This window comes from Dipodomys merriami, unplaced genomic scaffold (assembly GCF_024711535.1).
Source record: "Dipodomys merriami isolate MVZ:Mamm:240054 unplaced genomic scaffold, mDipMer1.0.p SCAF_1, whole genome shotgun sequence".
Lineage (NCBI taxonomy): Eukaryota > Metazoa > Chordata > Mammalia > Rodentia > Heteromyidae > Dipodomys > Dipodomys merriami.
This window is the reverse complement of record NW_027202270.1, coordinates 17,615,541-17,903,898: the sequence shown is the minus strand read 5'-3', so window position 1 is coordinate 17,903,898 and position 288,358 is coordinate 17,615,541. Positions and strand designations below refer to the sequence as shown.

Sequence of the window (288,358 nt, the reverse complement as noted above, 5' to 3'; positions counted from 1 at the left end):
TTTCTGCAAATTCCTGGGGAAATAGGGTCACTTTGCTCAAATTCAGCTCCAGCTTTACAAGAGGTGGAAATTGGAGCATGTTTATAGAACATGAACTTCCTTTTTTTTTTTTATTCCTAAAAACAGATTCGTTCTCTGGCCAGGTCATCCCTCCCGTACAACTGTCCCTCCGGTCTGCCCTCCGATTATCACCTCTTCCCTCTCCTCCTTTTCGCCAGTCATCCTTCACCCTGCCACCAGAGTTCCAATTTGGATCGCTCCAATTCCTTCTCAAAAACTGAGTGGCAAGTCCTCCTTTGTACATCCTAACTTCAGTTGCTCAACTAAACAAGAGGGCCTTTGATTTACCAGGAAGCCAAGTATGGTCAGAAATCATCGGATTTATTTCTGGTAAAACATTTGCCAAACACTTTTCAGCACTGATTCTATACTAAATGCATTTTATACTTTTAATGTAGGCTTATTCTTTGTGTGAACTATGCATCTATGTTGACAAGCTAAGAGACTTTATTTTAAATGTAAAGCATATTCTATACAACAAAGAAACAAAGTGTTAAGTGACATGAGAATGGCCCAGGGCTCAAACTATGTCATGTGATTTCCAATGGCCCTTCTCAATTCTAATTTTCCATGAGTCTTTATTATGTGCTATGATACCCAAATGGTGGCAGAGAGCAAAATACACAAGGCAGGTACATCAGGACTGGACCAATCCATTTGGACTATGCTCATCATGATAAGAAAGACATCATTGAAAGAAAGATTTTCCATTTTCCTTTGAATGAATGAGAAAACTTGGTTAGAAATCAATATTAGGACTTTGTATACAACTTAAATAATAGCCTAAGCTACCTTTTGCCCCTTTATCACTTGTAAAAAATTCAAGATTTGACTCCAAGAGTCTTTCCATATTTTTTTTCTTTGAACAACATTTATTGAGGGCATTTTATGTTTGGGATAATACACTAGACATTAGAAATATGAAGACAAGTAAGATAGAGCCTCAAAGGAATTCAAGGCCAATAAGAGAAATAAGGAAACAAATGTAACTTAGGTTCAAGTCTTCTTCCCTAGTTTTGCAGCCACAGCCTCTGCCTCTCCCATTCAATTCAGGAATAGTACATAGATCCTTCTCCAACACTGTCACCTCCAGACTACCCCCCCCCAACACACACACACATACACACACACACACACACACACACACCAGTCATCTGGTGATCTTAATAACTTACACTAAGCCTTTCAGGAGTCAGAACCACACCCCTCTCCCTCCACCCCCAAGATCTTTTCTGTCTCCTGGATGACCCATCACTTTCTTTTTACATTTGGTTTTGTTGCTGTTGTTTTGCTGTTCTTCGCTTGTTTGTTTTCTTTTTCCCCACTCCCCTCTCTTAGAAACAACACAAATTCCTTTCCTTGTCACATGTAAGGTCGTTCTAAAGGCACCATTTGTTTCTGGATGCCCCTTCGCCCACAGTGACTCAAACTACTTCCAGATAAATACAGTGCCCTCCTCAGAAAGAAGCCTGGAGTGGGAAGTGAGGAAGACTCCATCTTCATTTGGTAAACAAGCTTTGCTAAGATCGGGGTGGGTCTTGTTAAGCACAAGATAGAAGAGGCAGCCTGGGTGGCAAAGAATAAAGGAACTTCTAGAGGATGAAATATACTTCTAATCCCCAGTGAGACCATTCCAGAAATGTAGGGAGTTGGCCCACGGGCTTTCCAGTGTTTGGGTTATATTTCAACCTTGATTGAGCACCAGAACTACATACAGTGCCAACTTCTTTGAGCTTTGAGGAGAGCTGGGTACATTCTGCTTCTCTCCTGTTTTTTTGGGTCTTTCCCCCATTTGTCTGGGATATTTCTTCCATTAAAACTGGAACATTTCCTCCCTTTGGACCTCCTCACAGAATTCAGCCAGCCCTGATACTTCTAGAAGATGCTAAATCCACTTTGAGATCCAAGTGTAGGAATAATTTATTCAAAATGCCAATAACTCATAGAGAATTTCCATGGGCAGTATCATTTCACTCCAGATTCTTTGATGACAAGGGGTTTTCATTCAATTGGGGTATAATATCAGATTGTTTCCTTAGATATCTCTGCTTGAAAGAGAAAACAGACCTTCTGCACAGGGCAGGTTCTTCCTGCAGTATGTTGGGAGACTTTCTGCCTATTCTCTTCGAGGAGACATCTCTTCCTCTTTTTTTCCTGTTTTCCTTACACACATAGTCTGCATTTCAATTCAGGACTCCAGTCATGGTGTCCCTAGCAGATGCAGAATTGTTACTAAGGTGGCCTAGATAGAAGATTCCAGAAAGACACAATCACAGTTCCCAAAATAGCTAACAGCCTGTCACATAGAAGTGGTCTTAGATTTGCCCAGCATGGTGCCAAAAGAGATTGAGAACAACAGATAGAAGCTACTAGAAAACAAAAACATCTTCATGTGGAAAATATGTCTTAGACTAAAACCAGAACTGAACTATTGACAACATCCAGAGTTAGGTATTATCCCAGCTTTTCTCCAGCTCTAAAATGATTTATAGCTCTGGTTTGTATGGGTGAGCATATCCTCAGAAAAAAAGCACTTCAACTATGTTTAAACTTGGGGTTCTTATGTAGAAGCAAGGAGGATAAATTCGGGCTTTGGGGGTAGAATATGCTAGCAGAAGTAGAATTTTAAGAACATCCATGAAAATAGAAAAATATGGAAAATTACACATGTGATAGAGGTTCTGGGAACAAGGTGGCAAGGTGGTAGCCCAGGCAACCTGGTGGCATTTACCTCACACGGAAACGAAAAGCTCCTGAGAAAGCATTAAAGCAACCATGATCTCTGATGAGTCAAGCAATTCCTCAGGAAGAGCCATAGAAGACTAAAACACCGAGGAAAGAGAACTACTGTTCTGCTAGAGGAAAAAAATCACTATCAAATAGTTCAGAACAGGAGGGAATACACGAGGTGCTAGGGTAGAAAGGCCCTGGCACAAGCTACAGACCAAGTACAAATTCAAAGACAGAGCTCATAACCCAACCACTGAAACATTCGCATGAGTAGCCCAGAGGAAAGTATTGTCAAAATCCCAGAACTGGTTACATGAATCAAGACACCTACAAGAGATACCCCTTACAGATTTCCACAGGTGGGAGAGTCTTCTCCTTACCACCTGCAGCCACTCGTAAGGTAGGAGTTATTGGGGTATATATATTTGTATACTTATCCTTTTGTATATTTGTATATTTATCCTTTTGGGTATATAGTTTTATAAAGTCTCACAAGTTCACATAATCTAATATCACTCCCACAATCAAGGTGTGGAGCACTTCCCTCATGCAAAAATATCCTTTTCTACCTCTTTGTAGTCTGTAAATGCCTCCTTTAGCCCCTGGAAAGCATAAACCGGGGGGGGGGGGGTTGAGGTAGGATGTGTGTGTGTGTGTGTGTGTGTGTGTGTGTGTGTGTGTGTGTGTGTGTGTGTGTTCTATTAGTCATCTCTTCCAAATGACATACAAACGGAAGCATGCCGGGTACAGCCTTGGACACTTCAATCTGGTCTCTTTCATGTAGATAAAGATTTGAGATTTGTCCATGATGTTGCCTGTAACAATCTTTCCCTTGTTTTCCTAGCAATATTCCATGGCACAGATATTTCAGTTTGTTTCCCATCTGGTGAACATTTGGGTTGTTTCTAGATTTTTATGACTATGAAGTATTTGCATACAGGTTTTAGCACAGATACGTATTGTTATCAGGTAACTATCTAAAAACAGGGTGGTGGCCAAACCATATAGTTACGTATATGTTTAACTATAAAGGAAATCACCAATCTCTTTTCTAGTATAGCTGGATCGTTTGACATCCCTACTGTACAAAACATAGTGGAATCATTTTTACTCATGGAGCTCAGTCTGAAAGTACTCAGGTTGTACTTCTATTGACCCAACATCCAGGAAGTTAGAAATGTCTACAGGGGGTGCTCACAGCCTGTACAAATAGTGAGCTTCCCATCCCTGTGGAAATCCAAGGCAGGGTGAGGCAACTGCAGGCCAGGGGTGTGATACAGAGCTAGACATCATGGCCTTCCTGATTCCCTCCAGTGCAGATTTCTGTGATGCTATAAGCATCACAATTCAGCATTCCTGACCCTACCCTCCCACATTTTTTAACCACTTGGCTCATTAGACAAATGTGTGTGTCCATGTTTGACATCTTTATCAGCCTGAGTGAGGTATTGCACTAAATCTATTTTTTTCATGCAATCAACTGGATCTCTTATCCTTAAAAAAAAAGTAAATGAATGGACCATCTACTTTCTGTGTCAGGTTCACCTACTAACCTTTTTAGGGCTGTAATGATTTCATTCCTTTGTTCTTTAGTTTCCCTTTATGGGAATAACAACACTTAGTCCTGAGAATCCTGCAGAGTACCCCCAAGAATACTGATAATTATAGAGAGAAACACAACTACAACTCTGCCTTCTTTGCCATGAGTTCTAGAGTCTAAGAGGACTGACTCTGGATTCTGACTCTGTCCTGGCTGTGTGACTCTGAGCAAGTCACTCAATCTCTTTAAATCCTGGTAAAATAGGTATTCTCTGCAAAGACTTAGTTTAGATAAAGCATCCTGCATAGCAACTAGCACGAAACACTGTCTTGGCTGTCCCTGAATCTAGTCTCATATGCACTATTTCCAGGGACATGGTGCTCTCAGACTCTACTGAGAAGTACGCTAGACATTGGACAGAAACCAAGAACTAAGTAGGGGAGGGGATGCCAGGGTTCTTAGACTTCTCCAGACATATTGAACCCTTGGAGATTTCCTCCCAATTTTTTGTAGATACCAGGACCATCAGTGTTGGGCAGAAGGACACCTGAGCAGTCCTGAGGTGAATTTCTCTTATAACCTATAGGTGATAAATGGATATGACTGGTCTTAACAAATAAGCAAATACCTATAAGATTTTAAAGAGATTTCCCTAATGACTATCGAGCCTTCATCATCTCTGAAAACTGAGGAAGACAAAGGGACACGCTCTCACCATGAGCAAGTCCACAAACAGGCCTTCTAAGTCAGCACAGCCCATTTCCCATCTCCCATCTCTGGCCCCAGTCTCTCCATCTCAGCCCTCCAGGTCTGGAAGACACATGAATCCATTTCCTCTACCAGAATGTAGCGGACTTGGGACAACAGGTTCCAACAAAAAAACTCTGCTGGAGCCAAGAGCTGAGTGTGCAGTGGAGAGTACAACCCTGCTGCTTGGTCCTGACCTGTCGGAGAGCTGGGGGTTCATGGAGAGTGAGAGTCTGTACAGAACAAGTATGACAGACATCACACTTGACTTGAATTCCAGGATAAGCAGCTTCTTGGCTTCATCCTTGGAGGGTAAACACGGAAGGATGTATAAGTGAGAACTGAAGTCATTCAAATGTGTCTTTTCAGCCGCTTAACTTTAGAAGCATCTTACCGAGGGGAGGAGTCAATGCAGGCGGTTCTATTTTGCACAATCATTGTTAACATTGGGCTATAGATATTATTTCTCCAGGTTCTCCAAACGTTTCCTGGCCCTCCCCTATCTACCCGTTAAACCATGGAGCACCAAGGTCAGTCTCCACAAGCAATACCTGTTTGTGGGACAAACACAAGAGGACCCTTTTCAAGGCTGTCCATCTGGAAGCCAATCCACTTGTGGAAAAAAAAAAAGTGGAAATGGTGGCTCAACAACTTGCAGCTAAGCATGAAGGCCTTGGCCTCCAGAAAGGCTCTCACATTACAAAGCTTGATGGAAACCACTTGTGTGGGGGCCTTAAAGAGACAAGGTCGCAGGGCACTTGGTTCCTGCTATGGGAATTTGACTGGGAGACAGGGTTGTCTCTAGATTGCAGCCTTAGATATCACCAGTCAGCAAGTCAGCACAGCAGCTCGGCCTGCTTCTCCCCAAGTAGCCACCTCCCTCTGCCCTGACGCCCCACTCCATTTCCATCTCCACTGGCCACATTAAAAACCAAACCGAGCCCTACAGAGAACTCACGTGGAACAGAATGCTTTGAGTAAGGGAAAGGAAAAAAAAAAAAAGAAGATGATGGGAAGAGCTCAGATGGGCTTCAGAGAATGTCATCTCTATGCTAGGACAGACAGATCTCTCTATCAGGATCCAGTTCACAATGACCCTCCTGAGATCCCCTGATAACCTCATGATGGAACAAAGTTACCAATCAATAGCAGAGTGGAGGGAGGCATTTGAAATCAGGCTCACATAGGAGTCACGTACATAAAAGTGTGTCACTGAGTGTGACCTTTTTGACCAAACCCCAAAACTGAAACAGAGTTGAAAGAAGCAAGTTAATGAAAGTCTTGATCCCTTCCAATCAGACATGCCCCAGGTACACACCACCTCATTATTCTTGGACACATGACTCATTTCTTTTGGTGCTTCAGCCACTTTGAACTGAGACCCTGTCCCCTGTAGCCACAAAAGCTCCAGCTAGCCCTTGAGCTATGTCTGGAAGATCCATGCCTCCATTGTTAATTTGGGCCTCGCTGATCCTCGCGCATCCTTTCACCTGTTCTCTATGTCACCATCTCTAGACCCCTTTCAACAAGCAACTCTACCAGGGGCAAGGGAAAAGCAGATGAAGTATATAGCTCAATAACAAAATACACCAAGAATTGTTTATTGTAATGGCAAAGAAGGGAGCCAAGGATACAAATGAGTGGGGAGTGTGCTGTAAACAGACTGGACTGAAGGAGAAGAAAGGATGTAGGAGCTACTGCCATGCCCTGTAGCATCAGAGAAGGATATGTTTCCCTACCCAGGGACAGGGCTGTTAAGTTCTGCCCTCTGAGAAAGTCTATTCATTTAACTTTTCCAAGTATAACTTTTCATAGACTTGAGCTTGGCAGAGATATTATGTTCAAGTTTTGGAGGACAAAAGACAGAGCTTAAGTATAAGACCCAGCCTTATAAATAAGCAGAACACAGATTTAGTTGCATTTGTCTACATAGATGAGACAACTGAAACTCAGCTTAATAGCAATGACTAGTCCATGTCTCCTCCCACCCTGATCTGAGAAGAGAGTAGACTAAACAGAGGTCTGAGAAGCTGAAAGAGCTGAACAAACATAACAAGTATTTTTCAAGAAAGGAGAAGCCGATCTATTTCTTGGTTGAATTACCTTTCTCAGTATAGCACATGGCCGACCTCTTGTGAGGAGCTAGTAAAGGTGAACCCCATTCCCGTTACAAGAAAAACCCACGGTGAAACGGTGTTTGTCACTCTCCTGTTGCGGACACCAAATATCTGAGAGCAACCATTTAAAGAGAATAAGGATTTCATTTGGCTCATAGTCTCAGAGGTTCAGTTCACGGTCACTAGCTCTGCCGCTTCCAGACTATCAGCGCATCATGGTGGGGAAGGGAGGGTGCAGTAATGTTGCTCACCTCACGGCAACTCATGACAATGAGGAAAATGATTGTGAGGAGCTGAGCATTGGTAACTCATGCCAATAATCCTAGCTACTCAGGAGGCTGAGATCTGAAGATCACAGTTCAAAACCAGCTCAGGCAGGAAAATCTATAAGACTCTTATCTCCAGTTAATCACACACACACACACACACACACACACACACACACACACACACACACACACACACACACACACACACACACACACACACACACACACACACACACACACACACACACACACACTCAAGCTGGAAGTGGAGTTATGGCTCAGGTAGTGGAGTGCTAGCCTTGACCAAACAAGCAAACAAAAAAGCTTAGAAACAGTGCCCAGGTCCTGAGTTCAGCCCTGGGACCAGCACAAAAATAAATAAACAAACAAATATAGATTGAAAGGAAGGAGCGAGCTGAAAGTGGGATAGGTCCCAGTCTTCCAGACTGCCAAAGAAGACTGAGTAAGGAGCCCAGGAAAAGGCTGGTAACAGTGGTGGTGGTAATGTTTCTAACTTTTAGTGTCTATTTATTGAAGAGATAGGAAGGTGCTAGACAGAAGACCCCCTCTTTCTGAGATTGCAAACAGTGTTCGATGGAATTTATCTCCTAGAGATACTCGTTGTTAAGCACTCTTTTGGGTATCCAGGAGGTGATCAGCAGGGCAGGGTTGCAAGCTGAGAGGTCAGGGTGGGAAATTGAAGAATTAGGGCCGGGGAGTGAGACTGCTTCTCACCTCCTGCATACAATCAAGCCCTAGGAAGAGAAGCCTTGAATTGTAGGGAGAGCCCTAAAAGCTATAACTGACCACACTCTCCCCAGCTCCCCCAGCCCTCAAGCACGGAAACTCCAGACCAGTGCATCTTCCTGTTTTTAACAAGATAGCTCTGCTTGCTGGCAAACATGCCTAACCAAGCCCAAAACCAAAATGCCCCATCTTTGGCTTTGTGCCTTTACCCACCAAAACAAGTCTTTCTGGGCTGGCTAGAAGATTCCAGATCTTGGAACGGAAATCTCTTACTGCTCCAGGCTCTATAAGCTGACTCATTTCTCATGGACATATTAAACCCCCCTTGAGGAGAAAGAGCTAAGCTACAGGTGCCCCGAATCCAGTTCCAAAAGCCCTCCAGGAACAGGGCTCAGAGGGAGCCAGAAGATGTGGGGAAGGGTGGCAGGGCAAAGCTGGGAAGGAGCCAGCGGACAGGAAATGAGCTTCTGCCCTTCGGTCCTGTTCCAGGAGTGATTCCTTCCAGCCAGATGGAATGGGATGCTCACAGCTGCCTCCTGGATGGAGTTTCAATGTTTGTTTCCTCTCCAGAGCTGCAGCTGGAAAGGACAGTCATACAAAAATGAAAACAGGACTAAGGAGCTCCTCCTCAGCTTCCCTTCACTCCAAATGAAGTCGAACTGCAATCCACAAAAACACTAGAAAATAACATCACTGGCAATATTAGTAATAGTCAGCCCAGAATTAATGCTTATGAAATAATCATTCATTTGGTTTTTATGTCTGTAGAATTCTGGAGAGCAAGTCTAAAGATGGAGCTATTGAGATTCCAATGAAAATGTCATCTTGGTTTTTATGGGGTTTTGCTGTTGTTGTTTGTTTATTTGTTGTGGGGTTTGTTCTTTGTTTTTGGCTTTGGTTTGGGGGGAGGTTGGTTTTGGAGGGTTTTTGGGCCAGTCCCAGAGCTTGAACTCTGGGCCTGGAAGCTGTTTCTGAGTTTTTGTGCTCAAAGTTAGTTCTCCACCCTTAAGCCGGCTTTTTGTGTTATATTGCAGATAAGAGTCTCATAGACTTTAGTGCCAGGGTTGGATTCAAATTGTGATCCTCAGATTTCAGCCTCCTGAGAGGCTGGATTACAGGCATGAGCCACTGGTGCCAGGTAATCATCTTAGTATTTTTTTAAGGCTAACTGAATGGTCTTTTTGTGTGGATGTGTGTCAACACTAAAGCTTAAACTCAGAGCCTGGAGCTCTTGTGTGACTTTTTCTGCTCAGGGATGATGCTGTATCATTTGAGCCACATCTCCACTTCTGGCTTTTTGCTGGTCATTTGGAGATAAGAGTCTCTCAAATTTATCTGCCTGAGGTAGCTTCAAACTGAGATCCTCACATCTCAGCTTCCTGAGTAACTAGGATTACAGGTGTGAGCTACCAGTGCAAAATTAATGGTCTTGATTCTATGTAGAATACTTATGGGTGATTTCCTTGTGAAAGAAGTCCTGATTTCAAGTCCTAGTGCTGACACAAAAGAAAAATAGCCAAAACAAATAAGCAGAACACTTCAAATTATTTTTTTTTACCTGAGTCCCAAAAGGTCTTTAGCATTTGGGGTTAGAAGTTTTGCTGTCTTATCAATGGGGAGGCTCGGGATCACAGGTTGTGTTAGCAAGACCCCAAAAAAGTTCTCTCCTGAGCATCCACAGCATTTTCCTCAGATGACCTTCTTCCAAGACCATGTAAATACATCTCTTCTCACCCATATCCCTTTCTCTGAGTTGGGGTACAAATGGCTCACATCCAACTTTAATATGCATTTTAGAGAGTGGTTTGGGGCCTTACGTCTTTCACTTTGTTTTTTTTTTTTTTTCAAGAGGCAATGACCTGCAGGTCTTTATTCTAGAATACGAAGGGCCATGTTGACGTCTTTCACTTTGAATGACACTGAAAATGCTCTTGGTTTAACAGCACAGGAAATTGTCTGGTCCTCCTTTTTGTCCCAAGGGGAATTTTGGTCTTTCCATGTTCCTTTTTTCTTTTTTGCTTATTTACACCAGTGGATTCTACCCTGTCTCTCTCCTCCTCTTTTTCTATGCACTCACAAGTCAGATCTCAAATACACCAAAAGAGATAGGCTCCTCCTGATGTTCTTTTTTTTTTTTTTTTTTTTTTGGGCCAGTCATGGGGCTTGAACTCTGGACCTGGGCGCTGTCCCTCAGCTCTTCAGCTCAAGGCGAGCGCTCTACTGCTTGAGCCACAGCACCACTTCCAGTTTTCTAGTAGTTTATTGGAGATAAGAGTTTCATGGTCTTTCCTGCCTGGGCTGGCTTTGAACTGCGACCCTCAGATCTCAGCCTCCTGAGAAGCTAGGATTACAGGTGTGAGCCACCAATGCCCGACCTGATATTCTTATCAAAGCAAATAAAACCAGTTATCAAGGATTTTGGGGACATAGGTATTCATGGCATGGTGAAAATATTAGTTGGTCTAACCTAGAGAAAGTAATTGATGATTGGTTCCCAGATTCCCCATGGATTCTAAAATCTATGGGGTTTCATATCCCTTCAGACAGTCACATAGTATTTGTGTATAATCTCTGTACTCCATACAGTTGAAATCATCTCTACGTTACTTATGGCAACTAGTACAATATACAAATAGTTTTAATGTTGTATTAGGATAGAATAACACCTGTTTTCTACTGACACAATCACTGGAGTCCTAACCAAAATTTTAACTTCTGTTGGGTTGGCTCCACAGATAGGAAACCAATGCATGAATGAGGAAGACTGAGTGCTTATAGAAAGTTAATCAGTATTATCTAGTAACTACAGATCTACAAATGTATGCTAAAGAAAGGACTAGACAAATTCACACCATTGTAGATGTAAGACAGTGATCTTATTACAGTGATTTTTAACATACCAAAGGTTGAAAACATGGTAAATATTTAATAATAGTGATTTCTGGAATAGATTATGTACTCTATAACCATTTAAAAGGATAATGTAGATTAATGAGATGTTGCTGATTAAATTGAGAGGAATGGAATTATAAAATAGGTATGATTCCATATTTATGAGAGCAATGCACAGAATAAATCTGAAATTTAGGAGAATCTTGTAGAAGAGGAAATTTTTGAAAGGCTTTTTCATTCAATTGAACTTTGATCTTTTCTTACCACAAGCAATGTCTTTTATGTCTCACATGCATAATCGCTCATCACACCAAACTTTTCAAATAGATTTTTATTCTTTTTCATATCCTATAGTTAAACGAGCTGAAGTACAGACCACTGAAACAAAACCAGGACTTGAGCTTGTACCCCCTAAAGCCCAACTCACAGCCTTTACACCACCTCTACCTGACGCAATTTGCAGAAATGCAAATCACTTCTGGTAGAGTTGGAGCAAAAGTTCAAATAAGACTCACAACATGGCCACCTTTCTTCCTGCTCTACCCATCAACAAAGGAAATCTAATGAGGTGACAGTAGTCTAAGGACCTTTGGAGTCTTGTGTCTAGGAGGCGTCCACATTCTTCCTGCCATAGGGGAGGGAATGGACTTCGGGGCTTGCAGAACTTCTGAGAAGTATTGAGTAGTCAAACCCTTTTAAGCAAATTAAACCTAAATGAACAACATCCAACCTCCTTGAGTCGTGGAGAGCGCCATCCCAGGCCTGGAGGACTGAGGAAGTCCTCAAGATCAGACAGGGACACAGGGTGCTAATGTAAGACACTAGTCTTTCTGCTCTCCTTTCCACAGCAGCTTCCCACCCAGTAGCCTTGACTGAGGTCAAAGAAGCTGGTGCTTGAATGCAGCCCATTGGCTCTAGGTCCTTTCCTCACTGGCCATGCACTTGCTGACAACCTCAGGGTGCTCGCCTCCGGGGCTTCAGGTGGCCCATCTGCCTGGACAGCAGGGCTGAAGGGAGGTGGGGTCAGCAGGGGAAGACATGGAGACACAGATCATCTGGTGCTAAGTGTTTGTGGAGGCTGAGCAGAGTCTGGTATGCTGGTTTGAGGGCTGCTGACTGAAACATCAAAGCTATGAAAACATATTACACAAATAAGCCATTTAGAGATGTTCTCTGAGGTGGGTGAGCCCTCATAAACAAAAGTTGATAGAATTCCTGCCATGCCGGAGTCTCGGTTCTCAGCAGTCAGAATCACTTCCGACCAAAGTAGAACCTTCTCCTGATGGTGTGTCAGCCACTCTAGATACTTGCGCCTTAAATTTCTCTTTCTGTGTCAGTACAAGGACTTGAACGCAGGGCTTTGTGTACTGTCCCTTAGCTTTTTCACTCAAGGCCAGCACTCTACCACTTGAGCCACGGCTCTTCTTCTGACTTTTTGCTGGTTAATTGAAGATGGGTCGGGTCTCACAGACTTTCCTGCCCAGGCTAGCTTTGAACCTCTATCCTGGGATCTCAGCCTTCTGAGCAGATAGCATTACAGGCATGAGCCACCCGTGCTCAGCTTGAATGTGTTTTAATAGGCCAGAAAATACCCCCTCTATTTCTACAAAGGTAAAACCCATCTAACTCTGCCCCAGTCTCCCAGGCCTTTCTCAGACCAGGCCACATGGCAGCTCAGCCCAGAGGCCTACTGTGATGGGATCACAGCAAATCCTCAGCTTTGGAGACCTTCTCAGACAGCACTTTTGTCCCCATTGTCACACCACCCCTGCCATCTCTGTATACCTCGGCCACATGGCAGGACACTCACCGGCGACAGCACAAGTATCCCAAAGCCACAGAACATACGGGAGCTCAATTACCCTGACTGAAGTCAAGCTCGAAACTCTCCCCTGCTCCAGTGGTGTCTCAGTGGTGTCTCTCTTTCTCACCAACCTGCCTCCTTCCAGAAGATTCTAAGACTCTATACTGGTCTATACTATACAGTTCTCATTAGACCTCTGTAATGCCTGGGAAGTTAGATCTCGCATCATCCCATTTTACAGAGAGGTAAACTGATGTCCAGAAAGCCTGCTTAATTTATCCACGTTCACACATCTGGAGCTAGGGGACGGAGATACAAACTCAGACCTTTTGACACCCTCTGCTCTAGGGAGTAAAGCTTGTGATACTGGGCACACTTCAGAGAAACAGAGTTGTTCAATAGTATGAGAAAAACAAGAACAAAACAAAACACACACACACACACACACACACACACACACACACACACACACACACACAGACCAAGCTTGAGGAGGAGAATAGCAGAGATGAGCTAAGAAGGTAGCCTGATTATCAAGGTAAACTGTGGAAGATTTACATTGCAGTCATTTAATTAGCTATGGCAGGTTTGAAGCAGAAAAGTAAAACTGTGGAAGAGGATGGAATAAGTTAAGTAGTGGGGGGGGGGGGGCAGGAATCAAATCTCTGAAACTAGTGTTTTAGATTTGTACGCCCCAGCCTCCTGAAAAGATTCCTGTAATTTATACCATTCAAACTGGGTGGAATGGCTTCCCAACATCTCAGCTACTCGATACCCATATAGTATGAAAACCCAGGTGGATGTCATTACGCCACTGGAGGCTCCATCTCTATGGCTCAGCCTCCAGCTGCCCCTTGGTAGGCAGCTGGCCTTTGCAGTGCAAAGCTTTGCATTCCAGATGGACGCTCTGCCTTGACCCGGTGCATGGCTGTGGTTTCCGTGGGAAAGCCCCGGCCCCCACGCCCAGGCTTAAGTGCAGATTCAATCCCACAACACCACCAAACCAGCTCTGCATTGGAACCAAAAGCCTTTGCTGTTCCTAGCAAAGAGCAGGGCGCAACCCTTGTGTACAGAGTTCCCAAGAGCTCAACGTACCCAAAGGCTGGGGCCTCTCTAGCAGGAGACCAGCAGCCTGGGGTGGCTCTCTTCCCAGGGGAGAGATTCTTAAAGATGTCCTACACATAGAAAACCAACAAGACCACAATAAAGGCCAAGAAACTGCACCCAGGTGGCTCTCTTCCTTGTCATGTTGAATCGGACCCTATAACCTGGAGTCAGGAGACACTGACCTGCTGTGGGTCTGAGTAACTCTCTGACCTCTGACAGGTCTCAGATGCCTCACATAGAAAGAAGGCCTAGCTAACTTCCTGCTTGGTGGAATGTGAGGGAGACAGGTGATAAATACAGGACAGACATCCTTCCCCACATTTCTCAAAAAGTCTGGATAGCAGGCGCTCTTCAGCTTCTTCATGATAACATTCTGTCTTTTGGGCTTTGAGTTAGTACTGAAGATTGAACTCAGGGCCTGGTCGTTGTCCCTACGCTTTTTTGCTCAAGACTGGTGCTCTTGAGCCACGGCTCCACTTCTGGATTTTTTTTTCTGGTTAATAAGCTTTTAGAACTCCAAATAGACCAGACCAGAATAGGATATCCCACCGTCACATTATAATCCACACAGGATCAATTCAGACCAAGGAAAAGATTCTTAAAGCTGTCAAGGAGAAAAGATTAATCACCTATAAAGGGAAACCAATTACAATCACCTCAGATTTCTCAGCAGAGACAATCAAAGCAAGAAGAGCCTGGAATGATGTATGCCATGCCCTAAAAGCAAACAATTATCAACCAAGAATACTGTACCCAGCTAAACTCTCCTTCATAACTGAAGGCCAAATAAAAACTTTCCATAGCAAAGAAAAATTGAAACAATACATCTCCACCAAACCAGCCCTACAAAAGATTCTTAAAGATGTCCTACACATAGAAAACCAACAAGACCACAATAAAGGCCAAGAAACTGCACCCAAACTGAGAATCCAAGAACCAAAGGAAGAACCCAGTTTTCGCAGCCCCCAAGAAGGTGGATAACATGGCAGGAACTCCCAAATACCTCTCAGTCCTATCTCTCAACATTAACGGACTTAATTCTCCAATTAAGCCACATAGACTGTCTAGTTGGATTAAAAAACAAGACCCTTCTATCTGCTGCCTTCAGGAGTCACATCTTGCCCATAAAAACAAACACATTTTCAATGTTAAAGGCTGGAACAAAATCTACCAAGCAAACAGCCCCCATAAACAGGCAGGAATTGCAATCCTAATATCAGATAAAATAGACTTCAAATTAAAATTCGTGAGAAGAGATAAAGAAGGTTGCTACATACTAATTAAGGGATCTCTCCTTCAGGAGGATATTACAATTCTAAATATCTATTCGCCAAACAATGGAGCACCCAAATTTATCCAAGAAACACTACTTTCCCTCAAATCCCACATAGATCCAAAGACATTAATTGTTGGGGATTTTAACACACCACTCTCCCCACTAGATAGATCAACTCAGCAAAAACTCAACAGAGAAACAGCAGATCTAAACAACTACATAGATCAACTAGATTTAACAGACATCTACCGAATATTTCACCCAGCAGCATCAGAATACACGTTTTTCTCAGCAGCACATGGAACATTTTCTAAAATAGACCACATTTTAGGACACAAAGCAAACTTGTCCAAATTCAGAAACATTGAAGTTATACCTTGCATTCTCTCTGGTTAATGGGAAAAGAGAATCTCATGATCTTTCTTGCCCCAGTTCGCTTCAAACCATAATTCTCAGTTCTCAGCCTCCTGAGTAACTATGATTACAGGCTTGAGCTGCCAGCACCCAGCTGGCACCCAGCTGCTTTCCAAGATGGCCTGGAAAAATTCTGGACAGAGGATAAAGAAGATAATCCAAATCCAGGAAAACAGACACAGCTCAGAGCGGTGATGTGTGATCTCAGACTAGTTCTATGTGTTCTCAGACTATGTGTGATCTCAGACTAGTTAATCAACCCCTCTGGACTCAATTTCTTCATCTGTAAATTGAGAACGGCAATAGTTTCACTTGGTAGAAAGCACATAGTGTCTGACACAGGCATAGTCCTCAGTGAATAATGGCTAGAGATGTTCACAGGGAATCACGACTCTGAGACTCTCTCTGCCTTGCTCTGTCCTTCCCTCTCCTTCATCTTAAAAACCCCAAGGATATTTTCTAGATGTATGTTGAGAAGCTGCCTCCTCCTTTCTCCTGTGTCATATCTTAGAAAAGAAGGGGCTAGGCACTGCTTAAGCCTGTAATCCTAGCTACTCAAGAGGCTGAGATCTGAGGGTCGTGGTTCAAAGCCAGCCAGGGCAGGAAATTCCATGAGACACCAATTAACCACCAAAAATAAAAAATCTGGAAGTGGAGCTGTGGCTCACATGGTAGAGCACAGACCTTGAGGGGAAAAAGCTAAGGGACAATACCCAGGCCGTGAGTTCAAGCCCCAGTTATCAGCACAAAAGGGAAGAGAAAGGAAGACACATCTCTGGCGAGGGATGTAACTCAGTGATAGAGCCATCACCTAGCATGTGCAAGACTGTCCCTCACCATCACTAACCCTGCCCTCTTTGTCTCTTGTAGCAGGAGGGTACGGTACCCTCCTAATCTGAGCTGTTGCCCTAACTCCGGATAGAGTTGGCACCCACCATGTGGAAACAAGTAGTTGCAATGATTAGAGTTGATCGACTCAGAATTCCCAGACTCACATCCCGTCACCATACCATGCTCTTCGGGTTCCCTCAGCTCATTTGTGACTGGGGACAGAACCCAAACCTTGGAACCACGAAAGTTCACACCTCCTCTGCTCTGAGCTACAGAAGACAATGGCACACCAAAGGCGACCAGTGAGCCACACGGGAATCTGGCCGCATGGAGGCGCCACACTGCCTCCCTGGGGAGGGAACGGAACCCCAGGGTGATGGCTCTTTGTGGGGAATGGAAAGTAGTGTTGGTAGACTGAGCCCTGGATTGTCTCTGTCCTAATTCAACTTCTTCTTCTTCTTTTTTTTTTTAATCTCAGTCTTTATAAAATGGCATGTTCCTTCCATTCCCAGAACGGATTTGGAAAGCAGATGAGAATGTGCCTTGAAAACCATAATGCTGGACATATGTATAAACCCCAGGCTTCAGATCAGCTGTAGGGTCCATGGAGCGGAGAGGAGAGTTAGGAAGCTCTCTGAGCAGCTCCAAGACTCGGGGAGGGGGGGAGGGAGGGAGGGAGGGAGGGAGGGAGGGAGGAGGAGGAGGAGGAGGAGGAGGAGGAGGAGGAGGAGGAGGAGGAGGAGGAGGAGGAGGAGGAGGAGGAGGAGGAGGAGGTGTCGAAAGTTGATGAGACAGCAGTCCCACCACAGTACCACACTGCCCTCTGCAGGATACTCAGGAGAAGACACCCAGGCTGGATAAATCAGCCACAGGAAACAGAACCATGGTTCCAGCCTTCTTTCTGGTGGATCCCAGGGATTGGAACACAGAACTGACCCCACTCTCCCCATTCTCTCCTGTCTTCAAGCAGTGCGGGCCTCCTTCAATGCCTGTTCCTGATCTCCCTCCTGCCACAAGTTCTAGCACTTTCTAATCTCCTCCCACTCCTTCATAAGGAGTCAGCCTGGCACCTCTTACTTCTCTGAAGCCAGGTCTTCAAACAAGAACTCTGTTCTAGAATGAAGAGTAGCCCAGGGTCCTGTGCCCTAACTATTCCAGAATCACATCACTGCTCCAAATTCAGAGACGCATGCTAGGCCTTGGAGAAAAACCCTGATCTTGGCGTGGGGGGTGGAGGGGGGTGGTAAACATGCCTTGCCAGAGTTGAGGGATGAAGCAGGGCCTACCAGGTCTCAGAGATGAATCAAAAACCCCATGACCCCCCAGGAGAATCAGACACCAGCTCCATACTGATCCAGGCCCAGGAGGGAGGAAGTCCTTCCCAGCCCTGGTGAGGACTGTGCCAGGGTATTTCTTATCCTCCAACGCTCCATCCTTTCCAGTTCAGAGCAGGCTGACCAGCCCCCTGCCACAGGCTGGACTCAGACCACGCTGGCCCTGTGTCCTTGAGCTCCTGCCATGTGACACAAGTGATTCACACAGCCGCTCCAACCCGCTTCCCCCTTTCTTCCTCTCCCAGGCCATCACAAAAGGCACGGCCTCAGCACAGAGCCACATTGTTCCCAGGGTCAGAAGGCTGGAAGCTGAAGGAATTAGGAAGACAGGGAGCCTGAAAGGGTGGTTGGTTTTCCAGGCAGCCGCATGTATCTCACACAGGCCAAGCCCACTTCCTGTACCTCACACAGGCCAAGCCCACTTCCTGCCTGGCTGCAGCTCGGGTGCTTCGAGTTTGTATCTCCCTCCCTGAAAGCCCACTTTGGTTTGAGTTCTTAGTTTATTTTCCATTCTCTGATTCTTTGCTCATGTGCATCACTTTGGAAGAAAAAAAAAAAAGAAGAAAGAAACGTGCTGTTTCTTTCCTCTCCTGCCACACATTTCATTCTCTAGTGAGCATAGAATAGGGAAGTCAAGAGTCTAGCAAACCTGTTCTTTTGGGGGAGTGGTTTGCTTTTCTTTTCTGACATAGACACAGAGCCAGGCAGGTAAGTGGGAGGGGGATACACATGACCAAGGTCAGGACACAAAGGTAAAAGGGAACGGGCAGAGCACACGCTGGGAGGTAGGGAGTGTGAATGAGAGGACTTAACCAAGGCCCAGGCAACCAAGAATGAGAGGGGAAAAAACCACTCCAGTTCTTCCAATTCTTCTGTAACAAAAATCTGCCTCTCTGGGTTGTTGAGAATAAGTTCTTAGCAAATAAACACTTGGAAGTAGGAGGGCTTTTAGAAGGTCCTAACACCTTCCTCCAGCCAGGCCTGAGCCAAGCAAGTCAGTCCATCTCACTGCTGAGCGGTCCAACTCATTCAAACCTTCTTCAAATACCAGCTCAAAATCCCCACCCCACCCCCATGCCAGCTGATAAAAATGGCTTCCTTGATCCACCTTGCAGACCACACCATTTGCATGTGGCCTAGCAAGAGTGATCTAAGACCCATCTGAATTTGCTCAGAGAGCAAATGTGATGTCATGCCATTACTGAGCTTAGGCCTCAAGGGACCATTCATGTTTCTCTCTCTCTCTCTCTCTCTCTCTCTCTCTCTCTCTCTCTCTCTCTCTCTCTCTCTCTCTCTCTCTCTCTCATCTGTCTCCCTCTCTTCCTCTCTCCCCTCCCCCCCATCTCACCTGCCAGCTGACAGCAGATGTTTAAAGAAGCCCTGTCTGGTCCAGGAGCTATAGAACCAACCACCCAGCTGAGCCCTACCCAAATTTCTGGCTCTCCAAATTACAAGACCAAATCATGATGGATGTTTTAAATCTCTCCTATGGGTATTTTTCTTGTGCAGAGAAACCTAACTGATACACCCCCAAAATATCCTGCTATAGCCAAACTGAGGGATCCTGATTCCTTCCCAATCAGGATAACCTTGAAAACACTGAAGTATTTCTCATGGCTGCTAAACATCAGAATGACTCCAGGGGAGATCAGGCAAACTGGCCCCTGCGTAAGGAAAACCACACAGACAGACAGCCTTTGCCACTTTGTGTGGTGAGCCCAGGGGCAGGAGCAGACGCCTTGAGCCGTGATGTGCATTCTCCAGTGATATCTTGTCTACTGACTGATGGCATAGTCCAATCTTCTAACATACTTTATTGAAAATTAAGAGAAATTTAAACATTGAGGTGAAGAGGTGCTAAAGTAGCATGAAAATCTGGCAATCAATTAGGCTCCTTGAAGCTACTTTTTGGTCCGGTCATGGAGTCTGAACTCTAGGCCTGGGCGCTGTCCCTCAGCTCTTCAGCTCAAGGCTAGCCCTCTACCACTTGAGCCACAGCTCCACTTCTGGCTTTTTTTCTTTTTGCTTTATGTGGTACTGAGGAATCGAACCCAGGGCCTCATGCATGCAAGGTAAGCGCTCAACCACTGAGCCACCTTCCCAGCCCTTGAAGCTACTTCTGACCCAACTCTAAACTACCCGCCCCCAAAAGAATCTTCCATACAAATGTGGTTGGCAGGCTTCAAATGGAGCACTGGTCTCCTGGGCTTTAGCAGGGGTTGGGCTAGAGAATGGGGGGCGGGGGGAGATCAGAGGCTGCTGGCTTCCAGCATTTGCCACTTGGAAGGAAAAACAAATGCACTGAATTTGGTCTTGGGGTCTTGATGGGGCAGGTCACCATTCCCACAGCTGGAGATGGATCAAACCAATGGCAGCCTCCATTGGGAACCAGGCCTGGGGAAGGGGGCAGGGAATGGTGTTGTGGGTAATGGCTGCTAGCTGAGGAATCTCTGGCTAAAGGCTTTGCTGCAGTTTGCCAGTTTCAAACAAGCCCTTGCAGCTCGGCTTCCTGTTTTCTCCCTTGCACTCCCCGTGTGTCACGGCACAATTATTCTAGGAGACATTCTCAAAAATGGACACAGTCTCCAATTTTCTTTCCCTAATAACAGTGCGGGAAAGAGGGGTGAGGGAGGCAGAGAAGCAGGAAAAACTCCAAACCTCAGGAAAGGATGAAAACACTTCCAAACTCAATTTTGAAAACGAGCAAATCTCAATCACCAAGACCCAGTATATAACCCCCAGTTCCCCAACTGCTGGCCGAGTTAGCCAAGAGCAAAAGCTTCATGGAAATAAGCGGAATGAGTTCTGCCTTTACTAGACCAATAGGATTTTGAAATTTCCCTCCTTGAGAAGCTGGAAGTCATCTGCACAGACTAGTGACAGGGTCAGTGGCCAGTGCCACTGTGCACTGGAACGAATGTCACTGGCCTCTAGCCATTATTTCTCAAGTGTGTAAATGGCCTTGGCCCTCGCTCAATGCAGAATTGAAAGGAAAGAATACTGTTCTTTCCCACTCTCTTCCATCTCTACTAAAGTTCATCAGGCCTTGTCCCCAAACTCATCTTTATTCAAAGTCGTGAAAGAAGTCTGAAAGCAGGGCACACTGGTGGCTCACACCTGTGGTCCCAGCTACTAGGTAGTCTGAGATCTAAAGATTGAGATTCAAAGTCAGCCTGGGCACAAATAACCATAAGACTTTTATCTCCAATTAACTACCAAAAAGCTGGAAGTGGAGATGTGATTCCAGTGGTAGATTGCCAGCCTTGAGTGAAAAAGCCAAGAGAAAGCTCAAGGTCCTGAGTTTAAGCCCCAGTACTGGCACAAAGAAGAGAATAAAAGCCAGGTGCCAGCGGTTCATGCCTGTAATCCTAGCTACTCAAAAGGCTGAGATCTGAAAACTAGGTTTTGAAGCCAGTCCAGGCAGTAAACTTTTTTTTTTTTTTTGGTCAGTCGTGGGGCTTGAATTCTGGGCTTGGGTACTGTCCTTGAGCTCTTCAGCTCAAGGCGAGCTCTCTACCACTTGAGCCACAGCGCCACTTCTGGTTTTCCAGTGGTTTATTGGAGATAAGAGTCTCACAGACTTTCCTGCCCAGGCTGGCTTTGAACTGCGATCCTCAGATTTCAGCCTCCTGAGTAGCTAGGATTACAGGCGTGAGCCACCAGCACCCAGCAAGTTCATGAAACTTTTGTCTCTAATTAACCACCAAAAAAAGCTGGAAGTAGAACTGTGTCTCAAGTGGTAGAGTGCTAGCCTTCAGGGGGAAAAACAAAAAACAAAATCCTTAAGGACAGTATCCAGGACCTGAGTTCAAGTCCAGGACTGGCCCTAAAAAAATAAAGAGAAAAGCAAAAAAAAAAAAATTGAAGTCTACATCATACATGTGTGAAGGGTCTTGGGAGCTATCTTGCTTTAGGATTTTGGACTGAAAGATGGGATATGACTGGGTGTGAGCTTGGTTTGTTGTTGATGATGTTGATGTTGTTTTGTCAGTCCTGGGGCTTGAACTCAGGTACTGTCCATGAGCTCTTTTGCTCTAGGCTAGCACTGTACCTTGAGCCACAGTGCCATTTCCAGTTTTCTGGTGGTTAACTGGAGATAAGAGTCTTACAGACTTCCCTGCTTGGGCTGGCTTTGAACGGCGATCCTCAGATCTCAGCCTCCTAAGTAGCTAGGATTACAGATGTGGGCCACATCTGGCTTGAGATTGTGTTCAGGCTTTTTCTCCATGTGCAAGTGTGTCCAGATGTTTGCATTTGTGAGAGTACCTGCCAGAACAAGCCTGGGTAAATCCATTGTATCTGTAGCATATAAAGTCAAGACAGATGCCTGTGTGAGCCAGGAAACACAGAGCAGCACATGCAGGAAGCTGGGCGTGCAAGTGTGTGAGTGCACACTGCCTGTGACCAGGTATGCCTGGGTGTGCATATGTCCCTCTCTGCAGGCAGAGCCCCCATCTTGTCCCTACTTCCTCCCTCCTTTCCATGAGCCCAAAGCAGCCTTTGTCTGCCTCCCTTTGAGATCTGCCAGCCCCTCCCAGGAAACAACACTCCTTCCCCTCCTCCCCCCCCCCCCCCCCCCCCCCCCCCCCCCCCCCCCCCGCCACCTCATTTGTGTCTCCTCCACAGGCTGGGCTGCCTGACCTGGAGGGGCTCCAGGCTCCAACCGTAAATGGCAGCCCAGGATGGCAATGGACGACTTTCTTAATTGCCCGTGATGCTTGCGGACACTGTGCAAACACAACGGTAGCTATTAGGCTGCTAGGCCAGAGCAGGGCTGCATTGTGCGCCTGTGTGAATTTAGTGTCTCTGGGAGTTGCGAGGCCAGAGTGGGTTAGAGCCGCTGTGAGGCTGTTATTATGGCCTGGCAGGCGCCTGCCCTTCACCTCTGAAAACTCTGAGGCGATTTCACCACACTCTAGAATTGCAGAGGCCCGAGAATTTCCAAACCAGGGTACCCCTAGACGGAAAGCCTCCTTCTCCCCAAACACACAAACGTGCACGTGCACACACATACTTCCTGTTCTTTCTTTCTCTTGCCTGGCATTTTCCTTTTCTCATTTCTTTCTCTGTGACTCTTTATCCCTAATTTATAGCTTCTCAAGTCTCTCCCTCTTTCCCTGTCTCTCTCTCCCACACTCTTCCTCCTTCCCTCCTTCTCTCTGCCTCCCTTTCTCCCTTCCTCTCTCCTTTTTTTATCTGTTTTTAAAAAATAGCTATTGTAGAGTTGATATACAGTCCTCCCTTTCCTTTCCTACCTTCCTCTCCTCTCTCTTCCTCTCCTCCAACTCCAGAACTCCCAGAAGCAAACCTAAAGCTCATGTTCTGATCATCAGCGCACCACCCACCCCACCCCACAGCCAGCTGCCTCCCTCTTTCCCAAGCTCTACCCCAACCCCTAATCTCCCTTAGGTCTCCATCCAGCCCATTGTTTCAGAGTCCCCATGGGGAGAACTGTTGTTCACCCTGCTCTCTAAGGCCTTGAGGAGGCTGGGGTACTCCAGTGAAGGGATCTGGGACTTTCTATTTCCCGGCCTTGCCCAACACCCACCTCTACACCCAGGTCTCAGGAATACTAGAGCTCTTTCCCCTATTTCCTGCCTCAGTGACTTCAACTTTCATCAATGAAACTGACGAGCTGAGCTAGAAGGAAAACTCAAGAGGCCCAGGGAGTCAGAGGGAAGGCCGTGAGAGACTCCTTCAGGACTCTCCAGTGAGAGACCCCTTCCGGGCTGCGCTCCTCCCCTGGGAAGCACCGCACCATCAGGATGTGGATTTCTATCTTCCAGCAATGGCACTGGAAGAACTTCGGAGCAATCACAGCAGGTGGTCAGATTTCCTTCTGAGTCTGGAGAAGACACTGCCTTGTAAATGCCTCCTGGTAGCCTCATTCAAGTAATTCACCACAGCACTTTGCTGGACTCCATAAACGTTCATGAGTGAGCAAATGAATGAATGAGTAAACGAATGACTAGCGAGCAATTAGTTCCCCTCCCTAGGGATTCTTAGGTATGGAAACAGTACTGAATTTAAGTAGTTTCTCCTCAAAAGGAGGTGTGTGTGACAGAGGCAACCCCTGTTAGATTCACCAACAGGAAACAGCAGCACCATCTCTTTACTGCACCATGGAAGTGAAGGGGTTGAAGGGCTTCAGACTGGGACAGCTTGCACCTGTAGGCACAAGGCCCTCTCTGATCCTTCATCCCAGCCAGGGTTCCAAGGCTTTCCCGGCTTCCAACACATTTGGAGACAGCTGGGAACATAGAACTAGCAATACCAGTGTGCCACATCATTTGTCCTTCCCCTTCCTATTTTTCTGCCTTCTGATATGAGGGTGCTGTTTGACTGAAAGAGGGAAGAGGAGGGGAGGGGAGAGGAGAAGGGAGGGGAAAGAGGAGGGGAGAAGAGAGGGGAGGGGCGAGGGGAGGGGCAAGGAGAGGAGAGGGGAGGGGAGAGGAGAGGAGAGGTGGGGCGAGAAGAGGAGGGGAGAGGAGAGGAAGGGAGGGGAGGGGAGGGGAGGGGAGAAAGAGGAGAGGAGAGGAGAGGAGAGGAGATCCTTTAGGCAACAGGAAAATAAAGCCAGATGGAAATATAAATCTGTACAAGGAATGGCAAACACCAGAAGCAGTAGTTCATGTCATATACAACACTAAGTGAAAATGAATCACAGACACAAATGTAACATAGAAAATATAAAAGAAAAACTGTGTTTCTTTGTTTTATTTTTTCATTGAGACAGGGTCTTCTCATGTAGCCCTAGCTGGACTCAAACTTTAGATCTCCTACCTCAGCCTCCTGAGCTCTAGGATTGTGGAAGTACACCATCACAACCAGCTTTGTGATTTCTTACAATTACTTAAACACAATACCAGAAGTACATGTGATAGGAGAACAAATCAATTAAACAGAATTCATTAAAGTTTAAAAATATCTGCTGCTGGAGGGGATGTGGACAGAAGGGAACCTTACTGCATTGTTGGTGGGAGTGTAAACTTGTTCAACCACTTTGGAAAGTAGTATGGTGGTTCCTCAAAAGACTCCACATAGAGCTCCCCTATGACCCAGCAATCCCACTTTGGGGCATTTACACAAATGTTCACAAACAAGACCACACTAAAGCTACCAGCACAACTATGTTTATTGCAGCATTATTTACCATAGCTAAGATCATTCACTATTTAGTTTGCTCTCCGTTTACATTTACCCTGATATACCAATAAATCAACTTCATTAAAAAAGATATGGAACCAATCCAGATGTCCCTCAGTAGATGAATGGACCAAGAAAATGTAGTCGATAGATAGATAGATAGATAGATAGATAGATAGATAGATAGATAGATAGATAGATAGATAGATAGATAGACAGACAGACACAATGGAATTCTATGCCTTCATCAGTAAGAATAACATTGCCCCATTTTTTAGGAAGTGGAAAGACTTGGGAAAAAAAGTATATTAAGTGAAGTAAGCCAGGCCCAAAGAAACATAGGTCCCATGGTTTCCCTTATTTGCAATAACTAATGTATGTCTGGGACAAGCAGAAAAGATCAAAAGCTGTGTACATATGACCAGATAAGATGATGTTAAGATGATGAACCCAAGACAAGGACACAAATGGTTTTTTCTTCCTTGCTATTGTTTCTAGCATATTTATAATGTGCCATGTGATTTTTTTTGTTGCTTTGTATGTTCCTCCCCCATAGTATAACCCCTGTTTTCACTGTATTTGATGTCAGTATCCTACATCTTGTATATACACTTCTCTAATTTAGGGAGGGGAAGGGAAAAAACAAAGTGCTTAAATAGGGATACATGATGCATTGTAACAATGAGATGTACAAGACACTATGTTGAAAAATGAACTTTACAATTTAGACCTGGGGTGGGGGTGGGGGAGTATAGTTGTGGAGGTGGGAGGGAGGGGATGGTAGGGGAGGGAAACAAAGGAGGAGGTAACAATGCTTGACAGGAAATGTACTCATTACCTTGCTCATGTAACTGCAACCCCTCTATACAGTATTTTTACAATAAAAATGTATAAAAATAATGATATCTGCTCCTTAACATTGGGATAAAAAAGGACACAAACTAGGGAAAATATTTGCAAATAGAAAACTTGTATTCAGATTGATAGGAAGAATTCTCAAAACTCAATAATAAGAAAACACACCAATGGGGAAAACAGACAAGAGATTTGATTAGACATATTTCCATAGAAGATACATAGATGTCAAATAAGCAGATGAGAAGACATTCAACAGCATTCATCACTAAGGAGGTACAACCAAAACCACAAGACAAGCCTGGCACCAGTGGCTCATACCTGTAATCCTAGCCACTCAGGAGCCTGAGATCTGGAGACTCACAGTTCAAAGCCACCTTAGGCAGAAAAGTATGTGAGATAATATCTCTAATTAACCATATATCAAAGTTTACCACATTGTACACCTTAAATGTACCATTACTTATCTGCCAATGATTCCTATCATAGTACTTTTTTGAGAGAACTATTGAATCCATTTATCTGTCTAACAGTAAATGAGCATTCGAGAAATGGTTGGAACTGGATGGCAGTGTCTCATGCCTGTAATCCCAGCTACTCAGAAGGCTGAGATCTAAGGTTCACAGTTCAAAGCCAGCCTGGGCAAGAAAGTCTGTGAGACTTTTTATTTTTGTGCCAGTCCTGACACTTGAATTCAGAACCTGAGCTTCTTTTTGTTCAAGGCTAGTGCACTGTGTCACAGTGCCATTTCTAGCCTTTCCTGGGTAGTTTATTGGACCTAAGAGTCTCACAGACTTTCCACCCTCAGCTGGCTTCAAACCACAATTCTCAGATCTCGGCCACCTGAGTAGCTGGCATTACAGACATGAGCCACCTGCACCTGGCTCATGTAAGACCCTTATCTCCGTAAACTATATCCCTCCTCCCCCAAAAAAAGCCAGAAGTGGAGATGAGGCTCAAATGATAGAACACTAGCCTTGAGAAAAAGGAAAGGAAAGGAAGGAAGGAAGGAAGGAAGGAAGGAAGGAAGGAAGGAAGGAAGGAAGGAAGGAAGGAAGGAAGGAAGGAAGGAAGGAAGGAAGACTGAGAATGCCAAAGCCTGAGTTCCAGGATTGGAACCAAATAAATAAATAAATACTAGTTGGATATTTTTAAGACAATGATTTTTGAAACACGATGTATTCTTAACCTGTATATCCTGAGGATGGCAGGGGCTACGAAACCCACAAGCCAAACCCCATCCTGATCTTGGGACTCCTCCATTCTCTCTCCACAAGAATCTACAGACCTCCATTCATTAACTGATTACATTGGCAGAAAAATCACCGGTGCTTTCGGGACATTTACTTAAAATCCAGGAGGAAATGAGAATGTGTGTGAATTTCCAGCACGGACTACTTCCACTCTTCATTTTACATAACCCAAATAAAAGTATGCCTTTTGTTGAACATCACACGTAACTGAGGCGAAAAGAAAGTCTTATCCTTTCGGATAGGCGTATAAAATATTACTGCAGATCAAATATGATACACAAGTGGGCTGACGACTCAACGCTGCTCTGGATTTGCTGTAAACCCCATGAGAAGTTTCTAATATACTTGTATGATATGCTCTCAGCCCCAGGAAGAAGCCCTCACAGGACCACTTCCTGGTTTAAGCTGCAGCTCTGTATCTAGGACTACCTCACTGATGCTCATTCATATTTTCAGCACATTCCACTCATCAACATGTGTTTCTTATCTCACAAGGATTTCCACAGCAGCCCAGTGGGAGTGAGTATTGGAGACACATTATCTTCTCCTTATGGATGAGAAAACCCAGGCACAGTGAAGTGGAGAGACCTGCCCAGTACTACAGAGCTGGTTCCCCAGACAAGAACACAGATTCTTAGTCATCTGATACAGCCATAGGCTGCTGGCCTCGCTGGCCACCTGGCTAAGCACCTGGCTGCCCAGCAAAGCCAGTGGAAGCAAGCACTGTCTGCCCATGGTGACTGACAGGGGCCCAGTACCTTTTTCAGCTCTCCAGGATCAGAAAGAGCTATTGTGTGACAGCATCCCCAACCTTCTCAGCCACAAGGATGCTGGCCCCCGCCTTTATTTACCATTCTGGAAAAAGCCTGACTCTAATGGCTAATGAGAACTAGAGGATTCCATAAATCTAGAAGCCAACATGGACACCCTTTTTCCTTCTCAGCTCTGTTCCCTAAAGCTAATTAATAGGTCCCAAGGTGGGAGCAGCAGGAGGGAGGTTGGGGAGGGGAGAAAGATTTACAGCCTTCTCCATTCTACTACTTTAAGGAACTCTGTCTAGGAATAGGGCTCAGAGATATCAGAGGTGAAGAGGGACAGAGTTGCAGAGCTGATCCTGGAGAAAAGAGGGAGCCAGTGGGCTGACAGCCTCAGAACCTCACACCCAGTTTGTGTTCCTCTAGCGCATGTCCTACAGTAAGGCTGCAAGCCCATGAGGTCAGTTAAAATGCCAAAAGCCACAATTGGGAGCACAACTCAAGACCAGCCTAGACAAGAGTTCACGAGACATCTTCTCAACCAATGGATGCGCACAGTGGTTTGGGCCTGTTATTGCAGGTATCTTGAGAAGACTAACATAGGAGTACCACTGTTTAGGCCATATCCTAAGCCAAGAGCCAGTGGCTCACACCTATAATCCTAGCTACTCAGGAGGCTGAGATCTGAGGATTGAGGTTCAAAGCCAGCCTTGACAAGAAAGTCTGTGAGGCTCTTATATCCTATTAACTACTACAAAAATAAAGCTGGAAATGGAGCTGTGGTTCAAACACTAGAGCATTAGTCTTGGACAAAAAAAAAAAAGCTCAGGGACAGCACCCAGGCCCTGAGTTCAAGACCCAGGACTAGCACCAAAAAATAAAAGCCAATTCAAAAAGAGTGGTACAGCAACTACCTAGCAAGTGTGAGACCCTGAGTTCAAACCCCAGTACCACCAGAAAAAAAAAAAAGCAAACAATCAACAGCCAGTCCCTGTCTCCAAACAGCCTTAAAATGAACCAGCTAGGAACCAACAGAGAGCCCCAGAACTCAAGACAAGGAGATTCTTCAGAAACCTGGTGGAATATCCATGGCTTAAATCATAAAGCAGACAAAGCTGCCGTGAGACGCGTATGCCCCTTCCCAGGTAGCCCCTCCCCTGTCTGTCAGGCAAGTTACTTGACCCTTCTGAGCTTCCATTTTCTCATTTTGAGAATGCAGATGATAACATGTCTGCCTCATCAAATTGCCATGAGGGTTAGATGGACGCATGCACATCAATAACTTAATAAAGTGTAAGGCACACAAATGCCCACTAAACATAAATGGTCATTGTAATTCTGACCTGGTGGAGGATCTGTGTATGGAGGGGGTGGGGATATGAATGAGGACCCAGGTGACCCACGCCAGGAAAGAGTGGGCGGATGCTAAAAGCAAAGAAAGGAGCCAACCAAACCCTCTACATCCCTCTTTCTTCTGATTTTAACTCTCATTTGACAGGAAAATAAATGGAAACTGGGATGAGCAGAAAAACTCAAAAGCTATATACCTATGACCATATAAGATGATGCTAAGTGAAATGAACCCGAAGATATGGACACAAGAGGTTTTTCTTCTCTCTCTCTCTCTCTCTCTCTCTCTCTCTCTCTCTCTCTCTCTCTCTCTCTCTCTCTCTCTCTCTCTCTCTCTCTCTCTCTCTTGGTTGGTCGTGGGGCTTGAACTCTTGGCCTAAGCACTGTCCCTCACCTCTTCAGCTCAAGGCTAGTGCTCTACCACTTGAGCTACAGCACCACTTCCAGTTTTCTGGTTGTTTATTGGAGATAAGAGCTTCATGGACTTTCCTGCCCAGGCTGGCTTTGAACCTCGATGCTCAGATCTCAGCCTCCTGAGTAGCTAGGATTACAGGCGTGAGCCACTGGCACCGGGCTTCACAAGAGGTTTTTCTTTGTTGTTGTTGTCTTTAATGTACTATACAACTTTTTTTTTGTTTCTTTTGTATGTTCTTCCCCCTATGGTCTATCCCTGTTTTCACTGTATTTGATTTTGGCACCCTGCATCTTGCATATACATTTATCTAATTTGGGGAGGGGAAGCGAATAACAAAATGCTGAAACAAGGACACAGGATGACCCATTGCAACAAGGATACTCAAAAGACACTAGGTTGGAAATGAACTTTACAACTTCAGGGGGGCGGGGCAAGAAGTTGGGGGAGGTATAGAGGGAAGGGATGGTAGGAGAAAAACAAAGGAGGGACTAACAATGCTTGACAAGAAATGTCCTCCTTGCCTTACTCAAGTAACTATAACCCCTCTGTACAGCATCTTTACAATAAAATAAACTTATTTTTTAAAAATGGAAACTGGGGTGTTGGCAGAGCAGGACCCCATAGCAGATGGAGTTTCAGCATGGGTGGGGCTTCTTAGCCTCTCTCCTCCACCCTTTGTCAGGACCGGGTCCCTTCCCAGCTGGAGGTGTGCTGGGGACACAACGTACCTTCCAACCACATTTGCCTGCAGATCTCAGCAAACAGCTGACCTGCTGGAGCTCACTCCTGGCTTGCACTCCATGCCACATGTGACCACTTCCCACACCCTGATGCATGAAAGAGAAGGAAGAGCGCCCCCCCTCCCCAATCCAGCAGCCCGCCCCACCACCTGACCCCCTGAGAGAGAAGTCAAGGACACTTGATTGTCTACCACCACATGTTCCCATACCTACCCAGACAGCAGCCCTGGAGGAACATGCACGTGGGGAGATAAATCACCCATGTCCCACGTGGCAGGAAGAAACATGCCACCCAAATCACAAGGTTGGCTGTGACTTGAGTCCTAGAGGTGGAGGCACAGATGAAAGGCTCTGGGAGTCCTCAGAAGGAAGTTGAGCCTTCCAATTGGCCCAAAGGGTGCAGACATTTGACCCAGGTGGCATTTCTGTGCCCCCAGACAAGCCAGATCTGTGAAGATTTAGCAACTGGCTTTCCCTGGGGAGGCACAGGGACATGGGGTGACAGAGGCGGCTGGGAGCACTTGCCACGAAGACCTTGAAGGAAGCCAGGGTTGAAGAGCAGGCCACACCCCTCGAGTCTGCTGTGCCCATGGGCCCTGAGGCTCCGGACTGCAGGCTCACCAATACCTAACATCCACCAGGCACAGCCTGGCTGGGTTTCCAAGCAGAGTCTCATCAAGAGCTGGCTCCAAAGCAATGAGCAGCCTGGAAGACATCTCTGCCCCCCTGAGTCCTTGGGCTGGGGAAGTAGGGGAGGTGCCTCAGCCATTCAGTAAAAAGGAATGAAGCCCCCTGGTCCCTAGACCTGGCAGCAAAGCCACACAGAGAACAGACTGGAAGCTCAAGGCACTTCCGGAAACCTCTACCTGAAAAATCCTAGGACTCTGAGATCCACTTTTTTTTCTGTAATTTGTTTGTTGTTCTTTTACTTAATGAATGCTTAGTGAGCCCTAACATTCTGCTACGTTTGTGGTTTCCCCGCCGCGCCCCCCCCCCCTGTTTTCAATACTGACTTTGGAGAGGAGCGCTTCACACTGTAGGGCCTTGGCCCTCTGCCACAGAAGATGGGGTGCAATTGAAGGATGACCCAGGGCTCCCCTCACTTCTACTCCACACAGAATCGGAGTCCCACCTAGAGGTCTAAGGGTTTATTTAGCCAGTGGTAAACCTCAGCTGGTTTGCTATTTCTGTGCAGGTGTAGTCTCAACCTGCCCACCTGAACTTGATGTTCAACAGGGAGATACTGAGATCTAGAAGATAGAGGTTCAAGGCCAGTCTAGGTAGAAAAGTCCTGGAGACTCCCATCTCTAAAATAACCTGTAAAAAGCAGGACTGGAGGCATGGTTCGAGTGGTAGAATAACAACTGAGCAAGCAAGCCAAGGAAGCACAAGGCCCTGAGATCAAACCCTAGAATAACCAAACTAAGTAAGTTGTAGAGCAGAGGCAATGAATCAGATGGAACCCAGGTATTAATACCCAAGCTCAGCTTCCTGGCCAAATCACCCATGCAGTCACTCAAGGCTTCGTGCTCTTATGTATTGAGTTTGAGGTTCTTCCATCACCGTCTTCATATTCTATTCTTTTTTCTTTTAGGAGGCGGTAGAACTAGGGTTTGATCTCAGGGTCCAATGCTGGCCAGACAGGCACTTGATCACTTGTGCTACAACCCCAGTCTTTTTTTTTTTGCTCCTAATTATTTTTTAAATTAGGGCTTGAGCTTTTTGCCCTACAGCCTCAGACTTTGATCCTCTTACTTATACGTCCCACATATTTGAGAGTTAGGGTTGTTGAGATGGGATCTCACCAACTTTTTTGCCCAGGCTAGCCTTCATCAACCCTTCTGATCTTTGTCCTCTAGTGGCTAGGATTAGAGACATGAGCCACTGTATCTGGTCCATCTTAAATTTTTTTTATCCTATCTTTTTGTTGTTATTGTCTGCATGGGGCTTGAACTCAGGGCCTTGAGCTCTTGCTCAAGGCTAGTGCTCTACCACTTTGAACCATAGCTCCACTTTCCTGCTCAGGCTGGCTTTGAACCACAATTCCTCAGATTGTGATTCAAAGGTTCTACCAAACCTTGCTACTCAGCCTTCTGAGTAGCTAGGATTACAGGTATGGGCCACCAGCACCTGGTTTGTTGTTTTCTTTGTTTTTTTTTTTTTAAATAAGAAATCCAGCAGGATATGGGCATGCTTATGAGCACAAGAGAAGTGGGAGGATGCCTGGCCAGAATTCTTTTGGCATATGGACTTGGTGATTTCTCATGACTACAGAATCATGGCGGATTACTGATACATGGCAGTGTAAGACCCAAAGCGAGTACAGAGTGTATTACATCGATACCCGAGAAACATGTGAGCTGGCAAACCAGAAGACTTGGCTTTCCATTCCAACCAGAGCTGGCTTTGAACACAAGAGCAGCAGGGAATGGCTTCTAGGAAACATAAACAACCAAGAAACCTGGTTAATTGTATTCTTTCTTTTCTCTGCTGACTCCCAATGTGAGCTAATCATTTATTTATGCTGCAAATGATGACACAGAAGGAAAGGAAGGGCTGGAGGCAAGGCTCAGGAGTACTTGCCTAGCAAGCATAAAGTCTGGAGTTTACACACCAGTACTAGAAGAACAAAAGCGCAGAAAGAATGGAAGGGAATGATATAGTAAGACAATTGTTAGTTATTTTCCTTTCATTCCTTCTTCATTCATCAATATCTGGGGGGGGGGAGAGAGAGAGAGAGAGAGAGAGAGAGAGTGGTGTTAAGATGTGAAGAACAAGTTAGATGCTGATGGCTCCCATCCATAATCCTAGCTAATCAGGAGGCTCTGGAAGCTATGAATGCAGGCTAGCAATGAGAATCTGGTGTGTTCATTTTTCCCTAGCCAGAAAAGTTAGCAAGACCCCATCTCCAAAACAGCCAGGAAAAAAAAAGCCAGATTGGAGGAATGGCTCAAAGAAAAGGAAGTGTATATATAAAGAGTAAAGAGTTGGATTCATTTTATGAGAGTTTCCATTATGTCATGTCTGGAACTGAATTTTGTAATTTTGGGTTAAAGAGTAAAGGAAATTTGATTGTGTAATTTTGGTGATTCTATAGTTAAATGCTCTTCTGTTTATATCTAACACTTATTGAACTATAAAGAAGAGTAAGCCTGGCATGGTAGTGCATGCCTCAAATCCCAGTACATGGGAAGTGGAATCAGGAGTTCCAGAGTTGCCTGGAATTCATAGTAAGATCCTATCTCAGCAATATCAAAGGGCAGAAGAGCCAGGGAAGGTGAATCTGACTACAAGGTAGGTGGAGTGATGGAAGGGCTGAGTCCTAGAGTTGGTGCCAACAAACCCCAGGCTAATATTGACAACAGGGCTAAAAATTGGCCAGCTGAAAGTTAAATGTACAAGGATGAAAGAAAAACAAGTACAGCTGGAAAGAAGAACTGAACAAGAAGTTGAGTAAGGTCACTGAAGATAGAAGAAACCACAAGAAGATATGACAAGGAACTCAAGAGAGAAGAACAGGTACAGTCAGGTGCTGGTGGCTCACGCCTGTAATCCTAGCTACTCAGGAGGCTGAGATCTGAGGATCGCAGTTCAAACCAGACCGGGCAGGAAAATCTATGAGACTCTTATCTCCAATAAACTATCAAAAAAATAAAAGAAGTGGAACTGTGGATCAAGCGATAGATCACTAACATTGAGCCAAAAAAAAAGTTCACTCTCACTACCCAGGCCCTGAGTTCAAGCCCCAGAACATAAAAACTAATTAATTAATTAAAAAAAAACTTCAGTCTGGTATGTTACTGCATACCTGTAATCCCAGGTTATTGGGAGTGGGAAATAGGGGGATCTTTGTTCTAAGTATGGCTCAAATGAAAGCTCAAGAACCTATCTGAAAAATAACTAAAGCTGAAAGGACTGGGTATGTGGCTCTAGTGGTAAAATGCCTGCCTGCCTGTGTGCCTAACAAAGAAAGCAATTTCAGAGCAAAAGCTAAAATGGACCAGATAAATGTATCAGAGGAAAATTTCTCTAGCCACTTAGACTCCAGAAGAAAAATGCCGCTTTTGTCAGAAAACCAAAAGCTATTCAGAACAACAGAGAGATCCCTTGTCCCATGAGTTTAATGATCTAAATTGAAGCAATGCATTGCAGAAACTTGGACTGTGGAGGTCAGGCAGAAAGCCTTGATAGGAACTGTGCAATGTGCCTATGCTCGTGTTTCAAGGCAAGAACCTCTGAGAACATCTGACCTTACCAAGCTGGGAACTGATTGACATTCCATGGCAGAAATGACCATTTTCACTGACCAGGAAGGTCTTTCCTTATTCTGTGAATAGCTAAACACCCTCATTAATGTGTGGTTTTGTGGTGATTTGTTTCTGTCATGTTGTGGCCATGACATTGCCACATCTGTATTGAGGAGAAAGACAGGAGTTTTTTTCTTACTGAGATAATCAACCCAGAGTATCAACAGCCTTTCCAGAATGTTTAAAGAGCATTTTTTTAAACAAGGTAATGAGCAGTGAATACAGAGAACTCTGGATTACCGAGACACAAAAACAGGCCATCTTTCTCAAAACTGAGAAACTATTTCAGAGTTCATACTTAGCAATGATCAAAGTCCATATGCCACTGAAAAAATTTACAAAAATGGGCTTCTTGCAAGAGATTCCTCAACATTCTAGGGAGATTTCCAGGTGTAACTGTCTAGGTACTCATGCTTCGATGTAAAGCTGCAATCTATTTTGTTTTTGCTTCCTTAAAAAGAAATCTCACAGGTTGACAATGATTTTTGCCTTGTGAATATGTTTTCTTCCTGGGGTTTTAAAAGTTCTTTAACACTGAGGAAGAAATATCTCTTTCTGTCACTTAAAAAAAAATCAAGAGTAAAGTTGGAGCTGGGCCCTGATGACTCATGTCTATAATCTCAGGAGGCTGAGATCCAGAGGCTTTTGGTTCAAAGCCAACCAGGACAAAATAGTCAATAAGACTCTGTCTCCAAAATAATCAGCAACAAAGCTGGGATGGAGGTATAATTCAAGTGGTAGAGAACTAGCTGAGCAAACAAGCCAAGCCAGTTCAAGGCCCTCAATTCAATCACCAGTACTGGCACAATAAAGTTGGTGGTAGCAACTTAATTTTTAAATTTTTAATGTCCATTTCTTGGAAATTTATTCAGTGGCAATGTAAAAACACAACAAGAAGCCATGGAAGAGAGAACTCTTTATAAGCCAGTGGTGGGAATCCTGCATAGGCACAGGAGTCTATTTGTGTGATGTAGATGGTTAGTTGTATCAGCAATCTGGTGGATGAACTTGAATAAGACCCAGTGGAGAAAGGCTGAAGGGACCTGCAGGTATCAAGATGACCAGGGCTAATGTGCTCAGATGGCTCCTGTGGCACACATTGGTTCCCAGCTGGCAAATGTGGCCCTCACTTCCCAAATTCATATTCAGTGACATCACATCATTGCTTAAAATCAGTCATAGTGGAAGTTATTTCTACCACAGGAATCAACAGACACTACAAATCAGGGACTTTTCCCCTAAGAGCTGACTGGTAGTCAACTTCCACCAGCACACAACTGTTCACACGCCATCCAGTTCGACTACCTTATGGTGCCACAATCACCAGGGACAGGACTGCCCACAGCCCCATCATCATTCCTATGGAAGATTCCACCATATTTGGTCTCTGAGGTCCTGGCATCCAGCAGAGTCCATTGGGAGCCTCAAGGAGTCTACTGGGGACCAAAGCCCAGATTGACTGGCATGCAGAATCCTGGCATTGCCAGTCTAGCCCACTGCTCCCAGGATGAGGCAGGCCCATTGGGATGGGATTGGGGAAAACTGGGGGTGATTATGTGTTTCCCCCGCTCCCCCGCCCTGGGGTTGTCCTGTCACCAGGCAGGAAGGGTAACCTTTGCTTATAAATGCTGGGTCTCATTCCAGAACACGCTTCCCGACCCATAATTACTTTCAGACCCTGCTGTTTCCACTTAGGGAAACCTGAGCTTCCTTCCAAATGGCACCGGACATGACCTGAATTATATGTTTGCCTTCTGTAATGGGCACACAAGTCAGGCTTGCTGCCTTCAAGTCACAGTGGGCTGGGGTGGTGGCGGGGACTAGCCCCCAGGAGTTAACTGAACTGGGAGAAGCCATACTGTCCGGTGACCCAACTAGAAGCTGGCTTCGCTCAAGTCTCACTGCAAGGCAGAGGCCTATATAGTACACTCTCCACCCAGGCCTGGACTCACTCCCAATACAGTTCTGTAACCTGGACCACTAGGAATTGATCAGGGCCAGTTTCTGTTTAAATTTTTTTTTTTGCGGGGGGGGGGGGGGGTCCAGTCGTGGGGCCTGGGCACTGTCCCTCAGCTCTTCAGCTCAAGGCTAGCAATCTACCACTTGAGCCACAGCGCCACTTCTGGCTTTTTTCTTTTTGTTTATGTGGTGCTGAGGAATCGAACCCAGGGCCTCATGCATGCAAGGCAAGCACTCTACCACTGAGCCACCTTCCCAGCCCTCTCTTTTAAATATTTTTGCTCCTTAAAGAAAAATACATTTGTTAACACCACCCCCACTGCATGATGGGGCAAGCATTATAGACAGAACCCTGAATGAAATGTGTATCCTGTCCGTAAGAGAGCGCACAGTCTGAATGCAAGTGCTTATAATTGAAAGGAAACCATGGTGTCATCCTCGAGAGGAAGAGGAAATACAATGTTATTGGGTCTGTCTCAGCAGGGAAGAGTGGGAGCCAAGGTCACATGACAGGCAAAGATAGTCAACCTGGACCGGTAAGCTGGACACTTTATGGTCTCAAAGCTCTTGCATGAATAGCCATGAATTTGATCCACATAATCAAAATAACAAAGATATTATTAGCTGCTACTTTCTAGAGGTAAGACATACTGTTCATCAGGTGCTGGGGCCTCATGCCTATAATCCTAGCCACTCAGGAGGCTAAGATCTGGAGAATCGAAGTTCAAAGCCAGTCTGGGGGGAGGGGGAGGGACACAAACCCAAGAGACTCTTATTTTCCATTAACCATCAAAAATCAAGAAATGGAGCTGTGGCTCAAGTGATAGAGTACCAACCCTGAGAGAAAAAGTCAAGGGAGAAAGCATAACACTGAGTTCAAGACACAGTACTGGCAAGCAAATACATGTACACGCATGTATGCACAGGCGTGCGCACGCGCACATGCGCACACATACACACACACACACACACACACACACACACACACACACACACACAACCAAAAACATGAGGTTCAAGTTGATTTGCAAATGATCATATAATTGAGAAACAAAAAGGAAGAGTCCCAGGGCATTTAATTCCATTTTTACTATTTTATTTAAGCAATACCTATCGGCACAGGGGTTATTCACAATAGCATTTTATATATTAATGGACAGCTTGTTCCCAAAGCCCTTGGAAATCATTTCACCAGTCAGGTCTGTCTTTAAATGGAACCACACACTCTGTAAGGCCCATTTCCCAATATTCCTGGAGAAGAAATGACAGTGACATCCCTCTCCCATTGGTCCTCTTGCCTCCCCTCACCCCCTTGATGGGGTAGAAGTTTCCAGTGATCCACCTCCATCCTGCCTCTCAAGCTTCCAGTCCCTGTAACCAATTGGCGGACAACACCAAGAATATTCTCCTTCTGTGCTTACAGAGTTGAAGGCACACAAGTGCTAATCTGTCTTTTAGGTGAAGATAATGAAGAGCTGTGAGCTGAGTTTGTTCAGATGTTATAGGAACAAATGTGGCAAAAAGGGGGGAGAAGGGAAAGGAAAAAAGGGGGAGCACATGAATTCTCCTGATACTTCTACAGTGAGGGAAAAAAGAAAAAGACAGGAGGTAAGCGTGTTCATTCTCTTCATAATTCTGTATCAAAGAACCACAGACAGGAAAGCTCAGAACAACAGATTGTCTCACAAAGTCTTAAAACTAGAAGTCTTAAAAACCAAGGTGTTGACAAGGTTGGCTTCCAGAAGTATCTTTTTCAGACCTCTTTCCTTGGCTTACAGAGACCATTCCCATAGCCATCTTTCTCCCCTGGGTCTCTGTCCACATTTCCCCTTTCTATAAGGAGACCATTCATATTAGATTAGGGCCCCATCCTTTATGACTTTATTTGACCTTAATGACTTCTGTAAAGACCTTTATGTTGAGGTACTGGAATATACAATGGGGGGTGGAGAATTAGAAAAATAACTCCAAGGGACTTAGCTCACAGCACCTAACATCCCTAGTCCTCCTCTTGTCTCAGGGAGAGACAAACAGAGGCCAGGGTACAGCAGGCTTTCTGTCTCCTGGAACTTCAGAGAATCACTGGCAAGAGCCAGCAGCTGACCTAGCAAACCCGGACTCCAGTCTGGAGGGGTCACCACAGACTCCCGCAGAGCCAGAAAGCATAGGCTTTGGGACAAGATCCGACTCCATCCAGTACTATGTGGTTTGCTCCGAGAACATTTTATTTATTTTAAAATATAGATGTATAGAGATCCATGCACCCCCGACATATGTCAAAGAGCCTCAGGACAGATGATCAGCAAAACCCCAAATTGTCCCCATTAAGTTCCCAAGAACTTCTTTACCGAGTTCCACTGGACCTCAAACCCCACTGCCTGGACAGCGTCCAGCAAGGCATCCTGGTCACTCTGGAAATCCCTCTCATGACCCCTGCCCCTCCCACCTCTGCCACATCATCCCGATTCACTAACTCCCTACTCTGTTCCAATTCCAAACTAAATCTTTCCTCTACATTTTTTTTGCATTGTCTTTCAGATAACCAAGGACAATCTTGTCCTAGGCCTCCCCAGGGATTGAACACCCTCCAGTCCCCTGGGAGCAGTTCCCAGGACACTCACCTTGCCTTAACAACTCTATGGTAACTGCTCACACAGCTCTGATCAGTCTCTAAGTCAATGGACTTTTTCTAGCCATTCTAGAAGGAAAGTATTGGCTGGGGAAATGCTATAGCCTGTACCTGGTGCTCTCTGAGGTTCAGTTGAATCCCTGGATGATAAGCTTAATTTCCCATAGATTTCCCCATGGTGGGTATAAAAGCATGAAACCACATACAGGGAATTTCCAGGGACAGTAAACGTAGTAATTGCTTGCCATTGCTCCTAATCCTTTGTGAAGAACTTTCAAGAAAGAGCAGAGGACTGGCACTGAAGATAAGTCCTGGTCAGAGCTTCAGGCTGATGATGGTCTGGATGGTTTATGTTCAGAAAGAGACACAATGGCATAAGACTACTAGTGTGTCCGTCATTTGCCTGTCTGCAGAAGGCTACTTTTCCCAGGCTCCCTTGCACACTGACTTTGTGATAGCTTTGTCCAATGAGCAGCAAGATGGAAGACTGCAGCCAGAGGGAGCACATACTATTTCTGCCCCTTCTCTGGGGCTTGGAGCAGCCTCTCGGGCAGCAGCAAGCACTACTTCGTGGCTGTAGTTCCCATCACCCAGGCTAGCCATTGGTTTCAGACATTGCCAAATGGCACTGTCTTGGTGGCCGCAATACTACCTCCCCCGTTGTCTCTGCAGCCCTAGGCAAACTCTGTGTCATCTATTACTGTTTGGCTTCGCAGAGCTCCCAGCGCCATGTAACCAGTTCCCCAAGCTGGACTCTGTGTAACATGCCCAGAGTCATTTCTGTTTTCTATCTGGACCCTGACTAATCCAGCAAATGACAGAAATCAAATTCTAATGAGCCAAGAAAGTGGAGGGATTTGTTGCAGAGGAAAATATGAGAAGGGCAGGGGTGCAGCTGGGAGCTCGGGAGCAATTGAATCCAGAACTCTCTGTCTTGCCCATCTCTCCCTCCTCTGTGGGTCAGCTTCCTTCTGCCAGATGAGTTTCCTTCACATTGCCTGGGAAGCAACCCCCAACAGCTCTCAGACTCCTGGTTCAATGCCAGGAGAGAACAATTGCTTTTCCTTCCATTCTTCTCTAAGACACCAGGAGAAGGTTGGGCCTGGCCAACCTCCAAAACCAAAGGAGCAGGAGACTGGTTGAATGTCTGAGAGATGACACTGGTGGCTCACGCCTGTAAGCCTAACTACTCAGGAGGAGGCTGAGATATGAGGATTGCAGTTTGAAGTTAGCTTGAGTAGACAAGTGCATAAGACTGATTATCACCAATTAATCAACAAAAAGCAGGAAGTAGAGGTGTGGGTCAAGTGGTAGAGCACCATACTTGAGTGAAAAAGACAAATGAGAGCGCAAGGCCCTGAGTTCAAAGCTCAGTACTGGCCTGAAAGCAAAAATAGGGAAGGAAGGAAGGAAGGAAGGAAGGAAGGAAGGAAGGGAGGGAGGGAGGGAGGGAGGGAGGGAGGGAGGGAGGGAGGGAGGGAGGGAGGGAGGGAGGGAGGGAGGGAGGGAGGGAGGGAGGGAGGGAGGGAGGGAGGGGGAAGAAAGGCAGGCAGGCAAGCACTTCTTAGTGACAAGACTCATTGGGAGGTACAATCTCAAGCTGACAGCCAGAGAAAGGGAAAGGAAAGCACCAAATACAAGCAAAACCGAAGAAGCTGTCTACAACTTCACAAAGAGGCGGGGCCTGCAGCTCTCACATATCCAGTGTCTTCACTCGGCCTAGGCATAATCACTGCACCTGAGAGCATTCCATGAGATAGAGGAGGGAGGAACACTGTCTTTCTCCTGCCTCTCAGGTCCTAACTATCCACATGAGGTCTCATCTCCCCCACATCGCTGGGTATCCCATTACCTGGCAGCTTGGCACAGCTCCTGGAAAAGGTAGGAAAGAAGAGAGGTATGCTCTGGGAAGAGATGTGCAAGGTGTCTCTTTGTGTTCACTAGTGAGCGGACTGAGGGGAAATGGAAGCTTGGGATGGGGGCCAGGCTGGGTCCACCACTGCATGAGTAATGGTGACCATGGCTGGAGTCCAGAAGTCATAGGAATGAGGAGAAAGGCCTGTAGACATTAAGGAAATGCAGAAGGGAGGCAGGCTCCAAGAAAAAAGGAATCAGAGAGGGCAGAGCCACAGGCCAGGCTGAGTAACAATGCTGGGGGTGCAAGATGACTTTGTTAGGCAGGGGTGCGTCCCTGCCACACTCCACTCTCAATCCCCGCTCCTACCCTTGCCTTGTGCTGAGCCCCTGCTCCATGCGAGGGGTTACTTCAGGGAACTGTCACCTGTCTGTGCCACACCCACACCACCTCTCGCCTCCCCCAAGCCTTCTGCATCTCTCACAACCCACTCTGCTCTCTCATGATCTTCCCTCTCTGTCTTTGCTCCTTTTCAGTCTCTTCTAGGCAGGGGCCAGGAGATCTTTTGAAAAACCTAAATGGGAAGTCTGGTGGGCACCAGTAGCTCACACCTGTACTCCTAGCTATTCAGAAAGCCAGGATCAGAGGGTCACATCTCAAAGCCTGGGCAGGAAAGTCCATGGAGACTCTTATCTCCAATGAAAACCAGCAAAAAGCTGGAAATGAAGCTGTGGTTCAAGTAGTAGAACACCAGCCTTGAGCAACAAAGCTCAAGGACAGCACCTAGGCCCTGAGTTCAAGCTCCATACATACAAAATCAGATTATACTTGCCCTCTTCTCCAATACCGCTCACATTTCAAGCAAAATCTTTGCTTGCTGAGGCCTGCCTGCCCTAACCTCTGCTTTTCCTGCCTTCGCCCACCCTCTTTCTCTTTCACTCACCCGCTTCCAGAAGCACTGCCATTTTGTTGTTCCTACCTCAGGGCCTTTGCTCTAGCTGTCCTGTCTCTGTGATCCTCTCTTTTTCCACATGTCCTTGTGACTCATACCCTGGCTTCTTTCAGGTCTGTGCTTGAAGTCACCTCCTCACAAGGCCTCCCTGGTCTCCCATGCTTAAGCTTCTATTTCTGCTTCATGTAAATGCACATATGTGTGCATTTACACTTTCATGCTTGTGTGTGCATGTGAATAAGTGTGTGTTCATGTGTGCACACATGTGTATTTATTTCTCCCTCTGTGTTCACACATAAGTGCCAGACCATAAGGAACTGTGTTATCCTTCTCTCCGCAATCTAGGAGAATTCCGGACACTAGCAGGCTCTCAGCATATATGTGTGCAATGAAGGCATTCATTTGGTGGAAAACAGATTGGTCCCAGGCACATGACAAGTGTTGAAACACAGGTAAGATATACAAATCTTGAACTCGGCTCCTCAGCCAGAGGGGTCTGAAAAGCCCCAATAACCATGAGCAACTAGGACTTCTCTCTCATGAGGGGTGAGGCTGGGGACAGGTCCATGATAGCTCCCTGTGCAGGCCAGCAAAGCATTCTTGGAGAAACATGACTTATTCCAGGGAACATGGTGAGTTGGTGGCCAACTCTGCTCCTATCAGTAGAGTCTCTCAAGAATCTGGATTGCCCTTTTAATCAGCCACTCTGAGAAACTTCCATAGCAAGACTGCTAAAGAGAAACCGGGTTACTAGAAGAAGTTTCATTGCCTTTAAACTTAACACAATAAAGTGACTTTCACTAGACCAAGGATTCTCCAACTGTGTGTCTGCATGTGTGTATATGTGCATGTCTGTGTGCGTGTTCACACACATGTGCACACCAGTATTGGAACTTGAACGTAAGGCCTCTTGCTCTCACTTGGCTTTTTTTGCTCAAGGCTGGTGCTTTACTGCTTGAGCTATACCTCTACCTCCAGCTTTTTGCTGCTTACTTGGAGATAGGAGTTTCACAGAGATCTGTTTGCCTGATGTGGCTTTGAACCACAATCCTTAGATCTCAGCCTCTTGAGTAGCTAGGATTACTGGCTGGGGGGAAAAGCACTGAGCATGAAATCAAGAATGTGTTGAGGGTTGATTCAAGAAGGCTTGAATTTTAACCTGACCGTGGGAATGTCAGAATGACAGACTGAGTTTCCTAACTTGAGTCATTCTGTTTTGGACTAAAAACTAACAACTCTTACCACTCAGCACTCGTGGTGTTTTTCTCGATTTACACAGCAAGAAGAGTTAGTGTGAAACTCATTGAGTTACTCATATCCTTAAAGGATTTGCCTTAAGTGGATGTGTCACAAGAAATGCCCCAGTAGAGCTTTGGGGATGAAACTAGTGACATTTATCTAACGTATCATCAATATCTGAGAGAAAGTGGCCTTATTGAATTCAGGAGTTTGCCTGTTCTCAAACTTGTTTTTTATAACTTCAGTTTACTTCTAAGTGGTTTGTTTTTTGGGGGGGTTGTTTTGTACCAGCCCTGGAGCTTGAACTCAGGGCCTGGGCACTCTCCTTGAGCTTTTATGCTCAAGGCTGGCACTCTACCACTTGAGCCACAGCTCTACTTCCATCTACTTTGGTGGTTAGTTTGAGATACGAGTCTCATGGACTCTTACCTGCCTGGGCCAGATTTAAACTGTGATCCTTAGATCTCAGCCTCCTGAGAAGCTAGGATTATAGGCATGAGCACCTGAGAGGTTTCATATCATGTGTTCTGTTCCTTTTCTGGCTTGTGAGAGTCAATCACATGTGACCCAGGGTCATGACTCCACATTCTGCAATAGCTCACTTTAAGATATAAACAAACCCCTTCTAAGCTGAGCCACCAAGTCTAAATCATAGCCAGAGAGGGTCCCGGTGGAGGCTGAGGACAGTGTTGCCTTCGAAGCCAGGCAAAAGAGGTTCTTCCCGAGTCATTCTCCAAACAGCCATTCCCACCCTGAACTTCCTCTGTTCTATAACGAGAATTTCCTGGGACCGGGAGAAGATGCCAGCCTAGAGCTCCTGTTACCTTCTGGAAGGAAGTTACTTGAAACATGCCACTCCAGGAGCTTGCACAGCCCAGGACTTCAATGCTGGCCAGCAGGGCCACCCGGTATGCACACCTAGAACCTCTGGGTTTGGGTAGATGTGGAGTTGGAGGAGTAAAGGGTACAGGGAAGCTTCTCCTGCTCTAGTGTGGCCCCAGCCCAGAAGGCCCACTGTAGCTATTCCTCCATATGGTTCCAACTCTTAACTGCTCAGCCATGTACTACAGACCTCCAATTCTAGTCCCACATGAAGCTCCATCAATGCCAGGGCTGAGTTGGTAGGGAAGGCAAACCCCATCAAAGCCCTGGGGCTTGAACTCAGGGCCTTGGGCACTGTCCCTCAGCTTCTTTTGCTAAAGGCTAGCACTCTACCACTTGAGTCACAGCATTACTTCTGGCTTTTTCTGTTTATGTGGTATGTTTACGAGGAATCGAACCCAGGGGTTCATGCGTCCTAGGCAAGCACTCTACCACTGAGCCACATTCCCAGCCCTAGAGTACTGATTTCCTGCAAGCCTTTAAGGGTTTTGAGAGAAGGGGAAAAGGGTGAAGGAAGGGCAGGGGTCACCTGGTTTTCTGAACTGTGGAGCTGGGGGAGGAAGCTGAAGCAGGGGTGTTGGGTCTAGGGTGCTCTCGGGGTGAGGCTGAGAACCGCCGTTAGGATAGCAGGCAGGGCCAGCTGCACCATTAGACACAGAACCGAGTCTAGGCCTCCACTACTTTTAGAGAGCTTCCAAAATCTTTTTATTTCTGTGGCTCTCCGGATCCAAAGAAAACATCAATATCATAAAACACAAATAGATAATCATGAATCAAGGCTGATTTGTATTTGTCTTTATTCCAAGGTAGTCAAAAGGTATCACTGGTTATGTTTCTACAGAGGAGGGACTCACTAAGGCAAAGTGGCCCAGGCCTGCAGAAATAGGCCTGTAGCCCTGCAGGAAGAGGCCTTCTGGGAACTGCAGTCTGTGGGGGCCACGTGGCCCAGCTCTGGGGACCTCCTCGGCACCAGACACCTCCAACAGGTAGCTTGGCTGGCAGATGTGGATCATACCATCCGAAGAGGGTGACATGTCCCATAATAGCTACTCAGTAGTGACGCACAGTGATATTTTCAGAAGTAGCCCAAAGTTACCCAGAGGGTAAATGTGGAGCACCTTCCAGCTGAAGCAGCTCCCTCTCCCAGCCTGTCTTTCACACCCACAAAGTGGCCATCTGAACTACTGTTGGTTAACATGGAGCTAGGACTCCTGAGGGCAAAGTTAGGCAGCAAACCTAGCAGGAAGTAGAAGAAAGCAGAAACTAAGCAGAGCCTCGCACAGCCCATCAGCTCAGCAGCCAGGAATCAAAAAGAACTCTGGGCCAGAGGCTCTCAAATAATCACCACGGCCAACTCAGATCCAGGTTTACAGAGGAAAGAGACAGAAGCAAAGAGTTGGGTCACCACCCTGGGACAGGTGGGTGGGCCCACCTTCCAGTGGGCATTGACACCCCTCCAGAGTGAACTTCTCTCTCCCTCCACATGCAGGCAGGATGCAAAGACACCCCAGGGATACCAAGGGACCATCTTGCTTTTCAGATCTCAAGGGAGGACCTCCCCCGTCCCCCACATATTTCAGACCATTTCCAAATATACCTCTGAAATTATCAAAAACAAACAAACACTTGCTCTCTGTCCCCATCCCCCACCCCTCATCTAGCTATCCATAGAGTTCTCATTGACGGAAGACACTCTTAGAAGGAATTAATTCACAGCCCAGCTTGCAAACCAATTTTTTAATTACTTCAACTTTGTGTGTGTGTGTGTGTGTGTGTGTGTGTGTGTGTGTGTGTGTGTGTGTGTTGTGTGTTTAATCAGCTGAATCCAGGCCAATAACCTGAGTTTCTATTTTTAAAAAGATTTCTTAATTGGATTGAAATCAAAATCAACAAAGTGTTTTGTCTTCAATTTCCCCAACCAAAAAACATGTACGGATCTAGACTCTGAGTGTCATACCCTCATCCCTGACGCAGAGCACACACAAAACCAAACAAACAGGAGAGGAAGGGTGGACTGAGCAAAGCTCGTTCCTTCCGGGCCAGCTGCTTGATTTCTATCAGGCCAGGAAGGCCTGAGAATTCTATGGTCCAACCACGTGGCTGATTATGATTTAGGGGCTGGCAGAGTCAAACAGGCATCCACAGAAGCTAGAACCTTCTGATGGCTGCCCACACAGGGAGGAAAAGAGCACTCAATTCAAATAATCATGGAATCCTGAAATGAAGCCATCAGTGCAGCAAGCCACGGGGCTGTGTGTAAGGAACTGGAGAGATGATTTATTCGAAAGATCCAGTTTTAGAAATTAGCAAACAGGTTCCAGAGAGATAAAGCAACTTGACCCCTGGACCTATCCCAGTCTGGACTAGAATCCAGAGGTCCCAGCCTCCAGCCCTCAGATGTGGCCATGATGTCACCTGCCTCCCTCTCTCCCCAATCACCTCCTCCCCCATCAGCCTTTTCCCCCTCCACAATAACTAAGTGAACTCAGCTGAAAATTTCCAAAGAATTTCACTTTGGGAACAAGCCCAGAGATGGAAACTTTTAGCCTGGGAAGGGAATTTAACAGGATGCAGAGCAAGTGAGAACAGAAGGGAGGAATTAGCAAAGAGAAGAACGTCACAGCCTCCATGAACTGCCCCACAGAGGCCCAGCACTGGCCCAAGGCAACCTGCAGTTCCCCCCATGTGGGACCCCAGAAGCACTGGGGGCTCAGTGAAGGGCACAGGGATCCTACAGGGCCTCTTGTGGACCCCTGAGGACTCATACCAAGCAAGAAGCCATTCTCTTCATGGGAAAAGCTGGGGAGGTTGGAGAGAAATCTCTCATTCTTGATATAACCTCCACTAGCATCTCCAGAAGGACTCATTCTCCATTTCCCATGGAGAAAATGCTTCGGTAAGAGAGGCAGAGCCTAAGAGACCCCCAGGCTGCTGTCCCAGTTAAATGTAAGTAACAGTGTAGAGGTCGGGCCTGGCACTCAGCATTGACCATCGTTGGGGCCTAGCCCTCTATGGCATTCAGTGGTGCCTAATTAATATTTGATGGATGGAGAGATCATGTATCAAGACGTGCTAGGGGACCTGGAAGGCTGCATCCAGCAACTCACTTGGGAGCAGCTAAGTAAGTGAGCAGACATCTATATTACCACACCTCCAATGTGTTTCTCTCAGTTCAAACCTTTCACAGAAACTGAGCATGTCCAGAGGCATTCCCAACCACCATCTTTATGATGTAAGCTGAGGTGCCCAAAAGCTTGGGCATACTTAGTCCCTGTCCACACCTATTTAACCTGTTCAACAGGAGTTCCAGTACTTGAGCTCAGCATAACCAAAAGTATGCCCACCATCTTTCCTTCATGCGCTACTTAACACAGCATGCTCAGGAATAAGGTGCTTTGTTTTATCAATATGTCCAGGCTCCTTCGTTGATCTAGGGGAACATGGCTTTGCAAATAACTTCATGCTCTCCTTATGTGCTGTGGGGCATCATTCTTTCTCCAATGTTTCATTTGATTTCATTTTTTTTGGTCAGTTGTGGGGCCTAAACTGTGGGCCTGGGCACTGTCCCTCAGTTCTTCAGCTCAAGGCTAGCACTCTACCACTTAAGCCACAGCGCCACTTCCAGCTTTTTCTGCTTAAGTGGTGCTGAGGAATGGAACCCTGGGTCTCATGCATGCAAGGCAAGCGCTCTACCACTGAGCCACCTTCCCAGCCCTCTTGATTTCATTCTTTGTGTGGGGAGGAGTGGGGATAGATGGGTCTCATTATGTAACCCAGCCTAGTCTTGAACACTCTGTAGACCCTGCTGACCTGTAACTCAAGATCTTGGGTCCTCCATCTCCTCCATGCTGATACTACAGACATGAACAGTTCCACTGTTTTATTTCTTGGCAGTATTGGGGGGGGGACCCACACTTTGACCTATACTGAGCTTCCCATGCCAGCCTGCACTTTGGGGAGCTCAATGGTACCCCATAGCTCAAGTTCTCCCAGCCCCTCAGTGGCTGGGAAACAGTTGTGTAAGCATCAAGTATAACACTGTGGGCAGAGGTTTCCACACTACGACCAGCAGATGTATGTGAAGAAACATGCTTGCCCTGGGAGGAAACTGAGGCATAAAAGTTCTGCCACCCAGCCACACTTACACAGGACTAAGTAGCAGAGCTGGGCAGCTGTTCTGGCTCCAGAGTGTAGACCTCTCATTAAGAGGAGGAGGAGGGCTGGGAAGGTGGCTCAGTGGTAGAGTGCTTGCCTTGCATGCATGAGGCCCTGGGTTTAATACCTCAGCACCACATAAACAGAAAAGGCCAGAAGTGGCACTGTGGCTCTAACCTTGAGCTGAAGAGCTCAGGGACAACACCCAGGCCAGAGTTCAAGCGCCAGGACCAACCAAAAAAAAAAGAGGAGGAGGACTGGGCTTGATGGGAATTGGACAGATGACTCAGCTACCTGTCATTGGCTTAGGCCAGGAAGGCGTCCTGGAAGAGGCGGGCTCTGTGGGGTTCTGAGAAAGTAGAGCCAGATAGCACCAAAGTGACCAAGGAAGGAACAGATTTCTAGGGACAGGACTCTCAGAGACAAACAATAACCAGCCAGGGATCAGAGAGCCCATGGCCACCTTAACAGTAAGCCATAATGAAAGCCTGAATATCCTTACACATTGCCCTATAAGCCCATCCCGGACCTAGAATTGTCCCATTGAAATGAAACACAATCTTCTAGGCTCATCGTAGCAGTGTCTGCTGGTCCAAGGAGGAGAGGTTGACACTTAAAGCCACCAACCTGGCCATAAACCTGTAGAGGTGGCATGGCCTTTAGCATGAACCCAGAGGCCTCACAAATCATCCCATCTGCCTGGCCAGGCTCACGGCAGTCCAGACACCTGGGTAGGCCGGTGTCTCTCAATTCTACTTAACCTTCACTTGCTCTGCTACACCAGCTTCAACAGCACACTCTTACTTAACCTTGAAAGCCCAAGTCAAATGTCACCATCTGCTTCAGACAAACTTCCATCTGTTTCAAAAGCAAAGAGATATTTCTATATTATTATTTCAGTATTATTATTGATGACTTCTGTCTTCAAAATACATATTTTATTCTTTGTGCTAGTACATGGGCTTGAATTCAGAGCTTGCTCATGCTTAGCTTCTTCCTCTCTGGTGTCTCTACCACTCAAGCCACACCCCCACTTCTGATCTCTGAGTAGTGAACTGGAGATAACAATCTCCCAGATTTGTCTTCTCTGACTGGTTTTAAACCTCAGTCCTCAGATCTCAGCCTCTTGAGTGGCTAGGGTTACACACGTGAGCCACTGGTGCTGGACTACTTCTGCTACTTCTTTTGATGTTGATGAAAAATACATATAATGTGAAATTTCTATCACATTAAAGTGACACTTCATTGGCATCAGGTACATCCACACTGCTGCGCAAGCATCACCACTACTATTTGGTTCCATCCTACCCATAAACACCCACCCTCCTTCCCCCACCCCCACCCTTTCAGCTCCTGGTAATCATGTCCCAGCTCTGGATTTGACTATGATATACTATACTACATGCTTCTTCATACATACAGAGTCACACCTTTGTCCTGCTGAGCCTGTTCACTTCAAGGTTCACCCATGTTACATCCTGTCCAGCCTTTGAAAGGCTGAGTAATATTCCATTGTGGGGAAAATTGCATCTTGCTTATTAGTAGAGACTTAGGTGGCTCCCATCTTTTTGTTCTTGTAAACATGGCTTTGCGAATAAAAAGGCAATTTGTGCTGGGGTGGGGCAGAGGAGGGGGAGAGCGGGGTACTAAGGTTTGCTAGGCAGATGCTCTACCACTTGAATTATGCCTCCAGCCCTTTTTGCTCAAGCTATTATTGAAATAGGTAGGGTCTTTCTTTGCCTAGGCCAGCATAGATTATGATTTTCCTATTTATGCCTCCCACTGTAGCCTAAATAACAAGTGCATACCACCATGCCCACTTTTGTTTTGTTGAGATGGATTTCAAAAACTTTTTGCCTGGGCCAACCTCAAACCATCACCCTCTCCATGTTCCCTCCTGACTAGCTAGGATTACTGCTATGAGCTATCAGTGCCCAGCTAGAAATGCAGTGTGATGGGGAGGAGAGGAACTCTCGGCCAGAGGGCCAAGCTAAGGACAGAACATCTCAGGTGGTTGACCTTGGTGGACAGTGATGGGATGGTTGTCCCAGCGCCCCCCCCCTCCTCTATTTTCCTTTGCTGGCCATGACAAATGGGCTACAATGAGCATGTGCATGTGGACAAGACATTCTGCGATGCTGCATTCTTCCTCTTTTTCTCTTCTTTTGTGTGCTGGGGTTTGAACTGATTCTTATATCTTGACAGATAATAACGCTACCATCTTGCAACTCCTTAGCTGTCAGATCAGACAGCCTTCTGCACACACTCTACTAACATGCCCTCTTTATGGGAGAAGTAAATGAGGTCCAGGCCCTCCAGTCATCTGCTCACACCACAAGCTGGCAGGAAGCAGAGCCAAGCTTAGAACTTGGGGACTTTCAGCCTTTCTGGAGAGCCCTTCAGAGCCCTCCACTGGTGGAGAGAATGATCTGTATGTACCCTGATCTATCTCCACAAACTCCTCACCAGAGAGCACAGGATCTGGAGGTGAGGAGCTGGGACAAGGACACCAGATGCATACCTGGCCCACCAGAGCTGACGTTGGAGGTGGGGGGAAGAGTTTGAGCTGAGGAGGGAGGAGAAGCCCCAAAGGAAGCCACAGCAGCAGCTGCTCCCAGGGGACACAGGGTGCCATTCCAAAGCCAGAGGGACTCCTGGACAGAGTACCTTCTTGACAGCCTAGGTTTCTGTGGGCCAGTCGCCTCGGGAACCACAAAGCCTAAATGTAAAGGAATCTTATTTTCTAAGGAAAACACATACTTATACATTCTGAGTAATTTCCGTGGAACAAGAAAAAAAAAATAAACACAACATCCCAAATGGTTTTTTCACTTACAAATGGGTTCAGGGGGAAACTGTCAATTGGCTCCAAACCTCAGAAACAGCCAGAGGGCTGAAGGGGCCAGGAGGTCTGTGGATGGAAGGGAGGAAGGAAGAAAGGGAGTCACGTGTGATGAGTGGGGAGGGACTCGGAGCTAGGGACTTGCTGGTCCTTCCCAGAGCTCCTTGCCCACACTCTAAGGGCTGAGGAGTTGGATCCTCACACAGAGGAACAGGGTGAGAAATGGTAGAAACCACAGGCCACAGCCAAGTGCATTTTGGGAATTAGTCAAGGGATCCCAGAGGGGCAGGATAAGGTAGACACTACAGTCCTGTGATTGTGAGCTGGAAGAATAAGAATAAGGTTCAGGAGGGACCGGCGGCGGGGGGGGGGGGGGGGGGGGGGCAAGAAGAACATCTGGGAAGCTGTAGATCGTGGTTACATTCCAGGACATGCAAGGAAAAGAAAAGAGATGGATCAAAGCACTAGAGCCCTAAACAAACCACTTCTCCTTCTTGGGCTCCCTGAGTCTCACCTGAATACAATAGGAACTCTCTAGGATTTCCGAGATCCCTTCCCTACAAACCCAAACTAGACAGGGAGATCATGTAGGGAAGACAGATTGATAGAACAGGGACAGAACTGGGGACAAGGATAAGGCCTTGAGAGCCAAGAGAATTTGGAACCACTAAGAATCAATTTGCCCTGAAAATCAGGCCCAGGCTATTGCAAAGTCTGGCAGTGCCCATGTTCAGAACAGCTGGCTTGGATTTGGGTTAGCAAAAGATTGCTATCACACCAGCCTTTCAGGATCTCCAGGGCTTTGAGGGCCCCACTCTGCCTGGAGCAGCCTAAAGCGTTTGAGAGTTCTCTCCCCCACCCACCACCAGCAGACTTACTCTTCTTGCAAGGCCTGTAAGAACTGGGCACTGCACACATCCCCATCATTCTACTCCTGAGATAGTCCTTAAAGCATGCCACACACCCATGTGCCACAGCCCCTTTGCCCATGCCATTCCCTCAGTGGGGAAAACAATGTCCCCCCCTCATGCCACATTCTCTCACCTGCACAAACTCTAATGATCCTTCCACCCTCAACACAGTGCTATTTCCCAGGGAAACCCTCCCTGGCCTCTGAATGTCCTTGGGACCCACATCCCAGTCTGTGATTATTCAATGAATCCCTCCTACCTCCCACAAGCCACGAAGATCCACAGAAACCACACCTGCCATGGTGCATCAGCAAATGTGCACAGCTCCTGACTCCAGTGCCTGGGACAGAGCCAGTTTCCAGCAAGTGTTTGTGCAGTGAATGGGAAATGTTCTTGCCACAGCGAGGGCTCCAAGATGAGCCAAAGAAAACCATCCGCTCTCCAGCCAGCCCCTCCTCCCTCACCTGCCCCTGCAGGAGCTGGTTCATCATGTCCCTCCCTCTCTGTGCTATTCCTTGCTGGCTCCAGCTTATACAGAATGGAGGGAATAGTATGGAGGGACACTAGACCCCTTCTAGGAGCACTAGGGGCAGGGGCTGGGTCATGGCTGGAGTGCTCTACATCTTCGAGAAAGTGATGGATAACTCTGTCCTGGCTCTTTAGACAACTGGTCAAGACACACACTTGCCTGGCTTCCTTAGTGACTTCCTTTATCTGCACATCCTCTATGCTGGTGGTTCTCTGTCACACAGAAAGGACAGTTCCTTCCCTAGAAAGACTGTACCCTGTGTCCAAATGGAAGCCAAAAATCCAAGTCTGACCCACAGAGAGAAGAGAGCTCGCTTCACATGATCACATAATGACCTCCATTTTGCCCTCTTTAGCCTTTCTCATCCGCACAGCCAAAGTCTTTATGCTCGATCTGTCTAACCCATGCCTGATGCTGTCTGTTTCCTGGTAACACAGACACTCTTGTTGCTGCCACCAATGGCCCCCTCTGGAGCTCACTTTTCCCCCAATCCAAGCAGGAAACCTAACAAGAAGTCCAAGAGAAAGACCACAGTTGACATGGCCCTTGTAGCCCTGAGGCCCTGAAGCCCTGTCCAACCAGGGGGCTGCCGTCTCCTGTCTGGGCCTATGCTGACCCCAATCTTGGTAATTTCTGACATCTACTCTTAACAGCTCGGAGTTCTTGCTTTGTTCTTGGCCCTGCTCTTGCTCTGACGAAGAATATATCCTGAATCCCCCAAGTTTCTGAAGAACACCTTCTCCAGAGCCCCAGGAAGTAGGAAGGATCCATCTGGTGTGACACTTGACTCTCAGCCTTGGTCTTCTAGCCACTCACCTGGACTAACACCTCCTGTCACTTCACTTCTGGCCTAGATCACCCCACCATAGTCTACCTCCTGTTCACCCTGCTCTCCAAGGTAGACACACACACACACACACACACACACACACACACGCACGCACGCACGCACGCACGCACGCACACAGAGTTTGCTTCCTGTAGAGATAACCCAAAATATTCCCCCAAAGTCTCCTCTGACTAGCTTTTTTGGGACCCTGGGTAAATGCAAAGGGCTTATAGCTCTTCTGTTTCCTGTGCTCATGGAACTGAATTTTTTATTTCATTCTTTATCCTGGGTTCTATCTCTTGTGCTGGAATTGAAGTAATGAAGCAGACAGACAGGAACCACTGCCCTGGTGAGTTTTGTTCTGGTGAGAGATGCCAGAGGGGGTGCTAGAGTATACACCAAGAATGTCCTCAGCAGTTGTGAGGCTTCTCCACTTCCCAAGATGGCAGCCTTCCTATGCTACCATCTCAAGCCCCAGACCATGAAGCTCCATTCTTGTCCTTTCAAGTTCAGCTCTTATTCCAATATCACCACTGCTTTTCCTCCCCATTCCCACAGCCTCCTCCTCCTCCCTCCTGGGTCAGATTCACTACTCAGCACATTTACTACGGGGTACAGCCTTCCCTCCCCGCTCTGGTAACCTCCTCTCTTTGTTGAGTCTCCTCAGCACCACCAGCTTGTGCTGCTCTCCTGGAGATTTTCTTTTGCCCAGAGCCTGCTGCTGGAGTCCACAATAATGGAGAGCTGAATTTCCCAGTCGGTCGCCAGCCCTCAGTAGAGCTTGGCCTGGGGCCCAAGCAAGCATCTCACAAGCAAATCAACTTTCCTGGCCCTGGCTCCTGGCTTTCCAGTGAGAGCCACAGCCTCCACAAGGTGCTGGCATGCACTCTGGAAAGGACATAGGGGATGGTAAACAGCCCAGCTCCACAGGGCAAAGGCCTGGGCATTACAACAGAAAGGGCCCGACACGTGCACGGTTCTTCTGGGCCCCATGTGAACCTGGTGCTCAACCAATCTGGGGTGCCTGAAAGAGCAGCCAGAGAACTCCTGAGAGCACTGAGGTTGGAACAGGCACTAGGATATGTAATGCCACATAGCACAAATGCCAAGTTCCAGTGGCTCTACCCTGTCTTTCAGGGGCTCTCTGGCAAAGCCTCACATCTCTGGGCCATAGAGCCCTGGCAGGATGATAAAAGTTAGCACACCACCCTCTTACCCCCTTCATATGCACTTAAAGAGGTACTATCCAACCTCGGCACCAGTGGCTCACATCTGTAATCTTGCTACTCAGGAGGCTGAGATCTGAGGATCACAGTTCAAGGCCAACCTGGACAGGACTATGAAACTTTTATTGCCACGAAACTACCAAAAGCACCAGAAGTAGAACTATGGCCTTATATGATAAGAGTGCTACCCTTGACCAAAAGGAAGGTCAGAGACAGCACCCAGACCCTGAGTTCAAGCTCCAGGACAGACACACACACACACACACACATACACAGAGAGAGAGAGAGAGAGAGAGAGAGAGAGAGAGAGAGAGAGAGAGAGAGAGAGAGAGAGAGAGAGAGAGAGAGAAAAGTACTCTTCAACACAGGGCGGCAAGTAGCCAGATACCTGCTCTCAGCTGCAGAGACAAAGCAGTCAAACACCCCGCCCATGGCCTAACCTAGGCCCCTTCACTAGCCTGGAGCTACTCAACTCTAGGTTTGGACCAGCCTCAGCACCCAACCTCCTCCTGAAGGGATGTGGCTAGAGAGGGCCAGACAGGCCAAGATGGTGTGGCTCTCCCAGATTGTCACAGAGAACACACCAGAAGTGAGCAAGTTAGGTCAGGGTGAGGAAGGGCTGCCGCAGAAACCGAGTGACCTCTTGTGGGACTTGCACTTGTAGAAGATGGGCTGTAGGATGATTGATACTTTCCCACAGTTCCTTCCTTCCCTAGATAGGAACAGTTTTGAACTAGATAGAGGTTAATCCCAGCACAAACCGGACCAGAGTTTTAGCCCCAAATAACCTACAAATAGAAAGTAAGGAGAAAAAGGTGGGTTTAAAAGGCCAACTCTCCTGGGAGGAGAAAAGAGGCAAGAACAATGGAGATGCAAGGTACCCGTGGCTCGCTATTAGCTACTCAGGAAGATCAGTGGCTCACATCTGTCATCCTAGCTAGTAGCTAGGATCTCAAGACATTGAGGATAGAGGTTTAAAACAGGCCTGGAGGGCTGGGAAGGTGGCTCAGTGGTAGAGTGCTTGCCTCGCATGCATGAGGTCCTGGGTTTGATTTCTCAGCACCACATAAACAGAAAAGGCTGGAAGTGGTGCTGTGGCTCAAGTGGTAGAGTGCTAGCCTTGAGCTGAAGAGCTGAGGGACAGCGCCCAGGCCCAGAGTTCCAGCCCCATGACGGACAAAAGAAAAAAAAAAAAAAAAACAGCCTGGACAGACAAATCTACAAGATTCTTATCTCTAATTAACCAGCCAAAAAAAGACAGAACTGAAGCATAGCTTAAGTGGTCACACGTCAGCCATGAGCAGAAACAGCTGAGAATGTAAGGTCCTGAGTCCAAGTTCCAGTATTAGCAGCCATAGAGATGACCTCATTGACCTTGGTAACCTAACAAGACTCCCACCGTGTCAAAGCTGCCGGGAGAGGGGTCAGTGGTATTCAGAAGTGCAATTGAAATGATGGCGCCCTCATACCGGAGACACTTTCCAAAGATGGCAGAAAACAGTCATCCAAAAGAGGGGTAAAGCAATCGCCGTCTTCTCTAGAAGTCAATGGAGAGCCACTTCCAGATGCCACCTGGGGTGTCCCGCCTGTCCTACCCTCCAACAGCAAAGTTTCTATTGTAGAAATGCTGGCGTGCGTGGGGATCAGCTCAGGACAGAGAGTGCAGCCAGCCTACCTGTCTCGGCCTCTCCAGCAGCCCTCCAGGCTAGGAGCCATTATGTCCCATTTGAGCAGGTACAAAGGAACTGAGAATGCGCTCCTGCACCCTGAGTGACCTCCCCTATGTCACCGTGAGGTGTGGAGCTGGCTCCACATCTTCAGCCTGACCACACATTTTCCAACCATTGTACAGCTCACATAAATCTCCAAGCCCCATGATGCCTCAAGGATCCTTCCAAGCCCTGACAGGTGACATCTGAACCATCATGTCCCTTCCCTTATTTTCCTAGCTCTAGAAGCAAGCGTTGGCATGCTATGCTCCTTCAGGATTATCTTCCTCTGTCCCCAAACCCACCTGATTCTCCCTCTCAGGACACATCAGCTGGCTGACGGCACCCATCTTCCATGGTTGTGTGAGTTGTGTTACAGGGGAGTTGACTTCACACATTTCCTGGGAGAATTGATGGACACTGAGGCTCCCATAAGCCCAAGCGGCCCTGGGCCAGTCTTGGTGCGTCCTGTTGCTGGACCACATGCTTCCTGACTATGCTCCCCGTTGGATTAGCATAATTATCAGAAGTCTAATCCCATTAGATACCTCAGGGAAAAGGGAGCCCCGAGTGCTCCCAGGAGCACTGCAACTAGCCCCATCCTCTGAAGTGCTCTACCACTGAGCTTCATCCACAACCCTGCCTGCCACGTTTACATCAGTGTTCATGGGTCAATCCTATCCTTAGTGCTTTGTCTCAAAGCCTTTTCAGGGGGGCGAAGTTGGGGGGGAGGGTGGGTAACCATCATTCACCTCACTCCATAAGGTAGGAAATTGAGGCACAAATCTTTCAGATACTAAGTGACAGCGCTCAGATTTCCATCCAGACTGTGTGACTCCAGAGCGAGGCTGGCTGGTGGGCGAAGCCAGAGGCAGGGCCGTGTGGCCTGTGCAATGGCCCCTGGGTGGGCCCATTCGGGCTCAGCTGGGGAGACCAGGGAGGGGCTGTCACTGGAAGGTGGGGTTCCGATGGCTCTTCAACCCCTAACACTCCCAGATTTTCTCCAAGTGGTCAGGTTTTGTGACAGGCTGCGTGGGAGGGAAGTTTGGGGAACAGGTGGCCCATTTCGGCACCTCCTAAATTAGGTCCAAGCAGGGAACACTTGCTTCCTCTTGTTCACCATGTGGCTCTCACTAGGACTGCAGAGACATGGACAAAAGACAAAACAAAACAAAAAAAAAAATCCCTGTTCCTTTGAAGGGAGATAAACCCTGGGCAGGGTGGGAATCCACAGCCAGCTAGAAAAATTCCACTGCAGGGCTTCGGGTGCATGGTTTTCCCAAGGGGTATCCCAGCCTCCCAGCATGCCTTGGGCAAGAGGGAAGCTGCGGGGCATTTAGAGGAAGGGGAGTGGGGTTGACCCGTTTCTTCTATGAGAATTTCTTCCACGGGGTCAGGGCACACCAGGCTCAGCTTGTAATGGAAGATGACTGAAAACACTCATGGAAGCTGGCCCACTCCAGCATGGACCCTTGCTCTAGGACCCTTGCTCTCCCCAGCTCTCATCCCCCTCATCGCCTCCCACAGCATGAAGGAGCTAATGGCAAAACTTGCCCCTGCTGGCTCAAAGAAACAGTGGCTACCCAGTACTTTCTAGGCTCAAACTTCACCTTCCCTGTACCTGGAAAAAAATGAACAGGACAATCATAATACCTATCTTGCAGGCTTCTGGTATTAAACAAGATAGAAGGCAGGTGCTGTTGGCTCACGCCTGCAATCCTAGCTACTCAGGTGGCTGACATCTGAAGATCATGGTTCAAAGCCAGCCCAGCCAGGAAGGAAACCCATGTCTCCAATCAACAACCATAAAGCTGGAGGTGGAGCTGTGGCTCATGTAGTAGATGGAGCACCAGCTTTGAGTGAGAAAAGCTAAGGGACAGTACCAGGCCCTGAATTCAAGCCCAGTACCAGCACCAAAAAAAAAAAAAAAGCTATAAGAGAAATAGCACATAGATAGCTGCATACATCTCAGTATTAGTGATGAGCATGCTTTAGATTTGGGACAAGGAGAGGCCTCTAGGGTCCCAAGAAAAAAAAATGACCGTAGCCCTTAGTATCCCCGAGTATTATGATCTGGCCCCAAGAGATGAATGCTAAAGTATGTAGACAGGCAAGAATAGAATCTGGCCCCAGCAACAGGCCAAGGAGAGAGTCTGGGACAGACGGCCGCCATCTCGTTTTGCAGGCAAGAAAACTTAAGGGCCTAGAGGCTCGGGCCCTGACCTCCATGTACTTCTGCCAGCGTCTCAGAATTCAGCAAACATCACCAGGGGTGCTAGCCTGGCAATGAGAGGTTGGGTGGGGGAGGGGATGCAGACCTCCACAGGGCCCCAAGGAGGTCTCTCCTGGTGCCAGAGAATGCCTTGGCTTTGAGTTTTTCCAAATTCTGCCTCTGTTCTGAGAAGCCACCACAGGCTTCTTTTGTCCCCAGTCACCTCTGGTTATAATAACACTCATTGGTTCTCCAGAGCTTTCAGGGCATGGAAAATATGACCACGCTCCTCAAAGATGCTCTGCTTCTGCAAATGGCATTGGGGAAAGGAAAACGAAAAAGGGAGTCGGCTAGCAGTCCTTGAAGGAAAAAGGCAACAGGACTCCCACCCACCTCGTGGCTCAGAATAAGGGCCCCAGAGCCCTCAAAGGGCCCAACAGAGACAGAAAGGGACCTTCACCCCCTCCCCCTGCCCCACTAGACACATCCCTGGGTGGGGACCAAGAGAAAGAAAATCCACCCAGCAGTCAGTCATTTGCTCTATGTGCCTACAATACAGACGCTAAGGAACTTCTCCAGGCCTCAGTTTCCTTGCCTGCAACATGGATACAACCTAGTACTAATTCCCGGAGCCTTTGTGAGGGAGAAGGCTGAGACCGGGACGACCCAGGTGTTAGCCCTGGGGACACAGAAGCAGTTCCTTCTGCCCTTCATCCCAATCATGAAGCAGTCCAAAGCTGGTCTGTTGGAGGCACTGACCTCGAGATGTGCCCTCCGTGTCAAGTCGGGCCCTGGAGTCTCCTTTGTTAGGACCCAGCTGCTCGGCCTTGAACAACAGGAACGGTGAACAAACAGGCCAAGTAGTCAGAAGTGCTCCTTGCACATGCGCAACCTGCAGCGACCTGCGCCAGTGCTGGGGGTAATTGAGAGGCAGGGACCAGAACAACCCCACCTGTGTGAAAAGTATCCTCCTGAACATTTCTTTAAAAAACTCGGGGCGCTGGGGGCTCACACCTGTAATCTCAGGACGCTGCGATCTGAAGATTTCAATTCAAAGCCAACCTGGGTTGGAACAAGAGCCCATGAAACTCTTACCTCCAGTTAACCAGCAAAGAGCAAGATGCGGAAGTGCGGCTCACCAGCTAGAGGAAAAGAGCTAAGGAACAGGGGCCAGGCCCCAAGTTCCAATCCCAGTACTGGCACAACACACATGCAAACACACACAAAACGTATTTCAAGTTGGGCACCAGTGGCTTATGCCTGTAATCCTAGTTACTCAGGAGGCTGAGATCTGAAGATCACAGTTTGAAGCTAGCCCAGGCAGGAAAATCATCAAGACTCTTACCTCCAATGAACTGCCAAAAAGTCAGAGGTGGAGCTGTGGCTCCAGTGGTAGAGCACCAGCCTTGAGCACAAAAACTCAGGGACAGCACCTAGACCCTGAGATCAAGACCCAAGACTGGCACCAAAAAAAAAAAAAAAAGATGAAGAAACATACATACACACTACACACACACACACACACACACACACACACACACCATATTTCATTAAATCTGTCTCTAGGTCTCATCCCACACGAATGCATGCCCTCCACCTCTCTCACACCCGTGTCCCGGCAGAGACATGCTTGGTCAGGAGCCACTCGCTCCTTCCCCATGGTTACTGCTGAGACACCCGCTCCAGGCCGCATGGTCCCCCACAGCTCAGGGGCCTTACAGCTTCCATGCCAACGAAGTGCCAGAGCACGCCAGCCCCAGACACACCACACAACCCATCCCCTCCCCAGCCCTGCCTCCCTGGGCACTGCCAGCGAGGAGGGCACCCGGCTTGGGGCTCCTCTCAAACAACACCATTTCAGCCTGGACCGGCCTGCGGACACGACTCCCAAAGAAGAGGCTGCCTGTGTGGCAGTCCGGGGAAGTGGAGGCAAAAGTATAGGGAGGAGAAGAAATGAACACAGAGATGGGTGGTACACGCTCACCTGCAAGGAGGTGGCTTCTGGGGTGCCAGGGAAGAGAGCGAAACATCTTCAGCCCTTCTGGAATGCCGTGGTGCTATCTCAGGAGTAACTGAAGCCCTCCAGAACGTGGCTCAATCTCCAGCATCTTCCTGAACACCTTCCCTCTCTCTATGGCAGCTGTTCTGGCCAAGTCTGGGCAGCCTGGGCGGCCCGGGCAGCGCCGCCACCTCACTCAGGCCAGTGCAGCAGAGAACCCTGTGTGTCCATGAAGAAGCAGCCCTGATTCAAAATGGAGTTTAGTTAGCACCTGCCAGGTCGCAGGAGCAGGGGATTGGGCCTCAGTGACTCAGGGAGCAGGTGTTGTTGGTATGCCCTAATTATTATGCTAACTAACGAGGAAAGCAACAGCTCAAAGGAGAAGCACCCAGGTCACTGTGTGTTATGAGCACCCAACAAAGAGTTGATCATAATCATCATAACACAGTAACTCACTTTACTATGACTTCCCATTTTACAAAGGAGACTCTGAGACACTGTGCTGAAATGACAGTGGAGGGTCCCAACGTGGTGGTGCATGCCTGTAATCCCAACTACAAGGGAGTGATACACAGGAGGATCTCTATCCGTGGAGACCCTGTCTGAAAAATAGCTAAAAGCCAAAGGGACTGGGGGGGGTGGGGGGGACGGGGAAGAGGGTTCAAATGATGCCCTGAGTTTAAACCACACAGTACCAACACACACACACACACACACACACACACACACACACACACACACAAGAAAGAAAGAGAAGAAAGAAGGAGGAAAAGAAGAGGGGGAAGAGGAGGAGGAGGAGGAGAGGAGTAATAGGTAGCTCACCACCATCCTGACTCCCAAGAATTCAGTGTATGTCCTACAAAATTAACAAGAGTAAGGAAGGGCTGAGTGGGGGAGGGCTGGGGAAATTGATGCCGGAGCATTGTATTCATAAACTGCTCCGTGAAATGGCAACTCCTTCACACAATTAAAGATAATTGAAAAATGATTAACTTTTTTAAAAAGGTAAAGAGAATGCTGACCCCTGAGCTCTTTTGGCCAACCCTCACCACCACCCCCCTTTTTTTTGAGGGACAAATTCATATATAAAGTCCTGCACAGATTCCTGCCCAGGGGTACTAGTTAAAGGCGGTTTTGAAGTAAAACTTGCCCCAGAAATGCAAATGTTTACAGTCAAAGCCTTGCTCTGGGAGCAGAAAGTGAATGCACCTGCAGACCTCCCCTCCCCAGCCTCCTCCCCCCTCAGAACAAAGGCCTGGCCTCTGAGCTCTCTTCAGCCAGCAGCCACGTCTCTGAAGAGAAAACTCAGCTTGCTGAGCCAGGACAAAGGATCACGGGACGGTAAGAGATTTGAATAAACACATAAAATGAGTTGCAGACAGAGCAGCGCTGGCCCAGGTCAAGCACCTGAGTGCAGGCGTGGGCCTGCACGTGCTCTGGTGCACGTACTCTGCAGCAGCTCCCCCATCCCCGCCCGGGAGGGAGCCGCTGATCCGTGAGTGGACACTGCCCCCTGGTGGTCATCGGCGCCCTCTCTAGGCCCTGCAGCCCGAGAGCCCCTATTCCCTTCCTGGGAGATCTTCCTCCCAAAGGAAACCAGGAATTCTATGCTTCCATCAGAAAGAATGACCGCCCCATTTATTAGGAAATGGAAAGACTTGGAAAAAAATCATATTACGTGAAGTAAGCCAGGCCCCAAGAAATATAGGTCCCATGGTTTCCCTTATTTGCAATAACTCGTATATGTCTGGGGTTAATCTTACTAGATGAGCAGAAAAGATCAAAAGCTATGTACATATGACCATATATGATGATGCTAAGCAAAATGAACCCCAAAACAGGGGACACGGGAGGTTTTTCTTTGATGTTGTCTTTAATGTACTATGCGAGTTTGTTTTTTGTTTGTTTCTTTTGTATATTCTTTCCCCTATGGTATGTCCTCGGTGGTCACTGTATTTGATTTTGGCACCCTGCCTTTTATATATACATTTATCTAACTTAGGGAGGGGAAGGAGAGTAACAAAATGCTGAAACAAGGACACAGGATGACCCATTGCAACAAGGATTCTCACAAGACACTAGGCTGGAAATGAACTTTACAACTTCAGAGGCGGGGAGGAGTGCAGAAGGCCGGGAAGGAAGGGATGGCAGGAGAAAAACAAAGGAGGGGAAAACAACACTGGACAAGAAATGTGCTCATTCCCTTACTTATGTGACTAACCCCTCTGTACAGCATCCTTACGATAAAATAAAATGTGAAAAAGAAAAAAAACCCAGCGAAGGAGGGAGGCTGTTCTGCTGAAGTTCCTGGCCCCTGAGGTCTTAAGACTTAGGGGAAAAAAAACACAGCTGAGGCCTGGTGTTGCCAGTGGTTACCTGGGAAGCAGCCTGGGATGTGGCTGAGCAAAGGCAAATCGATTGCAGTGTTTTGTAGGGATCCATACCTGTTAAAAAAAAAAAAAAAAAAAAAAAAGGGCAATGCTGGGGGCTGAGCATGGTCACCTGAGCCTCAGCTGAGCAGCGAAGCTAGCGAGGGTGGCCTTCCAGGGCTGCCTGACCTAGCAAATGCAAATACAGAAGTCCGGGTTAGATGTGGATTTAGGAAACGGTGAACACTTTTAAGCTTGGTGAGGAGGCTGATGTGCAGAGTGTGGGAGCTGGGGGTTGCCATGGCTTCCCAGGGAGAGGTGGGACCAACCCATAATGAACTAGGGATGGGGGACACCCATTGGAGGTGGGGAAAGGAGGCACGGCAGGAGAGAAAACAAAACCAACCCTGTGACATTGGAGATACTGGTGCGAACTCAGTTTTCAAATATGGAGATACAGAAATAAATATCAACACGCCTGTAATCCCAGCTACTCAGGAGGCTGAGATCCGAGGACCATGGTTGGAAGCCAGCCCAGAGAAGGAAAGTTCATGTGACTCTTATCTACAAGTAACCACCCCCAAACTGAAAGTAGAGCTCTGGTTCAAAGTGGTAGAGCCTTAGCCTTGATCACAAAAGCTCAGGGACAATGCCCAGTCCCTGAGTTCAAGCCCCACCACCAACAAAAAAAAGAAAGAAAGAAAGAAAAGCAAAAGTAAATAAATAAATATAAGTATGCATCTGCTTGTGTCACTCCAAGTACGTATATTGAAAACCCATCCAGTGAGACAGTACTGAGGGAGTGGCCTATGGAAGGTGATTAGGTTTAGATGAGGTAAGGAAGGTGGGCTACCATGACACAAGTGTCCTTATAGAACAGGAAGAGACTAGAGTTAGCTCTCTATCACCTGAGGCTAGAGCAGACAGATGCCCATCTGAACACCAGGGAAAGACATAAAATGTGTCCCCTCCTCAACTTGGACTTCTGCTTCAGTACGGAAAGAAATAAATTTCTGTTATTTCAGCCACCACACCTATGGTATCTTGCAATAGTCGTCCAAACTGACTAAACAATGTCTACGTACACTCACCCATTTAGAGTGGAGTGTTTGCTTGCTTGTTTGTTTTTGGTATGTGTGTGCACCAGTCTTGAGACTTGAACTCAGGGACTGGCTACTGTCCCTGAGTTTTCTGCTCAAGGCTAGCACTCTTTCACCTAAGCCACAGCTCCATTTTTGGCTTTCTGCTGGTTAATTGGAGGTAAGAGTCTCATGAACTTGTCTACATGGGCTGGCTTTGAACTGCAAAGCCATCCTTAGGATCTCAGCCTCCTGAGCAGCAAGAATGACAGGGGCAAGCCCCTAGCATCCAGTGTAGTTTGTTTGATATATACAATATATGTACGTGTGTATATATGTATATATATATTATCCCTTCAACAACAATAAGGCTTAGGAAGAGCAACATTCCAATAAACTCCAATAACTGAGCACATGCCTTGATTTCTAAATGCAGGTTGAATAGTCCCTGTGCTTGAGATGAAATTTGGGGGTTTCTTAGAGATTTTTGGAATATTTCCATAGATACAGTGAGATAATAATCTTGGGGATGGATCACAAGTCTACATGCAAAATTCATACACATTTAATATAAACCTCAAATACTCAAGCTTTCGTAATTGTCTGCATTTTTATGTTATGCCTGCCTTTTGTTTTCAGGGTGAGTCGTGGGATTTTTCACTGTGACATCATATCACAAATGGGAAAAGTTTTAGATTTTGGAGCATTTTGGATTTCAGATTTTTTTTTTTTTTTACCAGTCCTAGGGCTTGAACTCAGGGCCTGGACACTGTCCCTGAGCTTCTTTTGCTCAAGGCTAGCACTCTACCATTTGAGCCACAGCACCAGTTCTGGCTTTTTCTGTTTATGTAGTGCTGGGGAATCGAACCCAGGGCTTCACGCATGCTAGGCAAACACTCTACCATTAAGCCACCTTCTCAGCCCTGAATTTCTAATTTTTTTTTTAATTTGAGATGTTCGACCTAAAGGAAGTTAGAAGTCACGGCAGAAATAGCCACGCCTAAGACCAGAAGAGAGAAAGGTACTGTGATTTATTGAATGGCAGGTATCCAAACATCCATTTATGAATAGCTACTTCTCCCCTTAGTGCTGTGACTTGTGCTCCATGTATTTTGAAGTGCTATGATTAGACTTACATGCATTTAGAATTGGTATCTTATGAATCAGCCCATACTCATGAATCTGTATTTAGCAACTTGGGCTGCTAAAACAAAACTTTACAAATGAGTGGCTTAAATAATAGCAATGTAGTTTTCATGACTCTGGAGGCACTAAATGCCTACATTAGTAAAGAAAATGCATCTCAAATCATTGACCTGATCCTCTGCATTAAGAAACTAGCAGAGTAAATTCAACCAAACAGGAAAAAATAAATAAATAACAGAGCACAGTACAATGGCATAGAAGTCAGAAAAGCTATGGACAATGTGATGAGCCCAAATCTGGCTCCTTGATTTAAAAGAAACTCAGTAGAATTTATAACCCACTGGCTCTATGGGTGATGAAGGGAAAACCGAGCTAACAAAGCCGTGTGGCTGAGGTTCCCCCACATCCTAGAAGGAAAATGAGATAGGATGGTGGACAGTTTTAGGCCAATAAAGTGATCCACATATGCATGATGGACATGGTCTTTAAAAGACAAGATCATAAATAAATAAAAGGAAGAGGGAAATGTCCGAAATTTTCTTAGATTTGGTAAGCCTGGAACATGCCGATTTAAGCTTCATTTCCGAAGGTTAGAAGCCAGCAGTGGGGTTCAGGGCGCTGAAATCAGGGTATTGTAGGGGCTCCATCCCTTCCCAGAACCCGGGAGAGTTCATATTCTTGCCTCTTTCCACTTCTACAGACTGCATTCCTTGGCTTGTGGCCCCCCCTCCCATCCTCACAGCAGCACCATTCACACCTGCACTTCTCTGACCTCTGCTTCAAGCATCCCCTTCCCTTCTGACTCCATCTCTCCCACCTTCTTCATGCAAGGATGTTTATGACTAGGTGGGGCCCGCCTGGGAAATCCAGAATAACTTCCCTATCTGAGGATCCTTAACCACATCTGCAAAGCCCCTTTTACTGTGTGATGTACCACATTCACAGGGCCCAAAGATTATGACACAGGAATGTCTTTGCCTATTACACTTTTCAGATGCAGATGAAACAGAAAACCAAGTAGACAAGACAACCTACTCCATAGGTCCCCATTGGCCCCTCCTCAAATACAATGTTTGTTGAATGGGCTCATGAGCACGGTGGTCAGGATGGCAGGGACGAGGTTAGGTAGCACTTGGATTTCCTCATCCTAGCTGAGTACTCCATAACAGAAACAATGCCAAGCACTCAGTGCAATGGTCTAAGGCCATCAGACACTTCCCATTGTTGGAAGAGCAAGCAATCTGCCCATGTTGGAGTAGACATTGCCTTAGATACAGTTCTGTCTCCACTGCATATGGTATAGCTCTGCCAACACAGCAGCTGTGGGCTTTCTGACACTCAATTTACCCCCAAGACTATCCCTGTTGACATGATTTCTATCTAGGTAAGTCATCTGGATAACAGATCCATGGACCAAAGGCTCATTTTCATAGGATAGACTGGTCTCATCATGGACCTCCTCACCCCAAAGCAGGTAGATTCATTTAACAGTGAACTAAATGGCTCAGGATTTCACTACAGCCCCAATGTGGAGTCATGGCCTTATTTATGGCATCATGAGCAGGGTGCAATGTGTTCAGAGCTCAGTGGTAGAGCGTTTGCCTTGCATGCATGAGGCCCTGGGTTCGATTCCTCAGCATCACATAAGCAGAAAAAGCCAGAATTGGCGCTGTGGCTCAATTGGTAGAGCGCTAGCCTTGAGCTGAAGAGCTGAGGGACGGCTTCCAGGCACAGAGTTTAGGCCCGACGACTGATAAAAAAACAAGCAAACAAAAAAAGAATTAGACACTAATATAAAATGGCCAGAAAAGAGTGAACCCAGTAGCAAATGGGGTAGAAATAGAAGAGATGCCCCTATTAAATCCAAAGGTCCCTTACAAACATTTCCCCTTATTTCTTGGGTTCAGCTGACTTAGAGACCTACAGATTCAGGAAAGAAATTCTCCTAAACAACCAAAAACCGTTCCACTAAACAAAGTTCTAGTTCCTAGCCATGTAGATTCTTTTTATATTATTAAATCAGCAGACAAAGAAAAAGGAGGGTAGGTTGCTCTGTGTGGAGTGGCTAACATGAGAGATTCTTAAAGGTGTCTGCAAATATTGCCATGTCTGGTAGTAAAAGTGCATGGGATGCTATCGTGGCCCTAACAGGGACAAGTCTCAACTCTGATGTAAAGTTTGGGGTTATTTCACCAAGTACTACAGCTCCATGACCACTTGCAGGAAAAGAGGATTGTCAACTGTATTCTCTTTCTTGTTTGTTCGTTTTTTTAAAAAATTTAAATAAAAATTCCTCTTTGTCTCTTTTCCCTTTCTCCTTGATTTTCACAGGGTGTGTGTTGGACTACAAAGGTATGAAATGGAATTGTTCCATCCTTATGACCTAACCATCTCCCAATGTTCCACCTCCTCACCCCATTTGCTTGAGAACTGGACATCAATTATGACTTTGACATAACATGATAATTCAGACCATAGCATCATCTTACTCAGACCAACCAGAACGAGTTAAGCTCTACACAGCATCCTGACTACACAGCGGTATTCGTGTAAGCCCTGGATATTGACTTCCAGCTTTTAGAATTGACTTACCAATAAAGTATTAAAGACAATTTATTATAAAGACTACAGGTTTGACAATGTAAGAATGATAGAGTTCCGGGTGATGACAATGCCTGTAATCCTAGCTACTTCAGAGGCTGAGATCTGAGGATCAGAGCTTGAAGTCAGTCCAGGGAAGAAAAGTCCATAAGACTCTATCTCCAATTAAATAGCAAAATGCTAGACTAGAGGCATAGTTCAAGTTGTAGAGCACCCAACTGTGAGGGAAAAAGTGAACAAGACATCCTGAGTTCAAGCCCTCTGTACCAGAGTAACAGAGTCTGCTATTCATCTATAAAAGTTTTCTGCAGGGGGCGCTGGGAAGGTGGCTCAGTGGTAGAGTGCTTGCCTTGCATGCATGAGGCCCTGGGTTAGATTCCTCAGCACCACATAAGCAAAAAGAAAAAAGCCAGAAGTGGTGCTGTGGCTCAAGTGGTAGAGCGCTAGCCTTGAGCTGAAGCACTGAGGGACAGCGGTCAGGCCCAGAGTTCAGGCCCCAGGACCAGACCCCCCCCCCAAAAAAAAAAAAAGTTTTCTGCAGGGAACTCAAGAGCTGAGCTCAATGTGAGACCTGGAGAGTGTTAAGAGATTGGAAAGCCATCTCAACAGCGATCAGAAGACTGAGAGCTGAGGCTGGGAAGGTGACTTAATGGTAGAGTACTTGCCTCACATGCATGAGGCCCTAGGTTCTATTCCTCATCACCACATAAGCAGAAAAAGCCAGAAGTGACACTGTGGCTCAAGTGCTAGAGTGCTAACCTTGAACTGAAGAGCTGAGGAACAGTGCCCAAACCCAGAGCTCAGGCCCCAGAAAGATCAAACAGTCTAGGCAAAACAGAGGTTCAAGTTTCTACCCTATGTGTGAGCTGCTTGGGCAACAAAAGTTTAAGATCTTGGAGATAAGATGAACATTTACATTAATCTATGAAAATCTGTCTGGGAATGTTTATTGCTTCCCCATGCTTCCTAAGGGAGTCAATTATCACTTGTTTGCAAACTATGCCTCAAGTTAATGGTTGTAACTTCAATGATATTGATATTCTTGTCTCTCCACATACCTGTAGTCACTTCCCCTGTGCTGAACTAACTAAAAAAGCTTGTTAATGGGGAACTCGGGGTTCAGAAGCCATGAGCTCTGGGCCCCTCTGATGTCCCCTTTCCTATCCTCTCTCTCCTTTCTCAGTTCTTTAGCCCGGTATCTCATCATCCTGCTGTCTCTGGTTGCGGTTTGTGATGGTTTTCCTTTTCTTCTTAGATAATCTGAGGACATTTCCTACCCAGATTTCCTTACAATAAAGTGTGTCCACATGACTAAGTTCTAGCCAAAGGACTATAAAAGAAATGACAGCACCACTTCCAGCCCTGCACAGAGACCACTGCTCTGGATGCCTGTCTGTACTCTTGGCTCTCTCGAGCTTGCTAAAAGCCAAACGGGAGCCATGGAGACCTCATTGATCCACGGTTGAATTCAAAATGCTTCCAGCCGACTAAATCAATGGCCAGCCTGCCAGCCTGTCCACTCTCGAACCCAGTGCTGTTTTATGATCAATCAATAACCTTGTGTTGTGTTTCTAATACACTTGTTTCAACTTCTCGTATTATCCTAACAAATACAGTAAATAAAAGCACACACAAACTATAAGAATGTGAAAGGAGAGAAAAGAAGTGAAGAAATTGGCTGGAATCCTTTGTAATGGAGACTCAAATGTACTTCTATAATTTTTATAAGTTGTATGACAGAAAATAGGAATATATTTTATAGCCAGGGCCAATGGCTCACGCCTATAATCCTAGCTACTCAAAAGGGTGAGGTTTAAGGATCACAGTATGAAGTCAGCCCAGGCAGAAAAGTCTGAGACTCTTATCTCCAATGAACCAGCAAATAGCTGCAAGTAGAGCTGTGGCTCAAGTAGTAGAGTGCTAACCTTGAGCAAAAAAGTTCAAGGACAGCACCCAACCCCTGAATTCAAGCCTAGGACAGGCAGAACCTCAAAAAAAAAGAAAAAAATGTATTTTATATAAAGTGAACAAAATAAATATATATAATATATAAACTATACATAATTTTTTAAAGAAGGACTAGATGTAACTAGTAGGATGCAGAAAATGAAAGAAAGGGGCTAGTCCGAAGGTAGTGAGTTATCACAATTGATTGTTCACAGTCAGTTACAGATTGAACTCCTTGTTCTACACTCTTCGGGCTGGGAAGGTGGCTCAGTGGTAGAGTGCTTGCCTTGCATGCATGAGGCCCTGGGTTCAATTCCCCAGCACCACATAAGCAAAAAGAAAAAAAGCCAGAAGTGGCGCTGTGGCTCAAGTGGTAGAGCGCTAGCCTTGAGCTGAAGAGCTGAGGGACAGCGCCCAGGCCCAGAGTTCAGGCCCCACGACCGGACCCAAAAAAAAAAAGAAAATGAAAGGAAGGGTATAAGGGAATTAGTTCTCATCTGTCAAGGCAAGAAACGATTGAACAGCTTCTAGCACCGATCATCAAAAATTGACAATATTCCATGAAAGAGGGAATCACAAACCTGAAAACAGAAAACGAGTTTCCTCTGGGTCATGGACTGAGGTAGGCAGGGCTTCAGAATGAGCTCCAAGGATGAGGGAACTGACCAGATGCACAAGGAGGGCCCTGATCTCAAAGGATCACTGGCTTGGTTTACTGTTCAATGTGAAGGTCATGAAATTCACCAGTTTATCTTCTTTTTTGGGGGGGTGGGGGGGGGGAGGCCAGGCCTGGGACCTGGGCACTGTCCTGAGCTTTCGTGCTCAAGGCTAGCACTCTACCACTTAAGCCACAGCTCTACTTCTCGCTTTTTTGGTGATTAATAAGAGATAAGAGTCTCATGGACTTTACTACCCAGGCTGGCTTTGAACTGCAATCCTCAGATCTCAGCCTCCTGAGTAGCTGTGATTACATGCATGAGCCACTGGCACCCAGCATGAGTTTGTCTTTGAACTTTGCTTTTCCAATTCAAGTCCAATGAGACCGTGGTGCATGCCCATAAGTAGAGAAGAGATGCCCAATATGCTTGTCTGTGATTCCTTCTACCCATCAGCATGAAGTTGTTGGCGATGCCCCATGAGGCAAGAATCTAGAGAATGCCTTCTCCACGGATGTCAAGTGAGCATCCTGTAAGCACACTGTTCTGTGACAGCTCTTGGAGGACACACTTTCTCTTGGAACCAGAACCTGCTTTGAACAGAAAGAACAATAGTGTTCCAAGAACACAAGTGACCAAAGAAGCCTGTCAGACCCTGTCTTGTTAGTGTTCCCTCCTAACCCTCTGTGCTGCGGATGATGACACAGGGAGAGAGTTGCACGCTGCCCTGTCCGTTCACTCCCCGTCACTCTATCAGTCAGCCTAAGGCAGAGAACACCGGAGAATATTCGTTGAGATGTGAGATAGAAGCAGTTGAAATAGTTTGGGGGACAAATTTCCACTGACTATATGACTACAGGGTATAAGGGGAGTCATTTTCATGATTCTGCATGAATTCCAATGGATGCAGACGAAGTTTTTTTGTTGTTATTTTGGTTGCTTTTTTTTTTTTTTTTTTTTGTCGGTCGTGGGGTTTGAACTCTGGGTCTGGGCACTGTCCCTGCTCTCTTCAGCTCAAGGTTAGCACTCTTGAGCCACAGTGCCATTTCTGGTTTTCTAGTGGTTTACTGGAGATCAGAGTCTCACAGACTTTTCTGACTGGGATGGCTTTGAATCATGATTCTCAGATCTCAGCCTCCTGAGTAGCTAGGATTACAGGCAGGAGCCACCAGTGCCCAGCTCAGAAGAAGTATTTTATTGTTTTAAATGGTAATATGAAAATAGAAAAGACTACCAACTTCACTTGGACTAGTAAAATGTTGACACTAGGAGAAGATGATAAGTTATGCACCTATGATGTAAGAGTAATCTTTTTTAAGTAAATCTATACAAGCTGATCACTGGTGGCTCATGCCTGTAATCCTAGCTACTCAAGAGGTTGAGAGCCAAGGATCACAGTTCAAAGCCAACCCAGACAGAAAAGTCCCATGAGAACCTACAATTAACCACTCAAACACTGGAAGGAAGCTGTGGCTCAAAGTGGTAGATCATTAGCCTTGAGCAAAAGAGCTCAGGGACAGCACCCAGGCCCTGAGTTCAAGCACCACAACCACCAAAAATAAAAATTATCTATTCAAGTAGATGCATGCAAATCATTAGGCAAATAAAATATAATTCTCAAAATGTTCATGTAATGCACAGTAAGCTAGGAAAGGAAAACAGAGACACATATACACAAAATGAAAATCACAGCCTCATACCCCAATACATACACAAAATGTGGATGGTTTACTCTAATTAAGAGGGCTTGGAAAAGAGAAATAAAATTCATAAGCCAACTATCTGCTGCAAGAAACTATTAGTGATATCATCAGGTTGGAAGTAAATGGATAGAAAGTACACATCACACAAGCATTAATAAGAAAAAAAGGATCAAGTAGGTGTAAGGATACCAAATAAAGTGGACTCCAGAGAAAAAAAGGAAAATATCAGAGACTGAGAGAACTATAATAAAATAACAAAATATCAATACTCCAAGAAGATACAACAATAAGAAATGCTTAGGCAACAAGTAAGAGATTTGTAAAATAGGCAAAGTAAAAACTTAAGATGATTAGGACTATAGAAAAATCAACCATTACATTTGAAAATTGTAATGCTTCTTCCTCAACAATTGATTTTAAAAGAACTACACAAAAATAAGAACACAGAACGCAACAAGCTACTGAGCAATGGAGTGCAATCAACATTTAAAGAACAGTACACACAAAAGGCAGGGATGCATATGGCTCAAGTATACAGTAACTGCCTAGCGAGAACAAGGCTGTGAGGTCAAGCTTAGTGCCAAATAAATGGGCAAACAGCAGACTACTCATAGTTTTCAAGTGACCACAGAGTATATAGCAAGATAGGCCACTGTGAGCTATTAAAAACCTTACCAGGGCTGGGAAGGTGGCTCAGTGGTAGAGCGCTTGCCTTGCATGTATGAGGCCCTGGGTTCTATTCCTTAGCACCACATAAGCAAAAAGAAAAAAGCCAGATGTGGCGCTGTGGCTCAAGTGGTAGAGCGCTAGCCTTGAGCTGAAGAGCTGAGGGACAGTGCCCAGGCCCAGAGTTTAGGCTTCACGACCAGAACCCCCCAAAAAAAGAAACAAAAACCTTACCAAAGCTAAAAGATTTAAAATTATACAGTGTATTTTCTAGCACAATGAAAGCAAACTCAAAGTCAATTATGTAGAGACAACAGGAATCTATCCTGGTACTTAAAAACTAAATAATATTTATGAATCCAGGTTATCCAAAAAAAAAAAAGTATCAATGGGCAATTTAAAATACATTGAACTAATTAGCACCAGTAGTAATCCCAACAACTCAGGAGACTAAGATCTGAAGACTTCGGTTGGAAGCCAGCCAGGGCAGGAAAGTCTGAGATGCTTATCTCCAAAGAACTACCAACAAGCTGGAAGTGGAGCTGTGGCTGAAGTGGTAGAGCACTAGCCTCAAGGGGAAAAAAAATTCAAGGACAGTGCCCAAGCCCCACAACCAGCATTAAATATGTATGTGTATATGTATGTGTGTATGTATAAATTAAATATAGATGGAACCAAACCAAATGCCTAAATTAAAATAAAAATGTAACATGTCAAAATTTGTGGCAGTGCAGAGGGAAATTTATACTACTAAAACTGCGTATATTAGAGAAGAGGAGAAGTCATAAAAAACAATCTAAGGTGGTCTTGAACACCTCAAGAATCCAGGAAAAGGAGAAGGAAATAAAGCCAATGCAACTAAAGGAAGGAAATCAAAGATAAGAGCAGGGATCAATGAAACTAAAAACAGAATAAAAACCTAGAAAGTCACCCAGTGTTAGTGCTCACACCTGCAATCCTACCTACTCAGGAGGCTGAGATCTGAGGATCACGGTTCAAAGCCAGCAAGTACAGATAAATCCATGAGACCCTTAACTCCAATTAACCACCAGAAAGCTGGATATGGCACTGTGGAGATGGCTCAAAGTGGTTAAGCACTAGCCTTGAGCACAAAAGCTCAGAGACAGTGCCGAGGCCTTGAGTTCTGTGCACACCCAAACATACACACACACACACACACACACACACACACACACACACATACACACACACACACACACACACACACACACACACAGAAAATCAATAAAACAAAGATTTCATTCCTTGAAAAGGTCAATAGCATTGGTAAAACCTTAACATAACTGACAAAAAGAGATAAGACACAAATTATCAATATCAGAAATGAAACAAGGACATCACCCCAAATCCTGCAGACATCCAAGGACACAGTAAGAAAGTACTATGAATAACACTAACAAACAAATTTGATAGCTTAGATAAAATGGGTTAATTCCTTGAAAAACACAAAACAACCACAATTCAGCAAATATAACAACCCTAAAATTCTAACAGAAGTTAAATGTATAGTTGTAACTCCTTCAAACAAAATCTCTGCATAGATTCTTTAACTGGTGATATCTGCCAAATGTTTAAAGGAGAATTAAGACCAAGTCAACATAAACTTTGAAAGAGATTATATAGAGAAAAAAAGAATATTTCCCGGCTGACTCTATGAAGCTTGTGTTACTCTGGTACCTAAACCATATAGAAAATACTGCATGCTAATGGCCCACTTAAAAATAAAATTCATGAAAATCCTTTTTAAGACATTAGCAAATAGAAGCTAGCAGTTTATTAAGATTGTTCTATAGCATACCAAATGGGGTTTTTCTAGGAATGCAAAGCTGGACCATTTTTCATAAATCAATCAATATAGCCTACTAGCCTAACAGGCTAGGGGTTGGGGATTTTGCTTAGTGGAAGAACACTTGCCTGGCAAGTACAAGGCCCTGAGTTCAGTCCTCAGCTCTGGGGGAGGGGGAGGGGAAGCTATAAAAGACCCCCCCCAAAAAAAAAGGCAACTAAAGGGGCTGGGAAGTTGGCTCAGTGGTAGAGCGCTTGCCTCGCATGCATGAGGCCCTGGGTTAGATTCCTCAGCACCACATAAGCAAAAAGAAAAAAGCCAGAAGTGGCGCTGTGGCTCAAGTGATAGAGCGCTAGCCTTGAGCTGAAGAGCTGAGGGACAGTGCCCAGGCCCAGAGTTCAGACCCCACGACCAGACCCAAAATAAAAAAAAAAAAAAAAGGCAACTAAATTAAAAGACTAAAAAAGAAAAACAAAAAGTAAATCAATCAATGAACAAAAAACTATCTGACAAAATTCAGTGGTGATTAGTGACAAACAGAAAAACCTTCAGAAAAGTGGAAATAGAAAGGAACTTCTTCAGCCTGAGAAAAGACATCTGTAACATGACGGTGTCCACGCTAGCAGTATCATCACACTTCATGGAGAAAGATACAGCGCTTCCTCTCCAAGGTCAGGATCCACACTGGGATGCTCACTACATTTACTAAATGAACTGGTGCAAATTTTGCCAGAGCAAAATGCAAGAAGAGGAAATAACAGGCATACTATACCATTCGTAAAGAAATGGAAAGACTTGGGAGAAATTAGGTTAAATGAAGACAAATGATCCATGTTTTCCCTCTTCGATTTAGCTTACAAATGCACAAGTAAATGTGTTGGGTGGTATGCAAGTGTATACAAATGAATTGACTGAAAGACAGATTCCAGGGAGACTCAAATAGTGTCATTCCTTAGAAAGCCACAATCCAAGTTCAGCAAAATAAAAACACCAGGAAGCAGGTACTCAAAAAAAGTGGGGTGGGGTCAAAGAGAAAAGGGGAGACAATTAAAGAGAAGAGGTGGAGATCGGAGACAAGAAAAACCTAATGTAGATCCTACAAGATTAAGAAGAGGGAGGGAAGAGGTAGGTAGGCTAGGAGGGATGGGCGAGAGCATTGAAAGGAGTGCCGCTGATCAAGACCTATCGTATCATAACTGCTTTGTCTCATGACACTTCCTCTTAGCACGACTTAAAGATAATAATAAAACTTTAAAAAGGATGCAACAAAACTATCTTGATTGACCACAGATGGCATGATTGGCTGTAGAAAATCCCATGGAGTCTACAAAACAAAAACGTGTAGAGAAGAGAAGGGAATGGAATAATAAATGAATTCCACAAAAGTTTTGGGTTACAAGATAAGCACACGTTGGGCTGGGAAGGTGGCTCAGTGGTAGAGTGCTCGCCTTGCAAGCATGAGGCCCTGGGTTCGATTCCTCAGGACCACATAAGCAGAAAAAGCCAGAAGTGGCACTGTGGCTCAAGTGGTAGAGCGCTAGCCTTGAGCTGAAGAGCTGAGGGACAGTGCTCAGGCCCAGAGTTCAGGTCCCAGAACCGGCAAAAAAAAAAAAGCATACACAAATCAATTGTGGTTCTTTGTGCTAGCAACAAACATGTGTCCACTGAAATTAAAAATACAAATAAGGGGGCTGGGATGTATCTTAGTGGTGGAGTGCCTATAATATGCACAAGGCCCTGGGCCCAAAGCACCAGAACCATAGAGAATATACAGAATGGAGGGAGGAAGGAAGGGAGGAAGGAAGGAAGGAAGGAAGGAAGGAAGGAAGGAAGGAAGGAAGGAAGGAAGGAAGGAAGGAAGGAAAGAAAGAAGGAAGGAAGGAAAGAGGGAAGGAGGGAGGGAAGAGAGGGAGGGGGAGGAAGGAGAACAGGGAGGGAGGGAGGGAGATGTGGATCCCAATCCAAGTGCTTGAGTACCTGGGCAGGACACAAGACCCCAATCAGGACAAAAAAGGGCTAGAGGGACGGCACTAGTGGTTCACCCTTATAATCATAGTTACCAAGGAAACTGAGATCTGAGGATCATAGTTTGAAGCCAGCTCTGAAAATTATACTCTTGACAACTTATTCCAGAGAAATAGAAATGTATATTTACACACAACCCTGTAGGCACGTATGAAAATGGAAGTAAAAATTTACATTGCAGCTGGGTACCAATGGCTCATGCCTGTAATCCTAGCTACTCAGGAGGCTGAGAGCTGAGGATCATGGTTCCAAGCCAGCCTGGGCAGAAAAGTCCAGGTGACCATCTCCAATGAACTACTCAGAAAGAGCAGAAGTGGTGCTTGTGGTTCAAGTGGTAGAGTGCTAGCCTTGAGCACAAAGAAGCTCAGGGACAGCACCCATGCCCTGAATTCAAGCCCCAGGACTGGCAAAAAAAAATTCTTTTTACACTGAGATTCCATCTCACACATCTCACCCCAGTCACAATGACTATCACCAAGAAAACCAATAACAAATGGCAAGGATGTGGGGTATAGGGGAGAAACCCCCACACACACTGCTGGTGGGAATGTGAATTGCTGCATCCACTATGGAAGCCAGTAGAGGGAGTATGAGAAGGGAGGGGAAGGGGAAACAAAGAGGAGGCAACAATGCTTGATAAGAAATGTACTCATTGGCCATCCTTCTTTCTTCTTCAGAGAAGTTTCTCTTTAAGACTTTAGCCCACTTATTTATTGGGCAGTTTTTTCTTTGAGGATTTGTTGTTGGGGGATTTAATTTTTTGAGTTCCAAGTATATTTTAGATATGAGACCCTTGTCCGTTGTATGGCTAGTAAAGATCTTCTCCCAATCCGTAGGCTTTCTATTAATCTTGCTAGTTATGTCCTTTGCCATGCAGAAGCTCTGCAGTTTCATGCAATCCCATTTGTCCAACCTTTCTTTGATTTGTTGTGTTTCCGGGTCTCTATTAAGAAAATTTCGGCCTGCGCCAAGGAGACCTAGGGTTTCTCCTATTCCATCCTGTAATGTTTTCAGAGTGTCTGCTTTGACTCCGAGGTCTTTGATCCATTTGGAGTTGATTCTGGTGCAGGGTGATATGGCTCAACCTCCCTACCCATAAAAGAAATGCAAATCAAAACAACATTAAGATACCACCTCACCCCAGTTAGAATGGCAAAAATCAAGAACTCTAACAACAACAGATGCTGGAGGGGATGTGGACAGAAGGGAACCTTACTTCATTGTTGGTGGGAGTGTAAACTTTTCAACCACTTTGGAAAGTAGTATGGAGATTCCTCAAAAGACTTCACATAGAGCTCCCCTATGACCCAGCAATCCCACTTTTGGGCATTTACCCAAATGTTTACAAACAAGACCACACTAAAGCTACCAGCACAACAATGTTTATTGCAGCATTATTTACTATAGCTAAGATATGGAACCAACCCAGATGCCCCTCAGTAGATGAATGGATCAAGAAAATGTGGTATATATACACAATGGAATTCTATGCCTCCATCAGAAAGAATGACATTGCCCATTTGTTAGGAAATGGAAAGACTTGGAAAAAATTATATTAAGTGAAGTAAGCCAAGCCCAAAGAAACATAGGTCCCATGGTTTCCCTTATTTGCAATACCTAGTATATGTATGAGTCAAGCAGAAAAGGTCAGATAACGTGATGTTAGGAAAATGAACCCTAAGATATGTATTTAAATGTTTTTTTCTTTCGTGCATTTATTTCTAACACATTTATAAGATTATTTCTTTGTTGCTTTGTATGTCCCTCCCCCCACAGTATAACCCCTGCTTTCACTGTATTTGATGTTGGTATAATTTGTGGAGGGGAAGGGGAAAAAACAAGTCGTTTAAATAAGGATACAGGTGGACCCGTTGCAACAATGAAAAGTACAAGTTGTCATGTCGAAAATGAACTTTACAACTTTGGTGTGAGGGGGGAGGATTGGGTGGGGGGTGGGGGGAGGCTGGGAAGGGATGGGAAGGGGAAACAAAGGAGGAGGCTACAATGCTTGATAAGAAATGTACTCATTATCTTGCCCATGTAATTTTAACCCCTCTTTACAGTATTTTCACAATAAAAAATAAATTAAAAAAAAGAAATGTACTCATTATCTTGCCCATGTAATTGTAACTCTTCTGTATGGTATTCTCACAATTAAAAAAAGAAAAGAAATAAAACCCACACCACCTATGGAAAAAAAAAAAAAAAAGAAAAGAAAAAACATCACTAGGACTGAGCACTAGTGGTTCATACCTGTAATCCTAGCTACTCAGGAGAGTGAGCGCCGCAGACTGCAGCTCAAAGCCAGCCCAGGCAGGAAAGTCCATGAGACTCCTTTTTTTGGTAGGTTCTGGGGCCTGAACTCTGGGCCTGGGCGCTGTCCCTCAGCTCTTCAGCTCAAGGCTGCACTCTACCACTTGAGCCACAGTGCCACTTCCAGCTTTTTCTGCTTATGTGATGCTGAGGAATCAAACCCAAGGCCTCATGCATGCAAGGCAAACACTCTACCTCTGAGTCACCTTCCCAGCCTCCCGTGAGACTCTTATCTCCATTTATCCACCAGAAAACCAAAAGTGGCACTGGGGCTCAAGGTGGTAGAGCACTCACCTTGATCAACAAAGAGCTCAGGGACAGCACCCAGGCCCAAGTTCAAGCCACATAACCAACCAGAATAAAAGGGGGCATGCCTATCATATGATCCAGCTACACTACTCCTGGGCATATGGGCAAAAGAGCCAAAGCAAGCATGCAAGAGAGACACCTGGGCATCTCTTTTTATTGCAGCACTATTCACAATAGCCAAGTGAGGTAACCAACTAGGTGCCCATCAATGGTTGAATGAATATGAATAAAGAAAATATGCTTCAGCCATTAAGAAGATGTTGTTTATTGGAAATAGGTAGAACTGGAGGTCATCAAACTAAGCAAAATAAGCCAGACTCAGAAAGACAAATTCTCTATCTGCAGAAACTGCATTTAAAAAGGAAAGATACGATTGCTGAGAGGTGGGTGGCTCCCATTGCTAGTCCCACCTACTCAGATCTGAGGATTATGGTTCAAAGTCAGCCTGGGAAGTAACATCTGTGAGAGCCCTATCTCCAATCAACCATTAAAAAAAAAAAGAGCCAGAAGTGGAGCTGTGGCTTAAGTGGTAGAGAGCTAGCCTTGAGTGAAAAAAATCTCAGGGATAGCACCCAGACCCTGAGTTCTAGTCCCAGCAACACAAAAAGAAAAGAAGAGAGAAATAGAAAGAGATAGACTCTTGAAAGAGCCAGGCAGGGAGGGAGGGAGGAAGGAGGAAAGAAGGAAGGGAGGGAGGAAGGGAGGGAACAAAGGAAGGAAGGAAGGAAGGAAGGAAGGAAGGAAGGAAGGAAGGAAGGAAGGAAGGAAGGAAGGAAGGAAGGAAGGAAGGGGAGGAGAGCCCCTGCCCAGGACAGGCCCTGGTTGCTGGGGAGGGAGAGCCCCTGCCCAGGACAGGCCCTGGGTGCCAGAGCTGAGACCAGGATGTCATCCCCTTCAGCACCCTCTAAGGAGCCGGCAGGAGGGACCGGACCGCCTGCTCCTTCTCCTCTCAGCCCCCAGCAGGTAAGCCCTCCCGAGGGAGGCCTGGACTACCAGGACCACCCTGCGTCCCCAGAGGCTGGCACGGGTTGCATGGTCCATCCAGGCCCCACTCTTGATGCTTTTACCATGGAGTGCCCGTGACCCAGCGCATGCCCAGAGACAGCCACACTCAGTGCTGTGGGTCGGGAGAGTCGCTGCTCCCTGAGCCCTGCCCCTCGCCCAGACAGTGCTCACCGCAGGGATGCTGGCAGCTAGCCCAGGTCCGGAGCCTCCTGGGGGCTCCCGGGCTCAGCCTTGCAGTACCGAGGTGCGGCCACAAGGGGGCCGAGATTCCCTTCCCGTTGCCTCCATGGCGCCCAACCAGACTCACCATCCCCTCCAGAGCCAGAAGAGGGCACCCCCCCCCCCCCGTGCCTCAGTGCCATTCGGCTGCCCCCTAAGACTGCTTCCTCTGGAACCCGTGAAGGGTTCCATATCCTTCCCCCAAGCGCCCCAGAGACTCCCCAGCCTGTCAGCCTCTTGGGGGCCCTTCTCCAATCCAGCCAAGGCACCATCACGTCCTCTGAAGAGGTGAAGAAGCCAGTGGTCACCAGGACTACACAAGCCTCAGTCTCTTGTCTCAGGCCGGCCTGGCTGGCGGCCCCTGCCTCCTGCTCGTTCTGATCCCTGTTCCCAGCCCTCAGCATGGTCTGGCCTGCGCCCTATGGGCAGCTTTCTGGATAAAGCCCGGGAAGACTATGAATGAAGGTAGATGTGAGCCCACATATGCCCGCACGTACCTACAGAATGGCTGCTCTCTCTCCCTGGGAATAGTCTCTCTCACTCCAGGGCCTCGTTTTTCTCATCTGTGCATTGGGTAGAAAGGCCTCCTTCCCGAGTTGCTGTGAAATTCTGTGTCTGAGGTGGCTCCAGTGCTAGAACACATGCCTAGCAAGCATGGAGGTCCTGAGCTCAAACTCCAGTACCAACAGCACAGCGAAAGAGCGAGAAAGGAGCAGAGAGCGACCCTGTGCCTCTCACACAGGGCTGGCAGTGAGGTCAATGTTACTGCCTTCTCTGTATTCCGTGCACGTGCTAGCATGCTAGCATGTGCATATGAATGAATCCTGTATGTGCACAGAATTTGGTCAGCTAGTTATGACTCTCCTACTTGGCAGTCAAGGAAACTGAGGCACAGAGTGGTCAAATAACTTGCCTGAGAAAGCACAGCACTGGTGAGGATATGGCAGCGCTCATCCACAGGCCCAGATCACATTACCTGAAAGGCCAATCCTCCTAGCCACACACTGAGCCTCCACATGCCGTATTCGGGCTGAGCCGAGTGTGTGGATGCTTGGGTTCTCCAACTGGCTCCGCTTCTTTCCCTGCAGTGGCCTGCACCATCAGGCCTTATCAGAGAAAAGAGGCCTGTCCGTTTTTGTTGCTGTTTTCTTTGTTTGGAGGCATTGGAGTTGGAACCCAGGTTCCTATGCCTCACTCGGCAGGTGCTGTGATGCTTGAGCCATACTTCCTGCCCTTTTTGCTCTGATTATTTTTTACATTGGATGTCAGTTCTTGCTTGGGCGGGCCTGGGCTGTGATTCACCTCTTTATGCGTCCGGCAGGAGACAGGCAAGAGCTGCCGTGCCCAGCTTTTTATATTGTTTGAGATGGGATTTTGTGAACTCTTACTCCAGGCTGGCCTTGCAGCTCCATCCTCCTGATCTCTGCCTCCCGAGTAGGTGGGATTACAAACGTGTGCCACTGTGTTCAGCTCCACTTTTCATAAGTTATTCTTTCCCATGCAGAGAGGTAGGCAGGTTGGTGAGAACCGAGGCCCAAGAGTATGGAGCAAAGGAGTGCCATTTCCAAAATACAAGATGATCGGCTAGGAGAGACATTCACCTTGTCCTGCCTGTTTGATGTAGAGGGCAAAGGGTGGGCCAGCTGCTGGGGGACACAGGGAGTGGTGCACACCGGGAGCAAGCTCACGAGGTCAAGCATGGCGGGGCTGGGTGGAGGCACCTTGGGAGTCCACCTTAGAGCAGCAATGGTTGATCTGGGAGAGGAATGATCTTACCCATCCCCAGGGTATCCAGAATCGCTCATCTCGTGCTTCTTCCACACAGTCCTGCCCAGGGGTTCTTCCTCAGCTCCTTTCACCTCTGGCCAGCCCTGCCCTGTGCAGGTCTAGCTAGAACTGGACCCGTCTTCCAGATCCAGACACTAAAGATGGGATGAGCGGCCACCAGGTCTCCATCCTCCCCACTTATCAGGTGCTTTTAATAAACAGAACACCTCTCCAGGTGTCCAATTACTCCCAGCTTCCAGCTCTCCATTAATCCACTCTCAGGCCCTTACAAAGTTCCATTCTGACCTTTCTTCTAAGTGGGGCAGGAAGGGACTGTAACTCGCAGATTGGCCACTGGGGGCGTGCTAGGCCCGCAACAGCACCAGGAAGCTAGGAATGCAGTTGGTTGTGGTTTGGAGGAGTAAACCAAAGGATTCCGGCTTCACCCAGCACTCACCCCCAAGAACTTCTGCCCCTGCTGTTGCTGGAGCTCCTGGGGATGGAGACTTGCTTGGTCTCAGCAGCTGTAGCCAAGCCTGATCTGTTGTCTCATCGGGAGAGGGTGACAGATGATTAGAAACAAGGGACAGAAAACCCAGAGAACAAGGGGTGGGGAGAGGGGGCAGGGAACATAGACAGGATGCAAAATGTGAAGGTGAAAAACAGAGGACACAGAGAATGGTGAAAAAGGAACGGGAACCCCGTTCTGTGGCTCCTGGGGTCTCCCAAATACTCACCCAGTGTGTGGGGTTAGGAGAGGCTGGGACAGGGCTGGGAGAGAGCAAACGCGGTCAGGTGGCCAGTAAGGGAACCCCTCGCTCACACTTAGCCTGTGTCCCTTGAAATGCCACCTCCCTCCCTTCCACACTCCCCACCTGATCTCCACCTCCCTAATGGGGCAGGGATAGAATTCAGATGTGCTGAGCCCAGCAGCTGGGGGGGGGGGGGGGACTACGGACACCACAGCCCAGGAGAGAGCCAGTCTAGGCACAAGCGCTTTCAGAACCCGGGACCGTCCTTCCAGACTGACCTCTGAGGCGACCAAGGCACAGTGACCCAGGCTGCTCACAGAGTGGCACACTGCCTGCTTCCTGGGTCCGCTGCAAACACCAAGGCTTGCACCTCTGCACCCTGGCCCTGCACTCCGCTCACCCTTGGCCCCAAGGAAGGACAAGGCTGCATTTCTGAAGGTCAGGTTCCAGCACCTTCTCCCATGGTCGGCTCGAGGCCATCCTGAGGTGGTATTGGACTGTGGACCAGCCCTGCACCTCCCTTCTACAAATGCTCACTCCACCACACCCCGCACACAGCTTGCCCATCCTGATGACATCAGAACAACAAAGCTGACTGAGCCGGGGCCCCTGAACAGGTTCATGAGGGAGAGCCTTGGTTTGAGAGAAATGAATGGCTACTTGAAGTGATTGGAGACCAATATTCTGACTCTGCAGAGCTCAAGTTAAAGAAATCTTCAGCGAGGTGCTGGTGGCTCACGCCTGTAATCCTAGCTACTCAGGAGGCTGAGATCTGAGGATGGAGGTTCAAAGCCAGCCTGGGCAGGAGAGTCCGTGAGACTCTTATCTCCAATTAACCACCAGAAAACCGGAAGTGGTGCTGAGGCTCAAGCGGTAGAGCACTAGCATTGAGCTGAGGGACAGAGCCCAGGCCGAGTTCAAGCCCCACAACTGACAAAAAAAGAAAAAAAAAGAAAGAAGGAAAGAAAGAAGAAATTTTCAGTTTGTTCCAATATGACAGCACTTTCCAGTAATAGGATCTTTAAAAAAAAAAGTATCTTTCGTGTGTGTGTGTGTGTGTATGTATGTATGTATGTTGTATGTATGTATGTATACGTGTACATTAATGCTAGGGCTTCAACTCAGAGCCTAGGCACTGTCCCTGAGCTTTTTTGCTCAATGTTGGTGCTCTACTGTTTGAGCCACAGCTCCCCTTCCAGCTTTTTGGTGATTAATTATAGGTAAGAGTCTCATGGACTTCCCTACCCTCGATGGCTTGGAACCTCAACCCTCAGATCTCAGCCTCCTGAGTAGCTAGGATTACAGGCGTGAGTCACAGCACCCAGCCCCACGTAATCTTTCAAAGTTCTAGGTTCCTTAACAGGATACTCAGGTTTGTTTTATCAGATGAGTGAGATAACATTTAATAGAACTCCTAATACAATCCCTGAAGTGCTGTGCAGACTGGGCAGATGCTGAAATGGACAGCCTTATCCACTTTGTAAGATGCCACCCTTCTGCCTCCACCTCCCCACCACACCCCCCACCCCGACTCAGGACCTTCAGACAAGTCCTCTGTCTGCTCCTGATGTCAGCTCCGACCCTCCACAAGGGACAGAGCCCTGCCGAGGGGACCACGCCCCCTGCCCAACCCTCATCCCCAGCTCCCGCCGACCACACAGGCCTCACAGCTCAAGCCCACCCACCACGGCTGCGAACCCTGTCATTCCCCTTGGGGACTTGCAGTCCAGTGATGGAGAAAGGGAAAAATAAAGTCAAAGGAATAATAAGCCAGCGTTTATTGAGCACATACTATCTGTCAGGTGCAAGTCTGAGCCGGTTTGTTTTTGCAAGTGTAAGCACTCAATTCCAGCAGCTGTTTTCAGTTGGGTACCAACCACTGCTGCCCCCCATTACAGAACTGGAAACAGCCACTGCAAGGTCAAGCGGTTTGCCTAAGGACCCACAGCTGGTAGGGAGTGAGCTCATTTAACCACTTCTTTGGCTTCATAGCTCTGGAAGATACGCAGGGTCAGGCATCCCAAGACCCTCCTGCCCCTGGCCCTTGGCATCTGTGTTCTCTGGGACTGAAATGCCCTCCCTCTCATCTTTTCCCCCGTTTACTGAGGTCAAAGGGACTCCTCTACCCTCCCCAGACCAGCCCTTCCCGTCTTTAGCTTGCTCTTTCCCCTACCAGTCTCCCAGCATGCTTATCCCAATCAGATTTATTCCCTGACCCTGTGTCTCTCCTCTCCCACTGGACTCAGAGAGCCACAATAGAGACAAGTATGCTGATAAGATAGTGTCTGCACCTAGTAGATGTTGAATAAACATCAGCCGCTGAATTAATTGGTTGAGTGACTTACCTGGAGGCAGCCCTGAGGTCCATGGGCCCCCAGGCTCCGCTCAGCTCAGCTCTCTCTGGTGGTCTCTTGACTCAACCAGGACTCTGGTGTCCCCTGCCCCACCCTGCTTCTCAGGACTCCAGCAGCTCGTGTCCCCTGAGGGAAGCGATGGCGCTGCCAGGTGAGGTCTGTACAGGATGTGGGGTGCAGAGTTCTCCTGGGGTTCCAGGGACTAAGCTGGGAGTCAGGGAGTGCTGCTGAGGCTGAGAGGAGGCCGGGATCCCAGAGATGATCTCCCTGGAGCCATAACACAGAACCTCCAGTATTGTGGTCTGGAGGGCAGAGCCACACAGATCACACCAGAGGGCGTTGCAGCTCCGGTCTACGGCCCAGTCTCCCAGGAGACAGAGGGAGCCGTGTGTAGGAGGCTGAAGCCCCGGGAGAGACGCTGATCTCCCAGGACCATGGTCACAAAGTGGACCTGCCCCAGTCCTGAGGTCGGCCCTCAGAGGTGGGAACTGCCCACGGTACAGATGAGGAGACTGAGGAACAGCGAGGGCAAATCCCCATGTGAGGGCCCAGCAAAGCCAGACCCAAGCAGCCTTGTCTGCTCTAGGGCTATGCCCTGCACAGAGGGTCAGACTTCAAGAGCAATTCTGGGGTCCCAGGCCCTAGCCAGCCTGCTGCTTCCAGAGACGGGGTCCCTACGGAGCACCCCTTCCTTTCTGAGCTGCTCCTCATCTTGGACTTCCCAGCAACCCTCACGGACTCCCAGAGACACCGACTCCCTGGGCCTCCGGAGACCACTGAACATGCTAGCCAGTGTCCCTCCTCACCCGGGTCCCTCCATGCCCAGCTCTGGGGGCGCTGCTGGGGCTCTGTACCCCCAGCTTGCCTCCCCCATGTCCAGATGCACCCAGGGCCCTGGTCAGGCCAGCCCTCAGAGTCCACAGTGCCCTGTCCCCTTCTTTGATGGCGCCACTCTGTAACTCATGCATCTGGGACTCCCTTGCTTGCCCCCAAACCGTGCAGACCGGCTCATCAGCTAGCTGGATTCCAGGGTGCTGCTGGAAGGGGCCAGAATGGAGACGTCCACGGGAGACACAGCCCCTCTCAGGGGGTTATGCTGTGTATGTGCATGGGGGAGGGCGGCTGTCACCCTGTGTCTGTGTGTCCATGAATGTGTCTGTGTCTCTGTGTATGCCTGTGTCTATGTGTCCATACATCTGTGCATGCATCTGGGTTTCTGTGCGTATGTGTATCCCTGTGTCTTTATGTATACCTACTCATGCCTGTGTGTTGCATGTGCATTGTGTACATGCATGTGTATGCATTTGCCTGTGTGTGTATCATGGGTGTATGAAGGGGGGTATTCATGCCCATGTGTGAGTCAGTGTATGGAGGTTTGAGTGTGTGCTTTTGTGTGTGTGTGCCGCTGTATGCAAGTGTCTGTGTATGTGTGTGTATCAGTGTATGCTTGTGTTCACATGTGCATGTCTGTGTGTCAGGAGGAGTGTGTGTGTGTGTGTGTGTGCGCACGCGCAGCACCTGCATGCTTGGTCCTGGTTAAGAATGGGCCACAACTTTTCCAGGTTCTGAATTTTTCAGAAACTGCTACGTGGGGAGCAGCCTGGGTCTCCTTTCTTGGGTGTCCTCAGGTCCCAGGGTCCTCAGATGTCTTCAGATTTCAGATCTCACTGTGTGGCCCAGATCAGGACAGAGATCTGTACCACCCAGAATACCTCAGGGCCACCACGCATCTGTCCCAGGTTCCTGCTGGGAACAGGGAAAGGGGCCTCCCTCTGCAGGAGCCGAAGGGGCAGAGGGTGACACCCCTCCCCCAACTTGGACACAGCCTGCCTGAGACACGAGCCAGCCCAGAACCAAGGAATGAGGACAAATTCCTGCTCCTACCATGAGAGCTCCCAGACCCAGCTCTGCCCAGTTCTCAGCCACTGGGGCCAATGAACTTCTCTCTGTCTCTCTTTTCCTTAAATGACATTGGGTTTCCTCCCAGCTGAAAGTGTGCAGAAGAATAACCCTCAGTGCTCAGGACCGAGATGTGAGTGGTGGAGGACTGAGGTGCATTGACCTCCGGACCCGTCACCCAAGGACCCCCAGATCCTGAGCCCAGGAGAGCCCCCTTTGCCTGCCGCCGACCTGGCAGAGCCCTCCAAACAGCACGCGCAAGCACAGCATGGATTTGTCTTTAGCTTTATCTTTGTAAGGCCGTACAATAGGTGGCAGGAGACCAGGCGCTGTACAGGAGCGGGCAGAGCGTTAGTGTACATACATTCATGTCTGGGACGAGGCGCACACGGCAGGGTTTATACAAGGTGGCAGAGGTTATAGTCACCACGATACAAAATATAAAGTACATTTCCATCTATATAAATACACAGCCGGGGCAGGGAGGGGGGCGTAGAAGAGGAGGAGACAGGGACTGCTTTCCAAGGGTGGACTGTGACATTAGGAATCGCTTACATTTGTTTTGAATGAGTCAGAGAGGAAGGAAGGAAGGGGGGATCACAGCATGCGCACCCCAACGTGCTGGTCACACACATGCACAAACCAAACGTGGACGCACAGGAGAGCATTGCCCGGGGTGAACGTGGACTGGAAGACAAACTCAAGACATCACTCTAAACAGCCTCACCACTGGGAAGAGCCCCAGACCCTCCGACCTGGATACCTCTTGCTGCGGTGTCCTACTGAATGTGACATTCCACCATCTACCACGTCCGGCCCCCACCCCTAAGTTCTCTAACGAGATGAGCAAAATACACGCACACACAGTCACACTTGCACACACATGCGCACGCACATCCCAGGTTACCACTGACCCAAGTCTCAGGATCCCCAAGCCTGGGGCTAGGTAAAGCACAGCTCTAGTACTCTTTCCCCCCCCCCATGTTTTTCAAGGACCCCAACATAGGGGGAGGGGGAGGGGATAGTTGCTTCCCCTACCCAACTTCCCCTCAAGACCTAAAGCTGGGGGGGAAAAAATTAGGGGGAAGGAATCTCAGGAGGTAAGGATGGAGGGCCATGTATCACACTTGGGGGTCCCTCTGTACCCCACTGGCCAGTGCAGGGAGCTGGTTCTACCTCTGCTCAGGCCCACAGAACAAGGTAGAAGAATTGCTACTCTTCTCCTGTTAATGTTTACAGAGAGATCGCAGCCCCCTCCCCCCGCCCCATCACTTCTGGCTAGTTTCCGCACACCCTCAAAACCCAGGGGAAGTGGGCGGGAATCCTGGCCATCGATGTCCACAGCCATCAGAAGTGCAGGGAAGGTTCGGTGAAGGGAGGGCAAAGGCCTTTCCCACACCCAGGGCTGAGCTAGCAAGTGAGAGTCTTGGCCACCCCTGGAGAAGGAGCCAAGAGCTCCTCTCCCGATTTTCCCTCTGAGGTTACCTCTCCATTACTCTCAGGCCCAGTTCTTCCCTCTGGATCCCCTGGAAAGAGCCACAAGGACCTCACAGGGACCCAATCCTTACCAAATCAGAGCTGTCGCTCCCTGACCTCGTCTCCAGGTTGCAGCTAGGACCAAGCTCCCAGGCTTTCTTCGGAGACCTGACGGACAGACAGCCTGGCCTTGCTGCCACCTGGTCACGGTCTCTCCAGCTGGCTATGTTTCTCCTGCTCTTTCTCACCATTTCTTCCAGACCCTGTTCAATCCCTGACCCACACTCATGATCAGACAATACTCTTCCTGCTGACACACAGACTCCACAAGGAAGGACAGCAAAACACATCAAGGGAAGGGACGCTGAAACATCTACAAAATAATAACGACGAGTAAAAGTGCTTTCTTTTAAAGAAAATCTTTGGCAAGAGTAGACTGCAGGTGTGGAGTGGTGTGTGTGCATGTGTGTGTGCACGTATGCGTCTGTGCGTATGTGTGTGCACATGCGCAGGCCCACCTGTGAGACAGGGAGAGGAAAAGGGCCGCAGGCGATAGTGTAGTCCCCCAAGTGGAGCTTCCATGGGCCTGTGGTCCCTTCCCTCACCATTCTTCTGGAAAGGCTAAAGCTCTTAGGCTCCCATGGCCTCCAGAGGCATGCTGGGAATAAGTGATCAGCGCTGTCCCTGGTTTATTCCCACAGCTCACCAGGGGTGAAGGCCTGAAGGGGCTGATCACACTGGGGAGGGGGCTGCTGGTGGGCTCTGGTGTGGAAGCAAGTGTAAAATCTGACCCCAGACTCAGATCCAGAGGGCCTGACACCCCACCCAGCTTCAAGCACGTACAGGACACCCTGACTGGAAGAGCCCCTGGGCTGTGCAACATCGGATACAATATTTACAAAGAAAGGGGACAGGACCTATTTCCCATCTCAGAAGAAGGAATCTGGGGTCCAGCGGGGAAATGAAGAGAGGGGCCATCAGGCATTGGTTTGAATTATCTCAGAAGGAAGGACACTTGAGGAGGAGGTTGGCCATTAAGCCCAAGGTTTTATCCTTTGAGGAGTCTTCCACTGCTCCCCATCTGAGATGCTCCCCGGCTCCCTGAAATAGTATACCCACACAGACACAGCTCCCTGGAGGAGAAACACACACACACACACACACACACACAAGATAGACACGACCCCCCCAAGCCACACACATCTGGGTCTCATCCCACTCACTCACTCTGGTCTTCGATCACAGGGTGTGTGCCCTACTCATCCAGAGAGCTGGGCCCCTGGATTGCCAGAAAACAGAGGGGCAAAAGGGTTAGGCACGTGTACCTCTTCACCACTGAGCCCTACAGCCCTAGACACAGTCTAGGGAAATCAAGGAGAAGGTTTCTGGCTGTTCCAGGGAGTAAGGTGTCTATTAAAGGCTCGACTTCTACTGAAACTGGTTTATGGCCAGGGAGGCAAATAAAGTAATATGGGAAAACAATAAATACTTCTGGTCAATTTACCTATTTCCTTTTTTTTTTTGTCACCTTTTCTTATAGTTTATTAGCTTACAGATTCTGTCAGTATGTCTCACATATATATTATATATATTTATATATCAATACAATGCCTCTCTCTGGAGGACCCCTCCCCCATAGGCTTAAGAATGGACTCCTAGTGAATGTTCCCTCTGGCTAAGAGTCCTCAAGATGGTGGTCAGGGGGCTCCTAACTGCCTAGATGGATCCTAGGCCCTTTGGTCTAAGCGCATACCTTCTGCCCACACTCAGTGGACAACAGGGCTTTGCATGGGGAAACCAAGGCAAAAGGAGATTCAGCAAGGCTTTGACATTGCAGGTAGGCCACATGGTGCTCTGGCGGCAGCCCCCAGGGCCCTCTGATGCCACCCCAGGTACCTGGGTGGGTGTGCCAGGGTGGAGACTGGGGACTTGGGGTATCTCCCTGCGTTCTCACTGAATAGGGCTTTGAGAAACAGGATGAACCCCAACATGAGGACCCTGTAAGGGGAGGACAGAAAGGCTTGGTCCCCAAACTCCCAAAAGGCATCATGCAAATGAGTAAGTCTGAACTAAGGCTGGTGTTGGGGCTCCCAGCAGAGAAAGGAGGCTGAAAGGTGAGGGTAAGGCAAAGTCCTGGGCACTGAAGAGAGAGCCTAGCCCCCACTGGCTGCACGTACCCGGAGAAGATGGAGGGGTTTAGCAGCCACCCTTCCTGACAGATCTCTTCCCCAAATCTCTGAGTGTCTCCACTTCCTCAAACCCAACTCCAGCTCTGCCAGTGGAGACAGAGGTGGCCCTGGAGGGGTAACTACCAGAGGGGAGGAGCAGGGCCAGCAGAGGGAGGGGGAGAGGGGAGGGCGCTCTGCTACCCACAATGCTGCATTCTGTCACCTGTCACTCCCTTTGGGCAGAATGCACATGGGTGTGGACATATGGGACCCAGGCATGCGGAGCGGTTTGGAATATTCTAGCAGAGAGAGGCAGATATAAATCAGTGTCTGCGGCTGTGGGGAAAGATTATACACACCCCACAACGATACAGGGGAACACAGTGCAGACCTGGGTGGCTCTGGTCTAAGAGACTTGAAAAAGTTCCACCATGGATGGTCCGTGTTGGCCGACTGCTTTAGCAACCTGCCCTATAGGTGGCCAGAAAAAGGACTCTCAGTTTGATTTCTCCTCGCAAAGCAGGTGTATTGAGGAGCCTGAGCTTTTTCATTACCCCTTAAAATATGGATTCCCAAGGAGGCCTGTGGGTCCTCTGTTGATCTGTTCTCTGAGGGGCAGGGGGTTTGGGGGGAGCCAGCAGGGAAATAGGGTTTTTGCAGTTTCCATCTACCCAGGGGAATCTTGAGTTCTCCATCGTATTCTTTCTCTGTCTCCCTCTCCCCTTCCCCTCTGCAATTCACTTTCCTCTCCCCAACCACGCACTTTCTTCTCTCCTTCTCAAAATTGGCCCCCAAGTCCTCCTTCTGGATCCAAGGTGGCTAGGATTCCTGGGTCCCCTCCCACGCGCCCCACCCCAACCGTCTGGCGCTAGGCAAGGACTCCAGAGGCTCATCTCTTCTGGCCAGCGTTCAGCATGACCTTGGAGACGAAGTTGACAATGGCGGAGGCAGGCTGGTTGGAGTCAAGCTCGGCGAAGAGGTGGCAGGCGTTGTCGGTGGTGCTGCCCTGCTTCCGGGCCACGAAGCCAAACAGCCTGCAGGGGCGGCACAGGGGCAACTGTGTGAGGGGGGAGCAGGAAGACCCCAGGCCCAGACAGCAGCCCCAGAGGCAAGTCTGACTCAGGCCAGAATGTCCCCCACACCCCCCAATCCTCCTGAGCATCGGGAAATGGTGTTTCGCCCTGGGAAGAATCCAGCAAAGTCAAGTCCTGGAGACAATGTCTTGCTGTGTTTCTAGGCGGGCCATGGCTTCCCCTTTCCAGGGAGGAATGGGGAGCTGGGTGTGAAAGACAAGACTCGAGAGTAAGGGTGGGGAGGAGAGCAGAAGGAGGGACATTCGAAGAACATACACAACCATGTCTGTCTATATGTTATACGCATCTCTCTGTATACACTGGGGTACACAGAAGCCTACTGCATTCTGGCAGGTTTTGGAAGCATAGACATCTACTTCCTGCTCCCTTATTTTTACTTGATTTTTTTTATTGTCAATTATGGGGCTTGAACTCAGGGCCAGGGCACTGTCGTTCAAAACTAGCACTCTACCACTTTGAGCCATAATGTCACTTCTGGGTTTCTGGTGGTTAATTGGAGGGAAGAGTTCATGGATTTTCATGCCTGGGCTGGCTGTGTACAACAATCATGGAATCTCCTGCCTAGGCTGGCAGGCCTCAGATCTCAGCCTCCTGAGTAGCAAGGATTACAGGCATGAGTCACCGTCTCATTTGTACTTTCAATGAGATGATAGTATCACTATTTTACACAGTTTACATAATTGTGAAACTGTCCATCCTGGTGATATTTACATGTCAGGATACTGACAGGATACAAGGAAACCTGGCATCATACATTAATTCACCTCTTATTTTCTGAGCAATGAGTCATGATTACTTTATTTCATTTTGCTAGTATTTGCCTCCTGTATCCCAAAACTGTATTACAGTGTTCAAGTGATACAAAGAATTTGTGTTCATGGTTAAAGCAGAGGATAAACATGTTAATTTTGAACACAGATTTTTAAAATAATGACTATATTACTTACTATACTGCTGTACTTACTTACTACTTAAATATATGGAATTTTATTTTATTATTTTTTTGTCGGTTGTGGGGCTTAAATTCTGGGCATAAGCACTCAAGGCGAGCATTCTACAACCTGAGCTACAATGCCACTACCAGTTTTCTGAGCGGTTTATTGGAGACAAAGAGTCTCATGGTTTTTTGGGCTGGCTTTGAACCACAATCTTCAGATCTCAGTCTCCTCAGTAGCTAGGATTACAGGTGTGAGCCACCAGTGCCCAGATGGAATTTTAATTTTTATAAGATAAATTTTCTCATAAAGAAGAGAGAATGTGGATAAACATGAATATGACAAATTAAAAAAAAAGTTTGGAGACATTCCCTGATGGGTACCCCTGGCCCTTCCCAGAGGCTCCCTAAGGCCCCAAAAAGCAAGCAGACCCCACCCCAACCCCTGGGCTGGGAAGCCCAAAGAACAGGGCTGCCCCACACTCCTTCCCACCTGTCCACTCACACCCTCTCTGCTCTGAGACTGCAGAGACCTCGCCGTTCTCTTTTTGCAAAACAGAGTTAAAAATATGAGGGCAGAGAACAGAATGTGAGTTCAGGGCCTCTCCCAGCCTGCATGTTGCTAATTAGAGCGGGATGGGGACATCAGGACAGCTGGAGATTCCGATGGAAACCCCTCTGCCTGGAATGGCACGGCGTGGCTAAAATTAGCCAAGTTGGGCTCTGCCTGTTGCAGGGTGTGTGTGTGTGTGTGTGTATGTGTGTGTGTGTGTGTGTGTGTGTGTGTGTGTGTGAGATCCATGTGGTATTTATAGATATATGTATGCAAACACACACACACACATCACACACCCTGTGCTTGGAACTGCTAGGCTTTCTCAGGGAACCACAGGGCCAAGGTTTGGTGGGGCGGGGGAGGGGGGGGCAATCTCTCATCCTCCCATGTGGAGCCCTAGCTGCCCTTTTCTGCCAAGATGAAGATCTGGCCAACTAACATCCACCCTAAATACAGCCACCTGCTGTGCCTACAAGCTCCAGCCTGCCCAGCTAGCCGGCAGGGACACCAGGGGGAGGCCCAGAGATGGAGGCTGAAGAGTCCTCTGTCCCACACAGCCCTCAAGGTTGATGGTTCTGGGACTGCTGACCAGTCTCCTCCAATCCCGACCAAGATGGCCTCCCTGCAGCCCTCTTCGGCCTCTCCTTTCTCCCATCAATCAGGCACCAGCCAATCAGGCTGGCACCAGCAGTGGCCTGCAGCTGAAGGTCATGCCATGCCCTCCCCCAAAGCAGTCTTTCTCCACACCCACTTCTATCTGTCCACATTGTACCCTTTTAAATCCTACCCACTTTGAAACACTTGTTCATTCCCCAAACCTTTCCTCCCTCCGACCCCCAGACTCGCTGTCCTTTGTTAGTTCCACAGATGTGGCTGAACTGTCCTCTAAAACTATGAGTTTGGGGCATAGACAGCCAGGCTGCCCTTTCCCAACCAACCCCTGTCCTGGATTCTAAACCTGCCCCTGCTGCACTGGTAGAGGAACACAAGGCCAGCTGGACCTGTGAGGGCAAAGAAGTCAGACTTACTTAGCTGGGGCTCCTCCCTCTGTCTTCATCCACCTGTGGAGAGAAAAGACACTCAAGGTGAATCACTACCCCTCTTCCTAGGAGCCCCAGGCCTGAACCAGACCTTCCTGGAGAAGACAGAGGAACCCCCATTTCTGAGAGCCAGAGCTTCTCTAGGTCTATGATAGAAAAGACTCACAATGGCCCAGCCATGGATGCAGGCAGATCTTCCACTTGAGCCAAGACTACACAAGGATGCACACATGCACACACTGCAGAGTTATACAGAGGCAGGAAGGAAATGTGTTTGGTTTTTGTCCAAGAGACTTACTTTCTTTCTTGTGGATCCAGGTCACAGAAGGTGACAGTGTTGAGAGGGTAGTGTCGTCGGAAGAAGAGCCTGTGGCACAGAAAAACCAACAATGAGTGCTTCGGGGACTGCTTTTCCCATATTCCACCCACTGGGCAGGTTACCTTCCCATCATCTGCCTGTCATGGGTCCTCTTGCTTGGGAGCAAGATGGCCTATGGCCTGAGAAATGCACAGGGGCAAACAGATGTGCCACAGAAACATGACCCTGGGACTGGCATGGAGGAATGGGAGGACCCTGGAGGAGGAAGGAAATGGGCTGGGGACATGTTTAAAAAAGAGCCTAAGGGCAAGGGCTCTCTGCTTCTAGGAAGCAAGGACTTTTGTAAAGGTTGTAGTTACAGCTGTACTCAAGGCAGGCATATCCTTGTAGGATGGGTAGATGGATAGATTTATGGATGAACAGATTGATGATGGATAGATAGAAGGATGGATGGATGAATGGATGGATGATGGATGGATGAGGGATAGAAGGATGGATGGATGGATGTATGATGGATGGATAATGGATAGAAGGATGGATGGATGGATGGATCAGATGGTTGGGGTGCAGGAAGGAAAAGTCCAGCACAGAATCAGGTAGAAGATGCTTACTTTCTCTGGTTGTCAGTCAGTGTGATTCCTTGGGCAGAGACCTTGAAGTGAACGATGGTGGCAGTTGGCGTGGGGTCAGCAGCCAATGTCTCAGATGTGGCTTTGGAGATGGCCTGGGGCCCAGTGAGTGACTCCATGTCCACAGAGTTGATGAAGAGCACATTGCAGGCTACAAAAAAATCAAGCCAAGGAGAAGTCAGGGGATTGGGGAGTGGGATGACAATGGTCCAGGCCTGTGGCTCAGGGAGACATCAGTGTATTAATCTCAGGCCAGCCTCGGGCCAAAGCTTCCACATGTAGAAATGTGATCAGTGCAGGGACATCTGAGCTTAGTAGAGGCTTCCAACCCACACGTGCAGGAGGGGGCAGAGAAGAAAGGCCTGGGCATGGGTCCAGTCTCAGGTGACCACTCACCTGCTCCTTGCTTCAGCAGGTCAGTGGTTGAATTAGCAGGGCCAGAGCTATCTTTCGATTCATCTGTGGGGTCTGAGACAAAAATTCAGGTAGTAATTAAAACCTTAGAGCTGGGGACCGGGGTTGGGGGAAAACATGAATTTGGCTGGGCCTGAAGTGAACTCTGCAAATACACTGTGCAATGGATATCGCTTTCCATAGCAGGTCCTGGGAGTTAGACTGGCATTGGACACAGCAACTCTTAAGTACTCAGCATGCTGCTTGAGAGCTCTGGAATCTAGCAAAGCTGGACCACTAGCCACATCACTAGCCAAGTAGCTATAAGGCCACAACCAGGTGTGATGGCGGTGGTGGTGGTGGTGGTGACCGTATCACTGAGTCTTTGGGATGTTCTATAAAGGGATTTTTTTTTTGGTTGTTTGTTTTGTGTTTTTGTGTGCTAGACCTGGGGCTTGAACTTAGAACCTGGGCACTGTCCCTGAGCTTTTTTGCTCAATGCTGGTGCTCTACAACTTGATCCACAGCTCTACCTCCTGGGTTGTTTTTGTGTGTGTGTGTGTGTGGTTAATTGGAGATAATTCTCATGGGCTTTTCCTGCATGGGCTGGCTTTGAAGCATGATCCTCAGATCTCAGCCTCCTGAGTAGTTAGGATTACAGGCATAAGCCACCAGTACCTAGCAGGTATTTTATTTATTTTTTTTCGAGTGCTAGTCCTGAGGTTTGAACTCAGGGCCTGGGCCCTGTCCCTAAGCTTTTTGTTGCTCAAGGCTAATGTTGTACTACTTGAGCCACAACTCCACTTCTGACTTTTCTGATACTTAACTGATAAAAATAAGAGTCTCACAGACTTTCCTACCTGGATTGGCTTTGAACCGCAATCCTCATATCTCAGCCTTCTAAGTAGCTATACAAAAAGCTTTTAGTCTAGTACTTAACAAAAGGCAAGGCTTCAGGCCTACCCACTGGCATATGCTGTTGTAGTTTTGCATTGATGTTTCTTTGTGTAGAACAACAAATGACCTCATTCATTAAAAACACCAATGCCACACAGTGTTGAGTGACAGTATGCAGCAATTGTTGAGTGACAGTGATTACACCTGTAATCCTTGTACTCAAGAAGCTGAGCCTGGGTTAACCCAGGCTTTAAGCATCTGTCTTAAAAACAAACAAACAAACAAAAAATCTAAAAACAAGTGGATATGTAAAGTAGCTTGGCTTTACATTTCAAACCATGTCAACATGTCTGTAAACCAAAACATCACAGTAGGGAACAGAGGAGTGGCTCAAGTGGTAGAGCACCGTCTCTGAGTGGAAAAGGCCAAATGAGAGAGCAAGTTCTTAAATTCAAGCACCAATACTAGTACCAAACAAATAACAAATAAATAAATAATGAATCAGAAAATACTCTGTGCCCAGCACAATTTTTATTTTAATTATACCTTAATAAAATTTGAAAACAGAAAAAAAAGAATTTAGTTTGTTTCTGGAAGTGTTTTTTCATGTTTTAGCGTGTTTAGGGTTTTAGACTTTATTTAGTGCCAGTGGTGGGGCTTGAACTCAGGGCCTAGACACTTCTTGAGCATCTTTTTCTCAATACTAGCTCTCTACCACTTGAGCCACAGCTATACTTCTGACTGTTTGGTAATTCATTAAAGAGTCTCATGGACTTTCCTGCCTAGGCTGGCTTCAAACCATGATCCTCAAATCTCAGCCTCTTCAGTAGCTAGGATTACAGGCATGAGCCACTAGCACCTGGTGGTGTGCAGATTTATTAAAACACAGGTTGCTGGGCCCAACCTAAAGTATCTCTCTAATGCATCGGGTCTTGAGAACATTTTCATTTTAACCAGTTTTCAGATCACATGGTGCATCTGGTTGGGGGAACCACACTTCAAGAACCATTCCTCTATACAATGTAAACCTCAAATGGTTGTATAATTGCTGAACAACCACAGTCAAGTCTGTATAAAATGTAATGTAATCAGTGTCTCAATTGTGTGGTTACTAATGCTACTGAAGTTATATTTGAACTTTTAAGCTAATCATTTGGCCAATTATTATTAATAATTCAATGAGTTTAATTGGATAAATATCACTGGATAAATAGATTTCATTTTTTCCACCATGACATCGATCTCTGGTGACTTGTTTCAGGCTGCTTAGGGCTTCTCCCAGGAAGAAGCTCTGAATTCCCAGAATTCAGAACCATCTGGCAGGTTAATTTACGTATATCCTAGGGTAAGCCTCTTTAGTGAAGAGAGACTGTTTGTGGTTTTGTGTTTGCCCCTATTGGCAAAATGATTGGGTCTGGTCCCCCTGGCCCTGCTCTGAAGTGGCTGGGGAGGTGGGACAGGCGGTGGCCGGCTGGGCTTGGTGAGCAAGGTGTCTTGTCTTACCTCGGTTTGGGATGACCAGCTTGCAGGGCAGAGCCAGTGGGATGATGGAGTGCTGGTAGACCAGGGCCGACAGGGATCCTGCAGCGGGAAGGTGACAGCGCATGTCAGGGGGCTATCCCTGGACACACCACTCCCACGTCAGGGGGGCTATCCCTGGACATGCCTCCCCATAGCCACCCTTTCACACAACAGCTGCAGCTTCCTCCTTTTTTCAGCACCTTGAGCAAACTAGGCCAGTCCTCTACTACTGAGCTACACTCCAGCTCTCAGCTACTTTACAACCTGAACACTCTCCTCCCCCATCTCCCTCTCCTTCCCCCCTCTACAAAATCCAAGAAAGATCTGATCACTCTAATGGTCAGAAGGGGAACCTAACAACTTTCACAACTTTCTTTGACAGAAAGTCCCCCCTCCCCCACCCTCCGCAGAGAGAATGTGGCTTAGCATGCGTGAGGCCCTGTGTGCAATTCCTCAGTATCACATCTACAAAATATAAATAAAATGGATAAACATTCTTTTTTTTTTTTTTTTTTTTGCCAGTCCTGGGCTTGAACTCTGGGCCTAGGCACTGTCCCTCAGCTCTTCAGCTCAAGGAAAGCACTCTACCACTTGTGCCATAGCACCACTTCTGGCTTTTTCTGCTTATGTGTTGCTGAGGCATTGAACCCAGGGCCTCATGCATGCGAGGCAAGCGCTCTACCACTGAGCCACCTTCCCAGCCCTAAACATTTTTAAAAGGTAAAAGATTTTTTTAAAGTTCCCCTGACATCTCTCCTAAGTCCCTCCAGTTATAGGGACCCTCTCAGATTGGGACAGGAGTATTAGAAAATTGTGGGGTCAAATCCCATATCGGTCGCTTAGAATCTGTGTGCTCTTGGATAAGTCTAACTTACAAGTTTTCTCATGGGGACAATAATATCTATCACACGGGACTGTCATACAATCAGAAATATAGCAGGAGCCAGGCACCAGTAGCGCCCACCTGTAATCCTACCTACTCAAGGGACTGAGATCTGAGGATCTCAGCTCAAAGCCAACCAGTGGAAAAAGAGTCTGTGAGACTCTTATCTCTAAATAACCAGCAAAAAAAGCCAGAAGTGGAGCTGTGGCTCTAGTGGTAGAGTACCAATCTTGAGCAAAATAAACCAGGCAGGAGCCCAAAACTCTTGAGTTCAAGACTCAACCAGCACAAAAGAGAGAGAGAAAAGAAAAAAATAAAGAACAAGAGAGAAAGGAAAAAAGAAAGAAAATAGGAAACACCTAGACAGCAACACATGTACAGTAGGTGGCCAAGAACAGAAGATGTTGTTAGAATTCTAATGGCAATTGTAATGACAGAACAGTCTGAACCGGGCCCCAGGACAAATACAGGCAGGAATGTGGTATCTGAAGAAGCTTCAGGAAAAAGGAGGAAAACAAATCACTTTCTCCAGTTAAGTCAGTGATAAGCAGAGCCTGGGTGGAGAGGGCTTGGGTCAGCCGCCAGGACCTGAGGCCAAGCCTCTGCGGCCATACCAGAGGAACAGAGGCTGGGACACTCACCAAAGTTGGGCTCATTGGGACAGCCCTTGAGCTTGACTCCTCTGGGGCCGGTCTCGATCAGGAAGTGCCGCACCAGCTCGTGGGTCATGTCTCCTGGGAGGAAGAGGAAGAAAGAACTGGTCCACTGACTGTCCTGTGTTCAAGTCTATACCCTCAACACCACTGCTTCCTGTCCCTCCAGGAAGCACCGCATGAGACCCAGGTGCTGCTGTCTCCCTGTGCACTGACCCCGCCATCACAGGCCCAGGACGTACTCTTCTTGTGTTTATGAGGGACCAGTTCTGCTGAGAATTAGGGTTCCCGCTCAGGACCCCGAGGCCCTGGGAGAGGACATTACCTTTTTTATTCTGCTGCATGATGGTAGGAGGGGGTGAGGACACCTTCATGGCCAGCCCGTAGGCCCCTCGGAAGGAGTGGCTGTCGCGGATGATGAAGGCCCCTGGCTCCTGATCCTTAAGGAGTGCAATGGCTGAAGTGGAGGGACATAAGAGATATTGGTGGCCCTGCTTGAGCCTGTGTGTGTGTGTGTGTGTGTGTGCGCGCGCGCGCGCGCGTGTGTGTGTGTGTGTGTGTGTGTGTGTGTGTGTGTGTGTGTGTGTGTGTGTGTGCACGCGCGCACGCACAAACATGCGTGCATGCACATTCGCCAGGCCTAAGACTTGAATTCAGGACCTGGGTGCTGTCCCTGAACGTTTTTGCTCAAGGCTAGTACTCAACCACTTGAGTCATAGCTCCATTTCTGGCTTAAGGAGAAAAGAATCTGATGGACTTTCCTGCCTGGGCTGGCTTTGAGCCAAGATCCTCAGATCTCAGACTTCTGAGTAGCTACGATTATAGGCATGAGCCACTAGTAACCGCTGAGATTTATTCTTTAAAGTCACACTTGATCTATGCCAAGGTAGGCAAACTTTCCACAAGTAGCCAGAGAACAACTGTTTTAAGCTTTACAGGACATACTGTCTGTTTCAATTACTCACTTCTGATGCCACTGTGGGAAGGAGCCAGGCAGGGTAGCCATGTTCTAATAAAACTTTATTTATAAAAAAAAAAAAAAGCAAAGCCTGCTGGGTGTCAGTGGCTCACACCTATAATCCTAGCTACTCAGGAGGCTGAGATCTGAGGATCATGGTTTGAAGCCAGCCTGGGCAGGAGAGGCCTTGAGACTCATCTCCAATTAACCACCAGAAAACTGGAAATGGCACCATGGCTCAAAATGGCAGGGTGCCAGCCTTGAGCAAAAAATTTTCTCAGGGAGGTGCCGAGGCCCTGAGCTCAAGCCCCATCTCTCTCTCTCTCTCTCTCTCTCTCTCTCTCTCTCTCTCTCTCTCTCTCTCTCTCTCTCTCTCTCTCTCTCTCTCTCTCTCACACACACACACACACACACACACACCATAGCCTTTCTGCCAGGCCCAGTGGTTCATGCCCATAATTCTAGCTACTCAGGAGGCTAAGATCTGAGGGTCATGATTTGAAGCCAGCCTACACAGGAAATTCCTTGAAACTCTTATCTCTGATTAAGCACCAAAAAAAAAAAAAAAAAAAAAAGCCAGAAATGGAACTGTAGATCCAGTGGTAGAGTGCTAGCCTTGAGCCAAAAAACAAACAACAACAACAAAACCCAAAACCTCAGGACAGTGCTCAGGTCCCGATTCAAGCCCCAGGCCCAGCAAAAACAAAAAACAAATAACAAACAAAACCCACAGTGTTTCTCTGAGTCTGAGGTAGGCTTCACCTCCAGTACCACATTCCCAACTTAGGTTTCTTTCTTTTCTATAAAATGTAAAGACACCGGCTATCCTCCAGCTAAGGTTTCACATCAGCTGGACTTTCGCTTTGCTCATGGAAAACAAGCCACTGGCTCTGCCATGCTCGCTTTCACTGGTAAGTGCGTCTGTGTGGCTTCTAGCTCAGCCCTGGCTCTGTGAGCAGAGCAAGAAGGCTGTTCGGTTCCTTCCCATGGCAGACACAATGGGCAACAGCATGCTGTGCCCTCTGCTGAGCCCCAGAGCCCCCACCCCACTCACCCTGTCCCCAGCCCTCTGCTGAGCCCCAGAGCCCCCACCCCACTCACCCTGCTCCCTGGAGATCTCAGGCTTGTACCAATACTTGGAAGTGTCCTGGACAAACTTCACTTTAGCCCGAGTCTCAGGGCTGTTATCTAAAGGAGAAGAAAGGGAAGTGTTAGAATTTAAAAAAAAGATATGTTGAAGTCCTAGCCCTGAAACCTACGCATGGGTGTCCTTATTTCTTTATTGGGAGATAGGATCTTTGCTGCTGGAATCAAATTAAGGCCTTCTGGATTTGGGTGAGCGCTAATCCAATCTGACTACTGTCCTTAACAGAAAAGAGAGAAGAGACAGAGACAAAGAGATGATGGATAGCATCGGTAAAGGGGAGACAAAGACCAGAGATGCCAAGGATCCCAACCACTGAAAGAAGCTGGGAGACAGGCCTGGAAGATTCTCCCCAGAGCCTCCAGAAGAAATTGCCCTGTTGACACCTTGGTTCTGGACTCCCGGCCTGTGAACCTATGACAGAGTCCTTTCCGACTGTCTTAAGCCACCAAGTAGGTGGTGCTTTGTTACACAGGCTCAGGATACAAACACTGAAAACTAGTGTCCCCAAACCTAACACAGCAGAGTAGAAGGGACCAGTGTGGTCTTCTCCCAGTCCCCAACTCCTGCCTCCATCTTGGGTTGCCATGCTGATCACCACTGATGAGCCTGGCACAGCATTCTCCCTTCAGCTCTACCTCTTCCTCTAAGGAAATCCTTCCAGCATCTTCCCTCCACAGTCTGACACCCCTCTGCCTCTTTCTCCACAGGCCCAGTTCGAGTCATTTCTTCCAGATGCCACTTTCCCACATGGAAAATGGGATTCACTAACACATAAGGGAAAACCACTCTCTCTCAGGACAGGAGGCAGTGGGCTGGCCTAGAATCTAAAGGCCATCTACAGTGTCACCCCCCCTTCTGTGGCCGAGGACCCTCCCGCCCACACTCTACCCACCCTGGAATCTTTCAGAGACCATTACATTCTAGAGGGAGTTTGGGCAAGACAGAGGACAACTGTGTCATGTTACAAAAATGTCTGTCCACTCTGCCGGCAGACAGACCAAATGGCGTTCCCAGGAGGCTCAATTTGGGTGCGGACACATCACATCATGTCTTCCTGGAGCGTATCAAGATGGATAACCTCCATCCCCCAAGCCTTTCTTTATTTTTTCCTTTTTAATTAACCCATCATCATTGCACATCTGTATTGCATATTGTGTGATACTTCAACTTGCATTGCTCCAAGTAGGCTCATTAGCATTTCTCTCCCCTCACCTTTTTGTATGGTTCATTGATTTTGAGACAGCAATCACTGTGTGACCTAGGCCATCCTCAAACTCTCAGTCCCTCTGCCTCTGCTTCTTAAGCGCTGGGACTACAGGCATGTGCCACTACACCCTCCTCCTTATCATTTCTGTGTCTGGAGTCTTGTTCTTCATAATCACCCCCACTGTTCTATAGGACTCCTGTCTACCTTTGCTCTTTCATCTTTTGGCACCAAACTGGAAAAGAAAAGAAGATGGGGGAAGAAGAGGAGGAAGAGAGAAAAAGGAAAATGGCAACTCTTCAGGTGTCATCTTCAGGAAGAGAGGGAGTAGAGCCAGTCTGCACCCAGGATGCTGTGGAGTTGAGGGAGATGGGAGGGAGTGGCGGGCTTGCATGGCTCCATCCACCCACAGTAGTCTGCACTCCATTGGGCCCCTGTGCTCTGTCTCTGGAGGTCAGAGAGGGGCCGGCTCCTTCGCCAGCAGCTGTGTGTTGGGGAAGGCGTTGGGGCTGCGCAGCTGGGCCATGCGACTATTGCTGACACCTGTCCCTGCTCAGAAGCCCAGGCCCCGAGGTGGCCTGCGCCTGTTTTAAGGAGCTGTCAGAGGCGGCTGCGATCCCCTGTGCCTTCCTTCCTGTGTTGACTCCCAAGGCTATTTTAGGCAGGAACGATGATGGGAAACAGGAAACATCCCAACTACTACAAGAGTTGCATCCTTCGAGGGCGAGGGGCTGCGAACCAGATGTCCCCAGAGGGCGGCAGGAAGTGGAGCGGGGAGGGGAAGGGTGCTCTAGCGCCCCAGCTTGGCGGGTTCAGGGAGAATCTAAAACACTCCACATCTGCCTTGTCTACACAAGGCCCGGAAGCCGCTGCACACAGTCAAGGCCACGCTTGCTGGAGAAGCCTTGGATACAAAGATGCCAACACCTGGGGATGGATGAGGCCTTCCCTGGGCAGGCCCGTACAGGCTTCCTCGAAGCCGGCCCCATCGAAACTCACCTCTGTAGGAAGGCCCAGTACTCAGCCTCCGCCCATGTCCTACCTGGCCACCACATCTACTATCAGTGACAGGTATACCCTGGGGCTGGCCACAAGCTTAGAGGTCCAGGCTTGGAAGTCACGTTCTCCAATTTCTAATCAGTCACAAGATACAGATTTGTGATACAGAACACTCTGATGATACTTACAGAATGTGAATTTGGGGGTCGTTTGGACCTGGGTTTGGAATCCTAGCCCTGCCACTGTTAACTGTATAAGCTTGGACAAATGACAGACCCTCATAAGGCTTGGTTTGCTCCTATGTAGAATAGGATTTACCAGGAGGCCACGGGGATTAAATGAGATAGTACTTAGTTCAGAGGCTGGCCTGGGGCATGTGTTCAGCGGGTGGCTATGAGGCCTGATCCTCACAGAGGTCCAGGCAATAATGCCAGCCACTGATAGCACTTTGTCACTGCACACCACAGCACTGACAGTCACAATTCCTGTGTAACAGGAGGAAATGGAGGCCCAGAAGCCAGTGACTCATCTAAGGTCATCTGCCCAGGGAGATGAGCGCCCTGCGTAGGTCCTAGCTCCTGGACTCGGCTCACCGACAGGAGAGGTGGAGACATGAGAGGAGACGCACCTGGCATGGAGTATTTGGAGAAGTCAGGCAGGGTGTGGGAGAAGGAGACGGTGCTGCCCGCGCTGGGACTGGACATGCCGCTGGTGACCGGCGAGGAGGACACCTTGCCGTTGACGGTGGCGTAGTTGGGCAGGCTGCCCGCCCGGTCTCCCATGGACATCCTCCGCTTCTCTGGTAAGGCCGGTGTTGGGCTCCCTTGCCGGAAGGCAGCGGAATCCGGTGAGGGTGACGTGGCTGGGCTGCTCAGGCCTGGGTAGTAGGCCGGGGAGACGGGGAAGGAGGGCGTCGAAGGAGCCTGGTAGCCTGAGGCACTGCTCTGGCGGGACAGCGTGGGTCTCCGGTCCTCTGGGGTGGAGTAGCCGCCATGGGCCGTGTGCCGGTCCAAGCTGGGGCTGCTGGAAACTGCAGATCCAGACCCTCCCAGGTGCCGGCCCAGGCTGGGGCTCCCAGGGCTAGCTAGTGTGTTGCCATGGAGACCCTGGTGCGTGCCAGGGTGCCGGCCCAGGCTGGGGCTCCCTGGAGTGCTCACCATATTGCCATGGAGGCCTGGAACCGGGTGGGCGCCCACTGGGTGCCGACCCAGGCTGGGGCTCCCGGGAGTGGTTGCTGTACTGCTTGGGTGACTGGAGACCGCGTTACCATGGAAACCAGAGCCCGCTGGCCCCATCACTTGGCGGTGGCTCAGGCCCGGGCTGCCAGGGGCAGCCATGCTAGGGTTGACGGCCCGCCTGCCGAAGCCAGGGCTCGGGGGAGTGTTGGTGCCCACCGTCCTGTGGCGGGTCTGAGGGCTCCCAGATCCTGGGTGCACACCGGCCACGCTGAACTGAGCCCGGGCCTGGCTTTCTGGAGAGGAGTTGAACTGCTGAAGGGAGTAGTCAGGGCTGCTGTAGCTGCTGCCCATGCCCGGAAGAGGAGAGGAGCTCTGGTAGCTTCTCTGTACCACAGGGCTGGGCTGCCCCAGGCTGCCAGAGCGGAAGCCGGAATCCAACAAGGGCTGGGTGGGAGTCCGGGGGCCCTGCTCGCTGCTCTCCCCAGACGGGAAACTCCCCACCGAAGTGCTGGAGAGAAAGAGATGGCGGGTTAAGGGGTCAGCAGGGGCCATTAGTAAAGGGTAGATGTTCAGTGATGCCCAACCTTCCCTCCAACCACTGATAGCAGCTGTATGAGCTGCACTGGCACTGGGAGGGAATGGAAGGACTTGTATACATCGCCTTATAGGACCATCAGAAGAAGCTGAGGGTCAGGACCACACAGTTCCTAAAAGCCTAGAGTGTCCACACTGCTGTGTATGACGGAAAAGCCCACCTCTTCCCCATTGTACCTCATAACTCTTAAAATGTTTTATTATTGTTGTAAGGGGATGTGCAGAAGGTTACACTTATATAAGTCAGGTGATGAGTCCATTTCTTTTTGGACAATGTTACCCTTTCCCTTGCTCTCTCCCTGTTTTTTCCCCTCCTGGCCCCACCTCCAAGTTGTATAGTTCATTTCCATGCTAACTCTTGAGCCATACATAAATCAAGGCAAAGCCACCTCCACCATCAAAACTGAACGTGGATGACCTGGTGGAGGCATCCAGCAGCACAGAGACTCATACCAGAAAGGAAGTCAAAACACCTGGAGTGCTTCCACAAAGGCCCACCTTGACTCAGTTTCCCCAAGTATGCCATCATTAAGGGGCAGGGAAGAGGACTAGCCAAGCACGCTTGGCTTGATGTCTCAGGACTGTTAAACTCCAGAGAAAGCAGCCTCTTGCTCACCTGCTTAACCAGGTCCCACCTTGATCTGGGTGGGATTCAGTATGCTGAGCCCAAAGTGGGTAACGTGGCTCAGGCAGCCTACAGGGTCTTCAAGGGAGATGGGAGAGGGGGGCAATGGGGATTCTGTAGGACCCATGAGATGTCAGAAGGGGCAGGGCAGGCTTCCCTCCAGGCCTTACCCGAGCAGATCTCCACTTTCCTTTCCTGTGTTTCCCCTGGCCCATGGCATGGAATCTGCCTCATTCCTAAAACCCAGCTAAACAGCTTCTCACTACCCCTCAAATCTGAGACCTCCTTCCGCTGAGCCTGTCTGCACAGTCTGTCCACTTCCCCTGCCCAACCCTGGCCTTTCCCCTCGGTCTCACTCACTCAGATGGATGCATGTTGTCTATTCATCAGGACGCTCCCCACCCCCCTGCAAAGACTATATGCCCCGAGTACTCTCTCTCTCTCTCTCTCTCTCTCTCTCTCTCTCTCACACACACACACACACACACACACACACACACACACACACACACACACACACATCCACACCACACCCCAGTCCTCTGCTCCTCTGTACTAGCCTTCTAAATCGTCCTCCTTCTTCACTGAGTAGCATCCTGCTTTCCTGTGGGCCTTCCCACCAAATACTTCCAGCACTCAGAACCCCTTCTGCTTCCCTTTCTTCTCTACTAGCTCTGGGCACATGTGGCTGTCATCCTGTGAAGAGTGGCACACCACACAGGTCTCGGGGACAGATAGAGATGTGGGCTGGGGAACCATAGAGCTGCCTGCTGAGGCCTGTTTCAGTTACTGCTCAGCCAAGGAATCTATCTTTTTTTGGGGTGGGGGGGGATCCAGTCGTGGGGCCTGAACTCTGGGCCTGGGCGCTGTCCCTCAGCTCTTCAGCTCAAGGCTAGCGTTCTACCACTTGAGCCACAGCGCCACTTCCAGCTTTTTTCTTATGTGGTGCTGAGGAATCGAACCCAGGGCCTCATGCATGCAAGGCAAGCGCTCTACCACTGAGCCACCTTCCCTGCCCCCAAGGAATCTATCTTAAACAAGCTACTTCTCCATCATGCTTCAGTTTCCCTTCTCAGATTAGGGATAAAAATAGTAATTAGTTAGATGCTGGTGGCTCACACTTTTAATCCTAGCTACTCAGGAGGCTGAGATCTGAGGATGGAGGTTCAAAGCCTGTGAAAGTCTGTGAGACTCTTATCTCCAATTAACCAGCAAAAAAACAGAAGTGGTGCTATGGCCCCAAGTGGTAGAGTGCAGCTGTGAGCAAAAAGAGCTCAGGGACAGTGCCCAAACCCTGAGTTCAAGCTCCATGAAAAACAAACACAAAACTAATTATCGCCCAAGATCAGGGTGAAGAGTAAATAATCATGCACAGCACTATACAGAGCCCCTGGCATCAGAAGAGCAATCACTGCATATGGGCTCTTACTGGTGGGTTGGGTTGGGAGGGGTTTAACTTTGGGGCCAGGGCACACTGGTCATGGCTGCAGGTGGATCTTAGCCTCAGGGGAAACACTGCATCTTGCATGTGTACATAGATGGCGCCTTTCACTCCTGATACCATGGTGGGTGAGGAATTGAGCACTGCCTGGGAATTACAGCCCAACCATCCTGGCTTTTCTAAGGTGCTTAAGTGGTTTTCCAGATGCAGCAAGCTGGATGCAATTTTTGCCCAATCTCACCTGGGCAGATCCCAGAAACCCCCCTGGCCCGTCTCAGGCCAGGAACATCTTCCAGAAGCTCCTGGCACACCTGGCTTACCTATCAGCGCTGAGGATGGGGCTGCTGGTGGAGAGAGGGCTGGGGGAGACAAAAGAGCCACCCAGGGTCCCGTTCCTCAGGGGCATCTCATGGCTGTAGGCCTGGGCAGCTGGCGCGCTAAAGTTCTTGGGATCAGCATCCTGAGCTCGAGGCCCAGCCACTGCTGTCCGCGCCACTGACTCCACATAGCTCCGGGGCTCTGGAAGGGATAAGAGGACAAATATTGAGCACAGGATGTTGTGGGTACAGAAAACACAGAGTCCCCCAGAGTCCAGCCTGGGGGAAAAGGAGCATAGGGACAGCCCCTACAAGACACTACGGTACCGTGCCAGGATTCCCATCTTCCCACATCCATTGTGCCCCGTCTACCTTTAACCAGAGTCTGGCACTGACAAGCTTTCAAGAATCACGATTTCCAGAGCCGAGGCTCTGCCTCAGCACACGGCCATCAGAGCTTCTTCCCCAAGAGTGAGGACACCTGTCCACACTGGCCCTTTTCTTCCATAGCCCTGCTGCCCAAACCCCACGTTCCCCTAGGTAGCACAGGAGCTTAGGCCTCTGGCGCACAGTGAGACCTCTTGCCTGACCTTGCCTGTACCTCAGGACCTCACTGAAGTCATCCACATGCCCACTTGCTCGCCTAGCAACAGGTCTGTGTTACTGAGTCATGGCCAGTGCTGGCTATTACACACTTTCCAGTTCCGTCTCTGCCAAGACACTTCCACCCACCTCCACCTGACACACTCAGCATTCCTCAGTAGACTGACGCCAGAGACACCGCCAGGCCCTACCCAAGCCAGGCATTCGGCACCACCTCTGGAATTCCCATTGCACTAGGCTCTGGACAGAGGACATGGACACACCTCAGCTCCACCGGGTACTCAGCCTAGGAGGGGGAGCGGGAAGGCCACTGGAGAGAAGAGACGAAGGTCTGGAGAGTGAAATCACTGGAGGCACAGGTAGGACCCAGGCCATCTGACTCACAGTCCAGCACTTGCCTATCACAGCCAGTGCCTCATATCAAACAGAAAAGAGGGAGCCGGGCATTGGGTTTCTCCACGAGCATGATCGAGGATGGACACTGTTCTACCTACCAACGTGGCACCATCCCTGTCAGCTTGGAGGGACAAGGCTGGAGCACAGAGCCTGCTCTGTCACACCTAGGACATTCACTGAAGCCAGCCCAGGACACCCCATGACCCTGAGGAGGCCGAGTCCTGTAGGCTTGTGGACCAGGGTTGTAATGGCCTGGTTAGAATAACCCAGGTCTTCCCTCCTAGCCTGGAAGAAACCTCTCAAGAGCAGTGGGGGTCCGAAGGAGGGTCACGAGACCCCCTGTGTAGCATCTCTGTCTCTTTCCGGAGCAGCTCCATTCCTGACATCCTACAGTCAGGCCCCTTGTGGAGGTCAATGGTGGGGTAGGCTGGGACAGGGTCCCTGTACCAGACACACCCCATCCATGGTGCCACACACCTGTAAACTCAAAGCTCGAGTCTCCTGTGCAGCCTAAGCCAGTTCAGAGCCAACAGTCACCTCATAGAAGCTTTGAGCCAACTTTGCATAGAAGGCCTGCTCTCTGTGTGTCCAGGCCAGCAGGCCCTACAACAGCTAAAGATGCTCAGAAAGTCTCTGCTCCAGGGCTGGGATGCTTGAGCATCTCCAGGGTAGGTCAGATCTCTCCATTGTATGGCACAGCCCTGCTTTGCAAGGTGATAGCACTGTAGACCGTTTAGCTAAGTGAATCTCGGCCCACAGAGGGGGAGTGATTTGCCCAGGACACACAGCCACTTGGTAGCCATGGGGACCAGCACCCTAAGTCTCCAAATTCACAGTGCAGGCTCTGGATGGCCTAGGCCAGGCCCACAGTCTCAGAGGGACACCCACTGCTACCCAGCACACCAGCCTGAAGAGCCAGAGAAATGCTATCAGCACAGGAGCAGTCCACAATAGCCAGTGGGAGGCAGGATTTGAACCGTGTCTCAGTCACAGCTACCAATGGGCAGGACTGACCTAGGAACCCAGGAAGGCTGGTCAGAGCCTTCTCATACCCACAGCACATGCCTCTTGCCCTAGGTAATAACCTGGCATGGCAGAAAAGACCCATCAGAGGAAGCCCGACTCACAGAAACCCACACAAGATATGAGCCTGAGTCGCCATGCCTTCCTCGCCATCCAGGCTACTCCCTCTAAGCACTTCCTGGGATTTTTCAGGTCCTCTGTATGGCTCTGCCCAGCTCCTCATGGCACACTACAGCTCATCACTCCTACCCAGAGATGGCAAGGGGCATCTGTGTGCCATGGGCTGCTCACGGGCTCCCTCAGGGCCCAGCACCTGCCTGGCAAATGGGTGCCTGGCATGGAGCAGATCTCCAATCATTCAAGACACACGCTCCTCTGGTCTCTGCTGGCTCCTTCGAGATGGGGTGAGTCTCACTCCTTCCACTGCTGGGGTGCAGCAGGAAGAGCTTTCCAGCCCTCAGACTTTTCAGTAGTCCATTCAGCTCTCCTGGGCTATTCCACTGTAATGGGCTACATACAGCATCTGCCAAGACCCCTACATTGTGACTCCTACCCACATCTCTCTTTGCAAACATATGAGTATCCCTCCTCCAACTGGAAGCTGAGAGAGGGTCCCTCAGTGAGGACACAGCCCTACTGGCCCCACGTGTCCTCCTGGTCTGCTGGCCACCGTGGAGGCTGAGCACCTTTGACCTGAGCCTGAGCCTTAGGGCAGGAGAAAGGGGGAAGCAGAGTGGGCTGAAGGACAGACCCCTGAAAGTCCTGAGAGACCAGAAACTCTGAGCTGGCCATGTGTTCAAGGCCTCAAGTCTCCTGGGATCTGCCCCAGCCCCTTCAGCTTCCAAACCACTGAACACCAGTCCCCTACACAGGGCAAGAGACTGGACTCAGGGCACTGGATCATTTACCAGGAGAGCAGCAGGTGTCTGGAGACAGTCCTGTGGGTTAAGCAGCCAATCGAGCCAAGGCCCTCAGAGGCCAGCCCCACCCCTGCAGCCCCTACCTTGCTCTACGCCTCCCTTCTCTTCCACCTCTGGTTTGTTTTGCCAGTTATGAGGCTTGAACTCAGGGCCTGGGCACCATCCCTGAGCCACTTGAGACAGCTCCACTCCCAGCTTTTTGGTGATTAATTGAAGATAAGAGTCTTACAGACTTTCCTGCCCAGACTGGCTTCAAACCATGATCCTTAGATCTCAGCCTCCTGAGTAGCTAGAATTACAGGCATGAGCCAACACCACCAGGTTCTCTTCCACCTCTTATCCTTCTCAGTCAGCCTCCTCTTCCGGTCCCTCCACTCCCAAGAGACACACAGTCTTCCCTCCCCCATTCCCATATCCTCTGCCCACTGTCCTCAGGACCTTCGCCATGTCACCTGCTTTCACGAAGGTCACCTCTACAATGCTTAAAATCAACCTCAGTTACTAGCTCCTGCTTCTGCCTTGGAAAGGTTTTCACACATTCCTTCCCACCTCTCTCTCCTTCCCATCCACACCCCCCTCCCTTCACTTACTAGAACTTTCTGGGACTCAGTGTTCCCCCACTGTGAAGTAGGAACGGGAGGACCCACCAGCACAGCTAGGATGGAATGATGGAGAAGGGACGGATCCTGCTGATTCCTGGTAACTCAAGCTGGCTCAGAGTATGTAGGGCTGACCTAGTCCCTCCTCAGCCTTGCTCCCTGCCTCTCCCACCCTACTTTCGGGGGTGCTCCCTCCTCCTCCTCCAGTCCCCAAGCAGCTGACCCACAGGCAACAGAGCTGGGAGGGGCAGGAGAGGTGGGGTCGGGGAGGGTGCTGCATGGAGAACATTCCAGAAGCCCGAAGCCATTCCAAGTGGCTGCTGGCGGCTGAGAACAGCTGGAGGCCCAGGGTGACTTGGCTCCTCAGCCCAGGGACTAGCAGCTCTTCACCCACACCCTCAAATGCATTTCTGACTCCCTAAAAAAAAAAAAACAACATTGGCTGGAGCCAAGGGACCTACGCTGCCTACCCTGAGGAAAATAAAGACCTGCAAGAGCTGAGGGGTAGCACCCTTGCCTAGCATGTGCAAGGTCCCGGGTTCAAGCCCAGTCTGTAAACAAACACACAAAATCCCAAGTCTCTACTAGGTGCTAGCTCACACCTGTAAGACTAGCTACTCAGAAAAATCATGGTTCAAAGCCAGCCTGGGCAGATCATTCTGAGAGCCTTACCTCCAATTCACCAGCAAGAAGCCACAAGTAGAGGTATGGCTCAACTGATAGAGCATCCGCTTTGAGCAAAACAAAGCCACGCAAGAGGGAAAGGCCCTGAGTTCCAGTACCAACACAAACAAACAACCCATCCATGTCATAAGGTTGTTATTATTTTTTTTTGTCAGTTGTGGTCCTTGAACTCTGGGCCTGGGCGCTGTCCCTCAGCTCTTCAGCTCAAGGCTAGCGCTCTACCACTTGAGTCACAGCACCACTTCCAATTTTCTGATGATTAACTGGAGATAAGAGTCTGTTGGACTTTCCTACCCAGGCTGTATTTGCACCTCGATCCTCAGATCTCAGCCTCCTGAGTAGCTGGGATTACAGGGGTGAGCCACCAGTGCCTGGCTGTTGCAGGGATTTATGGTACTCCTTCCCACCCCAGATCAGCACCAAGCTGGTGCGCCAAGTTCATGTTCCTGTTGGATTGTCTCCTCCTCGTCCCTTTGCTGCCTCACTCAGGGCCTGTCCTAGAGTCGCTATGAGCCTCCCCTGGGGCCACGGGATTCCACAGAGCACCCATCCACCAAGCCTCTCTGAGAAGGAAGAGGATATTTCTGGTCCATGATCTCTCCCTGTGCCAAATGCAGCCACACCCCATCTCTGGGACAAACAGAATCGGGCCTGAATGTTCACGGCCAAGGAAGCCACTGCCCATGTCCTCTGTATGTCCTCCCAGTAGCAGGATTGCTTCACCACCTTCCCATGGAGGAGGAAGCACCCCGGGTCCCCACACCCAACAGTCACTGTTGGGAAGAGGTATCTCTTCCGTCCAGTGGGGGCACTGGAAAGGGAAAGCTTCTGTGTGGTGATTTAGCTCAGGCTCCTAGCTGTGTCCCTGACCGAAGGAATCATCAAACTGCCCTAAAATGGGATCCCTAGCCCCCTTCCCCCAGGAGGCCTGGCTCCTGCCTGCTTTAGCCTTACTTGATAACACACGCACACACCTTACTAAATGCTCCAGCCTCACTGATTTCTCAGTTCCTAGAAAATCACGTACTACCCCTTCCCACCCCCAGGGCCTTTGCACCTGGCATGTTCATCTGATGTTCTCCCACTGGGATTTTACCAAGTTGATCCCACTCAGCCTCACGTTATTCCCTTAGCCTAGGGTTCAGTTCTTTGTCATCAGGGCTCATGAACGGTGTCCCTCCCCTCCAAAGCACTGCATGCATAATTCTGGTTCTTGTTCACACCAGCTCTCTGTGAAATTAGGAACCATAGCTCACACTTCACTTTATTATGTCTCCAGAGCCTGGCTTGTAAGAGGAACTCAAGATAATGATCGAATCCATGAATAAAAGAATGCACAGATGTAGTTAGCACAGTGACTTGCATGGAGCTGAATAATTCTGCCCTGAATTGGGTATGCCTCACAGGCTCCTTCTTCTTTATTTCCCATCAAAGTATCAGCAGGGAAAATCAAGTAACACTTCTGAGGGTCAGCAAAGAATGTGCTCCAGCCCTGACCCAGGAGGTGGGGCCTGAGTCAGGAAAGCTGGCACTGGCTGCCCCAGCCCTGCTCTCTGCCCTTACGGCCCAACTCCCCGGGCAGCAATTCCAACGCCCACACTGGAATCCCAGGGCCTGCGCCTGGAGGCAGGAGAAGGGCTCTGAAATGGCCCCTGATTAGGAGACAGGAGAGCCAGCACCACAGTCACTTCTGCTGTTGCCTACCTGTGTGTGACCTTGGACAGATTCTCCTCTGCTGCCTGGAACACAGGCCTGAGCTCCAGATCCCCGACAGCCCTGGTGTGGCTGAGTGGATCCCCAGGAACCTCTCCCTGCACTCGTGCGGCTCTGGGTCAGGTGTCTGGGTCAGGTGTTGGATGGTGGGGACTCATGGTCTTATAACAGAGTCCTCTGTGAGTTCTACTTGGCATGTCTCAGTTCCTCCAGAGAAAAGCCGCAGATCCAATGGCTTCTGTGTGTCTGTGTGTGTGTGAGTGTGTCTGTCTGTGGGGTGACCCAGCCCTGGGACCTCATCAGAGTGGACCTGAAGAAGTCCAGGCAGGTGGACTTTAGCCTACCTCTTCCAGCCATGACCTCCCAGCCTCACCACACTGTGGCTGTCTGGGTCTAGCCTGGGAAAAGGCCTTCCCTGGGCAGGAGGCTGGAGCAGCTTAGCCCTGGCCTCGCCTTCTAAGTTCCATGGCCAAGCTGTTGTGTTCTGCAGCCGCCAGGCAGCCTGTGCTCAGGCAGGCCAAACAACAGGCAAAGGCTTCTGGGAAGCTCCTGGAAGCAGCAGGGTCAGAGGCCATGCTGCTTTGGGGTTGGGAAGTCAAGGTAATGATTGCAAAGGGGAGTAGGGTTCAGAAACCCAGACAGAATCCTAGACAGCCAGCTACTGGGAGACAGGGCCCAGGTGGGGTCAGCACCCACCTCATCCACCAGGCATGGGAATGCCAATGCCCAGAGCCACACAGGGGCCAAGGAGGCCGACACACTTCCTTTACCATTGCCCTGAGTCCTAGTGAGTGAGATAAGGCCTCACACCAGACTTGCCCCCCTCTGCTTGCCCAGAGCACAGCGTAGCGGTTCTACCCACCCCAGTCATGCTGGGGTACACAGCCATGCCAACTCCTTGAAATTCTGCTCAGACATCATATGCACACAGCCCCAAGTCACTTTCCTGAAAGCTCCAATGGGATCTTCTGAGGTCCCAGGAAGATAGACTTCTGCTCTCTGTGTGGACAGAAGGGCAGGCAGGCGCTTCCAGAGGACAGATGCTGGCTATGTGACCGACTGGCTCTGAACTGGGGCAATTATCCCCCTAAGGGACACCAGCCATAATGGAAGCATCTTTGGTCATTACGACTGGCCAAGTGCTGGCATCTAGCAAGAAGAAGCCAGAGACAATGCCAAAGACCCCCACAGTCCACAGAGCAGCCTACCACCAGGGCTACGGGGGACCATCTCTGCTCTGTCTGCCATGATATGCGACCTGAGCCCCATCTGCCTGTGTATGTGCCACGTTCCGGGACATGGCACTGCCCCTGGGACAGGAAGCAGTAGGAGAGGTATCTTGGTCAACAAGGTGACACCTTGCTGGCGCCTGGGCACTGTGTGTGCCTGAACTGGTGCCCATTGGCCACGATCTCCCCAGGCAGCATTCAGGCAGTGCCCAGGGTGACATGTCCTTGCCAAGGGGTGGGGACAAGAAGGTTGTGTGCCTGTCATTTGAGATCAGGTAAGAAGATAGATACCAGGCTGGTCAAGCTCTGTGTGGAAAGCCATTCCCAGTCTCAGAGTGCAGGAAGCGGCAACCAGCAAGCTGTGCTTACCTTCTGGAAGCTTAGGAGCCTCCTTGCCCTCATCTTCCTCTGAGGGAGGAGGCGTGGGGGGAGGGGAGGCAGGAAAGAAGACCAGGTGATCAGATGAAAGAGCCAGGAGGAAAAAGAGAGACACACACAGAGAGAGATTGGTTAATGAGAATGCATTCTAGAGAACGAATTTGCTGAGAAAAGGGAAGCAGGAAGGCCGAGGAAGAGGAGCCCATGGAGAAGGCTGAAGTCCATCCTGCAGAGCATCCCAGAGTCCAGGATGCTTGGATTTAGGCTCTCCGTGATCTCTGCCTTTCACAGCCAGGCCTGTGGCTGTGTCGGGAGCAGTAAGCGCTGGACTGGTGACAGGCAGCCCCACCCCCCTCTCTCGGGTGGCTCAGTGTCCCTGGCCGTGCTCTCCCGTGTTGGAGGCTGTGCCCAGCCAGTGTCTGTGTGGCTCACCAATGCATGCCATTGCCCTCCTACCTGGCTGGATGAGTCTTCTGGCAACTAAGGAGAAAAGGCAGAGTTGACCCCCAGAGTCCCAGCTCAGCCCTAAAGCCAGATTCATTTTCTAGAAGCCATACTTCAGGCTTTCCAAATCACAGTTAAAAACCCAGACCTCCACGGTCCCCAGTGTCTCTAGGTCTGGCTGGGAAACGGCCAGGGGAAGCGGGAGCCCAGAAGTGACCACCCTGCTGGGCAACATCTTCTGCACAGGCCCAGAACTCTGTCCTCTGCTCCATAACCAGGACAGGCTACTGGACCTCAGGGAGGTCGGGGTCAGCCTAGCAGTCCCTGGGGTCCAGCTCCCATCCTCAGCAGTAGGCTCAAATGCTGCCAGCAACTGGGATATGGGCAAAGCGATGGAGGAGAGGCCACTTTCGGACGGCAGAGCCTAAGGCAGGGGAGACCCAGGGCTGGATAGGTGGCAGACGGTGGTAGCTGCTGCTGAGTGACAGGTTTTTCCCAGAGAGGCACATGAGGAAAGCAGTCCGAATGCCAGGGATCTGGCTCAGAGCAGAGGCTGCTGGGCCACAGACGGGGGCCCTGGCACAGGCTGGTAATGGCTGCACACTGGATGGGGGTGGGACAGGCAAGGAAGCCTTGAGTTCCCAAGGCCATCCAGGCAACACTAAGGCAAGCAGGCTATAAAAGGATGTCACCCACCCCCGGACCTGGCATCCGGGTGGCACCTAGCCACTGCCACCTCACCCCCAGCAACCCTGAGAAACTCCACTCTTGGGGGGGGAGATCCTCCCATCATACCCCCTGCTCAGGACACAAGGGCCTCCTCCCTTTCACCTCCCTCATCCAACCCCTCTACCAGCCAGCCACTCACCGCCTGTGGGGTGCAACAGGATGTCTGCTGGGTTGTGGGGCTTCAGGCCCAGAGCAGACAGGGGCGTCTTAGCCAGACCAGGAGGGGAGCGTACTGTTTGGAAAGAAAAGGAGGAGACACCAGGAATGAGGGTGTAGCTAGAGTGGGCTAGACAAGCTACAGGGAGGGGAGCATGCTGGTGGGGCTGGGAACAAGGGAGACAGCCCGAGTCCCAGCTGCTCCCACTCCTTCCCCAGTCTCTGTGTTTCTCCACATGTCAGCAGTTTCAAGGACAAGAAGAGAGTCAGAGGGCAAGGTCTTAGTCCCAGCCCGGGCCCCACCCAACCTTGAGGGAGTCATTTCTACCCCAGGCCCTTTCTCTTCCGACAGCCCCTTTATGTTTTAGGAGCTTACAGCATACATGTAGGCTCCTTCAAATATCTCTACCTTTCTCTAAAATACTCTATTTTCCCTCCTACCCCAACTCATGCCCCAGCACCTTTACTCCAAACACACACACACACACACACACACACACACACACACACACACACACACACACGGATGCACACATCTGCACATACATGCACACACATAGTGTTTGTAAGCCATGTATATGAATAGACTCAGAAGAGGACAGGCAGAAATGGAGTCTTAAGAGGACACATGCTAAAAAAATGTAAGAAAGGAAAAAGAGATCACAGGCCGGAATTTTCCAGCCCTGAGATCAGAATAGCCATCAGTCCTACATTTCCCTTACAAATCCCAGCAGGCAAGATCTCAGTGCCGGGCTCTGTATCCCAAGCCTGGGGGCTCAGGGTGAAGGAGAAGCCCAGGCAGTGCTCCACCAGGAACACCAGCTCCCTGCACAAAGCCTGGGCTTGTCCTGAGCTGCCCATCTGGGTTACAGGTGTCACCTAACACACAAGGTCAGAGCGGGCTGCCGACCTTCCCAGCTGAGGACACAGCCGAGTGGCCTGGTCACGAGATGCCTCAGTGGCAGCTGCCTCCTCACACAGGAGAAAGGAAAGAAAGGAACTCTGGATCTCTGATCGGGGAGCTCAAGACCCTGCAGAGGCCATAGCCCGAGGACCCTGCTGCTGCTCAGCGTCCTGGATGGACTGGGCGGGGCCTCCCCCTGTGCTCTACCCAGATGCCCAGTGGACAAATGATGAACAAATATACCACTCCAAAATGCCAGGAAGTCTAGGCTTAACTCCTCTGCCCACACCACCTCCCCACCCCATTGCCTCTTGCTCACCCCTCATGTTTGCCAAGTGAACCCCTAGCGATGTCTGCCAAGTGAACCCCTAGCTGTGCAGCCTGATGATGAAACAAATGCCCACCCAGCCTGAGACCAGCGTGCAGCTCCAGTTCATTCTGTAAACGCCCACCGAGCAGGTCCGTAGAGGGCAGGGGACCCCCTCAGGAAAGAAGAGGAGTCAAGTAGCCCTTCCTGCCAAAACAAGGAGGCGATGGCGCCGAAGCCAGGCAGCTTTCTGCTTCCTGAGAAAAATTCCTTGTGCTTCTCCACCTTCCAGCCTCTCTCCCCAGCCCCATGTGTTTATGAAACCTCTGACTTATTCTTATCCCCAGTGTACTGAGAGGAAAGGGCAGAACCGAATTCTTGTGCAGCCCCAGTGGTTTACACCCTCCACATACTCTCAAGTATGCCAGGCCCCAGGGTTAGTCAGTCTGGATGCTTCAACTGGGGTGGCTTTATCCTGTAGATTGCTCAGGCCTGCAATCATGAGTCCAAGATGGCGGCTATCAGCCCAACACTTGAGGTGAGTTAATCTCCTCCAAGATACACAGCCACATTCAAGAAGAGTATAAAGTAGCTCTCTTTCGGGTTAATTTCTTTGTTTGTGTGCCCTTACTAAGGCTTGAACTCAAGGCCTGTATATTGACCCTTACTTTTTTCACTCAAGGCCGGTGCTCTACTGCTTGAGCTCTACTTCCAGCTTTTTGGTGGTTACCTGGAGATAAGTATCTCATGGACTCTGCTTCTCAGGCTGGCTTCACACCACAATCTTCAGCTCTTAGCCTCCTATAGCTAGGAGTACCAGCATAAGACACTAATGCTGATCTTTTTATTTTTTGTTTTGGGGTTTTGTTTTTTTAAGACAGACTTTCACTATGTAACTCAATCGGACCTCAAAGTCTCAATCCTACTGTCTCAGCCTCCCAAGTGCTGGGATTACCAGTGCTTACTATCATGCATGGATCATTTTTTATATCAATAAAACTAATAGCTCAACATTTTACACTGAAGTTAAAACATTCTTAAAATGTTTCTTTTTATACAATATTACTTTCATATTTTCCAAATGACCGTAAAAATATCCTAATATTTTATATTGATTTACTTATTGAAATGACAATATTTCAGTTATTTGGTTTAGGGTTTTTGTTTGTTTGTTTTGGTGATATTAGGGACTGAACTCATGGCCATGAGCTTAAAGTATTGGAAGTCATGTCCCCAGTGCTGGCTAGTTAGTTTTCAGATGGGAGTCTCCCTATTTTGCCCAGACTGGCCTCGAGATGCTCCTGCTTTTGTACCCTGGCTGGGTAGCTGGAATTAGAGTCATCTACCATCTTTCCTAGCCCAATATACATTTCAAATTAATTTCACCAGTAAATTTCCTGTCACATTTTTGAATGTGACTACTGGAGAATGCTCCATTACTCTGTCTCCACTGGGCAGCAGGAGCCACAGCTCCCAGGGCCTGCTGATCAGTCACAATCTCAACCTCATGTGTCTTCAAGATGGCAGCCCACCCACATTCTGCTGGCATGCAGGCCATGGGTTGCTACCACCTCCCACCCCAGGGCAGAAAAGCCAGTCCCCAGGAGATAGATGCAGCTAGCTCCAGTTCAACTTTCCTCACCCACTTCCCCTCTTACAGAAGCAAAGAACAGCTCAACCGAGGCCCAGCTCAGAAGCTCGAATCTCTACTATTCTGCCAGCCCTGGGCCTCTTGCAGGATGGACCCTGAATCCCTCACAGTCTGGCGTGGCTCTGCCACTGCATTTCCCACAACTACATCCCCCAGTTCAGGACACTTCCTGAATAAAAAGGAACACTGCTCACTCCTGAGCGCATCTAGGCCTTTCCTCTTGGCTGTCCTGTTGGGGCCTGCCTCCCCAATGAGTGTGTCAGCGATACAGAGGACATGCCCCTGCCTGGAGGTCAAGGGTGGATGACACCCGGACTCTCCAGCCTATGAGCCCGTGTCCTGTATGTCCTTAAGAGAAGTCACAGAGGCTGTCTGCAATAGACACAGGCAGAAATGGGAGTCAGAAACAAGGGCAGGGCCAAGTCACAAAGAGTCACACTAGGATGGGGGATCTTTGGAGCCTAAAATGGCAAAAACTAAAACAACAAAGAAAAGTCCATGGAATGAGAACCCAGGCCCCATGGTCAATCTGTCTGGATGCTCAGACACTCCGTGAGTGGCTGCTTCACCCTTAAGTGTAGATAGAAGCTACAGAGAACACAGAACATTTGGAAGAAATAAAGAAGTAAGAAGCAGCAGATTCTAGCCCGGCCCGACATGCCTGGTACACACCCCCATCGCACCCCCGCACAGGCCACGACTGAGAGGAGGGGCTGAGGGGATGGGAAGACAGGCTTCGCCAGGGTCCTTACCCCCACTGGGTGGTGGGCTGGTTGGGGAGGCTCCCTCCATCTCCTCGAAGGCCTCCTTGTAGCTGTGTAGATGGGGCTGCAGGAGAACAAAGGGGAGGTCCCTGAGGAGAAGGTCGTTCCCCTCCAGATGACCTTGGCCATTACGTCAAGTCACATAGCACAATTCCCCTCCCAGGATGACTCTCCGCCAGTGTTCAGGTAAAGTGTCCAATGGAGACACTGGCCATGCACAGCCCCACAGCTCTTTATAATGCATGGGGGCATGGCTGTTTCCAAGGCCATTTCTGCCCATCTGAATTCAGGAGCACCTGCCATGGAAATACTTCAGAGCAGTGCCACTGAGGAGGGGCTGGAGGATGGACAGGGGACTCGGGTTCTACCAGAAAGCAAGAGAGAAACAAAAATGAGCAAAGACCTTTGCTATCCAAAATGACTTCCAAGCAGAGAAGTTACAAGGAAGCTCAATATCATAAAAAGTGGCCCTAGGGCTGGGAATGTGGCTTAGTGGTAGAGTGCTTGCCTAGCATGCATGAAGCCCTGGGTTCAATTCCTCAGCACCACATAAAACAGAAAAAGCCAGATGTGGCACTGTGGCTCAAGTGGTAGAGTGCTAGCCTTGAGCAAAAGCAGCTCAGTGACATGGCAAAAAAAAGGGGGGGGGCGCTCATGCTCCATCAATATCAGAATGTTTCAGGGTATACATGTAAAATACAGGTTCCTGGATCCCAACCCAGCCTTACCTCAGGTGGATTTGGGAATCTAGAGTTTGATCTGATGGCCCAGTGGTTTTTACACACACTCAAGTTCAAGACCCAGTGCCTCTATATCTCGAAACATCTCAGAAATACAAATATTTGAGCATGAAAACTAAATCGTCCAACAGATCCTTGATTTCTGGGAAGGACTCCAAACACATTCCCGCTAGTCTATCGGACCAGGTTTGGATACTAAAGTCACCTACGTCATTTCCAGGATCCTGATCACCCTCTCAAGAACTCTAAGATTCAAGATGGGAGCACCCATCTCAGCGTTAATATAAGGAGTGGGGGGACACAAAAAGCTATCGAAGGGAGGAAATGGCCTCCAGATACTACATGGCCAAGAAGAGACCTTAGGTAAAGATGTGGGGGGTGGAGGCAGGGAAGAGCAAATCGCTGACAAGATGACTACCAGGTGACACGCTGACCACTGACTCCTGGAGGTATTCGGTGGGCTCCACTGCTCTCTGGAGCCCCAGGATGCAGTATACAGACTCACCTCTTTGGGCCGCCCTCCAGGATTAAGGGCGATGGTGAGAGCCAGCTCGGGGGAGACGCACTGGACAGGAGAGCGGACCCCAGGGCTGCGGGGGGATGTCGTTTCGGGAGACTGGTTCTCATACTGTCCATCGCTGGCTGCCCGCCTCCTGAGCGGGGCCGGGGGCTCTGCAGGCTGCCTCTCCCGAGCCTGCACCCCTGAAGGAATGGCAGGGCAGGGAGGGCAATGAGCACATTACTTGACAAATGAGTGATTCCCATCTAATTCCCCCACACACACACCCTCACACAGTCCTGAGAAGACAGGGCTAGCACAGGGGCAAAGCCAGCCAGGATCTCCTTCCCCTTAGCATCTTCCCCAGCCTTCCTGGGCCCAACTCTTGCTCACATCCTAGCGTCTTCTCTGCAGGGTAGGAATCAGCTTTGCCCTAGGCTCAGCCTTCTGTAGGAATCTACTCTATGAAGAGTGGGGACCAGGAGCACAAAGGATTGATACAAGAAACAGATGTTCACTCCTTCCAGCCCCTGGAGGCAGGGGGCCAAAGCTTCTAGACGAGGGAGGGAAGGCAGAGGAAGAGACAGTCTCCAAGGCAACCACATCAACCAACAAGCAACATGGAGCCCGTGGGGAAGAGCTCTTGGAAAGGGCTCAATTGCATCATCTTGTAAATGGTGAAACGAAGAAACAACCAAGTCTTACTTGTTCTGGCATCCTCTCCCAACTGACTGTTGGGAATGTTTCTGGCCCTCTCTAAGGCCTTCTCCCCAACCTTCATCCAGTGCACCTCAACTTCCCCTTATCTAACTTATCAACTTCACCTTTTCTAAGCACTCTCTCCTCTCACCCCAAGGTGGCAGAGGCCCCCACCATGGCCCCCCTCACCAAAGGGCAGGCAAAGAGAAGTCATGTGTTCCATCTGCTGGCTGGCTGCACTTCCTATCCTGCTTGCACGGGCTGGGCATGCTGTTAGCCTCCCCCTCTCCCACCCCCCCCCTCTTCCTACAGCTGGATTGAGGCATGGAACCCATTGCCTCATTGAGCTGGCTCCCAGAATCCTAGAAAACTCATATCCTGGAGACCATGACCAAGCCCAATATCTTCATCACCAGGACTAACCAAAGGTCCTAAGCCACATAGGCTGGGGACCCTGAACATGCATCTGAGACATGCGGGATTGTGTGTATACATGTGGACACACAGATGCACACACACACATAGATTCACACACATGCACCCATACACTGCTGGGCCCTAGGAATGTGTCAGTTCAGCCAGGCAGGAATCAATCCACATCCTCAATCATCTTCCCATCTACAACGAGCTCTGTACATCCCGGCAGCCCCTGGGAGACCCAAGCTGGCCCTATGGCAGCCATGATGAGTGGCGCCAGCTAGGAAACAAACCTTCCTGCTGGTCACAAGCAGCAGGCTGCTGGCTGCCAAGTTCACAGCTGATACTCTAAGACTGCCTCACACAACCCCTGCAGCACACATTCATACGCTCCCAGGATGGGGGCTCCCAGGGCCTGTAAGCATGTCTATGTGCTGACACAACACACAGACATGAAATGCAGACGGCATGGAGGAGGGGGTTTGTACTCAAGTAGTACCTCTGCCTGCCAACTCAACTGAGACCAGGGTCGACTTCTCCCTGCCTCCCGCAAGCTGTTGAAAGCAAATGGGCCCCTAATCGCAGACTGTCCTCATTTGCAGAATAGAGAAATATGTGCGTTCCAAGACGGAGCTGCTGGAAGCATCCACCAGGAATGGAGGAGGGTGTGGCTTGGGGGTAGGGGAGCCATGCTGGCTGCTTCCACCAAGTCGGACTCCTAGGCTTTGGAGGACGTTGTACCGGGCCAGCACCTCAGCCAGACCTGTGGGAGGATGCCTTTAGCCTCAGCCATGCATCCTCCTTCCTCCCACAGCCCCTGACCCACACTCAGTCCTCTGGGGAATGTGGACCAGAGCTGTTGCTGGCTTCGTTCCTGGCACTCACATTAGAGAGAAACAGACACAGCCATTGATTTTCTAACAATGCCGTGACAGAGGAGGATGGCTGGAGAAGGGCGCTGGGGGTGAAGGAATCATCAGGGCTGGTTGCAGTTCCGGCCTCACCCACCTCAGTAGCCTCATTCCTGGTGGCTTCTCTGCCTTGTCAGGGAATGACCTGGTTCCCTATTTGGAGATCTGATGCTTTAATTTTGCCTAAAATGGACTGGTTCCCTCGGCAGCAGCCGTTGGGAGCCAAGGTGGCCCCTCACATGGGGCTCACCACAGGGCCCTGGCCAGGACAGCCAGCCAGCCACCAGACAGTGCATCCAGCCTTCTTGGTTCTTTTCTTCCCCTGGCTGCTATATGGGAAAAAAGTCCTGCCCAGCGCCAAGGAGGAAGGACCAAAAGACCACCAGAGTCAGGGAGCTGCAGGATAGAACCTCCCCATCCCCCACTGCAAAGGGAAGAAGACCCTTACCTTCCACTCCTACAGGCCAGCCCCCTGGGGAGGGTTGCCAGGGTACCCCATGACAGCCGTGGCCTGTCACAGCCACTCACATTCTTTAAACACACTGTCCCACTGTTGTCCCCCTTGGCAAGCCCAGTGCTACCCTAGAGAGTCTGGAGAGAGAGCTCCTACTCCCCCCACCCTCTCGCTTTCGTCTCTCTAAGGGAGGGGAGCGGGCATGGAGGAGAGAGAAGAGAGCGCCATTGTTCCTAAGTCAAGCAGAGTGGCCTGGACACAAGCTGACAGCCAGTGTCAGAGAGAGAAAACAACCCTCTCATGTCTCAGGGACTGACCGGCATAAAAATTACCTGCTCCCCAGCCCTGCCCTCCACCTGGACTTCCTCAGTCCCCAGCCCCATTATTCTTTCTCTTAGGGTCTCCATCTCCTAGATGCACACAGGCATAGTTGGGCACGCACACATGTGCGCACATGTGCGCGCACACACACACACACACACACCAACAGAAGGGCAGCAGGCCATTATGACAGTGGAGTCTTTGGGGATGCTGACCCTCTCTACAGCCAGCCCCTACAAACCCCTGCAAGAAATGAGGGGCCCTGAGGAAGAAAGGATGAAAGAGGAACTCTGGAAGGTTCTCTCAGGTCATCTGGAGAACTCTGCCCTCTACCCAAGGAACCTGAGGAGCAGGAAGCCCTGACAGATCCTGACACCTCCTGTCAGAGAGCCTGCCTCATCCTCTATGGCTGGCATTGAGTTCTGCTGTCCTGTGAATGTTGTCACCTCAGCCAGGGACTGCCACACAGCTCCAGACGTGAGGACCAGTGCAGGGGTCGGTGCCACTGCCAAGGAGCCACACTGCCATCAGGATGGGGTTGTTCCCAGAACAGCTCTCTGCCCTGGGCTCCCCTCATAAGAGCAGACAGGAGACAATTGACTCTGCCACCCAATCCACACACAAATGCACACACACACGTGCGTGCGTGCGCGCGCGCGCACACACACACACACACACACACACACACACACACACACACACACACACTGCAATTCTGGAGCTGAAGTCCTGACACATATCACTAAACACCCTTTGGCAAAGCACTGATCCCTCACCCAGTCACATGGACAAATACCCTTGTGTCATCACAGGCCCCCCCAGAATGCCCCAGGCTGGCCACCCTCCACCCCCCACAGACCCAGCTCTTCTTTCCAGCCTTCCAATTTCCAAAAGACTGGATTGCTCAGCTCCAGACGGCAGGACTGGGTGTCCGACTGCATGCCCGGGCTCCAGAAGTGGAAGGATCCAGGAGGAAGGCCACCTGCTGGACCAGGGCACCAGAAAGCCACACGGCGACCACACTAGCAGCCCCAGGGCAAGTCATGCCAGCTCCCCTCGGGACAGGATCCCCCCACCCAGATCCTGCCAATCATACTCTCTACCGCTGGGCTGAGAGGAGGGCTGAAGTCGGGGAGGAGGAAGGAGGAGGAGGAGAAGGAAAGAGGGGGGGAGGCTGCCTGAGCCATCTCCCAGTTATCCCTGAATCAGAACAACAAAGGACCAGGAGGCACTGCCATTGTGGTCCATGATTCCCACAGCCCCTCAGCCTCTTCCTGGAGCTCCTCAAGGCCATGGCACTGGGCTAGCTGAATATACTGTCTCTCTGACAGCAGCCTCCATGTTCAGAGATGGAGGCAAAGACCTGGGGGTTCCTTCCTTAGGCCTAAGCCCCTAAGGTCCTGCTTTTTCTAAGAGGCTGGGAGTTATGTGAGTGGACATCATTGCCTCAAATCAAAAACCTGAGCTCCAGCGGGGCATTGGTAGTTCCTACCTGTAATCTTAGCTACTCAGGAAGCTGGGATCTGAAGATCCTAGTTGGAAGCCAGCTGAGCAGGAAAGTGCAAGAGACTCTTAACTCCAATCAACTATCAAAAATGCAGGAAATGGAGCTGTAGCTCAAGTGGCAGAGTGCTAGCCTTGAGTGAAAAAACTAAGGAACTCTGCCCAGGTCCGGAGTTCAAGACCCAGTAGTGGCACACACAATAATAATAATAATAATAGCAACAACAATGATCAATTTCTTTTAAAAAAGAAGCAGGACCCTGATGCAGGCAGGACTACCATACCACTGAGCAAAATGTGTATGCCAGGCCTTGAACCTCTATTTCCAGATTGGGAAAATGAACTCCAAGAGTTTAAAAAACAAAAACAAAAACCTTCCCAAGGGCACAGGCAGGACCAGGGCCACAACTCACGCTTCTGACTCTTGCCTAGAGTCTTAGCGTCAGAGTCAGCAGGGGGCCCCTGTCTGGGAGGTGTGCCCTGCTCAAGAGTGGTCAGAGAAGGGGGAGCTGGGCCACCCACCACTCCCTGTCCTGTGCCTGCTAGCCCCACACAAAGCCCAGCCTGGCTCCTGGAGAGAGACCTGGCCCTGCAGCCCAGCCTGTCTACCTGAGGCGGCTAGTGGGAACCGTCCGGAGACCTCACTGGGGAGGTGGCTAGTGGGAACCATCACGGAGACCTCACTGGGGAGGCCTGTGTCCCCCCCACCCCGGGGACCCTGAAAGCTCAGACCCTGTTCCCCAGGCAAGGCCATGCATCCATGCAGGAGGGGGCCTGGGCTCATGCACAGAGGAGGGAGAGGGAGCTGGACCATGTGGAGAGGGAAAACGGGCAAAAGGAGAGGAAAGAACAAGGAGGGATGGAAAGGGGACAACTTCTAAAGAAGGACAGGAGGGAGGGAGGAAGGGAGGGAAACAAGAGCTACCAAGGGAAAAGGGAAAGGGGAGAGACCAACCAGAGAGCGAGGCAGCGCGGTGGAGAGGAGGGGGCCGGAAGCTGCCCCTCTGAGCCAGGCCCTGCAGTTTGGCATTGTATGCTGCCCACCCGCACCCCAGGGGAGCCGGCAGGAGGGGACGCAGGCAGGAGGGAGATTCCAGGCAAAGCCAGTGACCCACCAAGGGCACAGAGAACAGGTGGACACAGGCATGGGAGGGAGAGGGAGGGAGGGAGGCAGAGGACAAGGCATTAAACAAGACGAAACAAAACAAAAACAAAGAGAAAAATCAAGATTAGTTGATGTTCTGCCTATGGATCTGGCCACACATTGGCGGGATGAGGGGAGTTGGACAAGAAGAGAGGGTAGCTCGGGGTCATGCTCTTCACAGAGCACTGGGACCCTAGTTTCTAACCCCACAGTGGGAGAAGAAGATGGCAGCCCGGGACCAGAGATTTCAGTCTTGTCACTCCTCCCCTCCCCTCCCCTCCCCGGTGCTTTACCCCCTAGCCTGGACGATCTTCCTTTCTGTCATGGGTCACCTGCCTGTTTAGACAGGGAGTCCTTGGCCAGTCTTCATTGGCTCTGCCTTTGTCCCTGCCTTTCCTTTTCTTCTCACATTCCTGTCCAGTCTGTCCCTAAATCTCATTGGCTTCACTGCTAAAATGTGTCTACAATCTTCCTCCCATCCCCACCACTTCCTCCCTGATCAATAGCAGCAGCCTCCAACCTTGCCCATCCTTTTCTATCCTGGACACACTGGTCCTTTGAAGAACAAGCCAAATGATGTCACCCTGTGGACCAAATCCTCTCCAAGACTTCCCATCCCACAGACAGCAAAAAGCCAAAGTCCTTAGGATCAACTACAAGACCAACAGGAAGCTAGCCCCATTCCCGTTCTCTTTCATTCCTCACCTGCTCCAGCCACAGCAGGCACATTTCTGCCCCCAGGCCCTTTACACTTCCTAGTCTACGTAGTACGTTCACTCACTGCCCATGAAATCTCTGACTATCCCATATCAAATGCAACACACACACACACACACACACACACTTGCTTCTTTGGGCAGTGTCCAACTCAGCTGTAGGGAAAGGTGTTATGTACTGCTTGTCACCATTTTTCCCAGAACCTAGCCTAGCAAGTCGCACAGACTAAAGGTGCAGCAGCCTTGTCATGTTGAATGGGCCTTGGACTCAGCCTGATATTTATTTTTTAAAATACCAATGCCAATGCCAACTCTGAAAGAGTGACCTCAGTATTTCTCTCTACATTTATCCATCCTTTATAACTTCATCAAGAGGTATCAGAGCTCCTGGGTGGGTTTCACTTAGCCCCCTAGGCTAGTAGACCCATCCCCCACCTCCTTAGAGACTTCATCCTATCCATCTCCATCATTTTCTTTCTTCTTATCCTTCCTTCTCCAGCTTCCCCCTCCCCTCTCCTCATCATCTACCTAAAAAACAAGTCTCGTGACTCTAGTAACAGTTCCCAAGATTGAGCTGCCCTCTTTAACGCTGCTCTCTCTCCTTTCATCAGAAAACCACTCTAGAGCACAGGTGGCAGGCTGCCTTCACTCTCTCTCCCTCCCTCCTCATCCTTCCAGGCCTGCTTCCTGTCACCAGCACTCTACTCACACTCGTGTTTGAACATCACTGGGCCACCTAATTCAACAGCCTCATGGCTCTTTATTCTCACCATCAGACTTGGCAGATGCCATTGAAATCTCCCCCCTCCTCCCAAAATCCTTTACTCTCTTGACTTTGGATGACACAGTGTCCTTGTCTCTGTCACCGCTCTGAGCTTTCTTTCACACATCCTTTCAGCCTGGTCTCCCTCCTCCCTCCTCATGGCTACGCTCTCTCAGCTACGTCAAAGAGACCTCACCATGCCCACAGTTCAGTTCACTCTCCACTCCAAAATCCACACACAGCTCTTCCCATCCTGCTCTGCGCCAATTCCACAAACCCATATCCTTTGCCAGACTCAAGAGAGACCCACCCAGTAAGCGTCACCATGCACCACGCCTGCTCCAGCTCTTCTTCCCCCTTTGCAGGTTAAGGGAACCCTCATTCTATCATCTTCACTGTCTCCCTCCCTGTCACCACAGCCAATAGTTTTGTGACTGCCTTGGCTCTGCCGTCATAGTACCCATGACATCACTAGGTATTTTCCATGCCCATGGTAAGCACCCTAATCCAGGGCTCCAGGACCAGGGATAGCTAATACGCTGTTAGCATCTCCCCTTCAAATCACACCCATTTTCATCCTTCCTTCCTAGACCTACCAGATATATCTGCAAGAAGCACAGCTCTGCCCATGGTTCATCCTCCTGATGAAGACACCTAATGGCTGCCCCCACCACTGCTAGATAAACTGCAGTTTAGTAATTAAAAGACATCCTGATGCCAGGCACTAGCTGCTCATGCCTATCATCCAAGCTACTCAAGAGGCTGAGATCTGAGAATCAAGGTTTGGAGCTTCTGCCTCCTGGGAAGACAAATTAGAAAGACTTATCGACCATGAAACAGCCAAAAGTAGGACACGAAGTAAATCAAGTAGTAGAGCACCAGCTATGAGGAAATGGCCAAGAAAGAGGTTAAGGTTCTGAGTTCAAGCTTGAGCCAGGTCCTTCCTGAGTCTTCCTGTCATGGCCTACAGTACTATCCATCCACTGTTAGCCCTACAGATACTTCCTGTGCTTTCTTGTCCTCACCGTGGGCCTGCTTTACCCAGGGACCTCACCCACTTTCAAAAATACTTCCATCTCCCATGGTTTGGTTCAACCATGCCCCCATGCTCCTCCTCATCCTCACTAGCTCTCCACTTCTCTTCCCCAGATCTTTCTCCATACCTCTTATAACAAAGGAATACAACTTCATCTTTTCTGTTTTCTTCTTGTGGTTAGTTTTGCTTTGCTTGATTTTGGTGCTGGCAACCAAAGCCAAAGCCTTGTGTGTACAAGGCAAGATTTCTACCATTTGAACTATATCCCTAGACCATAACTTAAAATTCCCGTTCTTTTTCTTTCCTAAATGCCAGACTCCTTAAGAATAAGACCCATATCTGATTTCCAACCTGCACTGAAATTTCCATCATTCACCTAAGAAGTGTCCAAAGACATAGCCCATCAGTCTAATCACTGATCAGAACTTCAGACATCTCCACTGGATTCCCAACTCTCTTATTATTTCTTTGTCTTATCTTTTGCATTACATGATAAGGAGAGTCATGTTAATAATGATATTCGATACTTAACGTTGCCCATCCCTAAGTGTGATGTGCACTACAAATGAGTCTACTCTTTCCCAAATTAGGAAAGATGTACCCTGGCTTTTGAGACAGTCTACAGTAAGAGCATTGGAAGGAGGATTACATTTCTAGAAGTAATCTCCCCTCAATAAAACCAAGAGGAAAAGGGTTTCTGCTGACCAAGCAGCCAGGGAGGGTCCCTCATACCAGGGACCCAGAAGTGGGGGTCAACAAAAGTCACAGCCCCATCTAGAACAGCCCAGGCCACACTTCACCCCTAGAGGCACAGAGTTGTTTCTGGGTCCTGACTGCAGGAAGCAAGGCCCTGACTGCCAGCTTCCTTGGTGTAAATACATCTGCAGGCCACTCAGAGCGGAACTGGGGATTCTCTACTCCAAAGTGCAGGGGCAGAGCACCCATGCCCCCACACCCAGTCCTGAGCCCAACCCAGAGCCAGCTGGCCTCCTGAGCAGCTTCCCCTAAATCATGGCCCATCCCCAGGGAGGGTGTCTCCCTCCCTCCCTCCCTGCAGCTGGCATGGTGACTCAGAGACCCCTAAATTTAGGAAAAGGGTGGAGGGCAGAGCCAGCTGATCTTCTTCCCCTGGGAACTCCTACCACCCAGTCAGCTGAGGAGCAGGGCTCAAGGCCCACCTCTCCCAGCCCCACTCTCTGGGCCACCCCTGCCCTGGGCCCTACCTCACACCAAATCAGCCAAAAGGACTTCCTGCTCAGTCTCTCTGTCCTGGGGGACCAGTCAGAGAGTAGGGCCAGTGAGTTTTCTCTCCTGGGCTGGATATTCATTTCTCTCCCCTCCCCGCCCCCCAATAGGTTCTTCCGTCTGTCCTCTACTCTCCTCTCTCTCCAGCTAGCTTTCTGGATCTCTCTGGTATGAAAAGGAGCTTTGTTTCACATACTGAGCTGGTTCTAGCAAGGGCAACAGAACAGCTGACCGAGAAGGGAGACCTTTCCCCAATGACAAAATTCCTTAAAGGTCCCCAGGAGGATGAGTCTCAGACTGAACTGAGCCTGGGGCGGGAGGGGGGCGGGTAGCTCACCCCTACAGGCCTCCTGAGGGCCTCCGGGAAGTCCTAAGAGAAAAACCAAGTCCATAGAACCCCTCCACTCCCAGCCTGCTCCATGCCTGTCGTGAAGATGGGAAGTCTGAAGACAGTGAGCATGGCAGACAGTCCCTTAGAAAGTCTGTACTCTGCCTACCAGGAAGCTCGCCTTCATTGCCTTAGGCATTACATTCCCAGGTTCTAGAGCCTTGGTCTCACTTCTGCCACAGCACCATGCCCTCTGTGGGTGCAGCCTGTGTACCTTGACTAGACAGTAAATTTCCTGAAGCCAGGAACTGAGAGATATTGATTTTTTGAGTCTACATGTCTGGTTTGGTTCCTAATAGGCAGTAATGTGGGAAAAGATGGCTGGGCACATGCTCCTTCAACCTTCAGAGCTGCACAGGGTCCACCGCTATGTTTACCTCCCCACCCTCCCAAACCACAGAGGGAAGGGGTGAAGGGGAAGAAGGAGGGGACATCCACCTCACGGGGACCCCAAGGCTCTTACCTGCCACCCGGTGGGCCACCAGCCCTTCCAGGTTCAGTGGCTCTTCCTCAGGGGTTCGGGAGCGGTCTGAAGTTGCTTCCTTTGGTGGGAGCTGAGGCTGAGCTGTGAGGCCAGGGAGAGAGGCCGGGGGCTGCTGAGGCCCTGCAGGGCTGTGGGTGAAGGTGGGTGAGGAGGAGGCAGCTGGGCTCTTTGGACGGAAACTCTGGTTGGCCCCGGCTGGACAAGACTGATACTCGTAAGGTGTATAAGACCTGCTAGGAGCCACAGGCTCGGGGGTTCCGGTGGCATGCCCACGGGGAATGTAGCCAGATCTGGACTGGGTGAGTGGATGGGACTGGCGGGAAGACCCTGAGAGGGGCTGAGAGGAGAGTGGGGAAGCCCCTGGCCAGGCCCCAGGGACGCTCTGTGACTTGTGCAGGGGGGCAGCAGCGGTGGTGGGCTCCAGGTCCAGCATCAGCAGATTGAGGGTCTCAATGGACTGCTCGATCTCCTGCTGGGAAGCCGCCCTGGGGAACTCGGGGAGAGCAGGGGTGGGGGTTTCTGCCAGTGGCTGGGGGCTGGGTCTGTTGCTTGGAAGACTCTCCAGCTGGCGAGGAGGTGGGCGAGGCTGCTGCTGCTGCTGCTGCTGCTGCTGCCATGAATTCAAGCCCCTCTGTACAGCCTCCCGACTGCTGCCACCACGGGCTGGAGCAGGGGGCAGCTGGGGCTCCACATCCGGAAAGGACTGAGAGCGGAACATGCCACTGGGGTCATGGCCATAGTGGGAGGTGGTCACTGGCTGTGGCCAGGCTGGGTGGAGCCCCTCACGCTGGTAGCCAGCTAAACCCTCCTGCGCGGAGTAGGAGGGCTTCATGGGGGCCACATGGCTGGCATGGGCAGTTGCTGCCCGGCTGGCTGACTCATAGGGGTAGCCCCCGCCATTGACCAGAGGTTCCCTGGGGTATGGCTTGTCCAGACCATTGGTGAGTGGGGACAGAGGCTCAGGGTAACCTCCCTCACTGATGTTGGTGACCCCGTCCAGGGAAGACAGAGTTCCCATACTGCCTCCGCTGTGCCCATCCTGGTTGGGCAGCTCATCATCCAGGATGTCTGTCTCTCGCTCGGATGCCAAAGTCCCACCGTTGACATGAACCTGGGCTGGCACAACATGGCGGCCGGAGGAAGGCACAGCCGAGCCCCCAAGTGGGCGGGACCTGAGGTGCTGTGAGTGGTACATGGCACCTTGTTTCTCTCGCTCTAAGCCAAAGCCACTGAGCAGGCGGTCCAGCTCCTGCTTCTCCTGGGGACTCAGGGAAGTGGGGGCCCCAGCAGCCCCTGGGCCAGGCTCATCGGTCTTGTCTGTCTTGGTGGAAGCTGTAGAGTTGCCTGAATCACTGCTCACGGACAGGGTGTGCTCCACGTGATTGGGTGTGGCTGACAGGGCAGGGCAAGTAACAGCCACTACCCCGGTGCTGCCGTTGAGGGAATCCTTCTTCTTCACCTTGGCATACAGGCTCCCATCCAGTGGCCCCTGGGTGTGTCCCACCACTTCTGTAAAACAGGGCAGGGCAAGGGGAGACAGCAGGCAGTGGACATTAGTGGAAGGCAGGGGGACATCTGCCATTCTCCCAAGAAAGGAGCTAAGATCTCTCATTCCCCGGATCCCCAAACCCTCCTCTGAGAGGGCAAAAGAGAAGGACTAAGAGCCCTTCTTCAGGCTTTCCAGGAGAGCCTTCACCAATACCCAGCTTCAAGCCAGACAACACCACTGAGGACAGAGCACATGGCCCAGCTTCCACACTCAGCTCTGGCGTTTCACCAGCGTCACAAACATGGAGGCCTCAGCTACTCCCTGGGCCTCAGTGTCCTTGTCTATGCTATGGAGATGGTAAAAGAATCAGACTGAGCTCAATGAAATGGCCGATACTCAGTACATCAAAATGAGCTGACATGTCATGTGCTGAGACCACTAACCCCTACCGTGAAATGTCGGCATCTGGGAATCATGACCATCAGTTCCTGAAGGTCCCTCCTCAAGTATAATCAACTCCCTCCTCAACTCCATTCACAAAGCTTGCCTCTCATTCCTAGAATTCCTACTCCGGACTCATTGGAGGCAGAGGCCAGGAGACGCAGGTGTTACAGTGACCACACATGGAGGTGTAAGCATGGTGATCCAGGCCTCCTCTATGGGCAGCATTCACCCAAGGTTATGGGAGAGAGCCTGGAAGGGCAGTAGAGGGGCTGTGAGGGGTTGGGGGGGGGGGAAGGGGAGGGAGGGGGCAGATGCAGGAAGAAGGCAGACTGAGGTTCTCTAGGACAAACTTTTTCTGGAGCCTCTAGTTTGGCCCAACCCAAAGAATTTTCTAAGGCTGTTCAGACAATACCATTCAGCCCATCCACGGACATTTCCAGTGGCGTTTCCCTGGTCTTCCCCGGCACTGTGCCCCCTTCAGCCCTCTTCACAGACCCATACCACTCAAGCCTCCACAAAAGCAGGCACTAGTCAAGAAATGGTTAGCTGGGTGGGATGCAGCAAGCCCACAAAAATGAGTGTCCCGATTACCATTGCTCAGGACCCTGGAAGAGCCAGGTGGAGGCGGAGCTCAGTAAGACACCAGTACCCTGCAAAAGGGGACAAGCTCTGCCAGGGAGGGAGGGGTGGCATGGGGGATGATGGGGGTTCTGGATCCAGGTGGTAGGGGAGCATCTCAGGCATAGAGAGAAGAGCTGACAGCTCTAGGGACCCTTGGGGAACAACATGCTCTGAAAGGAAAAAGTGAGTGCTGAGTGGCTAGAGGCCAGAGGGCTGACTCAGGAAGAGAACTTCCCCGCCCAGAACGCCTCCCGGATTCCACACACCATACAGTCAGCAGCTCAGCCTCCAGCCCCAGCACGCACACATGCACACCAACGTACACACACGAACATGCACATATGTACACATACTTCCTCTCCCTTCTGTCCTATCCCAGCCCCTAGCCAGCGGGGGGGGGGGGGGGGGGAAGCCCACTCCAAAGCACAGCCACAACTCCAGCCAGCATACAGTAGTTACACACAGAACCAGACACAAAGATGGCTGGAGACACACGCCACCCAAAAACCAGCCAAGTCAGAAAGAGCCAGGCATGCACTCACTGGGCACCCACACGACTCAACACTGAGAAGCACTGTTGGAAAACACGGGCAGACACCATAGTTGCCAGTGTGTGGTACACGGCTCCATATGCCAAACACATGGCTGGGCACTTTGACACACACTTTTTTTCTGCCTGTGAGTCTCATAGGGCTCTGCCTCACGGAAAGATGGATAAACAGGCTCAGTGGTGCAAAAATGCACAGTACCTAGTTGAAGACCAGCCTTAAATCAGAACTAATTTGCTTTAAAGACCATATAATTTGTATTATGCTACACAACACACACACACACACACACACACACACACACACACACACACACACATGAATAAAAGCAGGAATACCACAAAATAAGTATTTCAATTTAAAGCCACAAACATCTCAAAAAAAAAAATACAAATGTCCCTGCCATACCCAAGGTTCTGCCCTCAGGCCAGAAGTAACAGTCTCTAAAAATAAACCCTTAGACAGAAACTCAGGGCCAAAAACAAGTGATCAGACAAACCACACAACAGGAATGTCCCAATCAACACACACACACACACACACGCGCGCGCACACACACACACACACACACACACACAGAGAAACCACAGGCCAACCAAGTTATCTCACTAGAGGACTTGTTCATCAGGCCCTGAGTCCCCCTAAACATACACACACACGCTCACACACACATACACATACACATGCATGCACGCTTGCACACTGGGGGCTCTGCCAGTGCACTTGGCAGAGCCACACATCTTCCCTCAGTCTTCCTGAGGCTTCAGAGCCTCAGCCAGAGGTGGGTTACTTTTCATCTAAAGATCCTAGGTGCTGGATTGAACAGTTAAGGGGCTTGGGCTGAGATGTGTACTGAGTTCCCCCCAACCTCCCCTGTGTCCAGCCTCCTCAAGGAGGCTAAGGTCTGGGCATGGTTGCCTCTCCAGCTAATCCAGTGATCATCTTCAAGGGGTCCAAGCAGCAGGGTGAGAGAGGCTGCCCGTCATGCCTATCTCTCCGAGAACTAGCTCCTGGCTGCACACGGAAACAGAAGTTCTCCAGCAGCCTGTTTCTACAGATAGTCATTTAGTACTATGGGGGTCCCTGGAGGACCTGGCTTTTGTTCCTTCTGAGTCAGGAAGGCAGCAGGACCTGTCTGCAGGTGCCATACTGCAATGCCAGCATGTGGCTTCCGGGATAATGCTGCTTTTGCCTCTTCTGGGCACCCAGCAGGGCTGGGTATGGGTTGTACAAGTCATACTCCCATGCTTGGCAGTCAGCAGAGTCCTCCTAGGGGCTGGACAGGACTGAAGACCCACAGCTTTCCACTCACTGTGAGACGCAGACGGTGTCTCAGAGTCCGTTCTATTTGAGAGCATCAAGGCCACCCCACCCACTAGTACTTTCTCATAAAAGAAGACCTTGCAGCAAGGGCACTCAGAAAGCATCCCCAAGGTAAGACGAAACACTCACACCGCTCACACTCTCTGACACCCCGGACCCTCCTCGACCCCTCCAGCCAGGCCTCACTCTCCATCGATTTTGCAAATGTCAATATTCAACCTGTTCAGCCATGTAAGTTTATCCCCAAGTGGCCTACTGTTTGCAGAAACATCAGGATCAGAATTTGCCAAGCCACTAAGACTTAGAAAATCGAAGAGGTGTAAATTATTTAATTAAACTCTGCTTGTTAAGTGCAAATGAACATGTTTCTTGCTGTCCTCAAAGAAGGAGCCAGTTGCTCCTGATTGCCCAGGGCTGGCTGAAGAAACCATGCACTCACTCTAGGCCACTCTGCACCTTTGGTTGAACCATCTTCTTTACAGTGAGGGCAAAGTCAAAGTGAGGGCTGGGCCAGCCCAGCCACCAGGACAGCTCCACTGACCTGCCCAGCATGGGGGTGTGTCCCGCATAGCCCATACCCTTCCTCCTCCTCTGGAGATGGAGGCTCCCAGCCGCACACGCGCACACACACACACACACACACATATTCACCTCACTCCCTCTCCCCACCCACTGTGGCCACATTAAGAGCTATTTACCCGGACCACAAGCAGCCGGAACACAATGTTGGTTTCAATCTATCAAGGCAGGAAGGGCAAAAGAGAGAGGCAGACAGAATGAGGGAGGGAGATAAAGTGGTGGGGGACAGGACCGGACACTTCAAAGGGGATGGGGGAGAGAGATTTAAGGCTGTAAGCTGACCAGCAATCAGCAAGTCCCAGTAGCCTCCATGGGACTGGCTAGTTTAGGTAAAGCCACCTGACAAGGGAAAGAGTCTGTTGTGGCTCAGAGGAAGGGTGGCGGGATAAAGAGGTCTGGCTGGTGGGGGTCATGGGTACTGATGGGTACAGAAATTGGTGGTGGTAGAAACACAGGTTGCAGAAGCACAGGAGTAAGAGGTGCCCAGCCCTGACCCAGCCAGCCTGAATGTCCTGTAACATGGGCCATCTCCCATCCATTCCTCTAGGGAAGCTGGGAAGTCCACAGCCTCCTCAAGGACCCACTTGCTTTGTCTGGCTGTGTCTCCCTGCTCTTCTAGCAGCTGCTGGGAGCCCCAGACTCCACCCTGGCCGCTGAACTTGCTTCCATGCACACTCGGCCCTTAACTCCATTGCGGCTGAGATCCAAGGTGCGAGTCATGCTTTTGGAAAGATGAGAGGAAAATCCCCAGCTGACTTGGACGAGGCCCTACTCCCTAAGCCTCCCCCTGTCACACACGCATGGAGATGTGAGGTGCTAGGAGCGCGGGCGAGGTGTGTTCATCTGATACATTTGCAAAGAACAAAAGAAGCAAGGGGGAGGCCCAGGTTGCATGGTCTTAGGGCCGTGTTTTCTGATTCTGATGCTCCTAAGAATCTCTTTGGGGAATTATGTACAATATAGGTTCCAGGACCTGATCTTAAGAGATTTTGACTTGGTAGAAGGCTGAGAGTTGACATTTTCAAGAACTCTCCTGGGGTTTGGGTACTCCCTGCCCCCCATACACACGGAGAACATCTCAGGAAACCCAGGGTCCAGTGAGCACACTTCAGACATTGAGGTGAAGGGCCCCTCTTGCTTCCTGACATGAAGGAGGGGCTCTGCTTATTTAGATCTCAGGACTGATGATCCAGCCATGAAGAATAAAAAATGTCATCCCAACTGATTATAAACGGTTCCTGGCCAGGTGCCGCCGGCTCATACCTGTAATTCTAACTACCCAGGTAGTTAGAGGATCATGGTGCAAAGCCAGTCCAGGTAGACAAATCCGAAAGACTCTTATCTCCAAGTTACTATCAAAAAGCTAGAAGTGGAGCTATGAGTCAAGTGGTAGAGTGCTAGCTAGCCTTGAGGGAAAAAAAAAAAACTAAGGGCACCAGTACAGAAAACAAAACAAAACAAAAACAAAAAAGGGAGTTGGGGATCCCCTTCATGGACTCCATGAGGAGAGTCCTGCCCTGTCCAACCAGTAGGTCTGTTTGAAGTGGTGAATGATTTGTTAAGGTTTTCTTGGCTAGGGTCCTGCATGATTAAAAAAAAAAAAGTCCTTAGGGTCCATGTTCAGCAAATAACCATTCAATAAAGTACATTACTCAGAGTAGCAATGACCAACCAACATGGAAGGTAATCAATGAGATGCTAAGAGGAAAAGGTACTGTACCTTGAAGACAGGAAGAAAAGTAAGAGTTGAGGAACCAAAGACCTTATATGTCCAGCAGGTAGAGAAATGAGACTGAGCCAGAGATCACCAAGAGAGAAAGCCTGGCTATGTTACACCATTAGCATGTAATTGACAGTCAAGGGTGAGGCTAGGAAAGTTCAGGAGCAACAGGTAGGAGTCATCAGGTGGGGCTAGGTACCAACAATGGGGCTCTGAACGGGAAATAAAGTCTGCTCTCTCACCCAGGTCCCACTAGGCGATCACTCAGAAAGATGGACCCCATCTTAATGGCACAGTCAGCTCCTATCAACCACTTAGCCACTCAGAGCCTGGTCTGCTGGCCTCACAGGGAAGGGCTGGATGCTTACTTGCAGGTTTGCTGAGTGACAGGATTCAGGAGCTAAGCATCAGGAGTGAGGCCTGGCAGTGTATCCAAGCACTCTCCACTCTTCCTCGCTCCATTCTCTGCTTTCCATTTCCCCAGAGCAAAACCCTAACCCTCTTGCTAGACTTGCCAGACCTTTTATCAACTGGTCCTACCTGCCTTTTGAGACCTCTGCTTCATGGTCTTCAATATGCCAAACAACCTCTACTCTATTCTTACAAAGCTATTTATAGATGCTCTTCCCACAGTGTCCTGGCACATGCCATTCCCTCTTCCCAAATACCCTTCCTTGCTCTGTCCCTGAAGCCTCTAGCTTCCTCCCTCCTCCTTTCAAATTTAGCCTTGGCTCCCCTGGGAGCCTCCCATCATGGAAGCTCTTTTCTGTTGTCCTCTACACGCACATCAAGCTCTGTCATGTTCCCCACTTCCCCTCATAGTTGACTCTCCTGTAACCCCCATAGTACCATCATTCCTGTCTGTCCTCACCTCTAAGACAAGTGCTCCTTTCCTCCCTCTCTCCCTAGGCCTGCTTCCCAGAAGGTGCCTGCATGAGCTGGTCTGTATAAATGGAGCCTCTTGAAGCTCAGGGTCACCTTACATGGCTGCACAGGATGGCCCTATGGAGGACAGAGGTTGGCACAGACCAGGGGCTCCCATAATTGCTTCTTACATTCCATTAAGCATTATAAATTGGTCAAGCCAAAGCCTATCGCAATGGCATTCCCCATGGACTCCCCAGCCACACCACAGCCTGCACACATTAACTTTGCTAAGCCAAGGATCTCTTGTAGTCTCTGTTCACACCTTGGAATAATTCTTCCTTACACACACACACACATACACACACACACACACACACACACACACACACACACACACACACACACACTTTTCTTCACATAATTCAGGAGGTTCATGGATACCCTCAAAGTCCATCTGTGGATCCCAGATGAAGACATCTAAGCGTTGGGGGTATCCTTCTAGAACCCTTCTCTGTCACCCAGGACTTGTGTAAAATGGGAGAGCACATGGGGGAGGAAGCCTTCCACTGACAGACTGGGTAAGCAGCCAGCCAAGGATACTAACAGGCCACCATGAGGCAGGAAGAGAACCAAGAGGGCAGGGAGGCGTGTGCCAATGCCTTGGAGACGCAGGGTTCCTGGGTGCACTCTGTGACTGTCCTGGCTTCCACTCAGACTGACTTCCCATCCCTTATCAGCCAGAAGCGAGGCACCTTTGTTTGACACAGCCTATGGAGAGCTCTAGAAATTTCTATAGAGAAATACGCATCCCAACAGGCTCTGAAGATGAGCAGAATCGGGCTTGAAGAGGGGGATCTGGAAAGACAGTCAGAGCCTCTGAAAAGGAAAGGAGGCAGGAGGCAGGTGCCACCCCAGATCACGCTGGGAGAGGTCCACGAAGGTGGCTCTGAGAAGAACAAGGCCCGGGGCCTCGATGGGCATGGGGCGATGGCCCAGCTGTGGCAAAATGGCCCCTCTCTTTTCATCTGTTGAACACGAGTTGGCTTTGAAAGGGACCCCCTACATGTTCAGAGAGTGAGCAGAAGGGAAGGAGAGCTCTTCCAAGCTGTTAATGGTGACCTCACCAGTGTCACCCACAAATCCACCTCTGTAGATCCAGGGAGTGGTACTACATGGGCTTTCCCTGGCCACAGGCCCCAACCTGCTGAGACCAAGAAAGAGAGGAGGGGCAAAGCCCACTGCCCACGTGCAGCTACCTCTGAAGGACAGCCTAGGACCTTGAAGGTGAGAGAGGTCACTCCCACTGAAAAGACAGCTAGAGCCCCTGGGCCTTCCCCGCTGCAGCTTCCCCTCCCTTCCCCATTCTGGGGCAGCAGAACCAGGACCTTGGGAGATCCCAGGTTAGCTGAGCAAAGAGAAGCTTTGGGACTTTTAAAGAGTTTGTGAGGATCCCCAAGGATCCCCATTTTACAGGCTGGGGAATCCCCGAAGTCACCCCAGCAAGAATCCACATAGACTCCAAATGCAGTGCTCCTGTCCCCATAGAACTCGTAAGTACAGACAGGAAGGGAGAAAAAGAAGACAGACACCCCGGCTATGAAAATCCACCCAGACAATATGACATACAGGGGATTCCAGTCCAGGGACAGTGACAGATGAACCCCAGGCCCTCCTTAGGAAGGAAGACCATGCTGCTGTTTCCAGAGACCATCTTACTTATACCATGCCTTCCAGAGGGAAGAAGTAGACGCAGAACACCTGATCATGACCATGACCTTTATTTCAGACCCAAGGGACCCAGAGCCTGGAGGGTGAATGACTTGCCCTGGTGACATACCTACAGGACAAAAGCCAGCACCCTGGCTAGTCTCCTGATTCTGACTTGGCCAGCAGCTCCGGGGCCCAGCTATAACCCGACCTGGCGCACCCACTCCCCGCCCTTGCCTATCCGGGCACCAGACAGCACAGGACACTCAGGCTGGTAAAAATAGCTCCCAAGCCCACAACAACCCAAGCCCTTCTCTGCCAGGGCAGATCGCTGCCTGGGCACTCAGAGAACTCTGGCCAGGGGCATCACAGAGCTGCCAAGAGCCCTGCCAGAGAGGTGGGGAGAAAGCCGTGAATGAGGAGCCTGTAGGAGGCAGCTGGGAGGGGTTTGCAATGGGGAGCCCCAAAGTTCAGGCTACAAAGTGGGGGAACATTCTGGAAAAAAATCTCTCAGAGCTACCCCGGCTTCTGCCACATTCTCTCTGCCTCCTTGGTTTCCACCCCAGACGAACCACTGAGGACAACTCAGGCCCCCTGGCTACCCAACCACCCCGCCAATAGATAGATCATGGCTCTACAAACAGGGACATCTAGCCCTCGCCAGCCTGACAACTTCCCTGGGGTCAGGTCCCAGCATCACGGACTCCCACCCCAGGTCTAGAAGAAAGTCACAGGGACAAAAGAACTGCCCAGTACTTACCCTCTAGATGGAGAGAAGAAAGACCGCCAGGACAAACGCTCTGATTTGTTCCTTGCACCTCAAGTTTCAAGTCATTCCTACAAGGCTGTAGCTCCCAGCGCAGTCCTGTGTCCTACTCGGGCTCTCTGGGACTGTCACAGGAGGAGGAGGAGCCAGCCGCTAGCTCAGCTCCTGTGAGCTGTACTGCTCACAGACACCACTCCCTCCTTCCCTCCTCCCTCCTCCCCTCTGCTGCTCCCTCTCCTCCATCCCCCCCTCCCCAGCTCACTTTCCCTCACTCTGGCTTGTAGGAAGCCAGTGGGATAACACTCTGTCTGTAATTTCAGCCAGCTGGGTCCCTAGGGCTTCACTTATCATCTTGCAGCTATGTAAGTTCTTGAATGACATCACGGTGGCTTTCTAAGCCCTCCAGCCTTGAGTGAGAAGTAGCCGGCCCAACCCTGCTACAGCCCCGACCTTAGCTCAACCCTCCATCCAGCCCAGCAACAAGACACAGGGACATCCCGGCTCAGGGCCAGCCTGGTCCTGTCCCAGCCCAGCCAAGTCCCAAACTCACAACTGCCAGTCCCTAGACCCCAGAGTGGGAGAGATGCGGAGGAGAGGACCGGGGAGCAATCCCACAGCGAGCTCAGAGCACTCAGGCAGGCTGCAAAGACCAGTGAGAAAGGAGAGGTGACTGAGATTTATTTCCCCGAATTTTCCACATTTTTTTCCATTCTCAGTAAATGGAAGGCAGAACAGATGACAACAATTTTCCAGCTGCTGAACAATAAGGTGGAAATCGGGTTTTTGGGTTTTTTTTCCCCCTCCTTTCTCCCTGCTACCACCTCCCCACCCCCACCTCAGGCAGAGTTTAGAAGCCAGGACCTTTCATAGGCTTGGAAGAGGAAAAAGGGAAGACAGAAAGGAAGAAGGAAAGAAAGAAAGAAAGAAAGAAAAAAAGAAAGAAAGAAAGAAAGAAAGAGAGAGAGAGAGAAAGAGAGAGAGAGAGAGAGAAAAAGAAAGAGAAAGAGAGAGAAAGAGAGAAAGAAAGAAAGAAAGAAAGTTAGGAAGGAAGGAAGGAAGGAAGGGAGGGAGGAAGGATGGAAAGAAGGAAAGAAAGAAAAAAAGAAAGAAAAACAACTCATATGCTCCTGTAACTTCCTAGACAGGCTGGGAGGAGGACAGGAGACTAACGGTTGGGTTGTCAATGCAAAGCTTTGGACTCTGGCCAAAAACCTTGGCACTGCTCTGATGGCCTGGCTCTGGAATGCCAGAGGGTGTCTAGATGAGGACACTGATCTTCCTGGTCACCTGAGAGCCTGCAGTTGACTGGCTATTGCTGTTCTGTTGAACCCCATCTGGGGAAGTCATGAATGGCAGAGAATAACTTCCCAGAGGCTGGGGATGTCTGCTCTTGTTCCTCATCATGTGGGTCTGAGGCTGATCACTGCAGCTGCCCTCAATTGCCTACTATGAGCATGGTGGGCCCAAAACTGTGCCAGGAATTCCCATCAGGAGATATAGACATCCACTGCAAACGTGTGTGTGTGTGTGTGTGTGTGTGAGAGAGAGAGAGAGAGAGAGAGAGAGAGAGAGAGAGAGAGAGAGAGAGAGAGAGAGAGAGAGAGAGAGAGAGAGAGAGAGAGAGAGAGAGAGAGAGAGAGAGAGAGAGAGAGAGAGAGGGGTCCTAGGGCTGTCCTTTAGCTTTTCCACTTAAGGATAGTGTTCTACCACTTAAGACACAACTCCACTTCCGGCTTTTTGATGGTTACTTGGCTAGAAGAGTCTCACAAATTTTCCTGCCTAGTCTGGCTTCATCTTGATCTTCAGATCTCAACCTCCTAAGTAGCTAGGATTACAGGCATGAACCACCAGCGCCCAGTTAAATCACAATTCTTTATTTCACCATCTTCTGTGATTTATTTAGATGTCAGTGGAATCTCCAAACCCAATTCACAGAGTTGACAAGCAGTGGCTTGAGGTTTGCAGCCATGCCAATGGGGACATCAGCGAATGTTTCCCCTTGCAGGAATGCTCCAAGTTAGTCTAGGACCCCACCTCACAATGGTGGCTAGACCTCACAGCCAGGCTTGGTACTGCCAGCTTAGGAAGGAGAGCCCTGTCAATCATCTGTTTCTTCACCTTCCCCTGCATCCTGGGAATCATACACCTCATCCAGCCTCCTCTTCATGTCAGTCTCTCTCTGGTAGAACAAAAATGTCACCCAGTGCAGAGGCAGGTGAGGAAGGAAGAGGTAGTCCAGTATTACAGACTTCATTGTTTTTACAGTGCTGGGGAATCAAACCCAGAGCTTCATATATGCTAAGCAAATGCTGTATCGCTGAACTGCATCCCAAATCTCATGGACTTTAAATAAACCATTAAGAATGGGAAGGGGCCTGGCTTACTTCACTTAATATAAATTTTTTCAAGTCTTTCCATTTCCTAGCAAATGGGGAAGTGTTATTCTTTCTGATGGAGGCAGATCCATTCATCTTGATCCATTCATCTACTGAAGGGAATCTGGGTTGTTTCCATATCTTAGCTATGGTAAATAATGCTGCAATAAACATAGTTGTGCTGGTGGATTTAGTATAGCCTTGTTTGTGATCGTTTGGGTAAATGCCCCAAAGTGGGATTGCTGGGTCCTAGGGGAGTTCTATGTGTAGTCTTTTGAGGAACCTCCATACTGCTTTCCAAAGTGGTTGAACAAGTTTACACTTGGAAAAAATTATATTAAGTGAAGTAGGTCAGGCCCAAAGAAACATAGGTCTTATGTTTCCCTTATTTTCAATAACTAGTATATGTCTAGAACAAGCAGAAAGGGTCAAAAGCTATGTGCATATGACCATATAAGATGATGCTAAGCGAAATGAACCCCAAGATAAGGACACAAGAGATTTCATCTTTCTTACTGTTGTTTCTAATGTATTTATAATGTACTATGTGATTTTTTTGTTTCTTTTGTATGTTCTTCCCCCATGGTACAACCTCTTTTCACTGTATTTGATTCCAGTGCCCTGCATCTTGTATATACATTTTTGTATTTGATTCCAGTGCCCTGCATCTTGTATATACATTTTTGTATTTGATTCCAGTGCCCTGCATCTTGTATATACATTTTTCTAATTTGGGAAAGGGAAGGGAAATAACAAAATGCTGAAATAAGGATACAGGTTGACCCATTGTAACAATGAGCTGTACAAGACACTATGTTGAAAACGAACTTTACAACTTTAGGGAGGGGCAGGGGAGGGAGGAGTTGGGGAGGTGGGGAGAGAAGGGATGGTAGGGGAAAAATAAAGGAGGAGGTAACAATGCTAGATAGGAAATGTACTCATTACCTTACTCATGTAACTGTAACCCCTCTGTAGAGTATCTTTACAATAAAAAATATATACAAAAAAAAGACTGGGAAGGGGCTGGCTATGGTGTTCACACCTATAATCCCCACTGCTTCAGGGGCAGAGGTAGGAGAATCACAGTCCAAGGCAAAGCTAGCAGAGACTATACCTGGAAAACAAACTAAATCAAAAGGACGGGGGGGGGGGGTGTTATTCAAGTGGTAAAGTAGTGTAGAGCGTAGAGTGTCTAGCAAGTGTGAGGCAGTGAGTTCAATCCCCAGTACAAAAACAAACAAACAAAGAGGATAGAAAGGGGAGAAGAAGACAAAGAGTCCTAAGCCTCAGACTCCAAACCAGAGACGACTACAAGTTGTACAAACAACTACAATGATCCCCTTACCTCCACAGAGCCTTCTAGAACTAACCAACACAGCCCAGCTCCTGACAGGGTTCTGTACCCCTGACTACCTACCTATCCCTATCCAGCTCCACTCACACCAGCATTAGCATGGATCTATCTGAATACCATCTACATTATTTTGTAAATTTTACTATGTCAATGTGGTTGTACAAAGAAATTGCTGGTTAACAAAGCGGTTTATGAACACAATATATCTTGATCAGTGTCACCCCTTTCAACATTTTCAACCATCTCGCCCTTACCTGTCCCTCTCCTCATTCTTCATTTTGCAGAATATACACTGGATTCTTGTTTCCCTCTGCTCTTCATGTGTCCACTCCTTTCCCCTTGGACCCCACCTTTCCCAAGTACTAACTTGCTGGTGTTTTACTTTGCTGACAGGTCCTCTCTCCCCTAAAGTCTGCCTGTCCTTACCACCAGAGCAGAGGATCCACAGAGGCCCAAGAAGGGCTCTCCACCTAGGAGAAGACCATCAACCTTCCTCTTTCTAGAAACCACATCTCTGATAATGCAGCCTAAGATGATACCTAGCTCCTATCACTGTGTGACAATTCAGCACCGAAGCTGAGAACACAGCACTTCCACACCATGCTCATTCATCCCACACCAACACTTTCTTCAGGACACACAGTTTGGCCTGCCTTTTCTCTGTTCAAAAACCATGGCATGAGCCAGCCAGTGGCTCACACTTATAATCCTAAATTCTTGGAGGCTGAGATCTGAGGATCAAAGTTTAAAGTCAACCTGGGAAGGAAAATCTATGAGACTATCTCCAATTAACCACCAAAAAGCCAGAAATGGAGCTGTGATTCAAGCAGTAGAGTTCTAGCCTTGAGCACAAAAGTTTAGGGACAGCACAGTTTAGGGGGGGAGAAGGAAAGAGGGAACAGCTTACACTAAGCAACAGGAAAGAAATGTACATATCACCCAATGTGGAAGAAATAGTTGTATTGACAAAGCTCATAGAATTTATAAACATTATAGACCATGATAATGATAATTTGCTTTGTGAGGTTAAAATGTGTTTGTGACTTTAAGTATCACTATCTCATTATACTGGGAAATTTATATAATCACTTAGTCTCAATAAATAATTATTTTTAAAACAGTTTAGGGACAGCACTCAGGTCCCTGAGTTTATGCTCCAGGACCAGCACAGATAGACAGACAGACAGACAGGATATAATGGCATGCTAAGCAGAGTCTCATGAAACAACCCAGAGTCCAAGGATGTAATGTTGTTCAATTAATATATACAAGACTATTACAGTACTTGCTCTGTTCTGTCTTCTCCTGCATGTGCACGTGCACACACACATGCACATGCGTGCACATGCACATGCGTGCACACACACAACACAGCAGAGAGGTTTTATAAAACACAAGTTCTAGAGGTGGGTACGTGGACTTGAAGAGCCTGTGGAGCCTCCTCGGGAGCCCAAGATTAAGATCCTAGTTTTGCTACCACTATGGGCAGCCAGCCCAAGCCATTTCTGGACAGTTGACCCAGGGGGCTGTCCTGAGCTCACCCACCAGCCCATTTCCCATTTCTGTCCACCCACCTCTGGGAGGGGAGGCCTTTCCCACAGTTCCAGATGGTCAGCACCACAGCCAAGGTCACAACCCAGGTCTGCTGGCTCCCAGAGGGTCATGGCCCCAACTTTCAGATCTGGGTCAGAGGCCCTGAGGCTGGCGAGTTGAAGAACTCTGGGATCTCCAGCATTAAGAACCACAAACACCTCTAGGTCCAGCCAAGCAAAGGTTGAATAGTAGTGGACAATTCCACAGAGAGGTCAAATGAACTCCCACTCCTTCATTTCTAGGACAGAGTCCACCGGCTGACCCACAGCTGGGAGCCGGTCTCTCCCAAGAGCAAGGGAGCCTGCTTCTCTTGGCCACCCCCTTGGGAGACTTGGCCCTTCCTGTCAAGTTCTTGCTTTCCACTGGCAAGTCTAGAAGCATCTTCCCAGGCCTAGCTCTTCGCTTTCGCTCTTCAGAGACAGGATGGCTGAGTGTTTTGGTTGTTAGCCATGCATCCAGTGGCCCAAACAGAAGCTAGAGTCAGACACTGGGGGCTCACATCTCTGTAATCCTAGCTACCCAAGGGACTAAGATCTAAGGATCACAGTTTTGAAACACTTACCTTTAATTAACCAGCAAATGCCTGAAGTAGAGGTTCAAGTGGTAGAGAACCAGCCTTGAGCAAAAAAGCCCAGTGACAGCAAGAGGCCCAGAGTTCAAACCCCAATACCAGAAAATAATAATAATAACGTAAGAAAAAGCAAAACACAGAAGCAGGAAGCAGGGTTATGACCCCAGTGATGCTTGACTCTATACCAAGTGATGTGGAGATTGGAGCCAAAAAAGGGGAGGAACACCAGGTGGCTAGTTGATGTGCCCCTAGGAACATATAATCTTGTCAGAGCCATCTTGGTTAATCACATCTATTAGTCATGTTCCTGGCACCCAGCAGGTAGAAGCCAAGGGGACTGCCAACTGACCCACAATGCACGGAGCAGCTCCCAAGACCAACTCTCCAGTCCCACATAGATCCAGGGACAGCTGGAAGTGACCCTCACTGGCCTCACCCAAGGAGCATAGTCATGGAGACAGAGCCTGGTCCCCATCTCCCATGAGGAGCACCCACCTGGGCCTCAGAGGTTCCCAGCTGGGGGTCAGGGGGAATCTGAGACACTCTGCGCTTTCATATCACAATCTGACCTCATCGTCCCCAGAGGAAAAGAGCAAGCATCCAGGAACACTTTGATGCTTACCAATTTTCTTTTAAGAAATCCAAGTGATGCAGGCAAGAGTCTCAGCAAGCAGCCAGGGCAGGCCTGGAAGCAGCTGAGCTGGAGAGTAGCCCACAAAACCCAGCCAGGGCAGGGCCTATGCTCACATCACTGGGGAACTGTCAATGGGTGCAAACAATGCTGAGAAAGAGAGAGGCAGGAAATAAAGGAAGTTTATGACAAGACAAATGAGTCCCCCAAAACATGGGGAACCTGACAAGCCAGGCCTTGTCAGAACCCTCTAGAACTTGCCTTGTTGTCCTACAGCCTCGAGCTATGCTCACTCAAGCCCTCTAGACAGATGGGTGGGTTTGAGGGAAAGATGGGCCATCGCTGGTTCTCATTTCTTGCCTCCTGGCAGGCAGACCTCCATGTATGCTGCCACAGCTGAAACTCACCCCTCCTTATTCCACCTACTTCTTAACAGCATCTGTGTCATAAACAGACTTAAAAGCCAGGAGCTGTAGTGCACACCCTTAATTGTGACACTCTGGGGACTATCAGAAGGATCACAAGTTCAAGGACATCCTAGGCATCCAGGTACCAGTGGTTCACACCTGTAACCCTAGCTATTCAGAAGGCTGAGATCAAGTTTGAAGATCAGTTTGAAGCCAGCCTGTACAGGAAAGTCTGTGAGACTCTTACCTCCAATTTACCACCAAATAAGCTTGAAATAGAACAGTGGCTCACGTGAGTGAAGAAGCCAAAAGACAGTGCTCAGGCCCTGAGTTCAAGCCCTCGTAATAGTACCAAAAAAAAGAAAAAAGAAAAAGAAAGAAACGATGTCCTGAGCTACACGGTAGGTTCCAGAATAGCCTGAGCTGTATAGTAGGCCATTTTCTCACCCTCCCCAGCCTCCCCAAAAGATGGACTTAGGAAAAGACTGCCAGGAAGCTACAACAGCAGACTAGACCCAAAGTATCAGGGGCGATTGATCATGGATGGGCCTCAGTTTACTCCTCTGAGCAGCTGGAGAACACAACCAGATCCAGATTGACCTCTGAACTCCTGCCCAGCATGGACTGCTCAACTGGGAGGAGACGCTCAGCCACACTGTGTGCTGTGTCGGGGCTCTGTGCCCCTCTTTCTCCTCCTGCCCACCCTGCTGGGGAGGTTCCAGGCTCCGTGGCTATTTCTGTAGCAACTAGGGAGCCCAGGGCGAGGACAAGACCGGAATTACAGAAATACACACTGAGGTCCCAAGGGCTGCACAGGGCAATCAAGGCTGATTTATTTTCATCAGTGAAATTGCTGGAACTTAATCCCTAAGCAAGCCAACCCAGCAGACAGCTACGACTCCCCATCAGGGCAGAATTAGCTAGTCCCTAGCCTCCCAGGCCTCCCTGCTAGGGCTGGCAAGGGGCATGGGCATGGAGAACACCAAGGTTGGCCAGCTCAGCCACTAGGGCTGCCCCATACCCACTGACCTCTTAGTCTCTAAGATGCAGGCACAGATGTGGGCAGAGATGGGCGAGTGGACTGTAGCCAAGCTTCATAGAGCAGGATGTGGGATTTGGAAAGAAATGGCTGAAGGTTTATTGATGAATCAAGGATATTAGAATCCGGCTCCACTCCCACCTGGCTGTGTAAACATCCATAAGGTAACAACATCTCTGAGCTTGATTCTTTGAGCATGAAGAAGAAAACCTCTTGCTTCATAGGAAAGTCATGAGGATTAAAGGATGATTGGGGTGCTTTCAGGATCTCACATAGGAAGGGATGGAGGAAGATGGCCTTTCCAGTTTTGTCCGAATCACTGGCTACAATGTCTTCCCAGATAGACACTTGACTAACCCTCTCCTTGCTTCAAATCTTTGCTCAAATGTTCCCTTCTCAGTGAGGTCAAGGCTCCACACCCTTGTGTACACTTCCAACTCACTTCCAGCCCCCACCCATTCCCCATCCCTCGTGCTCTGCTTCACTTTTTCACCTTCTAACATCCTCAGTCATTTTCTTAAAAGGCTGTGACCCAGAGCCTGGCTATCACAGGGGACCAGTGCCAGGAAGGTGAACCCTCCAAGTCTGAGCAGAGGAGCAGGTCACCCACAGTGGGCAACCTATATGTGAATGATGATGGGCCAACCTACAATAGTGTGGAGTTAAGAACACTGGCCATGAGCCGGGTGCCAGTGGCTCACACCTGTCATCCTAGCTATTCAGGAAGCTGAGATCTAAGGATCACAGTTCAAAGCCAACCCAGGAATAACAATCCATGAGGTTCTTATCTCTAATAAACTGCTCAGAAAAAGCCAAAAGTGGCTCTAGGGCTCAAGAGGTAGAGCACTAGTCTTGAGCAAAAACAAGCTCAGGGACAATACCTAGGCCCCAAGTTCAAGCCCCATGACCAAAAAACAAATAATAATAACAACAACAACAACAAAAACCAAAACACTGGGCTTGCAGCCAAAGGCCCTGGCTCAAAGCAGCTCAAGAGCAGGTGCCATCCTCCTCCCCATTTTTTCCAGGCCACAATACTGGGGCTCGGGAAGCCTCAATCGATTTTCCCAAGGCCACCAGAAGGCATGCGGCAGGGCTGGATGTGCTCTCAAGCAGCTTCAGTCCCAAGCCCATGTGTGCCACCTCCCATCAGGGACCCAGAGGACCTGAGTTCTGTCCCTCCTCGGTCCACTCCAAGACAGCAGCCTTCCCTTCCATGAAGGCAGCCTATCCCTGACGTCCCGCGAGCTCAGGGCCTTTGGCAGGCCTCTAGTAGGTCTTTTGCCAAGGAGAGGGGCGCAGAGAAGGAGGAGGAGATTTATAGGGGATGAGTCACCCCTGAGCAGCTGGGGATGTCGAGGGAGGGAAGGATCGCATAAACGGAAAAGGGACTGATCATCTGCCAGGCCCCAGATCCATTGAAACCATGGCCCATACATGGCCTCATAACTGTCCTTTAGACAGAAAGCAGGAACTAGAAGGGCAGATGGGAAGGGAGGGGCTTGGCTGGCGGAAGAGAGGGCTCCAGGTGGAGGGGCAGGGGCAGGCAGTGCCTCTCTTAGGCTGATGGAGTAGTAGGCCTCCAAGCCAGACCAGGCCAGTTTGTGGTGGAGCTAAACTCTGCCCGAGAGCATATCATTCTCAGCTAGCACGGTACCAGGCCCCAGAAGGAGAAAGGGGCCAGGCATTCCAGAAGCAGGGATGGGCCCACAGGACCTGGTTAGGCCTGGTGAGGTATGCTCTAGAATAATCCAGAAGAATCTTCCCCATCAAGGAGCTGGACATTGGTGTGGCTGAACAAACAGGCCAGAGGCGTGTCAGCCTGAGGACATGGAGACACCTCCCCGGAGCCGTGCGCAGCCACCAGCGCTGTGTGGTGTCAATGACCCAAGCCCAGTTATCTGAGCTTAGAAGCACAAATGGGCCATACATCTGTGCTACATCTGGCCATATCTACCAGGCCTGCAGGAATGCAGGCTTCCATGGCCCACCAGCCACAGAAACAGAGTGGATCCTGGGGAACTGGGTTGGGGGGGGTACTAAAAATGAAGAAATGGAACCCAGAGCTCAGCCAGGACTGATGGGGCCAGTACCATTCCCAGGGAGCACAGGGCACAGGCTCCATTACACCCAGCGTAAGTCCTTGCCCCTCTGCCTCTGCCACTCCTTCCCTCCTCACCCATCCAAAGGCCACAGCCATGCAAGAAAAGCATATAGCATACAAGAAAAGCTAGGCTTCCCTTCCCTGGACTTTCTAGACATGGAGCAAAGTCTTTGTGCTGCTGTTAAATCTGAAAAACAATTCTGTCTCCTTTGCCTAGGGTCTGGTTACACGTAGCCCCCTTGCCAAAACCATCCTCGCCAGTCACCTTCCCAGAAGCTGGAGCGCCCGACCCTTCCCCATTCGACTGTAGGTCAGGGCGGCTGGCACACTTCTCTTGATGTTCCCTCTCCCACCCCAGGCAACCTCAAATTCATTTCTATTTCTCAGAAATAGCACAGTGCCCACCATTCCTAATAGATGATTAGAGTCAGGCTCCAGGGGCTCATACCTATAACCCCGGATACTCAGGGGGCTGAGATCATAGGATCACAGTTCTGAGTCAGCCCAGACAGGAAAGCCCGTGAGATTCTTTTTTTTTTTTTTTAGCCCGTGAGATTCTTATCTCCAATGAGCAACCAAAGCCAGAAGTGGAGCTGTAGTTCAAGTGATGGTAGAATGCCAGCCTTGAGCAAAAAAAGCTAAAAGGGACAGGGTCCAAGCCTTGAGTCCAAACAGCAAATAAATAAATTAAATAATAAAGATGATTAGCTAAGTAATGGAGAAAAGAAGGGGAAGAAAGAGGAAAAGGGACCCAGGGAACAGAGGGGTAGGATTATGGGAAAAAACAGCTTCAGGTGGATAAGAAAAACATTTGATTGATGGAAGCTTAAATTCTTCTTCTTGGATATGATTAGAGTTGCTATCTTGGGGACTCAGCAGGTCTAGCAGGAGAAGCAGGGGAGGGTAGAGGGGGAAAAGTACATACCCTGTCCCCTGCCATGAGCTCACAGTCACCCTGAGTATGGTTCCAGCCCCCCACTTTCCCGCAGATGGCAGAGATAAAGAGACCAAAGGCACATTCATACAACAGAGGAATGGCTTACTGAATGTTCTGAGCCAGACTGCTGCCTGAGACGGCCAGACACCTCTCAAGGCGGGTCCAGCCAGGGTCTAGGGAGAGCCCAGCCCAGCCCAGGGGGAGCAGCGCTAGGCAGGTGGCAGGCAGAAGCTCAGTCACTGGAGTCATGTCCTTCATCCTCAAGGTCAAACTGACCATAAGTGTGAAATTCTCAGGGTGCCCAATAGGCCTGGGGAGGCCTCCTCTCCTATAGGAGAAGGAACCCAGAATCTGCATTTCATCCCTGTCTGTCACGGTCTCCCTGGAGATATCCCTCATTAGACCTGCCTAGCCTTTCTGTTTCAATGCCTCTGCCCAAGGGGCCAAAAGCCCAGACTTCCTGCCTCCCTTCTCACAGTCTGGAAGTCCTAGCCAAGCGGCTCACTCAAGCCCTTCCTACTGCAATCTAAGCCTGTCCCATAAGATCTGATAGATCAAGAACAGTCCTCCCCCAGATCTCCCACCCAATCTTCCCCCAACCCACCTCAAAGTCACAGGCTAGCAAGACTTTCCAGTAGTTAGGAGAGATGGCCTGGGGAAAGTCCACTTGATTTCAAAGCCCAGGCCCTCAGCATACCTGCTCAGCCACTCACCACCTGACATTCTAACACACACAGCAGATTTATCACTCAGGACCTTCACACCCTGTCCTGAGGCATCTGTGACCACTGTGGTCTCTCTCTCTGTCTCTCTGTCTCTCTGTCTCTCTGTCTCTCTCTCTCTCACTCCCAAGCGGGGGGGGGGGGGGGGGAAGGGGAGGGGGGAGGAGCAAGGGAGGGGAGCGAGGGAGGGGAGGGAGGGAGGGGAAGGGGGGCAGATGCACCTTCTACAGGCTTCCATCTTCCTGCCTGAACTCTGGGATCCGGGGGGTAGTCGGCCAACTAGGAGGCAGAATCTCTACCTTTTTTTTTTCTTTTTATTTTGCCATTCTGCACCAGGGATCTGAAGCTCAGCCTCTGCCCAGGCTACTCTGGTACCAGCTCCAAGGTTGGAAGAGATCAGGCCAGGAGCCTAAAGCAGACTGTGGGTGAATATCCCTTGAATGGAAGTCGTACAGATCCCCCAACGCCAGAATCCTGCCTTCCCCACTGAGTCAGAGCTTCCTGGTTCTTTGCCTTCCTGTTACCAGACTCCATTTTCCTCATCTATAAAATGGGAACACTGGATGTAAACATGGAAGTCTTGGGGTCTCTATTTTGAAAGGGGCCCCACATCAAGGAACACCACATTCCAAAAGTAAGGAAAGGGAGAGGGGCTTGCACAAGAGATGACCGAGGCCAGAAAGAGGGGGGGAGGAAAGATATCCACCCATCAGATGCCAGATAAGAATCCTGTTCCTAGCATTAATAATAAAGAACATGTGCAATTCAATAATTAAAAGGCAACCAGCTTTTACAAGTGAACAAGGAATCTGGAGAGACATTTCTCTAAAGATCCATAATGGCTTATTAGCTCAAGAAAAGATGTCCAGCACCCCGGATTAGAGAAATGCAGACCATGTCTGCAGCAAACTGCCTCAACGGTACATCCACCGGGATGGTGAATCTCAAAGGCCCAAAACAACAAGTGTTGGTGAGGTCACAAAGAAGCTGGAGCCCTCCTCTCTTCTTCCTCTCCCTCTTCCTCCTCCTCCTCCTCCTCCTCCTCCTCTTCCTCCTCCCGCTCTTCACCCCTTCCTATGTCTGCAATGCAGAATGATGTGATCACATTGGAAAAGAGTCCAGCCACTCCTCCAATGACTAGAAAGAGTTCCCAAAGAACCCAGCAAATTCCAGCCCTAACTATATACCCAAGAACAATGAAATCATATATTCACATAAAACCTCGTCCACCAAGCCAAAGGATCACCAACTGCTACTGTCATATGGATACAGGACATGGCCCAATGGAACATTAGTCAGCAGTAAAAAATGAACCAAGTGCAGGGCTGGGGAGGTGGCTCAGTGGTAAAGTGCTTGTCTTGCATGCATGAGGCCCTGGGTTCGATTCCTCAGTACCACATAAGCAGAAAAAGCTGGACGTGGCGCTGTGGCTCACGTGGTAGTGCACTAGCCTTGAGCTGAAGAGTTGAGGGACAGCGCCCAGGCCCAGAGTTCAGGCCCCATGACCAGACCCTCCCACCCCCAAAAAAAGAAAGTAGACTAGGGTCGGGGTGGGGGACAGAAACAGATGATGGCTACCAGGGCTGAGCTTTCTCTTGGGTATGATAAAGATACTCTAAAGTGACAGTGATAACTGTATGTGCCTAAATAAACTAAACCCACTGGATTATGTGGATCCCTTTAAACAGGTGACATTGGAATTTAAAACTGTAACAAGTCAGGAATGGCAGCTCACACCTGTGATCGATCCCAGCTACTTGGGAGGTAGAGATTGGACCACCTAGTCAAAGGTCAGCTGGGCAAAAATGTTTGTGAGAGCCCACTCAACAGAAAGGGCTGGGTGTGGTGGCACTCATCCTGACTACCTTCGCCAGACCTGGGACTTGCCACCTCCCTTCCCCATCTTTTGGCCTCAGCATTGGCTTCTCTAGCCCTGGTCTCCTCTGCACCGGTTACCTTCCGTTCCCTGAAGTTGTGACAAGCATTAAGCACTTGATGCCCACGGTGTTCAGGAAACAGGAGGGAATGGGTGGGCAGAGTGGTTAGCCTCTGGCTCCTCAGAGGCAGAGGTATCCTCCATCCTACTCTTAAGAGCTTGCTTCTGAGAAGGCTGGCCCTGGAACACTCTGGAGGAATCTGGAAGCTGTTCCATGCAGCATAAGCAAAAAATCCTCAGTCCCATTCCCCCCCCCACACCCCAAGGGGTGCTGGGACAAAACTCAGGCCAAGAAGCTAATGGGACTCCTGGAGGCTCGAACTATGGTGTCAGCCAGGGCACTGAGCTGGCAAGGCTCAACCAGAGAGATGCAGAAGCAGCCGCTCCATTCACCCTTCCAGACCTTCTCCGTCAGGACCCCAGGCCAAGGGCTATACGGAGCCCTGGAAGTTCCTTCCCAGGTATGAGAGCCTTCACTGTTGCCCTCCAGTTCATATGCTGGAGTCCTGACCGAGAATACCACTGAACTAAAGAGGGCACTACAGTAGGCCTTGCTCCAATATGGTGGCTATCCTTACAAGAAGAGAAGATCAAGACATCGTCACCCAGAGGGTCGACATGTGGAAACACAGGGCAAAGGCAGCAGGAGGCAGAAACTTTACTGCCACCACCAACCCTCCATCCTGGAATGGCTGCCCGGCAGACTCGGCCAAAGTGTGGGCTCTCCTTGAGGGAGGGGCCTCCTCTCCCCCAGGCTCCTCCTGACCTGTGCCTGCTGCTCACTTTATCTCATTCCTCAACTTGCTCTATGTGTCCTCCTCCCCAGCACCCAGCACTCAGCACCCAGTACCCACTACCATGACAACATCCACCAGCTACAAGACACAGCTTCCTCTCCTTGGTGCTATCTGTTCTGGTTCCTGGACTTGTCCTGAGATGACCCAGATGGGCCTGGACAGTCCTGTGCACTACTGAAACTCCCAGACTCAAGAGCCCCATGGCTGGACAGTGGCCTAAAGGAACCACCCATATCTGCTAATTCTGTGTGTACATGGGTGCAATGGAGTCAGTGGCCTGGCAAAGATAATGTTTTATGTGGGGGTCCCCTGGCCCTGAGCAAAGCCCTCACAGTGGCAGGAGGGTACTGGATGGGCCTGGTAACTGGCCTGGGCCAGGGTGGGTGGTCAGACTGCTGAGAATCAAGAGACCCAGCATGGGTTTTCACCATGGATTCTGGGCAGGGATGTGCTCAGGGAGGGGGAGGGGCTCAGGTTCACCAGTGTTCCTGGGGGCAGGGGAGGGGCAGGAGCATACACCAGTCCATGAGACCTGAGCGGAGTCACACAGGGGGCTTCAGAGGCCAGTGCTGCCAGGATGGTGGCACTTTAGAGGACACAGGCCAGAGGTGACACCCTCACCCCATCACCAGCTCAGGGCCCCTCCTCCTGCCCCTTCCCACAGCACACCCAAAGAGCTATGAGCTGCTGCTCCCCGCCTTGGGCGCCCCCTCATCCCCTACCCACCCTGGACACTATGAGCCAAGTAGTGGGATTCACAGAGGGACAGACACTGGCCCAAGCTCAGTCAAGGACCCATGGAGACCAGTGGCCGGACACAGGCAGAAGTATGGTCAGCATGGCGCTCCACACCTGGAACAGCTCCTGACTAGGCTGGCAGATCTGGGAGGGACTCAACCATCTGTGCCTGGCTCCCCACCCCACCCAGGAGCAGCCATGGAGCTCCTGGCAGCACGGCTCATGCGTGGAGGGTCTAGGCCTCTTCTCCCTGTCTGCAGACTCCTGAAGTACTGGTCCCCGTCACTGCTGGTGTGTCAGCGACTCACGTAGGCAGTGGCTCTCCCGTTCCTGCTTCCCACAAGGCACCCAAAAGGATTTGCTGCTGAGTGCCGGTGGCTCACACCTATAATCCTAGCTGCTTAGAAAGTGAGATCTGAGGATCACTGCCAGCCTGGGCAGGAAAGTCTGTAAGACTCTCATCTGCAGTTAACCACCAAACAGCCAGAAATGGAGTTGTGGGTCAAGTGGTAGAGTATTAGCCTTGAGCACAAAAGCTCAGGGATAGCATCCAGGCCATGAGTTCAAGCCCCAGGACACACACACACACACACACACACACACACACACACACACACACACACACACTTGCTGGCACACACACACACACACACACACACACACACACACACACACACACACACACACACACACACACTTGCTGGCTGAATCCTGGCCCAGCAAACTGAGGCCCCAATGGGCAGCACTTTGCCCTGATGCCACACTCCTGACCTCTGCACCTGGCTGTGAGGATCTGTGTAGACACGCAAGCAAAGACCAGAGAGGCTCAGTCCTTTCGACAAGACAGGTGTGTCCAAGGGTCAACCTGAACTCAGGTCTGGTTTTGTAGTACTCATCCTGACCCCCATCTAGAATCTCTGCAGAGACCAGGCAAAGCTGCCCAGGACACTTCATCATCCCCCATGTTGGTCCCCCCCACACCACACACACAGCACAGGGACCTCTCTGCACAGCCATACTCCCTGCCACGCCCCAAGGGGTGCCATCTCCAGTACCCTGGAATCCGAAAAGTCAGGTGCCTTATCCCTGCTCACACATGAGAGGCAGACGCACTACCCAACTAGGGAGCCACACGGGCCTCCCGCTTCCCTCTCACCCCTAAGCCAGCTCCAGGGGCACAACTGAGGTACTGTCCCTGCTCCCACACAGAGTTGAGTCTAGCTCCTCCCTTCCTTGCTGGGACACACCCACCAGCAGGGCACAGGGAGCCACAGTAGAGGCAGAGGGCAGGCTGTCCACTGGCGGCTGTCCCAGCTCAGCAGGCTAGGCCAGGGAAGAGAAGGGGCTGGCAGAGCATGAGCATCTCACCCCCAGGCAGAGAGCCAGCCTCTCGGCCTCCAGACAGGAGCCCCTCTGTCCTGGTGCAATGAGCTGACCTTTAACTGGCCAAAGGTTACACTGGCTCCATTTCCCCTGCTGGAGAGGAAGAGCCAGGGGCAGGAGAGCCAGGCCAGGGTCCCTCCATGCCAGCCTCTCCTCTCCTCCCCCCCACCCTGCCTCCTCTTGCCCTGTCTGTCCTCCTTCCTTCCCTGGAGCCCCGTCTTTCCTCCTGGCCCTTCATTGTTTTACTTTTGATTTGCCTGGCACTTTGTAGTTCACTCAGTGTTTTTACATTTATCATCACATTGAATCTGCACCAGGGAAGAGATGGGGAGGCATTAAAAATTCCTTCAAATTGCCAAGTGTTCTTGTTAAAAATGCAAACAACCCAGAACTAAGAATGAGGCTGCAGGCATGGGCTTCAGAGCGAATTTGTTTCAGCGTCTGCTTCCTCCTGGGTCCCCACTCCCACCCCAGGAGATGGATGGGATGCAAGGAAGAGGAGAGCTTGGGGGAGCAGGGTCTCCAACTGAAAAGACAAGAAGGCAGCCCCAGAGGGGGGCAGGAAGCTATGGGGACAGATAGGAGGACACAGCAGCCAATCCTGCGATGTTGTACAGAAAGAATGCAGCCTCACTGGGCCTTAAGTTCTCGTCCAACCATCCCCTCTCTTCCCACCTCTCTGAAATTTACTACTCATTCTGCTGTCTCTGCCAGAAGGCTTTCAAAATGAAGCCATGAAGTCCAAACCTTACGTGAGGAAGACTGGCCAGAGCTCCTCAGCCCTGATCCTCCCCCTTCCCCAGTGCTGCCACATGGCCCAGAGATCCAGCTCCGGAGCAAAAGCCCTGGGCAAAAGCAGGAGAGCTTATCTCCAAAAATAATAATAACTAAAGCAAAAGTAAGAGCTTGGGATGCGACTCAAGGGATAGAACACTGGTTAGGCAAGTGCTAGGCCCTGAGTTCATATCACAATACCAAAAATTAAAAATAAATAAAAGACTCCAGGGATCTAGGCAAGCTCATTGTGGGTAGGCATACTTTCTAGAGCTCCACTCCCATCCCATTACACAAATGAGCAGCCAAACAGAAATACAGAGAGCTCCCTGACTGTCTGACTTACAGCTGACCATCCACGATAATGTTAGGCTTTAGAGCTCAATTAAACATGCATGGATTGCAATTCTGCAGCCTTGATGGCTTTGATTCCAGCTCCCGAACACTTTCCTTGGCCGTTGATGAAAGTTCAGAGGGCCCAGAGGCTGCACATAAGTCCCCAGTGCTGGACCTCAGAGAACGCAGGCGTGAGCCTGAAGAAACCCAACAATGGGTTTGAAAGAAATGTAGTAAAGGTGTGTGGGTGTGTGTGGGGGGCAGTATTAGGAGTTCTGCTTAAGGTTTGCTTAAGCCCCCCTCCTCCAGGAGGCCTGCTCTCCAAGAGAACCAGGGCCGTACAGTTCCAAGAGGGGCTGGCAAGCCCCTGGTCCCCACCTACCCTCCATGCCATCCTCACGGTGCCCACTGAAGTTGTCGTAGGAATCCCAGCGGATGAGGGGGTCGGAGGTATTGTAGTCCACAGACACGCTTGGCCCGTTCTCCAGGTGCTCCATGCCTGAGTGGGATGAGAAATAGGGAGGGGGGAAGGGCCAGGAAGGGGAGATGGTGGGGAGAGGGGAGAAGGGAGAAGGGATCAACAGCTGGAAACACAGCAAGTCAACAAGTACCCCCAGGGATGTTCCAGAGGGACTTCCCTGTTCCTGAGCTTGGCGGGGGTGGGGAGCTGGGGGCTGGGCCTGGGTGGAGAACCCAGGGGTCTGGCTGCCTGCATCCCTGAACTCACACTGGGTCAGGGGGTAAATCAGGACAGGACACTGATGAATGAAGACCTTCTAAAGACAACAGGGCACCCCCTCCTTGCCCCCTTCCCCTCCCCCCCTCCACTGGTTCGTCTGCCTCTTTCTTCTTTTCTGGGACCTCTAAAGCCAAGGAGCGACACATGTGCCCTGGAGCCCAGAGAAAGGAATACGGGACAGGCTTGTCATGAGCTCCCGGGGGCCCATGACAGCAGAGAAATCACAGCCTCCACAGTGAGAGGCCACAGAGCCCCTCAAAGGCCATGGCCAGCTTGCTTAAAATGCTTTCCATTCCAGACAGACATCTCTAGGGAGAGGCGGAGTCTCTTCCTCATCCTCAGAGGGTTGACTAATCAGTGAGCTACTTTTCTGGCTTGGCAGTCCTTCCTTTTGGTCTATCCAGAGTGTCTCTGCCTATCACCTATCTTCATCTCCTCTCATGATATCTTCAAATAAGATGAACAACTGGTCCCTGTATTTAGGCTAGAGGCTTAAAGCTATTATTAAATTGGCCTTTGAGGTTGAATCACCTCAGTTCTCATAAATAACCCTCCTTCTCCAGCACCTCCGAGCGGCTCTGCTGGCTATTCCTTCCACTCAGCAAAGCCCTCGGGCTCTGACTATAACCAGGTGGTGACTTAATGGGACCAGAACAGTTTGTCCAAGCCAGTGCTTCTCTTGTCAGCTTTTTGTATCTTTTTATAATCCGGAGATTAAGCGACTGGTTCCTTTTTAGCTGGGGGTCCACTGTGATCCTGAGCTCCTGGTCGGCTGGCCCACTTCTCAAGCACAGGTAACCTGGTATGTATAGAGCTGACTAGTGGCAGGATGGTAAGGAGCAAGAGGGACAGGTGAGGATGGAGGGAAGGGACACAAGAATGAATTAGAACTTCTGTGAATACCTTGAATTTTCTCTGGCCCATAAGAAAACACAAACTCCACTTTGCCATATTCTGGAAATCGATCATCTACAAAAAAGACAAGGAAATACAAAAACAAGCAATGAATTCCCAAAAAGGACTCCAGAAAAGATTCTAAAAAATGAAGTCATATCCAGGTACTGGTGGCTCGCATCTGCAATCCCAGCTACTCAGGAGGCTGAGATCTCAGGTTTGCGGTTCAAAGCCAGCCCAGGCAGCAAAGTCTGAGCCTGTTATCTCCAATGAAGCACTAGAAAACCAGAAGTAAAGTTGTGGCCCAAGTAGTAGAGAGCTAACTTGGAGCAAAAGAGCTGAGGGACAACACCCAGGCTCTGAGTTCAAGCCCCACAACCCAGACAAAACAAAACAGAAAAATGAAGTCATAGGTATATGGCTAATGATATGATAATAATTAACATGTTTATATCTGTTTGTGTATATACATGCATAATGAAATCATAGCTCCTGCCTACCCTAACCCCTGTGCTATTTGCCTGAAGTAACTTGCCTACTAAGGAAGTGCTGCTATTTGGGCGACACCCCCAGCCCTTTCTACTTTAGTTTGTTTCTTAGGTAAGGGCTCCTCTTGTACTTTTTCCCAGGCCAACCTCAGATGGGATCCTCTGACCTCCACCTCCTGAGTATCAGGGATCTCAAGCTTGTGTGGCTCAGTGGAGGCTGAAAAAATGACTTTCCACAGGCCATACTGGAGAGAGCAGGAGGAGAGAATGAAGAAGAGAGATGTGGGACAAAGAGGAGGCGGAGGTACACCGTCTGAAGTAGCCCTAGTCCCAGAGGAAGTGACTGCAGCCTGAAGCCCCAGGCAACCCCAGTTTTAACTCTGTTCTAATTTCCAGTCACTTCCCTCCCACATCACTAGGAACCCAACACCTAGTGGACGGTGGAGCTCACCACCGCAGGAACCCACTGCATCTCCTCACCCTGGGCTCTGCTCAGAGCCACAGCAGCCCCGCTCGGGAAGCCCACCTTTGAAGGCATCATCAAGGTCCTCCTTCCCAAACACAACTCCCAAGTCATGAATGGCACAGGTGTGGAACTGCACACGGAAGATGACGTCCCGGGCTGGGCTGCGGAACTTCTTGTGGTAGCACTTCAGCTGGGGGAGGTAAGGGGGCAAGGGTTGGGGAGTCAGGCCCCAGGAGAGCTTCCTGATTGGCTTCACTGAGCCCCAAGCTTCACCCAAACCCATGATCAAGAGGTCTTAGAGCTCAGAGCTCTGAGGAAACTTCTGGAACAGCCAAGGGACTAGTCCTGAACTGTCCTAGGAAGGTCCCATACACACGGGGGAATAGCAAAAGAGCAGGCTTGCCTGCAGCAGGCAAGATTAAAGTTAGAATCAAAGCATCATTGACACCAATAGGGACCCAGAAGGTAAATACTAAGTGGCAAATCTCTAGAAATCCAAGTATTTGTCATACAGTGCAGGTGGCTCACACTTGTAATCCTAGTTACTCAGGAGGCTGAGATCTGAGGATTGTGGTTCAAAGCCAGCCCAGGCAGGAAAGTCTGTGGACTCTTATTTCCAATAAACTACCTCCAAAAAAGCTCAGAAGTGGTGCTGTGGCTCAAGTGGTAGAGCACTAGCCTTGAGCCAACGCTGCTCAGGGACAATACCCAAGCCCTGAGCTTAAGCCCCAGGACCTGCATCCCCAAAAAGGGGGGTGGGGAAGGGCTTTGGGTTAGTTACATTATCGTTTTCACTTTGGGTTTTTAGGATTCTGCTACATTCCTCTTTTGATTTAGTGAAGTATTGAGAAGTACAGTTGGCTTACTCACGTTAAGTAAGTGTCACAATAATCTGTTTTATGAACGAATCAGCACAGTTCCCCAAATCTGACAACGGTCAAGTGATGCTCATTTGCTAATAACTTGATTCAATGAATGTAATTAAACTGATAACATTTCAACGGTCTTTACAAGGTATAATTAAATGAGGTATTAGAGAATAAATGTGACTGCTTATTTTTTTTTAAAGAAAAAGAAATCTGAGTAGTTCCCAGGGAAAGGACACCAAGGCCAGGACAGGAGAGGGGACCAAGGCTGTTAGAATCTGGGCAGCGCTGCAGGACCTAGGAGCCCAGAATTCTAAGCCCCACAGCCTACCAGAAAAGACCACCATGTCCCCAGGGGGAGGAAGTGACACAGGAAGAGAGAAGAGGTACGCTGAAAGGGAAGTCGGCCCTCACCAAGATGTCTCCCTTCAGGAGCAGGCCTGGTTCGATAGTGATGCAGATGCTGGTCTGGCTGTCCCCTGGGATGTTGCTGGGGGAGGGGAGAGGTGGGTGGAGGAAGAGGGTTACAGCGGGGAGGGACTGCGTGCTTTCCCCACCGTCCCTCTACACAGAGCTGCTAGGAACCCACACTCTCTTCCTCCCTCCACCCCTCGTGGGAAGAAGAGGTGTGGGCAGCCTTCGGTCTCCCACTCTTGGATCCTCAGCCCGGGCCTTGGACATTCAGCTTCCATGGGCCACTTACTAGATGCCAGAGGTGTAAACAGGTTGCATGGCTTGGTAGATGCGGAGAAATGGCCGACACCCTGTCAGAGATGGGTGGATGTTAGCTCAGAAGCACACATAATGGGAAGGAGGAGAGAGGACAGGGTGAAGGAAGAGAGAGAATGGAAGGGAGAGAGGAATTGGGGAAGAGAAAAGGAGGAAGTAGAAAGGGGGGAACATACTAACTTTCTATTTGTAAGTCATTTTAACTTGATAAAACTTTGCTACATCTAACACTATCTACCTAGACTCTGTATGGAGGCCATTTGCAGATGAATGGACTAACATCCTACCTACCTGGGAGGCCAAGGTCCGGAGGAATCACAGTTCCAGGGCACTCTATGCAAAATAAAGTTTGTGTGACTCCATCACAACCAATGGGCAGGCATGGTGGTACACGCCCGCCATCCCCAGTGACATGAGGAAACACAAGTAGGAAGACAACAGTTCCCAGACTGGCCTGAGCATAAACTGAGACTCCATGATGAAAGTAAAAAAGGGACTAAGATGTGCTCACATGGTCGAGCACAAGCCTAACAAGCGTGAGGCCCTGAGTTCAAATCTCAGTGCCATCAACAATTTTAAATTAAAAAAAAAAAAAAAGTAGTCAAGAAGTGATGGTTGGAAAGGCCAACACCAGGCCTTTGGCCTCCCCAGCTTAAGACATCCTGACCACCCCCTCCTGCCTCCTAAGCCAAGGAGAAGGACAGCAAGCTAGGCAGAAGGAAGGGGAGGGCTAAAGCAGTTACCTCCTTTAGACTCAAAGTTAGGGATGCCGTGCATGATGACATGGTGCAGAAACAGGGGCTTGTTGTTCATTTTGATGGAGCCGGAGAGCAGGCCGCTGAAGTAATGCACGTACCTGCCACAGGGAAAAGGTGGCTTCAGGGAGGGGCCTGGATTGGTACAGTTTTCCCTGTTCTCATTTCTGCAGGAATATTCTCCAGAGCAGGACTCCCTCCCGGCCTGCTTCAAGTTCCAGGAAGAAAATCAAAACAGAACAGGGAATACAAAAACCTGCATCTAGACCAAGGTACCCACTTGGAGTTCTACAGCACCCCCTGGTGGTCTCTTCCTGACTCACTCCCAGCCCAGGGAACCCTCCATCGGCCAAAATTCCTTCTGAACAAGGCAAGTTTATCGACTAGCAAGCATCTCAGATAGCTTCACACTGAGCCAACCAAGCCTATGCTTATTCTTGTCCCAATTTTGTACTTCTGTTTTGGTTCTGCCCTCACACCCTCGAGACACAGGGTCATCCAGAAAATAATTAGTGCTTCATTAATAATTACAGTGCTTTGTGCCATGCTAACAATTACAGAAGATCAGTCTCTTCATTTGGGATTTGTGATAACTAACTTCCAATAAGTATCTAATCTCCAGGGGTAACAGCCCATATTCTTTTTCACAAAGATGTTACTGTTGAAAGGCCTGACACACTTCCCTTCCTTACAGATAAAAAGGAAAAATTAGATGTCCCAGGAAGGGACACTGGACTCCCAAAGACACACAAGGCTTGGGTAGGAGGGAAAGAAATAAGTCTGAGGTCCAGTGCATCCACCTGAATGATTGATTGGCACTTCCTCTCTTTCTGATTGGCCAAGGAACACCAGGCTGAGTCAGACAGACCAATCAAATTCAACCTGAGGTTCCTGGGAAGCTAACAGCCCTATGAGGAGGGTGGAACCGGAAATGCATGACCATGACAGTACGCCCCCCCTCCCCCCCTTGGCTCCTTGGCATACCTCCAGCCCCACAGGCCTCCGTCCCTGAGCCTGGGTGGAGCCACTTCAAACTACCAAGATAATCTGATGGGCAGCCCAGCTCCTATTCAGGACCCTGCCCAGCCCCCAGTCCCATTACTTAAATCGGAAACCTGGAATGGCAAGTTCCCATCAGATCTCCTATTGGCGCCAACAGGATATGTCTGTGTGCTGGGGACAATGAGTCATAGAGCGGGTGACAATGAATGGGGGAGCTGCAAGCAAAGTTGTCCCTCCACTCCTCCCCCCCCATTCTCCTTCCCTCCAGCTGCTCCCATTCACTGTTGGCAACACTGACAGGAGGGAGGGAAAGTGACCACAAACATAGGAAACCCTCGGGCTGCACTTTCACATGTGGGGAGATAGGGCGGTCCAGCCTCAGCAGGCACCCGATAGCCACTGCAGGAAGATGGTATGTGTGTGTGCATGCACACACACACACACACACACACACACACACTCCAGCTGAAATGAAAGCACAAGCAGAATACCAAAGGAACCACTCTCACACCAGACGATCCTGCTCTCCACCCTCAGCATGTGTCTCCATCCACATCCTTAACCTTTCAAGGTCAAGGGTCACGCCATGCAGCAGCCATGCAGCCAGGAGCCCAGGAGCCGGTACTTGGCCAGTAGTGCTCTCCTCCTCCCTGGGAACATTCTCACTAATCCTCAGCTGCTGTATCTGGGGCCTCAGCGGAATTTTCTGCACTGGTGGCTTATGGTTATAATCCTCACTACTCAGGAGGCTGAGATCTGAGGAACATGAAATAAAGCCAGCCGGGGCAGGCAAGTATGTAAGACTCTTATCTCCACTTAACCAGAAAAATGCCTGAATTGGAGCTGTGGCTCCAGTGATAGAGCACCCGCCTTGAGTGAAAAAGCTAAGGGACAGTGCCCAGGCCCTGAATTCAAGACCCACTATCAGTGTACCACATGCACGCCCACACACATACTTATCATTATCTGGAAGGATCTTTTACTTGTGAACTTGGTACCTCCCACAAGAAGCTCAGCCTGAGCCCTCTGAGCTTGACAGATTCTGCAGAACTGAGCCGACATACCACAGGCAGGCAGGCCTGAGTCTTACACTCCAGATCATCAGTTTTGTCTGGGTTCCCTAACATTCTAGTGGCGGCTACACTGTCCCCCGTGACCACCTGACCATTGCCTGCCCACAGAGCCATAGCCTTCTCGTCAGTGATAAGTATACTGCAGATTGGAGGCCAGCCCTGGCCAGCTGGTACTCATCCTAATGTACCTGCTGGCTCTGCCACCAATTGTCCTAGCTCCCCCCCCCCCAGGTTCCTCATAAAATGAGGATGTCCCAGATCCTGAAGATTATCCTCACTAAGTCTCAAAATCGCCTCTGACAGCCCCCACTAAAATAGCCCCACCCCTTGCCAGCAGGTCTGGTGTGTGAAGCTAGCCATTCGTCTCAGCAGGCTACCTAGCCCTGGCTAGTATATAAGGTCACTTGTTTCTGGTCTCCCTCCCCCACCCCTCTCTCTCTGTAGACCATCAGCTCCCTAAGGGAAGGGACTATGTCCTGTTCACCTAAACATCCCAGTGCCTATAGCTTGAGTTACACAGATCCATGCCAGTCCTGCTTCCCACCTGGGTAATTAAGAGACTTCAGTGAGCTCCATGGTGGCCACCCTTAGCAATGTACTGTAAATGCTCCCAACAGAGAGTGACCCCGGGGTGGGTCTCTGTGACTCCCAGCATGGACAGCAGGGGCATCAGCGTGCTGCAGGCTCATCCCCACATGGAAACCATCCTGTCCTTGACAACAGCACATGCAGCCAGGCTCTGGTGGCTCATGCCTGTTACCCTAACTACTCAGGAGGCTGAGATCTGAAACTCATGGGTCAAAGCCACGCCCAGGCAGGAAACTCACTCATATCTCCAATTACCCACCAAAAGCCAGAAGTAGAACAGTGACTCAAGTGGTAGAGTACCAGCCTTGAGACAAAAAAAACTAATCTAAGGAACAGCGCCAGCACCCAAGCCTTGTGCTCAAGCCCTAATATAAGCACACTCCAAAAAAGGACAGTATATGCCTTCGTTCACTGCACCTGCCACCAGACCCATGCTTTGGCTTCAGGCAGAAGCCTCTGAAGCTGGCCTGAGGACACACACATGGGCTACAATGAAGGCTTTGTCCTGAGTCCTCACCGCTCTAGACTGGTCCACTCCAACTAAGCCCTAAGTACACAGCCCTCCCACCACCACCCCCTATACATCACGTATGCCCTGGGCTGTGAGTTCTGGAGGCCCACCTTCTCTGTGATGGCTGGCCGATGGGCACAATCTTATCTTCGTAGAACCGCTTCATGGCAAATCGATCGAGAGCCTGGTCCGCACTGTGGGGAGAGAGGGACAGTCAGAGGAGCCAATGCCCACAGCCAAGAGCTCCTCGTCCCCTTAATGCTGTTCCCCTAGACCTGAAGAGCCTCGCGGCTGGTGCCTGGTACCTGGTGAGGGGGGGCAGACCTCCGGCCATGCTGTGTACCTTCAGCTCAGCTTGGACCACCAACTCAAATCTCCACTTACTAACTGTGACTCTTGGTTCTTCTGAATTATCACCTGTCAGGTGCCGGTGATCATCACACCTTCCTCTGAGCTTTGGTGGAGACTGAAGTTAACACCTTAGAAAGAAGGACCCTATGGGTCCTCCCAGGGTGCTGGAGAGACCACATTTAAATAAAAGGCGGGCTCACATGGTAGCTCCTCCACCCTCACTGCCTGTCTTCCCTCTCTGCTCACCCAGCCAATGAGAAGGCAGCTGGGACAAGTGGCCCCCAGAAGCTGCTGGGGGGGCGGGCCCCCACAGCTTCCATGGCCAGGTTGGAATAGACTCTACTTCCTGTGCCGTCTGTGCCCAGGCTCTGTCTACCTCAGAATTGTGGGCAGGTGCCTTCTCCAATTCTGGGGCCTCCTGTGCCCCTCAAGGCCTTATACCCCCTCCTACCCCAAGCAAGGCAGAGACCATGATGGCCGGAAGGGTGACACTGCGCAGAAGGCTGGTCAGGGCACTGACCTGGCAGAGATGTTGCTGTAATGCATGTAAGCCGCAATGACCACACCGATCCTGCCTCGGTTTCCCTGAAAGAGGAAGAAAAGCTTGTCATTCCGTTCTCAGGCAGTCCCTGCTGCCCCAGAACGATTCCAGACTCCAGGAGGAGGAGGAGGAGGAGGAGGCAGGGCTCTTACCTTGTTGTGTAGGACAACAACGTTATGGGGGTCAGCGTTGAGCCACGTGTCCATGGCCTTGCAGACGCTGCAGATCTTCTCCAGCGCCGGAGTGTGTAGGTCAGGCCAGCCGAATTCCAGGACCTGTGTCCCCCGCCAAGAGTGAGGAGAGGACGGGCCAGCGGGCCAGCCGGGGCAGCACCACCAGCAGCTGGGCCTCGTCCTGCTTGTCAGCCCTTCTGGGAAGCAGGCAAAGGCCACCAGCCTGGCCTGGAGGCCCCAGGCTCCAAGCTAAAGCACCACAGACTCCCTGGGGGGCCTCATGAAGTCCCCACTCCTCTCCTAACCTTGACTTTCAGGCCTGACCTGCTGAGGGCCCCAGCCCAGCCCTCCAGCCCCTCCCTTACAGAGAAAAGAGAAGAGAAAGAGCTTCCTAGTGCTCATAGCTCTTCATTAGGGGGGCCAGCCAGGAGAAGTCTGAGAGCACACAGGGTGACTCTTGACATCAACTGTGGATTCCTCCAGCCCTTTCTAAACTCACAGCATGTTGAATAAAAGAGCCTCTGTCTGGGACTACACAGGACGCCTTACCACCTGTCCACTTTGTATTCTACTGAGAGACCAGAATCCAGGACAGACTGTGAATGGAAGATGTGAGGGACAGAGGCAAAGACTACAGCAATACCCCACACAACCCAGTGAGCAAACAGTGTAAGCACAGGCTGCAGGAACCACTTGAATCTAAGAACTGAAAATTCTGGTATAAGGTGGTACTTGAACTTGGAACGGGCTTTTCTAGCTTTTCCCTGTGATTTCAGAGGGTAAATCCCCCATTCTCCTGCTGTCCCCAACAAAATGAAGTCACCCCAAAACAGCCATAGGCTCACCTTGGTGTGAAGCTTCGTGATGTCAGGTCTCCGCTCAGAGAGGTTAAACAGCTAAAAGGACGGAAGGGACAGAGGAGGTGAGGATCAGGAGGGCTGGGGGAGGGGAGAGGCAGCAAGGATACCCCCTGGTCACCAGGGTATGGGGGTGTCATTTCCAGCTCCTCTAACCCCAGTAATGGCCAGGCAGAGCTGCAAGGAGCCCTAGCAGGCAGGGTCCTGGGCCATCTGCCAGACAGAAGTACTTGGCTCTCCGGTGCTACCTGTCACTCCCTTCCTGATTGAAATTCTGTTCATGGCTGAATACAGATTGCCCAACAAGGTCAAGATAGGAAACAAGAAGTTTTGTTTTTTGGTTTTGTTTTTTTTTACTTTTTGTGGTACCTTTTTTTCTGTTTTTCCCTTTGTCTCAGTTTTTTTTATTTCTGTACCTTTTTTTGGGGGGGGGGTCCGGTCGTGGGGCCTGAACTCTGGGCCTGGACGCTGTCCCTCAGCTCTTCGGCTCAAGGCTAGCGCTCTACCACTTGAGCCACAGTGCCACTTCTGGCTTTTTTCTTTTTGCTTATGTGGTGCTGAGGAATCGAACCCAGGGCCTCAGGCATGCAAGGCAAGTGCTCTACCACTGAGCCACCTTCCCAGCTCTATTTCTGTAACTTTTTGCCTTGTATGTAGTATATCTGAGTTGGGGAGGGGGAGGAGAAGCACAGAAATGGTGGGACAAATGGTGAACTAATTCAGCAGTGATACCCACTAGACACCATGTTGGAAAAGAACTATACAACATGGGAGAAGAGAGTCCGGGAGGGGAAAAACTGGGAGAAAAAAAAAAGTTACCTACATCACCTTTACAGCAAAAATTTAAAAAAAAAGAAACCAGAGGGGTGAGGCCACGCCCCTCATGGAAGGCCACACCCCTCAGGACTGACCACAGCCCCCATGGGAGGCCACGCCCCTCATGAATAACCTCACCCCTCATGGGAGGCCACACCCCACATGAATGACTACAGCCCTCATGAATGGCCACACCCCTCATGAGAGGCCACGCCCCTCATGAATGACCACACCCCTCATGGAAGGCCACACCCCTCAGGATTGACCACACCCCTCATGGAGGCCACACCCCTCATGACTGACCATGCCCTACTGGTCACACCCCATGAATGACCACACCACTCATGAGCAGAGATCCTGATAGAAGATGAGCAGGAACAGAACCCCGCTGGTGGTATAAATAGCCAGCATGTGACCATTTCCATTTTCCACTTTCCTCTCTAACTTTAGAATCATCACATAATAATGCAACTTCCCTTTCCCAGACACCCTCCTTCAGAGGGTGCATAGCACCCTGGGGGGCCCTCACAGACCTGGACCTACCTCTCCCAGCACGTGCCCCTCCTCGCCTAGCCACACCCCGTGGGAAGCCCCTGCTCCCAGGGTTCTTCCCTCCCCTCCATGAGGGTGAGCACAACTGCTCATCTCCACCCACTGTCCGGAAATGCCAAGGCCACCATGTCACCGTCAACACCTGGGAGAAGAGAGGACAGCCTGGCCTGGGATGGACAGGATGGACAGAGCTGTGACAACACAGCAACCCACTGAATCCTGTGTTCCTGGAATCAGGCAAGCATTAGGGTGCTTCTCAGCGACTCCTGAACCCTCCATTACATTAAGAATGGCTACCAATCAGTGAGTGCCCACCACCTGCTAGCCCGTGCCAGGGACTTTACATCTGATTGGCTTCCTCCTCTCAGAAGCTGGCTGAGGTGAGGAGTATTAACAGCTGCTCTGTGGATCCGTGAAGCAAAAGGGCCAAGATCACATGGTTAACAAGCAGAGTCAAGATTTGACTCAGAAAGTCCTTTCCCAGGACTTTCTGACATTTCCAGCCATGCTACTAGATGGGTTTCTGTAGTAAGCTGAAAATGTCCCCCAAAATTCATGCCCACTTGACCTTCACAGTATGGTCATAGTTAAAATAAGGCCTTTGTAGGCAGTTAAGGATCTCCAATGTTTGATTCTCCTGGGTTTGCGGTGGTCCTAACTCTGACAACGGATGTCCCTGTCACAAGAGGAGGGGACACGCCTAGTGGCCCAGGGAGGACTGAGGAGGCAGAGAATGGTGACAGGTGACAAGCCAGGAGGGCCCAGTACTGGTTGCCATCTGAAGCCCGAAAGAGACAAGAGAGGAGTCCTCAGGGAACATGACCCTGGGGATGCCTTGATTCCAGACCTCTAGCTTCCAGCCCTGTGACACAGGACATGCGTGGCCACTTGCTTCTGCAGCCCTGGTACACACGCACTAGCCTCCCCGCCCAGCTCCACGCAAACACCCGAGCACAGTGCTTACAGCTGGCGCCTGGGTCAGCCACATGCATCTTGCTGTCAACGGGACCTGAGCCTCACCCTGGGCCAAAGGTGGGTGACCCTTCCTGCATCAAAGGCACATCCCCAGCCATCTTGCCCACACAAGTCACATGGCCTCCAACGACTCCTGAGGGCCAGCCACAAGGTTCCCAAAGTCAGCCCTACAGTGTCCCAGGAAAACCAATACCAGCTTTGCCCCCCAGACTCTGAGGCTTAGCCCAGAATCCCATGTTTTGGCTCTAGGAAGTGCCTGATGTCCAGGGCTATTCTGCAGGAAACAGGATTTGGCTCCAAGGAAATGCTCCAAAGCCTAACTTGTGTTGCTATTCTCTTCTCCAGACACACACACACACACACACACACACACACACACACACACACACACACACACACACACACACACACACACTGCTTAGTTCCAGCAGCTCTGTCTGGCTGCAGGTGTTCTCCTTAGAACTGGCACCGTCTGGAGAGGGTTGAAGACTCAGGCCACAAGAGATACCCAGGAAACACCAAGGACAGCAGAGAGGCACGAGGCGGGTGGAGGGTGGGGTCCAGGGGAGCTGCCACCGCCATCTTACCAGGTAGCTGCCTCCATGCTTGGACTTGAGCATGTGGGCCACCTGGCGGAGGTTGCTGCGGAAGTTGTCCTCGTTGGCCGTGCTGGGGAAGGACACGGCAATGATCCTCTCCGTGACGTACACCAGGTCCAGCTCACAGCTGTCCTCCACCGTCCTGCTTCCGCTCATGTTTCTAGGGAGACAGTGAGCCAGCCAGGGTGGGGAAGGAGGTGTCAGATCGGAATCCAGCCCCAGGGCAAGCTTCAGAGGCCTGCACCCTGGCATTCGAGACATGAGCTCTCCATGTCCAGCCAGGGAGCTCGACAGATCCCTGGCCTCATGGGCAAAGCCAGAAGCTCCCCATAAGAGGCCAGTGTGAGAGGCTGAGAGCGCCAGACTCAGCAAGCAGGTCCAGGGCCAGTGAGGGCCTGAGACCAGGCTGGGAGGCCAGGACCTGCCCAACCAAGAGCCCAGGAGCTCAGGCCTGTCTCCAGAGGATCCAGAAGAGGAAGAAGGGCCTTGTCAGGTGCTCCCAACACCCCCGCCAAGCCTTCTCCTGCCTCCCCCTTGGTCCTGCTAGGATGGGTCAGGAGAGGTCTCAGGAAAGGAGGCGGCGCTCAGGTGACTGGCCCATGTGGGCTCCAGGGCAGCCAGACGTGGTGAGTGCCCCAGCCCTCCCTCAGGCAGGCCGATGCCGCCCTTTGTCCTGCCTCTCCCCACCCCTGCAGGGCCGCTTCTTGGCTGCAGCCTCCCTGCTTTCTAAGGGCCCCGGAGTCCTGAGGGTGTTGGTGTGCTGCTGCCGGTAAGAGCAGGTTCTCAAGAGGTGGGCTCCCCGTGAGCTAAGGGGGCCAGGGGCCTCACATCTGTACACATCTCCTGGCTTTTCTCCCATGGGAGGGGAAACTAGAGATGGAACCCTAGATGGACCCCAGGATCTTGGACGCGCTAGGCAAGTGCTGTACCGCTGAGCCACACCCCAGCTCACCTCCTCTAGCCAACTGGACAACCCTCCAATCCCATTCTGCCAACACTATAACTGTGTAGAATAGAGACTAGGGTAGGGGAGCTGAGAGAGAGGGGGTCCCTAGAACTGGTAAGCCCAAGGCCTGTGGCAGAGAAGCCTACAAGAATCCAGACCTGCAGGTCCGGGGCCAAGGATGAGCTATGGTTTCTCTGGGGGGGGGGGGGGGGGGAAATGAGTGTTAGCAGGGACCACATCCATGCACAAACATCTTCAACATGGAGACACCCGGGCAGGGGTCCCGGAAACATGCAGCGTCCCCTCACGCACACTCCAGAGCCCCTCTGAGGAGAGCTCTGGGAAAGGCCAGCATTGGCAGAAAACTTATAAACCCAGTATCTGTCTTTCCCGGGGTGGGGACACTGGGCTGACAGACCGGAGTCAGCCTGGGCCTGTCCTGAGCTCCGACCTGCCCCACCCTCAGCCTGGATCCCATGGAAGATGGGAAGGCAGAGCAGCGCCACCATCTGGACAAGATCTGTATTGCTTCCTGACTAGACCACCCCAGGGACCCTAAAAGAGCCGCCATGTCTTTGGGCAGCTGGCAGCTGAGCCAGAACCACCAGAGGCTTCTGCCACCCACCCAGGCTGGCATACTGACTCATCTCGGGAGTCTCTGGAGATGATGATGAGGCAGAGAGGGAGGGAGACTAAGCCACAGAACCTGGCTATAGTCCAAAAGGACTGGGCTGCAGGGCACAGGGCTGTGGAAACCCTGTTCCCATGTGGAGAACTTTCCTTTCACACATGAGGCCCCAAAGGCAGAAAGCCCATCTTCTAAGAACAGGATCTAGCACAGGCCTGGTGGCAGCTGGCCCTGGGCTCCTCCTCAGCCAGCACCATTACCTGTTTGCAAGTATGGAAGATCTCATGCAGGTAAATCAAGAACGCAGCTCATGGTCTGCCTCAGAGCTAAGACCATTCACCCCACCTCTCACAGGAGCTTCCTGTCCTCAGTCCTGGGGACCCCCCCCCGACGAAGCATGACTAGAGACCACGCACGAGGTACCCCACTACCTGCTGCCTCTCCCCACACCCTGGTGGGCCAAGCATACCTGGTGGGCTGCGGCTGGGGCTGGAGACTTGGGGTGACTCTGGTGATGCCCTGGGTAGGAGAGAAGAGACACAGCATTATGGAGGGGAGGGGGCGAGGGAGAAGAGCAGTTGGGGTGCCGAGGCACCCCGCCCCCTGTGGGCATGCTCCCCTCGGTGCAAGCCCCTAGGCGACAGAAAAAAGAAGCTCCCGATTCCAAGAAACCCTCCCACCGGGGCTGAAGCACACCCTGTTAACTCACTGAATCCGTCCTGACTCACTGGGCCATCACAGTGGTCACCCCACGTACAAACACGGATCACAGCCTCACAGCCTCGAAGGCCACGGATGACAGCAGGGACAGCCCTCCATCCAGCTCGGAATCTGTCACCCCCTGCTCCCCTCCCCTCCTCAAAAGCAGTAACATAGAGGGCTGGGAAGGTGGCTCAGTGGTAGAGCGCTTGCCTTGCGTGCCTGAGGCCCTGGGTTCGATTCCTCAGCACCACATAAGCAGAAAAAAAAAGCTAGAAGTGGCGCTGTAGCTCAAGTGGTAGAGCACTAGCCTTGAGCTGAAGAGCTGAGGGACAGCACCCAGGCCCAGAGTTCAGGCCCCATGACCGGACCCCCAAAAAAAAACAAAAACAAAAACAAAAAGCAGTAACATAGTCATTTGATCCAGTTTTGAGAGGGCAAGGTGTGGGTAGAATGTGGTCAAAGTACAGCCTAGACACATACATAAAGGTCATCCCTGAGAAGCAGAAATCTGGACAATCACAGTTCAAGACCAGCCCAGGCAAAAAGTTACAGACACACCCATCTCTACCAATAAACTAGGAATGGTGGTAAAATCTATAATCCCAGCTCTGAGGAAGACACAGGAAGGGAGATGGAGAGCTGAGGCCAATTGGGGGAACAAAAGAAGCTATATCCAAAAAATAAAGGGCTAGAGGGATGGCTCAAGTGGAAGAATACCTGCTACTGCTAAAAATAGTAACTACTCATAGTTTCAAGAAAGTTGTTTTTTTTTTGGGGGGGGGACATGGGGCTTGAACTCTGGGCTTGGGCACTGTCCTTCAGCTCTTCAGCTCAAGGCGAGTGCTGTACCACTTGAGCCACAGCACCACTTTCGGTTTTCTGGTGGTTTATTGGCGATAAGAGTCTCATGGACTTCCCTGCCCAGGCTGGCTTTGAACTGCGATCCTTGGATCTCAGCCTCCTGAGTAGCTAGGATTACAGGCGTGAGCCACCGGTGCCCAGCTCAAGAAAGTTTTGAGTCAGAAAATCTGAACACATCATAAAAACAGAATCAAGTGCTGTGGCAGTGGGTCAAACTTCTAACCCCCCCCCCCCCGCCATGTCTGTTAGACCAGCTCAGCAACTCCAATTTTCAAGGTTGTTAGTTGTACAAAATTCAGAAAACAACCCCCAAGCAGATGGCCCAAACCCAAACTCCCCAGGGCAGTGGGGGGGGGGGGAGAGCAGGGGTCACACAGACAGTTGCTCTGGGCCCCAGCATCATGCCAGGGACACAGCCCTCTGAGCCTGGAGCAGAACAGATCACCTCTGATCTGAGGATCACAGTTCAAAACCAGCCCTGGCCAGGAAAGTTCATGAGACTCTTATCTCCAATTAACCATCCAAAAAAACCAGAAGCCAAGCTGTGGCTCAAGTCTCCGAGGTCCTGAGTTCAAACCCCAGAACTGGCACCAAAAAAAGGAAGGGGGTGGGGTAAATTCCCTGGTAGTCTAGTTACAACCATGCAAGCCTCCAGACGTGAAAACTCTGCACCACTCACCCCAGCAGCCACCCATCCCAACATCCACCCCGTGACTCGGGTCGGACAAGCCACCCATCCCAACATCCACCTCCCCCCCCCCACCGTGACTCAGGGTCGGACACTCTCACCTCCTGAAGGAGACAGCAACAACAGTCTACCAAGGAGAGATACTGAGGCACAGAGCGACTCACCCCCAAATCCCTAGGAAACTGAGGACCGTGCAGGATTCGCACTCAGACCTGCGCTGGACCAAGGTCCTCCGTTGGTGCTGCTGTGCGTACAAAGCAAGGGAGGGGGGCTCTGAAGCCGGCTCCTGGTGCAGCCCAAACTCAGGGCAGCTCGCTAGAGACAGTTTCTCCATTCAGCCTCCAGATGAGGCTGGAGGAAGATAAAGAAGAGTCTCCTGCCTGGGCTGCTGGGGGCTCGGGACAGCTGCAGGAAGGAGGCTAGCGGGACTGTTGGGTGGAAAGTTCCTCAGTCTCCCAGCTCTGCTGGCCCCGAGGACTTGGGGTTGTGCATGAGTCAGGCAGGGGAGGAGGGGGGGGGGAAGGGTTGCGGTTGGTTTGCAAGCCCCAAACCGGAGCGTTCCAAAACTACCCACCCAGAGGAAAGCAGAAACCCAGCACTTCATCCATCCCAAATCTGCTGGGCCCTGATGAGGCGGCTCTGACTCGCCCCAGGCCCTGGGCCCGGCTCCAGAGCCCCCAGGGTCACCCTGCTATAAATAGCCCCGTGGGCTCCATCTGCCGCTGGTCTGCAGCCACCCTTGGAGGACGCCAGCCACAGCTGCTGAGAACTGGAGGCCACCACGCCGCCAACCCCTGAGGAGGGGCCAAGCGGCCTGGGGCCAGGAGAGGGAGCCAGAGGCACAGGATGGCCGGCCTGGGACGGAGGCGCAGGGAGAAAGGGGAAAGGAGGCCTGGCCTCTCCACACACCGCCACACCCCACATTCTTCAGCCTCCCTGCCCCGCAGCCCCTCCTTCCTCCCCCCCCAAAAAAAAAGCCAGGGAAGATAAATAAAAACTTGGCCCAAAGGGAGTCTGGCCACGGCCGGCCGCCTCCAGAGGTGATAAGAGAGGCGGCAGCCGGCTCCGAGCCATCAGGACAGAAAGGCAAAGGAAGAAGTTGCCTGGGACAGTGACCCCGCCCCAAAGGAGGGGGACGGACGGACGGACGGACGGACGGACGGACGGACAGCTGGACAGACTGTCAACCTCTGCTGAATCACCAAGCTGCGCTCCACTGCCGGGGCTTCCTGTTTTCTGAGCATGGGGGACACGTGACTAGCAATGAGCAGATGTGTGCGGGGACACAGCTGAGCGTCCCCGGAGAGCTGGGGGGACCCCCACATCCTGCTGGTTGTCTCCTGCAGAGCCCCCCCCAGAGGCTCTTTACCAAAGAGGGTAAGTCAAGGCCTCTGGACTGGGGCCCTGACCACCCATCGTGGTACGCACCCTCTCCCCACCGAGGGGGACAGCGAGCACTGTGGGGGCCAGCCAGGCGGCCAGGGGGCCTCCAGCCCCCAACCTCACAGGGCTAGCACTCAATAGTCAGGACAGAGCCAGTTCATTTGCCCGTCTGTAAAATGGGTACAGCACAGGACTTGTCAGATCCCCTTACTCACCCATCCCACTCGAAGGGACAACTCTATTTTTAGAAGAAGAAAAAAAATAAGCTCTCTACCTATCTATGATCCTATTCTTTTCCTCTCAGAAATTTCAAAGCCCTTAACCTATTTTAGAACTTCCTCCTAGCTCCTCCCAAGACAGACTAATAAGAGAACTTTTGATTCAACTCCCTAGGCCCCAAAGAGAACTCTCTCTTATCCTCTTCTCCAGAACACATCTCTCCTTTGCAGAAAGGGCACCATGAAAGGAGATCCCACAGACTCTCTGCCGAGACACAGTGTCACTTTTCCGTCAGGAAGTTCCTCCTGGTATCTAACCATCATCCTTCCTGCTGCAGACTCAGTCAACTCTGCCTTGGTCCCAGCTGTGGGCAGGAGGAGCTGATCATCACTCTGACATGCCTGGGTGGCTCTAGCTGTCTACTCCAGGCTTCATTATTTACTGTGTCTTTCCCCACCAGTGGGCAGGAACCTCAGGCCCTGGGGGCAAGGCGGGGTAGGGGAGGTGGGGACTGGATATAGCAACACTGGTGTGGGAAGAGAACCAGTTTCCTTTGAGATCCACAGAGAAGAAGAAGAAGGAAAAAAAAATACCTCTGAACAACAACAACAAAAGCTGTTTCCCGAGCCCCAGTCCCTGTGGGTGGGTGGGGAGGAGGGTCTAGGAGTGGACAGCAGGGTCAGGTCAGGCCTACCTACATCAGGAGCCCCTCCTCATTCCTGGGTCTCCTGGAGGGGGGGGCCTGTGGCTCCCCCCGCCCCTGTACCCAGCCACACCCCTTCCTCTCCCTTTCCTGCCCACCAGCCTGGATTTTTCCAAAACAAAGTGCGACATAGCACAGGATCCAGAGTCCCGGCCACGCCGACCCTGTCAAGGAAAACAGCTCTTCCTGCGCTGTGAGTTCTGGGCCAGGGCCAGAGGCAGGGAAACAGCCCCTCAGAAGCACGGCAGGGCAGCCGAGCTGGGCCTGTGCTGGCTGGCACACAGGCTCCCCCTTCCCCGGGCCTCACGGGAGAGTCCTCCCTCCCCCTTCCTCCCCCCCCCCCCCAACTGCCTCATGGACCCACATACCTGGGGCAGGCATGTAGGGGCCGGGCCTTCCTCACTGCTCTAGAACCTGCTCCCGGGTCGGACTAACGGGCCTTACTTTGTGCTTTCTCCTAGACCCAGACAGACCCCACTCCACCCGCCCTGACAGACACTCACATCCATTCCTGATCAATGCAACAAACAAACCAACAAGCAAGCAAGCAAAAACCTTCAACACAACTGAATGGCCACCTCTTTCTTCCAAAGTCATATATGCCTTCTCTGTACAGTTCTTCCTGCTGTCTGACCTCAGTTTCCCTTGACGTAGCTCCAGTTTATTGGCCCAAGCTGGGGAGGTAGAGAGAAGCGAGGAGCTCTAGGATGAGGCTTTTCAATGTGAGCCAAGGGTTTGAAGTGTCCCCGAAAAACATCAGATGCAGACAATGAGCCTAGGAGGGGATGGTGGCGCATTCCTACAGTCGCTGAAGTTTGTTTCCTCAACTGTCACAGGGATCGCAGCCTCGGACAGAGCCCACGTCCTGAGTATAGGACACCCAGCCCAGCTCCCAGCCTTGAATCAAAATAACGTGGAACACGAATGGAAGCGCACAGCGTGCGCTCTGAGCACCCACACAGGCTCCACACTTCAGGGACACAACAAATTCATCTTCCCTCACCCCAACTCAGAAGCCACCGGAACCTGGGCGCCTCCCGCTTCACGAGCCCCCACCACGGGATCCTTCTCATACCTTGACCCCCGCCGCCTCTGGGGTCTGGGTCACCTCTGCTCCTCGGGGCCGGGGAAGGGCAGGGCTGGGGGGCCCGGGGCGGCGCGTGGTGGCTGCGCGTAGCAGTGGGTGCCCTCGGGGCCGCTGCTGACTCCCCACCACCGCCCCGCGGAGCCCTCCCCCCCCCCCCCCGGGTCAGGCAGCTGTCAGATGATACGGCCGGCCTCATGCCACTAACAGCTCCCCGGTGCCAACCGCCAAAACCACTCCCTACCCCTCTGCCGAGTGGGCCGGCTGGGGTGGGGGCGTCACCCCGGAGCAGAGGGTGCAGGAAAGGGAGGCCCTGCTAGAGAGACCGGTCACAAATGGGGCTCCTTCAGGGCTCTGGGAGAGAGTCGCCCCATCCTGAACTCCTTCCATTTCAGGAACTTGCCCTTAAGCCCCCCCCCCCCGCCCATGTTCTGGGGGTGGACAGCTAGTCCTCACCCAGCAGACCAGGTGGCATTTGAACCTCATGATGCACCTCACCCTTTCCAAAGATCCCTGCTTCCCAGAAGACGGTGCTGGCCATGCCCCCAGGGCCCCCAGGTGACCCCCCCCCAAGAGCGCAGGGCCCTGCTCCTTGACCACGGTCGCCGGTACTGTGGTGTGCCTTCCTGAGCCTGCCCGGCAGATGCCCAGCGGTGTCCAGTGCCCCCTCCCCAGCTCCCCGCTCAGAGCCGTCAGGGACACCAACTCCAGACCCAGCCCAGACGCAGGCCAAGGCCATGGCAGAGGTCCAGCCGTGAGCCCACAGCCTTGCCCTCCTCCCAGCCCTCTGGGCTGCTCCCCTTCCAGACAGGGGTGCACACAGGACCGCCAGGCCGTCCACTTCCCACCTAGCCCCTCCCTCTCTTTTCATTCCTCCATCATTCCTCCATTCCCCGCCTCTCCTCGCACTTACGTCTTCCTCCAGGCTCTTCCGAGAGCTTCCACTCCGGGGGGCTACTTCTCCCTGCAGACAGCAGAGGCCAGTCAGAGAGAGGACAAGGTCAAAGGACAAGGTCAGAGGTCAAGGGTATCGTGTCTGCCGCCTGCTGGGTACCAGAGGTGGAAGGAAGGGGTGAGGGTAGGTTGGGCGGAGGGGTTTGGGAAGGAACTTGTGTTATCTGAGCATTTCTTCATCCACTAAAGGCTCATCAGAGCGGGCCCCGCCCCTCACAGCATTGCTAATCCCATTAGGCAGATTAGGAAACTGAGGCACAGACAGGTTCAAGCTTCATGTATGGTTACCCCATTAGAATCCAGATTTGGTGTGTCAGTGGCTAGCCTCAGTTTCCCCATCCACATCCCTACCTTCTTCTGCCACCCAGCTCTAAGAAAGACTAGCTCAGGCAGAAAGGCCCGTGTGGAAAAATCTGCCCAGCTTTCTCTCACTCTGTATATTTAATAAAGAAGTTCAAGTCTCATGCCCCGCCCCGCCAGCACCCCTTCTCTCGGCCTGTCTGGCTCCCAGCAGCCCAGGTCTGGACACACAGGGCCAGCCAGACCCAAATCACCAGCACCCTGCTCCCCGCTGCTGCCCTCCCTAAACCCCAGAGCGACGACCCCGGGTACCTGGCTCACTCTTCCCCCAACACGCCCTCGGCTCCCGGCCTCCTCGCACCTGTCCAGGCTGTCCCCAGCCCCGGGGACGTCACTCACCGTGTCCCCCACATTCTTCGGGGCACTCTCCATGGTGATGGGCTGTGAACAGAGGCAGAAGGCAAGGTAAGCCTTGGGGACCGTGTCCCTGGCCTGGTAGCCGGGAGAGTGACACCAACGGAGACTCAGACATCCCTGCTGGTCCTGAGCAGAGTTTGTAGAGCGAAACATGATCCTTCCAGTACTTGAGCCACTCAGTTCCACAAACCATCTCCACTACCGCCCAGGACCACACTAGGGGCCCGGTGTAGCCTCTGACCCACAGGTACCAACCACTCCAAATGGAGCAAGGAATAAAGGCCGGGTGCTAGTGGCTCACGTCTGTAATCCTAGCTACTCAGGAGGCTGAGATTTGAGGATCACAGTTTGAAGCCAGCCTGGGCAGGAAAGCATGTGAGACTCCCATCTCCAATTAATCATCAAAAATCTGCAAGTAGCTGGTGCCAGTATCTGATGCCTGTAAACCTAACTACTTAGGAGGCTGAGGATCACAGTTCAAAGCCAGCCTGGGCAGAAAAGTCCTTGAGACTCTTCTCTCCAATTAGCCACTCAAAAAAAAACAAGTGGCACTGTAGCTCAAGTGGTAGAGTGCTAGCCTAGAACACAAAGAGGCTCAGGGACAGCACCCAGGCCCTTAGTCCAAGCCCCACAACCAACAACAACAATGAAGAGCTCAGGAGCAGTGCCCAGGCCCTGAGTTCAAGCTCCATGACCACCAAAAAAAAAAAAAAAAGCCACAAGTAGAGCTGTGACTCAAGTGGTAGAGCACTAGGCTTAAAAAACAAAACAAAACAAAACAAGGTCAGGCAAAGCACACAGGACCTAGGACTGGCACACACCAGAAAGGGTATACTGTCTCTGCTTCCCACAAGCCAGGCTACACCCCACCCCCTCACCCTACCTACCTGAATGGAGCCCCACCCCACCCGTAAACCTTCCAGACCTCACCTCCTCACACAAAGCTCTGCTCCCCAGACCCCAAACCTCTTGTCAGTCCCACACCCAGCATGCCTTGAAGACCAGCTTCCTTTTCTTCCCCCCATGTAGAGGGTCTCCTCCCTCAGGAAGTCCTCCCTGACCACTCTGCAAGTGAGTTCTGAGCTCTCATCCACCTGGTTGCTATACTCTTCGTGTGCCAATAACCTAATTGTATGAATCCATGCCCGCTTCCCTCAAAAGCTGCTTTGTTTAGGGTTCTTATTCTACCTTCCTCCAAAAGAGATCCCAAAGCAACATTTGTTTTTTTTTTTACTAACACACTTAACTTTCAAACTACCTCATGTCAAGGACCTTGATGGCTGGGCGGTGGGCCCAGAAGTAAGCACCTGTCTGCTAAAGCTGCCCTTCCTCAGCCCAGGCCTGCAAAAAAGGCTTCCCACTAAAAGCATCCTGAATTGCCTCCCCAGGTCCCTCAGGAGGAAGAGAAGCGTCCAGTTCCAGGCCATCTCCTAATGATAGTCGAGGGCTCCATCTCCAAGTCATTAAAGAGACCCTTGACTCAGGCAGACTGGTGCATGGAAGACTACAAAGACCAAAGCAAAGCCCAGTGTGGTGGCTCACACCTGTAATGCCAGCTCCTTGGGAAGCAGAGATCGGGAACATCACAATTCAAGGCCAGCCTGGACAAAGTTAACCACATTCCATCTCAACCAATGAGCTGGGTGTAGTGGTACATGCCTGTCATCCTAGCTAAGGAGGAAGATGGAGGTCTGATGCTGACCTGGACAAAAAGCAAGGGACCCTCCCTGAAAAATAAAGCAAAGGGCTAGCCGACTCAAGTGACAAAACATCGACCTAGAAAGCACGAGGCACCCCAGTACTGCGGGGCACCGGTGGCTCACACCTGTAATCCTAGCTACTTGAGAGGCTGAGATGTGAGGATCACACAGTTTGAAGCCAGCAGAGTCGGGAAAGCCCATGAGACTCTTATCTCCAATTAACTCCCAAAAAGCTAAAAGTGGAGGTATGCTATCATAGGACTTTCACATGCAGCCCCAACATGCCACTTCCTCTGGGAAACAGCAGAGCATGAGCTGGGGGTCACACATGAGACCCCCCCGGCAGAGCTGGGTCCCACACAGACAGTTTCTAACCCAGTGATACCCCTGCAGGTCTGGGGCCTGTGCGTCTCCTGTGACAGGTCCTGGGGGGCCTGCAGAGCCCCGGCTGCCCAACACACTGTCCTGTCCTCCTGGGGGTCCCTCTCACAGCAGGATGCTCAGGAGCACCAACAAGGGGGCTTGGGTGGGTGGGGGTGCAGACCGAAAGAAGGACAGAAGGGCTTTAGAACATCATGCCCAGCCCAGAAAGCTCTCTGTGCACGTAGGTTCTCTGTTATTTACTATCTTACCCTCAGGGTGCCCCAGGGGCCCCAAGGCCCACCCTGCCCCACCTTGACCCTGGCCCACCCCTCCTAGGTCTGGCACAGGCAGACAAGGGAGCAGGCCCGCTCTCTTCCTGCCTGCAGTCATCTGAGCAACGCCAGCCCCTCCTCCCCCACCACAGCTGGAGGGCAGCCATGGGTCCACCCTTGCCAACAGTCAGATGCCTTCAACGTACTGGTCCCCCCCTCCTCTCTGAGCAGCTAAAAATGGCCAACCTCCCCCCCCCAATCCCCACCCCAGTGTTTGCAAACCCAGCCCAGCGGGCAGCGCCCCACCCCCACCCACCCATGTCTCCCGGGAATGAAGTTCCCATTGTGTTTCCCAACACAGCCCCAGAGACTGCTGGGAAGGAAAAGGGCAAGGGCCTGGTCCAGGAGGACCAAGTCTCAGCTAAGGCTGCCCAGGCCCAAGTCCCTGGCCACCCCGAGCTGTGGTCTCACGAGCAGTGGCCCCAGACCTCTGAGGGCTGGTAGAGACGCACGGATCTCCACTTCGGCTATCCCAACCTTCAGCCAAAAGTTCCTAGGGAGGCACACACACACACACACACACACACACACACACACACACACACACACACGCGCACGCACGCGCACGCACACACACACACAGCACGTACGCACGTACGCACACAGAACCTACTCGGCATCAGCTCTGAGAAGAACTTGGGATATCATCTTCGCCCTTTCCATGCTTCATTGATGGGAAACTGAGGTACAGAAAGGGAGGAGCTAGTCAGGCACTGGTGGCTCACGCCTGTAATCCTAGCTGAGCTCTCAGGATCACATTCCGAAGCCAATTCACCAGCAAAAAAACAGAAGTGGAGCTATGACTCAAGTGGTAGATCACCAGCCTTGAGCGGGAAAGCCAAACGAGAGCACGAGGTCCTGAGTTCAAGCCCCAGTGCAGGCACAAACATGCACACACACATAAAGGGAGGGACGTCTACCCAGTGTCTGTGGTAGGATGCATGGCAGGACCAGAGCTGGTCCCCGGCTTGCAACGCCCACTGCCAAGCAAGCTCCCCACCCTAGTCCCAGACTCCAGGAAGGATCACAGGCACCACAAGGCCAGCTGCACATGACTGAAGTGGACCGAATCTACGCAGGGACAGTACAGCACCGTCCCTCTGGCCCCACCCCTGCCCATTTCCAGAACCAAACCCGCAGCTGGGGGACCAGGTGAGAACCTCGGGCTGGAAGCCAACCGGAGCCTTCCAGAGCCCCCTGCCTCCACACAGACCAACTCAGAGTCCCACAGGGAGCCACGGCCAGGTCTGGACCTTGGCTTCTTTGCAGCCAAGCCCTGCCCTTCTTGGATGGCTCTGCCCGAGGGTCTCAAACCCACCGTTGGCAGCAAGGTAGGCCTGGAGCAGGGACTTTTGCCCAAGGGCAAAACACAAGCAGCCACCTCTTGAGTCCGGCAAACCACACCTCACACCGTGGTCCCCTAGCTGCCTTTCCTAGTTACCGCCCTGGTCTGGAGATGCTAGTTCCTAAAATTAAAACAAGAACAATGACTACTCATCACGTGCAAAGGCTCTGCTGTGCTGGCCACATCCTCATCTGTCGAGGAAGCCCAGGGTCCCAGAGGCTGGATGATGCCCAGGGTCTGAACCACCCACACGCCCTCTCTCCTCTCCCTGGTGACCACCAACCATCTTAACCAATGGCCTTCCTGATGGTAACCTGCTGTCTGAACCTTCAGGCACAGCCAACCCTAAGGCTCACGGCTCAGGAAGAGACTTGCCCACTCCATTTCCATAGGAAGACTAGGAAAGGGGTTACAGCAGGAGAGACTGAGATCAGACATCAGAGAGGACTTCCTGAATTTGAACAGTTGTGAGCCATTGGGTAGATAAGGGGAGCTGCACATCCTTTCTCCAACATCCCCCCACCCCCAACAGGCATGCAGGCCCTCTTCTCCACAGCCAGGTGAGCCCTCCACATGTACGGAGGAAGGGCTGTGTGTGTGCGCTGGAAGGCTGGGGGTGACAACAGTGTAAGGGTTCGCGCAGTAGGACTCTTGGTGGCCTGCAGGGAGGGGCGGACAGGCTGGGGGGAGATGTGTCTGTGGGCTGCTGTTGTAGAGGAAGGAAAAGGCTAGGGGTGGGGGTGGGGGTGAGGACTGAGCCCAGGACTGGGGGGGGGGGGGGTGGAGGGGGGCAGAATGCAGACTCAGCCTCCAGAGGAACATTCCGTCCAGAATTCCTCCGCCCTGCGGACTCCCCCTTACTCCTCCCCCCACCTCACAGGCCTGCAATCCACGCAGGTTTGGAAGCCAAAAAGACCCCGTGGCCTCCTCTGGCCAGGGGAATGAGCTGGGAGGTCACTGGGCAGCCCTGCGGGAGGGGAAGGCGCTGGGGCAGTCCGGGCGGGGAGGGGGTGGTCAGGCCTCGAACCAGGCCCCAAAATAGAACCATCAGCAGATGGCCAAGGCAAGGGGGCTGAGAGCACATTTTGGGGTGCTTCAGCGGTGGTGGGGAGGGGTGGGCTCCCTCTTGGCGCCGGTGCCTCCTGAGAAGCAGCACCGTGACCCTCTTCTGGAACCTTCCCAAAGCGGGGTGGGTTCCACAGGAGCCCAGGCCTGCCCTCAAGACCTTGCCCTGGCCTTACTCCACCCTGAAGTATGGGGGACCCACCAGGGTGGGCACAGGAGACAGGAGACCTGAGGGACGCACTGGATGGGCAGGGCAGGGCCCCAGCTGGGAGTGGGGTGCAGGGGAAGGGAACCCCGAGGGTAGCTTGGGGCCGCCCGAGGAAAAGAACAGACTGGAGTGGAAAGTTATGTCTGACTTCCCGCAGCCCCACAGGAGGGTCAGGCCAGCCTACGCCTGTCCTCAACCCTGCCCCAGTGCACCCTCAGAGGCCCAGGGCACCCCTCCAGCCCTGCCCCAGGCCAGGCCAGGGTGTCTGGCACCCCTCTTGCTGTAGACCCCGACATGGTCCCCCTACAGGGGTAGGCACCCGAAGGCTGGGCTTCCCTCTGGCTACGCACCCCTGCAACCTGGCTGGAGCCCTAAGGCAGCTGCTCCATGCCAGCCACCTGGGGCGGGCACAGACTTCTGGCTCTAAAGCCCTGCTTCAGGTCATGTGCCCACGCAGGGACCCAGCATGGCCTTTCCTGCCTAGCACATCAAGTTCAAGTCCACCAGCCTGACTTGTAGACTTCTCGTGGCTAGCCACTCCCTGTCCACCCCACCCCTGTCCTCTCCAGCAGGAGCTCCGCCCACTGTGTGCCGGTCCCCGCCCCACCCCTGCTCCCTCCCTCTCTTCCCCCCTCCCAGCTTCCCCATAACTAGTCCTGATGTCCAGCCCTGCCATCCTTTCCTCCTTTCTCTCTCCTCTCTCCACTGTGTTCAAATCCTACACCAGCCCTGTAACAGGAGGCCCACTGGTCCAAACAGCCCAACACAGGAGGACTGAGGTTCCACGTACCTGAGGCTGGGCACTAAGTGGTTGTGGCTGAAGGACAGGTATTTGGCTCATTCACAGAGGCCTTGGCCTCCAACCTCCAGAGACCAGGTCCCTTCCCAGCAGAGCCTACGAGCAGGATGTCCTCCTGGGTCATCATCTGGGACAGGGCAGGGCCCCAGTTACAAACACCAGCCCCCAGCAAGTACGTGTTAGAAAGTTCCCTTCTTTAACAACTTCAACTGCCAAGTTCTACTTTGGAGTGCAGCTTTTTCTTTTTTCCTCATTAAAAAAATATTCTTTGATCCAAAAAGTAATGTCCTCATTACCTGTCTTCTGTAACCGTAACCCCTCTGTATCTCACCTTTATGATAACAATTCTTAAAAAAAAAATTAAAACTAAGGAAAAAAGTATTCTTCCGGAAGCTTACACCTGTAATCCCTGCTACTCAGGAGGCAGCGATGAAGGTTAGTCCTGGCAAAACAAACCAAAACAAAACAAGTTAGTAACAACCTCTATTTCCATGAAACAAGCCGGGCCTGGTAGTACACACCTGAAATCCCAGCCCCATGGGAGGTGGAGGTAGTCCTAGACCAGCCTAGGCAAAAAAAAAAAAAAAAAAAAGACCCTATCTGAAAAAAATAAAGGAAATTTTCTAGGGCCACTAACTTAAAAGGGCAATCTTAGGAAGTGGTAGGAGGAAACACTTCAGGGTTAGGCTTGGAGCAGAAGAGGGGCTGGCCCACTGCAGAGTCCAGGAAGTGTCTGCTGCTCAGAGGGCTAGCCAGCTAGAGGGACTGATAGAGAGGACTCAGGTATCAGATGACTGAGTTGAAATCCCAGTCTTCCTTTTGCAGTGCTGAGGCTTGAACCCAAGGCCTTGTGCTTGCTAGGCCTAAGCACTTTACCACTATGCTACAACCCTCTTTGGTAGCAGCTCTTGGCCTTTGGCCTCTGCTCCTCATAAGAACACAGCACAGCCCCTCTTTCTAGGACTATGTGGTATGGATAAAGAGCTCATTTTAGGCTGGGTGCCAGTAGCTCACACCTGTAATCCCGCCTACTCAGGAGGCTGAGATCTGAGGATCGATGTTCAAAGCCAACCAGGGCCAGGAAAGTCTATGAGACTCTTATTTCCAAATGAATCACAGAAAAAGCAGGAAGTGGCACTGTGACTCAAGTGGTAGAGTGCTAGCCTTCAACAAAAGGAGCTCAGGGACAGTGCCCAGCTCCTGAGTTCAAGCCTCAGGACTGGCCAAATAAAAGGGGGAAAGGGGGGCTCATTTTTGTAAAGCTTTTCTCCATTGCTCACATGGTAGCCCCATCCACAAGTGAAAGTTCCAAGCCCTCCTCGGACTCCAGCCCCCCACAGACCAGACTGAATCCTGAATCTACAGGGACTTCTGCCCTTTCACTGGTCTGAGGCTCTCTGTGACAAATCCACATTGCCAGGATCACAATTGGTGCACTTTGGACCACTGTGAAATAAAATCAAAGCTTCCAGGCCCCACAGGCCCTGAGATTCCACCACAGTGGATTCAACCATGGTGACCAGCTGACCGGCGGCTGGGTGGCGCAGTGGGTTTAGATACGCTGGGGGAAAGGGACCACGCTCACCCCTGGCAGGACAGAACCAAATGTAAGATTTCATCACTGCTATTCAGAACCACACACACACACACACACACACACACACACACACACACACACACACACACACACACACACACACACACACACACACACACACACACACACACACACACACACACACACACACTAAACTTCTGAATTGCTTATTTATTGCTGGAATTTTCCACTTAAGATTTTCAGACCTCCAGTAACTGAACACAGCAGAAAGTGAAACCTGGACAAGGTGGGGCGGGCGGTGAGGGGGGATTAGGGTCTCTCCTCCCCCAACCTCCCTCCCATCTCCCCCCTTCGCCCAATCAGCTTCCTGTCTCAACTTCCATCTCAAGTCCCCTATGGGACAGCAGGACAGCACCTGTCTGTCCTGGGTACCCCAGCCTCGGGGCTACCGTGGTATCTACTCCAGTTGGCTATGGTCATCTGGAAATTGCTGGGACTGGTTTTGTTTTTTATTTCAGCCGCTGAGAAAAGCTACTTCAGCTCGTCGCTAGCCCTCTCCCCTCCATCCTGACCCCTAGCCTCCCTTGGGGGAGGGAGGGAAGCCCCGGGACCCTTCTGCCCAATGCCAAGCTCTTAGGCAACATCTGTTGAGTCAGATGAACACCCTGGTTGAAGATTAAGCCCTGCTACCCTCCCTGGCTGGCTGGGCACTGGCTGGAAAATATGTTTGGGCAGCAGGGCCTGGCACTGGGCAGAGATTCTGGGTCCAAAATGAAGGATTCGAATGCAGGGGATTCAGCAAGGTCAGAGAGGCCCACCTATGGGGAGCCTGGACCTCACGGTGAGAGGACACAGGAAATGGATGGACGGGAGGGGGGAGGGAGGAAGAGAGGGAGGGGGAGGGGAGCAGAGGCCTGCCCAGTCAGGCTCAAGGGCAAGCAGAGATGGAAAAGGAAGGAAAAATACAAACCCGCCCTTCCTCCCTCTTGTGAACCTGCTATAAGCACTTGCCACAGAGTGGGTAGTGAGGAAACAGGTGCTGAGCGCACTAGGGGTGGGGGTGGGGAGCCTGCCGGGGGGAGGGGCACACTCTCCCCTGTGCTTCCAGCCCAGGCACAGACCCTAGCCCGCTGTGAATCATTTGCCAAGCCAGACATCAGACCTGGACACCTTCCTCCCAGACGCTCGGATAACATGCCTGAGCACCTACTGTGTACAAGACAGTAGACAGCAAGAAGCCAAATAATAATAATAAGATAAAAAAAAACAAAATCCCCTAATCCTAAAGGAGTTTGAGGTGTTCGTGTGGACACAACCTCTTCTAGGAGATAAAAATAAGCAAAGCACACAGGGCACTGGAGGGGATAAGTACTAAGGGGAAGGGGAAGGGCAAGGCTTGGGAGATAGGCTGGCTGGGGGAGGGAAATGTTGGCAGTGGAGAAAGTCTCCCTAGAATCCACAGGAAGTGTGGACTAGGGACCAGCAAGTGCAGAAGTCCAGAGGTAGCAGCCGTGTGCCTGCTACACTGCAGGATCAGCAAGAAGGCTAGGTAGCTAGAACAGAGACAGCCTTTAGAAAGAGACAGGGTAAGAAAGGAAACCTAGGGGTTTACTCCACGTGAGGTGAGAAGCTTTTGAACATAGATACAGTGAATTCATTTGCTTTCTTCTCTATTCTTTCTTTTGTGTTTTCTTGATAAGTACTGGGGATTGGTCTCTGGATTTTGACTTACCTAGTTGGGCAAGCACTCTATACCACTCAGGCTACAAGCTCTCGGTCCTTCTGCAGATAGTTTGAGCTTGCTTTCATTCTTTTAAATTCAAAATAAGAGCCTCGCTGACTTTCCTACCCCAGCTGGCTTCGAACCACAGTTCTCAGATCTGATTTCCTGAGTAGCTAGGATTACAGGTGTGAGCCCTAAGCTACAAGCTAAGTTTAGCCACAAGCTAAGCACCCTACTTAGTTTGTTTTCTTTTATTCACTTTTGCCCCAGGCCAAACTTTACCCCCCCCCTCACCTCTGCCTCCCAAGTAGCTGGGATTACAGGCATTTGCCACTACGCCTTGCACTCATTTCATTCTTTTGACAACTTTACAAGGTAGGTACTACTACTAGCTCCCATTCTGAAGAAGGGAAACTGTGGATGATCGGAGACGCCAGGCAATGGGCTCAGCATCACGCAGCTGAACACAGAGGATAGAGTAGCAGGGACGCAGAAGGAGGGACTTCCCAGACGCTAACTAAAGTTGGGGAGGCAGGTTCTGCATCCGGGAAAGCAGCTTTAGGAACACAGTCAAATCCAGGTGTCCCCCGGCAGCTGCTTCGTCCCTTGTCCATCTCCCGGGCCAGGCAGAGCCCCCTGCACGGGTGGAACATGTCACGGACAGACCAAGCCTCCTGACCCGACTTGGGCGGGCAAGAGTGTTTCTGGATGCTAACAAGCCGCAGGCCCTCCTGTGGAATGCCAGCCTCTGCCCTCTCGGCCTGACCTGTGACCTTGCCTCCATAAACAAGCCTCCCCAGACTCAGGCGCCAGAATCTGGCCTCTGCCCAGTGGTCACGAACCCCTGGACCCTTCCGCCTCTCAAACCAGCCAAGGACATTCCATTCCAGGGTCACAAGGTGGTAGGTAGCTCTGCAGAATCACAGAGCGACTCCCCCCTCCCAGCAGCCAGCTGTGACCCCACAGATATCTCCCTCCCTCCCTCCTTTCCCCCCTTCTCTCACTCTCCCCCCCCCACCCCCCTGCTAGTTCTCAGCCAGACAGCTCAGCCCCTACCCTGCTATTCTTTACCCCATGACCCTCAATAGGGCTCCATGTAACTAAGACTCCACAGCTGGAATGCACCCCTGGGCAGCTGAGGCCCAAGAGGAGGACTGGGCTCTACGGAGAAGTCAACACAGGGCAGGGCCTGGCCAGGGAGAGTGTGAGGACAGTGTCCTGGGCCCGCCGGAGTCTGGGGCCTAAAAGCACGTGTGTCCTTGTTTCTACCCCACCATCAGCACTACCTCCAAGGCCCCCCTACAGCCTATCAGATTGTGCCTCCAAACACTCCTCTGTGACACACCACCAGGCACAGGCACACACATGTGCATACGCAGGTGTGCAGACCCCTCCCAGGCAGCCCCCCTCCCCCCGAGGCCTGCCCCTAGCTGGGATGTGTCTGAGCAGAGGTCTCTCCGCAGCCCACACCTCACAGGGGGTCCTGCCCCATCCAGGCCCTTCTGGAAGCCTGTGTGGGGTGTGTGGCCAGAGACAGCAGGAAAGCAGAGCCCAGCTTGGACGCAGGAACGAACGAGGTGGACGGACTCCCCACCAAAGGACGCCTGACCTGGAGGAAGACAGGTGGAGGGAGACGCCCAGGGCACGGGCCTCTCAACCCTGTCTGCTGGCCAGGCCTCCAGACGCACGATGGCCTTTTATGGGGGTTTCCAAGGCCTCCGTGTCTTATAAAGAGCAGGCCCTATGTCTCATCCAAGAGAACCTCGTGACTCATTTCCTCCCATCCAGCTTCAGCCCAGGAATGGAGGACCCTCCTCCGCCCCGCCTCGTCGAGTTGGGTCCAAAGCAAGGAGTCAGCAGGGGGAGACACGGCCCATCACTCACCACCAGTTCATGGCTGGACGGAGGAACACACGGGGCAGCCACCTGTGGGAGGAGCAGAGACAGACAGTCAGCATCTCTCCTGGGCAGATCCCCATGAAGGACAGCCCCCCACCCCACCCCCCCGGCGGCCAGCCCTGAGCCCCTAGGGCTCTTCAGAAGCCCGCCGACACAGACAGTGTTACTGAGCCACCAAGGAGGCACAGACCACACACGAAACGCACATCAGAATTCAAATCCTGCAAAAGGGATCAGACGCTGATTTGAGGTCAACATTACTCGCAAGGTTTTGTTTTTGACGCTGCCTCAAACCTCATTCTTCCAACCCTCCTACCTCCTTTCCCCATGCCTGGAATTACGACAGAAGATACGGGTACCTGTGGCTCACGCCTGTAATACCAGCTATTCTGGAGGCTGATCTGAGGACCAACGTTCAGCCAGCTGGGGCAGACAAACTGAGGGACTCACCTCCAGTTAACCAGCAAAAAGCCAGAAGTAGAGACGTGGCTCAAGTGATTCAGCCCCAGCCTTGAGAAAAAAAAAAGCCAAGCAACCATAGGAGACCTTAGCTGGGCACTGGTGGCTCACGCCTGTAATCCTAGCTACTCAGGAGGCTGAGGTTTGAGGATCAGGGTTCAAAGCCAGCCCAGGCAGGAAAGTCTGTAAGATTCTCATCTCCAATAGACTCACGAAAGGCTGGAAGTGGTGCTATTGCTCAAGTGGCAGAGTGTTAGGCTTGAGCCAAAGAAGCTCAGAGACAGCGCCCAGGCCCTGAGTTCAAGCTCTGCTCAAACAGACACAAGGGAGGGAAGGAGAGGGGAAAGGAGGATGAGAAGGAGGGAAAGAAGCTCATGACATGACAGCTCAGGACACCCCAACAATCACTGGGGGCGTTGGTCTGACTCTGTGTGCTCCTTTTCTAGCCAGGGCAAGTTTTTCTTAGAGCTCAATGGTCAACCTTGGTGTTAATTCTCCACCCAAACACCAGGCCAGTGACCCACAAGGGGACAGAGAGGAAGCATGGGGTGAGGGGGAGAGGCTTCGAGGAGGCAACTACATGTGCACACGCGTGTGTGCGTGCGTGCACGCGCAAACACACACACACACACACCATACCTAACACTGATGAACATGTACTAAGCATAGTGTGGGGCACAGAGAAGTTAAACAATTTCCCCAGGGTCACACAGCTTCCAAGAGGCTGAGATCTGAACCTGAGCATTCTGATGCTCCAAACATGAAGGGACCTTGCCGCTCTCAGCCTTGTGTTTAGGAGTGAGGAGACACAGGAGCTGCTTCTGAAGCCCACGGCTCCAGATCCACAAGTCTGGAGCTCAGAGGGGCTGATTTACAAGGCACAGGGAGACCCTGAAGGGATCTCCCTGTCCGTGAGGGAACAGCAGGTTCCCAGATCTGCCTGTAGCCTGCAGGGCACGCTGCCTGCCCGGCTCACCAAACAAGGTCAGAGCCACAGGGGACACTGCTGTCCGTGCTGGGCACAGCATGGCTTCCCATCACGGGCTGGACCGGGCCCCTAGGAGACCTCCCCCGCTCACTCCAGTACCTAGGCCTCCCGGGCCCTAGGGCAGCGTGTGTGACAGGTCACAGCCTGGCGGGGCTCCTGTGTCAGAACCCGAGCAGGACTGCCCACCCCACAGGGGACAGAGCCTCAGGAGCACACACTGCCACAGCCGCCCAGAGCCCACCCCGCACCTCCCCGTGGACTGAGACAGTGGGGTGGGGGAGGAGGAAGTCGCATTAGGAGGTGCGCGGCGTGGGCAGGCTAATGCCGTGGGAAGGAGGTCCCTAGGGGGCTCAGCCCCTGATCCCCTGCCTGACCCCCAGGAGCCTGGATCTGACTGGGGGAGAGGGGGTGCAGCAGTCATGCCCTGCGCCCTCAGCACGCATTTCAGGTCAGCCCAAAACTGGCCCACGGATTCGGTCATGTTTCAGCCTCCTGTCTTCCTTTCTATGTTTTGTTTTGTTTTTCTAAAGCAGAGAAATGCTTCCTTAAAAGGCTCCCTCTTCTTCCCTCCAGAGCCCTGTCCCCCCCCCCCCAAACACACACACACACCACCTCTCAGGAGCCTGGAACACGCCAGGCGGCACCAGGGCCCCGTCCCAGACACCTGGCACCGGCAGTCCCTGTCCTCCACTGACCCCTGGGGGCCCGGCTGGGCAGCCTGCTCTGCAGAAGCGCAGCCCCAGGGTCGACGGGGGTCTCTGTGCCCACCCTGCCTCGTTTGCCTCCAGGACTGGAGCACAGGGTGGCAGACTCAGACCCACGCAATCAGCCTTGGGCAGGCAGCTTCACCAGCAGTACATACCGCCAAGGGTCTAGACGAGGAACTCACGGGGCCCAAGCCACCACAAACCCATCCATGACACCACGATCACCAGGATTATGCTCCCTCTGGGCAGAGGAGGAAACGGAGGCCACGAGGAGCAGGATGTGAACCCAGAGGGGGCTGAGAGACATTCCCAGGAGGTTCCAGAGGGCCCAGAGGTGGGAGGCAGCCCTGTGCTGAATTCATGCCTCAGTACCCAGCCTGCACTGGGACTCATTTGATAGCTTTCATAGATGGAGAAACTGAGATCCTGGCGGTCTCAGTCTTCCCAGCACCACAGTGGAGCAGTGACCTCTGTCTGGGATGTGGCTGGGTTTGAGGGTGTTCCCAGACCCAAGAACCCACGCCTGGCATTCATCAGCCCACACCTCGAGTAGGCTCTCAACTTCAAGCGTCCCCGGGCACGATGCCAACATCACGGTCCCCAGCGCGGTGCCAGGAGGAGAGGGTCTAAGAGCGCCAGACAGCAGCCAGACGGTGCCCAGTGTGGCTGCTGAGCTTCCCGCATGACCTGGCTCTAGTGTCCTCTCAACCTCACAGCCCACAACCCAAAGCACTGCATAAGCAGTGAGCTCCTCTCCGTCCTTGGAGAGCCTAGCTGTGTTTGACCTCAGGGCCTTTGCATATGCTGTTCCCTCTGCTTCAGCTATCTATATGGCTGTGTTCTCCTCCTCCTTTTGGTTTCAGCTTTACCTTACCACTCTAAAGGGGACTCCCTGAGTCTCTAAGCTTTGTGAGAGCGCACACACACACACACACACACACACACACACACACACACACACACACACACACACACACGCCCCTTTCTCTTCCTTCACAGACCTAATCCCAATTTATAATGATACACTCATGCCTCCTTGTCTAGAAACTGTCTCCTTCTCTCTAAACCGAATGTCACAGGGCAGGAAGCCACTCTTATTCATCACATGCACCCCAACACAGAACCAGCGCACAGTAGGTAGACACTAAAATCTGCTCGAAGACTGCACATTGGCATGAGTCCTGAGAAAGGGAAGCATCGTTGCCGTCTGTCACATACCTACTGTGTGCCAGGTACATGGCTACTCCTGTGCCCTAGCTGCCCATCTTTCTGAGGCCTTCTAACCTGCAACAACATTCTCCAGATGAAGAAACCGAGGCTCCAAGACAGCAGGACACAGCCCACCCATGGGAAAGAGGCGAAATCCGGCTCAGCAGCTCCATGCAGCATCTCGACCAAGCAAGGAAACCTCAGACTCCTGGCCAACACAGCCCCGGTCACCTCTCCATCTGCAAGTGACAGGACTTGGGCTCTAGCTGGATGGCTCTCTCTGTCCCAAGGCTCCAAGTGAGATCTAAGGTCCCAGCTTTGGTCACATAAGTCCCTGGCACCTGGCCTGGCCGAGTGGAGGGACCTCACCCCAGGCCGCTGGACCCGCAGGGGTACACCGGACAGCCCACTCCCCAGACCCCAGCTGAACCTCGTCAGTCCATGGGTCCAGAATTCCATCTAAGCCTCGGATGAAATAGTCTTGGATTTTCTTCTTCTTTCTTATTAGTCTTGGGTGTTTTGGTTCGTTTGTTTTGTTTCTGGTTGGTTATGGGGCTTGAACTCAGGGCCTGGGCACTGTCCTTGGGCTCTTTTTGCTCAAGCTTGCTTCACTCTACCAGTTTGAGCTACAGCTCCACTTCCGGTTTTCTGGTGGCTTACTGGAGGTAAGAGCCTCACAGAATTTCCTATTGGGACTAGCTTTGAACTGCGATCCTCACATGTCTGTCTCTGAGTAGCTAGGATTGCAGGCATGAGCCACCAGCACCCAGCCTGGGGTGTTTTTGTTGTTGTTTTCTATCCTGGAAAAATGTACAGAACATACATGTCCCACTATCATCATTTCTAAGTGCAGAAGCAGCTGTATTAAGTCTACTCACAGTGGCATACAACCACCGTCAGCTTCCCTGAGTCCTGGGAACCACCAGAGCAAATGGCTCAACCCTAAAGGGCAGCTGTGGAGAGCCTATTTCACACGATTAGTCAGAGTCCATTGGTCAGAGTCGCAGCTCCTGAGTGGTTACCGAGGGGATGGAGTCGCTCACCTGGAGGACCCCGGAGCTACGGGCAGGCAGAGCAGCCCCCTGCCCCATGACGTCACCCACGTGGCCTTCGTGGCAGAGGTGTGAGGGCAGAGGGAGGGAGGTTGCTCCCTCACCAGACTGCTCTCACCCAGGCTTGATTTTTAGTGTTTGGTTGACTCCACCCTGTGTGTTATGAGCTAAATTGTGCAACACACACACACACACACACACACATACACACACACACACACACACACACACACACACACACACACACACACACACCAAAAAAAAATTCCTATGTCAAAGTTCTAACCCCTGGGACTTCAGAATGTGGCTCTCTATGGAGACAGGGTCTCTAAAGAAGTGATTAAGTAAGGTCACTAAGAGGGTGGGTACTCTAATAAACAGCGCCATAGGAAAAGGACTTCCTGTGTGTGTGTGTGTGTGTGTGCATGTGTGTGTGCACATGTGTGTGTGTGTGTACGTGTGTGTGTAACCCCAACCCAAGCTGACTCAGACACCTAACAAAATGTTTTCAAGATCCATCCACGTTGTACTGTGTGTCGGAATTCCCTTCCTTTTTTAGATGGAAAATGATTCCAGCTTGGCACGGGTGGCTCACGCCTGTCATCCCAGCTACTCAGAAGGCTGAGACCCAGAGATCTCAATTCAACGTCAGCCTGGGCGGACAAATCGACCGCACCAAGTCTTCTCTCCAAACTAACCAGCAAAAAAGCCCGAAGTGCAGGTGTGCCCAGCTGTTTCACAGCTCAGTCCTCACACCCCAAGGAGGCAGCCATTAACATCTATTTCCAACCCACGGGAGGCAATGAGGACAGACAGAGCTGCCACCTGGCCAGCCCGGCTCACAGACCCGTCTCTCACGCACTACGGCCACACAGCAGGACTGCAGGACACAGAGAAGGTGCAGGCAACCCGGGCAGACTCCCTGCCCGGGAGCCGGGAGCCGGGACAGAGGACTCATGTCTTCCATTCTTCTGTTGTGTATCACCCACTCCTTTCACAACACCCCTATAGGAAGGAAGCACGTGGGCCATTTCCTCAGAGAAGGCCCAGTGCCGGCCTGACACCCCTTGAGAAAGAGATATAGCTTGAAAGGAAGAGGCGAGGAAAGGGCATTTGAGGTGAAAAATAACACACAAATGAAACATGGAAGTGGGAATATGTCCCCTTTTGCTGGGACACAGGACAGGAGAAAGGAAGGAAATAGGGACGCAGAGATGGGGACGGAAGGGAAGAAGATGGAAGATTGGCCACTGCTCCAACTATGGCTTCACCGTGAGCATCTATGCAGGGCTGGACAAGGAGTTAAGACTTGGTTGCTGGTACTGGGGTACATGGAAGGTACCGGAGTAGGAGAGGGACCCGGCTGAAGCCGTGCTCTGGGTGCCATGGCTCATGTCTGTAAACCTAGTTACTCAGGAGGATAAGATCTGAAGATCTAGCCTTTGCAGAAAAGTCTGTGAGACTCTTCTCTCCAATTAGGTACCAGAAGTGAGCCAGAAACAGAAGTGTGGCTCATGTGGTAGAGCTCCTTGAGAGAAAAAGGTAAAAGATAGCACCTAAGCCTTGAGTTCAAGTCCCCAATCCTAACCAAAACAAAAGGATAAAAGGATAGAGAAAAGGAGTCTTCAATGCCAGAGACACCCTGAAACTCAGGGGCCCTGCGTACTCCAACAAAACAGATGAGCCCACTCAGAGCGAGGGAGGGTACACCCCGCCCTGCCCAGGGAACCTGCAGCAGGAGGTAGCAAATTTCTAAGCCTGATCACTCCAGTTGACCTCTATGGGAGCAAGAACCATGAAGGGTCCAGACTCCACACCTACGACTGAGCGATCACGAGAAGACCACCCCTCATCTGCAGGTATCCCAGACCTCATTGCTCCCAATACAAATCTTCTGGCCCTGTCGAGGAAGGCCTCCCTGGGAGCTAGGCAAGGGCAGGCTTCAGGGCCCAGCCCTGGGCCTTCCAGGGGAGAGCAGGGGTCCTGGGAGGAGGTGGCCTCTGCTGGTTCCATATCCTCTAGGCCTGCACCCTCCCCTCCGGGCGCACGCCCTATCTAGACCTTGTTCCAGCCTCTCCCTGCTCCCAGCACCGGCCGTTTCCTGCCCTTATATAGAGTTCTGCTAGGACAGGGACAGGAAGTATGGCCAATTCCAGGAGGCAAGAAGGGGCCTGTCCCAGGACACCTCAAACCTGGGGCATGTCCCAATCTTGAGTCGCCTGAGAGCCCAGGGGCCACGGAGGACATGGAGGGGACCTGAATCCTGGGGGAGACGTGACACAGAGTCCCACAGCACTGACTAGGGTCGTGATTTCCAGAGATCCCAGGCCTTTCTCCCCCAAATCCTCCTCAGACACATTCCTTGTGGTTCGTGGACCTAATCAACCGGCCTCTATGGCCCCAGCTGTCCTACCAGCTGTCCCTCCAGCCGAGCAGGGCTCTGAGCGAGGCTCTCCCAGCAGGAGACACCTCCCCAAGCCCTTTCCTGAACCCACATGGAGCTCCTACCCTCAACCCAAGGGCCGCTCCACAAACACTCAGACTAGGTAAGTGCAGAGACAGCTGGGTGTGCCTGAGCGGGCCCTTCTGCAGGTGGAATGTGGCATTCAGAGCAGCCCTCTGTCAGAAGATTCCAGATTGACAAAGAAGAGGGTGGGACCAAAGCCGTCCCCTTTACGGCCAGCCTAGACAGCAGCAGTCAAAGGCATCCAGATTATTCCACCCTGGAGGCTCCAAAGGTGGCCTCCTAGGAGAGACACCCTGAGACCCAGGGACCCAGCCTGCAGCCACCCTCCCACACCCAGGGAAGAGAAGGTCAGACAATGGGCAGGAGACTCAAGTGGGAAAGGAGAGGGCACAGCCAGGGCACACAGTTTGGCCCAAAGCTTGGTGCTGGCCAAGCTGGACTCATGGTCTTGCCACCACTAGCCACCTCCTGGATCTACCAGATCCCTGCCCAGCACTGATGGGCCCCTCCCTTTGCCCACCACCAGACCACCCCAAATTGTCAAGCTAGAAGCCTGCTGTCTCCCCTGAGTCCTCCTTGCCATTCCTCCCACCAAGTCTGGATAAATCTGCCCCCCTAAATAGCAAGTCACCACCACACTGCCCCCCGCCCCCCCAAAGCAGAGATGGTGGAGACAGCCCTGTCTCATGTCCTCGCCCTCGGTCTTATGCCTCTGATCTGTTCTCCACTTGGCAGCCAGCACTCCCTGCTCTATGGGTAAGGCCCAAATGCCCTAATATGGCTGCCACAGCCCCTGGGGACCTGGTTGGCTCTCTCTCTCTCCCAGTCCCATTCCTCCACGTTCAGGTCTGTACCGGGTCCAGACACTCCAGTCCCAGGCAGAGGCTATCAGTCCATTTTACAGATGAGGAAACGAGGCAGTGGGAAGTCACATCCTCAGTCTAAGGTCACCCAGACAGGAAGAAAATGCAACTGGACCCAGAATTCCTTTCTGGCACCATGCAAGGCCTCAGGTTTGTGGGGGCCGCAGGAAGCTTTTTACAGAAGGCACAGCTTCTGAGACAGGAGGAGAAGGGGACACAAGAGAGCAGTTGGTAAGGCCCTGGACATAGATGGCCAAGCCGAACTGAGTTACTCATGACCTGCAGGGCTGGGCTGAGGTGAATGTCCACTGCCCCAGAGAGGAGGTCTGACCCCCCCCACCCCCACCCCGAGCCAATAAGAGTGCATAGGTGTACTAAAGTGATCAGGAACAGAGGACAAAGGATAGAGGCAAGAAGATGGCGGGGTGCTGGGCAGTTGGATACTACCAAGCTACTGGCCCAGGACTGAGGAGAGCCAGGCCTGTGTGCTGAGTGGCAGTGCCGAGTGGGTAGCTTGGAATGTGGCCTTCAGAGCTGCCTTTGGAATCCAAGAAGCAGGGGGTGCATGACACGACCTGAGGCACGGAGAAGAGCCTCTAGGAAGTTCCTGGAAGCTGCTAAAGGGCTGTGGTCTGTGGTCGGGGTTAGGTTGGAAGAACAGCCAGAGGAGGAGACAGGCCTAAGAACCAGGACCACACAGTCACTCACAGCTCCCTGCAGGGAAGACAGGGACAAAGGAGACCGGTCCCTGCTGACAGGGCGAAGACTGGCACGTAAAACAGAAGCACAAACCAGACACTGCTGTCATAAAAGGATGAAGAAACTACTCTGAATAGAATCGCAGTCCAGCTGCTTTTCCCAAAATCACACCCAGAGGGAGGCCCTGGGCCCCTCCCTTGGCTCCACCTCAGTTTGGTCCCTAGACCAGAGCTTTAAGGGGACAAAGTCTTTGACCTTAAGCTGTGCTACAACAGTAAGGCCGGAAGGATGTGTAGGGGGGAAAAATTCCAAGTGCAATGGGAAGACCTACAGAGTCAAAGGGGAGCTACCCAGGAGAGGAAGGTGACAGGACAGGTTGAGCCAGGCACAGAACAGAATTCCATGACTAGAGCCGCACAGACCCAGCCGGCATCAGCCCATCATCACCCCTTTCCTTCTTAACCACCCGACAGCATGCAGGGCCCTCCTCTACACCTGCAGGGTCCTTACAGGTTTCTTATAAGTGTTCACTGCCCTGTTGCCTAACCCTGAGGGTGTCCTGAGCCCATGGCTGCCTCCAATAGAATGACAGCTTCCTCCCACCCCTTGCCAACCAGTCCTGGGACTTGAACTCAGGGCCTGGGCCCTGTCCTTGAGCTTTTTTGCTCAAGACTAGCACTCTACCACTTGAGCCACAGCTGTAATTCTGACCATTTTTTTCCGACTTTTTAAATTGTTAAGAGTCTCATAGACTTTCCTGCCCTGGCTGGCTTCAAACCGTGATCCTCACATTTCACCCTGCTGAGTAGCTAGGATTACAGGCGTGAGCCACTGGCACCCAGCAGAAAGACGGTTTTTGAGAAGGAAAAATGCTGCCCAAATCAACTGCACACATTAATCATAAGGAATGCTCTAATTTCAGTACCATTAAAATACAAAAAAGAGAGAAAACCAAGAACAGGATGGAAAGCAAATCCTGCCACATATTAATCAGAGGAAAATTCCATATTTGCTGTCTCTCTCTGGCTTTATGTTGCTAGGTCCCGCCAAAGGGCATTTCATCCACTCTCCTGACACAAGCACTAAACTGGGACTGCTATTGGACAGTAGGTTCTAGTCTGTAAGATTATCACACCTCTGTGTAACAGCTCCTTATTTCCAAATGCCTGAACATACCATGAGCTTCCACTGACAGCAAGAGGGAGCCAGGCATGGACTCCCAAACCATTTCTGCCACAGACCAACTACAGAGGCCTAGCTCACCTCCATCAGCCTCAACTCGCTCATCTGTAAAATGGGGGCAAGGAAATCTACACAGCCAGGAATACTTAATAACGTCTGACTGAGGTCAGGGTTGAGTAATGGCAGTGTTGACTTGGCATGCATGAGGCCCTGGGTTTGATTCTCAGCACTGAAAAAAATAAAGTTGACTGAGATCCAAGTGATAAAAATGTCTGGAGCAGAGTCATGCTACGGTAGCTGCCGTGCAATCCCTGCTCCTCTCTGCACCCCAACGTCCACATCTGCAAAGCCATGAATTGGCCCGTGCAGGCTGGTATGTCGGGGCCAGTCCTAAGCATTGCATGCCCCTCGAGTCACTCAACCCCACCTCCACCCCAGGTTCTACCCTCAGCCCAGTTTCACAGAAAAAACTGAGAAGCAGTAACAGACTGCCAGGAGGAAAGGGATTTTTTTTGGGGGGGGTCCGGTTGTGGGGCCTGAACTCTGGGCCTGGGCGCTGTCCCTCAGCTTTTCAGCTCAAGGCTAGCGCTCTACCACTTGAGCCACACAGTGCCACTTCCAGCTTTTTTCTTTTTGCTTATGTGGTGCTGAGGAATCGAACCCAGGGCCTTGAGATGCAAGGCAAGCGCTCTACCACTAGCCACCTTCCCAGCCCCAGGAAAGGGATTTTTTTTTTTTTTTTTTTTTTTTTTTTTGTCGGTCGTGGGGCTTGAACTCTGGGCCTGTGCGCTGTCCTTCAGCTCTTCAGCTCAAGGCGAGCGCTCTACCACTTGAGCTACAGCGCCACTTCCGGTTTTCTGGTGGTTTATTGGAGATAAGAGTCTCAGGGTCTCTCCTGCCCGGGCTGGCTTTGAACCGCGATCCTCAGATCTCAGCCTCCTGAGTAGCTAGGATTACAGGCGAGAGCCACCAGCACCCGGCAGAAAGGGATTTTTTAAAGATCCTATTTACCTAAGTTGAAAGGACGTTGGGACACTATCCAATGCCAGCACTTCTCCACTTAACAACAGAACTCCCTTTCCTTCTCTGCTTTCAGTGCTTACATGGCATAAGCTTCCGTTATCTGCAAATTCACTCATGTAGAAAACTCCTGGTCTACAGATGGCAGGGGCAGGAGGTAACATAATTGTTCTGCACTATTAGCACACAGCCAGGGTTGGTGTTCTGGAAGCCCATCTGCTATTAGGGACCAGGCAATCCTAGGAGCACCCCCCCCACACTCCTCCACCGGAAGCAGGAGGTCCTGAGCCAGGGCAGCCCAGCTCTGTGGTGCTCCTTTAAGTCCATCTGCGACTATGGCAGGAAGCCCCTCTCCCTCCCCATTAGCCAGCAGCAGAGACTTGAAGCGAGGCCAGCCCTGCAGGAGAAGGCCGCTGGAAGCCTGGCTGTCACCAGCATTGTTCAGCGCCATTTGACGCATATCCACCCCGTGCAACATTTCCTTGTTCCGGGAAAGATCTGAGAGATGCAGGCATCGAAGGCAGGTTTGCGGGAAGGCTGGGGAAGGAAGACTGTGGAAGAGCTGGCTCTCTCGGGCTCAGAAAACACAGGAATGGACAGGAGAATGGACAGGAGAGGAAGCTCCTATCAGACAGAGACACAGTGACCCAGAGCACCACCATAGGCATGCTGACGTGTCTCCACATAGCTCCCAACACCCGGATTGGGCGTACACGTAACCAGAACACTCTGCCAGATGCAGTGACTCCCCGGTGTACTCCTGCTCCACCCCACCCCAATCAAAACTACCCAGATGGAAAGACACAGGCCAGTAAGCCAAGTCCGTGCCTATAATCCTAGCCTGCAATTGCAGGAGGCTGAGATGTGAGGACTGCAGTTCAAAGCTAGCCCAGGCAGGAAAGTCCATGAGACTCATCTCCAATTAACCACCAAAAAGCTGGAAGTGAAGCTATGGCTCAAGTGGTTGAGCCTTGGGAGAAAAAGCTAAGGGGCAGTGCCTGGGCTCTGAGTTCAAGCCCCAGTGTTGGTACCAAAATCATATTAACAATAACTAATAATAATAATAATAAAAACACTAGCCTCACCAACATCCCCACAGCTGGAACAGTGCCTTTGAGTACAGTTAACTTCAAGATGCTTGGGGTGAAGGGGGGAGGGGCACAAGAGCAGCCTGAAATTGAAGGGTCAGAAGTGTGGAAAGCAGGAATTTTCTGTGCAGAGGAGGCAGAGGGGAGCCCAGGGCTCAGTGTGCACTTTAGACACATTATCCCACTTAATCCTTCCAACAACAGAACAGGTACAAGTAATGCCTCCTTTTCCACAAGGTCACTGAAGCTTACTTAGCCAGGAGAAATGAGTGGGCCTGGCCAGGCCCTAGGGGCTCCCGCCTGTAATCCTAGCTACTCAGGAGGCGGAGATCCAAGGACTGCAATTTGAAGCCAGCCTTGGCAAGAAAGTCCATGAGACTCTTATCTCTAATTAACCACCCAAAAAAGCAGGAAGTGGAGCTGTGGCTCACATGGTAGAGCACACCAGCTTTGAGGGAAAAGCTAAAGGACAGAGCCTAGGCCCTAAATGGAAGCCCAGTACCAGCATGAGAAAGACAGAGAGACAGAGACAGAGACAAAGACCAAAAAAGAGAGAGAATTGAGAAAACAAGAGAAAGAAAAAGAGTCGAAGAGAAAGAAAGAGAATAAGAAAGAAAGACAAGAAGAAGGAAAGAAGGAAGGAAAGGAAGGAAGGGAGGGAGGGAGGAGAGAAGGGAGGGGAGGGGGAGGAGAAGGCTAAAGTCTCACAGCCAAGGGTTGTTGAGCAGGACACAAACACAAGGGAGCCAGACTGCGAAGTGTGTGTGTGTGTGTGTGTGTGTGTGTGTGTGTGTGTGTGAGAGAGAGAGAGAGAGAGAGAGAGAGAGAGAGGAGAGAGAGATCTTAATTTGTTACTAGCTTTTAGTAGTTGTAAGGGGGTTTCAATTCAACATGAAAGTTTGTGACTATAATGAATGCATCTTGACCAAGCAGACCGCAAATTTTGTGCAAGGCAAATCCTTGGATACTTAGAAGAAAAGTTAGGGGGAGGATGGTGGGAGGAGCCAATGCAGAAGAAGCCAGAAAGGGGATGTTGGCATGGCCCTTGCTGGCCAGGGCCCCTTGCTCTGAGAACCATGAGGATCAAGGCATTTAGGCTGCTGTGATTCAGTGTCTGGTCCTCTGGTAAGCATTTCCAGAGCCCCAGACAGCTCTACAGAGTCTAGGAGCCACCTGCCCTCCCGAGACTCTAGTCATTACTCACTGTTACTTTGCCTCAGCACCCACCCCCAGCGCATCCCTTCCTCCCTCCCTGTTTCCTGAGACTAGCCAGCAAGGAGCTCTGACATCTGCCTTGTTCCCTCCTTCAGTCACTTGGCTAGCCCTGGTCCTGCCAGTGCACCCCTGCCTGAGTCACTGGGACAGCCCAGCGCGAGCCCCCTCACCCCTGACAGCCGCTGTCCTCTGCTCCCGGCCAAGAAGCAGCTGCCTGGAGGAGTCATCGCTGGGCAAAGAACATCTCAATCCTGTGGCCAGAAGGGAGCTTCGGAGCATCTCAGCAGGCACCCAGCAAATACCTGAAACTCTTCTGGATCCCTACGTCCACCCTGGACAGCAAAGGCCTCTCAAGACCAGGAGGAGCCTCTGACCAGAAAGGTTCAAGGGCTTGCAAAATCTCAGCAACTCTCCTAACTCCAATTCTCCTAACTTCTTTCCTTCCACAAGTGAGCTAGCTGCAGTGCTTGGGGGGAGGGCTCCTCCCAATTCCACCCTCTCTCCCTCCCCCTATAGAAGGTTTGCTGCCCCCCCTCCCCATGCTGGCCTTGGGAGCTCTAAGGAGGGCAAGAGAAAGGGGGAAGGAAGGGGCTGCAGCCAGACAGGAGTTAATTGAAGAAAATCACGTTCTGACCAAGAGAGGGGAGAGGGACCTCAGGCTGATGCTGCAGAACTGCCCAGAATCCCGGAAGATAGAGCAGGGGAGCTGGGGAGGCTCTGGGAAGGCAAGACCAGGCCCTCTGAACTTAATGAGGAGAGGAATTCCTGGGGTCCCAGCTGGGGACTTGTAAGGCCTGCCCTTCTCTGGCTCACCTCTCCTCCCTTACCCAGATTCCTCACCCCTTCTCACCCCAGTTCTCCCAGGGCTCCAGCCTGGAATCTAGGCCTGGCCGCACCTCCGCTCCCACGCTCGACTCGGCCAGCACAACGCAGCCGGCCACAACAGACCAGCCACATGTGTGCCGTGGTAAGGCCACTTCTGAGCTACCCAGAATTCCTCCCGAGGAACCTTCGTGTAACTCTCAGGCTCGCCCACCCTCCCCTGGGCAGCTGCACACAGCCCAGGCAACAAGCCCCTGCCAAGGCCCTGCCCAGTCCCCGTGAAGTAGCAGCGGTCATACAGCGTGTTCATGGGCAAACCCGCTTCTCCTGCTTTCCCACGTCTTTACAGATGACTAAAGGAGAGTACTAGCTGGCTGAGTAAGCCATTGCAGACTGCCAGAAATGGGATGATGGGATGGACTTGGGAATGGGGGGGGGGAGCACTATGGATTTATTTATTTTTATTTCTTTTTTTTTTTTGCAGTACTGGGGACACCCCAATCTTTCTGCTTTTAGTTTTTCTGATACAGTCTCTCGCTTTTGCCTGGCTCAGCCTCTGATGAAGATCCTCCACCCTCCTCCTCCTGAATGGCTGGAATGACAGACATCACCATTATAGTCACTCAACACCTGTGACATGCTGGTACCTGGCTTTAGAGATACACAAAGGCCACTTACAGTCAGCTGGGGCATGGCTGCCATGCAGTACCCAAGCTCCTCCACTCTCACTAGGGGGCCTGCTCCTGTCCATTCGCTCACTCACTCACTTAAGGAGCCATGGGCCTACACGTGCCAGCCAGATGGTAAAAGATGACCCCCAAGGTGAGTCTCGGTATTTAGAAATGGGAGCTGCCTGCAGTCTACCCTTCCTTCTGCCAGCTGCAGCCCAGGCTCAAGTAGAAACTGAAGGATTTCCCACCCAGGAAAGAGTTCTCAGCCTGCTCAGCCTCCAGATCCAACAGGGAAAGAGGCACACAGGAAGGAAGCCCCGGGCAGACACAGTGGCAGGAAGAGGAGTTTCCAGCCCCAAGCTGAGGAATCACCACACAGGCCTCCAGGGACCCAGATCCTGGATGCAACCCTTTCCCTGGGCATCTCTGCTGCACCTCTCATGTTTCTCCTATGCTGAAACCTTCTGCTGCTCCCCTTCTTTAATCTGGCCCACCCTCAGGCCCCAACACCGTCTCTGAGCTCTCACACATGACATCTTTAAACCATACAGACTGAACTGAACTCAGCATCCTACAAATGGTATCTCATGCCAGCACCCCTGGAGCACACTGACTCCATTTCACAGATGCCAACACTAAGGCTTGGGCCAACATGGCACAGGTAAAAGTAGCAGAGCTGGGAGAGACACCAAGTTTGAGGTCACCAATCCAGGCTATTTACTTCATCCAGCCTTATTACATGCACACATCCCCCTGTACCTGAAGATGTCTTTGCTTTCCTCTTCCCCACTGGAAAACTCCTCAACCTTCAAAGTCCATCTCAGAGGTTTTTCTCCAAAGCCTTTCCACTCAGCCAGCCCTCTGGACATTCCCACTGTATCTTGCAGAAATATCCTATCTACTCCTCTTTGTCTCCCACTAGACTGTGTCTCCCTGGCCTTTCCAGCCCTATACCTGGCACCTTGCCTGGCACAGGGTAGATGCTCTAAAAGGCTGTTAACATGAACAGTCAGGAGGTGGAAAGGGTCCAGCTGGATGTGTGTGGACACTAGCCCCGTGCTGGGTGAATGGACATTGAGCCTGACGTCAGGCACTGGCCTGGGGACCACCGACACCTCCAGCCTCAATCTCAAGAGGGCATCCAGAGCCCCAGTCACAGCCCAGCACCCCAGCTCAACCCCCCCTTCCTGGCCTGGCCCCTGTCTGCTCCACCAGCTCTGCTGTTTCTGGGAGTCTCAGCCGGTGATTAGGGCCCTAATCACCAGGACTTCCTGCCAGTGACTGCCAGCGGTGGGGGTGGGGCCAGAGCAAAGCAAGGTCAATCCAAGGTGAAGTTCCACAGCCTGGGACCATGGGAGGGCTCTACCACCATCACCACCTTTACAGACAGAGGGACTCAGATGGACTCCCAGACCTGCACCTCTCCAGTCCTTGGGCTGACAGATGAGGACACAGGGACATAGAGGGGAAGGGACTCATCTAAGGGACAGAGCCAGGTGTTAGTAAGGAGCAGGGGGTATGGGTACCCCAGGGCAGAGGCCCACTCCTAGACTGAACCCACAGCTGGCTCCCTAAAGGCGAGTTGTGGGCCAGTTGATTGCCAGGGCTGGTGGAGCTCAGGGACCAAGGTCAAAGGTGAGACCCACCTTTGAGCCAGGGCCTGGAAATGAGGCAGAGATGAGCAGAGATGGAGGGAAGTGAGATGGGCCCTTCCCGAAGGCATCCTCATCAGCCTCCACCCATGCTTCCTCCAACGGAAAGCTTAAGGCCTTTTACAGCTGTGCCTGGGTAAGCCAGGGGTCCGGAAATGGAGTTCACCCCTGACCCAGAGCAATCCAGCCTCTCTGGGTGGAGAGCACCGTTTGGCAGGCCTTGAGGGTTGACCCTTGCTAATGAGAAATGCCAGGGCCACGGGAGAGTAAGCCCAGGAGCCCAGGGAGGGCAAGGGCCTGCGATGAAAAGGGACAGTGGCCAGGAGCCCCACCCAGCTGGCTTCAGAGCCTACAGGAAGCACCAGCCGGCTCTCTCCAAGCCCCGCCACTGACAGATGGAAGGACACTGAGGTCAAAGGCAAGCAGGTTAGATGTCAAGGCGACCTGGAGGGCGTAAGACAGAGCACAGCCTGTAGTTGTTATCTGGGGATCCTACTTCCAAGCAGGTCCCCGACAGGCCTGGGAACCTCTGGAGGGTGGGAGGGGCGCAGGCAGCAGAGCTCAGACTGGTTTACAATCATGTGTTTTGTTTACAGCCACAGCAACTTTCTCAGAGGCCTCCGTAAACACAGATGGGAGCTGGCTCCCTGGGGAGATGAGGCCTCCGGAGGTCCCCTCCACTCCAGCCTGCAGGGCTAGGAGGAAGGCTGCTCTGGGCTCTGATACAAAGACCCACCCCACCCCCAAAGGGAAGACTCGAAGCGGCATCCTATCTTCCCCTCGCTCATTGGGTGGTACCAGGGAAGAGCGATCCCATCACACTACCAAGGATAGGCAGCATCACCATGTCACAAGCCGTGAATGAGCACTTACTATGTGCAGAGCACGGTTCCACGTGGTTTAAGTGAATGGATTCATTCGGCCTTTGCCACCACTCCAAGAAGCAAGTGCTATGGTGCCCCATTTTATAACGAGGGAAGAGACTTAGAGAGGGTTGGGTCATTTGCTGAAACCACACAGCAAACAGGGTAGTCACAGCATTGGGCCCCAACAGGCTGGTTGCACACTCACACTCTCAACCTTGCCATCCTCAGCCCTGTTTTCAGATAGCCATGTCCTCTGTGGGTGCCATGCCAGACCCTCTGACATCTAGCCTGGGGGACTATGGCAACACTCTGCCAGGCCCAGCCTGGATCACCAAGGATCACCAGTACTGCCAGCCTCCCAAAGTCAACAGGAGCTTGGGGAGCCCTTGGGAAGGTCCCAGGAAGAGCCACAGCCAGGGCTGAGCCCCTCCCCAGGGCAGAGGATACTGCGGGGACCCTGGTCCCATCAGCTTCTAGGACTGCTCTTCCAGGCCAGTCCCCCCTGCCTCCCCGCCCAGGCCTGATTCCAGGCTTGCAGCCCTAAAAAGGCAGGGATCACAGACGCCTGACAGCCCTGGAGGAGACTGAGCCCAGGACTGGCTGGGGCCTACCTCCCACCTCAGCCCGGTGCCAACTCTCCAGAGACCAGCCACTCTCCCCAAGGGGAACCAAAGCAAAAACAAGCAGGAAGCCAGCCAAGGTCACGGAGCTGGGGAGAGGCAGACCCAAGCCTCGGGGCTGCCCTGGTGGTCTCCTGTTCCCCCCCAGCCTTCCCCCTGGGGATGGGAAAGGGCTCCTGGAAGGGAAGAATGTGACCTTGCATAACGGATGGTGGCACCCCGGGAGGTGGGCACGGCTGCAGGGCTGCTGGCCCTGCCACCTCGCTGCTCTCGTTCCAGCTGGTCTGTGCCCACACACCTCTCCGTGCCTAATGGCCGTAGCAGCTAAGAGCCAGTCAGCCAGGGGGCCACAGAGCCACAGGCCACAGGCCCAGGCCGGTGTGGAAGCCACTCTCCCCCCCTCCCCCCCCCTCCCCCCGCCCCAGTCTCTCCTTCTCCTTCCCCACCTAGTCACACCCCTTTCTGATTTGCTTTCTTCAAGTCCAGTAACTGGAGGATGGGGGGTTTTCCTGCCTGTCTTCTCTGTCCTCCATCAACCCCTCCTCCCCAGACATATGCCCCATTTGAGCCTCAGTTTACCTTTCTGGGGCCAGAAAGAAGGCTAGTAACAGCAATGGCCTATAGCAGGCCCCACCCAGCCCTTGTATTCCTCCCTATCTCTCCTCTTCAGAGATTGGGCCTTGTAACCAGGGAAGAGGATGCAAGTCAAGCAGCTTCATCTAAACACTGGCAGGTGAGGAGACTAAAGTTAAACTTCCTCTTCAAGACTATGTGAGGCACTCTCCTGATTAGAAACCCCATGCTCAGAAGAGACCATAAGCCAGGTGCTGGTGGTTCACACCTATAATCCTAGCTACTCAGGAGGCTGAGATCTGAGGATGCTGGTTAGAAGCCAGCCCAGGCACAAAAGTCCGTGAGTCTTTTATCTCCAGTTAACCACCAGAAAACCCCAAGTGGAGCTGTGGCTCAGTGGTAGAGCACTAGCCTTGAGCAAAAGAGTTCAGGGACAGCACCCAGGCCTTGAGTTCAAGCCCTACAATGAACAAAGAAGAAAAGAGGCCAAAAGTCAACTGCAGAGAAGTGGGTAGGAGCTCCCAGGAAGGGCAGGGCACAAGAGAGGTTCCAAGGATGGGACTCCCCACCTCCTTTCCCCCTCTCTATCCACTCCTACCTGGGAAACAGGTTTGAAGAGGCCAGTGGGAAGTAATCTGCTTCTCCCCTCCCTGCCCGAGAGCCCTTGAGAGCAAAGCCCTTGGCCTGAACCCTCACCACCACTGCCACCACACCACACGCGCGCACATGCATACACGCGTGTGCACACACACACACACACACACACACACACACACAAGCCACTTCCAGCTAGATGCCCTTTCAACTACAGAAACTGAGGCTCAGAGGACATGCAGCCCTGGGTTCTGCTGCCTCTCAAGAGAGCCTCCGAGTTCCTCAAGATATACCCACTCCTGTCCTCAAACATTGGTGGCAGGGGTTCCAATCCATACTGTGGCATGTAATCGTAGGTCCACTCCAGCCCTGGAGGAGTTAACCACAGAGCAAGGCAGAGACAGAGCCCAGGGAGGAAGCATCTCTGAGCAGTGCAGGAAGCAGCTGGGGCAGCCCTGGGGCAGTTAGCAAGAGCTGGGCATGGGGTAAGGACAGAGAGAAGCAGGTTCCTGTTCCCTGAGCACTGGTGGGGAAGGCAAGCCTGTGAGACCCATCCGAGCCCACGCCCAGGCCAGAGGGCACAGCTTCTGATTCCCCAGCTCCAGTGTCAGAGAATCCCAGGCCCCAAGAATCCCAGGACCTCAGCATCCCCAGAGACCTAGAGAGGTCATCCCTTGACCTCATCCCAGCTCAGGAATCCTTCCACACTGCCTGCAGCCTGTCTGTGCTACGCCCAGGCCCAGGATGGGTCCCTCACTACCCCCAGGGCAACCCGCTGTCCTGCAGAGCTCGTCATTAAACTGAGCCCCAATGCTAACTCTGGGCCTTCTTCCTCCAACCAGATAAAAATCCACTGTGCCTCCCCCCTCACCTTGCCCTGAGGAGCTCCCAAGCTCCAAGACCCGGTCACCTTCCATCAGTGCCCATCTGGCCACTGGAATCTTATGTACCCCAGCATATACCCCCCCCAACCTCCACCACACACACACAGCCACCAACTTCTGTGGTTTAAAACTTCTAGATACAAGTCAGATAACACTGGTTCACATCAGTAATCCTGGCTACTCAGGAGACTGAGATCTGAGGGCTGCAGTTTGAAGACAGCTGGGACAGAAAAAGCTGTGAGATTCCTATCTCCAATTAAGCCGGAAGTTGGACTGTGGCTCAAGTGGTAGAGCACCAGTCTTGAGTGAAAAATAAAAAGCTAGGGGACAGCACCCAGGCCCAGAGTTCAAACCCTAGTACCAGCATAGACAGACAGACAGACAGACAGACAGACAGACAGACAGACAGACAGACAGACAGACAGACAGACAGACAGACAGACAGACCGACCGACCGACCGACTGACCGACCGACAGACAGATAGATAGATATTCCTAGACACAAGCACCCCTAAGGGAAGCTCTGCTCTAGGGCTTTGGGGAAAATGAAGCATGAGGTATGAGGGGAGAGACGGGGGAGAACCCATGGGGTTCAAGGCCAGGAGCTGAGAAGGAGATGTTTTCAGTTGCCTCCTCTATCACCCAAGAGCATTGAACTCCAGATCAGAGTCCAGGCTCCCAGCTCCTGCCCTTCTGGAAACTGGCTGAGATAATCTCGCTCTGCCCCCAGCTCCAGCCCCAACAGACTCTTCTGTGCTCTGTAGGTAGGAGAATTGAAGACAGTCCCACACTGGGATCCCCAATACAGACCCCTTGCTCCCCACTCCACCAACACAGGTGTCCAGGCAGAGAGCCCCTTGGTTATGGAAAACTTGAGGTCCCGGAGAAGAGCTGGGAGAGACAAGAAGGAACCACCAGCTGGCAAGGCCAGGGGCCACAATGGTCCCCACCCCACCTCCAGGCACCTTTCCCATTCCCCAGCTCTGGGAGGACAGCGGGCTGCCTGATCCCCAGGACAAAAACCCTCATTTCCATTCCCTTTCCTCTCCTCTCCTCACCCACAGTGCAATCGGGATCCTCCCAGCTAGCACCCATCCTGTCCCCCTCACCCTGTCAACCACTACCACCCCGTGGAAGCCGAGTCTGTGAGCCCAGCAGGCTTCTCTGAGTTCACACACACACACACACACACACACACACACACACACACACACACACACACACACACACACACACACACACACACACACACACACAGAGCCACCCATTCCCAGTTTCTTCTTCTAGAACAGAGTCCAATCTAAAAACATCTGGGCAGGCAGTCCCGGCACTGGTCCCCAAATGGGGGCACTGAAGTTAAGCTCTACATGGCTTGTCCAGCTCAAAAGGGGTGGCTGGCAGGGGGTCAGAGGCAGGGAGGAAGAGGAGGGGTCAAGGGAGAGGAGTGGGGGAGGTAGCGGCCTGTGTGTCTGTTCATTAACCACCTGGATTAGCCATTTCTGCCCAGAGGGGTGAGGAAGGAGCAAGCCCATTGGCTGGCGGAGGGCAGCAGAGCACTCATGCCAAGCTGTGCCCATGGGTCAGGGGCTCCAGACCCACACAGATAGGAGGGGAGGAAGGCAAAGAGCTTTGAACCCTAACCTTCCTGGCTACAGCTCCCTAGAAGCAGAGAGATCCCCAGAGAGGAGAAAAGTGTCCAGAACAACTTCTAGGGATGGCTAAGAAAGAAAGGAAGAGGATTACACAACCCCACACCCCTCTAGCAGGTCCTCCCAGCTGCCCAGCACTGAGTTGAGAATGGAGACAGACAGACAGACAGACAGCAGGAGATGGACCCCTCCACACCTCTGCTTGCTGTCCTCTACTCTACTGGCTGGCAATGATGACACCAGGAACTTCCCTGGCAAATACAACTCCTCTGACAGCACAAGCAAGGACAGCCGCACCCCACACATCCCTGCTAGACGCTGGGAAGCTGGAATCAGAGTGACAACAGGGGACAGGTTGGCCTCCCAAGGACCTAGCCCAGAGACATGTGACAGGGTGGGGCTGACCTCACCTTCTCCTAGTTCATGCCACAAAGTGGTGGTCTTGACAGCAACCAGGCAGACCTGGACACCTATATTCCCTGCATACACACACACACTCACCTTTCCGGCGGAGGAATCACTGGGCAGGGTGAGGGTCTGGGCCAAGGGGCTTGCAGGACTGGGGCGGTGGGCAGTGGCCGGGCAGCAGCGATGGCTGGCAGGAAGCTGGTTGCCAAGAGGAAGGCAGTGAGTGAGCAGAGTGTCCAAGCAGCCAAGCAGGAGCTGGCGGGAGGAGCTGAGCTGGTCCCAAGGCCAAGATTGGGAACAACTGAGCAGGAGGAGGGCGCTGCTGCCCGGCTCCCTCTCTGCCGGCTGGCGGGCAGCAGAGCGCACCGCCTCTTTCCCGGAGTCAGCCTGGCTGCCCTGCCTTCTTTAACCCCTGCAGCACTTGCACCCCGCGGGGCTGCACACTTGCGTAGGCACACCGGGACAGGGAGCAGGCCTCCTCTAGCCACTGGCCCAGGAGCTCCAGAGGGAGACACAGCTATGGAGAAATGGCCCAAGGGCTGCTGGGAGGGAAAATAATAGAGCAGTCTTCAACTTCAGGAGAGTGCTCTGCCAGTGGTATTTTCAATGCACTTTATGACCAGATGCCACAAATCTCCCTTTCCCAGTGAGCCTGTTTTCTTTAGCTGTCAAATGTGCAATAACAATCTCTGGTGTTGGTTTTTTTTTTTTCCTCCTGGACTGAGGACATTTGTGACTGTATACTTAAGTCATTTCAACTGAGCTCGCATAATGAAATGCATGCGTCAAAGCTTCTTGAAATATAGAACAGGGGGGGAATAAAGTGCAGTCAGGCACTGGAGGTTCACATCTATAATCCTAACCACTCAGGAGGCTGAGATCTGAAGATCACCATTCAAAGTCAACCCAGGAAAAGTCCTTGAGAGTCTATTTTCCAATTAACCAACAAAACAAAAACAAAAGTGCTACAAACAAAGCTGTGGCTGAAGTAGTAGAGTACCAACCATGAGCAAAAAAGCTGGTACAAAAGAAAAACTAAGGTGAGTTGAGGGACATTTCAGCAAACAAATGCCACTGTTCCTGGGGTTCCCGGAGGGCTGGCTCCAAAGCTCCCGTGACACATCTAGTGTAAATGCAGGAAAACAGTCCTAGTACTGTATTTCTCTAAGGGATAATGACAAGGAAATGACATCTGTACTGTCCTCTTAGAGCCACAAGGGTTCTTTTCCTCCAAATATTTTCAATCAGCAGTTGGCTGACTCCTGAGATATACAACTCCAGGTAAGGAGGGTGTTAGGGGCCAGTCTAGATTTAAATATATGGCCAGTTTCCCATATATTCATTCTTACTTTCTAAGCCAGACCTTGGTGGATTATGTCTGTAATCATATGGCTACTCAGGAGGCTGAGATCTGAGGATAGCAATTCAATCCCAGTCTGGGCAAGAAAGTCCATGAGGTTCTTATCTCCAATTAACCACCAAAATAACAGAAATGGAGCAGTGGCTCCAAGAGGTAGAGCACTACCCTTGAGCAGAAAAGCTCAAGGACAGCTCCCAGGCCCTGAGTTCAGGCATCATGACCAAAACAAAAAACAAACAAACAAAAAACAACAACTCTGTATGTGTGTGTGTGCGCGCACGTGCGCGCACACACACACACACACACACACATGCACGTGCAAAACAATTCTAAGGCTTAAACTCAGGGCTTGGGCACTGCCCCTGAGCTTTTATGCCACCGCTCCTCTTCTGGCTTTTTTTTTTTTTTTTTGTCGGCGGTGGGGCTTGAACTCTGGGCCTGGGCGCTGTCCCTCAGCTCTTCAGCTCAAGGCGAGCGCTCTACCACTTGAGCTACAGTGCCACTTCCGGTTTTCTGGTGGTTTATTGGAGATAGGAGTCTCACGGTCTCTCCTGCCCCGGCTGGCTTTGAACTGCGATCCTCAGATCTCAGCCTCCTGAGTAGCTAGGATTACAGGCATGAGCCACCAGCGACCGGCCCTCTTCTGGCTTTTTGACAGTTTATTGAAGATAAGAGTCTCACAAACTTTCTGGCCCAGACTGCCTTCAAACTGGGATCCTCAGAGCTCAGCCTCCTGAGGGGCTAGGATTATAGGCGTGAACCACCAGCACCCAGGTTCATTTTAACTTTCTCTGTGTATGGAAACCCTTTTACAGTTAAATCTAACAGAACAAGAGCTATTTTAAAAGTTCAGAATATCTATAAATGATTTTTTAAAAAATGAAGAACATGTGGTATCACATGCCTAGATTCCCAGTTACTTGGCTAGGAAAGACTGAAGGATCACCATTCAAGGCCAGTTTAGATGAAACTTCACAAGACCCTATCTCAAAAAACAAGCCAGTGTAGGGGTGAGGTGGCTTACTCAAGGATCACAGGATCTGGATGGAGGAGACCCAATATGAGCTCAATGCCCTGAGTTCTCCAGTATGGAGATCATGGGGAGGAGGCAATAAAGAAGCAGGCTTCTCTTGAAAGGAAGAGAAGTCATTTATTTTCTGCACACCTACTACATGCCAGGCACCTACTGAATACTCTCTTGATTCATCTTCCAGCCACCCTGGTGACTCCTGCAGGAAGTGACATGTTGAAGGCCAGCGTGCCAATGTACCAAGAAGCTTGGACCCCAACAAGGCTTGCTCCAGGGTAGAGAGCTCCCACGCAGCCTTGTGAGGGTTCTGAGGCCTCAAAGGCTCTGGTCTTCCCTACTGGGGCCAGTAACCTTCCTCTCTGAACCTCAGTTTCCCCTGCTGTGTATCAAGTTTAAATCCAAAGATCCTTGAGATCTTCTCCAGTTCTAACGCCAGCTGGTTTTATTAATTCTGCATGGTCCCTCCACCCCCCCCCAGCTTCCCTGGGCTTCCATTATCTCCAAGAATGAAATGACCGAGGATCACAGAGGAGGTACAAGGCCAGAGCCACAAAGAGATGGCCAGCACTTTGGAGGGCTGCCATGCTCCCAATCTAGCCCAACAAACCCCTTGCAGATGGACATGGAGAAATACCTCTTCAGAGACTTTTGGGGACAGAGCAGAGAGCAGCATTCTCAGTGACTCTCCATATACATCCTCCTCCCACCACTCCCTCCACAGCAAGGAGACTCTACTCCCTCCCACATAGAAAGAGATAGGTTTCCAAACCCCCAAATCCAGTATTTCAGAGCTCACAGCCTAGACAACAGCCAAATTCCACAGGTTGCATTCTGCCCAGAGATGACAATGACAAGAAAACTGATGGGGGGGCTGCTGAGTAACCCTAGTTATTCAGGAGGCTGAGATCTGAAGATCACAGTTCAATGCTAGCCCAAGCAGGAAAGGGTGTGAGACTCTTATGGCCAATTAACCCAGCAAAAAAAAAGGCAGAAGTGGAGCTGTGGTTCAAGAGGCAGAGTGCTAGCCTTGATTGAAAAGGCCAAGCAAGAGTGTAAGAAGGCGTTCAACGGAGAGGAGAGGAGAGAGGAGGGGAGAAGACGGGGGCAGGGAAGAGGAGGGGAGAAAGAGGGGAGAGGAAGAGGAAAAGGAGGGGAAGGGGAGGAAAGGAAGAAGAGAGGAAGAGGAGGAAAGGAAAAGGAGAGGAAAAAGAGAGGAAGAGAAGAGGGAGAGGAGAGGAGAGGAAAGGAGGGGGGAGGGGAGAGGAGGGGAAGGAAGAAAAGGGGAGGAGAGAGGAGAAAAGCCAGCCCAAACTGAGTTGCCATGTACCATCCTCTAATAGCTCCTATAGCCCCTAATAGCTCCCTAATAGCCTGCCTAACCCTATCCTTACCAACCCCTATCCTTACCACCACCCAGTGCGTTGGAGGATTTGTGTCAATGTCAGCTCTCTCTTCTGCTCTAGAAATGGATGTGGAGTAAGCTCTGAAACTGGAACCCCCATCCCACTCTCAGGTTCCCAGAAGAGCAGAACAAACCGTCTTCCTCATCCCTCCCTTCAGACCCTCACCCTCACCCAGCTTGTTATCACAGAATTCCCTGCTCCTCACTGCCAGGCTCCTGCAGCCCCAGCTCTCCAAGAAGGGCCTTCTAGGTGCTCAGTGTTGAAGCCGCGCCTTTTATCCCTTCACTCCCTCCCTCCTTCCCCCCTCCACTCTGATTTCCACAAACCTTCTCATCCAGCCATTGCTATGGCCTGTAGCCTCCATCCATCCTACATCTCTTGGCTGGCACCCACTGCACCACTCCTACATTCTCAGCATTTGCTCTGTGACCAGTGCCATGGTCCACAGCCTGGACTTCCGTACCTCCTATTCCTTCAGCTATGGAAGACCAATTCATGCTTTCCTTCCCCTAACCTACTTTACCTAACACAATGTGGAGTGAGTGAGTATCTTCAGCTAACAAACATGACAACCATGGCTCATGCCTGTAACCCTAGCTACTCAGGAGGCTGAGATCTTAGGATCACAGTTCAAAGCCAGCCCAAGCAGAAAAATCCATGAGATTTTTCTGGCTCAAGTGGCAGAGTGTCAGCCTTGAGTGAAAAAGCTAAGGGACAGAACCCAGGCCCTGAATTCAAGCCCCCAGTATCCATGCCAAAAACAAAAACAGAACGAAACAAATAAAGCTGTGTTACTAGATGCTAGGCACTGTCCCGTCCTTTCTTGGCTTTGTGTTTCCTTATCTCTTGCTTGTGAGAGGTGGCCAGATGGTCGGTTAATATTTGAATAAAAGAATATTTCTAAATGCTAAATACTGCACGAGGCTGGACCGTAGGCAGACTTGCGTCTCTGAAGCCACACGATCACAGGCAGAGACACTGACTGCAAGCTTCCCCCAATGGCTACAGCAGGGCCAGAGGACTCTGGGGGACGCTGTCTTCCTCTGGAGTTTTGGGGGTGTCATGCTCTCCCCACCACTCATTATCACCCCCTCTTTCCAGACTGTCTGTTCCTGGCTCCTGAACCAAACCTCGACCTCTAAAAAGTCTCTACAAACCACAGCAAAGCCAAGTCAAGGAGTTAAAGCAGTTCAGAAAGAAAAGAATGGCTTTTCTCCTGACTTCTAAGAATTATCCCACAGCTCATCCACTGTGCATGCTGTGTGTGTGTATGTGTGTGTGTGTGTGTGTGTGTGAGAGAGAGAGAGAGAGAGAGAGAGAGAGAGAGAGAGAGAGAGAGAGAGAGAGGGAGAGAGAGAGAGAGAGAGGGAAAGAGAGAGAGAGAGAAAGAGACGTGTACACGTATGCACACACACTTTCTGAAGAAGCCTGCTGTCCCCTTTTCTCTCCACTCCCCACTGCTCCTCTAAACTGGCTGGCCCTCTTCCTCCCCGCCCCCAGCCCCCACCCAGCCCCTGAAGCCAAGCCCATGCCCTTTCCCTCCCATCCCAAGTGCAGGACTGCACATCTGTTTCCAGTTGTGGTCGGTCCATTCAGGGGTAGGCCTGGGGGCGGGGGGGTTCTCATAAAAGTGAATAATACCAGTGTTGGGAGTCTGGCGGAGCTGGGGGAAGGGCAGCTGAGGGGTATGGGAGAGAGGGGGGGCCACAGAGAGAGGTAAGGAGACAGAAGCAAGAAAGGAGACAGCAGTGGCTGGCATCTAGCAGGGAGGGCTCAGTGGGCACTTGTTAGCTGAAGACAGAGGCTGCAGAAACAGAAGGCAGGGAAGAAAGAAGTGGAGAGAGAAGGACAAAGGGGGTCAGAAACAGAGGCAGAGGAGGAAAGGGATGGGAGTGGGGGTGGCAGGAAGGCCTCAAGGAGCAACAGAGAACCATTGAGAGGACAGGGAGGAATGCATTGTGTGTGTCCCGTTGGGTTGAGATAGACACTTCCATTGGAAGAAGAGGGGGTGACATGGTAGAAAGGAGGACAAAGAATACGGAGAAGCAAAGAAGGGTGAGGGTCCAGTCAAGAGAGCGGGATCAAGCCCCAGGGATGTTGGGGACAGAGTTCCGGCCTCTCAGTCTCAGCTCCCCCCAACTAGTGCCTAGCCCACCTGACGCAGAACCTTTCCTGGTGCATTTCTCTAACAGCCCTCACTGAAACCTGGTTAGTGATGGCTCCTGTCTCAGAGATGGGATCAGGACTCTTGTGTGAAATCCCAGAGCAGCTGGGACAGGGACATATGGATCCGGGTATCCCAACTCAAGCCAGGAATTCTGGTCCCACACTTCTCTGGAGGACATTATGTCCATGACCCCTACCTTCACGGCTCAGGCTTGACCCCCTGCAGAGGGACCTACCTCCCAGATCCTCTTACAAAGAGGGCAGTTGCTAATGCCTCCCTTTCTAGCCCCCAGGGGCTCCACACTCTCCTTGGCTCTCCACCATAGAAAAGGCAGCACATGCCCAGGTTTCAAAGAGAGAGACCACTTGCTCTATCTCTTCTTGAAGCCCTGGGAGGAGGAATATTCTGGACTCTGATTGGTTCACACACACAACTAGCTAGGGGCCAGGCTGAGGGCCACTCTAGGCCTTGGTACTGTCCACTTGAGCTTTCCTTCCCTTCAACCTATACATCTCCTCCTGCAAGTAGGAAACTGTTCAGGCTGTCCCCTAAGATGCTTTTTTTTTTTTTAACATTTTTTTAAGTTTTATTATAAAGGTGATGTACAGAAGTCAGGTAATGAATACATTTCTTTTTGGACAACATCACCCCTTCCCTTGCTCTCTCTTAGTTTTTCTCTCCCATCTCTACCCCACAAGTTGTATAGTTCATTTTCAACATAGTGTCCAGTGCTAGTACCACAGCTGCATTTGTTCACCCCTCCATTTCTGTGCCCCCCTTACCTTCCTAAAGACGAATAAAAACAAGACAAAAATGAAAAAGAAAACAAAAACAGTAGCTAAGAAAAAACCTTCTGTGTGCATTTCCTGGTGTTCATTTCAATAAATATTATTGTATATGATCAGATGCACATAGGCATTGAGCATTCCTCTCCGAAGTCTAGGATGCCCTCACCTCAGGGTCACCTGCTCCAGTGGCCTCCTCTAGAGCTGTCCTCAGAAGTCATACCCACACCACTCCCTAGAGCCCCTTCCTCATACTGGCTTCTCAGCTCTTTATCAAGCTGACATTCCCTGCTCCTCATCCATCTCATTTGCATTCATTTGCATACTTCTAAATAGGCAGAAATGGGCACACTTTGGGAGAGGGGGCCTTCCACTTTCTAGCTTCCTATTCAAATGTATACCCTAGTCTCAGTAGCAAGATGGGGGGAGCCCTCTCCTGTAATAACTTGTCCCCAGGGCCTGCACAGCAGCCTTCTCTCCTCTATGCCTGCCTCAGTTTATAGCCAGAAAGGCACTAGGATGCAGCCCTTTTGTGACCTGAGATAAGTCACAGTCCCTCTTAGCTGCAGCCTCTTCTGACAGCTGTGATGGCTTCCAAGGCCCCCAGAGATTCCTTTGTTGCACAATTTTAGACAGGGGTTGGTGCAGGGCAGAAGTCTCTGCTCAAGCCCACCTGTCAGGACTCACAAATTCACTGTCTCCCCGAGAAGCCGGTTTAAAGCTGGAAGGACAGCATGGGACTTGGCTGCCTCTGGGGCAGGATACCTCCCAGGAACCTTCTCCCTCTCCTCAGCCTGAGCCTTCCAAGTAGCACCAAGCCCTTTGCCTTACATAGCTGCACAAAGCCTCCAAACCCCATTATTCTCAGATTCCTAGGCTAGACAATCAGGGATCCCCCAGGCCTTGACTATCTGACTTTCAGGAAGGCGTTGGCAGGCCTCATGATGACACTGTTGGAGACAAGATAGAAAGCTGAGTAGATTCCTAACTGGCGGGCCACGGGGTGTTGATTAATAGATCAATGTCAACTTCCTGGCTTGCCAAAGGCCTCTGTCCTCTGCCCTGGCTTGTTCAACATAGTTATCAGCAACATAGTTGGAGATGTGGGAGGGAGGTTTACCCACCCCATGAAGACAGCAGAGGAAAGAGTTAAGAGGCTGACCTGAATCAAAATGCACAGGGCCCACATAATTCTACCTTCCTCTGTTGGCCACTGTGTCTGTGAACTCCTAGGAGCCTGGGGCCCCTCTGACTGCCCACAGGAAGAAAATAGCCAAGACAGTACTGACCGACACAGGTTGTGCACACTGGCTGGTGGGGAATACACTGGCCACCTAGGAGCTGACCTTTAGCCCAGCCACTAGGCTGCAGAAGGAGGGGTAGTGACAAGGCTATGCTAAGTGCTAGATGTCTGGATCACAGATGCTGCCCCCAGCAGTCCCTGGTGCTGGTTGAGTGACCTTCTACCTCCAGGCTCCCCCCAAGCCTTTTCTCAGTAGCCCTGTGAAGACTGGCCCTAGCTGGACACACTGGCCCAAAGTCCAAAGCTGTCCAGTGGCCCAGGCCCAAGCCTTTAGTCTCTCCTCCTCTTCTCTTCCCTCTGCTGGCCTCACAGCCTCCTGTCTGGCCGCCCACACAGCCTTCTTCCTCCACAGTCTGTGTATCACCTTCCTTACTCCTCACATCCTATTTCTTCTTCTTGACATTGACTCTCATTCCTCCAAGGTTCTTCTTAGGACCACTGCTTTGCCCTGCTTTCTATGGTCAGGGCCCCAGACTCCTAGGCCTGGGAGCAGAGGACACAGCCGGGCTAGGCCCCAAGCTCTTAGGCCTGGGAGTGGAAGAGCACACCCGGGCTGGGGGTGTGCAGGCACCACGTCTGAAGCCTATACACTGGCTGTTCCACCTCAGGACGTCACTGCTGTGAGCACTGACTGCAGTCCGTCCTGGAACAGCCCCCCATGGAGTTAGCTCTGCCTACATCCTTCAAAGGTGCCACTAGCTACCCACCCATAATTCATCAGCCCAATCTGAGTCTCTCTGGCCTGTTTAGGAAGTGCTCAAACACACCAGACTTCCTGGGTGCTCATTCTTTCTAATCTTCTCAACATCCAATGGGGACTGAACATGCTGAAGCCTGTGCTGAACGGGGCAGCAGTAGCAGCAGCAAGGTGCCAGAGACCTCTAGGGGGGGCTAGGGCGTGTTCTGTCACTTCCTGGGGTCCCTGCCTCACTGCAGAGTACGGGTCTCTTCACAGCTTTACCAGAAATAACACCCCCCCCAACACACACACAGAATCACTCGGTCTCCCAGACTCATGGCTCCCCAGGATGGACATCTTCAACTCTCTCACTCTGGATTCTTACACATTCCAGTACTAGTTGTCTCTTGCTTGATCCTTTCCCATGGCCCTCACTCACTCATCTATTGAGTGCTGGGACAGGACAGGCTTCAGGGACATACCCTCAAGGAGCACATGGTCTATAGGAATGAGTCACTGAACACACACACACACACACACACACACACACACACACACACACACACACACACACACACACACACACACACACAGAGCTACAAACATAGCACGGAGTGATGTGAAGGGCAAGAGCTGGAAGCCTGCAGAGGCAATGTTAAGACCCCATTGGCTAATGTGTGCTCAGCATCATACTCCAGGCCCTCTTAGGAGCTGGTCCCTGCGTGAGTCCACTTACAGCTCACCACAGCCCTGGGCGTGGGTGCCATCATGACGCTACTCTGTACAGCTGAGTGACTCAGACGCAAGAGAAGTCACTTGGCCAAAGTCAAGGGAAGATGGTGGTGGGATTTGGTATCTGAATCTGTATTCTTGACCACTATATACCATACCATCTTCAACAGGGTAACAGGGTGCTTTAAAACCAAGGTCCTAGACTAATGTCCCCTGTGTGTGCATATGCAAATGTACATGTACCACACATGTCAGCATCAGCCAGATCCATGCAAGAAGCAGGGCTGGTCCTGGTGACACCCAGACTCCAGATCTTTAGCTTGTTCTTCTTCCACTCATGACTTGATGTTATTCTTCAGACACTCAGCCCTAGAGAGCTTCATGGTGGCTGGGGGGGGGGGGGGAGGGAGAAAGGGAACTATCCAGAAGAAGGTGGCCATGCCCACCTGAAGGGTTTATTTGGGAGACAATGCCTGGTCTCACCAAGGGAGCAAGGGATTGGTCAAGGGAAGAACTGTTGTGGGTCCTGCCCTACAACCACCCAATCAGGACTCACAAGTCATGCATGAGACTTTCCAGTTGGCCAGCCCACCCCCTCCTTGTAGGAGGTGGAAAGTGAGACATAGGGAGGGCAATTCAGGAGTCCTGGTGTCCCTCAGAAAAGGGAGATCCAGGGAAGGCAACTGAGAAGTTCTAGTGTCCCTCAGGTCAGAATCAAGCTGGTAAGCAGTTCTGGGGCCCAGTGCTCAGGCCCTTGCACCACTCTGGTCCCCAGGAGAGGAGGGGCTGGTGGGACCTACAGGGATGGCAGCAGAGCACCCTGTCCATAAGGAAGGATAGTAAGGCTCACACCCCTGGGGGGGGCAAGGGATCTGCAGAGCCCGGAAAAAGGATGCCAGCACACCCAGACTGCACAGACCTTCTGCGAGAAGAACAGAGCAGAGGCTGGTGGGAGGGGAGCAGAATGTTAGGCAGTGGCTGGAGCCCCTCCCTCGGGGTGCGACTCCCCAGGGACCCCGTGGGTGACTGTTTCTTGGAACATTGTGTTCAGGCTGTGAGTCTTGGCTCAAGCCATCCACTCTGGCAAATCTCCAACAGCCTGTTTAATAATGTACAGCCAACCAGCCATTAACTGCAGATTTCAGAAAAGAAAAAAAAAAGTTTGGTGCCTGGTTTTGTTGTTGTTCGGTTCGTTCTTTCTTTAATTCTAGGTAGTTGCTGATGCTTGTGGGGGAGGGAAGAGGAGGAGGAGGAGGAGGGGGAGGAGGGGAGGAGGAGGGGAGGAGGAAGAGGAGGAGGGGGAGGAAGGGAGGGGGAGGAAGTCTGCCTCTGGGGCAATTACAGCCTGCCTAGCTGGGGCATCCTGGCAGACCCCACCTGCCTTTGCCCCCCCCCCGCCCCACACTCTACTGTGTTCAGGTGCCAATGTGCCTGCTCCCACCTCCATATTCCTGGAGACACCCCAACCTCCTCTTAAAGGTTCAGGATATGGGGTATGCTGGCAGCCCAGCTCTAAGTAGCGAATTCCACCACGATCTGGCCACATTCATCCATGGAAGGTGGCACTGCCAGAGCCTAGCCAGGTGGCAGAAGTGACAAGCCAGGCATCCTGCTTTCCTGGCCTAGACTCAGTGAAGGAGGGAGGGGGACATGGGGTCTTCCCCTTGGGTCCCTCTGCTGGGCATTGGCTCTCTTAGCCATGTGAGCTGAGATGGAGGGAGAGACAGAAGGCTCATGGGAGAGCAGTTAGAGCAAGGCACAAACGCCAGGCAAGTGCGGGCCGGACCCTTCCAGTGGTCCCAGGTGGTCCATAGCAGCTATCCTGGGAGAAAGCCTGCCAGGCTCTCCTCACCCCTCCAGCCTGCCCAGGGGCCGCCACACTCCAGAAACCTGAACCGGACAGTGCATGGTGCAGGAGCCACCACACCACAGCCAGGACCAAGTTCTTCGCTGGTGACTTGAGCCAGCGGCACACCCTCTCTGGACCTCCATCTCATTGCTGTGAGCTGGTGATCTTCCTCAAGGATCCTAGCCAGAAAGGGGAGCCAAGGTGATGGCAGTGATGATGGTGATGATGATGATGATGATGATGATGATGATGATGATGATGGAGATGCTGTTATCATTTATGAAGCTTTTAGAACATTCCAGGCACTGTATTTTCTTTATTTCTCCCAATAATTCCAACAAACAGGAAATGCTATTTATCACCATGAATATCAATGAGGACACTGAGCCTTGGAGGGCTTCATTTACTCACCCAAGGTCACAGGCTAGTGATCTTCCACTCAGGCTGTCTGATCTCAGGATTCCTCCTGTTTCAGAGACTCTGGCCTAGCAAGTGGCCACCACCAAGAGTCCCAGGGGCCCTCCCTGTGCCCGGAACATCTGTGCTACTCCACCACCACCACCACCACCACCACCACCACCACCACCACCACCCCCGCCCCACACACTTTGGTCCTTTACTTTGTTCCCATTCCCTTCACCCCCTGAGGGCTTTGTGCTTCTTTTTTTTTTTTTGGGTCTGGTCGTGGGGCCTGAACTCTGGGCCTGGGCGCTGTCCCTCAGCTCTTCAGCTCAAGGCTAGCACTCTACCACTTGAGCCACAGTGCCACTTCCGGCTTTTTTTTTCTTTTTGCTTATGTGGTGCTGAGGAATCGAACCCAGGGCCTCAGGCATGCAAGGCAAGCGCTCTACCACTGAGCCACCTTCCCAGCCCCGGCTTTGTGCTTCTTACCCTCACCCCCAACCCATATCCCCCCGCCCATACATACACACACACACACACTCACACACACACACACACACACAGAGTGGCATGCATGCAAGCCGTCACATTGTATGCACTTGTTTTAACTCACACATTTATACTTGCACACACAGACAAATGTACATTCTGTACATGCATTCCTATACATAAAGGCCTCAGGCTGGCAGACACTCCCCACCCCACCCCCCATAGACCCAGGTACACACTCCCATGCTTGCACACACACACACACACACACACACACACACAGCCCAGCACACAGGTATGCTCGGGAGCATCATCCACAGGTGGCTGGTCAGGTGCAGGCAGCCATGAGCTGTCTGGACAGGCAGAGCTGGACAGGTGTCCAACACACCCCGGGGGGTTCTTCCAAGGCGAGAAGGCTGCCGGCTAATAATACCACGGCACATTCCTGGCTGAGATAAGCAGCCCCAAGCATCCAGGCACGTTCCAGCCCCTGTGTCTCACCCCTGTGGATTTCACCCACCCGCAGTGCCGCCCTGGAGGAGCCCCAGCAGCGGCGCCAGGGCAGACGCCTTGGCAGGGGCCTGCCACTCTGCCTTCCTTCTGCTCCTCCCCCTGTGGGCCTCGGCTTTCCCTCAGAGACAGCCTCACAGGGAGGGAGAGAAGTCTGTGCACCACATCAGGTCATTCCCCCCAGTCTACTCTGTTCCCAGACCTCTGAGCTGGGCCCACACAGGGCACTGCCTTGGTACCAAGTGCTCATTGTCTGGGAAGAGGCTGGGGCACAGGTAGGAGGCAGGTGCACAACCCACTAGGGCAGTTACAGCATTCATCTCCTGGCATGCTGGCTGTTCCCTGCTGATGTCACTGTCACTCAGACCAGTCCATAGGCGAGGGTCCTGAGGCCAGCTGGGCCAGCCCAAACCTAGAATTTGAATCCATGCCTTCCAACTCCTAAGCCAGGGCTCTTTCCATGGCTTCAAAATATCCTCCTTCTTGGCCAATTCTTGGGGTAACATAGTTTCAGTGGCCTGGGTAGATCAGGGTACAGTGCCTCCCACTGGGGAGAAAAAAAAACATTTATTACATGCTCAAAAACAAGGACTGGTAGCTCATGCCTATAATCCCAACTACTCAGGAGACTGAGATCTGAGGATCATTGTTCAAAGCCAGCTAGAGCAGGAAAATCTGTGATACTTTTTTTTTCTTTTTGTCAGTCATGGGGCTTGAACCCTGAGCCTGGGCACTGTCCCTCAGCTCTTCAGCTCAAGGTAAGCACTCTACCACTTATTCACCAGAAAACTGAAGTGGTGCTGTGGTTCCAAGTAGTAGAGCACTAGCCTTGAACAGAAGAGCTCAGGGATAGCACCTAGGTCCTAAGTTCAAGCCCCATGAACAACAACAACCAAAAAAAAAAAAAACACAACAAAACAAAAACAGAGATTCAGTCATGTGGGCATTGGACAGTGGCCCCCATGCAGGGGTCAGGCTTTTTCTAGGGGGAGGCAGTATCTGCAGCCATGTTATGGTAAAGAGCTGAACCAGGAACAGAACAGGAGCACAAGTCCCCCAAGACCCTGAGTCACAGAGGGGGCTGGAGGAAACACAGGAGTTGCAAAGACAAAAGGTATCCTCCACCCATGGGACTGAGAGAGAGAGAGATCTTCAAGTGTCAGGGGTGGGTACAGATGAAGGGCTGGAACCCTGGGACCTGGGAACGAGGTTGGCCCCAGAGGGTGACACAAATGTATAGCATCCTGAAGGGCACAGAGGAGGGAAATAACAAGGACACAGAGAGAGGTCAGATACAAAGAGAAGAAACAAAGATCTAAGGACAAGAGAGGCTGGTGGGGAGGGGAGGGGGACCTGCAAGACTTCAGGGAGAGAGAGGCAGGGAAAGAAAGGAGACAGAGTTGTTAGAGGCAGGAGCTGGAAAGTTCTGTAGATCTCGGTGATCTCAGCCACAGCCCTCATTTCAGTCTCTTTCTTCCCCCCACCGCCCACTTCCCAGAACCTAATACTTAGGGCTGTGATTCTAAAAATCTGTGTGCACATTCAGGGTGCACATGCATGCACATGTGAGTACACAATGACCAAAGAGCCAGTAGGGCTGAGAGTTATTCTGGGCGCTTCTTGGGTGAGACCCTTGTGACCAGAGGTTAGTGATCTAGAGGATGGGAAGAAGACCCTCATGCTCTAGCAGCCTTGGCCTTGGCCTCCCAACAAAGCAACTCTATTGGCCAGCAAAACCAAAAGATGAGGTGTCGCAGCAAGACTAGGGTCCTAGCATGACTTTCCCAGCCCCAAGGGGACGGGACGGGAATGGGGGAAGCAGGAGCAGTATCTCAAGCCTGAGAGCAGCCAGCTAGGCAAGAGGGGTCCCAAGACTCAGAGCAGCAGGGAGCAAGATCCACACAGCCACCTCACACTGGAAGACCTCTGTGCTTCCCCAAGCGGAGTGACCCACATGGCCAGCCCCTTCCATGCTGCCTGCTGGCCCAGCTCTGAGCAAGCCAGAAAGCCTTACATGGACATCTTAGGAGACATTCAGGAGTCAGCTTCAGGAGCTTCCCCCCCCCCTCCCCTGCCAACTGCACCCCAAGGTGCTGCTCTCCTCCCTCTATCTCTGAATAATCACAGCACCAGAGGCTGAGAACAGAGGAAGACAGGACACAGGCTCACAGTGGGGAGCCTGGAGTAAAAGGAGAGAGAGAGGAGAGCCAGAGAAATTAGGAAATGGAAACCACTGGAGAGAGTGCTCGGGGCTGACCAGTCACGGGTGAAAAGAGAACTCGCTGATACTTGTCAGTATACAGCCATCATCCTGACAGACAGAGGGTCCAAGAAGCAGCCTTCTGTCTGCCTGACTGCAGCGAACTGACCGAAACAAGACGCTTTTCAGATAAATCAGAGAAAACTGAACCCAGACGGGGAGTAGCTGATCTCAAGAAAGTATTATTAATTATGTTAACTGGGATAATGGTATTATAGTCATATGAAAATAAAAGGGGCCTTATCTGTTCAAGATATAATACTGAAGTATTTAAAGTCAAATGATATAATGTCTAGGACTCGCTTTAAAACACACACACATACACATTTCGGCCAAAAATAAATAAATAAACAGGGAGAGGAGTGAGTTGAGGGCGGAGGGAGGTGAAAGAAAAATAGCAAAGAGTCAATGGTTGTTGAAGGGGGGAGGGCACAAAGGAGTTCATTATGCTATTCTAGCTACTCTGTATATATTTAAATCTCCCAGAAAAAAAGAATTCATTTTCTTTCTCTTCCTCCCCTTCTGTCCCTTCCTTCCCTCATCTCCCACCCCCCCCCCACACACACACCAAAAACAAAACATAAGGAGGAAAAATTGACTTGATCCCACGTTTCTTTCTTGGTTTTGTTTGTTGGGGTTAGGAAGGAAATGCACCAGTACTGGGGCTTGAACTCAGGGCCTCATGTTCTTGCTTGTCTTTTTTACTCACGGCTAGCTCTCTACCACTTGAACCAGAGCACCACTTCCACCTTTTTGGTGGTTCATTGGAGGTAAGAGTCTCATGGGCTTTGCTACCCATTCTGGCTTTGAACCACAATCCTCAGATCTAAGCCTCCTGAGCAGCTAGGATTACAGGTGTGAGCCACCAGTGCCTGGCCCCATGTTTCTTAAAGTACAGTAAACAAGAGGATTTTAAAGGGAAACATGGCTCCATCATTTTAATAGAATATTTATGTCTTCAGAAAGAAAATATAATCCTGAAGGGGATTAATCCTGTGATTCCAGCACTGGGGAGGTTGAGGCAGGAAGACTGAGATTTCAAGGCTTTCCTGGGCTACAAAACAAGATGCTGACTCCAAACAAAAGAAACAAATGTATCACTGCAGATGCGGTCTCTGCACCCCATCACTCGGCATGAACGGGGCTTAGAACACTGCTTAGTCTGCACTGTGAATGCTAATGGCGTCAGATGGCCAAAAGATGCCACAGAGATGAATGAGACAGAAAGAGGGTAAGTGACCTCCTCGTGGCTCCAGGGCCAGGGGGCAGCAGAGACAGGGTTTGAACCTGTGTGCCTGCCATATCCACACTCCTAAACCCTCACAGGCAAATAGACTGAAAAGGAGACCTGAGGCTGGCCTGAGATACAGCACAGGGCTGAGGCCATGGCAGGATCAGAAAGAAGTCAGGAAAAGATGTCTGATGGAGAGGAAGGTGAGGAAGACAGACCTGCCTGGATTTGAGGAGACCTGGGTACTACACATACTCCACAGGGAAAAATGGCAGCAAGTTAAATGGAAGTTCGATGAAAGCGGAGAGCCTTGATCAAAATTTCACATTGCATTCTGGATTCAAATCATGCTAAACGGATATGGGCACTTAGGTGATCCCATACCCCCCTCTCCACCTGCCCCCCGCCCCCCACCCCGTCCCAGCTGGTGGTCAAAGTGCACTTGATTCTTCAGAGGGGAAACCAGTGCAATTCCTCAGGATGTGAGGACCACCGGGGAGGCATTAATAAAAGGGGGCCATTTGTTGCACTCAAAGAGGTTCAGGTAGCACCCCAGAAAAGGGCTGCCTGACCACTTGCCCAGGTTCCTAACTTTCTACCTCTAGGAAAGAGTGGGGATGCAATGAGGAGGATCAGGAACTTTCCACAAAGCTCTCAAGCCTAAAGGATCCCATCCCTTTTCCTCACAGCTGAGATGCCCTTAAAGACACCCAGCCTCCTAAGCAAGTCTTGCTTCCCATTCTGGAAACTTCTTTCAGGACTGTGGTCCTGAGAAGGCAGGCTGAAGGGAACCTAGAGCTTGCTAGGCTGTAGGAATGTGGTAGGACATAGGGACCTAGCATCCCCCCATTTCTTAGCTGTGTGGTGCTCAGCATACAGTTGGACCCCTCTGAGCCCCAGCTTATCCTCTCTAATCTTGCTAAAACTGGGTACATAATGATCGTTGTAACTTCCTTAAGGGGTTGCCTTGAGAATTTATGGACACAATCACTCTAAACTACTTAGCATGAAACCTGGTGCCTAATTGCTTAATGGACTATAAGTGCTCTTATTACTACTATGATGATGATTCTTACAAGTTAAACCATCCAAGACCCACACTTGGGCCCTGCAGCATGCAAGGCTCTGAGAAACTGGCTGGAAGGACAGTGGACAGCAGCCGCAGGAGCAGAGTGGCAGCTGAACGTTCTGAGGACAGAGGGTTTCTCGAGGGGCCAGTGGGTAGACTGAGCTGCATCCTCTCCAGGAATGCGGGGGGGCGGGGGGGAGCACTAGGAGGGTGCAGGGGGGGAGGGGGAGATGCCTCGCCAATGAGGTCAGGCCCTATTCTGGCAGCGTGTTTATCATCATCCTCACACGTGACCAAGGAAGGGGGAGGGGGGGGAGAGGAGAGGCTGCAGAGAGCCCACTATAGGTCTCTCGTCCAGCCACCTCCTACCCCTGCACAGGGATCAGGGAGACCCCACCAGTCATCCAGGACCTCCCATGGGAGGTAGGGGGAGTGCCAGCAGCACTCACCACCCACCTGGACATTGCTTGCCCAGTTTTTCCCAGCAACCGGCTACCCCGCTCTTACAGATGAGGAAACTGAGGCTGAAGGTGGTCAAGCAGATGCCCAAGGGTGATCCCACAACTGATGCCGCCAGCACTGCGTTACTGCAGATCAGGCCCAGACGTGGAGGCAGGATGGGGGGGCCTGCAGGATTCTCCCTCCATCCTCCATGTCCCCACAGCTCAGCTCCTCCCCTGACCCTACAGACAGCATCAGTACTGGCGTGGCTGTGCACACACAGCAGCCTAGGCTGCTCCTCTCCACCCAGGGCCCTCCTCCGGTTCCTATCCTACCCAGAAGGCACGTCCTTGGACCCCACTCCCTCCTGTCATCCCAGCTCACTCATCCTCTGAGAAGGCCAGGAAGGCCTCCTGCTTGTCCGCAGTACTGGTGTCCACTCACCACACTGGGCCTCAGTTTCCCCTTATAGGAAGAAGGAAGACTACCGACAGGGAGGAGGAAGGATGCCAAGGCCCTGTCAGTGGGTAGGTTGGGGTCTTCAGGCTGTAGTTAGGGTTTTGCCTTTCACCTGAGGCCTCTTTCTCTTGAGCTTTCATAATACCTTCGCAAATCCCAGGAAAACCAGGGCTCCCCTCCCTTCACACCCCTCAGAGAACTACAGGGGGTTTGTCTTGTTAAGGCGCCCTGCTTGGGGTTGGGGAATTGGGGCCTCTGTTTTACAGCCCAGAACACCTCCCTGGATTACCAGTTATTAGCCATCACTGCCTCAGGACATCACACCTGTACACACACATGTACACACACCTGTATATGCACACACCTGCCCGGAAGCCTCAGTTCTCACCTGGGCTCTGCGGTTAACCACTTGGGCTTCTCAGATTCCCTCCTCCAAGCTGATGATACCAGAATAAGGCATGGCTGTTGCCTGGATCACCTGAGCCCCTCCCAGAGGGAAGAGATCCAGCCTTGTCCCCAGAAGAAATGAAACTCCAGCCTGGAGGCACCCAAGTTCTGGAAGTAGCTGAAGCCACATCTCATGGAAGGACAACCCCAGACTGGCTCCACACACAAGCATCAGAAAGCCGTCTGACCCCCCCGCCCAGCCTCGCCAAAAAAAACAAGAATGGTTACCCCCACTCCACAGATAAGAGGCAGGATTTGCCCACTCTCAAGGAGCAAGGATCAAAGGCAAGGATCTCGAAAGGAGAGCTGAGCCAGAATTGCATACTTTCTCTGAGTGAGTCCCATGGGCCCCTGGCCCCACCCCACATGGACATAAACAGGTTGCACGTTTCCTCTAGGAGCCTCCTAAGGGTGGGATGGCGGGCTGTGTCGGGATGGCGGGCTGTGTCGGGATGGCGGGCTGTGTCGGCATGGCAGGCTACAGGAACCTCATCAAAGGCTAGCCTAGCGGAGGCTGTGAAGGTGTTTGTAGACGAGGTTGACATGGACAATCAGTAGGTCACAATCAGTGACCCCAAGTCAAGGAGATTACACTTGAGAATGCGGTAGGACCTCCTTAAAGCTATTGAGATCCTTAAGAGCACAAACCTACATTTCATGGGGAAAGAGAAACTGTGCTTGAGGCTGGCGTCCGTGGCTCATACCTATAATCCTAGCTACTCAGGAGGCTCAGATCTGAGGATCATGGTTTAAAACCATCCCAGGCAGGAAAATCCACGAGACTCCTAATCTCTACATAACCACCAGAAAACCGGAAGTAGTGCTATGGCTCAAAGTGGCAGAGCACTAGCCATGAGCAAAAAGCGCTCAGGGACAGTGCCCAGGCCCTGAGTTCAAGCCCACGACTGACAATAATATTAATAACAATAACAACAACAACAATAATAACCAGCGCCAAAAAAAAGAGCTACTACAATCATGGCTCAACAACAAAGCACCTACCTAGCAAGTACAAGGCCTTGAGTTCAAACTCCAGTACTGAAAAATAAATATTTAAGTTCTTTGAAAGGAAGTGGTGCTAAATAAACAAAGTTCCCCAGAAGCCCCAAGGAATCTGAAAAGGTTTCACAGGCTAAGAGGTCAGAGGAGAAGAACAGAGATGGTCCAGGAAGCATCGTGACAGTATTCCTCATCTGGGAGCAGCCGTCAGACTCAGCCTCCTGGGATCACAGCCTCCACTGACACAAATCACTGGGCACCGTGTGCCAGGCACTGCCCTAACCTAATCTTCGCTACAGTCTTGCACACAGGACTACATCTACAGAAGAGCAACCTGAGAAAGAAGGCATGGCAGAAAATGGACCAAAGGCCGCTCCCCTGGGAGCAGAGGAGGTAGGAAACATCAACTTTGCCTCAGGTGCCCCCAGATCCGAAAAACAAGAGATGCCTCCAATCCAAGTTCAGCCTTCTTCCTCAGGACACAAAATGGCTGCTGAGAGCTCCCCACCCCTGTTCAGCTTAGTGAAGCCCATTCTGTCTTCCTAGGAGTTCAAGAGTTCCGTGGAGCTCACTTCTTCCACCCAAGCCAACTGCAGCCTCTGCCCTGAAACTCCATCCACCAGGGAGCCATGATCATAATTGCTGGTACTTAACATTCTGAGCATTTTTCTATGTTAACTCTTGATCTTTACAATAACCTGTGGGACCGGGACTTCCACAGATCAGGAACTCAACCTTGCCCCATGTCAGAGGCGAGGGAAGGCTTGGGACAGCTCACACTGTCTTCGACGCGCCCGCCCCCCCCAAGCCTAGGGTCTAATCTGAGGTCACGATTCCTCCTCTCAGTGACTGGAGTAGCACACTGCTGGATTGTGGGAGCCCCTTCCCTCCTGTTGGCCCAGCGACCGCATTCCTGTCCATCACCTTGCCATTATGAGGATGACACTCAATGGCTGTTGGAAGGCACAGGATCTTTGCCTGAAGTGAACCAATGGCGGATTCCATGTGCAGCAGGGTGCATGCCCTTTCTCCCTGCCCCTCGCTACACATGACCCATGAGTAATCCACCCCCCTCAAGCCTCCCAGAGAACCTGCTTGGCACTCAGACACCTCTGGACACCCTCCCTTGGGTGCCCTAAGCCAGTGCCAGAAGAAACAGGCCAGAGGTTAATCTGTGACTTGCTCTGCCCAGGGCGCATCCTCCTCCCCCAGTCTCCTAATGGCCCCCTGCTAACATCTCACTTGCCTGCCCACTGCAGGGGGTAGGCGAACCAAGTCACTCATCAGCCAGGAGCCCATACCCCCTGAAAGAGAGGGACCTCCCACGAACACGGCAGAGCAGAGCAGTGAGGAAAAGCCCAGGAAGGAGGGGCTCGGCACCCACAGGTGGCTGCTGGTGGAGTCAGTGGGAGGGAGGGGGGTTATGGCTGGCGTGAGGGAGCAGAGCCAGCTGCTGCCTGAAGATCTGGGGCCCTGGCACTTCCCTTCTGTGGCCTTAGCGCTTCATTATCCTGGGATCTCAGAATGCAACACTAAGAGTGAAAGCCCAAGCCAGGATTTTATCTACCTTTTCCCTAATCCACACATCACCCCAGGAAGGCCAGCATGCTATGGGCATGTCACTATTGTTTTCTTTTTTTGGTCATTTGTGAAGCTTGAACTCAGGGCCGGGGCGCTGTCCCTGCACTCTTACTCAAGGCTAGCGCTATACTACTTGGAGCCACAGTTCCACTTCTGGTTTTCTGGTGGTTGGTTGGAGATAAGAATCTCATAGATTTTCCTGTCCTAGTTGCTCTGAACCACACGATCTTTAGATCTTAGCCTCCTGAGTAGCCAGGATTACAGGCATGAACCACCAGCAGCCAGCCATGTCATCATTTTTTAATATGTATTTTATTGTAAAGATACTGTACACAGGAGTTACAGTTACATGAGTAAGTAATGAGTACATTTCCTTTTGAGCATTGTTACCCGTAACCTCATTCATGTCATCATTTTTTTTAGGGGGGGGGTCCAGTCGTGGGGCCTGAACTCTGGACCTGGGCGCTGTCCCTCAGCTCTTCAGCTGAGGCTAGCGCTCTACTACTTGAGCCACAGCGCCACTTCCGGCTTTTTTCTTTTTGCTTATGTGGTGCTGAGGAATCGAACCCAGGGCCTCAGGCATGCAAGGTAAGCGCTCTACCACTGAGCCACCTTCCCAGCCTGATGTCATCATTTTTATACCAAGAGGGAAACTGTTTTTCCAAGGGTGAATGTTGCCTGATATAATGTACCTTCATATATAAACATCAGAGTTAAGACCCATCCAGGCCCAAAGCCTGGGGCTCCAACTTACCTCCTACCTCTCCTGCCATCCAGACTCTGGGAAGGGAGCCAGGCCAGTGACTAGAAGCATCATGAGCCTGGGCCTTGAGGCAGAGCCCGGCTGGAGAAATTCTGGGCCTAAGTAGCATCTCAGAAGCCATCCTCAGGATTGTCCCCAAGAGTAGTAGTCTCTCTGAGCCCCAATGTGCACCTCAACAGGCTGAGATTGCCTGGCTCACCAGATCCAAGAGGGCAAAATCCACCAGCAAATGCCTACCTCTCCCACTCAGCTGCTCCGCTGGGCACAGGAAGACCCCAGCCTTGGCATTTGAAGCAGCCAGGGAGGTTAGCACGGAGTAGGGATGGGGGGTGGGGGAGCTTGCACCCCACTGACCAGGGCTCTTGAACTGCGCAGGGCCTTCTATCTGCAGCCTCACACCACACTCTTCCAACCTTCAAGGGGCCCCTCCTGCTGCTGGGGTTGTTCCACTGTCCTCTCCTTTCTCCACTGGCCTCCAGTTCTCCATCTCCTACTTGCCCTCTCTGTGGCCTGACCCTCCTCCCCACTGTTGAACTCCCAGGGCTCTGTGGGAGCCGGAGACCCCTGTGTGGTGTTTACATAGCCCAGACTCAGAAACACCAACAAATGTGAGACCTTTTAGAAGCTGCATTCCAGGAAAATGAGAAGCCAGCCATAGCTCAGTCACTTTCTCCCCCAGCCTTGTTCCTCCCTGCGTGGATGGAGAGCAGGATGTGTGTGTGTGTGTGTGTGTGTGTGTGTGTGTGTGTGTGTGTGTGTGTGTGTGTGTGTGTGTGTGTGTGTGTGTGTGTGTGTGTGTGTGCATCCAACTCTACAACTCCTTGTAATATTTTTATAAAGCAACAAGGAAATGGCTTCCCAAGACCCCACCTCATCCTGGGCCTGCACCCCAGGCAAAGCAGAAACCTGAAACAAAGAGCCCCACAGGCAGCCACTTTGTGCCTGGCTGCATCATTGGGCTGGGAAGAAGAGTTTCCAGGGGCCACATAAGGACCTGCAGCAGTCTCTAGGGATGTTAGAAAGACATCCCTGGGCCCAAACCCCTCCCCTTGAACAGGGTGGAGGGATGGGAACATGCCAGATGATTCTGAAGCTCACTGGGAGAGAACTGCAAGCTATTGCTGGTCCCTGAGTGATACAGTGAGCCACAGAGCAGAAGCCTAGTACGGAGCAGGGGCAACCCACCAGGCTTTGGAGCCAGATACTCAGATTGCTGGAAGCAGCCTCCTAGCCTGCCAGCCAGCCTACCAGCCATATTTCTAGGACAGTTATGTCATCTCAATGTACTCCTCTGAGAGGAGCAATGAGCTGTGCACAGCTTGCCACACCTACTGCATGTGTGCCACTTCAAAGGACTCAGTAAAATGAATGGCAAGAAGCCACCTTGCTCAGGATACTCAGTAAGTGGTGGCTGCAAATGCAGCTGCTCAGTGAAACACTTTGGTAAAAGCAAAGAAAAGGTACCTGCATAGAACTGGTCAGCAAAATGAACAAACCTTCAGCTAGACTGACAAAGTCAGAAAGGGAAGACTCCCGGGCACCAGGGCTCACTCCTGTAATCCTAGCTGCTGAGGAGAATTAGATCTGAGGATTGCGATGAAAAGCCAACCTGGACAGCCAAATTGGTGACACTCTTATCTCCAATTAACCAGCAAAAAGCCAGAAATGGAGGGGCGGTTACAGTGGTAGAGTGCCAGCTTTGAGCAAAAAAGCCAAGCAAAAGTGAGACACCTTGAGTTCAAGACCCAATACCAGCATGAATAAACAAACAAAAGAGAGAAGGAAGGAAGGAAGGAAGGAAGGAAGGAAGGAAGGAAGGAAGGAAGGAAGGAAGGAAGGAAGGAAGGAAGGAAGACAGGCAGGCAGATTCAAACTATCAAACAGAAATCACAGACATGGCATTACCACTGACCTTACAGAAATTAAAAGACATATGAGGAATGTCATAAAAAATGCACACCAAAACAATTTAAGAAACAAAATGAACAGATTTCCTAGAAAGACACAAACTACCAAAACTTACCCAAGAAGCAGGAGAAATGCTAAATAAACCTCTCACAAATAAAGAGCAATCTTCCTCTGTGCAATCCAAAGTCTAACCCAAAGAAAAGCCCAGGCCCAGATGGCTTCACAGGAAGACTCAGTTTCAACTGCTCAGAAATTCTTTCTAAAAGTAAAAGAGGAGGCAGGTGATAGGCTGAGGCAGGAAGATCACTTGAACAAAAACAGTTCCAGGCAAGTCTGGGACCATAGTGAGACCTTGTCTAAAAACCACACCAAGTCCTCAGGAATTAACACAGTCAAGGAGTCAGATACCATCAAATGTTGATGAAGGTGTGGAGAAACAGAAACCTCCATAGCGTGCTGGTGAAATGTAAAATGTTGCCCCCAATGTTCATGACTTCAATTGTGCCCTCCAAAAAAAAAAAAAAAAAGAGACACTGAGAGTCCAAATTCCATCCGCTCTGAATGTGACTTGATTTGGAAATAGTGTCTCTCAGAAGCGATCGAGTCAAAATGACATCAGTAGAGAGGACTTAATCCACTGTGATGAGGCTTTTATAAAATGAGAGACAAAAAAAAAAAAAAAGGGAGACAGCCAGTGGTTCACACCTATAATCCTAGCTACTCCAGGAGGCTGAGATCTACGGATCCTACCTAGTTAAACCTACCTATTTACCTTACACCTATGAACTCAATTTCCAACAAACAAAATGCCAGATGGAGGGTATGGTTAAAAAAAAAAGAGTAAAAGACCCTGAGTTCAAGCCCTGTTAATGAAAAACATACAAAGAAAACCTGAGGAAGCAAGCCAGATAGACATGAAGGAAGACAGTGTGGAGAACCAAGAAGAATGTCATGGGGAGACGGCAGGATGCTGTCATACCAACCGGGGCTGAGAGGAGGCAAGAAGGGCTCCCCCAAAGTCTGCAGAGGGACCTCACTCTTCCAACACTCTGACTGTGTACTTATAGCTTCCAAAACCTCAAGAAAAGAAATGCCCTCTGTTTTAAGCCACTCAACTTTGGATATTTTTTTATATCCATCCAACACAAGTTACTTTGGAAAAGCGGTCTAATGATCCTTAAAGAGTTCGTGGGAGTTGCCAGGGATCGTCAAGACCACTGTCAAGACAACTGACAAGTGCCCCCAACACAAACGTGTATGTGAATACTCATGGCAACATCCTTTCCAACAGCCAAAGGCCAAACAACCCAAATACCCCACAACAAAAGGGTGGAGAGTAAAATAGAGTGCGCTCATATGACACAATGGTTTTCAGCCATCCAAAGAAATGTAACTACTATACAGATGTGCTCCGAAAGCCAGATGCTCTGAGAGAAGCCAGGCCTGGGGATGGTCCCCGGATGCAAAATCTCCAGAACAGACAAATGGGGGATGGGCAGGGATGGGGGACAAGGTGGGATGAGGGACTCACAACTAAAATGTATGGGGTTGCTTTCTGGAGTACCGAGAATGGCTCCAAGTTACTCTGGTGATGGTTGTCCAACTCAGTGTATGATTTTATTTATTTATTTTTTTTTTTTTTTTGGGTCCGGTAGTGGGGCCTAAACTCTGGGCCTGGGCGCTGTCCCTCAGCTCTTCAGCTCAAGGCTAGCACTCTACCACTTGAGCCACAGCGCCACCTCCGGCTTTTTTCTTTTTGCTTATGTGGTGCTGAGGAATCGAACCCAGGGCCTCAGGCATGCAAGGCAAGCACTCTACCACTGAGCCATCTTCCCAGCCCCTCAGTGTATGATTTTAAAAAAACCCAACAATCTGAAAATATACACTGCAAATGGATGAACTGTACAGCATGTGGATTATATAAAGAAAACTGTCACTCAAAAAAACCAAGGTGCCAGGCACCGGTGGCTCATGCCTGTAATCCTAGCTACATAGGAGGCTGAGATCTGAGGTTTGCCAGCCCACACAGGAAAGTCCAAGAGACTCTTACCTCCAATTAACCACCAGAAAACCAAAAGTGGCGCTGTGGCTCAAGTGGTAGAGTGCTCTCCTTGAGCTGAAGAGTTCAGAAACAGTGCCCAGGCCCAGAGTTCAACCCCCACGACCAAAAAAAAAAAAAAAGGCAAGGGAAGCCCTCAAGTCCATAAAGGGCTGTGAAAGACACAGCCTGATGTCTAGTGCATCTACCAGAATAGATCTTCAGGCCCCAGAGTAGTGTTCAACTTTGGCTGTAGAAGATACTCAGGTGGGCAACTTTCTTATAATAAATGTAAGATCAACTTAATACAAAATGCACTTTAGAGTTGGAAGAGTTAGGGCAGGTATATGCACAAGCTTAGATAACTAGCACAATCAAGATACAGAGCATTTTGGGCTTAGGGTTGTAGCTCAGTGGTGGAGGTGTGGCCTACAGGTAGGCGTGGCTTAAGTCCAAGGGGTGTGGCTTTGGTGGAGACACTGAGTTCAAACCACCATATGTTAGAGAGAGACAGACAACAGAGAGAGAGAGCACATTTCCAGTCCCTAAAAGGTTCGAGCCCCCCTAGCAACTCCTGTTCTCATCAGTCAGTTCCTAGTAAGTAGTCATTAATCTCTTTATCACTGGGATTTTTGTCTTTTCACAAAAATGGATCACGTGGCCTGGCTTCTCTCACTGCCCAATGTTTCTGAGACTCCTCCACATAGCTCTGTGTTAGAATAGTCCTTTCCTTTTTATGGTCAGGAGTATCATACTGTACTGCTAGCTCACAATTTGTTTGCCCAATAACCTGGCATGAAATAGGTGGGTTCTATCCAGTTTGAGTATCTTGTGCATTTAACTGCCATGAGTATTTGTGTACAAATCATTCTGAAATGTGTTTTTTTAATCTCTTTGGTAAATATCTTGGAGTGGAATTGCTGGGGTATATCTCCAGTGTCCACTGAACTTCATAAGAAAATGGCCCTAGCTGGGCATGGTGGTACATGCTTATAATCCTAGCACTTGGGCAATGGGAGGAGCAAGAGTTCAAGGCCAGGACTTGGAATGTGTCTTAATGGTAGAGTGCTTGCTTAGAATACATGAAGCCCTGGGTTCGATTCCTCAGAGCCACATAAACAGAAAAAGCTAGAAGCAGCGCTGTGGCTCAAGTGGTAGAGTGCTAGCCTTGAGCAAAAGGGACAGTGCCCAGGTTCTGAGCTCAAGCCCCAGAACTGGGGAGGGGGAAAGAGAGAAAGAGGGAGAGGGAGAGACAGAGAGAGAGAGAGAGAAAGAGAGAGAGAATTATATAAGGCCTGGGAACATAGTGAGATCCTGTCACAAAAAAAAAAATTAAAGAAAAGGAGGGGAGAGGGAATTCTCTCTCCTGATGAAGACAGGAGAAGATTAAAATAAAACAGTACTAGTAACGTTGGGTGAAGTACCCCAGGATGACCCCCAAACTCTTGATCCTTTTGTCTCAACCTCCCAAGTACTGAGATTAGAGGCATGCTCCACCATGCCTGGCTTATTATTAGCAACTCTTTGAGCACTGAGCTTTGAGCTTGACACTGTAATTGGGTTACTGTTTTCACTGCTCACTAAAATCCCTACACAACAGTTGTGATCACCATATTAGACACATGAGGCAAGACCAGGGCTCAGAGAGGTTCAGAAATTTGCCCAAGGTCACAAAGCAAGCTGAGATTCAATTCAACTGTCTTGTCTCCAAGGCTAAAGAACTTAAACACTCAACAGGTTTGTGAAACTGCAATATAACACTGGAGTAGGGATACCAGAACCAAGATTCCTCTTCCACCCAGTGAACCCTAGTAGCTGGAGAATCCAAGCCTCCAACCCAACTAAGAAGGAAGCTGCAGATGTGCTCATGACAGCCAAGCAGGAAAGGTGGCCTGCAGTGCAATGTGGCTCAAAGGTGGGGGTTCATTATGGGATTTCCTTTCTTTTCAAGCTTGAAGGATAAGCTGTAAGCCCTTCTGATATAGGGGAGGAAGCCCAGTCAATCACAGAAGCCTCTTCCTTCCAGGTACAAAAAGGTATCAGGTCAAGCCCGGCAGGAGGAGAGGATGGAGCGAGGGAAGCCAGGGGAACACACGCACACACTGCCTACTGGCCACATCTTAACTTCGTGCATCATCTTTGCTACTTTCTCATAACATCTACAAACCTCCCAAAGTGAAGTGCGAAATACCAAGCACCTAGTACCACATGACTGGAGGCTGCTGGGTTACCAGGCAGGAGATGGAGGGAGACCCAGGAGACGATCTCTGGGGAAAAGTCACAGAAAGGAAAACTAACGCAAGTGACCCTCACACCAGCACCTGCTTCAGTGAAAATGGGGAACAGATAAGGCCCCCGTATTGGCAGGGGTAACGACTACAGGTGATTCTGAAGCAGCTTCCTTCAGGGGACAGGATAAGAGCTGCAGGCTCATCCTGGTGGCCAGGCCCTGTCCTGACTACATTCCTAGCGTGCTCTCATGTTCTCTCTCCTTCTTACCTGCTTCTACCCATTCATCTGAGGACATGGAGATGTCCTCAGTGCCCAGGTGCCATTACTGCAACCAACTGCCTCACTTGACTTTAACGTCAGACCTATAAACTGCGGCCACTGTGAGCCCCACTGACCCCCTCTCCAACCCAGAGGATGGACAGGAGCATCTGTGTGCTGTGTGGGTGTGCGTACATACAGCTGAGGAAATGTCCACAGCCCATTCTCAGCACAGCCCCAGCCCAAAATGAACCCCAAAGCTGCTGGCAGCACCGTGGATAAACTGTGGTTTATTCACATCAAGGAATACGACAGAGCAATAGAAACAACAGAACACAATGCAACCCGCAAAAATTTACATGAGTCTTCCAGACATAAATGCTGAGTGAAAGAAGGCGCAAAAGCAAACACTCGAAATGATTTGGGTTTTTATGAAGTTCCAGAGCAAGACCAACGCATCACTGGCCAGGTGCTGGTGGCTCACTTCTGCAATCCTAGCTATGCAGGAGGATGAGATCTAAGGAATCGGGGTTCAAAGCCAGCCTGGGAGTTCAAGTCCATGAGACTCTTAAGTCCTGTTAAGCACCAAAAAGCTAGAAGTGGAGCTGTGGTTCAAGTGGTAGAATACCAACCTTGAGCAAAAAAGAAAAAAAAAAAAACAGCCAAGGACCAGGTGCCAGTGGCTCACACCTGTAATCTTAGCTACTCAGAAGGCTGAGATCTGAGAATCCCAGTTTGATGCCAGCCTAGGCTGGCATCGTAAGAGTCTGTGAGACTCTTCTCTCCAATTAACCACCAGAAAACCAGAAGTGGAGTTGTGGCTCAAAGTAGCAAAGTGCTAGCCTAAGTGAAAAAGCTTAGGGACAGTGCCCAGGCCCTGAGTTCAAGATCCACAACCACAAAAGAAAAACAAAAAGCCAAGGGATAGCAGTTAGACCCTGAGTTCAAGCCTCAATACTGGCACGAAAAAAGAAACATCTTTAGGAGGTGCTCACTTGGAGGGGGGTAAAATTTTGGCTGCCTTTGCTTCTGGAAATTTCTAGAATGATCTGATTCCTATCTATGTGAAAACATATCGAGCCTTATATTGGCATTTTGTAGGGCTAATGATAAGCAAGTTGTACTCCAACCAGGAAAATGGGAATGACTGGGATTACTTGGAGGCACTTGGTGCCGGAAGCATCAGGGGAATTCACAAGGGCCAGGGCACTGTCCCTCAGCTCTTCAGCTCAAGGCTAGCACTCTACCATTTGAGCCACAGTGCCACTTTCGGCTTTTTCTGCTTATGTGAAATCGAACCCAGGTCCTCATGCATGCAAGGCAAGCACTCCACCACTGAGCCACCTTCCCAGACCCAAGAAACTATTTCTTCACATTCTTAGTGGGCTTTTGTTTTGATTTTTTATTTGCTTTGTGTTTGGCGGTAGAGTGGATTGAACTCTGGGCCTCTAGCATGCAAGGCAGGCATTCTACCACATGACCCACACTTATAATCCTTTTGCTTTTAGTCTTTTTTTTTTTCTCTCTCAGATAAGGTCTCCAAGCTTTTACCAGGACTTGTCCTAGCCTTGATCTTCCTACCACCCGCTCCTGGGCAGCTGGGATTACATAAGGAAGCCATCTGGAATCTTAACTTTTTTTTTTTTTTTTGGTGGTACTATCTTTTGAACTCTGCCTTGTGATTGCTACATAGGCATTCTACCACTTGAGTCATGCCCTCAGCCCTTTTTGTGTTAGCTATTTTTTTTATTTTTAGTTCGGGCCTTACATTTTTGTACAAGGCTAGCCTAGACTATGATCCTCCGATCTAAGGCTTCTGAGTAGCTGGGGTGGCAGGAATTACTATTCAACTTGGCTATTGGTTGAAACGGAGATCTCACTACCTTTTCTTTTTTCTTTTTCTTTTTTTTTTCTTTTTTTTTTTGCAGGGATTGGCCTCCAACCACAATCCTTCTGGATCTCTGCCTCTCAATTAGCAGAGATTACTGTGAGCAGTGCAGGCCCACGGAGCAAAGAGCCGGGCACAGAATACCAGGCTCCTTTTCAGTCATCATCTATCATTCCAAGAAAGGAAAAAGGTGTCTACTGTGTGCTGGCGGACATTCACCCTCTCCATCTCAGCTGTCAGAGCTCCAAGCTGCGGGGACAGAGCACAAACCCAGCCTCTGATTCCTCCCTCTCTCTGCTCGGCCTCCAGGAAGTCAGCTCAGCCAGGCCCCTCTCTGTAGTTTCCAACATGGCCCCGTGGGCTCCTGTCCCCTGGTCCCCTGCCCTGGCTCAGGTCCTCCCATGTGGTGCAGGACTGACCCAAGCACCAGGAGGCGGGGTACAAGTCACGTATCACAACAGTGTGTCTTCCAGAACTGGGACTCAAGGACAACTCTGCCTGGCTCACTCTTGAATCACTGACTGCCAGGGCCCAATGCCACGTGGCAAAGACACGAAAACCACCCTGGAAAGAGACCTTCTGCCAACAGCCAGCTCCAATGTGTTGCCACAAGAGAGAATCAGAGGGTTGTGGCCCTAACCACGCCCCACCCCCCACCCCAGGCACCTTGTTACACCAGCCCAAGAAGCACAGCCCGAAGCCCAGACTCAAAGATAGTGTGAGATCATAAACGATGTCGCTGCTGTAAATGACTATGTTTGGGGGTGATTTTGTTTTTTTATATCTTAAGTAGTTGTGCAAAGGGGTTTCAATTCAACAAGGCAGATTACGAGTACAGTGCAGCTGGGCCTGTGTCTCCTCAGGGGTGATTTCTTTGTACCATGTTGCTATGCGCTCACACCTCTGATTCAAGATGCAGTGCATGCTGCAGGAACATTCCGGAAGGTGGCAAATTCGGGCATTCAGAACCAGGCACTCGCTAGCAGGTGGCCAGAGTGCATGGAATTAATTAGAGATGATCAATGTGAGCTAGAAGCCCTGGGTGTGGGAGGAAAGCTGTGGAAAGACCAAGCAAAGCAGGGTTCTGGAACCTTCTTCCCACGAGGAGCCTCACACACTTCATCCATCTCAGTAAGTGGAACCACGTGCCATGCACTCTGCCACAAGCCTGAAAGTCATCCCTGAGCTGGTTTTCTCTCTCTCGCCCAACATCCTACCTACCAGCTTCCAGCTCTACTTCAGAATGCACTCCAGACCCAGCCCTTCTTCCCGTGAGCACTGCAGGCTAAGCCACCAGCTGGTCTCATGTGGCCACTGTCAGCAGCAACCAGGGCCCTGACCCTCCCCCTTCCTGGCCTAGTTTCTGCTCAAGGCCAGAATGACCTTCACACAGTAAAGGTCAGATCAAGTCTCTCACCTAAGCTGCAAACCTTTCAAGCATCACAGGCTCAGCTCACCTCAGGACTTTTGCATATTCCTCACATCGTCAAGCTCCATCTCACACAACTCTACCTCCAAGAAGTTCTGCTGGGTTACCCTAGCCAACTCTTCTCGTCTGTCTTATTTCTTTAGCACAGTATCCTCCACGTGGAAACAGTGTAACGGCAGTGTAAGAATCTGAGAATAGATGTGGTGATTGTGAAGTTGATCTGGTTATGAGATCCAGAGCACAGAGCCCTGCTGTGTGCTCTGGGGTTCCCATTGCCCTTCCCAGAAAGAGGGAAAAAGCAGGGCAGCGGTAAGAGCTGTGGTTTCTCAGGAAGGTTTGCCAACTGGGTGGAGCCCACACTACCAGTGGGTCCTGTTTTCCTATGAAAAGCCCCATCTATACGGCCACTGCCCTGCCAGGCCCCCTCTGGTCCTAGCTGGCCTCCTCATCTGGGCAGTGGCAGCCAGGGGTCCTGGAACCCCAGCATGCAAGAAAGTCACCAAGGAAGGTGCACACACACACACACACACACACACACACACACACACACACACACGCTCAGCCCAAGTTCATCTATGACCTGTCCTCACACACAAGACAATGCATAAGAGTGCTCTCTCTCTGTCTCTCTGTCTCTCTCTGTCTCTCTCTGTCTCTGTCTCTCTGTCTCTGTCTCTGTCTCTGTCTCTGTCTCTGTCTCTGTCTCTCTCTCTCTCTCTCTCTCTCTCTCTCTCTCTCTCTCTCTCTCTCTCTCTCTCTCTTTCTCCATTACTAGATCTAGAACTCAGGGCCTGGGTGCTGTCACTTAGCTTTTATTTTTGCTCAAGGCTAGTGCCCTACTACTTAAACCAGCTTTTTTTTTTTCCTGATGATCCTGGGACTTGAACTCAGGGTCTGGGCTCTGTCCCTAAGCCTCTCTGTGCTCAAGGCTAGCACTCTACCACAGCATCACTTCCAGCTTTTTCTGAGTAGTTTATTGGAGATGAGAGTCTCACAGACTTTCCTGTGCAGGTTGGCCTCTTGAGTAGCTGGAATTATAGACATGAGCCACCTGTGCTGATCTTGAAGAAGCCACTTCCTGCCACATCTTTGTGGGCCTCTCTGGCCTCTGTCTTCCCTACTCAGACCCTCTGTGACCAGTGGTCAGTGACCAGCAAGGTCATCCATTATCCTCTTGGCATGTTTCCTGCTTCTACCGAGAGATGGCAGGATGGAGATACATCTGCTAGTGGGCAATGAGCACAGACCCAGTGAGGACTAGACCCCTTGGGAAGTCACTCCACCTTTTGGTGCCTCCATTTCCCCATCTGGCTTGCTTCTTTGGCTATGCTTTAAGCTCTACTGGGACTCCAAGCATAAAATCTGCTAACTCCTGTATGACCTAAACCACAGCACAAGTTATCCGCAGCTATTATGAGACATGGATCCAAGAAGTAGGAGGGAGAGACAGAAGAGATGAACTAGAACTCTGGAAGGTTCTGGAGTCAAGGCTGGACAATGCTGCTCCAGATGAACAGGACAAGAACAGCAATGGAGCAAGAAGCCCAACAATAAAGCTGAGGGAATTTGAAGAGCGGGCATCAACAGGCAAAAAAGAGGCATTTACTGCAGACTGCAGGCCCTTTGCACCATAGTTACGTGAACCCAAAGCCTGGCGCTCACAGAGGGGAGACACCAAGGCCCCAGATCTACTGCTCTGGGTAACTAACCATCCTCACCACACACAGTGCTGAGCAGCATGCTAGAGGGGAAACACATCATGGCATTTAATCCTCAGGCCGGCTTCAGGCACACTTCTCATTCACATCCCTGAGGATGAAGCAGCCTCAGACAAGCACCTGGCCGCCCAAGGCCATAAGAAGCGGAGCAGAGATGCACCCAACTCACTCCTCCCTTGCTCAGTGCTCCTTTCCTTCTGATGCACAGGTCCTCCCCTCTCCATTCCTACAGTTGTAGCCTGAGCTGTAACGCATGGGCAGCAAAAGCAGGTGAAAGGGCAGGGGTGGAGGAAATGTGGACGCTGGCAGGGGAGGAGGGGAAAGGGAAGGAGCTAGGGGAGGAGAAGGAGAAGAGGGGAAAGGGGGAAAGGGGGGGGACAAGAAAGAGCGAAGGGAAGCCCACCCACCCCCTGTGGGGCTCAACTGCTTGACAGGGCAGCTTTCTTTGCACACTACTCCTCATCACCCCTCTATCCTGCCCAGATGCTGGGCAGCCAGGGCCCGGAAACCCTGGGGTAGTCCATCGTTCTCTGGCCTCCACGTCCCACTCCTGCCAAGATCAACCAGGAGCCACGGTTGAGGAAACTGAGGACCAAGATGGGGCCTGGCTAGTAAAGACGGGAAGGGCAGTGGCTTAGCCGATTCCAAGACCCTCCGTGCTCCCCACCTACCCCACACACCCCTTCTCCGCCCGCGGGGTCCTGCAGCCGGAGCCGCTCCCCACCCCGTGCGCCCTCCTGGACCCGCGCCTTCACCTTGACCCAGGCGCACCCCTGCGCCTCTGCGTCCCCGGGGCCTACGTTGACACCTGGACCCGCGCGCGCCCCTGTGCCCTCCGGGGCCTACGCCTTCGCCTTGACCCGTGCTCGCCCCTGCGCACCCCCCCCCCCGGGGCCTGCGCCTTCGCCTTGACCCGCGCGCGCCCCTGCGCCCCACCGAGCGCGCGCCCCTGCGCACCCCGGGGCCTGCGCCTCCGCCTTGACCTGTGCGCGCCCCTGCGCCCCCCGGGGCCTGCGCCTTCGCCTTGACCCGCGCGCGCCCCTGCGCCCCCCACGCGCGCGCCCCTGCGCCCCCCCGGGGCCTGCGCCTTCGCCTTGACCCGCGCGCGCCCCTGCGCCCCCAGAACGCGCGCCCCTGCGCCCCCCGGGGCCTGCGCCTTCACCTTGACCCGCAGGCGCCCCGCGTTTTGCATAAACAAAGAGAGGAGGAGGGACGGCCCGGCCCCGCCCCGCCCCACCGGTGCCCCCCCCTCGCCCACCCCCTCACCCCAACCCCGGACCCCTCGCGCCCTCCCAGGCGCCTCCCGAGCCCGCGCCGTCCCTTACCTTGGCCTGGCATTTCCGATGACAGGAGAAGCTGCAGACTGCCGGCGGGAGAGACACAGAAAGAAAGTTTTAGCCGCGAGGTATGAAATGGAAACTCCAAGGCTCTCCTCCCGCCCCGCCCCGGGTCGGAGCTGCGGGAGGGGGCGGGGCTGGGGGCTGAGACCCTCCCCGCAGGAGGGGAGGGGCCGGGCGGAGGCCGGTCAGGCTGGGTTCTTCCCCCCAGCCCCCTCCCCCCCAGCCTCCAGCCCCACCAGGGCAGAGGTGGCGGGGACCCAGGCCCCGTGCCAACCTCGCCAAGGAGCAAGGGGCCTCTCCCCTTACAGCAGGCCCAAGGCCCGTGCGCACGCTGGTATGCACACACACACACACACACACACACACACACACACAAAACCAGACGCCAGCATCAAATTTCCTATCAGGTTCCCAAAGCCTGGAATGTCCCCAGCCCAGCCGCACTGCCCCAGGGTCCTGGGACTTGCAAGGATTTGACGTCCCAGGGGTGGGGCAGAGGATTCTCTAGAGCAGGTTCTGGGCCCCAAGGTCCGTAGGGCCCCGGGGACCTGTGGAGGCCAGAGTGGGGTTGGCACTGGTTAGACCACAGTGGGGAGGATAGGAAAGACCCAGACCCAGCAGCTCCTGAGTGGCCACTGCCAGCCGACCTTTCCATCTGACGTTGGCCACCGGCCCTCGCTTGAGACCTTCTCGAAGGTAGTCCTGGCCCAGCACAGCCCTGGGACTCAGCCAGTGCTGCAGCAAGGGTTTCCTCACCGCCCCTGGCCACACGTGACACACCTCTCTCCCCACCCCCACCCCTTCTTCTTTAAGGCTGGAGAACTCAGGAAGCCTCAGGCTCTGGCCTGAGTCTGGACCACCCTCACTGGCTCACATCTCTGGGTTAAGAAACTTCTCCCTTTCCATCTTAATTTCCACCTCAAGGGCTCCTTCCAGGGTGTGTGTGTGTGTGTGTGTGTGTGTGTGTGTGTGTGTGTGTGTGTGTGTGTGTGTGTGTGTGTGTGTGTGTGTGTGTGTGTGGTGTGTGTGTGGTGTGTGTGTGTGTGTGTGTGTGCGCGCGCGCATGTGTGCACAGGCACGCAGTAGTCTTAATATTTGCTGAATTGAATGTGACTAAGGATCTCCCGTACAGTTTATGTACATGTATCATCCCACTCCACTCTCAGCCTTCTCCTGAGCTCTAACGCCTTCCAACATCTCCTGTTCAAACAAGAAAGCATCTCCTAGGGTCCCCCCTGGGCCTCCCCACCTCCGTCTAGACACGAGAAGGCTAGGACTCCATCTGCCTCCAGCCCACTTCACGTTTCTGACAGTTCCCAGAATGCAACATGCTCTCCCTTACCACAGGGCCCTTGTGCCTTTTGCTTCAGCTGTCTGGAGCCCTCCCTCCCCCCTCACACTCCAGCGGGATGAACCCTTCTTCCCGGCAATCCATGCAAAGGCATCCCCTCAACGAAGGCCTCTCCTAGCCACCCAAAGCAGAGCAGGTCCAGCGCCCTGAGGAGTGCCCCTGTGCCTCCACCACAGTCTGAAGTCATGGTGGGGGGGAGGAGGGAGGGTAACCTCCATGGAGCTAACCTAGCTAACTTAGCTCCCCACACCAGACAGAAACACGAAGTCCACATCTGCCCACGTGTCTCATCCATACCCTGCAGCCAGGACGGTGAGAGCTTCAGGCCCTGGGGGCGCAGCATCTTTGTAGGAACTGGACCAGGGCGTCCTCTGGGCGGATCAGTCCCATGACATGGGCCCAGATAGCCTACCATCTCTGGGGAAACTGGAGAAGATGCCTGTTCCCCAGGCAGATCCAGCCTGGTACCACATGCATGGCTGGTCAGCAAACTGCAGGCTGGTGCCAGCATTCTCTGTGGTGGGCGACTTGGGCAGTGCACAGCACACAGTGCCCCATCCAGAGCAGCCTGGCCTCTTGCACAGTAGGCACACACTCAGTGAAAGCCTCCGGGGGAGGGCAGGGGGGGAAGTCACTAGGCAATCACAATCAGGACCCTGAGGGCCCCCTGCACACTCCCCCAAACTCACCCTGAAAGACAAAGCTCAGCAAACTGGGGGGAGCGGGGAAGGGGTCTCCATCAGGTCGGGCCTGAGAGGCACCTGCCCCCAACCCTAAGGAGACTTCCTGCAGTGTCCTCTCCAGAAAGCCTCCTTTACATTCTTCATCTTCTCCTGTCTTGGCCATGGGGCCATTAGAGTTCCTGTGCTCTGACTTGGGGTCACTCCTGCTGTTGTCTGAAGCTCCAGAAGGCCAGGCCTGCTCTCAGGCCAAGGAAACAAGCAGTGTGGTCTAGGAAGGAGATCTGTGGAGCCAGCCTTGGAGGTGGCTCCTGGCCTTCATATCCTGTCTGTCCACTCCCTCACTGGCAGGGCCCAGTCTATCCTGGATCATTAATGACCCTCAAAGCCCCTGTGTGAAAGGCTTGGTCACCAGCGCACAGAGCTACTGGAGTTGAGAGTAGTTGTAGTGGGTGGGGCTGGTGATGGTTAAATCTTGACAATCAACTTGATTTGGATGGAGAAGCACCGAGGAGATGAACAATTTGAGGGCATTTCTAGAGAGGATTAACCAAGGGGGAATACCTCCCCCAAAGTGGGCAAAGCACCGTAGGCTGGGGGGCCCAGATAGAATAAAAGAGGGGGGATAAAGGAAACCTCCCCTCTCCCTCGCTCACTCTCTCTCACTCCCCCTCCCTCCCTACTCCTGGCCACCTTGAAGTGAGTATATGCCCAAATCCTCTCTACCATGGTGGACTGTAACCTTTGAAACCAGGAACCAAATAAATCCTTCTTTGCTGAAGTGATTCTGTTCATGTATTTTGTCCCACAGACAAAAGTCTGAGGAGGAAGTGGGGCTGTGGCTCAAATGGTAGAGCACTAGCTTTGAGTGAAAGGAGCTCAGGGGCAGTGCCCAGGCCCAGAATTCAAGCCCCAGGACCAACAAACAAAAGAAAGGGGGGGAAAAAGGGGAAGAAGACTAATGAAAGAAAGTTACGTCATTGGAAGGTGCCCGTGAAGGGAATATTGGGGTCTTGGCTCCTTCCTGTTTCTCTCTTTGCTTCCTGGCCACCATGAGGGAAACAGGTCAGATACACCCACCACATGGAACCATGTGCCACAGGCAAAAAAACAGTCCAGGGCAATCACAACTAAAAATGAGGCAAGGCCAGGCAATGGTAGCTCACGCCTGTAATCCTAGCTACTCAGGAGGCTGAAATCTGATGATCATAGTTCAAAGCCAGCCTGGTCAGCAAAGTCTGTGAGACTCTTATCTCCAGTTAGCCACCAGAAAGCCGGACATGGAGCTGTGGCTCAAGTGGTAGAGTGCTAGTCTTTAGCAAACAGCGCTCAGGGACAGTGCCCAGGCCCTGAGTTCAAGCCCCACAACTGACAAAACTCACCCAGCACTTGGGAGACTAAGGCAGAGGGTCTTAAGTTCAAGGCCAGCCTAGACTGCATAGCAGTATCTTGTCTCAAAGGTAAAGAGGGGAGACTATACAAAAATAAGCTTGTCTTTTTTTTTTTTTTCCTGGGCTGAGAACCGAACCCAGGGCCTTGCGCGTGCCAGGCGGGCGCCCTTCCCCTGGGCTAAACCCCCAGCCCCATAAGCTTGTCTTTAAGTTGATTCATTTCAGGTATTTTTGTCACAGAGATGGAAATCTCACTAACGCATGACCCAAAGTCAGAGAGGCTCTGAGCCAGAAGCAGCTAGCCAAGTCACTGTATAGTCCTGACCCTCAGAAATTATATGCAATAGCAATTCTACATTTAACTTAAATTGCTAATGCCAGGTGTGATGGCTCACACCTGCTACTGGGTGACAGGCATTTGGGAGGACCAAGGTTCAAAGCCAGCCCAATTAAAGAGTTAGTGAGGGCTGGGAAAGTGGCTCAGTGGTAGAGCGCTTGCCTTGCATGCTCAAGGCCCTGGGTTCGATTCCTCAGCACCACATAAGAAAAAAGAAAAAAGCCGGAAATGGCGCTGAGGCTCAAGTGGTAGAGCGCTTGCCTTGAGCTGAAGAGCTGAGGGACAGCGCCCAGGCCCAGAGTTCAGGCCCCACGACCGGACCCCCCCCCATAAAAAAAAGAGTTAGTGAAACCCCATCTCAACACACAAACCAGATGCAATGGTATGTCTACAGAATCCCAGCTATACAGGAGACCCTATCTGAAAAAAAAAAGTGAAGTAAAATTGGCCTGGGAGGAGGACGTCTCAAATGGTAGAGCCTCTGCCCAGCAAGCACAAGCTCTGACTTCAAAGCACAGTATTGCCAAATAAATAAATAAAAATAAACTGCTAGCCAAGTGCTGATGTCTCCCACTTATAATCCTAGCTACTCAGGAGCCTGAGATCTGAGAACTGCAATTCAAAGCTAGCTTGAGCAGAAAAGCCTGTGAGCCTCTTATCTCTGGTTAACCAGCAAAAAGTTGGAAGTGTAGTTGTGACTCAAGTGGTAGAGCATCAGCCTTGAGAGATAAAGCTTAAGGGATAGTGCCCCAGAACTGAGTTGAAACTCCAATACCAGCACACACACACACACACACACACACACACACACACATTTTTCAATAAAAAATAAATGTCTAATTCTATAGTGTTATTTGTTACACAGCAGTAAATAACCAATACAGAAACCAGAGCACAGGTTCCTGCAGAAGCAAGAGGCCAATTGCTAGCTTGGCTTGGGAGCCAAGACCAGAGGCCATTACCAGAGTCCTCTTGCTCTACCTACTGCACGCTCCTCTCAGTAGCTTCTTCTCCTTCACCCTGACCTTAGACCTACAGCCTCTGAAACCCAGTGGAAAACATATCTATTTATAACTTACCCAGCCTCAGGGATTTTTGTTACAGACTGCACATCAAAAAGAAGAGGGAAAGGGAGGGGCTGGCAGTGTGACTCAAGTAGTAAAACACCTGACTAGCAAACACAAGATCCTGAGTTCAAATGCCAATGGAAAACAAAACAAAACAAAAAGACTCTAGAAAACATACAATAAAAAGAGGGAAAGTTCAGTTCCAGCCCTGTAAACATCCTGGAGGCTGTTGGGAACCAGCTGGCCTAAGGGTGGTGGGAATGTGGCCCCATGGCCATGGGTACCATTTCTTGCCTGTCCTGGCACTGGGATTACAGGGCGGGGATGAGTTCTGCTCAGCCCAGTCCCCTGTCTCCTGGCATCCTCCAGCTGCCTGGAGACTCCTAGCACACAGGGCTCAGGGCCAGCCACAAAGGCCTTGCAGTCAAAATCATGCCCACAGCACCCTTCTGAGCAAGTGCCCTGCAAGACGCAGCCCCCATCCCAGGGGTGTCGCTATCTAACCTACGTTCATGGGGTCCCGGACCCCCCGGCTTTGCTGTGGGTACCAGTGCCATCACACGCAGCTAGTCACCATGGCCTCCCAGGGATCGAAGCCCCCAGCTCCAGCCCGTGACCCCTGTGCCTGTGCTGGACCTCTGGGACTCTGTCCCAGGGTGACTTCCTGCCTCTCGGAACACAGGAAGCCAACATTGTTGGGATTTAAATGGCCTTTTCCTCCTGGCTCGGGTTGGAAAATGAGCGCAAAGGCTCTCTGTGGGGTTGACCCCTGCCCCAGCCACCAGCACCAGGGAGATGCCAGCCCCACCGCCCACCTGGTCACCAGGCCTGGCTTGGGCTCCAGGTCTGTGGTCCTTCATTTTATATGTCAACTTGGCTAGACCACAGTACCCAGAGAGTTGGTCATATATTTTTCTAGATGTTTCTGCAGAGAGTTGGGGGAGGGGGGGTTGTTGATGGGATTAACATCGGAAGCAGTAAACTCTGAGTAAAGCACGCTATTTCCATCCTGTGGGTGGGCCTCACCTGGTCAGTTGCAGGCCTGAAGAGATAAAGACTAAACAAGAAGGAATTCTGCAGGCACACTGCTTTTGAACTTGAGCTGCAGCTCCTCCCTGGGTCTCCAGCCTGCTGGTCTACCTGCAGATTGGGACTTGCCATGCCTTCATAACCATCTGAGCTATTCCTTAAAGCTCCAGCTATCTCTCCATCCATCCATCCATCTCTAGATACCCACATCCTGTTCTGTTTCTATAAAGAACTTTTTTTGTTGTTTTTAGCATCAGTACTAGGGCTTAGTTGTGTCCTTCAGCTTTTTCACTCAAGTCTGGTGCTCTATTAATTAAGCCACAGAGTTGCACTTCTGGCATTTTGGTGGTTAATGAACAGTCTCATGGAACTTTCCTGACAGAGGCAGACTCTGAACTGTGACTCTCAGATCTCAGCCTCCTGAATAGCTAGGATTACAGGCATGAGCCACCAGTGCCTGCCAAACAAACTGCCTTTTAGAAAAGCAGTTACATACTCCTTCAAAATGCAGCCTATGGATCTATGGAGAGCAGAAAGAAAGATAGGCCTGGCAAGCAAAAACACTTGAAGCCACTTTTCATAAGAACAGTCACAAAATTAACTCTTAGAATAATACACGTAATACCTTGAGTAACACAAGACCTCGGATGAGGGGAGACACCGTATAAATATACTGTAGTAAGAAGAAGAATCCTAAATTATCTTTTCTGGTGCCTTTTTGTTTTGTTTTGTTGCTGAATTGTTTGGGATTTTTTTCCCCTCTGTTTTTGTTTTTTGTGCTTTGAGTCGAAAGCTGGCTATGGAACCAATCCTGGCTGAAAACTTGCTATTCTCCGGCCTCAGCATCTTGAATGCTAGGATTCTAGGCATGCACCACTAAGTTGCCCCCAGTGTTTTCCAAGCTTCTATTTTACAGACAAACTGTGCAAGTGGCCACGTGAGTGGAATCCAAGTGATCTTGGCTGGCATTTGTTGGATTTGTTGATCTAAATGCTTTGTGAATATTTTCTTCTCTAATCCCCACAGCAACCTGAGATGATAAGGGAGCTGGTGCTCTTTGTCCCTTTTTTGGGGGTGGGGGGTTGTTATTGTTGTCATCAGTCATGGGGCTTGAACTCAGGGCCTGGGTGTTATCCTTCAGCTTTTGTGCTTAAGGCTAGTGTTCTACCACTTGGAGCCACCACTCCACTCCCAGTTTTTAGGCGATTAATTGGAGATAAAGAGTTTCACAGACTTTCCTGCCCAGGCTGGCTTTGAACCATGATCCTCAGATCTCAGCCTCCTGAGTAGCTAGAGTTACAGGTGGGAGCCACCAACACCCAGCCACCATTTTAAAGGTGAGGAAACTGAGGCTCAGAGAAATGAAGCCGTGTGGCCAAATGTTCACTAGCAAGAGTCAAAGCTGAGATTCAAACCCAGACCTTGAGCCAAATGCAAGATTATGTCAAATTATCCAGCCTGCACAGACACGTAACCCCTACAGCAAGAGGTGCTTGGATTGAAATGGACAGAGAAGAAGAGCAGAAAAGCACCCAGTCCAAGAGTCGGATGGGATGGGATGAGATGGGATGGATAGATGAAAGGAAAGGAAGGAGGGAAGGAGAGGAGGGAGACAGGGAATGGTGTGGATGGATGGATGGATGGATGGATGAATTAGATGGGTAGGGTGGATGAAGAGAGGAAAGAGGGGATGAGGGAAGGAAGGGATGGGATAGACAGAGAGAGTATGTTGATGGATAGAGGGAGAGGTAGGTAGATAAGCAGATGGATGGATGGGTGGATGGATGGGTGGATGTATGGATAGAGAGAGGGAGGTAGATGAGTGAATAGAAAGATCCACAGATGTATGTATGGTTGGAGAGAGATGGTAGATAGGTGGATGGACACATGGACAGCTGGATGGATACATGGGTGAATAAATAGATGGAGAGAAATGTGGATAGCTGGGTGGGTGGGTGAATGAATAATGGGTGAATGGATGGACACACAGGGAATAGGTGGGTGGATGGATGGATGGACAGAAGGCTGGGTAGGTAGATGGATGGATAGACAGACAAATGGGTAGATGGATGGAGTAAGAGGGTGGATGGATGGACAGGTGGACAGATGGATGGAGAGAGAGATGGGGAGATGGGGAGGTGGGTGAATGGATAGAAGGAGTAAGGAAGGGATGAATGGGTTATCTATCTACGTCATGACACCAAACCTCCTAGTTCCAAAGCACAAAGACCTGGTCCACCCCATATCTCCCAACAGTGACCCCAGTCCCCCAGCCCTGCCCTAAACCTGGTAACTGCAGTCTTCCAGCTGAGGGTGGCATGGGGCTGTGGACCGCAAGCCAGAAGTCATCTTCCCTGTTGGCTTGCCAAGCACCTTCTGTAGCCCAGTGCTGACACCTAGTGGCGGCTATGCACTATGGCCCTGGCTTTCTTGCTTCTCCCTGCCAGTGCCCACCCACAGCGGCCAAACCAGCCTGGCCACCCATGCTCCCTTCTAGTTCACACCAGCAGGGCCAGGCTGGGGGTCAGGTGACACCAGAAGCCACTCTCCCCGGAAGGCATCTGTGGTACGTGGAGGTCCATCCCCTGTCACCTCAAGCCCTAGGACATGGATCCCAGGACCTCTGCTGCCTCTGTTACTACGCTGCCTCCCACCACACAGCACTATTGAGACTGGGGTCTCTTTTCCCACTCACCGGGGGGGGGGGGCGGGGGGAACTGGAGAGGAAGGGAAGAGCTGGAGAGTAATTTGTGCAGCCTCAAGGGGCACAGCAGCACTGGGGCTGTTACATAGACAAAATGCTGGAGTCTTTTCACAGCCATTCTAAATCTCCAGGGAGCCTCCGCGCACTCCCCCACCCCACACTCTTGGGAAGCAAGCGCCACCGTGTGGCTGATGTGAATATTGCAAAAGATCCCACTGGTCCAGTGTGAATGGTAAACCCTGGCCCTTTGCCTCTGGCAAGCCTTGCCTGGAATACCCTCCATACATCGGTCCACAAGCGCTCACTCATACACACAATTCAAGACAAATGCTCTGACCTCCAGCTTCCAGGTGATATGCTTTCACCCCCACCCACCCCTAGCACAGACCCTGAAAACTCCATTCCCACCCACCCAGCGGTGTGCAAGAGACAGGACCACCTGTGGCATCAGTTTCCTCATCTGTAAAACACGGATGAGACGCTCCCCCTCCAGGTGCTGTGACACTGGGTGAGATCATGCATGAGAGGTCCTGGAATATTGTTGCTTGCACTCAGGACCTGGGCATAAGGAAGGGGCAGGGGGCGAGGCTAGCAGGGACAGAAGCACATGAACCAAGGTTCCAGAGAAAGGAAAGCGCTATGCTCATTTGGTGTAGTTGGCATACCCGGCCTTTCCCACAACTGAGCAGGGCACAGCTGGTTTGTGAGTGGAGTTCAGAGGTGGGGACACAGGGCAGAAAGCAGGGCAAGAGCTGAGCCCCAGACCAGGGACATGATGTAAGTAGACTCACATTGATGAGCTCCGTGGGAGCTGGTGAAGAGGGTAGATGGGAAACGGAAGGAGCCAGGGGGCAGGGAGACAGAGGCAGAACTGAACTGGAAGCTCAGTGGCTCAGCTGCACTGGGGCCCCAGTGGCTGATGGGAGTGGGGAGGAAGGCATCAGGCAGGACAACTACGTGGGTGATGGGGTCACAGGGTGAGGGAAGGGCCCTCCGCTGGTTTTCCTGGGTGATTAGGGACACAACACAACCAGTAACAGCCACAGCTCAAGCCCATCAAGGAGCACATAAACACAGGACCTGCCGCCAGAAGCTCCTTCATCAGCTCTTTTATTGTGTGTCAGTCATGGGGCTTGAACTGAGGGCCTAAGCATTCTCCCTGCGCTCTTTTGGTTAAGGCTAAGCCTTCTACCACTTCCAGGTTTCCGGCGGTTAACTGGAGATAAAAGTCTCAGGGACTTTTCTGCCCGGGCTGGCTTTGAACCATGATCCTCAGATTCCAGTCTCCCAAGTAGCTAGGATGACAGGCATGAGCCACCAGCTCCTAGCTCCATCAATTCTTTTTTTTTTTTGTCAGTTGTGGGGCTTGAACTCTGGGCCTGGATGCTGTCCCTCAGCTCTTCAGCTCAAGGCTAGCACTCTACCACTTGAAGCACAGCGCCACTTCCGGTTTTCTGGCAGTTAATTGGAGATAAGAGTCTCACAGACCTTCCTTGTCTAGGCTGGTTTTGAACCGCGATCCTCAGATCTCAGCCTCCTGAGTAGCTAGGATTACAGGCGTGAGCCACCAGCGCCTGTCTCCATCAATTCTTAAAGTCTCCCCAGCCTGTTTCCAGGGGTGAAGTGTGCGTGGCTTCTCTCCTTTATAATACTCCCTGTGCCACCCACACATCCACACGGCCTCCATGCAGCCTCCACACCCCAACCCCGCGCCACTCACACGCATCTGCCCGCTCTCCACATATCACACCGCCACCCTCCCACAGTCTCTACCTGACATGCCTTCCACACTCTCACAGGGGACCACACAGCAAGTTCAAATGGCATGGATGTGCTCAGCAGAGCCCCAGCCTGCCCCAGGCCTGGCCAGCTCCCCAGCTCCCCCCCCACACACACACCACACACACACGTGGCCAGCCAGATGCTCACCTTTGCAGGTACAGCCCTCGCGGGTGATGGCCTGCCGGCAGATTCCACACGGCTTCACCTTCTTAAACGTCTTCACCTTGAAGTGGTGGGCCTTGGGGGCCTCGAGATCCTCGGGCTGAGGGAGAAGAGACATGGGTCAGAACCCCAGGGGCCCCAGGAAGGCGTGGCGGTATGTGGAGAAGTGGACAGCTGAGGAGGAGAGGCGAGAGGAGGCCAGAGGAAGAAGGAGGCATCCAAGGACCAAGAATGGAGCAGAAGTGACGGGCTGCACATCGCAGGCTGTCAGCTTAGCAGGGGTGAGTGAGCAGGTCCAGACAATAGCCGAAGACCCAGCACCAGAAGTACAGCCCCTCCACGGCTGCCACTCATCACTTTTTGGTGTTTTTGTTGTTGTTTTGTCAGTCGTGGAGCTTGAACTGGGGGCCTAGGTGTTATACGTGAGCTCTTTTGCTCAAGCCTAGCGCTCTACCACTTTGAGCCACAGCACCACTTCCAGTTTTTCTGATGGTTAAATGGAGATTAAGAGTCTTCTGGAGTTTCCTGCCCAGGCTGGCTTTGAACCTCCATCCTCAGATCTCAGCCTCTTGAGTACCTAAGATTAGAGGCGTCAGGCACCAGCGCCCAGCTTCCCTTTTCCTTTTAATGTCATGATTCAGGCATGGCTTACATGCAGTAAGGATGCTGAGTTGAAATGCACTGCTTAATTGGGCTGGGAACAGGATTCAGGGGGTAGAGCGCTTGCCTAGCAAAGCTCTGGGCTCTAATCCTCAATACAGAAAAAACAACAAGGTTTTGCTTCATACAAGTTACACATGTGCACCCCATGTTTCCCACGCCCCAGAAGGCTTCCCCTCAACCCCTCCTAGTCAATGACAGTATAGATACTAATAAGACTTCTCTGTCACCAAGGAGTCATTTTGCTAAGCTTTTAAACGTCATAGAAATGGAATTATGCAGTCTGTGCACTCCCGTGCCCCTTTTTCCGACAATGTTAATCTGAGAGATGCACCCCCACTGGCGTAGGAAGCAGCGGTTCCTTCCTTTTGTTGTTACTGTGTAGTATTCCGTTGTATGAATGTCACGAGTGTATCTATCTAGTCCACGGTTGATACTCCTTAACCTCTAGCCCAGGTCCCCAGCATGCAATTGCCCTCCACTCTCCTGCCCTCTACTCCTCCCATCCTCAAGGGCAGGTAGCCTCTCCTATCTTCATTTTTATTTTTTATGCTTTGCATTATGAAAATACACAAACACAATTGTTTTGGACAGTGTTGAGACTGAAGCCCAAAGCCCTTGCATGTGCTACTGAGCTATTTCCCCAGCCTGATGAAAATGTGATTTGTTAAATGTCCATTCTGTTGTTTTTATTTTCAATCCTGTATTATTATTATTTTATTATTATTAAGACAGGATCTCATTGGTAGCCAGCCATGAAGACACACTTTTCCCATGGTCCCCCCGTCATCCCATCCAAATGTTGGAAGTATAGATGTGTGCCACCATACCCTATAGTAAGTTTCCTAAGTTATTTCATTGGCTTGTTTGTTTGTGGACTCACTGTACAGTCTAAGTTGGCCTGAGACTCATGATGCTCCTTGCCTCTGCTTTCTGAGTGCTGGAATTACAGATGTGCATCACCTGCCCAACTAAATTTCCTATTTTAAACCCTGTCACACTCAGCTTGATTTCCAACTTTAAAGTATACCAACTCACACATGAAAAGAAAAGCAGGATGGCAGGATGTTGTACCAGGACCCTCTGGGCCAGTCCCTCCCCCACCCTTACACAGGCCTCAGTATCCCTTCCAAATAACACTGCAGCCTTCGAGCTCTTTCCTTTGTATCCACACATGTGAACCCACTGTAAAACATGCAGACACTGTCCAGCCTGCAGCCCAGCCTGGTCAGAGCACTCAGGGAGGCATCTTCTGCCCCGGACATTCCCCTAACCTCAGCCCTCATTCTTTGCCCTGTGAAGAGCCAGTGGGCACAGAATAGCAGTTCTCCTCCTCCTCCTCCTCCCAGGCACAGACACAGGAGCATGCGCCCTGCTGTGCCCCAGAGGGGGCTCTGGTCTTCCCTGTTCCCTCCCCTTGCCTGGCCCCAAAGCCCCCTACTCTGAGACAGGCACTGGAGGGGGCAGGTTGGTATGTCTGATGGAGGAGGGATGGCCCACACATTCAGTATGTCCAAGACTCAGAAAATCTGAAGACAAGGCAGAAGGGCATCCTGGAAGAGATGACACCATTCACCCAGGGAGAAAAACAGATGGAAAGCCAGAGAGAGAGAAAAGGCAGACAGAGACAAGAGACAGAAAGAGACAGGGGAGAGGGAGCAGACAGCAAAAGAGCAAAACCACAGACAGCAGAAAAGAAGACCGAGATAAAGACACAAAGAAACAGACACCAACAGCTCCCCGCTGAGAATAAGAGAGATTAGATAGAGTGTGCAGAACCTAAGAGAGGACCTACGATCAAAGACAGACAGACAGACAAAGGACATGGGAGCTCCCCAAGGCCAAACCGGGGAAGATCTGGACATCAACATCCATCATGTCTGCAGTGGCTTCTATGGGTCCCTTTGTGCTATGAAGAAATCAATGTATAAACTGAAAGTGGGATTTAAAAAAACTAAATAAGAGCATTTCCAGAATCTTAAAGCATCACAGACAGGGGTGGGGTGGGGAGGGAGGTGTAATAAGATTTCCTGGCGGACTCTACTTCAAACAAAGCTGATGATTAAAATTCAATTGCCCAAAAGGGACTGAGGAGAAGTCAGGTGTATTTAAGAGGGGGTGACTGAGAGCCAAACATCACTGTGCTGTTCCTGCCAGAATGCTACAACTGAATGTAATCAAGAGGACACATCAAACCAACCAACCCAAATTGAGGCACAGTCTACACATTAAATGGCCTGGAATCTTCTAAAGTGACAACAAGGTCATGAAAGTCAAGGAAAGGCAGAAATTTCCAGAATGATTCCAAACTGCAATATATATATGTGTGTGTGTGTGTGTGTGTGTGTGTGTGTGTGTGTGTGTGTGTGTGTGTGTGTGTCTGTCTGTCTGTCTGTCTGTCTGTCTGTCTGTCTGTGTGTCTGTGTGTTTATATATACTATAAGCACACATACACATATATGTATATTGTGTATATATACATACCACATACACATATATATGTATATATGTGTGTATGTTTGTGTGTGTGTGTGTGTGTATATATATATATATATATGAGGACAACTGATGAAATTTTGATGAGATCATGTTATCAATGTCACCTTTCTGATTTTGACGGCTGTGGATTTGACTTTGCGGCAAATTGGGCAAGTATTTAGATGAGGGAGGGCGCTTGGTGCCAACAACACATTCTCAATAAGTTCAAGAGTAAAAGTCTTTATGACACTCAAAATGGTTTCTCAATTCCAAGAGACAGACAGCGAAAGTCAAGGCAAAGGAAGCCAATAGGTTCAATGGGGAAGCAAGAATCCCCCTGGGTCTGTGGCTCAGCAGCACCCCCTAGTGGTCATGATGGGAAGCAGCGCTTGCTGGGCAAATCCACTAGGAGCCCCCAGATTCTGATGGAGTATTTCAGAAAGCTGAACTCAGCCAGCTGCAGCCCACAGCGGGGTGAGGGTGGGCTCAAGGCACTTCCCAGCTCCAGGCGTCCCGCAGTGTCCTCCACCCACCAAGAGGGGCAGTAAATCCCCTCTGTCCCCTGTTTTCCCACCTCAAGCACTGGCTGGAAGATTCAGGGATCCCAGCCCATTGAAGAACAGGGAGAGAACTTGGGGTCCAGTAAAAAGGCAGGAACCCCAAACACCCCTAAACATTCCTCTCCCACCCCACTCATTCTAGAGTATCCTGAAAGTACCTTCCCAGACCCCAAATCCAACCATTCCCCCAAAGCCTAGAACAAGAGGCCTTCTCCGGAAAAGCACAACGGACTGGAACGTTCACTCAAAAGAGAATCCTTGCAGCCCACTGAGCAGATGGGCAGCATATGGAACCTTCCAGACTGTTAAGTGAATGCCAGAGTCTCAGTGTGCCTGTCCTGCCTGCCCAGCCTTATAAAATCTGAGTTGTATAAATCTGTAGGCAGGCAGGGTTCAGTTACCCTCCAACCTTCCTCAAACCTTGAAATGTACTGCCTGCATGCCATTCCTACCCTGTCTGCTGCACTGACTCCTACAAGCCAGGCTCTCAAGGCTGTGTGGTCTCGAGAGCATCAGCGGCCGGTTCTGTGGACACTAAAGGCCTCCAAGGCAGGAGGCAGACCTCGAGGCAAGGACGAGGAGAACTCAGCACACCTCAATTGAGTTTGAGCCAAGACAATGAACTGGGTGCCTGGCTACTACCCTGCTCCCCACCTCTCCTCCCAGGGTTGCTCTGCAGGTACAGGCAGAGGATAGAAGTGAACCCCATAAAGAAAACGAGCCCATAAACTGCAAAGTGCTATGCAAGTGCGATGGCTTGTTTTGACAATGCTCATGGTTTTCCAGACAAGTAGGGGACAGCCTTGGGGAAGCCCAGCTTGGCCCAGCCCTGTCCCTTGCTGGATTAGCTGGCAACACTTAGGGACAGGAAGAGGGGGCGTGGCCCCAGCAGGGAGTGTCCAAGCTGATCAGCCTCTGCTTTCCTCAAGAGCCAATGCCCAGACAAAGGGAAGGGGTCCAGCCTGGAAGTCATTCTGTCCAGCCCTATGACAAGCCCACCCAGCAGCAGAGGACTTTCCAGCCCTGGGGGACACCCTTCCCTCCCTCTGTCCAGCCAGCCTGCTGGCCAGAGCGCCCCAAACCACAGGGGTGTGGCACAGCTGGCCGGACAGCCTTGGCCAGAGGCCTCAGACTGGGGTGGGACACGCAGCTTTCTGGGCCCGCCCTGCCCCATGGGGCAGAGTGATGGCAGGGGTGGGGGAATTGTGAAAGAGATCAGTGACAGCCCCCAGGCTCCTAGAGCTCATAAATCCCCCCTTGCACACATGCATACACACATACACACATGCATGCATGAGCAAACACACACACACACACACACACACACACACACACACACACACAAAGCTTTTCCAACTTTGCCCAATATGCCGGATGGCAAGGAAAGGTCAGTCTGGGGAAGGGCACAAGCCTGGAAGGTCAGCTCTTCCCTCACCCTGTGCCTCAGTGTCTCTTCACCCCTAGACTAAAAGGCCTAGTGAGTATCCAGGGCACCTCAAGTTCAAGCATTACACCACCAACCTCCCCCCCACCGACCCCATTACTCTATCTCACCTTAACTTACACACAACGTTCCCCTCCCCCAGCTCCTAGCCAGCTAATGGTCTGTCCATGTCCTTCCGTCTCAGCCTGGGTGGAAAACTCTGACTCACTCTCAACTCCTCCCTGCCCTCCTCCCCCCTCCCCGCCAACCACTTGCCAGGTCCTGGGAATGATGCCTTTTGAATTCCCTCCATGAACTGTCCCTCACTCTCTGTCCCTTGGGGCCTCCTCACCTCTGAAAAGGGCACTGCAACCGCCCCACCCCCAACACAGAAGCCCCCCAGAACTGTCAGTAGCATAGCTACCACTCTGGGGGACCCATGACACCCCATTCACCCCCGAACTGCACCACTCTTCTCTTGAAAAAGTTGAGAAGCTTTGGAAAAGATGAATGCACATACATCCTTCTGGATCCACCAACCGTCCACGTGGTGTTCTGTTTGCTCCCCACCGTCCTCTCCGAGACACACAGGAACGTCAACAGCAACACAGCCCACGAAGGCCCATTATCTCAGGGTCTGTTTTTAGATTCAGAATCTAATCGCAATTATGCAGCACGTTTTGTGGCCTTTCATCCTTCAATCTAAATGCCTTGTCCATCTGTGTTTGGTTTGCTTTGCTTTGCTTTGGTTTTGCCAGGCTGGCCTCCATCACTCAATCCTCCTACTTCAGCCTCTCGGGTGCAGGGATCACAGGCAGGCAATACCAACCTAGGCTTTTATTTGTCTTGGATGCCACTGAGGGCTTCAAAGATGTATCTGAGAAGGTTGTTTTGCAGGATGCCCTCCCCCGCCCTCCCCTGGCAGTTTGGGTTATCTACTTCCTCAGGATTCACCTGGGCTCATGTCTGGGCAGGGAAAACTCCTCAGCCTTCCCTGCTTTCTTCAGTGGCTCTGAAGAAAGATGCTGTAGCCATATTGGAAGTACAAGTTGAACTTTCTTGTGTCAGAGGCCTCATTTGCCCTGGACGCAGGCCCCAGCTCAACCTTCACCCCTGTTCCTCAGGGTGAAAAATTCAGAACTCTGCCTTCTACAGTTTCCTGTTAGAGACCACAGCCATAATCAGCCAACTGGATTGGCTATTCTGACCCTGGCACCCAACACAGACAGTCACCATCTGGGTCATTCATTGGGAGACCTTCTGGAACTCATACCTGCTTGCTTTAAACTCACCTGTTAGAATTCCCCTTGGGAAACCTGTTTGGACAATGCCCCACTCCCCAATAAGAGCTCTGGCCCACGGGTCCTCTCCCTCTCTCCCTGCCCAAGCTCCCTGATCTGATCTCTGTGTGTGTGTGTGTGTGTGTGTGTGTGTGTGTGTGTGTGTGTGTGTGTGTGTGTGTGTGTGTGTGTGTGTGTGTGTGTGTGTGTGTGTGTGTGTGTGTGTGTGTGTGTGTGTGTGTGTGTGTGTGTGGCCCTGAGTATACAAGTACTTATAAAATCTCTGTGGCTCTCCTATGTGTCTCCCCATCACTGAAGGGCATTCTCTGTATAGAAAGAGCCTCAATGAAAATACCCCACAGCCAGGTGCAGTGGATCACACCTGTAATCCTAGATACTCAAGAGGCTGAGATCTGAGGAATGTGGTTCAAAGCCAGCCCAGGCAGCAAAGTCCATGAGACTCTTCTCTCCAATAAACTATTCAGAAAAAGTCAGAAATGGCGTTGTGGCTCAAGTGGTAGAACACTAGCCTTGAGCCAAAAAAAGCTCAGGGACAGCACTCAAGCCCTGAATTCAAGCGTCAGGACTAGCACAAAAGAAAAGGAAAAGAAAAAGAAAGCTGGAGGCTGGTGGCTCATGCCTGTAATCCTAGCTACTCAGGAGGCTGAGATATGAGGATTGCAGTTCAAAGCCAGCTCAGGCCGGAAAGTCCATGAGACTCTTATCTCCAATAAACTGCTCAGAAAAAGCCTGGGAAGGAAAGGTGCCAGTGGCTCACGCCTGTAATCCTAGCTACTCAGGAGGCTGAGATTTGAGGATTGCAGTTCAAAGCCAGCCCAGGCAGGAAAGTCCATGAGACTCTTATCTCCAATTAACCACCTGAAAACTGGAAGTGGAGCTGTGGCTCAAAGTAGTAGAGCACTAGCCTTGAGCAGAAAAGCTCAGAGATAATTCCCAGGTGCTGAGTTCAAGCTCCATGACTGACCAAAAACAAAGAAAAAGAAAGAAAATACCCCTTCCTCCCCAGCAAGCACTTGGGCAGCCTGACTGCTCCTCCACCTGCTAGCCCGGCGCTTCCAGGCAAGTTCACTTGACCCTGTTCAGTCTCACTTGACTACGTCTGTTAAAGAACTAATAATTATAACCACCCAGGGTGCACCTGTCATCTAGTAGAAACGAGCTGTGCCTTTCATCGTGTGCATACAGGACTCATCCACCAGGTGACACATGTCTGCCGGACCTCCTGCTCCCTGTGAGACTCAAACAAGTCTGAGGACCAAACTGAGTGCAGTTATTCAGAATATAGTTACCCCATAATGATCTAGCTATAGAGGAACAGTACACGGTGGGGAGAGGGGGGTATTATGTTTTATTTATCACGTGGGCTTTCCCCCCAAATTCCTGACCTCTGAGGTCACTGGGAAGTTCACCCGAAATTGTCCAAGGATATAGGCCAGTCACAGAGAAGTAAAGGAACTTGCTGGGACCGTACAGCTAGTCAGTGGCAGGGCCAGGATTTGAACCTGGGAAATCTGGCATGCAGGTCCTCATCAGATACTGCAGGAGATGACAACTCGTGCATTTGGGTGCTTTTAAATCTTATTCCTGTGACCCAATTCATTGACCCGAATGAAGTGCCCTGACCTGAACAAATCCCAGAATAGAAAGAGCACGGGAGGGGAAAGCAGCAAGTCACATTCGGTCCCGACTCCCCCTGGCCAGTAGCCATGAACCTGAGCAGGCCTAGGACAGTGACTGAGTTCTTAGCATATGCAGGACATTTTGCTAGCTACATATGGATCAGCCATTTATAACCTAGCAGCCCAGACTGGAAGACACTCAGTAGTCTAGCACTTTGCCTAGCATGCATGAGACCCTTGAGTTCCAGTCCCCATAGGGCAAAACCATACACATACACATACAAACGGGTCAGGCACTGGTTTCTGGCTCACACCTGGAATCTTGGCTACTCAGGAGGCTGACATTGGAGGACTGTGGTTCGAACTTAGCCCAAGCAGGAAGGTTCATGGGACTCTTTTCTCCAATTAACCACTAAAAAGCCAGAAGTAGAGCTGTGGCTCGAGTGTTATCAGCCTGGAGCAAAAAAGCTAGGGGACAGTGCCCAGGCCCTCAGTTCAAGCCCTAGTACCAACACACACACACACACACACACACACACACACACACACACACACACACACACACACACACACACACACACACACACACACACACAGAGGGAAGGGGGAGAGGAATGCAGGGGCTCCAGTGGACCCTTCTACCAAAATGTGTACTCAGCACTGGGCAGGATACCAACTCCCAAAAAACAGAACACATCATTGTCTGCAGCTGGAGGTGGCCTTAGAGAATTGTGTCAACATTTCTGTGAGGTCCACAAAGTTGAGTGACCAGCTCTCAGCTGCACGGCTTGCTCCGGGCAGGGCTAGGGTTGCACTTGCCCCCCTCAGCCCCCCCTCCTGCCTTGGGCCTTTCCTCCCCATTCTGAGAGCCGATCAGCCCCCTCCCCCGGAAGGAAGGGCTCACAGCTCCAACTCTACCCACACCACATCAACACGCTCAATTAATAAGCGTGTAATTATTTTCTAAATAAACTCTACTTGACTGTGTAATAGCAAATGGAAGCATTTTATGGGAAAATCAAGTTATGCATAATATATAGCTAGGCTCCCCAGCTAATAAAGTGGTTTTTATTCCTAGAGGTTGTTAGAGCTCTGTGCTACAGATGTGCTATTTTGTGGACAAAACATCTGTAGCTTCCCCAAATGGAGACATAGGAACATGCATGCACGCATGCTATCTCCTCCAGACCGTGCCTTGATTTACCTCCCTGAGCCTGCAGATCCAGCCAGTTCTTGGCTGTCCCTGGACAGTCAGGAATGACACAGACTGAGTGGAGCCCTGACCCATCACCTTCATTCCAGGCAGGAGGTTGTGCCTGGGTGCTGGATCCATGGAAGTGCATCATCTCCATCTCACCCCAGCCTGGAATGGGTATATTAGCCCCTCCCACTTTACAGGCCAGGAAACTGAGTTTCAAGATGGGAACTGTCTTACTTAATACCACCCAGTGTTAAGTCGTGGAGCTAGGAATTGAACTGAGCCCTGTCTGGTGGCAAAATCCATGTACTTCTACCCATCACTGGTCACCTCTCAAAACAATCTGAAATCCAGGCCCAGGTGGCTCATGTCTGTAATCCTGGCTACTCAGAAAGCTGAGATCTTAGGATCGTGGTTCAAAACCAGCCTGGGTAGAAAAGTCCGTGAGACTCTTAGCTCCAATTAACCAGCAAAAAGCTGGAAGTGGAGGTATGGCTCAAGTGGTAGTGCCAGCCTTGAGCAAAAGGTCATGCAAAAGAGTGAGGCCCCACCTGGCGCCAATGGTCATGCCTGTTATCCTACTACTCAGGAGGATGAGATCTGAGGATCATGGTTCAAAGCCAGACAGGGCAGGAAACTCTGTGAGACTCTTATCTCTAATAAACTACTCAAAGAAAAAAAAACTGGAGGTGGTGCTGTGGCTCATGTGGTAGAGTGCTTGCTTTGAGCAAAAAAGTCTCAGGGACAGTGCCCAGGCACCGAGTTCAAGCCCCAAAACTGGCAAAAAAAAAAAAAAGTGAGGTCCTGAGTTCAAGTCCATTACTGGTACATACACATATGCACACAACACACACACAACACACACACACACACACACACACACACACACACACACACACACACAATCTGACTCTCTGGCAATGTCTCCAGGGCCCCCAGAACCCCTCTGCATGATGAGTGCCACTGGTCCATCCATCTTCTGCTACAAATGCACCCCCCCAAGCCGGCTGAGGTCTGTTCAGAGGGAGGAAGGAAGCTGCCTTAGACAGCTGGAGGTTAAATAAGAACCATCATGTCAAGACTGCCTGTTGGTCCAGCGCACCTCCCCTAGCAAAGGACCATGGGCCAGTGGCAGCAACAAGAGGCAGGCAGGAGGAGAGATCAGGGAGGGAAAGGACAGAGGGAAGATGCAGGCTCCTCTGGTCTTATAGGCACTGGCTGCTTTCTCTGCCCCCCCCTCCACTACCACAACAGGAAAACAGATGGGGAAAGCCACTTTCCCCCAAACCCCACAGCAGGTGAGGCCTCCAGAGCCCCTACAGTAGCCCCTCAGCCCCGAGAGTCCCACCTGTCTGTGCTACAGGGCTGCCTCAGTACCCACCTCCGCACAGATGTGAACTTGGATACAATTCCCATTTTACAGATGGCACCAACAGCCCAGCCAGGCCCCTGAAGCCTCTTCTATATGGGTAGCCCCAGGCTCCTTCCATCCGTTATCAGACCCAATCACCCGTCACCCAATCCCCTTACTCCAGGCTTTGTCCCCCCTTTGCCCTCTCTACCCAAAGTACCCCTGACTGCATGTCTGCCTTCTCATAACTGTCCTCAGCCTCAGCTTGCTGACACCCCCCACCCCCACCCCAGGACTGCAAGGGTAGAAAAGGGAAAGGGGCAGGAACAACCACATCTGGATCCTGGGCCTGCAGCCCCTCCCCCAAAGCAGCTACCGCTCTCTTAGACCAACATAAACCTCAGCCAGGGATGACTTCCTCGCCCTCCTGACCCCACCGCATGCCTTCACCCAGCCCAGACAGCCCCCCTCAGAGCGCCTCGGAGGGAAGGGTCTCCTTCTGGCCCTGCCCCCCCCTCCCTCAGCACTGGGCCCTCTCCCATCCCCCCTTCCCCAGGAACCTCTGCCCATGACTAGCCTCTAGCCTTTAACCCTTCCCACATGTGCCCCCCCCCCGCAGACCTGTCTGTGTATCCTGGGGTACCCTCAACCCCACACAAGCCTTCCTGAATCTAGGGTCCTCAGGGCTGAGGGAGGTCTTAGTGAAGACAGTGGGAGGGGAGGAGAGGGGAGGAAGGGATGGAGGTGGGTAGAAGCTGAAGTTGAGTGGGAAAGTGATGGAATCTGGGCTATTCCAGATCTCAGGTTCTAAGTGAGTATCCGGGTCCTCCAGACCCCCAATGCTGACCCGTCCGCAAGCCCCTGCACTGAGTCACGGAGGGAAGCTGAGATTTTTACCCCACTGGGGAGGAGGAAGCAGGAGAGACTTAAAAGAAACAAACTTCTCCATGACGTCCTCCTTCTCCCAGAGCCTAGACTCGGTCGGCAGGGCTGGGGGAGAAAGGGGTCCGTACTGACCTCTAGAACCAGAACCAGAGCCAGAGTACTGGTAAGAGAAGATATTCAGACTGAGGGCTGCTCAAGTGAACCCCTACTTCCATACCTTCTGTGGGAACCCCTTTACCCCAACCCTCCCCCCGCTCCAGGCTCTCAGCTAAAGGATGGAACTGGAGGGTACAAGCTCGGAGCTAAAACAGCCAGACCTACCCACAGCATGCAGGAGAGACAGATCCACGTCATCTTCAGTGAGTCCTCTCCCTCAGTCCACACAGGGCCCTGCAAAGGGCTCCCCCTGAGCTCGGAGCACCCACAGAGCACAAGCAGAGAGCGTGCAGAGTCCTCTGGTGCTGCGCTCAGCCAGCATCTGGGCCTCCAGCTCTCTTCCCTCCTCCTCCTTCTCCTCCCTACACTCCACCCCCCTGTCCCAGCCTCCTCTCTCCTCCCACCTCCCAGGCTGTACTGGTGGCTTGGGGGTCAGAAGCTTAGCTTGGCATGAGGCAGAAAGAGGACGGGACCCCGATGCGGGGCCTCCTGAAGCCACGGCCACCCCCCAGATACAGAGCCACTGGGAGTCCTGAAGTCCCTTCAGTCCTCCTGATCTGGGGCCAGGACTGTAGCCCTAGGGGTCTGCTCCAGAATGTACCAGACCATGGAGCCACCGACAGACCCAGGGCAGCACAGTCTGCACCCCTGGGGTCTCACGGGCTCTACCCCCATTTCCCCTGGCCTTGGAACACATAGTCATTTGAGCACACACAGCTAGGACGACCCTGGGGCCCATAGGCAAGCTCCTGGCCCAGGACAGGGCAGGCCTGGACACTGGAGACGCTGGGGAGAGGCAGAGGCCTGGCCCTGCCCCCAGGCCATGGCCTGCATCCCAGTTTTGTTTTTTTCCTATTTCTTTTTTTCCCTCCCTCCCTTCTTTCTTTCTTTCTTTTCTCCAAACATCTGTCCCAGCCCTTCCTGCCCTTCTAAAAGCGAGCCTCGCTCCAGGCTCCCGCCAGAGTCTGTTTTTCTTGACTGTACCCTGGGCCAACATTTGGTTTGCATTTCTCCACTTCCTCCTCTTCACCCTCCTCCTCCTCCTCCTTTTTCTCCTCCTCTTTTCCTCCTCCCCCCTCCCTTCTCACCTCCCACCATTCCCCAAGCTGCCTGTTCCCACAGTATCCCCCTGCCCCTAACCCCTGCCTCCTAGCCCCCACCCACCCATCCAGGGGCAATAGTTTGGGAAGAAGGTGGAGTACAGAATCCAAGTCTATGCTCAGGAAGCCAGGCAAGAGTATTGGGCAAAATCTGCTCCAGGTCCCCATTGTCTGAACTCACTGTCCCCACCCCTCAAAAAAAATAATAAAAAAACATTTTTTTCCCATGGCCCTGGCTGTGGTTGGATCAAGTGAGGGTGGGTGCGGGCTGTGAATGGTGGCTGGGCTCTGGTGCTGTCCAGGGAAGGGAGAGGGGCTCAGCCCCCACGCCCTTGTGTGTGTGTGTGTATTACACAGAGGGACCCAGTCCAGCTGCAGGACCCAGTCCAGCACAGCACAGAGGAGAGGACCCAGCCCATTTCCCTGGACTGAGTCACTTAGCAAGAAAGTCCTCTTTTCTCTTTTCTCTGCCCACCCATAATGGTGGGCATAACCCAGGCCATGCAAACAAGCAATTCAGGATTCCCTACCTCTCTCACCCCTAGACCCAGCCTAGATACTCTTATCAGCACCCCCATACAGTATAATCTTGGCCTCTCCCATCACAAGAACCTGGCCAGTCAGGTATGCACAGTCCCAACTCACAATCCAGCCAAGGTATCTCCCTGGAAAACCAGAGGCTGCAAGAGTACCACTCATGCTCTCTTCATCTGAGAAAAGCTGTCATGTCCAGAAACTCAGGTTGTACACTGCCCAAGAGACTAACCACCACCATTGCTGTGTGATTCTGAGGAGGCAAGATAGACACTGAAGTGAGGTATCTGATTCAGACCCCTCCTGGAGCAGGCGCTTCGATGACTGCTCTCTGCATCCTTCTCTAGGTCTTTCTGTAGAGCTGCAGGACTGGAAATAATATGCTACTTCTGGCTTATACCCCCATTGGGCTCAATGATAGCCAACTCTGTAAGGGGCCAGCGTTGCACATATAGCAGCTGGTTTGCAGCCACCATGAGTCCCTGGGCTAGAGCCCCAAATAGTGTTCCTGGAGACCCCTGAACCCATAGGTAGCATCACCAGCTCTGATACCACCCCTACACACACACACACACACACACACACACACACACACACACACCACACACATACACACACACCACACACACACACACACACACCACACATACACACACACACACCACACACACACACACACACACACCACACACCCCTCTCTCAAGAAGCTCCCCCTGTGGCTGCCACTACCATTGCCTTCCTCCAGCCTCTCAGCTGCTATCTCTGGAGTTCTGAGAAATCACCTTGGAGCTTCTCAGAAATGCTGGAAAACTAGGCCGAAGAGCAAGTCACAGCGACACCGACTTGTCTGGCCTCCCACGCATTAAGGGAGGGGGGCCTCCAGCCCCCAGATCTGCTTCCCTTCAGGCCACTTCACTGAGATGAAAAATGTGAAACACAAACTGTAGTACTGGAGCTCCTCTTGGAGAAGCTAAAATCTCCCCGTCCCTCTTTCTAAGTCTGTGCGGGGGGTGAGGGGGGCAGACGGAGGGGGTTTCTTCTGCATCCTAATCTCTCCTTCCTGGAAGTCCTTCCCGTTACTCAGCTTCCATTCCCTGTGGGATTTTAAGCTTGGTTACCATAGGACATGTATGGTAGACCTTGGTCCAGGCTGATTTCCCATCATTCCTCTCTCACAGCCAGTATCTCCCCCACCCCCAACCTACCCACACATGGAAGTGTTCTTTGGGCAAAGACATGTGCTATATTTTGTATCTCTGGGGTCTGGTACCCAGAAGATACCAGACACAAGAACGGATGAATGAACAAATCAACCGATGGGTCTTGTCATATTTTTCTACTGTTAGCATCTACTGTCTGCATCCCAAGCCTTCCTGCTCTCCCCTCCGATGGGCCTGAGGAACCCCTGCCCATAATACCCAGGCATCCTCAGGAACTAACTCTGTTGGCTGGAAAACTCTTGCTTCTGACCTCTACAAGGCTGCAGACTCTTGCAAAAGTCTGATTCATCTTCGGGAGCCCCACCCTTGTGCCTGGACCTGTGTTGCCGCAGACACCAGGTACACACACTACTAGTGGGCTGGTTTAATTGTCTGCCAAAGGACCCCCCAAGCTTTGGAGTTCAACTATGACCCACCTTTCCACTCCCAACCCCAACCCCACCCCACCCCCTAGACATTTTGACAGACAGCAAGTTGGTGTTGAATTCCCGCCCTCCTCTCTGGCTCCTCCCTCTGGCTCCACCCCTCTGGCCTCCTGCACAGCAGCCAGCTGAAGAAACAGGCAGAACTGTGGGGTCTGGCACTGGTGCTGGACCAGAGAGGCTGCCAGAGGCAGAGGCAGGGTAAGCATGTGCACGAATGAGCTAATACTTGGCAGCCCCAACCTGACTCTCTCCTTCTTGGCTCCTCAGATTCCTCCCCTACAAAACAGGCAGAGGGTCCCCCAGCTCCCTTCTGTGATGCTGCAGATTTTTCAGGCCCAGGCTGGAGTTTCACCCTATCTATCTTTCTTATCATTTGAAACTTGTCCATCAAAGTCTTTCCTGTCTCTTCTTATGTTTATTATTGTTTTGCCCATCTATTATGGCACGGAACCTTCTCTCTGCCAACATGGGTCACAGAATCTGAACATCATAGATCCTAGGGCAGGAAAAGTCATCACATTCCGCCTTGCAGGGCCAGAGAGAATAAATGAGGAGAGCAGGAAAGAGGGGGGGGTGAGCAGAATCAGGACAGGGCAGCCCCCACACGGCTCCAGTCATGGTGGTATGCAGCCAGATGGGCTCCCACGGTCATCTCTTTCGATCTGATGAGAGAAGAGAAGCCCTAACTATATTTTTATACTAAATTTTTTTGCAAATTTTTAGCAAAATTTAAATACTCTGTTTTTTGGGGGGGTTGTTTTGTTTTTGTTTCTGTTTTTTTTTAAACTCTGAAGGACAAATTAAATGTCTTCCAGGAGGATTTGGCCTTTAGGCTCTCTCCTGTCCTTTAGGGTACCTTTAATCTTACCCCCTTGTTTAACAGATGACTGCCCTATACATGATCCTGGACCACAAAGTGCCCCAGCCTGAGGGTACAACTGAGGTCATGGCCCACCAAGGACACAGCTCTCGGTGTGTGACACTGACACCCCAGATTTCCCCTAAACACAGTACAGGACAGTCATCATAAGGCCAAAGGTGGGCTCTCTCTGCTTTCTCCTGAAACCCTGCGGCCCACTGCCTTTCACTCTGAGGCTACACCAAAGACTCCCCATCAAGAGCCAACTAAGATTCCCCAAGCACTCAGCTGCTGTTCTGCCCCTTACTCAGCCCTTTCCCCAGGATAGATCACCACCAAAACTAACCAGCACCTAATGCCTGTGAATGCCACCTTATGGGTGCAGAAACAGAAGTGAGAGAGGTTTAACAACATGCCTCAGTCACACAGCTCCAGGTAAAAGGAGCCTGGAGCATATGATATAGCACATTATCTTTGGGATGAAGAACTTCATGGCTATATCAGTAGCAAACCAGTCACCCAGGGACAAGGAACTCTGTACTTTTGTTATTCTCTGTTCACTGTCCTCCCTCTCCTTAACCTAGGATTACCACTGACACCCCAGGAAGGAGTCAGCTGCCCAGGCTCCGATCTAGCTGGAGGGTAGGGGGGGCAGGGACAGACAGAGGGAAGCCAAGGACAATGTCACTTCATCATGGGTCAGGATGAGACTGACAGTCTCCCCAGTGGCTCCAGGAGAGCAAACAAGAAGAGACACAGGGAGCAGACAGGCTATGACCCCTGCTGTCCCTGAGCCTCCCTCTCAGAAAGCCATGCTCCCCTTTGGAGCTCTGGGGAGCCCCAAGCCCTGGTACAGCCATGTACCACTGCTCTGGATGTTCAGTGCCCAAAGGTGTAGGCAAACCATGAATGGGGACTTAACTCCCGCTCACACCCCACTCAGCAGATCCTGGTGTGGCATACCCAAGTCCACAGCACGGAGAGTTTCCGCTTAGTGCCCACCAAGGTACCACATGAGTTGAGTGTCATTACCCTGATACTTCCCTCACACACAACATCCCCTGAGCCTGAAGTGGCCCCCTGATGTTCCCCAAAATCTGGGTGCTCCCTGAGAGGGAAGGAAGAGCTCCAGTCAGGCCCTGTCCGAGCCTCAGTTTCCCCAGATGACAAAGGAAAAAACATACATCACTCACTCCCCTCCTTTCCCACCCCTCTACAAGCGCCCAGGGTGGGGACAGTGTCTGGATCCAATCCCAATCATTTTTAATAAGATCCTTTCCAGAGCTCAGCTCTGTAATCTTGATCTCTTCCCCAGCTCTAATTTCCTGCCTGACTCAGGCCCCTGCAAGGAGAGAGGAGGCAGCTGCAGCTGCTGATCCAGCCCCTCACTCCAGCCCCTAGCTCCAGCCCCGGCCCTAGAGGAGGGAGAAAGTGGAGCCAAAATGGTTGAATCTTCCCTTGCCTCTGCAAATGAGGACAAGACATTGCTAGGCAGCCTGGGGTCCACTGACCTGGTCCTGAGTGGCCATTTCCCATTGGAGAGGGCTTTTTCCCAAATCTGAAAATCCAGTCTCCACAGCATCTGAACTCAGAGCCCACTGGACTGTGGATGGGACGCCAACCCTGCGTTCCACAGCTGCAGTGCCGGCCTCCCAGCCAATCCCTGGGGATGATGCATCTTGCTGGAAGATTTTAATGCAAACCCAGGGTGACTGGAGCTAAAGCCTGCTGGCACCTTTCCCCACTGCGGACTTGCAGAGAGGGAAACTGAGGCTCAAGGGCAACAACACCTGCAAGGAGGAACTCCCAGTGGGGTATGAGGATCCTTTCTACCTATTTGAATAGATACCAGGAGAAATCTATCTTAAGCCAACCTGAAGGTCTGCAAAAGAGAGATCTCAGCTGAAATGGGACAGCTAATATTAAGGGAAATATCCCCAATTTTTACTGAATCCCTACTGTAGAAGAGGCCCACTGTTCATTACCTTTAACGCACTAATTCATTTAAGGCAACAATCCAATGGGATCCATGTTTTTATTAGCCCCATTTTACAGATGAGAAAATTAACACAGACCAGACTATGTAACTCACCCAGATCTACAACTAGTAAGTGGGAGAACTCTAGTCCAAAGTCAGGCTAGGGAACATCATAGCTGACACTTTTAACCAATATAGTATAATTGCGCACTCCCTCCCCCCCCAAAAAAAATATCTGGGTCCTATCTGGCTCTCCAAGGGAGTAGAGAATGGACCAGAAAGCTAGGAATCCCAGTAATTCCTCCTCTCACCAGAGGCTCCTGGGGGTTCTAGGTCATGTTCTTGGGGCCCCGTTACCTCCCCAAAGGAGAAATTAAGGTAAACCCCCGTCTTACCAGTTCTGTGCTCTGTGGCAATGCCTCCACCCTACCCATCCTGAAGGCCCTGAGCAGGGGAGGATGCCTGAGAGAAAGCCGCTCACCTGGGACACCCCTCTTATAACCAAGTCTCCACCAGATCTCTCCTGCCCCGCCACCCCTGCTGCTGCTTCCTGGGGTTGGAGCTGACCCCCATCCTCTCCTTGTCCAGTTCCCTGTCCTGCATTCTCCACAACAAATGGAAAGACAGTTCTGAAGCCCATGGACTTCACTCTGGGGTCTCTGGGGATAGGGAAGGGTGCGTTTCCAAGAATACACATTCTCTTCACACACACACACACACACACACACACACACACACACACACACACACACACACACACACACACACACACACACACACACCAGAAATTTGAGATGAATGTTTAAAACCCCCCAAAACATTCCTCTATACTCAAATCTCCCCAAGACTTCAGATGCTAGTCTGCAGACTTTGAATTCAAATCTAAGATGCTGAGAGCCAGCGTTGGAAGTTGGGGGGGGGGGTGGGAGGAAAGGTTGGCAGTTACCCCTCTTCGCCCTTCTCCACCCACCCCTCCCCACCCCTCCCAGGTCCGCGCAGCCCAGGCAGGGCTCCTCAGGAATTCCCTGATGCTAGTGCAAGCCAGGCTGACAACCGGCCAAGATGCTGTGTCCCGGGAAGGGGGAGGAATGGGTGGATGATCCATGGAATGCCAAGGAGATCCGAGAGCCCCGGGATGTGGGGAAGCAGGTTGGAAGGGTGGAGGCGGCCGGAGGTGTGGCAGATGGGGTTTACCTGGCTGCGGAGGCAGAGGCGCAGGGGCAGGAGGCAGGAGAGAAAGTACTTGCCCCATCGGATCACACAGGAGAAGCACCAGCTCAGCCGAGTCATATTGCCCCGCCTCGTCCCCCCAGAGAGGGTGGCCGATGCCCAAGGGTCCGGAGAGAAGGATCAGCGCGAAGTTGGGGACGGAGTGGGGTGCGATAGGAGAGCGTCCGGCCCCCCGGGTCTCCCCAAGGCTTCAGTCCAGAGACCGGCAGCCTGGTCGCCCAGGTTCCCTAGCAGGAAGAGCCGCCGGGCAGCGGACCCTGGGCTCGGCTCAGACCGGGTTCCGTGCGCCCAGAGTCCCTGGGACGCGCGCGGGGCGGCAGGGCACCTGGCTCTCTCCTCCCTCCCCTCGGCGCTGGTGTGCCAGCCTCCAGCCTCCAGCCTCCCTGGCCAGCTTCCCCGGCAACTTGTGAAGCAGAGGAGCTGCGTGGAGAGGCGGCGGCCGGCGTGGGCGTGGGGAGCCCGGGCGGCGGCATGGTGCTCCACGCTGCGGGTGAGTGTGCGCCTGTGCGCGTGTGTGCGTGCGTGGATCCTCTCCAGACCCATATTGCTCCCCAGCGCATAATGTGATTCAACAGGGACCTCCGGGCTTCCACCACCAAAGCAGAAACCTCCTTGCTGCAGGATTTATTCCTGGGGACCTGGACACAGCCTGGAGAAGCGGCCTCCCCACCCCCCTTGGCCACACCCCAACTCCTCCGCAGGGATCCCCCTCCAGCTAAAGCTCGGAGAATTCAAAGCACCCAACAGGTTGGAAAGGACTGTGTGGAGAATCAAGCACCGAGCGAGCGGAGCACAGCAGCAGGTGCCGCCCAGAAAGGACTACTTCTGGGGTGCAGGACCATCTTCCCGTGGCCCCCCCTCCCTGCCCATCAATGCCCCCCACCCCCACAGCCCTTCGCTGCCCACACCCTGCTCAGGTGAACAGCACCGAGGGTCCTCTCAGAAATGCTTTGGGGGACTGGAGCTAGCAAGGGGGAAGAAAAAGGGGAAGGGAACACGCTGAACTTTAAAGGGTGGAGAAACAGAGGCAGACAAAGGCAGAGCAAGCCAGGCTAGGACCCTGGAACGGACCCCAGGAAGGCTGGCTGCACCCCTGGTCGGAGGCTGCCGAGAAACCGGGAGGGCAGACCGCCAAGCCGGGAGAGAAAAGGGGCGGGAGCAGGCATGGGGCCTCAGCCACACCAACAGGCCGCTTGGGGCGCCGCCAGACCCCGGTCCCCACCCCCACTGCCTGGGGTTTCCCTCAGCTCTCTCTGGGCCATTTTTCCTGGTGATATATCTCTGGCAGGCTAAGGCCCTTCAAGGGTCTAGCTAGCTCAGCCCTGCCCCCATTCTCTGCCCAGGCCCAGCATGGAGGACACTGCACAGGAACAGAAGGAGGTAGAGCAATGAGGGAAAAGGGAGAGGTCCCTGATAGCGTTTGGATACAGAGGAGGAAAGACAGGTGTCAGGGTCACCAGCCCTTAACAGGCCCCATGATCTTACCCCACCAATGACAACACCACAGAACACTCTGGATGAAAGCTGGTGCAGTATGGGGAAATAGCTGGTGGAGCTTGGGGAAGTAGCTGGAGAGATCGTGCCTGTCCTTAACAGGAAGACCTTTGTCTGGACCCATCACACCTAGGGATGTGCCCCGTACTGTCAAATCTTCCAGGCTTGAGATGGGGAAGGGGGGAGTCACACACACACACACACACACACACACACACACACACACACACACACACACACACACACACACACACACACACACACCCCTTGGGACCAGAAGAAAGAGACTGAAGTGAACAGCATGTGAAATAAAGTTGAGTTGAAAGGGATCACTTGTTGCAAAAAAAATTTTTTGTTGGTTGTGGGACTTGAACTCTGGGCCTGGGCGCTGTCCCTCAGCTCTTCAGCTAAAGGTGAGCGCTCTACCACTTGAGCCACAACGCCAGGTCTGGTTTTTTGGTGGTTAATTGGAGATAAGAGTCTCATAGACTGGGCTGGGAAGATGGCTCAGTGGTAGGGCGCTTGCCTTGCATGCCTGAGGCCCTGGGTTCGATTCCTCAGCACCACATAAGCAAAAAGAAAAAAGCTGGCAGTGGTGTTGTGGCTCAAGTGGTAGAGTGCTAGCCTTGAGCTGAAGAGCTGAGGGACAGCGCCCAGGCCCAGAGTTCATGCCCCACGACTGGACCCAAAAAAAAAAAAAAAAGAGTCTCACAGACTTGGCTATCCTGGCTGGCTTTGAACCGTGATCCTCTGATCTCAGCCTCCTTAGTATCTAGGATTACAGGCGTGAGCCCAGCACCCAGCTCACTTGTTGAATGTAAAAGCTGGAGGATATTCCCTAGATAAGATTGCTGGACGTGTGGTTTTGTCTAGCCTGAGGAAGGAAGACAAGATGGATCCATCTTTGAAAGATTTACAAAGTCTTCTCTATCTTAAAGCATTTAAACACACACACACACACACACACACACACACACACACACAAAAACCACACAAATCTGGAAGGGAGGAGGGAAGGTGGAAGGGCAAGAATCAATCTAGCCTCATGGAGAGACCTTCAAAGACAGAGCCTTGCATTTTCAGTCAATTCCCAGCAGGAGGTGCCCTAGGCCAAAGGTCAGATGACTGCCTAGGGTGTGACCCCAGCTTGCCCCTCATACTCTGGTCCTGTTATACCCCAGGTAACTTCATGCCAGGTCAATATCATACTGTCTTTAGCTCTCTGTTCTGTTTCCATTTCTAGAGGTCAGGATCCTAAGAACAACAGCTATACTCTCCAGCAGCCATTCTAGAACCTCCTGGAAGGTTCTAGATTGAACCTAATTTCACCAAAACTCATGAGGAGGGGGACAGATAGTGAGAGACTCACAATCAATTCCAAAATGTCTCCTGCCCTTCTTGAGTTAGGCTTTTTCCCGTAGAACACCTACAGCACCAGAAAAGTGCATCTAGCCTGTGGTAGAGGCTTGCTATGTTATCCTTTTTCCTTCCCGGCCACTAAGCCTTAGAGACAGAGATGTGCAATCTCATGGAGGGCTGGAGTTTGATGGGGAACCATGGGTTGGAAGGAGGATTGGGTGAACCTGGTAGATTCTTTCAGAGACCTCATGGCCACCCACAGCAGCACCCCAGGCGCTCACAGCTTCCTCCTTAGTGTTAGGCACCATCTAGGGAGTAACAATCTTGGTAACCTGGTCCTCTGAGGACTCTGTCCCCCTGTGCACCACCAGCCCCTACCACCCCCAGCAAGAGTCTAGATAGACATGCATGGCTATGTTACACGTCTGGCCAGAACTGCGAGGAGTAGAAACTTCTTTCCCCACACATCCCACCACTCATGTTCACATGGTCAAGGTTTGGATTCCAGACACAAGCCAGAGAGCACAACCTGGTCTACAGCCAGGCAGGATGGAGGCTGTGTGCAGAGAGAGAGTCCTCCTCCCTCCAGGGTCATAGCCATGAAGGTTCACACACACACACACACACACACACACACACACACACAAAGATGCTGGAGAACAGGTAAACTTCCCAGAGGGGCAAGCACAGGTGTTGGCAAACAAGACAGCAGGTCATGGCTCACTGGTCCCATGGGACATCCGACAGCAGGAAAGTTCCCCCCCAGGCCCAGGGTAGGCACAGAGCCTCCTCTGTCCCAGCCCCTGAGGGCTATAGTGGCCCTGCCTGGTTTTGTCTGCAGGGGACAAAGGCAGCTCCTGTTAGGGGAGAAACCCTTGGGTATCTGATCAAGGCTCCAGGTCTGGTTTTCACACCCAGAGAGAGATGCCCAGAGACGGCTCCCCTGGCACCTCCCAGCCCTTCCCCAGTGCAGGACACCCCATCCCCCTGTGGCTCCAGGGGGGAGCTCTGTCTTAAGGGAAGTCTTCCAAGCCCTGACGTCCCCCACACCAAGGATAGGTCTCACCAGCTGGACTCATAAGTAAACTGCACAACAAACACAAGAATAGGAAGGTGGCTCAGTGGTAGAGCGCTTGCCTTGCATGCATAAGGCCTTGGGTTCGATTCCTCAGCACCACATAAGCAAAAAGAAAAAAGCCAGAAGTGGCACTGTGGCTCAAGTGGTAGAGCGCTAGCCTTGAGCTGAAGAGCTGAGGGACAGCGCCCAGGCCCAGAGTTCAGGCCCCACGACTGGACCCCCCCCCCAAAAAAAAAGAACAGGAACCGCAGCAGTCCACAGTCTCCAGGCCTCTCTCCAACACCTCAGAGCAGATTCCTACATGGCTGGGCCACACCTCCTATGCCTCCAGTGGTACCAGGCTAGGCCTCCTCTGCCCACCTCACTAAAGTACTTTGATTTCCTGTGGCTAGTCTCTCTGTGGGACAATGATAGTATGTCCATTTCTGCACAAGGGGCCCCGTAACAATTCCGAAATAGCTCCCCAATACCCAGTCGTGATTCTAGTTATCAGATGGTTCCCTCTACCCCCCAGGTACAGAGGACACTGGGAGGTAAAGCCAGAGTCATTCAGATACCCAGTACCCCCCTCCCCCCCCCTTCCTGGTTCATCACTTGTCTGCAGCACAACGTGGCAGCCAGAAAAGTGGTAGAGATGCTCCTGGGGGTGACTCCATCAGTCTTCTTTCTGCCTTCACCACTATGAACCCAGACCTCTGATCTCTGACAGGCAGGAAGTTCCTCTTGATACCTAACCTCTTATCCTGGTCTCAAATTCCAGACCGTTTCCTCAGTCTGCCTTCCTGAGGGAAGGAGAATAGCTCAGCCCGCAGTTGCTCCCTTCTGCACACACACAATAAATGCCTTCAGACACTGGAGGCTCATTATTCAAGCCCCTCACCCTCCCCACCCCCACGGCCCTATTCTCCCTGGCAGCTGAGAATCCCCATTCCTCTGGGCCCCTTTCCAAATGACTTCCATCACCACCATGATAAACGGAGGGTTGGGGGAGGGCTGGGGACAAGCCTGGTGTAGATGGTGGGTATTGATCCACCAGGGAGCCCCGTGGTCAGGGGGTGGAGAGGGACGGATAGGAGCTCCTCCAAGGTCATCCTGGTCATCCTTCGGTCCCTAGGGTATTGGTAACATAGCCCAGCATGGAGACTGCAGGCAGGCCTGGATGCAGGGCTGCTGGGTTGAAGCCCAGGCTCCAGCAATGAGATTACAGCAGGGACTGTCTAATTGATTCTGATGGAACTAGGAGAGAGAAGGAGATGAATGGAGGAGAGGAGGAAGGGAGGGGAAGGGAGAGAGAGGAGATGGGGAGAGAGAAAGAGGATGGGGGAAAGCACAGGGAAGGCAGGTCTGGGAAGCCCAGCTACGTCAGCAGTCAGCACTGGATTCCCACCCTTCTACTCAGCCTCTTCCCTTCCTATGCAACCAGCCTATTGGCTGCTCTGCCCCTAAACTAGGCAGAGAGGGCAGCTGACTATAGGTGTAGAACACACAGCAGATGGAGCATAGATCTACAGCCATGGGCCCAGAACCAGGATGACACAGAAAGGCAAAGATGGACACAGTGACTGGCAGACAGCTAGAAACAGTAGGAGGGAGGGACGGGAACAAGCAGGCAGCAAAGACCATCAGATTCCACCCCTCCTACTTATCCACATCCCCATCCTTCCAATCCTGTCTTAGCCAGAGGCCACCCCACCCCTCTCCAGCCCTATTGTCTCATTGGGCTCCTCTCCTGAGCTGCTTCCAGACTATTGTTTCTACCATATGAGGAGGGAGTCACATAGGAGTCGAGGGCTTTCCCACTGCCCTCACAGCCCTCAGCCTGTGCTGTACACATGCCCCGAGACCCATGGACAAGAGGAACAACTGCAAGACAGAGGAAGATGGGAGGAAGGAAAGGGAACCTCCCAGAGAGATGATTCAAGGTAAGAGGGGGTAGGAGGGTCCTGAGATACTGTGTCAGAGACAGAAGAAGTGAGGGCCAGGGCACACAGCTGGAATCGCGGGTACTCAGGAGGCCAAGGTAGGAGGCTCAGGTCTGAAGTCAGCCTAGGCCAAAATCATAGAGAGAGATCCTATCTGAAAAAAACAAACTAAAAGAAAAAGGACTAAGATATGGCTCCAGTGATGTGCCAGTCTGAATGCAGAGAAAGGGACAGGCAAGGAAGAAGAGCTGAGGCAAACAGAGCAAAAGGAATCGGGAAGAAGGTGGCTGTCACCAGGCACTGGTGGCTCATGCCTGTAATCCTAGCAGGTGCACAACAAGCTCCTCAGGAAACCCACGCCCACCACACGATCCGCCCACCACTCCTTCCACAGAAGCAGGATCGATGGCATCTTAGTGTCCTGACCCCCGTGCTAAAGTCCCAAACTTGGACCCAGCTTCCGGCACATTCTATTCTCATTCACTGGTAGCTTAGGGCACCAGAGGGGAAGATTTCTCCAGCCTTTTCACAGCAGATCTCTATATAGAAACACTTGGGGCACAGCCCCTGTGGGAGCCTCGTGGTTCTTATCTATGAAATGGGCACTGGTGTATTTGCCAGGAGGAAACCAGAAAACCTCTCTAGCAGAATCTTCAGCCTGTGTGCCCAGGCTCTGCCTCCCAAACATCACCTCCATCATCCCTCCTTCCCCTCTCAGAGAGAAGAACAAAGTATCAAATCCACAAAGAAACCATGGTCCAATCCTGGCCCTGATACAGACTGTATGACGTTGGGGTCCCTGTTCTGAGCCTGCAATCCTAACCTCATGGGGTATGTGCAGTAAATTAAATGTGGAAATGCCTGCCACCACCCTGCCTACTGCCTGCCACCCTAGCCCTTGGGACTGACAAGCAGCCCCAGTCTGCAGGACTAGAGGGGTTCCTCGGGTCTGCTCCTGCCAGCTTCACACCGCTCATCTCAGCAGACTACTTTCAGCCGGAGCACTGTGTCTGGAACAGGCAGTTCACACCGGAGCCAGGCACAGACACCACAGTGGGATGCCAAAACAGCACCGGTAGGAGACGGTAAAGTGGGTCAGGGGAGACGTAGAACAGGCAGGGACTGGAAGAGGAATCAGAGGGCGCCTCTCAATCAGAAGAGGGAGGAAGAATGATGAAGAGATGAAAAGAAATGTCCTAAGACCGTGGTGATGAGGAGTGGGAGTCTGAGACAAGGAAGAGCAGAAGTGGGGAGAGCTGGGTACACCCAGGAGGAGAAAGGCAGGTGCTAAAGGAACTTCCTGGTCATTTGGACCCCCAAAGGATGGATGGTGTTGGCATGCAACCCAGAGGCAGAAAAGCAGGCAAATGAGCTGCTTGCCAGGGGACCCTTTGCCTCTATGACCTTGGCTAGAGGAGTTAACAATCTGAGGCTACCCTGATCCTCCTGTACTGAGCCCCAGTCCCTGGAGGAGGCCTCCTCTCCCTGCAGGGAACAGGCTTCCCCCACGGTGGGGTCTCCCTAGAATGCTTTGCACCTTCCCCTCTCCCACTCCAGATACTCTCTTCCTGCACAGGACATACTGTTAGCCTTCTAGAAGGAAAGCCCGACCTCCTAGGGATAGGTTTCTGTGGATGAAGAGAACAAGTCCCAAAGACATGAGGAGCATGCATGCCCAAGTATACTGTTCACCTGAGTGGAGCAGGTGGCCTTGGGGCTCTTCCAAGTCAGGAAGTCCCTCCTCTGGCTTCGCAGCCCTGATGGCAGGGAAAGTACCTCTTAATGTCTGACCTGCCCTTTGGCTGTTCTCATGGTGGCTTTGGTCGCCATACTAGAGCTAGGAAGAAGAGAGTAGGGAACTCTGCACCAGAGGCCCAGACCCTCCATCTGGCTGCCCCCTGCCACACCCACTCTCTCACAGGTGAAGGACACCACGGTCAGGGTCCACCAAGCAGATTCTTCTGGATGGTACAGGCTGATTGAACACACATGTGCTTTGCTCCCTTTCAAAATCCCACCAAAGCAGCCATCAAGGCCTCTCCCCCCCTTTCTTCCTCTCTCCCCCTCTCTTACCCACCCTCCATCCCTCCCTTCCTCTTTTCATATTTATATATATATATAGTCAGGTGCCAGTGATTCATGCCTGTAACCCTTGCTATTTAAGAGGCTGAGAGCTGAGGATCATGATTTGAAGCCAGCCAGCCCTGTCAGAAAAGTGTGTGAGATTCTTGCCTGCAATTAACCAGCAAAAAAGCAAAAAATGTAACTGTGGCTCAAGTGGTAGAGCCCAGCCTTGAGTGAATAAGCCAAGCAAAAGCAGAGAAGCCTAGAGTTCAAGCACCAATACCGGCACCAAAATAAATCAATACATAATTTAATTAATTATAAAACCCTAGAGGAGGGTAAAAGGAGAGAGGAAATGAGCCAGAGAGGCGCAGGTCTGGCAGGGAGGACCAGCAATCTCATTGCCACTGCAGAACCACTGAAATGCTTGCATTCCAGAGGGAAGTGGCTGACATCTGCCACCCCCAGGCTCCAGGCTTCCCCACTAGACAAGGCAAAAGTTCACACCGGGCCCAGCATAGGGCCTCAGGCTCCACATGGCCTTCTAGGCTGAGATCACTTGTTCAACATTATTGTCTCTGGCAAGGGTCAAGATTCTAGGAGCTGGACAGTGATGGGACATTGGAATCCTACGCCAAGGAATGCAGGCCTCTGAGCAACTGGGGGACAGCCAGGGAACAGCTGGGCTCACAGCCTTGTGCCCCCAAGCCTCAGGACCTGCACTATACATGCACCCACAATGGGGGCTGGTCATGGGCCTGAAACAGGCACATTGGAAGGCATCTAGAGTGACATCTAAGGGCTCCAGGTCCCTCCAGATTCCTAGGAAGACAATATATCCCCACAGTAAAGGAAGGGCTGGGCCTATGGAGCCCAGACACAGCTGAAGGCCAGTATGTATTTGTTGAATGTAAGTGGCCATGCCCCAGCAGAGAAGTGAGGACTTCTGGGGGGGGGTAGGTGGGAGGGTCCTAGCAAGCCCAAGAGGAGAGCCCCAAAGATACTGACCAGAGATTAGAGCAGCCCAGCCCAACAAGGGAGAACAAGTTATCTGTTCTGTTCTATCTCTGCTTAAAATGCCGAGCCAAAAACTAGGCTCCAAGTGAAAAGAACCTCCAGCTGGACCCCAGTGGCTCACACCTGTAATCCTAGCTACTCAGGAGTCTGAGACCTGAGGATCACAGTTCAAAGCCAGCCCGGGCTGGCTAAGAGCCACTTATCTCTAAGAGCCTCTTATCTCTACCTAATCACCAAAAAAAAAAAAAAAAAAGACTGAAGTGAAGCTGTGGCTCAAGTGGTAGAGCACTAGTCTTGAGAGAAAAAGCTAAGGGACAGCATCAAGGTCTCAAGTTCAAACCCAGGACCAGCACAAAATAAAGGGACTCCAGAAATCCCGAAGGTTTGGGGGAATATTAAGGCTTCAGAGTCCTAGCAGAGCCCTGAGTGAGCTTGGGCCTGGAACCCGCTCTGCCTTCCTGGCCACCCTGGTGTCTTCCCCAGGGGCTCAGCAGGGCCCTCAGGTCCTAGAACTCCCAATGGAAGTCTCAAAGGAACTGGGAGACCGGCAATGGAATGGAGGTTGGGACAGGATAGCATGCCAGGGCCCCGATGAAAGAAACTGAGAGAAATGGGACCTGAGGCTAAAAAGAGTGGGGGCCACTGGCCAGGTGAGCCTACCAAAGGTCCGCTGGGACTGTCACCCACTGTCCCAGGAGCATTTGCTCCATGGCGGAAGCCTCATTCTCTCCTGAAAAAGCCGCCTCAGGCCAGAGGAGCTCTCAGTGCCTCGTCTGCAGGCCACGCCTGGGCA

General features: G+C 51.1%; 1 protein-coding gene across 20 annotated transcripts; it reads right to left on the bottom strand.

The window, feature by feature from the left end:
- Positions 1-87,503: 87,503 nt before the first annotated feature.
- Positions 87,504-249,224, bottom strand: Tns1 (tensin 1). 20 transcript variants are annotated; one of them, XM_070017457.1, is made up of 34 exons: positions 249,137-249,224; positions 192,679-192,720; positions 181,597-181,725; positions 180,944-180,994; positions 174,860-174,909; positions 172,805-172,976; positions 169,863-169,913; positions 168,997-169,119; positions 168,824-168,888; positions 168,063-168,146; positions 164,767-164,879; positions 163,998-164,058; positions 163,709-163,784; positions 162,489-162,618; positions 161,484-161,549; positions 160,224-160,340; positions 132,060-133,589; positions 127,260-127,340; positions 122,006-122,202; positions 120,749-120,824; positions 117,118-117,210; positions 116,262-116,285; positions 115,797-115,835; positions 108,264-108,462; positions 104,734-105,791; positions 101,857-101,943; positions 100,123-100,254; positions 99,786-99,878; positions 98,244-98,321; positions 95,847-95,918; positions 95,433-95,601; positions 94,801-94,869; positions 94,491-94,523; positions 87,504-91,912 (listed from the first exon to the last, which is right to left on the bottom strand). In XM_070017457.1, the coding sequence occupies exons 3-34, from the start codon at positions 181,714-181,716 to the stop codon at positions 91,768-91,770; spliced, it is 5,454 nt and encodes a 1,817-aa protein (XP_069873558.1). In that variant the 5' UTR covers positions 181,717-181,725; positions 192,679-192,720; positions 249,137-249,224; the 3' UTR covers positions 87,504-91,767. The 20 variants fall into 20 exon arrangements, with proteins under 20 accessions (XP_069873558.1, XP_069873536.1, XP_069873501.1 ...); XM_070017435.1 differs by having other exon boundaries at positions 181,684-181,725; positions 249,137-249,174; XM_070017400.1 differs by lacking the exon at positions 249,137-249,224 and adding an exon at positions 214,475-214,577.
- Between the last annotated feature and the right edge of the window lie 39,134 nt (positions 249,225-288,358).

Excerpts from the sequence above, each read along its gene's own strand:
- Tns1 (XM_070017457.1), bottom strand. The coding sequence starts at position 181,716 with ATGGAGAGTGCCCCGAAGAATGTGGGGGACACGGTGAGTGACGTCCCC. Across the intron at positions 174,910-180,943 it reads GGAAGAGCCTGGAGGAAGAC|GGCATCACCAGAGTCACCCC; the intron begins GTAAGTGCGAGG and ends TCTCCTACCCAG. Across the intron at positions 117,211-120,748 it reads CAGCCCACCACCCAGTGGGG|TACGCTCCCCTCCTGGTCTG; the intron begins GTAAGGACCCTG and ends CTTTCCAAACAG.